Here is a 277,361-nt window from a genome sequence, read left to right on the forward strand (position 1 = left end):
ACAGGTAATACTGGAGTGTTCTACAGCCTTGTGATCATTATATGTAAGTTTGCTGAAGGATGAAGGCACATGGCCTTATTTCCTCTTCATTGTGCTGGTAATTTATAAGTGAAATTAATGTGGTTAAAATTTGGAACACAACATATTCTGCACTGTGTGTTCCTCCACACTGTGATCAGAAATGTTAAGTTCCCTCAAAGATGCTAATCAAAGGTTGAAAATATGATCCTTACTACTTTCTTACTACGAAATAGAAATCAGACTTTTGCTTCTATGCTTCAAATTTATGCTCATGTTAGAACAAAAGGTGGACCATAGAAAATGTATGCAGTCTCTCCTAAAAAACTGTTGGCAGCCAAATTCTAATATTTTTGATGCCACATAGCTCAAACTGTCTACCTGCTGGAGGGCTGCTGGGACCAGTCACCCAGGATGCTCCAAGGAGAGGAGGATAACTATAGTGTTTCTGGGTGTCAAGTGTACAACACGCCATGCTGCATACCCTCTAGCCCCTCTTTGTTTTCCTTGTGATGATATTAGTCAGAAAAGACAAGGCCAAGCTTCTTTTCTAGAAGGTGCATCAGAGCCTAATGGGATTCATGTACAACCTGCTCTTGAGCTGAATTAGGCTGAGAGTGAGATGTCTGCACCTGACAGGGCTCTATAGCACCCGTGGGTGTCTTCTCTGTCTGCCACTCATGTGCCACCTCCTCCACAAAATCAGAGTGCAAAGGATGGGAGTGGGAGGTAATGTTTTTGGATGCTGCAAAGGCTTTGGCTCTGCCAAGGCCACACTCTTTGCTCTTTGGCACATGTTTGAAGAGGAAAGGCTATGGTTTCTGTATGTGTAGGATTAGGTCTTACAGTCTTTTTCACATTATCTGTTCCTAGTTTATGTTTAAAATAAAAGTAAAGTGGCTTATGAATCCATATGAATTATACCTTTATACGGTTATATGCTGTTACAACAGTGTACATACCTATATATTCACATGCTGTTATACCTGAATGAAAGTATTTTTGAAGATAAATATTAAGAATACAAGTACAAATAGGTAAAATATCTTATTTATCTATATACCTGCAGGAATCTCTTGACTTTTTCAGATTTAATGTGAATATAATTTAGACAGCCTCATCTAAAGGGATGTTATTGCTTTCTGTTTGCACTTATAGATTAAGTAAATCTTGGCTGGAAGATTTTATGCTTTATATTTATCTTAATTCCAGTGGAGGATGGGTAATCATACTCCGTGTAGTAATTTGACCTTAGGTGCACACTCTATATTATTTAGTGGTCTCTCCCACCCTGTTTACCCAAAAGATTAGATAAAAGTATTTTTCTGTTAGTTGTAGCTTTATGAGAGCATATTTAGTTTTCATATCAGTTTTACGAGAAGGGTTTGAAAACTCAGAAAACAAATCCAGACACATACAAAACCAATCAGATACCTGTGTAAAGTTCTTCCCACTGAAAGTGATGATAAGGATATGTTATTCATCTAGCTTATGCTTAGGCAGGCTCATAGGTTGGGTTTGCAAACACCCAGTCTAACTGCCAGATGTCTTTTAAGACTGCAATTACTCAAAGCTGCCAAAAAATGTGAGCAAAGTTGATTCTGTTAATTCTCCTGCCCTGACTCTTCTGTCCTGCTGTCTTGGCCTCCAAACTACTTCTGCTGCTAGGGATGCTTTCCATGCTAAAGGCAATGGCTGCTAGTTGCAAGGCTTTGTGAGCACTTCATTTTGTACCCTGTGGTTTGTGGGCACTTTGCTTTGTACACTGTCAATAAACAGAACGGTGTGTGAAATCTATATATATGACCTCCCTAACACAGCAACTCCGGCTTCTCTCTGCATCTGTGATTCCCTTGCTGGTAAAGAAGAGACCTCAGTTCAACCTCCCTGAGCCCCCTTACAATACCCCTTGCTTCTTCCTACATGCAGCTGAACATGAAACTACATGATAAGAGTGTGAACACAACAGGGTCAGGCCAACTGAACTACTGAACCCCTGATGCCTTTTCTAGATAAGGATGTTAACTTGGGTTTCTGCCACTCCTAGTTGTTTGAAACCCCAAGTATTCCAGCTGCATATTGCGTATGCATGAGTTGCAATTCTCTTGTACAGTTTCAGGCCAGCATTCCTTTAATGAAGAAGTATGAAGTGCGTTTCAGAGCATTAGAATTGATGACCTCTCCACTAGAACAGTCTGATTTGAAGGTCTCCTTACCTTTGTGTCACGTAATAACCACCACAGACAACATCTATGTTCGTGTCTTTGAAGCAGCTCCAGTAAGACCAGTACCAGGATTTGGAACTGTGAGACAAGCTTAACTTATTCTTGGTGGTGTTATATTGGATTTACCGTGACATAAATCTTCAAGTAGGTTGGGGTGTATATATAGGATAGCCCAGAAAGTGAGAAACAAGGTGTAGGAAACATAGTTCATGAATTCTGAAGAAATGTGCAGTTGAGTGTTCATTCTGTACTTCAGTTTCCTCTTTTCTTTATGCTTCATAGTGCCAATACAATTTAAGCAGCCACTGTTTTGTAAATGAACTTTATATACTAAAACTGTTTATCATGCTTGCAATTTGCTGGAGCACAAAACATCATAGAGTAGTATGTGTAACAGTTTTTCTTGTTTGTTACTATATTTATAAGTCAAGGTTATTTCCTCCTTTTGTGTTGAAGCATTTTGAAAGCTGTTGATTTTCTAGATCTCACTTTGCATCTTTTTTACTTAGATATTGTATCCTGAAAATTCAGCTTTTGTTGTTTTGTTGGGCTTTTCTTTTCCCTCCAAGAAATGCCACTGATATTTGCAATGCATAAATAAACAGGGGTAGCACCAGGTAATGCTTAATTGGGCATTTCCCTCTTAGTCCTTTTCTGTGTCATTGGTTTGTTATATTTGGGTGAGAGTCTGTGGTAGCATCACTGTATCATCTTTACCACATCAGGCAGCCTTAAGCCTATTGTGTCATGAAACAGATGCCACAATTAAAAATCAGTGCTGGATGCCTGCTGGTAAGATTTTGTTGGACTGTACTTCTACTCAGGAACACAACCGTGAGCAACACATGTATGTGATATATGTACCAGTGCTCACACCAGTGCAGCTAAAACTGCAAGAGCCTTTGACAGTGGTTAATATTTGATAGTGTTCAGGACATTGACTTTTTATTTTATTTATTTAATTACAAAGGCATTAAAGTAGTGCACAGAGACTGGGCTGAGAGTCGGAGCAATTGCTTTGTATCGCCTGAGAGTCCTACTCTCACAGAGGAGTGATGATGACAGGAACATGCTCTGCTTTATTTGTGTTTGAAGTCAGGAGCCTCCTTCCTTTCATATACAGCTTTAATCTTTCAAAAGCCACATGGCCCTCTCCCTCAGTTGAACAACTATTATCAAGTCACAGTGTTTGAGGAGCTTGCTGCCAAGATAGCAGAATTCACCTGCAAGACTTAAGCAATGTATTGCCAAGGTACTCTACTGGCTTAGCACGGTTCTGCCTGGAAAAAGACAGCATTATTTGCTTTATGCTTGTGACAGGGCTGAGCCGTGGCAGTGCAATCAAAACCACCAGTAATATCCTGCACACCCAGCACACTGTCAGCATCAAAGGGCAGATTGCCTGGGAGGACCTATCTGGCTTTCTATTTAGGCTGGCATTTCTCCAGTTTAGCAACTCTGCCACCCATAAAATAATTAAAGCAGCTTTCTTTGCTGCTGCTTCCAGATGCAGCAAGAAAGACTGCTGCATAAAGACAGTAAACAAGAGCTGGTCTAGGACATAGTCTTGCTTGGGGCTGTTTTTGACAGTGACATATTCTGACATCTTGTCATCACTGAGAACCTCTTCGTTACCTCATGCCATCATGAAAGAACCAAAATATCCTCAGAAACTTATTTGCATACCCAAATTTATGCAGATGCCTCTGGGCTGCTCATGGCTGGCAGTTCTGGAGTCTTCAGATAGCTCTGCAAAGACCCAGCAGAGACTTTGGCTTGTTTTGAAGCAGGACAGGGCTGTAAGCCAGAGCATTTCTGCAAGAGCCTTTTCAACACCCTCACCCACAAATCCACCGATGTCATTGTGACACGTATTTTTTTCAGCAGTTAAAAAAGTCAATATACCTTGGTGTCCCTGCAGGAGTGTTTTTACCTTTTTCATTGTAAAAGGCACTGTGCATCTGTCTTCTTGAATGCCTTGAGATACCATCTCTTTATTAGGTGACAGTGGTGAACTCCAGTTTTCTAACTACTTGGTGACACTAATTATGTGCAGTGGTAGGGTGTGAGCCTTGCTCTGTGGCAACTGCTCAGTGGCTGTAGGAATCTCTACTCCCTGGTTTTGAATGGGAAGCAGAGAAGTGGTTTTTAACTCTAGCAGAGCTGAAGAATGCAAGGTTTAAGAAATTGTTGAGGTATTACAGCAAGGCATCTGCAATTTTCCTTTGATCAGCTAACAGGGTTAAAGTGGTTTTGAGCCACGGTATTTGTAGAGAATCTTGTCATTCCTGTAATCTACAGCTTTAGAAGCCTTTTCTCTCTTCTTTCAGTAGGCAAAAAATAGACTTTGCTTCTGATTTCTGCCTGGTTTTGTGGAAAGCAGCTTTCTTGCCTGCCAGTTTTAATTTTTACCTTAAGTTTGTTCAGCACCTGCATGTCAGCAGTAATCTGATGGACATAGCCTCTACATTAACCCAGTCTTAAGATCTGTATTCAGCAAAACCAATGAGTTCGGTTTAAGATCTCATTAAACTCTCTTTGAACCTTTTCACACTGTGTTGACATCTTCTGATTGTTTTTACAGTTAAACTATAGTGACATCTGCCTTGTCTTCATGCCCCTGTGTCCTCTTCTGAATTTTATTCAGTATTTGTAAAGGAGCTTTGTGTCAATGAACACTGCCTGACTCATCTCTAGCTGTCAATCAGATTTGTCCTCAATGCCCTCCAGAGCTTGGGTCCCTCGATGCCCCCCATGGTCTGAACAGTCTAGTTAATATAATCATGCCTCCATTGTAGGCTTCTGTACTTACTCAGATCAGCCCCCCAAAGTGCTCTAGAACAATATTCTGACCTTTAATCTTTAGTGTAAATCCCTTGTAAATACTTTGGCAATGCAGATATCAGTGGATTTACTTAAGATTAACATCACTACTAAAGAGAGTAAAATCTGGATAAAAAGAGAGTTTCAGCTTTTTAAAAGTTTGTTTGGTAAAACACACTGTGCTTCATTATTGACTAAAGAATGATGCATTTTGAAATAGTTTGTTGTAAAATCCAAATCTGTGTGTACATAGCTTTTATATCTTCTGTTTAAAAAGAACCTGATATGTGATAGAGGAGCACATGTAGAGGATATGCCTTTTACAAGTGAAAGATTTAAGACTTACAAAGTCTTTAGTACAAGAATTTCCATTTAATTTCAAATCCAACCCTTTATTTTCTCATCAAGTTGTCTCACTTCTATCTATTATGAGCTGGGAGAGAGAAGGAAGGAGCGAGGTTGGGCATCTAGAGAGTACTACTTGTTCTTCTTCATGCATGCTTTCCCAGATGGAATAAATCCACCCTTGGATATGTTTACAGAGAGCTTCTTTTCCTTCCTTGACTGTAGAGGAGTCTAAATGACTAAATTAGCATATGACTTCTCCTGTCTCCTTACTCTGCTCACTTCCTCCACTCCCAGGCTTGGTACATTATCCCCCTCCAGCTGATTATGTGCACACAACTCATTCCTGCTTTTAGTCTTTATGCTATGTGGCAAGAGGTCACTCCAAGTCTCTCCTGAGTGCCCCAAAGCAAAGACCTCAGGGGGATTTGGAACCGAAGAGCATTCATGGGTTTTCCAGCATTGCTGCAGCCACTTGTCCAGAGGGGCATGCTGCTGAGGGAAAGCCACAGCAGATGCTGACAGTGCCATTGGGCAGACCCCAGGCTGGCTGGGGATGTGCTGAGGAGGTAGGCTGCTGAGAAACCCAGGGTCTTTATTTAGTCAAGGGTGACTTGATAAGCAGAGACTTCAAGGGAGATTGACATTGTCTACCTTCAGAAATCTACAGAGCAGATTTCTGCATTTGAATTAGTCACTGTAGGCTCCTTTCCAATGACTGCAGAGAAACGACCACTTCTTAGGAGAGATTTTTGATCTATTTTAGGCACCTTTCATATGAATTGCAACCTCAAAGTAACTGTTTTCCTGCCGTGACCATACAGGGTGCCTAGGTGGTTTGACATCAGCAAAAAATATGGTAAAAGCACAACTCACTTCAAGGAAAGGCAGTAAAGTACTTGAATCATAGATTGATTGGGAGTTACTAAAAAGGTAAGCCTCATCATAACTGAGCTGAAAAGATTTAGGAGCTGGGAAAGAAACTTTGGGGATTAATCCAACTTGCCCCCCATTTCCTTACTTTTCCTAAACCCATGCCTACTGCCTTTGTTGGATCTTTAGCTTCATCTGACACAGTATGACCACTTTTGCAATCTTATACCATCTCTGATGTCTACATCTCCCCTTCAGACACTGATAGTTTATCAAATGAGTTGTGCTCACCTTGTGCAAAAATTGGAGTCCTGGGCAGTAAGCAGTATATGCTCTTGGGCATTAAACTGTGGTGTAAGTAAATAAATGAAAAATACTATTCTAGTAAAGTGGTGCTGTGAAACCTGAGGAATAGAACTAGTCTTGTGTAAACCAGTAGCATCTGGGTTTTTTGATCGTGGGTCAATCTACACAACATAACATCTGTTGGTGACAAACGGGGTACTTCTGTCTCAGAGGGGGAAAGGATCTCTGCACAGTAATTAGAAGGGCTCATTGGAAGAGCTTTAAACTAGATTTGAAGGGGGAAAGAGATAAAACTATTATTAATAATTAGAGATAAGCCTGGATGTAGTAAACCAATGTTTGATGAATGGTGTGCTAGCAAGTTCCTTCAGTCTGCTGCTACAGTGGCAAGGGGACAGAGATGGATGGAGATCCATCCAGCAGCAAAGATGCAGGTGTTATTGTATGTTAGAAATCACAGAAGCACGTGAAAATGGTCATGCAGAACTTAGGGCTTTTACCCCCAGAAAAGTGGCAGGATCAAAAGTGCAAAAGAAGTGCATCTACTCCGATGCATGCAGCATGGGCAACAAACAGGAGGGGCCAGAAGCCATTGCGCAGAAGGAAAATCTATGGTATAGTTGCTGTCATGGAAACAGGGTGGGAAGACACACACAACTGGAGTGCTGCAATGCATGACTATAAACAGTCCTGTCAGCCTGACCTCAGTGCGAGGGAAGGTCATGGAGCAGATCATCTGGAGTGCCATCATGCACCATGTGCTGGACAATCAGGGGACCAGGTCCAGCCAGCATAGGTTTGTGAAGGGCAGGTCCTGCTTTACCAACCTGGCCTCCATCTATTACAGGGTGACCCAGCTAGAGGATGAGGGAAAGGCTGTGGAGGTGTCTACCTGAGGCCATTGACATAATTTTCCACAGAATTCTCCTGGAGAAAGTGCTTATGGCTTGGATGGATACCTTGTTTGCTGGGTAAAAAACCGGCTCGATGGCCAGGCCCACAGAGTGGTGGTGTATGAAGTTAAATCCAGGTGGTGGCCAGTCACTAATGCTGTTGCCCAGGGCTCAATATTTGGGCCAGTACTATTTAATACTTTTGTCAATGATCTGGAAGAGAGAATTGAGTGCACTCTCAGTCAGTTTGCAGATGACATCAAGTTGGGCAGAAGTGTTGATCCACTGGAGGGTAAGAAGGCTCTGTGGAGGGATCTGGACAGGCTGGACTGATGGCCTGAAGCCAAGGGTATGAGGTTTAACATGGGCCAGGTGCTGGGTCCTGCGCTTCGGTCACAGCAACCCTTTGGATTCCTCGAAAACAAAAACTCATCTACCTATAATTCCAAAGTAATCAAGGACCCAAAAAAGGAAAAGGGGTATGTCAAAACAAAGGGGAAAAGATATTTCAGAGTGCCTCCTCTTCTCCAGCACACTTTAAGTGTTATTACATATGGAGCATATGCTTGGCCTCAAGGGCAAGGGCAAGAAGAGCAGAGAAGTGCTTTTTAGTGATTGCTCAGACTTTCAGCAAAATGCAAAAGAGTGTGAACCTTGCAGGTGAGAGCATTCACTGTGCAGGGAAGGGAAGATAACTGCTAAGGGAGGGCATTAACCTGCTAACGTGTGTTCCCCAAAAAAGCAAAAAGCCCAAGGAGGTGAATGCTGCAGATGATGCAAAAGCAGATTGCTGCCATGGAGGGACTCTGGAGCCCCAAAGTGGATTCTGTACACCTTGTCCTGCACAGAGGAGAAAGCTGTTGGAGAGAGTATGGCAGTGGAAGAAGCATGATTTTGGGGGGAAACTTTGGTGTTGGTGTTAGTGCGCACATATTAGCATGTGCATCTCAGTCTAGAAGTGTACACGGAGTACTTGTACATTCTGCATCACATAATCTTGGTCAGACACTTCTTTTTGTACAACACTTTTCTTTTTTCTTTTTTTTTTTTTTTTTTTTTTTAATAGCAGAACTTGGTCCACCTGTCTTTCCCATGGGAGCTGTGGCATGGAGCCTGCAGAGCGCCACTGTGGCTCCCGCGTCCCCGGTGCTCGCAGTCCGTGAGGCGGGCGGACGGTGCGGCGGGTGCGGGTCACGGCCGAGCGGGGTGGGGAGGGGAGGGAATGGGATGGGAGGGGGCGCTGCCGGCGGGAGATCGGAGTCGGGCCCCGGGGGCGGCCCCGGCAGGCGCGGCCGGGCGGGACGGGACGGGACGGGACGGGACGGGAGGCGGCGGAGCCGGGAGCGGGGAGCGGCCATGGGGAAGCTGCTGGTGGTGGCTCTTGTCGGGATAGCGGCAGCCCTGGCGGCGGAGCGGCTGCTGGCCCTTCGGTAGGAGCCTCCCTACGGGGTTTCGGAGCGGTGCGGGCGGTGCGGGCGGTGCGGGCCGGGGATGGCCCGCGGGTGGGGGCACCAGGCGGGTCCCGCCGCGGGGCTGAGGCGGGCGCGGCTGGGCGAGGGCTCCTCTCACCCTTCGAACTGGCGGACACCGCAGCTCCTGGGCTGGGGCTCGGCTTCGGCGGACACCCGCCCCTGCACAAGTGCAGTGGCAGCCAGAGGGGAAGGGTTCTTCTTCATCATCACCATCGCTATCGTCATCATTTTCAAGGGAATCGTTTTTCCCCGGAGCAAAACTAGGCACTGCAATGCCCTTTTCATCCTCTTTCTTAAAAAACTAACTTCGGGAGCATTTGTGCAATGGAAATGTCCTTTGTGGTACAAGATTGTGAAACTCCCTGGGAAGATGCTGGGAACCAGGAGGCCACAGGGAGAGGGTGCCCTAGGGCAGGGGACCAGTACCTCTGTTTTTAAAGAGGCTGCAGTTAACAGGGATATATCAGACCCCAATACCTGTGAATTTATTTCATCTCCCACCAACTGGCCAAACAGTAAGTGGAAATCAGTTTTTCAGAAACGTGTGTTAACTTTCTACCAAAACTGACCTCTGGATAACAATAGCCCCTGTGTACATGAGGTTTCCTCTGATGGAGCACAGGCTTCAGTGATCCTAAGGTGTGACCTCGCTGCAGCTGAAATACCCAACCATATCATGATCCATATCGTACACCTCATGCCGTGAGGTGTGAACACTGGTGTTACAGCAGCTTCTGTCCTGAAAGCTTCCAAACATGTAACTGGTCATTTCAGGTCAGAAAAGTGAAGGTGAATTACTGTGTTAGAAGGCAACTACATCATTATAATTTTGCTCATGTCCACAAGGACTCCAAATGCCCCATTTCAAATCAACAACACCTAGCTAACTCAATTTTGCCTAATTGTAGGTAATTACAGAAGCAAGGCTATAGTGCCTGGCCCAGGTATCTTGCATAGATGTGTTTTCATGTTGCACTAAATCCACCTCAGGCATTAGTGATAACCACAGTGATAGAAGAACCCTCCTGCCCTGGTGTTGCACAAACTGGGATGGCAGAGCTGGAAAACATTCCCTGGCTTTACTGGGGTGAGACATTTCAAAGTGCTGTAGAGAGCAACAGTCCCCACATCTCCTCCAAATCGAATGAACAAATGCAACATTGGGAATCTGGTAAAGGATAATCTCCTGGTAGAAACAGGATCCCCTCTGTTTCTGTAGCTCTCTGTGGGTTTTACCTGTGTACTGTGTTTTCAGCAAACTACAACAAAGCAGAGGTCTTAGGACAGTTGCTGAGTTTGGAAACACACAATTTCAGTTCACAAAATACTCTAAAAGTCATTAACACAATGAAGAGAAACAGCTGGTAGTTAGTTCTTGCTATGTGTTTCTGTTATCCATTTCCCAACCAGAAGGCAGGAATCAAGCAAAGAGTCTTTGCAGTTCCTTCTGCGTTTGGTATTTTGTGGCATGTACAGCAGAAAACAGGTGAAGTTCTTGTGCGTTACCAGCTGAAATTACAGTGATTCTCCTACCGACGTTTTGAACTGCTTATTCTCAGAAGAAAGTGCTGAGCTAATTTGTAAAATGTGAATGTGAATTATATAATTATATAATGTGTGTTACTGTTTTCCTCAGAACGATATGCATATGATATTGTTCATGTATATTTATATATACACACACAACGTTATCATTTTGTAACACTGTACCCATAGGGGACTCAGCTTGCATGTTATCTTCAAAACAGAAGCCTACTTCCAGAAAGATGCTGACAGTTTTAAAAGAATTAGGAGCAAAAACAAAAATAAGAAGTGATTTTCAATCCTGTCCAAAAAAACCTTCAAAACCAAAATCCAAAGATCCAAGGTTGGAGTATAGAGATGAGGAAAACTGAAAGAGAGGTCTTTAAATATGCAACAGGTTCCTGCTGAAGGAAAGACCTATGCTCTGCGTCCAGTGAAGTGGGAAAGCAGGTGGAGGACTGAAACTGGAAAGAGAAACAGAGTGGGACAAGGTGCCATGCACTGGGGTTGCCCCAAGTAGCAAAAGTTCCTCATTTGTTTTGAAGTTGCATCCCCCACATATTACAGCCTCCTGTGTTCTTGGTACGGTCAGTTAGTTATCTAGGCCATCTGGCTGAGTGGCTCAGGCTGTGTGAGCTAGATAAACCGACACATTTTGGAAAAGCCTCTATAAGTGCTGCAGGCTTGTGACTAGTGTCCTTTTGAATTACTCTCATTCCAGACCATGAAGTGTTTCCCTGGGAATGCTGTCAGGATATCATCATCCCTCTCTGGCTGCTGACTGAGTTCCTGCTGTGCTTTTGGCTGAGGGTGGCTTGCAGCCTGCCTGGGAAATGCTGATGAACACAGGGAAGGGAAAAGCTCTAAGCAGGCAGCAGTGCAAACTTCAGGCAGGATCGCCTGAGCCACCCTCGGGTGCTTGGTGGGTTTGGCTGTGCCAAGCTGTCGGTGGGCAGTGGGGGAGCTGATATTGCTCCTGTGCTGTTTGTCAGCTGGGAGCCAGTGCAATTCTCTGTCAGAACTCCTGGGCTGGAGAGAGAGGGCTTGGGAGGGTTTAACTTGGCCCCTTTCCCTTACTGTCCTCTGCACTTTTTACCCCTTTTCTTCTTTTCTTTTGGCGTTATGTTAACAACCTATGTCAATGATAAAGTGTTGAAACAACTTGCAATTCATATGTTAAGTGATTAAAAACATGCAGGACTGACATATCATACAGTGCTCACATATTTTTCATATCACTGACTGATACTGCTGTTTAGTTTATGTTTATGCCTAAAACTGTAACATAAACATGGCAAGTTTTTGCTATGGGATCTTTGCATTCAGAATTTCCTGTGGTTGGAGCAATAGCCTCAACACATGCATATGATAGGCACGCAAAGGAGTAACTATGTTGGGTTAAATGCTTTCTTCTGGGGACAAGAAAAAAAAAAGGGCGGGGGAGAAATATTCTAGTACTCTACCCCAACATTTTTATGTAGAAACACAACACATTTTCTTAGGGCACTGCGGACCAGCATGGTCAAACACAGCAGTCCTGGTTGTGAGGTGTCTTTCATAAAGATTTGCAAACAACTTGGAATGCAGTAAATGAAGAAACAAGAACTCATGTAGTTACCTGTCTGTATCTGCTTGTTCAATGAAGCATGAGCCAGAGGCTGAGTTTTGTGGGCATTCGTGGATGAAGTAAGCACTGCTGAAGAGTGATGCTTGGAGTATCAGGAGAGAAGAGGAAGGGACAGGGTAATTGCTGAAAATTGTACTACCAAGTCCTGTTTGTTGTAAGGAAATGAGTACTCCTGCCTTGCAACAGTGCTATAGCTACCTTTGAATGTGGGCTACGAAATGAAGAAGGTGCAACTGCTGATGGGTTGGTCACCAAAAGCAGCCATTAGGTTGGAGCAGAAGGTTGCCTTCTCCTCATCTGAAATGCTGGTCCTAACTGTGGGATGCTACTATATTTAAGTGACTGAAACCTAAAGAAAATTTGCTATCTTATTTTATTGCCTGAGCTGTGGTGGGCCATAAAAGCTTGTTCCTGATGCTCATGAACAAAACCAAGTTTCTGAAATTACTCACTGTGGAACAACCATTTAATCTCTGGACATGGGTAACTATCACAGTGATTTGCAGCAATTGCTATTGTCAATTCTGGTGTTTGCCTATTCAGTATCTCATGGCTAATTTGTCGCTGTGATGGGTTAGACAATAAAACTAAAAACTAGGAATGTTACCTGTTTTAAAACTGTCTGTGTGCTGTTAACCCTGCTCTTTTCTCTTGCAGGAACAGACTCAATGCTTCACGGGAAGTAGCCCCAGTAACGCTCCCGAACTGCCAGCTCATTAAAGGAATCGGTATGTGCTTAAAATAACTGAGTGCAATTGGTTTTGTTCAGCCTTATTTTGAAACAGCTTCTTAAAGCCAGCTTCCAAGCCTGATCCCAAAAACAAAGTGCTCATTTGACTTTCATTTGTTACATGGACTTGGAGGTAGGGAGAAACTGCAGGAAGAAAGTTGTGCTGAAAAACTAGTTTGGTATAATGCTTTTTGCCTTCAGTATTTAAAGTTTCTGTTCCTTTTCTTGAGTACCTTTCAAACACTTCTCCGTTGCTGAGCCACTTAGGAAATGATCTGGCTTTTAGGTGAGTGAGGGCATGTTGGCTCTTCAGGTACCTACAGGTGTCTGTCAGCTGGTGACATCTTGAAGACAGAACGTGCTGCAACGGTGCAAGATTTTGGAGAAGGCCACAGGCGTATGGGGAAGGAGCGGCTGCTAAATGCCAAGCAGGATTGCCCGCCTTAGTGCCACATTTTGTGGAGATTTAGGAGCTGGCCGGTACCGCACAGTGCCACTGGCAGGCAGGAGCTCAGCGTGGTTGTGCAATGCAGCTGTGTGGTTTCAAAGAGCAAGGGGTTATGTTTGTCATCTTAGTCTGGTTTGCACGGGGGTTTAACTGAGTGCCTGAAATGTTGACTTTGTACTTTGGGTCATGTGTTTAGCCCACACCAGTGTTTCTCTCTTGTTTGTTTTTGGTTTTTTTCTCTCTAGTTAGGATAACCAGTGTATAAAATGGATAGCTTTGAAATTGATTGCTTTTTTGTGCCTCACTTTCCCTGAATAATAATTTTTAAACTCAATGTAGGCTTAATGGTTGGGGATTTTCCCCTCCCTACTATTTTCAGAAATATCTTAAATTCTTTTGGAATTTGCCTGGATTTTGCATGTGTAGAAAGGTCGTTGGATGAGCTTTAACAGCCTTGCCTTTGAGCTTGCTGAGTCACTGAGTTCATTTCATAAATCTTGCTTCTTCCTTGTGTCAGGATTCAAACATCTTTGAAAAGTCAAATTACTGCCACAAATGAGTGTATGCTGAGTTCATTTGCCTGAGGTTATGTACAGAATTGCATCTGAAAAAAAATTCCAGGTCTTCTAGATTGAGCTGTAATTTACTCATACAAGATTCTGAATAATGCTTTTTGGATGGTGATTAATGTAATTCTTTTAAGTATTTCACTGTTGCAATCTTAAGACTTTTTTGCAACATGATTGTTGTGTTGAGGAAAGAGGGAAAGCTGGAAATGAAAAACAGAGTTGTGTTCCATTTTTAACAGTATTTCACTTTTGGTGCCTGACATTTACATGGAGATTAGGTAAATTCTGAGAACCCATCTCTGCTTGGAGGTTGCAGTGGATCAATTTACAGATCTTCATTTATGCTTCTTCTTGTCCTCCTGTAACACTGTCGCTTTGCTGTACTCAGATCTGTAAGATTGCTCCTGGGGGTGCCTTTGTGTAAGGATGCCTTTTTCCATGGACCTCTTGGCCTCCTGAGCCTTTTTCCTTTAAAGTGCTAGGATAAAGTTTAGTAAATATTATGTCTTTATTTTAATGTTTAAAACAGTCCTTCTGAACTCTTAAGCGACACATAGGTCCCAGAGCTGGATCAGCTCTGAGTAAAATAATCTTGAGCTATCCCCTTTTCTTTCTGCACAATTTCATCTTTTCTGTATTTCTATTTTTAAGACTTTGATCTGTTCTGCTTTTCAGATATTGTGCAACATAAGCACAAATGCAAACACTGAACAAGCCAATAAAAAATTGCAGCGTGTCCTAAACTTCATTCACAAATACATAGGAAAGGCTGTATTTGCAGAATAAACAGTAGCTTCTGATTTTTATTGGTGCCTAATCATGTTACTGGTTTATAATAAACTAACCATATCTCTTGTCCTATCCTAAAGTTCAAGAAACTGCAATAGAAGTTGCAAGAAATACTTTCATCTTGGAACAATTCCTGGGATGTAGGCAAAATAGTCTTGTGCTTTTGGACATGAAATCCAGATGGGGTTTTTATTGTTAGATACACCTGCAGAATACATCAAACTAAGATAAAGAACAACAAAAAGCCAACATTTCTAGAGTAGGCATTAATTTTTCTCAATATTTGTTAATTTTTTTAAAATGCTGCCTGCTCAGATAATCGAATGGACAAGGCAGGCTCAGTGATACAATTAAGCAATATCCTGCAGGTAACTGATACCTAATGGATCAGTTCCTAACTCTCTTGTCCCATATAGTGCCTGCAACAGCCTTCCCAAAAAGGGGCCTGCAGGAGAGCCCGTGAGCTTCTCTGGTCAGCTGTGTCTCCATCCCCTCACTGTCTCTATAGTGCTGGCTCAGCAGGGTTGCGCTGAGTCAGCATTTCACTGCTCTTCTGATGGCGCTCAGTCGCTTCCACACATACCAGGACCTGGCCATGAAGTGCCTGAAATGTGCTTTGCTGGGCACTTTCTTCCAAAGCAATTGGGTGGGGCTCTGAGCGTGCTCCTTCCACCGGAAACTTGTAGTTTTTAATTATCTGCTCCCAATTAGCCTGCTCATCTTTCTGCTTGGCAGCCTCACTGATTCAGTAGCGATAAATGATTATATCTCTGTTTATTCACTCACCAGTGTGTACTGCCAGTAAAAGCAGTCTGTCCAGCTCATGTCACCATGGCAATTGAGCCTCTCAGCATTTATTTGTGCTTTTTTCCTCGCAGCAATCCTGGCAAGTGGAGAATCGCCAATAACCCCATTTTATAAATTAACCCAAACGTGGAAAGGCTGAGGCAAGGGAGTTTTTGGTTTAGACCAGAGTATAAACCAAACCAAAAAAAAAAAAAAGCCCCAATTCAAAACTTTAATTGGAAAATACAGGCTCTAAATGTCTCTGGACACATCAGTGCAGATATCTGCTTCCTGCCTGAGCCCAGTGAAAACTCAGACAAAAACCCAGGGGTGGGGTAACAGGCTGGCTTCCCCTAAAATGCATCTTCAGACCTTTTGCTCTTCAGAAAGCAGGGATGCTCTGCTTGTTGGAGTCATGGGGTGGAGCAGGGGTTTCCTGAGGCTAAGAAGGTACTGACCCTGGCCCTCAGTGAGAAGTTGTGCCACTGCATCTTCCCAGAGCTGAGCTGGGGAGAAACTTTCCTGGATGGGTGAACTGGGGGTTCTCGTTCCTATCCACAAAGGCTCTCAGTGGTCCCGGGATAAATTACAGCCCAGCCAAATCAGTGCCAGGATAAATAGGAGTTACATAAAAGCTGGAATTTGAAGATGCTTTCTTGGGAGGAGGTGTTGAGGTGCCAGGGATGGTGTGACCCATGCAGGCTCACATGTGTAGTCTGTAGCAAAGTAGGAGGGGGTGTGGAGGCACGGGACAAGCTGGGTGGTAAATAAGCCTTGTGTTGGTAACTCTGTTAAAGAAAACGTACAGAAGAATTTTCTTTAAGCAGATGCTCCTAAGTGGTTTCTGTAATCATCTGGAAAGTGACTTGTGGGGAATTCTGTTTTTGCTGGTGATTTGGAGAGGAGAGGGGAGGTTTCTCAGGGGAGTGGTGGAAATGTGGGATGGCAAACAGGCTTCAGCTTTGAATGAAAAGCTCTATGGAGAGTGCTTGATGAAAGCCTAAAATTGCTCTAGTGTCCTTAGTAAAGGGCTTTTATTTTATCTTCTTTCCTACCAGAGAAAAAATATTACAGGATATACAGGAACTGGCAATATTGGAAATGATTACCTGCAGTTAAAAGTGTGGTCTAACTATTAAAGCCCTTAGCTGTTGTAGACACAGTAGGTTCTCTGTCACTCAAGAGCTTTAACTAAATATTTGGCAATCCATTTCTGTGGAGTGTCCCAGCTCAACCAGGAAAATCAGTGTGCACAATTCTCAGAGCTACCTCATGCAAGCCTGAGGCCCGAGTCATGGGTATGGTCCTGCCCTGGAAATCTCGTTGCCCACACTAATTGCTGCAGAACATTGTCCTCAGAACCTGGTGATTCATCCCACCCTGTCGGGTGGCACATGGTGAGAGTCTGCCTGGAGACTGCAGGGGCACCCCTAAGCCCCCAAAATGAAGTGAGCTGCAGTGCTATTTCCTAACCTGACATGCTCTCTTTTGCTACCGCTTTTAATGCAACGTGATCTTTTCCTCTGAACTTCGTTGCGTGTGCAGTCTTATCAGAAAGGTCATTCATGAGAGCTGGAATTGTACTAGAAAGGATATTTGCAATGGAAAATATGTCACCTGAAAACCCCTGTTTATCTTCTTGCAGAAGCTGGTTCTGAAGACATCGACATACTTCCCAATGGACTAGCCTTCATCAGCTCTGTAAGTGCCCATGGCACCTCCCCATGCAGGGACCTGCTTTCTTCCTTACCTGTAGAAGCCTAGGTGAAAATAGCAGGAGGGACAATTTTTTCTACAAGGCTGGCTGGCTCCCTAAGAACAGCCCAGTCTTGTGTTAGCTTAGCTGTCATTCCCTTGTGCTTGAGCAAGTGCACCAACACACAGAGGTGTTGGTGGCTCTGACACATATATATTACACTGACTTATCTGCCCACGTAACCTTGGCTTTCCCTCATGCTGCTTCACTGAAATGTTGAAATGTCAATTCTCTGCCATGCTAAGAAGATGTCTGAATTCCGAAATTAGAAAAAAAATCAGATTTTTTGGGTTGATTATGTTGTTCCTGATATTTTTTTTAGCCTTTAGGACATAGGTTTTCCACCTTTCCTCTGCAATCAGGATGGCAGGTGATCCTTTTCTGAAACAAAAGCTGGTGTTTTCATCTATATGTTCCAGGGACACCCAGGGAATGATAACTTTGCAAAATTCGTGCCAGAAATCATGCTCTGTTGCACTGCTGCTGTTCCCTATGGCTTTACCATGTTGTAGTGGTGCCTGGTTCGCCCACAGTGTCAGTTTGTAGAGGGGTTTGGCATACGGAGTATGGCTGCAGTGGGGGCCGTGGTGTCTTGGGCATGGCTCCTTGTGCCCTCCATACACTTTGCTCCCTCTGCACTGTGATTGAGGGCTTGCTAGGGAGAGCAGGGCCAGTCCCTCCACCTCCATCGTGGCTCAGCAGGCTGAAATGGGGACATCTGATGTGTTCTTGCAAGTCAGAGCAAGACTCCAGCATTTTCAGCCCTGTGATGCTCCCGTTTACCTTTTATTTCTTATGTTTTGATTCTATAGGGCTTGAAATATCCAGGATTAACGAGCTTTGCTCCAGACAAACCAGGCGAAATATTTTTGATGGATTTGAATGAAGACTATCCCAGGGCAGTGGAACTGAGAATCAGTCGAGGGTTTGATCTGTCGTCATTTAACCCTCATGGAATCAGCACCTATATAGACAAAGGTAAAGAGCCTGAGGTTGTGGCAAATATTGTCCCAAAGAGCACAAACAGAAATCCCTTTGCAGCACCCACAATAGTTTGCTCTTGCTAGGAGACAAAAAGGTTTTGGGGTTTTTTATCTTTGTTGGGCTATTTTCTAAATGTCATCTGTCAAAGGAAACACCCTTGCACATAATCTCAGTCTGTCTGAAACAGAACGATGTCCTGTACATTAAAAGGAAAGGAAACATGGGAAAAGTTTGAGTTGAAAACCACAGAAAATTTATTTTGCCAGTTTACACCTGTATCACACTGGGTTCAGGTATTTTGAGGAGATACATCCTTCACCACCTAGTAATTCCCAGAGTGGAAACTTTTGTGGCAGAACAGTAATTACCAAGTCTCTGTAAATTACCAAAACCTCTGTTATTCTTTGGCCAAGCCAGGTTCTCTTCTCCAAGACATACTCTCCTGTGTCAGGTTCTGACTACCAATAAGGTATCTTTTTGCCTGTCTTTTCACCGGGGATTTAAGCAGGGCAATTAGAAGCCTGCAGATATTAAGAGAACCATTGCCATAGCTTGGCCTGTGTCCCCATAGAGTCACCCTTCAAGGGAAGGTGTTGGAGAAATCAGTGGTGGCTCATTCAGGGTCTTACCAGAAGGGCTGGGCAGAAGGACTGCAGGCTTACACAGGGTACAGGAGCTCGTTCTGCTTTCTCAGGGGATGTAATAAACAAATCAAAGAGCCTGAACTAGCTGGGCCATAAAGCCTCCTTCCAGTTGACTGGGGCTGTTTCCTGCAGTACATGGGTACTTGTGCATCTGCCTCTGAAGAGCCCTGAGACAAATGCACCAAACTTGGCATGTGCTCTGTACTAGAGGCTGCATCAGCGCTGGGGGTGCTCAGCCACGAAAACTGCTGCAGAGAATTCAGTTGTTTCCATTCCTTTTTTTAAGATGACACCGTGTACCTCTTTGTTGTGAACCATCCCCATCAGAAGAGCACAGTAGAATTGTTTAAATTTGTAGAAGATGACAATTCTCTTTTACACCTGAAAACCATTCGACATGATCTTCTGACAAGGTATGGGACCCATGTACTGTCTTTCTCCAGAACAGGCTGCTTTGGTGAAATCCAGTGTATAGTGATTTTTTTGTTTTGTATTAATATGTGATATTTTCTCTTTAACCAGCATCCCTGTTTCTCTTATTGATTACTTCTTATCTATGTACTCAAAAGCAATGTTTCTCCAATCTCTTCTGTAAATTAGATTTTCAATAGTTGTCCCACTAAACTAGTCTTAAGCGCTGCTGTGATTGATGCCAGTGAATTAGCTCAGCATCCATTTCTCCTTCTTTCATGTAACGCACTCTTAGATCATTGCAGATATGAACGATCTCCAGATGTTTTATTATTCTGAATTTGCTATGCTGTGCTGTAAAAATGAACATAGATTTAGCTTTTTCTTTTTTTTTTTTTTCCAATACAAAATTTTCTTGGTCTGTCCTACTGCAAAATGCTTGTAAGATAAACAGAACCAGATTGATAAAGTTGTCACAACATCTGCCTGTTCTCAGTTTTCCACTTGAATATAATGAAAAGAGAGGAGAATTTCCATGGGCTTATGGACAGGCAGCCAGATCTCCCGCTGATGCCCTATGGTCCTGTTCAGGTCTCAGCACTGCACAGTCCTGGCTCACTCAAGAAAAAAAAAAAGTAAAAAGGATCTAAATAGCTCAGTGTCTATCTGGAATACCATCTCTAATTGCAGCACCCTTATGTCTATGGGATGACCATGTCCTGCCTGGATTCTGGGCAGTCCTAAAATGTTTCTTCATACCTCTCATTTCATTATTTTATTTAATTTTCTCAATTTCTTTTTTTTTTTTTTAGTGTGAATGATATAGTAGCCATGGGACCAGATAGTTTCTATGCTACCAATGACCACTACTTCACCGACTTCATCTTGATGTTCTTAGAGATGTTCTTGGGTTTAACATGGTCAAATGTTGTTTACTACAGTCCAAAAGAAGTTAAAGAAGTAGCAGCTGGCTTTTATTCAGCGAATGGAATCAATATTTCACCTGATAGAAAGTAAGTTTCTCCTTACTTTAGATTTTGTTCAATCACACAAAAGAATCCAGGGATCCTGATTTGTACATGTTGTACCTCTGTGTTCGGGTGTCTAAGCTGGTTCATACAAGGCAAGGTGGTGCCTGTGCAGTGTCAGTGATACAGAGCGATTGCAGCACAGAGCTGTGTGTGTTGGTGTTCAGCAGCAGTGTTTGCTGCTTTGTGTGGTAGTTTATGGGCATAAGATCAAAGGTTGCTGCGTTTTAAGCAGCTGATACAGAGTTTGCGTGCGTTGCTTGCAGGGATTAACAGGGCAGAGTTTCTGCAAGTGGGGAACGTTCTACCATCCCAAACTCTGTGTGACTGAATCAAACAGTCCTGTGGTGTGGACAGGTGATCCTAAATTAAAAAAAAAAAAAAAAAAGGCGCAATTGTGGGTTTCTAGCTCCAAGTCCTATTTTCGTGTTGCAATAGAAGAACTGGCACAGTGTGAAGCCACATTAGCATCTCAGCAGATTGGCTTCATTTCAGTGCCCTGTGGCCTGCTTGCAATATCTGTTGCTGTGTGAGAACTGTAGGCTGATATTCCTCATGGGAAGAGCTGGGCTTGCACAGGAGAAACTGGTTTTCATGTCTTCTTACTCATATACATTTCTGAGAGATGTTTTACTTTCTTTTGAAGGTACATCTATGTTGCAGATATATTTGATCATAGTGTCCATGTTATGGAAAAGCACACTAACTGGAATTTAACTCACGTGAAGGTAAGGTGCTGCTGTTCTGTAAAAAAGAGACAAATGTGAATTTTGGACAGAATAGTCCCCATGAATGCTTGAGATGTCAAAATGATCATGTGTAAAGTTCTGGTCTGGGTGGCTCCTGCTGTGGGGTTGCAGAGGTGGTGTGTGCCCTGTTACAGAACTTCAGGTCTTCCACCCTCCCACCAGGAACCAGATAGGAATCCTTGGGCGTGCTGTTCAGCAACAGTGGAAGTCTGCCTCAGGCAGTGTGGGTCAGAGCAGGAAGAAGGAATCAACAAACATGGAGGTGTGAATGGGCTGATAGGGGAAGCTGAGAGTAGCAAGCAGGTTTCTCATGGCACAGAGGTGGGGATGATGCATACAAGGGAAAAGAAAAACAAAACTGAGGGAGAAAATATTTCTTAAAAAAAAATAAATCTAAGTTATGTCAGATGAGAGTCTTGGACAAGTCTATTCATTATGTTGTAGTTTACTTCCAGGATTTCTGATAGCTTTAACTTCTTGTTTTTCCTTTGTGTTGTATAGACGCTGCAGCTGGACACTCTGCTTGATAACTTGTCTATTGAACCTCACACTGGAGACATCTGGACAGGATGTCATCCCAATGGGATGAAGCTGTTCTACTATGATCCTGAAAATCCTCCTGCCTCTGAGGTGCCTTTTGGGAGACATCACTGGTCTCTTGGCTGTGTCTGTGCCAAAAAGTTGTTTTGTTCAAATCACCCTGGTATAATGTAGAGAGAAGTGCCTGGCCAGCCTTTATGAAAGCAAAGACCAAGGTTGCTTCTCTCTCAAGTGGAAGCCCGAAGAGCATATACTCACTAACAAACACATGTTCAGATCCTCAGGTGACAGCTGAGTAATTTCTACCCAGTAGCTCAGTCACTTTGGACTCCTCAGGCTGCTTTCTGTGCAGCTGTGGCCACACACCCAGATTCTGATGAACTGCCTTAATTACTGAGCCAGCACATCTTTGCCAAACTAAACATGATTGACTGAGTGCACAGCATGACCAGAAACGTTTGCACAGTAATGATTAATCTGTGCAAGTGTGATTCATCAGGAGGTGACACTGTAATTCTTCTTTCCTTCTGAAATCAATGAGGTACTGGCCTCAGGGTGATAGTGGCCACAAGTGCAGCTGGATGGTTGGTGTCCATTTGATTTCAGCCTTGTCTGAAGTGCCCTGTAAGACACTTCTCAAAATTACCATGCTCAATAGCAGTAGATTTATGATACTAGGCAGTTGTTTACTCTGTCTGGAAAAAGCATGAAAATAAGAAGATATTAACTAATTCTTCAGCAGGAAAAAACTGTGCACATTCCTAGTAGTGGGGAAGACTGCCTTCCTTACAGATGTGGGGTCTCTGTTGTATAACCACTTAAAAAAAAACCCCCAAACCAGTCTTCATGGACTGTGCTTCCCTGAAGGCCCTATCACAGGAATCACATGGCTGTAATTATCAGCAGCTGATCATCCTAACGAATTTGTTTAAGTTAACATGCTGATGTTCCCTCCATACATGGAGCATTTCCACCTACAGCCATTTCAGTAGATGTATCCTCCCCTTCTGGCAGGTTCTGCGCATCCAGAACATCCTGTCAGAGGAGCCTGTGGTGACCCGTGTCTACGCTGACAACGGCTCTGTGCTGCAGGGGAGCTCAGTGGCATCCATCTACGAGGGAAAACTGCTCATTGGCACAGTCTTCCACAGAGCTCTCTACTGTGAGCTATAGCTTGCCATGGGTAAGATCTACCGCGGCGGAAAGGATTTAATTCCTTGGGAACTCAGTTTCTGCTAAATTTGCTAACAAGAAGACTGTTCCAATAAAGGTTAACTGCAGTAATGGAGATGTATTTTAGCCTTCCTCTCCAAAATGAGACTTTTACGCAATAGCAAAGGAAATGGAACCGAAGGTGAGAAATTAGTTTCTTTTGTAATGAGGAGGACCCAATATCAGTAACAAAGGGTAACCTTGAAGTTCAGTTTCAGATTGCAGATGACTGAACTGTCAGACACAGAACTCATCTCTGCTGTCTGGATCTTGTTGTTTTGGTTTTTGTTTTTGTTTTTTTTTTTCCCCATGAGAAAACTGATTTCGTAAATAAGAATTCCTGACTACCAGTGTGGTGTGGGTTATGGTCACTGACCCCTGGGCCTTCCCAGGGACTGTGCAAGGGGGTCTTCTTCTGAATCTGCCTATTGGCTTTCCCTAATGCTTCCAAAATAACTGGAAAGGGAATAAATATTATTTCAGTTTCATCCACTTCCCCTTTCAAGTCATTTCCTAACATTTCTTCAGGCTCCTCAATTTTTCCTAATCCTACTGAGAAAAGAGTAGGGCATCACTTCGGAGTGGTTGCTTACTGAGTCTTCCAAAGGGAGTTTAAAAACCTTTTTTTACTCTTAAAGAGTGGGAAACATGTCCTGAGCACCTTCATTGAGGAGTGCATTAGCAATTACTGTTGTCTGTCACAGAAAAGGGAGCATTTCTGGACACTTTGCCACAGTGACTACCCCCGAGCCTTGGTCACACATGTTCTGTGTTTAACTTCCAGTCAATCCGGAGCCGATTCCCCCTGTGCTACTGTGCAGCAGGCACACCTTCCTGTTTATCCAGCATCATTACTGATAATATCTCACACTGCTGAACGGCCTGTCCAGGTTTCCATCAGCTGGTGTTTTTGGAGTAGTATTAGCAGTCACTTTCAGTGAACTGAACGGAATGTCTTTTGAAGTTGGAAATCAGTTTTGTGATTTTCTCCAGTGTGCACAGCAAGATGCCAGAAACCCCTGTTTTGGCCAACACTTGGTTTCCTGCTTATGAAGGGAGCTCTTCTGGCATTAGTGTCAATATCCTTACCCACAGAGTAGCTCCTGCTGCTCCTTTTGTCCTTCCAAGTTCCCAGCTGTGATCAGCCCTCCAGTTTTGTGAGAGATGCTGACATTCAGCTAAAAGTTCTGTGTTACCTGTGGTGGCCCTCCTGCAGAGGTGGCTGCTGTGCTGCCTGCACCTGCCTGCACTGGCCCTTCTCAGCATCTTGGCAGCCCCTCCGAATGGTGCCACCAGACAGACCTCCCCAGGGCCACCAGCCCCTCTGCATCCTTCATCTGATGCCGTAGCTTTTCCTCAGTGCAGTCCTTCCACCATTATATGAAGGAAAAAAGACAGGCTGCTCCTGAAGGGTGAGCCTGAGAGGAGAGAGAACCAATCCCCAGGTGCCAATTGCTATGCTAGCTTTGCTGTTCCCTCCTGCAGTCTGCTCCACCATCAGCCACAGCCCCTCCAGTCAGGAGAGTACATGGAAAGTCCAGTGCTTTGAAAACACAGGAGTGCTTGTGCCTACAAGACAGAGAAAACAATCCACTCTGTAGTGGCTCAAACACTGAGTCAGAAGGCAGAGTATGTACAAACCCTCCTCTGTCTGGATTTTCCCATTCTGGCTGAGGAGGCAGTAGTGCAGGTTGAGGTTCGAGTGAGCAGTGGCCCTGAAGAGCAAATGTGTATACTGACACCTCTTGGCTCCTGTGCCTTTCCTTTCTAACAAGCCTAATGGTTTTCATCCACTGGTAGAATTACCATTCCTTCCCTGATGGAAAGGGACAGCTCTAACCAGAGCAAGGAGTCAGTGCCAGGGCTTATGGCTGGGGCAGTGTTGCTGTACAGGAGGGACTGTGTCATCCCTTTTCCTGTGCATGGCTGTGGGTCTTGCCACATTATCCATCTCCTGCCCCCAGAAAAGTGTCTGCTCCACCCTGTGCTGCCCCAAGCTCACTGGCACAGACCCTGCCTGGTGTAAGGCACGTCCTTGGGCACAAAGACGTCGTGTGAGGTTGAAGAACTGAGCCAGTGGCATGTTTGGCTCAGTCTCTGCACCCTTCCTGATGTCAGCAGCTTCCCCCTTCTGCCATGGCAGAAAACTCTTTCCCATCCATGTACCAGTACAAATGACACATGCTGTGGGGGTTACCAATGGTTAGAAGGGGAGACTTGAGTGTTAGTTAACCACACGGCTAATTGACTTGTCTCTTGGCGGCAGCCCTGCATTAGCAGATCTGTGCACAAACTCATTCACAGCTCCTCTCCAAAATGCTCACAGTTGATCTGCAGACTTGAGGGCTGCCCAGGCTTCACTGTCTTCTCACAAAGGCTTTGGTGACAAGGACTCAACCATTTGGATCACATTTTTGAGTCTTGCTGACATGGTGTGCAGCCCTTCCACAGAGCAGAGCTGGCCTTGAATGAGGGCGACTTTTGTCTCATCCCTTTGCTTGTACTTGCCTTTGGCATTACCTAACCCTGGCTTTGCTGCTCGCTCCTTAGCAACTTCTCTCCCTGCAGGACACTTTCAGCTTCCCTTGGAAGTGGTGTACTTTCCTACAGGAACGTGTAATCCATTTTCAGTCTTGTGGAACAGATGTCATTCCCAGTGCCCAAGCTGAAAGGACTCCTCTGAAGGAAGTTCTCACAACAAGGAGAGGTTGGGCTATTAACTTTTTATGGTTAGCCATCAATGGCCTGCACAAGCATTTTAAAGTGGTTATTTTAGGACTCTGCCACTATTAGTTCTGAAGTGCCATCTCCTAAAGAGTTATATCATTCACTAGTGGCAGTAACACACTGAAATGCTGATCAACCACTCTGCTGGTCTTGGATTTACTCTGTGTTTGTAGAAATGCAATAGCCATTTCTCTCAGCAGTGGCAGAAGTAACCCGTAAAAACATTAACTTCAAATTTTATAGTGGCTTAAAACGTCTTCAGATGAGCAAATCTACACATTTTTGGATGTTGTCAAACTTCTATTTTTTGTTGGTTTCAGCCTTTCAGAAAATAAAGATTGTCTTTACTCATCACTGGCTTTTTTTTCTATTCTAAATGACTTCTATGCTGAAGGCTTTCCCATCGCTCTGCCTGCAGACTGGAGCACAGGCACGCATTGTGCCTTATCTTTTCTTGCAACATTTGAGAGGAGAGAGATTGTAGGTATCTGATGTGACATCCTGAATTTTAACCTGAGGTGAGGAGGACTGGGAGCCCGTTGCCAACCTTCTCTACAGGTTATCCCAGCCTCGCAGTGCAGAGGTGGGAACTGAAGCTGGACCGCCGCTCATTCAAGTGGTGCTTGGGCAGGACAGAGACAGCAAGAGCCATTCTGGGGTACAGCTTCTACCTCCTGGCATGACATCACCACTTCATAAACCCATTGGAAGCCTCAGTGCAGAAACAGCAGGTTACGTTGGGATTGAGAGGCCAGGCTTGAGCTGCATCTTCCGCCACTGAGTGGCGGAAGATGCAGCTCAAGCCTGGCCTCTCAATCCCAACGTAACCTGCACAGGGCCTCTTAGTATATCTACTTCAATTAAGATAATAATTTTATGGACTGAGGATTCTTTTTATCTGCTTGCAGGTGGTGGCCATATTAGTGGAAAGTAAGGTTTATGACTCAGTTGTTGGGAAACACAAACTGGGTTAGACAGATTAAGTGCAGAGTATTTGGCCTAGATTCTGCCAGATGTAAATCCGCTGAAATGACTACACAAATTGGACAGTCTGCACCCTCTGTTTTTCCCTTGCTTAATGCTTTACTAAAATCAAATAAATAAAGACATATTAAACATGTTCAGTAGAAGAACTGCTGTACTTCGAGTGTGCAAAGTGCCTGTTGTAACTAAGCTACACTTAAATATAAAATGGGTGAATTTTTTTATATACCAAAAGTAATCCAGGTCTTTTAAACAAACACTGACCAGTATCAGCATGAAAGCAGCCTATTTTTACATCAACCTGCAGCAAAAGATTGCACTTTACTTTTCATTGGCATATGAAAAAAGAGTAATTATCTTTCCTTACTTTTTTTTTTCCCACTTCCTTTTACATAATTACAGATTGTAAATGAGACCCACTTGGAGGCCTGTGAATCATGCCAATTTGGCCATGAGTTAGGATTAAAATAATCTTTGGCCAAGCAGAAGGAAGGAAAGAACAAGCAGGGCAAGGTCCACATCCAACCCCACCCCCCAGTCTGACCCATGCAGCTGTCCAGTTGTGCTTACCATTTAGTATTTCTTCTGGAATGACCAACAAATGGTCAGAAAAGTGAGGACTCGATACAAATTCTAATAAAGATTCAGGATTTCTCATTTTATTGCATTCGTTGTCTAACAACAATAATACTCATTGGCAAGAAATTTATTTACACTAACAAATTAAACCACAAGGCTTTGTTGTTTGTATTTAAACTGTAAGAAAACAAAGGGCCACCATGATGTTTTGTTTTGATGTCTCCCAATAACTAAATATTAACCAAAGTCATCTTGGGGAAAACTCAACAATCTAGAGAAGTTCATATCAACCAAGCACAAGAGAACAAGCTCAGACATGGCACTACTGTGTCCTTCATGCAGGTGATCAGACATCAAGATGTACAAACAAAAAGTTCAGGATAACATGCACTTCATATACATTTGATCTCTTTAAAAAAAGACAAGAAAAATGAAAAAATCTGGAGTGCAACCATCTCTTTAACCATATAAAAAGAAACAATGTAAGAAGCCAATTTTTACAGTGAGCACAGTGCATCTTAGTCTTTTAGCTGCCTGGTCTTCTAGCAATATGTGTAACACTTGTCAGTGACCAGTGAGATACCATCACAACATGACTGGGAAATATGAAAGCAGTTGTTCAGACATTAAATGTGCATGGGAAAGTATAGTCAGAAGAGGTTCACTGGGCACTCTCCACTTTCAAGCGGGCTGGTTATTCCTTATGTCTGGTTCCCTGTGATTCAGACACTTCCACAATGGGGCTCAAATCCATTTCCACTGGGGTCAGTGGCAAACCTCCCACTGGAAACCTGGTAGGAGGCCCAGGCTCCTGGTTTATTGTGGGTTGGATCCGATCTCATGAACTGTGAGCCCTCTTCACTCTGGAAGAAGAGACCTGCCTAACGCTGCAAGTTTCACAAACCCTACAGCTTGTTCTTACCACAGTCCACACTTCCCAAAGAAACAGGAAGCCCAAGGCACTATAGCCAAACCTTCCTGTAAGATGTGCATTTTTAAAATAATTACTTAATGGCGAGAGCAGAAGTACCAGTTAGTATGGCCAGTTAGGAGCAGAAAGCTCATTTTATATTGAGGGATTGGAGGGCTCAGTGTCACAGCTGAGAACTAAGGTGTCACAGCTTTGAAAAATCAGTTTTAGAAGTGGAAAAGGTACAGTGAAATCCATAGAGGAGGCTAACAAAAGGGACTGTGCTATGTGCAGACGACCACACTCCACTGTCGTGAGTGGGCAAGTTGCCTCGAATGAGACCTGTCATCCTGCTCAAAAACGAGCTGCTGAAAGCACTACAATAGAAATCAAAGTTGGGATTAAAAATAGAAAAAAAGGGTTTCCTTCCTAGAATACTGGAACTCAAGTAAATGAGGATCCCCTTCCTTACTACTGTAGAACTGGATTTTGCACTATTAGCAAGAGTGGCATTTCTTCCTCTTAGAAGTGAAACACAATTAATTCTCAAAAATGATAAACATTGCCCACCTCTTACTTGCCAGTCTGTGAGCCAGGAGGTGAAGGTGGAGCAGCTCAGGAGGAGAGGAGGCCTTGATGGAAGCAATAAAGTATGAGGAACCCTAATGCTCAGTGTCAAAAATCTCTGAATGTTAATGAGAGCTGAGGGCTGGCAAGTTTCAGAGAAAGCTGCTCAGTAATTCTAGCGAAGCTTGATTCCTGCGGTATCCCTGCAGCAGACTACAGTCACGGCACAACAGGTGCCATTGCAAAAAAAATTTAAGAAGTTAAAAAAATACAAAAGTATTTGTATACACTGAAATATAAACATCACCCAACTCTGTTCAGCTTTTTATTCCTGGTTTCTGTTCCACTGTGCAATTCTAAGCCATGATCTAGGATAGGCTCCACTTACAGCAACCCCCACCAGACCTGCTCAGAGCAGGGGATGAAGTGCAAACAGCAGTGGGCAATCTCTGTGCACTCCAATGAATGAGCTCTGCTCCTTCCTGACACCCTGGTCTTGATCTCCCTGGGCAGACTGAAACCAAATTAGGAGTTTTAACATGGAAGCTGCATGGGTGCAGCAACCCACCACATGGGAAAATACAAGCTGGAAGTAATTAATGTCAGTATGTTTGGCTGATTTGAACAGAGCAAGGAGGTACAACTCCCTTCACAATGTCAGCATAATAGTAGGTTTTTCAGGACTAAAGTAACTTGCAGTGTTGTATCTTTTATCTTCTGTTTCTGAGAGTTCCATTTTTTGCTAACTCTCCTTTCTTCACCTTTTTAGAGGCTCAACATATTCACAGCCTGGCAATACTGCAGCAATGGGCAGAAACTAGAGTCTACAGAACTGGCCTACCACCCAAACCAGGGAGAAAATAATTCATCAGCCTCCTGTGGTCACCCGGGTGTAATGATGACCCAAGCGCATGGAAACGCCACACTGCCTGCACAGCAGTCTAACGGTGGCCAGGCAGACTGACCAAAACAGCTTTAGCTCCAGAAATAAATACACAAAGTAGGCAACAGGTACACCCGCAGGTGAGCCAAAAGAGAAAGTCTGCCAGTCATTTAGCATAGAAATTTGTTTCTTCGTATTACATCAAACCCCACATTAGTCTGACTTAGCATTGGTTTACAGGAACTTAAGAATGATGAGACATCCATCTTTTGTTTCATATGTCATTACACAATACAAGGGGAAAAAAGGCAACACAATTTTAAAGATCCCATAGAACAGCAAGAAAAGTTTCAAACTGTGCCTTATGTCTGTTATCCAGTGACATTTCTACACATCCAAAGATTGAGTTGTCATATTTATTAAAAGGAACCACATAAATCTCTTTTAACACAGAAAGAAGAGCAAAATTCTTGACATTGTTCTGTTTGCTTAGTTTTCACATATTGATCAAAATACATTTTAATAGTTTTATTTTAAATTTAAGCAACTATTTTTTTAAGTTAGGCTTTTGTTTGGTTTTTTTTTTTTTTGTAGTCTGAGAATAACAAAATGACATTATCACAAAGCAGTAAAAATCCCCTGAATACTTAAAGGACTTAAGTTGAATTAGTTATTCTGCAGAATAAGAACACAATTTACAAAGAGATTAACTAGGCACTGTTCTAAGCAGCAAGAATGAAAGCTCAGTCAAGCAGTCTGCTCAGGTTTCTAAGAAAACAAAGAACATAAAACGGGGACACCACCTTAGATTACTATATACAACCACTTAAACATTACTACAGTGTAAACATAATTTAAAAAGAAAATCATCATCAAATGCATTTATCAACATTGTATTTAAAAGATTAAATTTCCAGTTTCTTCCAGATAACTTCTCCTACTCAAAGAATGGTAGTTTTATGAGGCCATTACATATTTGTATAATTTTTCTCCTACAAAGAGCACGGCAAGATTTACTGCAATGTGTAATTTTTGTTAGCAGGTATATTTTTCTGCCAGTGGTCTATGTCAAGAAAAATATCACAAGCCTTTAGAAATATCAGAAAGTATCTTTTATGGCAATTTCAGTTTTAGAGCTGAATAAAATATACATCAAAAACCTGTAGAAATTGGATTTGGAAGGAAAAAAAAAAAGATAATGCTAAGTAGATCTGCTGTGCATTACTTTTGAATGAACTATACTCTCTCAGTTTATAGACCATTTTCTATGTCAAAGAAATTATTAGAACCAAAAGAAATGTAACTATAAGCAGTGCACCCCACGTGTTTCAAACCTGAGCTTCAGAGAACTTTGCAGAAACAAATCTGAATGCCGCAAAGTACAGAGCAGAAGAGAAGCCAAGCCAAACTAAAACAGACATTTTCTTCAAAAGAATTCAGTATCTGCAATTTCAGGGTGGCATGTTTTTTAAGTTCAAGATTCTAACTTTGCATCACCATCTAAATCAATATGGTTGGCACAACTAGATGAAGACTGCCACTTCTGGCATGCATGAATAGGAAGTGGTGCTTCTCAACTGCTCCCCAGTTAGCTTCAACCATAGAGCTAATACCCCCTAGCTTCTCATTGTGGACATTTGCCTGTTGTCTCCCCATTCTTTTGAAGAAATACTATATAGTTTAATACTGCTCTTAAGGGGCAGTAACACCCTACACTGCTTCTGTTTGTCATAATCAAAACTACAAAGCAGGCTTCACTGATGGCCTCACGCACCACAGGAATCTCTGAAAGATATGACTACTGCTAAGCCAACATTCTACAGCCAATGCCCAAAAATGCAGGTTTTGGTGGGGATATTCTTTAAACGCATCAATCAAAGCAGTTAAAATATGAGAGCTTTTGGACTTAGTAGCCATCACCTCCATGGCAGCACTGACCTTAAAAGCAATGTACTGAATTTAATTTTAACCAGAATCACTCGTCTTCCTCTTTTTAAAGTGCAGTTCTGTAAAAAATGGAAATCTTTAGCAGACTCAAGTTGTTTCCAACAACAGCTTCATGACAGCACAGCACAAAGCTTATTCTCCCAATGCTTATTGGAGAATGAATCTGAAGATGTGGTGTTTTTCCTAGAAAAAAAAACCACAACAAAAACCTCAAAACAAACTAAACCTAGTTTTCTGTTCAAAACACATGAAAAAGAAAGCAGAGTGTGCTATAAGAAAGTTGCCTACACACTGGGAGCACAATGAAATTTATACAGATATATACGCTGTGCTCTAGTTAGAAATTTATCCTTGCTCAGATATCTAAAGGATAAATGTTATCCTCAGATTTCTGTGTAAACCCACATAACCATTTAAGGCTTTGCCTCCTTCCTGGATTAACTATTGTACAGTTAACAGAAAGAGTTTCACCTCCTGCCTTTTACCCAGGGGGAATATTGACTCTCCTGTCTTTATCTCCAGTGTATAAGAAGAAGTCACTGAACAGTTGTGTTTCCAGAGCAGTGTCGCTTAAAGGTACTGACACAAGATATAACTTACTCCAGCAGCTGGAACTGAGTATCCAAACACCATAAAGAAGGTGAACTTCCAGTTAGAAAGTGAAGTCAAGTCTTATCAGACAGAGCACAACTCCTTTTACCCAGCTGAAGAAATGTTCACCAATCGTATTGACTGGCCATCCTATTCAGAAGAGGTGAAGCAGTGGACCATGCTCCTCGGCATCATGCTGGTTACTGAAGTGACCAAACACACACAGCTCAATAGAGAAGAGTAGTTTGGAAGGAAACACCACCACACAAATATGAAATCTGTTAGCTGTCAACAAGAACAGAACAAACCGAAGGGCTGGGGTTGTTTCACATGGCAACAGCAACAAGCGTGAACTGGATATGCGGGAAAAGAAAACTACACAATATAAATTTCCCTAGTCGTTCTATGCATAGCCCCATTTCTCTGTACACAGTCTTGGGTGATGAATACAATAAAGCTGAAGGGGCACCAGAGTGGATATGAGTTCCTCTTCCCTTGACGTGCCTCCACTTTCCGAACGCAGCAGCACTTCTGCTAATCACTGCTCATTAGTGCCCTCTGTTGCATCTGATGAACACTTGTCTGTCTTCTTCGATCTCCTCTGCAATTGCTCTTGTTCCTTCTTCCGAAGCTTTTCCCTTTGCTTTTCCATTTTCTCTTGAGCTTTGCGAGCCTTCTCCAAGGATGCTTTCATTTCCTTTAGCTTTTTTTTAATGATTGCTCTGTCCTGGGAAGATGTCATACCAAGAGCCTGAAGTGGGGAAAACAAAATTAAAGAATTTCAGGTAGTTTAATCTGTCACAATTTTTTTCCATATTCTAATAGTAACTCTTAGGTAGAAGACAGTAACAACTAAGTAGATCTGAGACAGACTCAGATCTGATCTGTAAGTACTACTTTGCATGCCTTCCCCTTCTAGAATATTAACGAATGAGACCTCATTGCCACTATCAATATTGATTTCATTGATCAAATAAGGCAAATAAACTATTTTCTTGAAGTCATCTAAGTCTACATAGAACATGACTTCCCAATTTTCACTGCTATGCCTTAGTCAAAAGTTCACTGGTACTCCTCTAAAACCCTTAGAGTGAGTGAAGTGCCATCCAAAAAATGCAGAAGGGAAACACCAAACTTGGACTTTCAGATCTGCTAAGCTTCCCACAACTCCTTCCTGTAATTATTTTTGACAGAAGTAGGCTTTTATTTTCACTACAAGAAACAATGCATACTTTATGCATCAAAACTATATTTAGTTCTAATATAGTACAACTGGTATCAGCTTATGCCTCCACTATCTCACTAATCCATTATTCTGTTGCTAGCTCTGACGTTTCTGTGTACTATCCTCTCTGAATCACCCTTTCACAGAACAAAGCTGGATAAGAAATATATACTTACACAAGCTGCTATATGATTTACACATGCAAATATGGGTACATTATATACACCAAGGAATTTCACAAAGCAATTGCCCTCTATTTCTGAAGCTTCTGAATCCAAGTGCATTTGGGAATTTCTTGAAGTGTTGCTGTGGCTTTATATTCTGTGTTATTATTCTAGTCTATCACCACTCCACATGCAGGGATTTACTGCTTTCTGAACAAATTCTTACTGCCTTTAAGATTATGTAAATGACAAAAAAAGTTACTCTTGAAGCCCAGTAATTACCTTGAGCTTACTCCCATCCAGCTGAAGGAGATGCTCCCCGTTAATGTTCTGGGCACTGAATTCGGAAACATACTGTTCAAGGTTCAGGCTCATTAACCAGTGGGAAACCTGCTGCACGCTCCACTCGTGAACAGCACGGCTCTGACAGTGACTGTGCTTAGGTGATTGTCCATCGTCAAGGATCTGTGACAAAAACATGCTACATTATTACTGAAAGGGTAACATAGATGAGTAACGACATTTTCCTGCACAAATGGCCAGCAGCAGAGCAGAGGTATCTGTACTATCTTTACACTACAGTAATAACAATTTCACACTGCTATATTACATCTCTATCTAACCAGACACACAAGAACAAGTACAAGGTACCCAAAAAATCTTTTATCTATATAATAATAGAAAAAAAAAGAACTGGCATTCCTTCTAACCCAAATAGGGACTGAAAGGGCCAGGCAGCACAATTCAAACCAGGTATGCTTGAATCCCCCTCAAGATTTTTGTCCTTCAAATGAGAAGGTTTCTAAAGGATGCAATGAATTGTGCATTCCACCTCCTTGGCTCATTCACAGATATTTAGGATTTGTTTAAGCTATAAAACAAGAAATTTGAGGGGAAAAAGAAACCATCAAAAAACCACTGCAAAGTTTAAAGTGATGACATCAAACAGCAAGTGAGACTGGTACTATCTATGGAAGACTCATGAGATGACACAGAGGAGCAGTAGGGAACACACAGCGATTCCCACAGCCCTGGCTCTGCTCTCTGCAGCCCCAGCACAAATTGCACCACAAAGGGCAGGTGGGACATCAGCTGCTGGAGTAGCCCCATGTCCCTTCTCTGCCATTTTATTCCACCCAGGGGGCTGAAACAAAAGCTACTCTGTCCTGGCTGTGGTCAGCAAAGCAGCTGCTACAGCTTGCAGCAGCTGTCTGCTGTTACAGCAGCTTTTACACTGGGTTAGATGATGCTGGGAGCTCTCTCAGCCTCTGGCTGTCCAGTTCTCAGAGCTGGGGAAAAGATGGTTTAAGCACTATCTTTTCCTTCCCTTGTTGCCAGCAGGAGCTCAGTGCAGCTGACGCTTGGCCTTGTAGATTTGCTTTGACACTGCCCCTCCTGCTTCTCCCAGCATAGTGCAAAAACTGCAGTTTGCTGTGGCCTTGAAAACTCTTAGCACAAAGGAGAGGGGAACTCAAGACAAGGAAAGAGGAGCCAGCGACACCTGCGCGTTCTGCTCCAACAGGGGATTTCACCACACAAAACCACAAAACAAGAAATGTGACTCTGCAAAAGAGACGATTCATTGCCACAAGATGGTCATACGATTCACCACAAGCACACTAGTATCTCACCTCATCATCAATCATATCCAGGCTCTGAGTAAGGGAGCAACAAAGAAATGGGAAAGAAAAGCATTATAGAAACACAATATCAAACATGTAACAGCATGTAAAAGTTCAGGTAAGGGCAGCACCAAGATTTGCAAACAGATACGGCTACTCAAAACAACAAAGATTTCTTTTAAAAAAATTATTTCCAGAAGCAAAGAGTTATGTTGAAAGCTCAGCACACACGTGATTTGGCAGCTAAACCTGACACTATGTCAATGAAATTCCTTATCTTGATATTCTAGAACTGGTGCTATCAAGCTCCATTTCCAAGAGCAAAAGCTCCTTAATTACAAGAGAACTGCCTACAAGAACTGGATTCCCTCCTCACCCTTTCATCCTCTTCAAATAATCATGTCTGAGCTGCTGGAGGAGCCAGAGCAAAGCAGTGCTTGCAGCAATGCACTATGAGAGGCTGAGGAGCAGCACTGGCTTAACTCCCGGCCAGGGTGGCTGGGGTGGTTTCCACTGCAGCTCTTGCTGAACACGCTGCCTGATTTGGAGGCAGCAATTTGGCACACAGCCAACACATTCATCAAACACGACATCCAGAAAACACATTCATTTTTATAGACTGTTCAGGCTTGATATTTTAGAAGTGATAGGGAGTTAAACATACAAAACAAAAGCATTTTCAAGCTTTTAATTCAATACCACTCAGAACAGGACATTGTCACACTCAAATACATAATATAGGGGGTATTAAACATGGTAGTATTATTAAGATAGTACTAACAGTAAATAAAGTGCAAATGATGACTTTGCTGTTTTCAGTAATTCACAGGATATACAGGCCTGTTCTGCAGTCTCCTCTTGTTATAAATGACTGCCCTTAATGACCTGCAGTAAAGAACGTCCAAAAATGGTTGGGTTTATAGATTTGTAGTTTGGCAAATGGGTTGTGCAGAACAGCCTTCATTCTTAAAACCAAGTAAACCATGGAAGCAGTAATAGAAAAACCTATCATACAAAAAAAAAAAAAAAGGTGCTTCAAGTTCCTTATGCCTGGGAAAAAAAATCTGGCTCAAATCTCACATGAAAAATGTGAAGTTCGTATGGAGTGTTTGTAAAGGAACAAATGCACAGGTTTCCTGAGTCCACAGGATTTGCTGTCAGCTACTGTCAAATTGTGCAACCTCACAGACAACCGAGTTACAGAACTAGTACTGTAAAAAGATATTTTCAGTACATTATATGCAGCTCAATTATATCACTGATTTATAGGGTTAGGAATGCCTTTTACTTTATCACTGTTTAAAACTCTGGTTTTAAGTAACTGAATTCAAATCCACTGTGCAAAGCAAACACAAAGAATGCAAAGTGGATTAACACACACATTATAATCAATACACATACATTCAGGTACATTAACACACAACTACTGCATGTACAGGTCATTTTATCAGGGTAAAAATTAGTGTGGGTTAATTCACCTTACATCTCAACCATATTTACCATACTATAGTGTAGCTTTAGTATATCAAAATTGTCTCAGTTATGCCTAATTTAGTGTATTTACATATACATAGTGTATTTACATGGGTTCACATGTATATATTTAGAGTGTAGGGAAAATTTATTGAAACGTGTGAGGATATAGAGTCTGAGGATACAGCGTCTCTTAGGAAACCAACTGCCTTCCACTTCCCTACGATTATACCACAGGGCATTTATTTAAAGTCATTACCACAGGGCATTTATTTAAAGTCACTATTATAAGAACAAGAAAAATCTTAATCTAGAAAACAAGATTAATTTTCTTCTCCAATTCTATTGCCTAAAACATTCCCTTTATTATTCGAGCAATCAAGCAAGATGCCATAGGAGAAAGAAAATAACTATTTCCCAAATTAAGCAATTTCATCAGCATACCTCATCTGATGACAATGCTAAGGAGTGTGAGAAGCCTGGGGTTTTAGGTTCTGCTCCTAAACCACTCAAATCAGCTGAACTTGTGCTGCTGGGACTGAAATCATCGTTGAACGTAAAATTCTGTGGAGAAAAAGAGGAGTAAGAATGAACAAATGATTGCATATGTGCATCTAGAAGGGAAATTTGCTTTTTGTCTTCCATGTTGGCATAGCTCAGGAGTGATTTCAATCATTTACCAAACCAATTAAAATGCACATGAGGAAGCCTAATTTTTTGTATTGTTAATATTTATAGAATACACAGTATTTTTACCGCTGTGTACTTCAAGAGACACTTTTACCAGCTTAATGCCTCAATGAATAACAAAGGTGTCTTAAAGCAATTTCCAGACTCTTAAGATGCTGGCTCTCATCCTGGAGCTAAATTACTGCTTCTGCAGGTTAATCACTAGCATTTACTGTCCTCCAAATATTTAGGAGCAGAGTAGCACAGGCAGTAGCACAAAGAATAGGACAGAGAATTAATGAAAAGAGAGAAGTGAAAATTCCTATTGAAAGAGCAAGAAGATTATCATGTGAATCCATTTCTGAGTCCCAAATACTCTCCCAGAAAAGTGAAAGGATCCTCCCTGTTTGTCTATGCCTTTAGAAAAAAAATGAAAGTAAAAGACATCTTTGGATATTGAATATTATTTACTGAACTAAAAACCATAAAACAAACCCTCTTTTTTCTTAACAAACCAGTGAGAGACATCACACCTTACAGCAAATGATAGCAAAAGAAGGCATATATTTTTCAAGAATACAACAGAATTACCATTAGAATAAGACAAAAATTAGGAAGTATTTCACGTTAGAGGGAGAACAATAAAGAAACCAAAATATATAAAAAATTAAGGACACCCTGATACTCCATTTAACTTGAAAATACACTTGACAATAGAGAGACCTCTTTTCTCTACTCTAATATTTAAATGAGCATTAAATTCATCTTTGATGTTCACTTTAAAAAGTGAAACAATAAAAACAACACTAAAAAAGGTATCCTTTTATCTGCCCCCCCAAGATATTTGACCTATCTTTCCTGAAAACACAAAGTCTTCCAAAAAATATCAAGTCTTGATCCTCTTAAGTTTTGTTGGAAATCCAACTTAATATTGGTATGCTGTGCTCTGAAAGCCTGAATAGCAGTACAGGCACTCTTAATTTAAGAGCTTGAAGACTTTAGAGAGAATATAAGAATGTTTTTGTGATCAGTTTTCTCTCACCTACATTTAGAATTCCTGTTCTGTTTTTCCCAGTTCTTTTTAGAGGAGAAGCAAACCTGAGCAGCTTCCTTAGCTGCTTCCTTAGCCCACACAGCATTCTTAGGCCAGGAGTTCAACAGCTCTACCGCCTGTTATGTGAAGAACATATTTTTCTTTTTGAAGTACTCTGTTTTTTCTTTCACCTCTACTTTGTGCAAGCTTCAGTTCTTCAATAAATTTAGGCCTTTAAAATTTAATTTTCTATAGGAAAACCACAAGATAGCTAAGGCCTGCTAATAATTATGATAGCAGGACAACTCCCTAAAGCCTCAACCTAGTATTATCTAAAAGGGTGCGCTTTTTTTCCCTGTTTGAAAATTATTTTCATACAATGTTTGTTTAAAGACACAAAAAGGATTTACAGCTCCAGTAATTATTTTGTTTTCCAGAAGAAAGACGTAACTGATTAATTTCTCTTTAATCTTCAGAGATTTCATTGGTTGTCTTCTCTATTAATCTGATTTTGACTGGGGTAAGCCTTGTGTAGCTCTCCCTGCCAGGTAACACAAGAACAGCTATGACCTTGAATAGTTTAGTGCACAGCAGAAGTAAGGCATCACCAGCTTTGGGCATCAAGAGTAAGAAATGCCTGTGGAAACTGCTATTATGAACATGCATTTGATGGTAGAAGACAGAGAAATTAGATTTTTGATTCATAGTCCTGTACATAAAGTTGAGAACCATATCTGTTTCTTTTTACCAGATCAATATAAAAAATTAACTGCTATAAGTCATAGGAAGATACAGGCAGAGAAGTATTTTCCAGAAGTGAAAATAAACATGAATATATTACAATAAGGGAAGGGTTATTTAAGGAATAATCATGCTGAAACATTCATGCACATAGAAAGGGTACATCACACAGATGTATTAATTACAATAGTTCATATTTACAGTTCAAGCATCTTCATACAGAGAATTAAATCCAACATCAAGCATGCATGACAAACAGATTTCATTACTGGGGGAGAAAAGGCAGATGACTGACAGCATACAGCATTTCTTCACTCGCAAACACCTCATTTGAACACGGGTACGTATTCCTACTACCAGTCCTGAAGAATGAAGAAAATATCTATAACTGAACACATAAATCTAGCATTTGTTCAGTGGATCCAAATGCTAATTTCCACTGGCACCACTTGCTTTTGTTACGGTAGAGCACACCACAGTTAGTTTACTGAAATAATGTACATTAAGACAGAGTAAAAAGGTAGAATGTGAAATGGTACAATGACAGAGATGTTCTGTTTGGATGGGCTGTTACCGTACAATGAACACCATGCACTGTTTATTGTAGTAGTCACATATTGGCCTGTTCTTTTTTCCAGAAACACAAAGCCAATTATGCTACTCAACACAGTGGGAATAAGGTAGTTTTTATTTTCTACCTTTGACCCTTTTTTAGCTGGACTTAAATTTTCAGAGGAGGGTTCAGTTGAGCTGGTAGGCGATGGCAGGTTGCTAGAAGAATTGGATCCCTTGCCACTCTCTCCATACCATGTGAATGGTACACAGTGTGGGAGAGAGGAGGATCGCTCTGCTAAAGATTTTGTGTTTGATGATTTCTGCAGCATCTCTCTGACAGTCCTGTTTAGGAGAAAGGAGTAGGAATATGTGTTAGACTACAAAAGTACAGAAAACAAAATGCTAGAGGCAGTTAATTGTGAAAAGAGTGACATTTCCTGTAACTGACTAAAGAACTGAGTGGCACGCAGCTGGTAGGGGCATGCCTGAAATCCCTCTCTCAGAAGAAGAAGAAATTGTGTTCTTTTGATTCTTTTTCTACATCAAGGTCTCTTAGACAACATACACCCAGCAAATAGAGACAGATGCCAGCTGAAAATGCCTGTAACTCCCACCGTTCGGATGAGAACCAGCTCTGTCAAGAAGCCACATGTTGTGTTTGTGCATTTCTGAGCCACAGTGGTCTCTCAGCATGATTAAATAATTAGGCTCAGCACTGACCCAAGCAGGTTCTGGTTCCCAGAGATTTGGCTTGGATTTCAAGCAGAGACAGAACGAATTAGATGCATCTGTATCCATCTATGGAGATGTGTCTTGGTTATAACAGCTAAATATCAATGAAGTACTATCATCTTGCTTTTAAATTTATTAAATATTAAAAATATTATAGAAAAATTAAAGAAACAGCTATGGGACTTTATCAGCTTCTCTCTTTGTAGTAACAAAGATTGCAGTGATCAAGGCAAAGGTAACAGTTACAAACTAAAATGCCTAAATTATTCACAAAGTATATCAACTCAGTATTATAGTATGTAAATTAAAAATAACTATGCAAAGTGTCTGCCTCAAAAAACTTATGCATATGTCACAGAATCATATTAATTACATCAACATCTACATTACTGCTTCAGAGTATTAAAATCCCACTGCTCTTAGCACCCATGTGTAAAAGCCACGCATGTAAATCTCCCTCAACTTCATGCTTCTGGACAGCTTCTAAATTACAATTATCATAATCACTAGATCTTTGTATATTGTGGAGCCTCTTTTCTGTATGGATAAAGTGAGGTTGTCAAAGGACTCCCACCTATGGAAGCAGAAGGAGAATCCTACTTCCATTTAACTACATAAAGAAAGATATATCTGACCTAGTCCTATACTTCTCCCTTGTCCTCTAATCTTGCTTGAAAGTAGAAAGAAAAAAAAAATTATGTTCCCCAAATCACCTCGCTTCAGGTAGGGAAATATGTGCTTCTTATTTAAATGGGAATTTTTTTGTATCTAATATTAATGGTAGTTTTAGGAAATAATTCAGGATTTTATTTACAGATCCTGAGTGCTACTTTCTGGCAATGGCAAAATAATGCATGCAACATCCATCTAAAAGTGTGATTAATTCTACATCAATCAGTTGCTGTAATTGATATAATTATAACAGGATGCTGTCTTTTCATCATGTTCCTTCTTTCAAAGAGCTTATACAGCTTTGGACTTGTAGAGAAAACATCCTTACATTTCTTCTGAGGCAAGTTCTTTGGAGTTAGTAACAAAAGAAGAGACAGTGGCTGTTTAAAAAGTTGTACTGAAATAATAACCTTCCAGTTTATAGAGGCACAGTGAGAATTACAAATGCTCATGAATTTAGACTTTGAAAGTAGTATGAAACTTTACTTTTAGCAACTGTAATGCTGAAATATTGAACTGTAATAAAGAAATATTAAGCATCAACACAAATAACTGATAGATCAAATGGTCTAATAAGCAACTGATCTCTCTATGTTGAGATCTGATGTCTCTAGGGAAGGTACCTATGGGATCTCACAAACATCTGTAACAGTGTATTGGTATAAGGGACATATCAAGTTCTTACAAACAAGTATACATTCATTTCCCCTGCCCTGTGCCTTGGTATGCAAATGCTGCATGATGTCTAATACCCTGCTAAGGGCACTAACTGCCTCACAGCCACACAGAAGTGCAGATTTGGCTTCAACAAATCTCCCCCTGTCACTAGGGAAACCCAGCAGTGAGCATCACTAACTCCAGGTCACACTGCAAGCAGACACAATGCAACATGTTTTCAGACACCAGCACAGAGGCAACAAGTGCTGCCTGAGATCACCAAAGATCCTGCCAGGTATTTGCAGGATACAAATGTACAAATGTATGCTGAGACAGAACACTGCACTTTGGTACAGTGTGCCTGAGGGTGCAAGTTAGCAGTCTAAGGTTTCTTTTGCTTTTCTGATTTCACAGAGCTACACAATATACTTGTCACAGGGTCCCCATATATTAGACTGTCAGGAGAACTTCACAAATGGCTACATACTACTTTTCCACCATAATGGTTTTCTGAGTAGCATTCAAGCTTTGCTTTCTTCCAACAGCACTTTTATCACGTAGGTTTTCTTTTGCATTGTTTTATGTGCAGTTTTTGAGTTGGTATGTCCTTTCCAGCGTTTTGGAACATATTAAGTTTGCTTAGCCCTCCTGACATTAATGTCTTTCACACCTGGAATCAGGTATCATGCCTGTAGCTTTGATTTTATCAGACTCATGACTACATAAGGAGAGGTTTCGAGTAAAATTCTACAGTAGCTTTTGCAGAAAAGATTGCCTACTGTCATTTTGCATATTCATTTATTTATTCGGAGTCCAGCTGCTGGCGATGTGGTCTCCTCAGATCTCACAAGGAATTCACAATTCCTTGCCTGAAAGTTGGTGACGTGACATGCAATCAGCATTTTTCCTATCAATTTTCAACTTCTGATGTTCATCTTCATTTAAAAAAAAACCTTCTGAAAGCCTTCCTAATGCGGGCACCGCAAAGCTGCAGTGAACAGCTGCTGCCCAACCTCGCTCTGGGGGCTTTTTAAAAAAAAAAATATATGGAATTGTGTCAAGGTTTCTGGTTCATGGGTTTTATCAACTGACTGTGTGCATCTTGTAAGCCTGCTCTGAAAATCTATTTCTGCAAATCCCATTAGTGGATGCAACAGCAGTAGTGATCGAGTTGGACATCATGATCCTTGTGAGTCACTTCCACCTTGAGATATTCTATGATTCTTTGACATCATAAACCTCCAAGTATTTTTAGATCATATGTTAGTTTTTTCTTAGCCAAGGAATCCAGGTCTGTAAGCTCAGAAGGTTATCTCAAAGCTTAACATTTATTTATGAAGTCAGTGGGACTGTTAATGCTCCATCTGCTGGGATGATCAGGTTTTTCCCATTTTTCTGGCATACCATTTTTTGCATCCTCAATTTTTCACCCATACCTACTGCCATAGGTCACCCTAATAGCTTCTTTCTCTTTCCGCTTCTTGCCCTTGTTTGAACTCCTTCTCAAGGGAGCCCTACAAAAATATTAGAAAACATCAGGAAATATCTTCGAAATTTTACTTTCAATCCTTTTTATGAAAAAAAGAAGTATTTTTTATAACAAAATGCTTACCCAAGATCTGCAAGTTTTCGCTTTAGTCTTTCTGTATGCCCTATAGTAGGGCTAGCTGTTCTTGCTGCCTGAGCACATGTGGCACCATCTAGGATACATTTGTACATGGAAGAATGTACATTATTAATTTTAAATGCTACTTTCCATCCAGAACACCTTGTGTATTTTTTCATAACTAGATATGCAAACGAACATTTGTGTGAGTACACAATTTAAATAGGGGAATTCTCACTTTTAGGAAGATGGTATGAACACGAATAGGAAAAATCAGAATTTGAAAATACACATGAAGAAACCTTATTTTAATTGCAGGAAATGGAAAGGTAATTTTGGTTGAGTTTTAATGAATATGTAATAAATCAAACAACACAAAAGATTTACAGGTAAATAACACAATGAATCCATTTTTAAACTCAGCAGCAGCTGTGAGTTTCTTTTTACAGAATTCATTTTGTATGTATGTTTACTTCCAAAATGACTCCTGAAATGCTTGCTTTCAATTTGGAGCCAAGGGTACTCTTTATGATGGACATGGTACAAAACAGTTTATCTGTTTAGCCTGAACATCTTTGTCAAACTAAACATTTAACTTGAAATCTAACCACTCTGATTTTTAAAAAAACCAACCAACCAAAAACCAAACCCAATGCAACTCAAACCAAAACAAAAAAAAAACCCCAACAAACAAACAACCCCCAAAAACAAACAAAGAAAGAAAGAACTAAAAGTAGCTTAGTTAATCAATCTGCCCTGAGATGTCTATCAATTTTTGATCTCTTCTACAAACACTGTCAAAGCCTAGAGAGGAAACAGTCTGCAGTACCTATAAAGCCAAAACAATGAATCTGAGTCTGGAAAACATCCTGTGAAATCTATATGGAAGCCAAAAGAAAACATACGGTAGTTAAAAAATTCAGACACAGTTACTCTTAAAACATAAGGACTGTTCCCAAATACTCTAGAGGAAGTAAATGAAGGTCATTCACTCATATCACTTGTGGTTTGGTGGCTTTTGCAATGTGACCTCAGACACAGAGTAACTTTTAACTGAGAGCACCGCTGGGTTTGTGGATTTCTCCTACTGTGGTTGATATAAATTAAGCCCTCAGAAATAACCTAAAATACCACAGCACTACCACAGGACAGTCAACTCTGTGTATAGAATTTTGTGAGCTGCTTTGAGGATAATATCTGCCCAACTTTTCATTCAAGTGAAAAATTCAGTGTGCAACTGATTCATAAATCCTTAGAAAAGCAGGAAACTAAGCCTCCTGCAATACCCACACTCTAAAAGCCATACTGTTTCTACCAACACAAGTCCTTTTGTTAAAAAAAAAAAAATTAAAGAGCAAATGACAAGTAATCTCATGCCAAAAGCAAACAAAAAAAAAGTAATATGAAAATGACAAAAGCAAGGTGAAGTCTCCTCAGAAGAAATCCATTCTCCAGGGAAGTTGAAGAGAACTTTAAGCAATACACACTCTGCATCAACCTTACACCATGTACACTCCTCTTCTGTCTCCTCTTATCATTCCTCTTTCACCTTTAATGAACATTTCTCATTTAATCACTGCCAAAATTGCCACTTTCAAGTAAAAACTTGCAAAGTTTGTTTTCACACTAGCTATTCACAGGCTTGGGGGCCAAGGGACAGTGTGGTGTTTTGAGAAACTTCTTAATCAAAGCCAGTGAAATGGAGGTTTTGCTGCTGTAGTAGAAAAAAAACATCTGGAGAGCTCACAAGGACATGTAGCAGCTACCTGGTATGACAAATTTCTATTCAGGCTCTTGTACCACAATACTCCTCCTCTCACACAGCTTGGGCCAGCCAGGGCCCTCTGAATAACGATGACTTCCTGGGGAAAATACTTGTGCTGGCTATGGGATACAGTGGCAAATGGATAGGCTAGGTCCCAAAACCAGCCTCATAGCAGAGTAGATCTGAATCTACAGGGAAGTACACAGTGCTTGGCACATGGCAGTGACCATGAGCCAGAGCTGCAGGTGCCCTGTCGGGGCAGGAGGGCACTTCAGCCACCTGGGATGGGTCCACCTTCCCCAACTCCTTGTTCTTCAGAGAGGTTAAGGGAAAGCCAATTCCTCAGGATAAACCACACAGAAGCTGTTTAATCCATCACTTCCAGCCTCAAGCTGGTGTGTAAGCCATCTGTGGCTGATGGATGTGAATGGAGATTAGACCTAACTTTCTTCCCCAGGGTCACACACCAGTTGCAGGCAGCCTCAGTACTGCCCACAGGGGTCACCTCACGGCCTTATCAAAGGATGCTGTTGTACAAAGCAGGCAGAACTGAAGAAAACAAATTCATCACATACACATGAAAAAGCTGTAATTAAAAGCCAAATAAGCAAAATTCCTCATCATTTTGCAATGAAACTCATCTCACACCACTGCAGCCCCCTCCACCACAACACTGCAGGATCTCATAAGAATAAAGAACAAAAGAAGAGTAAGCTTGCTAATGCTCACTTTTGCTAATGAGAGATTTACCAATGGACACACATTTGTCCACAGATGTGGTCTCTTTACATCTTTGATAAAAAAAACAACCTCACCTGAACACATAGAACAGATACAATGTCTCTTTTTATTTTCTGAGCTGTATGAATTTAACAGCCAAATTAACAGTCAAAATAGTATTGCTACAACACTTGTTGCCAAACAACTGCTTTAGTACAGTTTGGTTTTTTTTAGGACTTATTAATGCAATTTTTCCATTTGAAACTAAATCTCTCTGGTTAATTCTAATGTACTACTCATCAGAACCTGGATACACACAAAAGCACAGGTTGTTTACTTAATGGTCACAGCGGGGAAAGCGTGACATCAATATTTAGACAGAGATTATTTTTCAAACCTAAAATGGAAAGAGTGACAGAGTAGGTGGAATGTAACACCCTATTCCTTACACTACAAGGCTAGTTTCCACTAAAATTTGATCAAGGTATTTTTTGTACATCAGTTGGCAATGCAGGATTTAGGGCTTTCCTGACAAACCAATCGCACTCAAGCTGAAGTATGAGTTTGGAAAGTCACACTCTTACGTTCACACCCTTATTTTTACTGGCAAAACTCAAATACTGAATTTAACTTTGAAACATTAACAATTTAACCCACAAAAACATAACAATAAATTAATTGTTCTTTTAAGTTAATTCAAGTAAGCCAGTCTGTCATGAACCTATCTAGACCTATTCCTGTATCTCTCACTATAAATGGTTTTTATCTTATTTTTATCATATTTTAGCTTATGTGATAGTTTGAGATTGCAAGGTGCATAGCTAAGAATGCTAAAGTTGTGTCAAATGCTAATTTTCACTTCCAAAGGCATCTGAAAAGGAGAGCTCAGTGTTCTGTGACATATCATATTGTTAATTCATATAATAAACTGGTGTTTACCACTTTACCTGAGCTATGTATGATTGCATCCTGTTATCCAGCTAGAATTTAAAGAATATGAATTAAATTAAAACCAATGAGGACAATCTCCCCCAAAAATTACCTTCTGTTTTTTATTTCTGTAAATGAAGAGTGCACAGACACCAACCTCATGTTAAACCTAGACTGTGCTGCCTCTCAGCAATTGAAAGCTACAATCTGTTGTTCTTGCTTTACACTCCTTTCCGCACCCTCCAGAAAAATCATCTAGCAGTGCCAAAATCACATTTTTGTAATACAGATGTCCCAAGGTCAAATACTCTTGTTTTTAAAAAACACAATACAACATTCTCTTAAAGGCAACTTCCCTGGTTTTTTTTCAGTGAGTTCCAAGAAAGAAAAAAAAAAAAAAAAAGAAAGTAAGCAGTTCCCTATCCCATTTTAAACCTTGTCCTTTTCTTATACCATCAGACAAGGTCGTTTGTAATTTTCTGACTTCCAGGTAGACAAAAGAAGTTACAATATGATGACCTTCTAGTTACTAAGGTCCTACTACACAACAAAGGGTCATAAAGTAGGTGTAAGTGAGCAAAATGATGCATCAATTTATTGTAAAAAAAATAGTAATACCTTTATCTTGTAAAATATTCCTGCCAGCTGGGTGATGCAAAGGAGATGCTTCAGAGCTGTGCCCAGATTTTGAAGGAGACGAAAGTGGAGTGTCTCCCCGAGCATATGGGGAAAGGACACCTCCTTTGTGGTGCTGTTCTTCTTCTTGGTTTTCAGTTAGGTTGTCAAGTGAGATTGCTGCACTGCTAGCCACAGGGGAGAGGGAGGAAGCACCAGAATCTGATGCTGGTGAGGATGCTCTCATGCATAAGGGCAGTGGTGATTTTGAAATGTGCATGGGACTACTGTAACTGTGTGATGGCTGTTGGTATAAGAGATTATAAAGCAGGTTATACCACTTAGTAAGCAAACAGAGCAAGATTTACTTTGAACATGCACTTCTTTTATTCATTATTTAGCTTTCTATTTGTATGAAACGCTCTAGTAATTCATGGCATTACCCTTTGACAGCACACACAGTGTTGTTTATTGGTAGTTGCTTTCAGACAGAAATCAGAATAGGACAAAACAATTGTGTTAAAAAATTAACAAATAGAGAAATGCACAATTCCAGCTCCTGTCACCTCCTGCATAAATGAAAGGACCAATTCTGCATTATAAAGCACATGTAAATCCAAAAGACCATAATTCCAGTCAAAACACAATAAAACCAAAAAAAACAGATGTGCTGACTCAAAAGGAGACTGGACTCGCACATTACTCAAGGACACTCTCAGCAGACTGGCCACAGAAGAATAAATACTGCCTGTGCTACAGTGAAAGGATAGAGAATGAAATGACTTACAGGGGCCATCTAGCACTCCATAGGAAGCCTGAAAGAGAGGGTAGAGTCCTTCTCACCTTTCGTTCAAGGCTGTCCTCTCCATCAGTTGAACTGATGCTGTCGTACAGCCTGGTCCTGGAAGGCCTCTGCCGCTTGTTCTTCACTGACAGCTGAGCTCGAGTCTTCAGAGCTTTGGAGTCCAGTCTCTCTGTTTCTGGAACTGCTTCATTGAAATCTGTATAGAAACATGATTTGGAGCTATTTAGCAGAACAATCTTTCGCTACTTCTTCCTAACAGAGGAAGTACATGCAAGCACATGCACTTCGCATAGAATCATTTATGAAAAGACACATTTTACTTGTACCTATATCTTTGTAACTGCAAAAGTACCCTTGGAAAAAAGAAGTCATTTGCATAAACAAGTTTATCTACACAGATTCAGTAAGTGCATAGCAAAGAATCAATTCCAGATACTTAAGAATTCAACAAATTATTCCCACAGTTACATGAAGGACCACACAAACCCAGCTATACTAGCCCAGAAAGCAGGTCCACTTAGACTACTTCAGAAGGACTTGCATGTACTTGGCCTGCAGAGAGTTTTCCTCCATCACAGCATAAACACCACTATGTGATACATGAAAATTGGAGAAATATTTCGTATAAAAAATGGAACAATGAAACCATCTTACCTGCCTAGTTTCAAAGCCACCCTATTGCTGAATGTCTTGTGAGCAAAGAATACTGAACACTTCATATATGGCTTGCCTCTACAACAAGAGCTAACAGAGAGTTGCACTTTTCTTAGCTATCAGTAATCCACTCAAATGAAATCTGAGTATTGCAGTAAATTTATCACTTTATAAAGCTGTAGTAACTAAGACAAAAAACATTTTAAATGGTGTGTTTGCATTTTACACCTGAAAAGGAAAGAATTCTTTATGGTTTTAACATTGTTTTTTCAATCCTGACAGTATAAACCATAACCCACTAGATTCATTTACTTGTCTAAGTACTGCATTCATAACACACTAATTAATAAGAATCTGATCTTAGAGATATTTTTTACTTTTGTTTGAGTAAGAGTTAAATTTTCCAGTCACAGGATAATACAAAAGAATTAGCACTGTCTGACTTGTAATTAGGCTTCTGTCCTAAGTACTCCATAGGTTAGTTGCACATTGTCATGGCTTGAACTGCTTACATTTGTTCTTTCAGTAGTACACATTTCCATACATCCCTTCCTTTCACACTAAAAATAAGCAAACAGTATTCACACAACTGGTCATACTGGCTTTGTTAAAGCAAAATACCACCTGGGCCTGGAGCTTCCTGCTTCCTCCACCTCATCACTGGTCCTGTCCTGCTCACCACATGTCATTGCAGTGGAACTGGGCTGCTGTCAGACAGTCTCTGCTCCAGCCACATGTGCTGTTACCCCCAGTTCCAGCTCCCACTTCTGCAGAGAGCAGCTAGCCTTCACTCTAAGCACAAACACACATATCACACATTTCCCTAGGAATCTCCCAACCCACTAGGGAGCCTGGTACATCTCTCACATAAAAGTCATAACAGGTTTTATTTTGCTCTCAGAGAAAATGTAATTAGACTTTCTTTTATCAGATGTTTAACCACTTGACTCCAATGGTCTTCCATCTGAATTATTTCAGTACCACCGTGGAGCAGGGAAGAGCTTGCCTGTCTTCCCACTGGTTTTCCATTTTACAGGCTGATAGACTTCAAAATCTCCTTCTGTGAAACACTGTGTCCCTGGGTATCCAAAAGTACCCAAAAGTACAGCCACAAAGTGGCTTGAATGGGCACTTGCACAGAGATGAGTAAATATTGTCAAAGACAACCTTAGCACTGAACTGTTTAGATTTTAAACCACTGACTCCTTTCAGTAAGTATCTTGATTCATTACTGTAGCTACAGCTCATGACCACTAAATCAGAAAGCTACAATGCACTTTATGTATTTTTCTGGACTTTTAGAATAAATCATATATTTGTAAGAGAAACACAATCCTCAGGTTTCTAGTATTCCCTGGCAAAGCAACGGAAGAATTCTGTGGGCCACAATGGTTTTGATTTTCTCCTTTTAACTTCCACTGATGTTACTGGCAGCCCCTTAAGCTCAGTATGAGGTTGTGTTACAGCCTGAGGAGTCGTACAGTCTGTCATGATGCTAAACATGGCCAGAGCACCAACAGTGTTAGGAAGAGATATGCTTCAATACTTGTGACCATCAAGTTGCATCCATTACTTCTTCTCAAGTCTATTAATATGCAAGAATGCAATAAAATATCCCAGATCACATGGAAGCAAAACCACACGAGATATAATTTTAATTAAAATATGATATTTTTACATAACCTAATTTTTTGAAGGAAGACAGTTCTGCAAACTTCTGAACAAAAACTAAGGGATGTGGCTGTGTACATGCAGTCCTACTCCAGGAACCTAATGCAGAGGCTTGATCTGGGAGTACGTGTTATACTCACCAAGCAAGAGCCAGAAAAGAGACTGAAGCACCAATGTGAACGTCACAAAGGCAGCGTGCACAACACACAGAACCCAGAAGGATTCTGCTTGCACTCCAGAACATCATGGACATCTTCCCTGACATTTATAGCTCCTCTGCAAACATCATGGGTTAATGGTAAGTCCTTTTCTCAAAAGGGTTAAACAAGAATGATATGGATGCCTAGGCTCTTTGTCTGCAGAGCAAGTATCACTACACTGCAGTCTGATACAGACTTCAGAGACTGATACAGAATTTACTGGAAAAGGTATATGGAAGTCAAAGAGTGCTACAGCACATTTAGGAATCTCCTAAAAACACAAATCCAGCCTGGAATCTAAGGCCTAACTATGCTGTTTAAGCTTTCAAAAAATCACTGCCAATTGTCTGTTTTTCCCAGCGAATAATTTGTGTTTGTATTCAGGTGATTAAACTTGGGCATTTGAATTCATCTATTTTAATTCTATAAGTAATTAACACTGGTAGCATTGCTCCAAGAGAAAATTTTTGCAATGAAAATGGACAGCTATTTGAAAATTTTCATGGAAAGGCATCAATTGGAAAACATACTTTTGAAGCATTGACATGCAGAATTTTAATGCTATACAAAGAATTTTCAAATTTGTAGAAAGAATTTTATATTTTTTTTTAATATGTATAAATTCCTGGATTTCAGCTCCTGAGCCATAAATGGGTCTTGACATTGTTACAACAGTACATGTAAACATGATTTTTGTGAGTCAGGTGAAGAAAACATACTTTCCTTTCCTGATGCAAACTACTGAAAGGTTTTGTGTTAACAGTTCAGCTAAGTATTAAAAGTTTTATATTTTTACTGAGTCTCTACAATAGAAATACAGACTTCTCATCCTGAGTGCTTTTCTGAACTTCAGAGATTTCAGTACAATAAACATTTGATAGAAAGAAGCTCTGTGAAGATTTGTGGAAACCAATTCCACAAGGTCTGCATATCACCTAATATCATTTCAGCAGGACTAGCTCTTATTTACATTTGTTAATAATGTAATTCCCATTGATTTCTTTGTAAAGCAATATTGCTTAGGTCCACACATGAAATGATTGCTAAAATATCAATTTTAATAAAACACCTCTATACTTGCTAGAAATTAATTTATTTCACAATGTATTGCATTTTTTTCACCACAGAAATAAATAATATTATAGTTTATAGAAACAAAGTTTGGTTGCTCCCTTGTCAAAATTCCAACATCTTTGAGATGTGATTTCAAAGACGTTACTGAATACAGAATAAGTATTGCCTACTCCTGCATCAAACAGGTTTTTTTCCCAAGGCCGTGGGTCTAAATTGGCTTTAATTCTGCATATCCTTCAACACTGAGAAGCCACTTGTAATTACAGAACTTTAACTAAGCTGTGGAAGTTATCTGTATGTTTTCACTGGCACACTCTAAAAATAAGAATTATCTTTTCTACACGAAACAAGTAAAGGGCACGGCCACCCTGCTGACAGCATCTATCCAGATCTCGGTGTTGGCATGAACTGTTTTGCTTCTTTGGTAATGTAGAACAAAGTCTTACAAATCTGATGTTGTAAATCAGGCTGTGCTACAGCTGATTAAGTTTTTTAATTAATGTGCTTGTAAAGAATTTGCATGTTATTCATAAAAGGTTCCATCCTGAGAAATGGTGAGTGCCACCTACAAGGTTCCTTTTGATGTCTGTACCAAGGTGCAATTAGAACTTGCAGAGAACCATTAAAAATAGTGGATATAACATTGTTTTCTCATTCTGGTAACTTTGTTCTTGTTTGATCTTTGGTGGTCGGGTAATTAGGGACAGATTTAGGAACACAGGAGAAAACACAATTAATTTCCTCCTACTTTATTAAAATACCAGAAGCATCGAATTAAACCTAAATGTTGATGGCATCCTAGTGAAAGCTTTAAGCAATCAATAATGATCTTTGCTATATTAACACTTAGTCACTTCCATTTCTTTTAGAATATACATTGTACAGTTATTCTGGGACTCTATATTGGCATTATTAGGTAGAACACTGATACAGTTGTCATTAGATACTGAATTTTGGAAAAATATCAATCCCGGCATTATTAATTGTTTCTTTTAAATCCTAAACAATAACCATGTTGTTTAGGTACCTTATAGGGCCCTACACCTGGGGCAGGGTAACCCCAGGCACACCTGCATGTTGGGCAGAGAAGGGGCTGAGAGCTGCCCAGCGGGAAGGACTTGAGGGTGATGGTTGATGAAAAACTCAACATGAGCTGGCAGTGTGTGCTCATAGCCCAGAAAGCCAATGGAATCCTCAGCTGCATCAAAAGGAGTGAGGCCAGCAGGTTGAGGGAGGTGATTCTGCCCCTCTACTCTGCTTTTGTGAGGCCCCACCTGGAGTGCTGTGTACAGCTCTGGGGCCCCCAGCATAAGGAGGACATGGAACTGTTGGAACAAGTCCAGAGGAACGTCATGAGGTTGCTGAGACAACTGAAGCACAACCCCCCTACAAAGACAGGCTGAGAAAAGTTTGGGCTGTTGAAGAGCAGGTTGCGTGGGGACCTCATAGCAACCTTCCAGCACTGGGAAGCTGAAGTGGGACTCTGTCAGGAAATGTAGTGACAGGACAAGGAGTGATGGATATAAATTGGAAGAGGGAAAATTTAGGTTAGATATTAGGAAGAAATTCTTTACTGTGAGGAGGGTGAGATACTGCCTTGACAGTGTTCATGGTCAGACTGGACAAGGCCTTGAGCAACCTGGTCTAGTGGGAGTGTCCCTGCACATGGCAGGGAGGTTGGGACTAGATCAACTTTAAGGTTCTTCCAACCCCAATCAATCCACGATTCATAGGAGTTAGGGTTCATTTCAAACCAACCTTGACTTAAGCCATCCAGGCAGGTCACTTGCTTAGTATCTATATTTTCCACTGGATCTCCTCTAGAAACTTCTCCAAAAGATGTTTGCCTTTCAAAAATGTTGTTGTTATTGTTAACCTGGCTCCCATTTTGCTTCATTAGCCTGAAAACTTCTGCTTCCAAGTCTTGTATCTGAAAGAAATACAACATAGTATTACCCATAACACATATCTCAATAAACCCTCCCCATTAGATATGTTGTTTTTCCAGAATATCAGGCATTTCTTATATCAGCCTCATTCTTAAAACAGAAGAGTAAATGCTACTCACACGAGCTTGCAAGCCTTGAACCTCTGCCAGGTGTGCTTTCTCCAAATCTTCTATTTTCTTTCGTTCAGCTTCCTGGCGTTTGATGAAGTCAAGTTCTCTTAGAGAAAAATAAAAATGTATTTGCTGTCATCAAAGCAATCAGACTTAAACAGAAACAAAAATGTTCTGAAAAATCTTAAGCTATGCATCTGAAAAATCTGTCCTTAACAAATAATTTATCACTTACTTAATAAGGACTATGAAACTGCAATCAGGACAAACCCCTAAGCTATTATTCTAGGTGAATATGCTAGGTGATGATACAAAAATGGTAAAAGCAATTTATTTGGAAAAAAATCTCAGTTCTAACTGATCATCAAAAAAGTTAAACTAAATTTTTTGTTTATGTTCTCTGTTGTGGGAAATGGAGCAAAGTCTCTGTTTTACTAGAGTATGACTGCACTCCTTCACAGAGAGGATGTCTGTAACTTTTCAGGTACACATCAAATTTTCTGGCAAGCTGTAAGGAAATCTGTTTGGTCAGTTTAGGAGTCGGAGATACTTTAAAACAAACAACTAGACATTCTACTAATATAAAGCAGAATAACAAGAGAAAGGCTATCCAAACTCATTCCAGTGACTTTCCCTATCTCTTTTTCTTTTGAATATCAAAGACATTTGTGATAGAAAGCGGACAAGATGCAAACTAGTTCTGGAACAGTCCTGAAATTCCAAGACAGGTAATGACATTTTGACAATCTAACTCCTTTTTTAATGGGACAGGAAATTAATTTCTGCAGTCCCAGTTGTCACTTGATATTGCTGTATGTTTTTGAGTTTTCTTCTTTAAACAAGTATATTTCAGTAGAAAAAGTTGCTGGGGAAAAAAAAAAGGAATTTGGGCAATGGAAGATATATGTAAGATATATGTTATAATTTTTGCTAGCCATCAGGGAGAAAGGACCACATGAAACAGAGGGGCCAGGTAATCATCAGTTAGCTCAATTCAGCTGAAACATTCTTGGCATCTACAAGAAGAAAAATAAAATGTAAAATGTAACAAAACAATATTCTTCTTCATGTCACATTAGTACACAGTAGGAATGAATCCAGCTGACACAATACCAATATAAATTCCTGCAAACCTGGCTAATCAAATGCTTTACTATGATTACTCTTTGTTGTTTGTAATCACATTGAGTTATCCAGTAATTCTGAAACATTCCAACCTGGAATACTACACACTAAGTCTTTATTTAGCTACAGTATGACTACAGCTCGAATACTAGTAACATTTTCCCATAATAAAGAGCCCATGTTTTTAATGAAAAAAAAAAAGTGGAAAATATTGTTTACATTACAGGTGTTTAATGGGGAGGTTCATATTTCAAAATATATCACATACATGTTTCCTATCTGGCCACTAAGTCATTTGCTGCCCCTGGTGTAGCTGCTTACTTTTGCTGAAAATCCTTGATCAATTTCTTTGCCTTGTTATATTTCTTCTCCAGAGCCTGATACTGGCTTTGTGTCTCCTTGAGATGCTCGTTCACCGTGTGACACAGGGTTTGTGCCTCAATCCAGTAACTTTCTAATTTCATCATCCTTTCCTTATTCTCCTCAATGTTCTGCTGGAGCTGGGTCTTCTCCAATTCCCACCTCACCTTCTCATTCTCAGCAGCCTGCAGCTGAACAAAGGAGAGGAGATGCAGTCCATAAAAAGCTGCCTTATCGTTCAGGATTAATTCAAGTAACATGAATAGTGAAAATCAGTAAATTAGTAACACTGGTAATATGCTAGCAGTGCAAAGAGTGTTCCAGGACAAAGAAAACAGGCTGATACGTACATTATTCTTCCTCATAAAACCAAGTATAGCTTTTGCCCAGTGTTCCAGTGCAGCCTCTACGCTTCTCTGGGTTATAGCAGCCTATTTGACTGACTGACTGACATTTGAAAATGTCAATAGTGGAGTACTCGGGCAAAGTGCAGGGTTAATCGGTCAGCACTAGGGATGCATTCTGCTCTATGCATGTGGCTCAGGTGCTAGCTATAAAGCACTGATACACTTTCATAAAACGATAATGTTTCTTATTTTGGGGAGGGGGAATCTGATATCCACTTTTGTGTGTGTGTGTTTGGCGTTTTGCTTCCTAACTGAAGCTACCTGCAGGTTTCAGTGTTTGGTGCTGTTGTTCAGCAGCTTTGTGTATTTTAGCTCCCAGAATTTACAGCAGACAAAAAATGCCTTAACATCCCTTTTTACTTATCAAGACTGTTTAATTTGCTCTAGGCAGTTCTGCTAGCATTCACAGATGATACACACAAAAAATTGTTTGCAGTTTTATTAGTAATATTATTAAACTAGTCACATTTTCTTCAGCTCTACTGAAAACACAATAAAGGTAAAGAGGTCCAACACAAAAAGGCAAATTAACCCTAATCTTGCAAATGAATTTGCACAGATGAACGTTTACACCCACGCATTGTTGTTATCAAGTCAATGGGGCTCGGCACAATCCCAAGGGATCGACCGTGTGGCTCCAATTGTTAGATTGGAACTGGAAAGCACAGGAAGAAAAGATTTCTGACCTTCTGAACTGACACACTACAACAGAAATTGTCCTTACAGAACTGCAGAAAACAGTTGCACTTTAAATTTGTTTTTAACAATAATTTATGCAGATTTGATAAACACTGTGCAAAATACATGGTGAGTGCAAATGCTGCCAAAAAGAAATAATAATCTAAAATCTTTTTCTGAAGTTCAATTTATCTCCTTTTTATTTCCCTTATAATGTATTCAGACTCAAAGAGCAGGATGTCATTACAAAACCTAGTATTACTGAACAACTGAATTATCAGCTGAGTTCCCATAAAGGTTATCCTAGTACAAAAAAAACCAAAACCAATTCCTTTTTATTGCTATAGCAAATTCAGTCTAATAACTAGCAACTGATTATGTGATGTTTTCTTTTAAACTGGTAATATTTTTCCTTTCTAGAGTAACTTTTGAAGAGAACTGCAACAAGATATAACAACACTTTTTCTTCTGTATATAAAAAATAATGTCTATTAAATACATTTAAACAGGTCAGGTTTTTTTAAAATGTAAAAAAAAGCAAAGTAGCATAAACAGGATACTTTAACATCACTGGTAAATAAAAAACCTACTAACTTGGACTTGAATATTCAATCCAAATACAATTTTAAAACCTGAGAAAATGCATTTGAATTTTAAAACAAGAAATCTGCTATTTGGTCACAAAGATACCCCTTAAAATGTATGTTTAATTGAAGCTGCAAAAGTTGGAAGTTTCTCTTAATAGCAGCACTTAAGATTTTACTCGAAACTTTGAATATAGAATATAAACTAAGACAAGATTTAGCTGAGCCACTGTGTTTCTTAATCAGCCTTCTGTAAGGATGTTGACTTCTCCACCCACATACGTCTTCAGATTTGATTTTGTACGAAGAAAACTGTATTATATGTATTAACCATATATTGATTCTTACCTTTGTCTTCAGCTTCTGAATTTCAGCTTCTGTAACTGCATGTTTGATTTGCAACTAGAATTGAAAATATAAAATAAACAAGGGAAGTCACAGAGAGTACTCCGATATTTTTAAGCCTGTGCTGCAAGTTGAATACCTTATTACATAGCAGAAGGCCCTGAAGAGTGCTGCAGTGCAGTAGATTGTAAATTAAAATGTCTAGCTTGCAAAATGACTCAGTCTGTGCAACCTAATTAAAGATAGGATGCCGTTTAACCACTCATAATTTCAAATCAGAACATCCAATCTGTTTAGCAAAACGAAATGTCTTATGCTTAAAAAAAATAGATATTATCCTGCTGGGCTTTGCTCTCCTCTGATGTGAATGTGAAATACGTCCCAGTGCTGTCGGAAAGTCCCACTGCATTGATTAAAGCAGGCACGTTACAAAAAAGCAAATATGGAAATAAGTGATTTAACAACTCAAGAACTCAGGAAAGCCTTGAGGGAAGATTCCACACATTTATTTCATGCAAGAAAAAAAGGTAAACTTCTCCCCGATTAGCTGGTGTTATTCTGCTCAAGTCAGTTAATCTCAAATGAGAGCAGTAACACAGGGAAACTGTAAATAACAGCAACAGCATTCAAGCACACAAAATGATTGCAAGCAGATTAACAGCCCCAGCAGCGTGCTAAAGATTGTAGTTACACCACCAAGCAGTGTGCCACAACAGCAGTGGATCTCTACAGTGAAAGGATTGGTGGGGAGGACCTGGCATCCCCCTACACACTTAACAGGGGATTTCTTTTGTACTAACCTACAATACTCTGATCCTGTGAAAGGGTATAGTTATTATTTTGAGTGTAATATGCAATGTTCTGAAACACCTTTAATTTTACCACAAAGGTCTGCTATCCACAGCCTCCAAGAACACTCTGAAGTATGAACTGAACTGCAGCTTCAACTGCATAACCCTAATGCAAATAGAAATGACGGGCATTGTACTGAACCAGAAGCTATCATCTCTGGTGAAGCCAAGGCTACGTTCTTGAAGACCAGGCTGTTAGTAAAACTGTGCAAATAATTCAAAGGATAAATTCTTCTGGAAGAGAGGACAAATTTTTCAAAATAAGAGGAGCTATCGCAGAGCTGATCCATACAAGTATCTCTGAGAAAGGCTGAGCTTATTTAGAAATTCCCGTTTCATGAAGCCTCTTGAATGCCCCTCTTGTGGCATAGGAAATGCATGCTCTCAGAAGCAGTCTGGTTTGCAAACTAGCCTCCATTGATCTAATTGGACAGAATAAAGGAGATACCAACTTAACCAGTTCCATCTGAGGAACACTTTAGGAATCTTCTTTCCAACACTCATTTTGCAGTTGCTGTCTTCACAGGAGACTGTAAGCACTTCTAGTCCCCAAGATCATATGTTACTTACACTTCCTTTTTGACTTTGCACTGAAAAGTGTTACAAATTTTCATGTGCTCAGTGAGAGCAGATGTAAGATTTCATTTCAAATGAAACCAGGCACTGACTGTGACAGCTTGCAGAAATGCAGGATGTGGAGGCACACCAGGCACACTGGCAGGTGGAATGAGCAAGGGACCAGATTGAACCTGTCCAGAGCGTGCAGCTAACCCATGGATCACACAGTTCCCGAGGAAGTGCCACAGGAGAGCAAGGCTACTGGTCCAGCAAGGAGAGATACCAGTGCAGCTGGAAATGGCACAGTCAGCAGCCCTGGAGCTGATGTTAAGAGCAAGAATTGGCCAGTGAAGCTACTGCACTCAGTAGGCCAGGAAGCTGAGAAGGACATGTACCTTTTTCTAATTATACATATTAGAGGAAACTAAGGAGATATGTTAATTAGAATTTGAAAGAGGTTACTTGCAATTTTTGAGCTCACTCAATCCAATCTCTGATCTGCAATTTTCAGAGAATGAGAACTGCTTTTTCTCATTCCTTTCCTGTGAGTAGTGAAAAATTGCCAAAGAACCATCTAAAAATGTTATGGTGTTTACAAATGCCCAGGCTACTGCTTAGTTCTGCTACCTCATTGTTCTGGGATGAGATAAAATCAGGGGAAGAATGGATGAGCTAAATTTTTCCCTTTGTAGACTTATTAATGAAATCAAAAAACCAAGACTAAAACCCTTAGGCTACCTGCTGATAGTCCATTCCCATCTCTGCTAAACCCCCACAGATCCATAAGGAGCACTTAAAAGAGCTTATTGTTACATACAAATAAACTCCAAATTGTTGTATAAATGACGATTTGCTCAGGTACAGATAGTTCCAACAGTTATTTTTATGCTCTCTGTTATTAAGTTAAAAAAATAAATACTGAGCACCCAGTCAGATCATTGAATCAGTACACGGTACAGCAGATCCCACTGAGGCAGAAACAAAAAAAAAGATGCTTTTCTGCTGAACTGACGAATGTGTAGCTGGATATGTACTTTTTTTAAAAGAACTAATTATGTTTGCAGAATAGGTGACAAATACTAACACATTTATAGGTTAGACTAAACAACAGGGAAGGTCAACTATTTGCCAAACAAATCTGGACTCCATAGTTAAATTTTTTTACGAAAGTTTACTAAAAGGGGATCAGAATCTTTATTCCATGTTCTATATAATGCCAGACAAATTCTTGCCACATTCTATTTTGTATTTTTATGTTTTTTAAGTCAATATAAAATTGTGATGGTTTCATTTTAACAAGGACATTTTGAGTAATTTTTGGCACATTTCCTACTCAAATATGTCTTGAAAAGCTGATTTTCTTCAAAACAATAAAAATTCTCATAAAAAATAACTTTTAGAGCAAAAATGGATTGAATTAATCTAAGACTGCAAAGCGTAGAACAGGATGAAAGGCTAGCAAATGTTAAAATATCATGTGTACATTGGGGAGGAAGGTATGCAATAGAATCTAATAATCTCCATGACAACTTTTACATAATGATTATATATTTTTTGCATATAATGACAATCTATTTTTCATATACTTAAGACATGAAATATAATAACAAATTCCTACATAAGATGTCCCTTCCCCCTACAAAACATGTCTCTCTTCAATCATCACAGTTAAAATAAAGTTTCTAGCTCTCTCAAAGCAGTTAAGAAAAATCAGTCGCACTTTTCTGTTCTACAGCCAGGAAAACAAGATTTGCAGAAGTACAGTGATTCACCCAGGAATGCCCATCTCTCTTCTTTCATTCCAAAAGCAAGGCATTTCAAATAGGAGTGCTCTCAGAACACGTGAGCACATTTTTCATTGCAAGGACTGAATTCAACTAATTAGGTCAAACTATTATGCTTAAAGATTATGTCCTACCCACTTGTTTAATACTTTCATTAATCTCTGGAGTAAGAACAAGAAAGAACAGTTGTTCTTTAAATACAATTCCAGAAAACACTGTGTGGGCTTGTGCAGCGTGATCGTGAACAAGTCCTCTAGTGTTTAAAGAATTCAGGGCAAATACCAAGAAAAATACATGTACTCACTCTGCATCAGCCAACAAAACACAGCTGTGTACTGTTGAATACAAGCAGTGAAACAGAAGTGGCATGCTCGTAACAGCGGTAACTGCGTGGGCCAGTGAGAAAGAGTCTGCTCTTATGCAGGAGCATTTAATGTTTTCTTCTCAGGCTCTCAGCTGCACTTACACTTGAGGATCCCAAAGTACCTTCATCTGGTCTCCTCTACACCAGCGTTTTGAGGCCATTACATCACACAGGTCTGTAAATAGCTTCAAATCAGTTTGGACAAGCTCAAGTATGGCAGTAGCCCAAGTTTATGGAAACTATATTCAAGCATATTTTTACTTGTAATGTATTCAAAGGCTCTCTTGCCCATCACTGCATCTGTGGTTTGCGTGGCCTCGGCACTCCCACTGGCATGCGTAGAATGGTAGCATCTTCCCACCACTTTGAGAAAGTATTAACATGTGTAATACAAAGTATTAGAAAATTAAGTAAACTGTTCTACTAATATGTGTAAGAGCCTGGAACTTGAAATATGGAGTGAGAAAATTATAATTTAACTAAAGTAAAAAAACTTCTGGAAATACTGATGAATAACAGTAGGCACAAAGGCTGAAAAGACTATCAGCAGAAAAGAGAGAAACTGGTTGCTCATTAACTTTCCATACATTACTCTCACTAGAGAGTAGGAGCAACATATTTATAGATGCTAAAATATCTGGTTTAAGTGGAGGGAAGAGGAGAGGAGAAGTGAAGAAGGACAAAAAGGGGAGTCTCAGCATTCTAAAACTCCTTTGAGGGCCCAGGTTCTGCTACTGAAATATCCTACGAGGTTCTGGCTACTTTCAACCCTTCCATCTTCCTGTATTCCAAAAAAAAAGTTCCTTACTGCCATCACTCAACCCATTACTGTGAGCTTAGATAAATCCGTTGTTTCATACCATTATTTGCATCAGAATTCAGGAAAGCTCAAAAAGAAACCACGTCAGAAGCACAGACTAAAATACAGAAGAAATGTCTCTCAGAACTTTGTTACGTGAAGTTAAATCAATTCAATGACCACAATGAACACCACTGATTCAAGCCACACTTTAAGTACAGTTGGATGCTATACAAACTCTGTAACCACAGAGTCCAGTAAAACACAAGTTTAAAATATGCCTGCTTCCCCAATACGGCATCTTCCTAAACACATGGCTAAACATATGACACCGCTGTACAGTGATGAGGTGCTGTGTAATGGTATAGGATAAGCTCCACATGTCCCTTTTCACTGAAATTTAACATCTGCTGTCTGGTTTTCCTGATCATCTTTTCTTGGAATCTTACAAAACCCAAAATCAACGAACCAACCAACCAATAAACTAAATCCTACAAAAGAAACACTCACCCCAAACTCCAGCAATCTGCTAGTAATGAATTAACTTGCACTTTGACTTCCTTGTCAAACTAAGTGCTGAGGCAGAATAACTTCTGTACTAAAAAGTTTATTCATAAATTATCCACCACCAGTACAACAGTCACCTGAAAACTGATGCCAAAACAACTCCAAAGAACAGTTCCACTTCTTTTAAGTAGAAATTTTTGAATAGTTCAGAAGTACTAAGATACAAATAGCTAGAAATCAACTCTAGTTTTCATGAGAAAAAACAAGCTCTGAGCAATGGGATGACTAGAAATGTAATTCAGTGTGGTACTTCAGGAGTATTTTCTGACCTATAACTTACCTCTTTGAACTTATGAGCAAGTTTGCTGGTGTCCACATCACTAGGGGAGAACATTTCATCATTTTCAGGGAGATCGAACACTTCAATAGCCATGTCACCTCCTGGAAGGACAGGTCCCATGTCTTCATCTTCTTCATCTGTAGCATATTCCCCTGTCTTAATTTTATAGCATTTAAGAAATTCCAGTTATCCTCTAATTAGACAGAGACTGTTCAAAGAATAATTAAGCTACTGTGCAAAGCCAGCATTCTGCAGACAAAAAAGGTTATCTTTTTCTTTGACTATAACCCCAGTACTTATGAATCCTACCAGGCAAAATACAACTCCACAGTAGTACTGCAGTGCATTAAGAGAGAAAACGGTGTCTTAAGCACTAAGAATTTAGTTCTTAAGCATTACTGGTTCTGTATTTCAGTGGTTTCGTTTTCCAAGTGAGACCTCTTTTCCAAATGAAGAACCCTCCAAATTTATTTCAGATTTAACAAGAAATCTTTTCCAAACAGAAATAAAAGAATAGGACCAACAGGATCTTGATTAGTCTTTTGTAAAGTCACCTGGAGGAAGTAATTCTCCAGTAACACTCCACGGTGAATTTGAAAATTCATTAGTTTGTTATTTACAAACAAATTAATGACAGAAAAGTCACACCCACACAGAAAGACAACAATAGGAAAAAGAAACTGAGTGTCAGAGACAAGTTCAGAGACTGAAATCAGAGTTCATCCTGAATAAGGAGCTGCTTTGAGCTAGTTTTAAACAAAAAAGTGGTTTTTCTTGGGTTGGTAAACCATGAGCTGTGTACAATTTGCTGACAAAACAGAATTTTAAAAAATCATAAGCTGAACAGTAAACAAAATAAAACAATATTGAAAAGGCTTGCAATATTGAACCCCCAGTTGCCCAGACAATCTCTTGCACATATGCCTGTGCTCATCTCTCCCCATACCTAAGGTGGATGGTACCACCTCACTTCTGTGGGGCTCCCTCTGGAAGCTGGAGCACGTGGCTTATGGATCACAGCTGGTCTGCTGGCTGTGCAAATGACTGTGCAAATGACTATGCAAACACCTTATAAAGCAAACACTTCCCTCAGGGCCACATCTGGATTTATAAAGCTTGGGACTCAATAAATACATGGAAAAGGAGGGGTGGGGGAAGGAGTGCAGTCCTTCTTATATTTATACAGTAACACCACCAAAATTTTGAAAGAACTACTTAGGTTTTTGCTCATGAGCTTTCAGTTCCTGAGATGAAGAAATATATTCCCTCTAGTGCTAAAATTGTCTATTATTGTCATTATTTTTGACAAAAGGTCTTCTCAAAATAACAGGTAAGGACTCAAATGTTTGAACAATAGTTCAAATCCCAGCTTCCTACCTTAATTTAGTTTCCTAGACTTTGTTAAGGCTTATGTGAATCTCTCTCAGGTAAAAAGCAGTGCATGGAAGCATGTTAAATCTATGTGCACACACAAGTACACACAGGTAGAAAAGATACAAGTATGCATCCAGTAACAAGGTGATATATCTGCAATAAAACATTACCATTTCTTTGAGAAGTAGCAGGAAGAATCACAGAACAGTTTTGAGTTAGGATGGACCTCTAAAGATCATGAAAAATCTGTATTCTTTTTTTTTAAACCACTGAAGTTTTTAAAAAATAAAGTAAGCCAAAACACATAGAAGGCATGTGATCACAAGGCATAACATTATTCAGTAAAATTTTCTGACCGTAAAAGAACTACCAAAAAGAATGTAAGTCACCAACATGCACAACCCATCCATATTTAAAAATCACTGTAAAGTGGGGCACTTTTCAGGTGAACTCTCTCTGCTTCTGTAAATAGTAACATATTCTCCAGTGAAACAAACAGTATCCATTTACTTTATATACTTCATATGTACTAAGAATCTATGACTAAGAATCACAGTAGTCTTCAACAAAAAAGATTAGTAGCTGGTTTTACTTCTTAAAAGAGAAGCAAAAAACAACATAATCCATCTCACTAGAGTTTTCAGGCATGTAAGCATTAAAACTAAACAAAAAACCACCTGAAATTAAGTTTATCATTCTGTATGTCTAGATCTCACACAGACACAAAAAAATCTTCTGTTACACTACACCTGTAGTAACTTCTGTTTCTATTTTATTCCCTGTGGCTATTTGCAATTCCTGTCTAAACAGAAAATTTGGCTACTAACTCCCCTGGCTTTTTCCAGGAGCATAACACTACCTTTACATACCATTAGGGCAACCAGAAGCAGAACAACTAACTCTTAAAATTCCAGCAAGATTTCAGTGAAATGAATTATTGTGGGGACAAAATACTAACAGTCCATGGACTGCTAATTCTGCAGTCACTCTCCCCGAAAAATCCCTAACTTACTACACAGTTATAGTTTCTAAGTTAAAAAACCATCTTGGCAGGTCCATTAGCAGTGTCAAGGAAATCTCTGAAGCATGCAAAGAGGTGGCAGAAACAGGATCATTAACCAGTAAATTCATGCCTTATTTACATAAAAGTACCCAGGTTTAGCTCAGCTACAAGTGCATTTTAAAGGAAAATATTAATTTAATGCAAAATCCAAATCACATTTATCATTTTGGCAAAAAAATAAAACAGATGAATTTAGTTAAAACTGACTTCTCCAAAGACTTAAACTAAAAAGAATTACTGGATACAAAAAGAAAAATTAACACACATGAAGGACTAAATTATTGGGAAAAAATTCAAGAGCAGGCAATATTCAACTGGGCTCAGGAGCCCGAGTGTTTGGAGAGGAACATCAGGAAGCTAAAAATGAACACAAGGAAAATCTTGCTTCAAATTGTACATAATGAGTGTCAATGAGCACAGTCATTTTTGCTTCAATTAATGAAAAAAGTAGTTGTCAAAGCAAAGCACTGCTCAGGTAAACAAGACAGTAGGACAACACAAACACATTACAGAACACAGAAATAAATGGGATTTTTGTTTTCATCTTCAAAAGGCAGGGACTTAATCTTATAGTCACATGAAAAACAAATTACAGGTTCAAAAGAACCAATGTGTACATTACGAAAATATACATCATAATTTACACGGAACATACTTTCCCTGAAAAGAATTATCTCTGCTGACTTTTGTCTCACATGAATCTACCAGAAGGTTGTTCAGACGCTATGCCAGTAAGTTAGAATGGGAAATTCAGTATTTTACATGAAGCAGCAAGGCACAGAAAAAATTTATACTAGTTCAAAATATCAAAGCTCTGCAAGGGAACAGTTGTTATTGTAACTCCCTGAGGTTTCCTGCAATACCTTTTGTTTTCTTAGCTGACGACAACAATAGTATTTTTTATTCAATAATCAATGAAAACTTACATGTTCTTGAAGGAAAACCTCAGACTCTTCATTCTGTGTTGCTGAGCAAAATTCATCCATGCAAAAGGCATATTTCTCATTTCAGTAGCACCTAGAGCTTAAGCTTATCCCATCCAAAGCAACAGCTTCTGATATTAGCCATTTCATTTTGGTATATGCTATCACAGCTAATAGCATGAAATTATCAACATGAGTTGCAATTTTCCACTTGTACATGGAAAATGTGCTGCTTGCATTGTTTAACTGCCTTGTGAATTTCTGAAATAGGCCTAACACTCCCAAGCAGAAAGAAGGAGCAACAGCACCAGCCAGGATAATGCAGACAGGCCTTCCCCAAATCACCATAACAAAGGCTGCATCAAGCTACATCTTTTGTTCCTGCTGAAACTCTCCCACAATCAGGGAACACCATTTGAAGAACTATAAAAATAACTCAAGCCCATCTCTTCATTTGATTTTTTTTGATGGCTTATACTTAATGCTTTCAAAAGAGCGAAGAAAAATATAATGGTATAGTTTAATCATTGCTTTTACGGGAGTGTGTCATATTAATGATGTTGGAAAAAACCATACTCTCTGGTTTAGCAAATGTATTCTTTGGGTGTTAAACACTCAAGCACACTGCAACATTTTTCTTTTTGCATGTGTCAAGATTTTCTTCAATGGTTCCAATGCTGCTTTGCTCTCAGAATGTCCTGATGAATGAGAATTTAAAACGAAACAAATATTCATGACTATTAATGATATTAAAATATATTAAAACATCACTTGAATTAAACTACTGAACAGTGAACAGAATTCTGGAATACGTTATTAATTTCACATTCTGCATCACCATATGCAGCCTTCAGGGGAACAGGTCATCTGCTTTATGTGACTTTGTCACTCACTGCAGAACATGAAGAAGATAATGCCAAGTCCAAATTAAAATTCCAAGAAATGTCAGAGTTTGACTCATGTGCACAGAACACTGTGTTAACACATGGAATTCAAAAGGGTTTAGTCAAGGATACAGATTCAGGTCATACTTAGCACATTAAGTAGGAAATACAAAGACAGTGCCTACTTCAAAGCCCTTGAGCTTTATTCTCTGACAGAATACAACAAATCAAAAGGATATGAGACTTTAGGAAGCTAGATAGCAACAGGCTATCTAGAGGCAACATACTCTCCCAGTTTTATAGAAGTTAGCACATCAGGAAATGCCAACACTGCCTATCATACATCATAGTCGAGAAATAACTGGTACTACTGGCTCGTGGGAGCTTAACAACAAATTGTGAGCTACTGCACATTTATCCTGTTAGTCTTTGCACAGATTCCACTGTGAGCATCACTTTTCTTTTAGTGTTCATCAGTTCTGCACAAGGGTTTAGTGTTTCCATGCAAAAACTTTCATGAAGGAGCATCTGAAAGCATCCTGTAACCCTGTGACAACCTGCAGCCCATGGTAACAGCAGGTTCTCAAATGCAGGAATGCAGGGCATTTATACAGTAAGTTATGTTTTCTTCAGTCTTATTTATTTAGTAAATGATATGTATTGTAAAAACATCCTGTCTGTTAGTGTGAATCTTTCCCAAAAAATGGCTGTCATGTAAGATTTCTGCAAGGCAATGGAATGGGAAGTGTCTCTGAATTTAGTATCTAACTCAAGTCCAGTGTCGACTGGCTGGCAGAAATCAAAACTATCTCAAAATGCTGCTTTCTTAAGGAACTTGGATTCTTCTAAAACACCTAGATGCTCCTTGGGCTATGAAGACTGTAAGCAGTTTCAAAACAGAAGAAATCCAGCCAGCTGGTGGCACAGCAAGATAAAACACCAGAACTTGTACATGCCTGGCACATACTCTCTTCCTTTGATTTGACCAGCTCTAGCAAACAGTCATGTGCAGTGACTCCAGGACTCAAACACAGATCACTTATTTCCTGCTCTGGAAAACAGACAGGTTATTGCTGTCCTTGTAGTAAAATCTCTGAGCCTCAGCATTTGGCAGTCTCAAAGGAGGGTTCAGCTCTGTACCTGGAGATCCATGTTACCATAGTTTAAGGACTGTAAGAAAATGAATAGGATGGTTTGGTAACCCTGAGATTGAGTAAATCCTGTATAAATCTCTGCTACCTCAATGCAAAACTTACACTGGCAATCCAAACACTCCTGAACTCCATGCAGTCAGAATCACAATTTGATGAAACGGACTCAAAAGGGTAGAGTTTTTTGTACATTTGTAAACATTCATTCAGACATTGTAAACTGGAATTTTCTTGCCCAAAAGAAGCCCTGCTTACCAGAGACAAAGAATGCAGGGCTGGCAGTGGTGTCTGGCATAGAGCAACATAAACTCTGCCACATTTGTTCTCACACAGCAAGGTAAGCTCAAAGTAGTAATACTCGTATTTGACAGTAAATGGAGCAGAAGTGCTTGTGGTGACCAAAAATGTCTTTGAACTGTGGCTAATGTGCATTAGATCATAGCTAACATCATGTCAGTTGTCTGGGAATGGTACAAGTTTTGTGAGTTTACTTGGATGGCATAGTCAGGTGACCAAAAAAAAAAAAATATTCAGGGTTACTGTAGGTTCCCAATAAAATCTATTTATGGTAAGTCTCTTAATTAAGCAAGGAAACACACTGCATTGCATACTAGTAACTGCATTTAGTAACTAAACCCCAGCACTATTCTGATAATGCTTATCACCTGTGTCCCAAATATATATTCTCAATATATATATGGCATCAAGTAGGAAAAGGGTACAATCTTCAATGATCCCAAGTACTTGATTTGCTCTCAGACCTAATTCCTTCTTCCAAAAGTAATCACTGATGAGATCATTTGGATCTCCCCTGCTAGATATCTTTTCCTTTCTTCTTCCTCCTTTCCTCAAATACTGCACAAGAGTCCCCTTTGCACTGCAAACACTAACGCCCAAAAAGCACATGTCATGGTCACAGAGATGTTCATCATCCTCAATGTAGTGCTACAATAAGAGAAGATAACTTTAACTCTCTTAATTAGGGAAAAATCAGGGGAAAATTCTCTATGATTCAAAGATTCTACCAGCAGAAAACACTTTGTGTATCTAGTATTTTTGTGTTAAAAACGTATGCAGTGAACAGGACAACAAGACCCATCACAAAAGGTACCTGAGACCTACTCATACCTATTCATTCTTGTCCTCTTTCACTGTTCTACTGAGAAACACTTGCACGGTCATCAGTATGACACTGTCACCATAAGCATCCTCACAGCAACAATCCCTACCGAAGGCTGAAGTACTACAAGGTTTAGTATTGATATATATGGTTTTAGCAACATTTTTTTCTTGCCTGATCTTGAGTAACACCCCTGTATGGTGGATGAAGGTAAGAAACACAAACCTTTGAGATTTTTGCAGGTGGATTTGACCTATAGGTAAAAGGTGTGACACATCAATTACTCACACGGGTCTCCCTTCAGCCCCCCACACCTGCAAACTGAGAAAGATCTGACCATCAGGCACTTGGGACACACCTCTCTTGCCTATATGAAAGCTATCAGACAATGTCCACAATAAGATAGTATTGCAGGCCTTCGAACCCTGACATCTCCAGCACGCTGTGATGAGTTATGGTTAAGTCTTATCCCAAAGGCTAGTTGTCTCCATTTTGTTTTTGAGGAGATAACAGAGCTGCTTCAAGAAACTCATCTTGAATTTAATTCTAGACTAAACAAAAGACTTGTATGTTTCTGTAGTTTGAGGAGTGAACAGAGAGGATATGGATTTTCTAGCCATCATGGCCTCACACAGGCACACATACACATATGTATGTATATCGATGAGTACAATTTTATTTAGAAGAGTTAAATATGTCCCTGTGACAGAATTAATCTTAAACAGATTAAAATATTTTTAATATCAGTGGAAATTAAAGTAAGTGGAAGCATTACTGGGGCTAGACGGGATTTTTACTTAGTCTGTTGGGACACTACTGATTGTTCTGACCTATTGTTAGTTTAACAGTATCAAAATCCAAGTGTATCCTGATTTTATATCAAGAGTGCTTCTTTCCCAAAAAGAAAAACTAAACTGAAATAAATGCATAGCATGCACTTCCCCTTCTCTATGGTTTCCTTACACAAATATAATAAAAATCTGGCCCAGGACAAAAACACACTAATGCGTGGAATTTGACATTTCAAATAATGTTATTCAACAGATGACGTGAAATGATGGCAGCATGCTTAGGCTATATGGAAACAGTTTATTGCAACAACTGCCTTTTACCTTAACCCAACAGCTAATTTAAGAAGTAACACAGACAGTATTCTCTGAAAAAGCTCTCTCATTAATCTTTCCAAGTATCTTGGTATTTAGGCATATTAGGAATTTTAAGAGAATGCAAAGAAATTATGGAAAATCTCCTGCATGAAGTTGTTAGTTTCAAAACCATTGCATTGGGACATTAGGCACTGTATGTGAACATGAATACACTATATAAGCTAGAGTAACTCTCTATCCTGTGGAATATCTGTTCACACAGAAACAAAAAACAGTGTGTGGAAGGAGGGGTCTTAGCCAGAATTTTCAGAAAATGGTCTGAATTAAGAAGAATGTCACTTCTTCCAGAAAAAAAAAGAAAGGTCTAAAACTTCCTCAACCCTCTAAAAGTTAGAAGGCAACTTCTACCAGTTTTCACAAAAATCTAATGTTTCAGTGCACAATTAAACAACCTTTATTCCCTTATTTCAGAAAGGTATATGCTTTCAGAGGAAGAGCAATGATTACAGAAGCATCAACCAATTTGCTATTTGCTCTTCTGGCACAAAACATGAAATCCATGATGAAAAGCCTTCCTGTAACTTTGTTCTTCAAATAAGATTCATCATCAATCTGTAAAAATCAGCAGCAAAGGTAATGGAGAGGTCCAGAAGCTGACCTCTAAGTGATAATTAAAAAGAAGGAGTTAGGAATAGAAAATGGAACAATAAAAAACACCAAATAGTGAAACTCTAGGCATTCTGTTACCTCATCATCATCTGCATCATACTGTGCATAATGCTGCTCCAGCAGCTCTCTCTGGCGGCGTTCTTGTTCTAGAGTTTGGCTAATCAGCTGCGCAACCTCACTCACTTGTCCCGGTTTTTCTCGTCCAATTACAAACCTATACAAAACATTAGTGAAAAAATATTACTCCTATTGTTTACCAAAGTTCTACCATTTTAGTTGTGTCTAGTACAGAGGGTAGCCTTTTTCTCCAAAGATATGTAGCTGCAATTGTTTCAAATATGTTCTGTGGATGACGTTTGTCAGAAGGGCACTGTGTGCAGGACTAGGAGGGATCAGAACATGACAGGTCTGGTCATATGAAAGAAAGGGGAAAATAGAAGTGACCACTAAAGCCTTCACTCCAAACTTAGGTAGTTACAGACACAGACCTAGAGCAGAACAATGTTCTTAAAAAGCATCATCACTTCCATTCCCTTTAGAGTCATGTATTTCCCAGAAGGCTGCAATTATTTCAACGTTACAGATGCACAGTAACAGCACAAGGTGCACTTCTGGCAGCTTATAGTGAAAGGTACATGCACCAGAGTAACTTTTCCACCTTGACTTAGAAGGTATCTTCTAGTTTTTAGCTTTTATATTTGTCTTCCTCCTGTCTATAAAAGAGAAGCTATTTTCACATTTTTAAATCTGACAGATGCTATTTCCGTAATTTTAAGCCACGTTTAAATTTTTCTTTTATTTCATGAACTTCTGTTGCTAAGGAACATTTTTCTCCACTCTTAGCTACTGCTGAACATCAGGAGCACATTTCTTTGGCCTAACAAAAGACAAGGGAAGTGCCTCTTTCTTGGCTGAGACTTGCAAGACTGCTTCCCAATCAAGACTGCTTCCTAATCTTGCTTTCTGCAACTGGAACTGGTTTGTACTGTAATATTTTTTTTTCAGCACAGTGGTATAACCATTATTAGATACATCGTTATCTATTGAACTAATGATAAACACCCATTACACAGGACCAACACACTGTAAACAACTGAATAAAAGCACATTTTAAAGAGGTCAAGCTGAAGGAATATTTTCTTAGCAGGCTAGAAAGACAACTGGGTAATTACAGATGAAAGAAGTATTATGTAGCGCTGAAAAGCACAATAAGGTGACACTGAGATACTGCATATCGTAAATTATTTGTTTCCACAACATTTGGCTCAAATAATTAATTTATCATTTGAAGGAGAGGCAGAAATGTGCATTATATCCCATGTATGAAAATTATTTTCATTACTACTGCCTATCACTGTTAAAATCCCTTGGGATTTGTCATCCAACTTCTCATGAATGAATGACCCTGGGTTCATTTCCTAAGCCAAACAATTTTTCAGACTCTATGAAGTCAGGCATACAGAAAGGACTACAATTTGGAGATTATTTCAATGTCATCAAAACATCCAAGTCAGTAATTTCTTCCAAAAGGATAAGAAAGGTGAGAATGAGTGACTACATTTGAAATAATGACACAAGGTGCTATGAAAATAGTTGTCAAGAAAGCGTGTTATCTTAAAAACATTAATAGAAAACACAGCAGAAACTAGAACAAAATCAAGACAATAACATCAGCATTTTAATCCTTATCAAAACAGATCACAGTTTGGCACTCATATCCCATTATTACAAAATACGACATTAGTTCTCAGTAGTGATTAAGACGTTGGCCTGAAAGAAAAAGAATGTTTCTTCATGGCCCTTACACTTCATCTGTTCTGCATACTGACTCATAGATAGATTCTGTTTCCTCTGATTTTTATTTTTAGAGCCAAGTATTACAAAGATTAAACCAGTCATGTATTCAGACTCAACTGGGAGGAACAATGAACTTTAGATATTACTACATGAAGTAAAAATGATTTAACCCATATTTGCCATGTGTTTGTCTCCTCTAATGTAAAAAGGGAAAAAATTAACTTCTATTTTAAACAAACATTTTAAGCAACATTTTGCATGAGAATATTACTTACACATAGTAGAGAGAGCACCCTGTTTGTAAACACAAGGAGTTTACACCCATGTGGCAAATTAGGGAACCAAACAAAGTGATACAAATCTTGTATTCCCTCTGGCCCTCTGCCTGACAATACCCCTCCCTTGGAAAGGGACTCAAAATACTTCATTTTTGTACACTGAAAACTTAGAACAGACAATATGTAATGCATCTCAGGTCTGGTAACTCCCAATTATTCAGGAGTGGTTTTGACACATTAGACTGTAATGCAATTATATTTTCATACAGACAAATTTAGGTAGGATGTAAAAACCTTATTAATTGAATTTTTCTTCTCATGTCAAAGCCACTTACAGTTTACAGTGATGTGATTTTCAAGGCTGGAATTACATGTCAAAAGGAAGTTCCTCAATGATACCTGAAGCTGTGAGATGATACATTAATAAAAGCCTCCAAGCAATGACAAAGTTTAAAGCAAACGTTTTCCAAAAGAGAAATACATAAGGAATGTTTTATCGTCGTACAATTTACTGCTTTAGAGTGAGACATTTCTGAAGTGTCTGAAAATAAATTTTTAGAGGCATTCAATCTATGATTGATGTAAGTTCTAGATAAAGAATTGTAAATTTGTAAAATGGAATAAATACTACATTGCCAGCAATTATAGCTTTTACCAACTAAACCAAACCTATTGTCATGTTACATTCCATGACCTTTAGAATAAATACCATGATGCTTATAATTAAATTGTAACTGAGATAAGCCATAAGTTTAAACTTAAAGAGAAATGAATAAATATTATTCTCTTAGAAAACCATGAAGCAGAGGCAGTTATTAAAACTCTAAGCATGAATTAGATCTTTATGCATAGAATGGCTTTAAATACAAGAACTATCATAATGTGAAGTGTTTAAATATGAGAAAGAGACATAAGGTTGTGATTCACTGACCAGAAAATTAGTCACTGAACCATAATACACACACTTCAACAAAGTGGCTAATTATATATTTCGAATCACTCTTGCCATCAAAATTAAGCACATGCATTTCAGACTTGATTAATTAGTCTCAAGGATCAAAAGTATTAGAAGAAAGAACCAGAAATTCTATCAACAATAATATATTTAAGATGATGGTTATGTTTCTGGATTTGAGACAAATGAGGGTTTTAAAGCCTTTAAACCACACCACAATAATATTCCACTTAATTATTAAAGCCAGTAAATGTACAACAAAACCCAGTGAATTTGTGATACTCCTATCACTGTACTAAATCTCAGATCATTACTAATTATTTCTGATGTGAGCAAAAAAGAAAGAGAGAGGAGAGAGGCAGGGCATGAACTGACCTTGATATTCAGAGTTACATGCAATTTAGCTGAATTACCAGCTGTGAAATATTCTTTGTGTTTGTGGTTAAAATAAACAGAGACAGAGCTAAGAATATAATTAATATTTGACTCTATCTTGGATTTGAGAATATCTAAAAGAACGAAGTACCCTGAGAAATTGAAAATTAATTATAGTAGTGGTGGTTATGAAAAGCATTCTGCTGAAACTGTCAGCAACTCCTACATCTCCTGAAATCCATGATTTAAATATTTTACAGCACACCTGATACATAGCTTTCTGCATATTTCCAGCTTTTATTAAATGAGGATCTGCAGATCTGTGCTTCTTGAAATAACAGCAGATAACTTATTGGGTTTTTTACCAACTATGGGAATCAGAAACATTATTACAAGGATTATATTAAAAATATTTCCACATTGAAAATAACTTTGGTACTAAAAAAAATTGTGAGGGCACTAAATCTGTGAAGCAAAAAGTTCTGCAGCACAGATTTTTAGTGACCTGGGTTAATGATTTGTCCTGAAAATACTTCAGACACTACCTGCTCAGTTAAAAATGATTTAGAATGGTTCCCTTAAATTCAACAAAAATCATGTAAGAATACAGTGAACTCATTCTAAGAAACAAAGAATAGGGCTTTTGCCTTTCTAAAATACAGTGTGGTCAAAAAAAATATACAGTAAAATTCATTGTACTTGGGGGAGTTTAACAGTTGGATGCCTGGAAGTGTTCAAGGTCAGGTTGGATGGGGCTTTAAGCAACCTGCTCAAGTGGAAGGTGTCCCTGCCCATGGCAAGGGAGTTGGAACTAGATGACCTTTAGGGTCACTTCCAATACAAACCATGCTGTGATTCTATGATTTTAAAAACAGTTTTAAAAACTGTTCTCCTCTGATGCTGCTTCTGCAGCATCATTTATCTCATTTATTTCAAGATGTCTTCAATTACCTACTCTGGCTGCTTCCATTAGGGTAACAGCCATATAATTAATCCAAAGTGCTAAAAGGAGTGTGAACTGTGTTAAGAAGGTGGTTTTATTCAGCCACAGCAGCACAAGCTACAATTTTTCTGGGTTTCGTGAACAAGATCAACCTCTCTTAAACAGCAGTCTCAAATGCAGAAGTCACTGACTACACATAAGGAATTTGCAGCCTGTGAGCTTCCACTACACTTTTTCAGATAAAATGATCTGAAACTCATAAAGACTCTTCATATCATTGAATAATTTAGGTTGAAACAAAACTGTGGTCCACCCTAAGCCCCTGATTTCAAAACAAGGTCAACTTTGTCATGGCCTTGAGCAGAATTACCCTTGCTGCAACTTCTGTTCATTGCCTGTTATCCTGTGCCTGCACTGAGAGTACAAAGAACCTGGGTTTATCCCTTCTACCTCCTGGAAGGTAGTTGAGACAGTAGTAAGATGCCTGCCATCCCTTTCTTTTCTTTGGACTGAAGATGTTTTTTCCACCTCCTCCCAGGGTGTTGCCTGCACAGCTGCTCTCTAGCTCACAGTGTCGCACAGGGATATGCTGTCCCAGATACAGGACTCATAACTGCCCTTCCATCATATGGTTTCTGTCAGCTCATTCCTCCAGGCTGTTGGAGATCCTGTGAATAGCAGCCCTGTCTGTTAGCGTCTCTAGCCTCACCTGCAACCTTGCTAACAGTGCCTACTCCACCCAGCTCTGCCTTGCACCAGAGACAAGATGTGCACAGCAATCTTTAAAGCTACTAGCTGGAACCAAGAAAAATGAGGGTGACTGGTAGAAGAAAATAAAAAAGGTTTGCCTGGAGATGAGTGAAGGTAGTGACCCAAAACTAGCAAACACATGAACAACTCTGCCTGGAGATCAGCACCCAAAGTAACATAACAAAGTGACAACCACCAGTCAACGAAAGGAGCAATAACTGAATGAAGTTATCACACATAGGAAACATCTGAGAGGGCAACCTGTGTAATACCCAGTGCTGGATGCTGGCTATGTAAAGCCAGCACAGATAAGCAAACTTTGGGGAGCTTCAAGGTCCCTGGAGATAGATACCAGTAAGCTTAACTGTTGTGCAGAAGTTCTTCAGCCTCCATCCTTGTCCACAGACCCAGGATAAAGTAAGTGACCCTGAACTTAAAGGCAGACAGCATGACTCCAGCTTACCAGCTTGGGTTGGAAAGGACCACACTATGAGCAGGGACACCTTTCACAAGGCCCCATCCAGCCTGGCTTTGAATGCTTCCAGGGACAGGTCATCCCCAACTTATCTAAGAAACCTGTTCCAGTGCCTCACTACCCTTTGAGTGAAGAACTTGTTCCTAACATTTAATCTAAATCTCTCCCCTTTTGTTTCAAATCGTTCCCCCTAGTCCTTTACATCTGTCTGTGTAAAAAGTCACCCTCCCTATTTTTTGTTTTCAGTACTGGAAGGCTACTATAAGGTCTCACCAGAATCTTCTCTTTTCCAGGCTGAACAATCCCAGCACTCTCAAACTGTCTTCACAGGAGAGGTGCTCAATCCCTCTGATCATCTTTGTGGCCCTCCTCTGGACTTGCTCCAACAGCTCCATGTCTTTCTTGTGCTGGGGATCCCTGTGCTGGATGCAGTATTTCAGATGGGGTCTCACAAGGGCAGAGTAGAGGGGCAGCACAACCTCCCTCAAACTGATGACCATTCCTCCCTTGATGCTGACCAGGATGTGGTTGGCATTCTGGGCCAGCAATCGTATCAGTGGTGCTGGTGGGTGAGCAAAAAGTAATAGCTCACATGCCAGAAAAGCCTCAGCAGTGTCTCCAGAGCATATTGGATACAAGCCCCTGATAAGCTATTCTAGAATCAACCCTAAATGGATATTGAGTCAGACAATTAGAAAGTCATGTAAAAAACCCACATACTAATAATAATGCACTTAGATTAATTATTCCCACAGAAATCAATTCTAGTATAGGGCCTCACTGACACATTAGCTTTACTCAAGAGTACTTAAAAATTAGCCAAGGCATTCAATATTTTGGCACCTTTCCAGGTTCTGGTCCTTACATTGCTCTGTTCCTCTGACAGTGCAGGTTAAGAATCAATTCCATCTCTCCCAGCCAGCTTGACTGTATCCCAACACAATGTTTGCTTAAAAGGTTTCCTTTAATGCAGGATGATCATTTAATCAGCATTTGCTACAGCACCACACAATCCTTATGGGAATGGCCAGCTCAAAGAAACGCATTTGTGCATCTGTGCTTTAACATACCTGAATGCAGTCAGCTCTGTTCAGAAGGTACAGGTGCTACCTGGGAATGTTTCTAAAGCCTGATTGCTTTCTGAGGAAAGATCTGTCTGCCCTCACCCTTGCTGGCATCAATAGGGAAGAAATCCAGGAAGAAAATGGGTCAGATGGGTCAGACGTAAAATGCTGGGTTCAGGCCACGTCCTTAATCTGGACGATTACGCCATCCAGATTCTAGGCAAGCTGGACCATCCCCACAGCACAGTCCAAATAAATGCTCCTACAGCACCACTCCTGTAGTTTGGCGAGTTATCCTGCAACAATGAACAGTGGGTATTTCTGCCCAGCTGTCATATTGTTGTATCCCATTAATCAAGATGTACCAAAACTTTGTGGGAGCTTCCACAACATAGTCACTTGGATGAAAGAGTAAAAAAATTTAGTTAAATAAATATATATGATAATATTTCAGTTGCAGGGGTGGAGGTTCATGTTTAGATCCAATCAACTTGAGGACGAAGTGATTCAAAACCTGTCGAGTGGTTCCTTTTCCCAGGAAAAGAAATAAAAAAAGCTGCTCTTAATGAAATCCAGCCCCACTGAATCTTATTCATTCATGTTACACTTAATTTTAAAAACAATGCTGCAATACATAGCAAGATAGCTTATAATTCAGACAAAACCTTTTAAATAAAGATTTCTACATATATTTCAAATTCAAACATATAATTTCCCATCCAAATGTGCAAATATTTGAAGAAATAACTTACCTAAAATTAAAATTAGCAAGATCTCAGGACACAGGGGCTATGTTTACGCCAGTAAATTAAACAGTGCCAGGGAAAGATTCCAAGTACTAATACTTGATCATCATATTAAAATCATATTAAATCACTGAAACAGTCTCTGAAACGGTTTGGCCCATGTTAACTAATTCTACTGAAGAATACTCAGATACAGCCCAGGAGTTAGCAAAGACTATGAGTTAGCTTGGATTAGGTTTCCAGTGGACAACTTGTATACAGCCTTCCTGCTCAGAAAGGTACAAAACTTTCAGGGTAGGAGCACTGACCACTCCGGTGCCAGCTGGCCTTAGCGTGAAGAACAGTTGGAGGCACAGACTGCCTACTACAACAAGCACAGCCAAGGCATATAAACCAGCTAAGCAGTGATGAATGCAGCCTTACCTCACCCCTGCTAAGGGGTCAGAGTACTTATGGGTAGTTTTTCATGTTCAACATGATACTCCTGGTAGTCCTACAGCCATTACCAGTGCTTTTAGGAGTTCTTTGCAGAGACCAAAAAGAAAACAGTTTATATTATGGAATTTTTAGTATAACCGTAGTGAAATAAACAGGACAAATTTACACTAGTTCATCACACAGCACCACATATTTAGTTTTTGCAGGATCCACGATTTGGGTTTACCAAAGAAGCAGAAAGTGCACCAAGTACACATGGCTTCTTAAGCAGCTCAGCACGAAGTCCCAGCTCAGCAATCAGCATTGCAGAGGCAAAGGGCTTTTCTTTCCTTTTCTTTTTCTCTTCTCGGCTCTGGCACTTGGATTCAAGGGAAGAGAGACAGACAAGGAAGAAAAGAACAAAACTACAACCCCCAGCCAGAAAACAGATTACACAATCCAGCTCTCTGAATCAGATGTGGAGAGTGGTATCCTTTGCTTTTTGGGTCCTGTCTCGTTACCCAGGAATCAGAAGTCCTGCCTCTATCACAATGTGGATCTGCATTACAGAGAATGCCTGCAAATGTTTAAAGGACCCAGTTGTTTCATAGGTAAGAGCACAGGCAGGCAAAGTTAGAGGGAGCAGAAGAAAATCTGCACAGGCATACCCACTGGAAGAGAAGATTATTATCTAGGCAAAGGAGCCACAACAATAAAGCCATGCTGTTTAGTGCTACTGTCAATAAACAGCATTCCCATCAGGGTATACTGCTGCTGGTTAGATCCTGAGGTGGACTTCATTCATCCTCTGTATTATCTTAGTGCTTGCAAAGACATGATTGTATAAGTTACCTTTTCAGACGCTGTGATGGCAGACAAAACTAAAAGTAAGTATGCTGTATTTTTCAGAAAAAAATCAGTTCAGGACGGGGTGAGGAATTAGCTGAAGAAGGAATAAATGAATTTCAAGTTGATGTTAATGAACAAGTGATCATTTTCACTTTTCACCCTTTAACTGCTCATTGTGTAAGAGCTATACAAAAGAAAAGTAAAAACTTGTCTGAAAGACTGCATTTGCAGTTCAGTGGGAGATAAAGAAATTAGGCTGTGAACTCAGGTTGAATGCTGAGACAGAACCCTGCTTTGAATTAAAACTGTCCAGATAAGACAAAAACAAAAAAAAATGGTAATAGATGATTCTTTATTAGAACAGAGAATAGCTAACAGTGAAAAGCAACAGGGTTTGAGAGTTACACTGCTATTGTTAGAACATACTCTCCAGTGATCTAGAAGATTAATTAAACATGGCAAAATTGGCTAACCAATTATTTAAGATGGGAAGACTGATGCATTTCAGCAGAATTTAATTAAACAAAAGCAGGTAAACTCATTGGTAGGTTAGAATTAATATAATTAATAACTTTCAAAGTGGTAAAAAATCATGAGACACCAAGCAGGTTTTGCACAGGTTCTGCATGGTTCCCTAAAAAATCAAGAACTGACTCAGAAAACACCGTGAGAGCATCCGCTCAGTGCTTAGCAACAGTTTGGAAAGCTGAGAAAATGTTTAGTCACATTCATACGACAGGATACGGAAGGAGGACACGGAATTTAAAATTTGCCTCTCCAGTAAAACACTGAACTTGGTTAACTTTAAAGAAACCTTTCAGAGGAAAGTAATAATGATAAAAGCATACAAGCAGCATAGGAAGGACTGGGATTTTCCAATGACTCCCTTGTGCAAGACTCTTTCTACTTATCAGTGCAGTGAGGCTTCTCAGAACGATGCCCTCCTTTCCTGGGATCCTGCTCTTTCCCAGAGCTGCATGAGCACAAATCTTTGCATCCAATAAGGCAAAGAAGTGCAGTCCCCACTGAAAACTCCCATATTTGTTCTAGGCGAGACAGAGATTAGATAAGTGTGATAAAAGGATAAAGCCTACTGTATGCAAGAACTAGATTTTCTCTCTTGTGTGTTCAAGGAAAAAAATAAAATTCCCTGGAGGGATACAACTCTTAGAGTGAGCTTTCTCTGGCAAAGACGGAGGGTCTCCCAGCACCCTTTCATTATGATGAACAGGGGAAAAAATGGGATCACAACGGCTCAACATAACCCAAGCAGCTTCAAAGAACTTCAGGTTTGATACTCAATACCACAGTCCGTGGTATGCAAACAAAATAACACAGGAGAAGCTCCATGACAGGATAGGATTCCCACTATCAAGCTGTCTCTTTATCCTATCTTTTATGATTGCAGGCACCACTCACAAAGTTCAAGCTGATGGATTACATCCTAAATGGGGTCAAAAGAAGCACAGAACAATTAGTGGTATTAGTGTGGCACTGCCCTCTGACTGATCCATTAATCTTAGAACAGGGTCAACACTCAACAACATTGAAAACAACACACATTTCAAAGGAAAATCCCTCCTGTGTATAATCAAATTCTGAAGTCCACTGTATGAGATATTACTAAACTAAATAGTTAGCAAAATTATGAAGAAGACTTGATATTTACATCAATTGAAACAGCATTCATAGCTGTATTTGCCAGATTAGAGTCACGAGGACACTAATTCTCATCCCGAAAAACAGAAGCTGATTGCCAGCTGGGATTATGAAAGAATTCCCTCTCTTTCCTTTGCCTCATAGGCTACCAGAGTACATCTGGTGAGTACTGATTATCTTTCTATAAAACATTATAAGAAAGAATAATTTAATTTATTATCACTGGAGAAGCCAAATTGGCTGAGTCAATGATCTTCCATTATGGTATGACAACTCTGCTGGGTACTCCAATACTGTAAACAGTAGATAAAATAATCACAGATGCTTATGTTTTCTCTTCTTTCCTCTCAGTCTCACCTACAACAGTTCAAAAGGTAAAAGCCATGTCTTCATTTTCACAAATTCTTTACTGTGTTAGCTACAGACAGTCTGGATAGATTTTTTTTCTGGTAGAAAAACTTCAAAAATCTATTCTAGGTCAACGATTTCCACTGTCAGTATCATTCAAAATGTTCAGGAGGCTCAAAGGGGAAAAATAAATCACTAAGTATTGGTATTATGCAAGCTCTCTGAAGAGGTATTGACTGCATTTATTGCAAAGAATTAAGAAGTGGTTTTAATGTCATTCTATTCATGAATGTCCTCTCTTTACAACTGATCTCACATAACAAAACCCTGCTACAAAAACCAGCATGCACTTTGACTAGATTAAGGACAAAACGATTGCATATGCGTAATGCTGTGGGTTATAAACGTAAAGTAATGGCGGTGAAACGCACACAAATCTCTGTGTGCACAGGACACCAGGCAGAAGGTACAGATTTTGTATGCTGTGATCTCAAAGATAACTACGCTTACTAAAGCAGTTCTATAAAATCCATCAAACTGACACTATTAAAACAGCAGACATGCGAGTAAGTATGAATGTGATTTCCCCTGTGAAAGACGGATTCATGAAGCTGCCTTGCCTTGAATTAGGTGGGGTGTGAGATTATACACTGCCTACACACTTGTAGTTCAGCAGGGACACCCCTCATAGGAACGGCAGAAGGTATTTATAAAGCAGCAACCTTTTCCACTGCTCCTGCCTCCCGCAGCGACACGGATCATTAATGGCAGCTGCCATGGGAATGGTGCACTCAAAGGTCAGTAGCACCTCCCTCCCTGCACTGCCAATAGGCAGAAGCTGACAGCTGGGGGCAAGAGAGGGATTTTGCCCCAGAAGACCCTCTTAAGTTGCCCCCAGTGTTCTGGAGCAATTCAGGTGCAGAGGTGGGCATTGTCTGCCAAAGAAGGTGAAGATGAGTGACTTCTCAATCCTAGCTCTGACACAGCTGTAGAGCAGGAAAGAGGATCTGCCAGAAACCAATTGCTCTCTCCACAGAACAAGCAGCAGGCAGGGCTCTTTTGTCACACATCAAAACAAAAACAGTAAGGGAGGTAAAAATACTTCATTTCTTTTCATATCTAAATTCATCAATATTAGCTCTCTCTTTACAACCAAATGTTTAAACCTACATTGAAGCCAAAAATCCAAGCATCTTGAAATCTAAAAAAACCCCAGCTTTCTGGAACTATTTTTGCTTTTGAGTAGTTAAAACCAATGCAGAGCATCAGACAGCAAAATCTTCCAGGACCAGACCCTGTGCCACACAGTGCTGGGCCACCTTGTAAAGTCTTTCTCCCAGCCTACCACAAACCAGGGAAGAAATCATGCGTTTCTTGGCTGGCCTGTATAAATCAGAAAAGTCATGTTTCCGAGGGATTTTTCCCCCATGAATTTTTAAATGAAACAAAAAATAGAGGGAGTTGCACTAAATTCTCCCCATTTTTTTATCTCTAGTTAGACATATATATTAGTAAGATACTGCTAAGCACACAGTACTCTATTGTATGTATAGATTATTACATATCTGGCTTATTTATTCATAATTTAATATTATTTCATATTACAACTCAGATTGTATTTAAAATTTTATTACTCAATGAATAATATTTTATGAAGGTTTTTTGTCCAGTTGTGACACTAACACATGGGGTCATTTTTTCCCATGAAAGCCCAGTATTTTAAGCTTACTTACAAGGGAAAATGTAGAAACACACATCTCTCTTTGATAAATGAGATCTGTCAGAAGCAAATGATCCCAGTGCACAGGATATATAGTACACTTGACAATGTAAGCTCAACAACAATGAAGAAATACTTTTTACAGCCCCCTATTTTGTGGCAAGGGTCTAGATTGCAACCAGTCTCACTGTAATTTACTTCCCAGGAGAAGACTCTGGGAGTTCTGTGTGAAAATCATTTTATGTTTCTTCCTTTTTCTATTATTTTTCCATGGAAACAAGTATTCTATTCTGCAACTTATGCAACAATTATTACATGACCTAAGCTGATTATAAATGTATCTAATACATATGTTTTATGTAAGTGTTTTCTTTTTTTCTTTTGAGCTAAAACATCAAACACAAAATATACATAACATTTGCTTTGTGTACTGAAACACAGGAACACATTATTCCCTGTTATGGATTTTATATTTGAAGGTCCCAACTCTGCAGAAAACCTAATAAAGTATATACTCATTTTTATAGTTAGCTCAGTAGGAACATTCACAGCATGTGTGAGTCTTTGCAGAAGTAGTACTGATGTGACTTAAACTGTAGAAGTTACACAAAAATATATTCACCTGTAATTACACTACAATTTCAATAACTTTTTTTCCTAAATAACCTCTTTCAAATAAAACCTTGATCAACCACCCCCAAGATTCTTTGCAGAATCCACATACCAGCATTGTTTCTTAATGCTGTACAGGAACAGCCATGGAATTACAGTGGAAATGTGCACACCAACATACATCACCACCAGCTGAGGGGTTTGCATATATTACCACACATAGTTAAGTCGTGGTTCAAAAGAACTCAGCTCTGATCTCATTAATTAAAGAATTCAGTTCTATTCCCTAGAGAAGATTTTGAAAGAGAACCAAAGGGTGACTACAGAATGGCTGTTGCTTTACAGTATGCCAAAGATATTCTGGGGTTTATTTTGTAGAGTTAAATCTTTACTGAAATTAACAAGCTATTAAACAGAAAAGCTTTGTGTCTGCACAGGGTTTTAAGTGGCAAACCAGTTCATTTCTAGGCAAACAGTGTTCTTATTAATTTACAGACATTTACAGCTTTGCATTTACATTAGTTCAGACTTTCACTTGCAATGTATGTTACATTTTCTAGCCTATTCGTTATCTTATGGATTTTTACAGGGACAGTATAGGAGCAGAGAGAAATCCAGAGATGGTGCCAGGAGCTAGGTAGCTCAATGAATTGAGCTGGGATGTTGCTTTTCTCAATTTGGTAGCTGTTAACACTCCTGCATCCAGTGCTCTCCTCTCCTCTGTGCTGAGGTGGTATCTGCAAGCACCGGAGTGCTCACCACCTTACTCCTCCAATCCTGGGGCACTATCATGGCCAGTCTCCCCACAGGAAGAGCAGGGAGGTGATCAGTGGCAGCACAGTTTCCATCTGACCAACACCTATGACCTTTCTCATTCCAACTAATACAAACAGTTTGAAGTCCATGGAGATCTAGACCAGTGATTGAGACCATGGTCATCTATCTGCAATTTCAGCTTGTCTCTCTAAACCAAAACAAAACCGTCATACTGTATCTCATCCCTTTCTTGGGATCAAAGGAGAGAAGACCTCATGAAGACAAAAAACTCTGATTCCACCTGAGAATACTGAAAATCCTGTGAAGGAAGTCAAGTAATCTTAAGTATTAAATTACAATTTTTTTTTCCCTTCTAAAATACTCACCTGACTTTCTCTTTGGTGTTTCTAAGAACAGTTGCAGCAAAATTTTGAGTAACACCAACCAGACTGATGCCATCAACTTCCACAATTTGGTCATTCACTTGGATCCTTTGAGGGAAAAAACATAAATACATAAATAAATGTGTGAATTCTTGTAAATCTTCAGTTAAATTTAGCATAGAGACATCTTTCTAGCTAGACTTTAAACAAAAGCTCAGTCATAAAATGACTGAGTTAAATATGAAAAATGCATTAATCCTTGCATGCAGACATCTCACAAATCCAGCTTCTAAGTTACTACAATTAATAGCATCAATTATCCAGTCCCTTTCCTTGTATAGAAATACAGCAACGTAAACCCTTGAATTTGTCATATGAATTAAATTGAATGAGATACTTCAACAGCTCTCATATAATTTTTTCCTAAGCCAAACTTGAAAAACAGCATAAGACATATCTCTGGTGTTTCATGCTAATGGAAAAAAAATGTGATATTTAACTAAAACAACCTGCTCATCTGTGGAGAAAAGGGCTTATGTATCAGACTTAATTGTGACGTACTCTCTTAAGATATTTCATCTAACTTGCTCCAAAAAATGAATTCCCAGTGGAGATGTGATCTTGCTTCACACATTAATAAGACCTTGGACTGTTTTAATTAAGCCTTTCTTTCTGAAACCAAACACCTATTTACAGCTGATACACTGTTTGATGCACAAAAAGTTAGACAGAAGGAAAACCATGATGCTTTTATCTAAAGCAAGCATTGCTAAGAAATCCCTAGAACAGGCACTGGACTCATCTGGACTACAAATCCTTGGAAGATGACTGCTGTACTATCCTCCAGAAATGCACAATCTCCAACAGTGTCAAAACAAACAAACACATACAAAGGGAATAATTTTCAAGTACTTACAGGGATTATATTGATCCAAACCACACAGTTTACAAAGGAACAGAGAAACAGCTACAAAAAAATCCTATTTAAATTATATGAAACTATCTACATTAATATATTTAATATCTTAGGATATCCTAGTGACAAGACTTCTTTTCAAAGAACAACAGAGGCTTCAACAGAGGGCTGAAGCATTTAGAGTTGGAGCACTAATTTCTGTTTCAAGTCTGACACAATGCTTTGCAGTTTTACATGCATTCAAAGCAGTATTTTCTGTTCTTTGGATTCCACTGATGAGTAAGAAATACAATATTTATTCTTTGGCAGCCTCACAACCACAGAATATCGCTGTCTTCTGGGCAGGATCTCCCTTGAAAAAGGCAGCCTATAAACTATTTTGAAAATCATATTAGGTATTTTATTCTCAGAGTTTTATTTCAATTTTCACTGAAGCATTTAAGAAATACACCTATCACATTAATATTTATTGAATTTTCTTTTTTGTTTTTACTTAAGCAAACACGAGGTGCAGTCAGATTGAACTGCAGGAGTTCCTAGAAAAGAACTTTTAAGAAGCTGGTGCTGACTGAATGGGAAATTGTCACCCTCGTGGCTGAAAATGGTGGAAGAACAGATTCCTTTTAGATGACACTTTATCTACAACACTGTACATCACTATGCAGTGGATTAGCAGAGTTCATACAGAGCCACAGTTACAGTATTTAGGTGATGAAACATTATGTTAGAGAACTGCTGCCTTAAACTTTGTAAGTGGCTCTATCTTGATTCAGTCTAATTCCATTTGTCCTTCAGGCATATTTCGTTTTTCCTTCTTTCTAGTTTGTATAGCTCCTAAATTAATTTCCAACTCTTATTTTTAGGGCCACTGTTCTCCAAACCTCCTTTCTTTCTACATAGACATATACCTTAATCATACATAAACTTACACACATATCAAACATTCAAAGGGCAGCCTTCTTGTTAAAGCTCCTTCTGTCAGGAGCTCTAGGCCTCCTCTGTCTCTCAAATCTAACTTCAAACATGAGTGAAAAATTAGGCTCAAGTTGCCAAAGACTGAATTATAGACATTTAACTGCTTTTATCATTATTAACAAAATTTGTGATTCTTCTGACAATTATTTTCTTAAGCTCATGACTTTAAACTTTGCCTGTAGATTAGAATGAAGCAGCAGCTACAGAAGCGAACCAACCAAGGTTGAACAAATTACCAGCACAATTACTGCTCTGTGACAAAAAAATTCCACCTCTGCAGAGACAGCTTTTAGAGCTCAAATTAAGAACTATGTAATGTTTAAAAACTGTTGGTCCCAATGTTATCAAAATACTTTAAAATGTGAATGACTCATCACCACAATAATTTGAAAGAAGCAGTTATGGATTGATTCATCCAGGATAAGTTTTTGTTTTTCATATTCAGTCTAATGACTGATTCCCTATTTTACACACTAGTAATAACCTCTCCTATTACCTAATCAACATTTGGGTTCACCTTAAAGCATCCTTCTTTGTTAAATATTGGTACACAATGCCTTTTAATATGACAAATAAATTCTATCTGTCTGTCTGAAGCAACATGAATCAAGCCAGTGGTTCTCAATCCCTGAGAAACCCCTTTGTACAGATTTTCTGTTTCCATGGGAGGTAAGTACTTTATATCACAATTTGATGGGTCTTTCAGTGAAAGACAGGAGCTACCCTACAGATCCTGTAATGTTTTAAACTGTAGCTTCAGAAGACCCTGGTTGAATATTGCTATGTGATTATTCAGAATATCTGATGCAACTGTTGAAATACAGTTTTATTTTCATTATGAGACTTTGTTTTGCTATCAGTGTTAATGATTAACTAGGCTTCTCACAAAGATGAAGATAACAGGACCCTTTACAGTTCATGCACTTTATTACAGAACCGTCTGCTCCTGACTGAGAGGATTACATATCCCTTTCCCAAGTGAATGATCAGTCAGGTTCTCAAAGAGAAAATGGGAGTGCTATTTCTCAGCTGACTGAACATTCTGCCAGTTGAAAACCAACACAAATATTAGAATGGTCAAAGAATGATTTTATTTTTCCTCAGCTGACAAGCTCCTTTCAGATGCCATCCAGTGAAATGAAAGAAGAGACTTGTGATGGAACATTAACTTCTGTAGCCCACTCAAACATGTGAATAATGAGAGAGAAAGAAATTACAGATCATCACAGAGCATGATTTTCAACCAGAGAATTTCACAAAGAATGCCAGTCATAAGCTTAATGCCTTTTGGCTGAGGTCAAGCATACCCTTCAGAAAAACATTCCCTTAAATTTAAAGTAATGGATAAAGTCATGACACCTTGAGGTGTCAGCTTCTTCATTTCCCTTCATAATGTTTAAGCCTGTGATAAATCAGTACTTGGCCTTCAACTTGGTATCTTACTGCCAAGATCTGTAAAGACACCTCCAAGTCCAATCTAGAAGATGATATACGTCAGTAGTTTCAGAGCAATGTTATTAAACTTTGCAATTCCCTGCATTTTAGAGTCTTCTTATCTAATTTTTGTGGGGTTTCCACAGCAGAACAACTTTTTGCTTGGCTGAAAAGTTAGAGGGGTTCATCAATACGGAACATGTTACTGCAATACATTTTTCAGAAGACAGCATCAACTTTTTAAAAGAGTTCATTCTTACTTTTACTTATAAATAATACTTTCATATTATTTATAAATAATATAACAAATCATTAATTGTTGAAAACAGAAGAAGAGAATGCATATAAGTTATTTAATAGCTTACGTATCAGATAAGTAATATTTTATTGGCATGCAAATTTACAAAGGTTATGTAATGGGACAAAGTGACAAATTGTATGGAAGATACTTGAAAATACTTTTCATTATTAAATTATTAGACAGTACATTGTCCTTGTAGTGACAGGTGTTGTGTAAAACACAGAAAACTTGTCCCATATGATAGGAATATTTTATGCTCAAAAGGAATTCTTTAACCTGAACATACCAAATAAGCAATTCTAGAAGCAAGCAGGTTTTATATGAGCATCACATAAGACTACAAACACCGAATTCATTTCTATAGTGGGCAAGATTTATGGTACAGCTTCCTATTCCAATTGATTATTGTACTTTCAAAGCTGTAGGTGAAAACTGAACTCTGGAACAGAAGACTAGCCGTAAGAAATACAAAGAAACAGTCTGTGTTAGTAAACTTAAAAAAGAGTGTATTTAGCACAAGTTTAATTATTCAGATACACTAATTATTTTCCTAATCACAGAATCATCAAGGTTGGAAGATATGTTCAAGATTATCTAGCTCAACCATCAACCTTTCATCACAATCACTCCTAAACCGTATCTCCAAGTGCCAAATCCAGATGCCTCTCAAACATTTCCAGTGACTCTGCCACCTCCCTGGGCAACTTATTCCAATGCCTAACTCCTCTTTCAGTGGAAAAAAAAAAAATGTTCTAATACCTAATCTAAACCTACCATGACACAACTTAAGGCCATTTCCTCTTGTCCTTTCTCTTGCAACATGGCAGGAAAAGACTCAACCCCACCCTGTTACAATCTCCTTTCTGGTAGTTGTAGAGAACGATACAGTACCCCGTGAGTCTCCTCTTCTCCAGACCAAACAGCCCAGTTCCCTCAGCCACTCCTCTTAGGATGTGTTTTCTAGACCCTTTACCAGCTTTGTTGCCCTTCTCTGGACACGCTCCAGCACCTCAGTGTCTTTCTTGAAGTGAGGGGCCCAAAACTGAACACAGGATTTAAGGTGCAGCCTCACCAGTGCCAAGTACAGAGGGACAATTACTTCCTGCTGGTCACACTATTTCTGATAGACGCCAAGATGCCACTGGCCTTCTTGGCCTCCTGGGCACACTGCTGGCTCATACCAAGCCATCTGTTAAATACCACCTCCAAGTCCCTTTCTGCTGAGCAGCTCTCAAGCCACTCTTCCCCCCAGCCTGTAGTGCTCCATGGGGTTGCTATGACCCAAGTGCAGGATCTGGCACTTTGCCTTACTGAACCTCATGCAGTTGTCCTCAGCCCATCCATCCAGCCTGTCCAGATCTCTCTGGAAAGAGATCAAATAATCAAATGTTGAACAGAACTCTTCATCTTAGATACTGCCTGTCCAAAGCTGGCTTGAAGTGAAAAGAACAGGTGGGAGCTCAACACCTTCCAAATCTAAACTACCTTCAAAAGAGATACACAGTTTGGAATCACCAGCTTTACTCGTGCTAAAACATCTGGGGATTTCAGTAGTCACAAACACACATCTTTGGCAATTCTGTTCTCCTTAAACACTTTAAACTCACTGTACCAATTTGGTGTCTTCTCATAATGAAGTCTCTGAACTCTACAGCTTTGGGTAATCATGGCATACATTAAGCAAACAACTATTTCCTATGAAAAGCATAATTTATAGTAACTATTGCTGAGAAAATCTCCAAATACAGAGTCTAGTTTACCTGCCATCTCTTTCTGCTGTCCCACCTTCTGTTACTGTTTTGACAAATATTCCCAGTTTTTCAAGACCTGCATCTGCTCCAACTCCCATTCCAATAATGCTTATGCCAAGTCCATCTTCATCTGTAAAAAAGGAAAGAGAACACAGAAAATTTGATCTGTGCAGCTATTTGGTAGCTACATATTTATGCTTTGGTTCCTCTTGGCTCTCCATGTTAATAACATTAATATTATTTTTCTTTTCAAAAAATCTATGTGACTACTATGTTAATTACATACAACAAATATCACTTTTACCCTTATAAGGAGCTTAGAGAAACAGTCAAGATTCTTACTCCTCCAGTTGAGAATGAACTTATCACATCAAACACTGTTCAAAATCCACGTGTTACTGGACTGTCACAAAACAATTCTTTTAAGGAAGGTAAAAACTGCTTCTCTCTGAGCTGCTTCTTTAATTCCTTATTGAACAATTCCTGAAATACGAAAAGCCAAGGTGACTAGCCAGATGTGGCCAGATTCATGAAAATTTGAATGTGTGGACTTCCTCAGACTTGTAGGTCAGTGTCACAGGAACTGGAAATGGCACACAGACACTATACCTTTTTCTAGTTCCACTGGGAAGAGCTCCAGCTTTTCCACACGCTTCTCGAGTTCATATTCAGCGGATGCAGCAACCGGGTCAACTTCATCATTTCTCCTGTCATAGTCTTCATTAGAGTATGTACTGAAAACCTGTAAGAACAGACCAAAAATCATTCAGTTACCTACTCCAAAAAGAACTCCAACTTTTGTTCTGTGATGATGCAGATTTTGAAAAAGCTTTTAAAATATAAATTTCTCCTGTTCATTCAAACTTCAAGTTTCTAAATTTGTCCTTTTTCATTCAAGGAAGCACAAGTATGGTTGCAAAAGTCAACTGAGTATAAGTGCTTATTGGTTTTGATTATAAATGAAAAGGTGATCTTTAATGACTACACTGGTCTATGCATGTCAATATTCAAAATAAGAATGCACTAACATAAGAATGCATTAAGAATGCACTATTAATAAACATTCACAGACATAAAAGAGTCAAATACATTGAAATTATAATCTTTACAATGTCTATGTTTTAGTCTTTATTCCTAATGAAGTTCCAGTTTGCATTCATCTAACAAAGCTAGACTGGAAGATTATTCATCTACATTTACATAGCCTGTGGATATCATTAGAGATTATGATCCATATAATGTATTAACTTTTTAGGACAGCAATACACACAGCCACGGGTATTTTTTAACTAACCAGGTTTACAGGTTTATTTCAGCTCTAAAGCAGTAATTTAACAGTGACTGCATTAACCTGATTATATTATTTATGCTACTTTCTATCATATTTTCAGCATGGCCTTCAATCAGTGATTATTCAGACCTTCAGGAACTTTAGTCAGGAAAAGCATATTTTCATATTTTAGAATTCAGACTTTGCCAGTCTAATTCACTAAACTGTCCACATTTGGCGGTAAGGAAAGAATATCCATGATTAGGGGTAATAATTTTACTGAGCTTCAGTCCCAGGGATATGTCACATTCATTACTTCAAATAAAGGAACACAGTTTCCCACATCTCCCCTTCCTCTTTTACATACACATTACAGGAAATACAATTGGTAGCCATGTTTTCCTTTATCTCTGCTCCTCTCACAACATAAAACACTGCATGATGCTACATAGCTACACATATATTCAGAAGGTCTACAGAGCCTACTCTCTCACAGCCTTTCTTGGAGGCTCCAAAGCTACTGTCCCTGCAGCAAGCACGGCAGCTTGGTGGACAGTGCACTGCAAGGAGCTGGGGTCATTTCCATCTGAGGTTTCACCTGCCCAAAAAGCTGTTAGTGAGCATTAATTTCATTTAAATAGCAAGTGTATTAAAGTTGCAATAAACAATACCATTACATTCTATCTTAAATATATTAACTGTGTTATGGCTACCAGAAAGATACCGAAAAAACCCCCTCCATCTTTATATAAAGTAGTGGAAGAAACAGAAAAGATATTAGTCACTCAATGGGAATTTTAACACCTATATTTTATATCAATGTGGAACAACCAATTTCGTCTGCCAAGAAGAATGAGATGATGAACATTTTACAAGAATCTACAAATCTATCTCTGTGATGGTTCAGACCTGGCTCCCTGCCAAATGCCCAAACCCACAGTAACAAGACCTTACCCCTCCCTTTTTCCCTTAGGGCAAAGGAAAAAAATATAAATATATATATATATAAATTGAAGAACCCAAAATCAACCTAGTTATATAAAAATATATATTTTTACATATATTACAGTTATATACAATTAAAATGCTATGTACACAGCGAAGGGAATCCAAACAACCCCCGAAGGGAAAGGGAAAAAAGGGACAAAAAGGGACAAAATCAGGATATACAGATATACACAATCAAACCCAAGAACTAGCAAAACAACTAGCAAAACAGATCTCACCACGTCCTTCAGAAAAAACAAGATTGCCAGACGTGGCCAGCACTCTCCAATCTCCCCCGTGGCAGAGCAGCGGTCACTGCAGGCCTCGGCCTCTGGATAAGCGAGACCCACACAAGGACCCACTGCTCCTGAACCTCATCAGAAGAGAAGAGCGCAAGATCTCTAATCTCTACCTTGTTTATACCCTGGTTTACGTAAAAAATCATATGGAATACTGGGTACATGGCCACTTCCTTGGTTACAAGCTGGGTACCAGGAAGGCCTAGACCAAAACCATCACATTCTCACACTGATTTTTAGTGATTCTGATCCAAGAAAAAGGCTTTTTAAACTAAATTATGGTCCTAGGAAGTCTTCATAAATATAACCTCAAAGCTAAATAAGATTAGTCATATACTGAATGCTGTTCAATGCTGCTGAAGTTGTGATGCTGCTTTAGTACTTGTATGATTGGAGAAAAGACACTGATGCAGAAACAAGTATAAGGAGAGATACAATGTCCATGTTGAAACCCAACTCCATTAATGCCAACGTCAAGTAAAATGAGGATGAGTCAGTATTGCTAAACTCAACTAAAATGCTGAGCTAAGGTTTGACTACAAACCTTTAGGTCTGAAATGCAGCAATCATGCAAGCAAGTACAGGTTAAAAACAACAGCTGTTAGTTTAACTTGAATTATCTCATTTATCAACATGATGAGAGAGACCTGAGCCTCAAATGTGAACAGAGATGAATCACACCAAGGAAAATGGAGATAATGCTTGCTGGGGACAAAGAATATCTGAGAGTGAGGTATAGGGAAAAACTACGTCACAAAATGAGTATATTTACTTCGGGATTTCTTTTCATTATGTTAACTGGTCCCATTGTTTTCCTTGTGTTCAATGACTGGCATTAGTATATCATGGCAGCAGTTTCAGATTTGTTGCAAAATGGCTGGATATGCTTCCAGATAATTTTCTTTCAAAGTATAAAATCATATACTGAATTCTGGTTTGGGATGATCTTTCTTGAATCAGATTAGACAGAAGAGATTATTTCTTGGATTGTGCTCACTGTTTTGGAATATTTGGATAATCGCACTAAAAGGGAACTGAAGATACTGCTGGTTATCATTATGTCTCCAAATACATCATGCCATTCTTATCTAGTATCTTATCTAAGCATTCAATCTCAGATTGTAGGATCACTGCATTAAGGTCTATATTTCCTATCTTGCATTAACTCAGTCTTCTGTACATTGATCACATATTTTTGCCCGCTGCCTTGAACAATGCAGTTGACTTCCCTGAACTAGGGGAAGAAGGAGGATATTCTTGTATGTCCTTTATCTCATTTTGTTCAATCAAAATGGTTGACTGATTCTATTAAATGAATCTCTGGGTGTTAAACTAAAGAAAAGAATATTTGTGCTTGGAAACTTTCTTTCTTTGTGAAACAGTCTATCCACCATAGTAACAAACTGCTTGCTCAGTACAGTCATGAGAACTGTCACTCAAGTTTTACTTTTCTAAAAATAAGATAAACTTTTATAACTTTTTCCTCAAGGTATGGTTAACTTATGTAGAACTATTTCACTTTCCCCATGCCTACTGCCACTGTGTTTCCCAGAGTATGCGTGGGATTTCAGACTCATGGGAATACTCTCATTCCCTATGATTTAACAGATTTGGGTTTGCTGTCACTCTGGCCAAGTACCTGGTACAATAAATCTACTGAGCCATTACTTAAAGAAAGCTCTTTTTCAGGAAAATCCAATATAGTATCTTACTCTCTGTTTTTACCACTCCAAGTATTGAGAGAAAAAAAAAAAGTTTCCATAAAATTCACCTGTGATGTTTACTGGGATTTACAGTAGCACTTCTAATCCAGCAACAGCTGAAACAAAAAGCCAGCAGTGGTGAGATGTCAAAACAAACCCTGAAGAACTGCTGCCAACAGAACATACTTCTGTGTTCTCTAAAGTGAAAGAAAAAGGGGCCATCAGTGAATCACCCAGCACCAAAATAATAATAAACTGTATGATCAAAGAAGCAAATATTATTGTTATGCACCCTGGGTGGCACCCCCAGGGAAATCATACATACACATACGTGACCACTTGCTTCTCTTTCAGAGGGCAGTTGACAGGGCACAAACCAGAAAAGACATGTCACTAACTATAAAAATATATTGCAGACTAATTCAGAAAAAACCCTATGTTTTTGTTATAGTACTTCATTTTTAGGAGTAAGATCAGACAAATAGAAACTGATTATTCTTGAAAAAAGGCAGAGTTTCAAAAGTTTGGGGCATTTTCCCATACCTCTTAACTACCAAGAATCTTTACAGAATTTAGTTGACCATAACCAGTAAGTAGTGGCAAGCTTTTTTTTAATTTTTTTTTTTTTAAAAAGTCAGAATGGAGGTAACTATAAAGAATCATGTGGGCTATCCTCCCCATGGGCTAGCCGCTTGGTCCTACATATACCACATTATTAGTGTTTCACACTATAAACTCTGCAACATAAAAACTGTCTTATCTGATATAAGGCTAAGAGAATTGGGATTGTTCAGCCTAGAAAAGGCTTAAGGGTAACCTAATTGTGGCCTCCATATCTGAAGGGAGCCTACAAGAAAGATGGACAGAGACTATTTACAATACAGGACAAGGGAGAATGGCTTCCAGCTGAAAGACAGTAGGTTTAAATTAGATATTAGGAAAAAAATCTTTACTATGAGGGTGGTGAGGCACTGGAATAGGTTGCCCAGAGAAGTTGTAGATGCCCCATTTCTGAAAGTGTTCAAGGCCAGGATGGATGGTGCTCTGAGCAACCTGGTCAAGTGAAAGCTGTCCCTGCCCATGGAAGGGGGATTGGAACCAGATGATATTTAAGGTACCTTCCAGGCCATTCTAGGATTCTATTGAAGAAAGTCCCAAACACATTGAGTATGTGCTGGATATGACTATACTTTCTTTGCAAGTTGTGCTAAGGAACATGACCTGATCCCACCCACGTTCACCTGCTGCTGACTGTTTGTCCTTTTTAACCCTTCAATGACTAGTGGTCACCAAAGACAAAGAACTAAGTAAGAACTGCATATTGGTGGATGGCACCTTGTTGCAGCAGCTGTTCTACCACACCTAACCCTAACCCTAACCCTAACTCAAGTCTTACTCACACATAAATAGTCTCTCTGACATTCAGTTCTTTATTATACTAGGACATTCAACATCAGGGGCCACTGTTAATGTACACTGGTGATCACTGTGCAATACCAATTAAGAAACCAGGCCTTCGCCTGCAATTGCTATGCTATCATAATGCCTGCTCCTCATGTCTGTGTTCAGAAAGCAAAAACAAGCAAAAAAGATGTGATGTCACCCACCACAGGAAAACAGCTGCAAAAAATGGCACAAGTTTTGTTGTGATCTTTTGCAAGAATCCAAATGAGGAAACTTAGTGGTTGAGTAAGTAGTTTGGAAATCGGACATTCAGAAAAACATTCCAAGTTGTGGATGAGACCTTCAATACTTTCTCAGTCTAGAGAAGTCTCTAAGTTCAGAACAGCATGCAACAGCCCCTCTGTGAGAAGGAACAGGTACATTTGCAGGGTAGCTGCCAATTTCTTCAGAGGAATCTTACAATCATTTGTTTTGAATATACCAAACTGGACTACTGGGTTTCCTTCACTAAAGATGAAAAATTCTCTTGTGGGGACATAAACGAGGAAGAGCTGTAACAGTATCTCAGGAAGAATCAGTCAAGTTCAAGGACATGACACTGACCTACGGTGTTGTACTTGAAGCACAAGCAGTTGCGAGAATTCCTGTGCTGCATCCTGCAAGGGTAGGAGGAAGGCAAAGCACTGAGGATTCCCTCTCTGGCTGTGCTCAAGAAGCTAAATGAGAGGAAAAGAAATCACAGTTTGACCATTACGTTCTGCTTTAAAGTCTTTCTACAGCACAGCTTCAGTGAGGAGAGGGAGCTCTGGCAATGTCTGAAATTGGTGACTTCTTTTAAAGAATATTTTCTCTGCGATGTGGTTGTTTTGTCACAGTCAAAGGGAATGAGTCAGTGAGGAGGCTTTCTCTAGCTTTCCTGGCTTCGTGCTCCCCTAAAGCCTGCGTGGGCATCAGCTGTCAGTAATGCTTCAGCAAGGAAGCATCAAGGAGACAAATCTTCCCAAGAAGCAACTGCAGGGGTGAGACACAGATGGGAATTAGACAGTAGCAATATTGAAAGAAACTGATCATCTAACATCAAGCCTGGGGTTTCCCTCAGAAAGCTCTGTAGGAGAAAGATCTGTTTTAAGTGTCCTGAAACTCCAGCACAGCAGATACTAGTTTCTGAAATTCTGGAAGTATCTGGGCCCTAGACTTCTCTACTGCAGAGAGACCTCTTCAGACATATGATAGAGAGACAGGAGCAACTGCTGCCACATACAGACAAAGGGTTCTCCGAATCACAGGATACGCTGAGTTGGAAGGATCCAAACAAGGATCATTGAGTCCAACCCTTAGCCCTGCACAGGACCATCCCAAAGATTCACACCATGTGCCTGAGAGCACTGTCCAAGTGCTTCTTGAACTCTGTCAGGCTTGGTGCTCTGACCACTTCCCTGGGGTCACCCTGGGAGTTCCAGGGCCCGATCATCCTCTGGGTGAAGAACCTTTTCCTAACATCCAACCTAACCTCCCCGCTGACACAACCTCAGGCTCTACACAACCATGGGTCCTGTCACTGGTCGCCACAGAGAAGAGATCAGTACCTGCCCCTCTTCTTCCCCTCACAAGGAAGCTGTAGATTGCAATGAGGTCTCCTCTCAGTCTCCTCTTCTCCAGGCTGAACAGACCAAGTGTCCTCAGACACTTCTCATATAGCTTCCCCTTAATGCCCTTCACCATCTTCGTTGCCCTCATTTGGACACTCTCTAACAGCTTAATATCTTTCCCATATTGTGGTGACAAAAACTGCCACAATATTCAAGGTGAGGCTGCACCAGTGCAGAGCAGAGCGGGACAATCCCCTATGTTGACTGACTGACAATGCTTTGCCTGATGTCCCCAGGACACGGTTGGCCCTCCTGGCTGCCAGGGCACTGCTGACTCATATTCAACCTGCCATTGACCAGGATCCCCCAGGTCCCTTTCCACGGCACTTCTTTCCAGCATCTCAGTTCCCAGTCTGTATGAACATCCAGTGTTGCCCCATCCCAGGTGCAGAATCTGGCATTTCCCCTTGCTGAACTTTATATGGTTGGTGGTTGCCAAGTCCTGTTGAGGTCTCTCCCAGGGCCTCACTACCTTTGAGGGAGTCAACAGCTCCTCCCAGTTTTGTGTCCAAAATGGAAAATATTATCTCTAGATATTCTTATTTCAGACAACTGGCATGTTATCAAGTCTTCTGTCCACTGGAACAGTCATAACGACTATTTCTAGTCGAAAACCCCAGTGCCACTGTCCTGCAGCAGTGCCAACACATCTCCTTTGGCACCCATACACCTCCATCCACTACAGCATGTCCTGAATCTGATCTGTCTATGGGGAGAAGCACCAACTCCAAATCGTGCCACCTCTGCATTGACTGGTGGGACACAAGCACTAAAACTTGTGGACTAATCACACCCATTCATTAGCCCTGTGGCATGAGGGTACATTTGCTTCACATAATAAGTAGCTGAAGAAGTGGGTAAGCTTCTCTTTTAAACTTCTGTCACTGAAACTAGAATCTGGAATTTTATAAAGTGCAGTTTTGGTCCAAAACATGGAACTGAAATTGGCTAAGTGGTACTACATATGGATCAATCATATCCCCTATTCCTGCTACTTGGCTCACTTTCAGGTGTGACTTTTTAAAACACCTGTTTTCATTAAGTAATTTCCTAGAATCAGTGAAATTTATTATTTATATCCATTTATTATTTACTCAGTGTGTACTTATTTTATTGTTGATGTACTAGTTTTGTTACAATTTGCATTGCTACTTGTCTACATAGCAGAAAAATACAAAATCACTGTTGCTGTAAATGAGATGTGTGCCCCATGTGAAAACTTCATGCTGTTACTCTTAATGAAGACAGGTCAGAGTAATTAGCAAGTAAAAGTAAGCCCTGGTGCTGAAGAGTAAAACCACAGCTCAAAGGGAATTTGCCACTTGCACAGCTCTTAGGGTTGCAGTGTGTTTGTTTTAGTAAGCGATTAAAACAGTAAGGTGCACTGAAACCTGGAGGTGACAGATGTACAAATAGACTTATCTGAATATTCCTGGGGCTTTTTTGGTATATAGTAATGGGTTAGAATTCCATTATTTTTTTTTTTCCCTCACTTTTTTTCTTGTCATAACCATTACTACAAAAGGAAAATTGCAATACTGTGCTGTTTTTCTCTGGTACAGGCTAAATCATTTTCACTGAATTCTCTTCGATGAGTTTTGCAGACCTGGGTCTAAATCTTCTTGGATAGTGGATAGGTTTTTGTAATGCAGTAGCTCGGATGGAACAGTGTAATGAGAGGAATAAATGACTAGTGAGGTGACTCTTCCAGATCTTACTGATCACATATGAATACCTAGGAGAGTTTTGAGTATTGTGGACCTCACAGGCACACTTCATATGTAATTCATTCTTTTGCTCTGACCTTGCCTTTTTTTTAACTCTACTTTGCATCCCTGTAAGTTACTGACACAAATGTACTTTGCAACTGTTTATATCTTCTACTTTCTATTTTTGGTCAGTAATCTACTCTTTAGATATAGAGAATAAAAATCATGAAGAAAAAACAGTTATGTGTTTTTCTCAACAATAGCTTGACAATTGCAGGGAAAACAGACAAGCTCCACCATACTACATTCCCATAAAGCTCAGGGTTTGTCAGGAAGTCCCTCCCGCCAGACTTCTTTCACAGATCCTGGACAGATTAGAGATCTAAGTACAATAATTTCAACACCTTATTGCCTACAGCACTGCAGTACTGATCTTTAAGCCTGAATGCCTCTGGTTGACTATCACTGCACTCCTGCTTCAGGAAAAAGTGAAAACATTCGTCTACACCTTGAGAGTGCCTCCATCCAGCAGAATGAAGAATCAGTTGCAACAAGAGCACTCAGGTAGCCACACTACACAAAAAAAATTATAAAAATATGAACAAGAATATTTAAGAAGAAAATTCATTTCCTATATGACAGCAGATATTTTGGCAAGTCCCTCTATTGCCAAGGTAACAAACTAGCATGCTCAAGAACGCATTGTATCTCTGAACAGGGAAATAAGCATGCAAACGAGAATGTTTGTAGTGAGTCGAGTTTGACAAATTAATTATACTACAGTACAGGCTCCAGTCTGGACCTCTGGTGTCCAAACAAATTTAAACAGATAGGAGAGCACGAAGCAAAGTTGCCATTTCTGTCCCTAGACATTTATTCCCGAATCTGTTGCAGTATTTCTTCCAGATCCTTGCACTGCTGCCAATTTACATCGTAACCAATGGTGCTATTTTTCTTCTGCCTTTAAGAGTGTGACACATGAGCCAGCCAAGAGTAAATGCTGCTTCTGGTACCAATTAGTACAGGCTGCCATACAGTAGCAATGTCACCATGAATCAACACATCAGTGTTTTCTTCTCCCAGCAATTTCACTCTCCCTTAGCCTACAAGTCAGGATGTCCAAACATGGAGTAAAAATGCCTCAAATGTTCTCAGAGGCAGACATCTGAAACAAAATATTGACTATGCACAGAATATTGTATTTAAAACACTTCTCAGTAGGGATAAATTGTGTAACCTGCATATTTGCTAAAAATGAATCCACAAAAAAAAATTCACAAGCAATTCCTTTTATTCACTTACAGATGTCAGAACTGTTAAGAAAATTATTCAAAGGAAAAGGACACAAAAAAGTGATCGTAGGCACTAATTTAGAACATTTGCTGAGTAAATTATACAGAGATAATGCATCCAACTTGAGTTTTATTGTAAGTCCTTATTGTGAAATTATTACATACTCTGAACAAAAATGAATACAACTCTTCTATATGTATTTATATAAAAAAACCCTTAAAAGTGTACTATAAATAATACACATTGCTCTCTATCCCTTCACTTAAAGCAGAGAAGAAAGCAGGGGTGGAAGAAAAGAGTTAGGTGGAAACAGACTGATTTTGTATCTAATTTCCTCAATATTACAAATCTCAATATCATTAATACAAAACCCTATAGTGTTTTTTTTAGGGTGCAAAGTTGGAACTCCCCCAAAGGTTTTTTATTTCCCTCTCACATATCTTGTCTCCTTCCCAGGAGCTACTGCATTTAGTACTAATTGTCAGTCTTGTTAATACTCTGCAGACGCAGCAAAGGCTGCATGAGCCAGGGAGAAGGATCTCCAGTGCCAGAAACCAGAGGACTTTACAGTCTTGCCTCAGACCAAGAACCAAAAAGCAAATGTATCTCCACGCCAGACCATAGCCGGAGCCTTTCTGAATCTCTAAAGCTGTCTCACCACCACCTTTCACAATAAGTTCATATAAAAACCTTAAATTATTTTTTTTTTAAATGAGAAGTTCTTAATGAATACTTTAACTGAGATGAGATTACTAAATATAGCGCTTACAGTCTAAGATGAGTGTGGGAAATTCTATTATATTCTATTAAGAAAAGACTCAAGAGATGTAATAAACTCTTCGTTTGCACATGCCAGCACACAGACTATTCATTACTTAAGTACATGGCATCTGAGCTGAAGCATAGCTAAGTATGACATTAGATACCAGATATCAACTGGCCTCCTGTGCAGGGTAAGTATAATTCCCCAGTTTAAGGCGGTACATGTCACACAGGGTATCTATTTAGTTTCTAGTGCAAGTGGATATTTTTCTACAGCGATGGAAATCTTATGATTCTAAGGAATCTGAAGCCTTTGGTGGCCTGTTACTACATTCACATTAACTTCACCATGCAGCGATATAAAAGAGACCAATTAATGGGGTGTTGCATTAATTTGGTAAGAGTCTTGCAGCCATACAGCCTGGTAAGGCCATTGATTGTATATAAAAACGGACAAACAGGCAGAGCCTAAGAGGATTAATGAAAAAGCTTCTGTAATACAGAAAAAGGTTTGCTGTATTTTGTAAACATCTTTCAAATGGGCAGTGCAATGCCACATTCTCAGTGCCAGATCACTACTCAATTACTTCATATTGTAGACTTACCAATCCCTTAATTGCACCTGCAGGCAGAATTCATTTTGGCTGACTGCATTTTTTTCTAATGATAGTTTCACATTTGCACTGTTTAGCACAATGAATTGCATCCCAGTCAGATGTAAAACTGCCTAGAGTAAGCAAAAGAATGTTTATCCATTAAGCATTCATACCAAGTGTATTACATTACAGTTAATCATACCAATGCCTCAAAAATGAGACAGTCTGTATTTCCAGAGGAATTCAGTCTCCCTAATGCCTCCTAATATGGTACGTGGGCTACACAAGCCAAGAATAGGGGTTCCCAGGTCTGACTGCATAGCTGGTTCAAACACACCAGCTCTAAGTGAAATTTAAAAGATGGTATTAATGGTGCAAGAAACAGAAGGTTACAAATGTGTGCAGAAAGTAGATCCAAACAAACAGACAAAGAGAAAGACGGATCACAGGGGATAAGCCGGTATTAATGAATAATGCTAGCTTGGGATGAGACTACAGCAATAATGCCACAAAGTGGGGATTCAAGATAAATACATTTAAAGTGACTCAATTCAACACTATTCTTGGACATTTTTCAACTTCAACATTTGCTATGACATCAGGTACAAAGTCTAGTATCACCCCCCTGAAAACAATACCAAATTAACTTCATCAACCCCAAGAGGAAGAGGTGGGAGTCTGTATCACAATTGGTTTTCACTCTACCCCACATACTGTGGAAAAATTAGATAAGTATAGAAAGTAGAATGAGTTTTGCTCACATAAAGATTTTACACAATTCTACTCTTTGTGCCCAAATTTACTATATAATTTCAAATCCATTATAAACATTTCCTGCATACCAATCTGTGATGGATCTGAAATTCTGGAGAACCCAAATGGAAAGTGCAGCACCCAGTGCTGTCATCCTGAGGAGACACTGGGGAGCTCCACGGGGACCAGGCTGTGGGCACCCCAGCTTTTGGCATGATTCCCTGATTATTTCCCCCATATTCAGACAGGTTCTCATGTCTGTGGCACGGGATGTCAAAGACACTGAGGTAAGGTTAGGTAACACTGATTGCAGAGTTGTTATTGCTATGCCTCAAAAAAGCAAAGTAGAAGACCTTTGCTGGCTGCATTGATACCATTTCCACATGCGGAAGAATGAACATGAACCTTCTCCACTGACACCTGATGAGAGAGGAGAGTCTTGATTCCTACTGTGCTCCTGTCCTTCCATAGGCAGGAAGAAAACAAAGGGAAACTACAGAGGTGAGTGATATCAATGAAGAGTGGGAAAATACATCCCTTTTGTTCTTTCACCCTTCTAGAAAGAAAATGGTTTCAGCCTGGCCACTTTGAGAAACTGAGAGGATGCACTTGTGCATGCACATTTTGGGGTTGTTTTGTTTTGAAAGAGTGTTGATTCGTTTTTTTCCCCACAGGAACATCTTGCTTTACTGCTCTGGGGTCAACCAAGCATCTCCCTGTGTAGGCCCTTAATAGTCCCTGCATGCTACGCTCAGGCAGAGCAGCAGGTAGGGCACCATGTCTGTAGAGATCCATTACTGGGTACAGAGACAGATATGGGGTTAAACGTGAGCCCAGTGCTGCCCCTGCCACATGCCAGCAGTGGAGATGGCTGTGGAAGCTGAGGTACAGCCAAAACGTCCCAGACCTTTATAGTCTGACTTGAGTCTTCTGAGCTTTCTGTCTTCCAGGTGCAACTTGTAGACTTGATTAAGACAGAAGCGAAGCTCGAGACAAATATTCCACCTTTGTGAGGGAAACTAAAATAAGAGGCTTAGCTTCCTGTCCAGATTCACCCAAGCAGAGAAGGAGAAACTGTTGTTTACCCTGTGCAATAACAGAGAACTGTAAAAGCTATGGAAGAACCTCTGTATGTTGTGTCAATACAGCAGACAGAGTAGGGACATCTATGAGTGTGCTGCTCAGTTATTGAGGCAGCTGAAGTGTGCAGCACACAGCTGGTATCACTGTCACTCACAGTAACTGTAGTTTGGCTACAAACAGCTGCACATTTCTTTTAAAAGTAAAAGAGACACCATTTAGCAGAAGCTGGACATACTCCAGATAACAGATTAAAATGGGTGTAATCTGTGTATGACAGGCTGTAAAGCCAATACTGTAAGCCTTTCAGTAATCTTAGCATGATTTCAATGGCTACCCCAGTCTAATATAATGAATAAGAGAACATACCCAAATATCTCTAAAAAATCCTGACATTTAAATAATTTTAAGAGTCTGCTAGTGTTCATTGTCTAAAGAAACTGGCAGTGATGTGACTCTTGCCTAAACTAAGAGCTGTGAATGAACAACTAGAGGAAGACAGCAAAGTAATCTTAGAAAATTTTGCTAGAATACATTTACACATATAACCTTAGCTATTTTTATGAATCCCTAAGTAAAAAAACCAGTACACACCCAAGCTTTTTAGAAGCACGTCCTAAAATAGTATTTTATAGCTATAGTTTCAGGAATACCCATCAATGCTTAAAGGCTTCTTTTCCTGGGCATGACTATTGTTCTTAATCAACTCTCTGTAGATCAAACATAAGGAAAAACAGAAAGTAATTCAAAGCAGTCCTTCCAAGCCCTTCTTTAGTATTACTAACCAAAAGCTAGTACTAGGTCAAGAAAAACATAAGTGACAATGTTAACATTCACTGGGAAACTGCACAACAGACAATTGGGACAAAGTATATTTAACTCTTGGATGCTTCTTACCCCTAAAAAACCCCAAAACAATGGTGAATAAAACCACTGTTATGGACGAGGGAGTTAGTTAGATACAGGTGCTGTGAGAAAGTAAGTATGCGGTTGGACATCAAAACAGCCAAGCTGGTAAAACTTTAATCTTAAAAACTTTAATTTTAACTTTATTGTTACTGATTAAACACTCTGAGATTCTAAAAATAAAACTTAACAAAAGAGCACCTTTTGCTTGCAAATAAAATAATTTAAAAAGAGTATGACATTACAATTTTTAAAAGCCTTTTCTATTGTACTGGTAAACTAAAAATCCACAAACGCAATTTTGTCTATAATCAGCTCAAGTTTTGTCTTTCAATTCCTTGCAGTAAAGGATGCTATCAACCATTCTAGTCTTGAAGGCAAGAAATGTTTTCACAGACTATTCAAGAGTAAAACCAATAAAAGTGCATGCCAGAAGGTAAAAAATTATCCAAACATGTTTATGGCTCTCGACCAGCAGGGTTAGCCTCAGATACAAAGCAGCCGTGTGAATTCTCGCAGCTTGAGCACAGGAGTCCATCCACCCTCAGGTGTGAAAGCTGGGTGTAAGAGCCACACACAGGCCATGCAGGTCACTCTCCTGGGTCAGGACCAAATAACAAAGTGTTGGCAGAAGGATTCAGCAAATATTAAATGGATTCTCTCCACTTTTTTTTTTTTTCCCCAAAGGAAAAGGCAAATCTTCCCTCTTCCTTTAGATTCTAAAAAGCTACAGAAAAATGAACACCACCCCATTTCAAGAAGCACAGAATTATCATAAAAAAAGAAGAGCAGTGCACAAAATACTGGAGAAGAAAAAGGTATACAAGTTTTAAATTACAACTGCAACACTGGACAGTGTAGAGCATTTATTATTTTACCTAATTTTCCAAAAGAAATTTTAACCCAAATGGCTGAGTGGTTTTGGTACCACACAGAACATCAACAGTAAATGGCTGTCACAGAAAATGATGCAGAGAACTGGTAACCTTATGACAGTTAACTGAAAACTGTCTGATAGTACTTCCAACTAAAAGCAACTTGAATATATCATGCATGTTTTTGGCTATTTACCCTGAAAGGTACAAGACATTGCTTGAACTCAAGTTTTAAAAACTTATTTTATCTGATCAGACAAGCCTCATAAAAGCAGTATTAAATTAATCTTACTTTACCTACCTTTAGGTTAAAAGCCTGTTTTGCCTAAAAGGATAAATGTCAAAATGCGCCTTAAATTCAAGCATTCAAAGAGTGAAAATACTCCATCTTCCATGCCCTAAGCTTAATTTTATTTCTGATAAATGTCATAATGTAACTCAATAAAAAAGGCACAATAAAAATACATACCATAATTGTTTTGTCCTAATGTTACGACTTCTGGCTAACAAGAGGCAAATTTGTGGAAAAGCCTCATGTCTCTGTTTTTTTTTTTATTTACTCAGCAAACTTTTTTGAGCTCTTTTCCAGGATAGGTGCTTGAAAACCAGATGCACAAAATGGTTTCCATCACATGTACACGAAATGCATTTTAGATACAAGAGTTGTTCTTAATACTCAAGCTTTTTCTTCACTCTACCAAAACAGGTCTTATGGCTTCTATTGTTCTGCCAAAACAGATGAGGACAAAATCCTTCCACTGAGTAATAAGAACAATTTAAAGATTGTCACTTTGCCTTTCAAAAAGTGCTTAAGTTAACTGGGGACTTATGTAGGGAACCAGAAATTAGTCCACAAGAGACTACTGCTAATGATAATCACCTAGATGAAAATCCTTCTCTGCTCAATGCAATATAATTAAATCCAGGTTAACCCTCCCTCATGAAAGTTACCTCAAACTGCTGTCCTTCTACTACCATAAGAGCTTGCCACTGCCAGCTACAACAAAATAAATCTTCTATCTACCACTCCACAGCCTGTTGCTAATGTGCAGGCCACCAAACAGACCACCTGTAATTGAGCAATGAAAATATCACACCTCCTCCATGGCTGAAGCCACTTGTGGTTCTTTAAACCCCAACGATCCCACAATACAAAACCAAGAACTCACATTTAGTAACAAAGCCCTCTCAAATGAAACCAATGTGGTGCATATAACGCACCCAGGGCAGTCCCTCTGTACAGTTCTCAAGTGCTAGAAACAACATGGAGAAAAAGCTCTTCTCAAATAATGGCCATGAAAACACAATATGATACTAGGTAATAAAAGCAAGAAGTACTTTTACAGTAAACTTTTACAGAAACCTCAAACCTAGCATTTTGTATGTATTGATGAGTACGCTAAGAGATACACTGGCACTCCATGGACTCAGTCCCATTTGTCTGTCTTCAATGAGGTCTTAAATAATGTTTATAAAAAAAAAATTACAGTGAGGACAGATCCAGTATGTCTACCTAAGTATCTGGGTTACCAGCTAAGAGTAAGACTCAGGATAGTAAAGCCACCTTTCATGATGGTTCAGTACCAGAGAAAAGCAAAGATCGTCACTGCAGAAGTCAGTTTTGGCTGGAGGGCATGTAGCAGCTCAATTCGCTGCATGAAGCTTACAATCGAAAAGCCAAAATCACAACTTCAAAAGAAGAACAGCAGTGGATCTCTTTTTTTTGTGAGATTTAGAAGTACTTCTAAGAGAATTGAAATTGGAGAAAAATAGTATATAAGTCTAGAAGTGTCTGGCAGATGGAAATGCTGAGTACTATCTAAGAGAAAAATGACTGAAAGATGAAGACACATCTTGATGCAGTTGCAAAATCATGCTTTGGACTGTAGGTAAAAATTAGTAGATCAAATAAAAGGAGATAGTTTTAGAAAAGTGATAATGTTTTATAAATACGCTAATTAATTATAAATTTTAAAATATTTCCAAAGTGTTCTTTAATTATATTCCCCATTACTTAAAATCCAGTCAAGGTGCTACATGCTGTTTTACCCATGAGTGGATATTCACTGGCTACAGATGGTGCAAGGAACAGCACTGGTTCAACTAAGGCACAGGTCAGGGACATACAAAGCCCAAGGACACTCCTCTATTTCCCTGAGGACCCCCAGCACCCCTTGCTCAAGGGAAGGGCTGGCAGGTTGTGAGCAGGGAGAGGAAAGCAATGCTCCCCAGAAAGCTGCTCTCAGCTGCCAGCTGCCCACCCCTCCTGCAGACAGGAGACAGGTCCTTGGTGCTGACAGCAGGCAGAGCAGGAGGGATCATTTCACCTCCCTGATGTCCAACAAAAAAAATCAACCTTATGTTTCTAGGCAACTTTAAACAGAAGGCAAATCCACTATACTTATTCAAATAAATGTCAAAAGGTTAATGCTATTATCCAAGGAACTTTGCCAACCTGAAATATCACATTTCATGATTGCTACAGTTTTACATTGTAAAATAGAAGCACTTCAAAAGCAATGGTTGGCATGCAGTGCACTACAGGCAATCCATTACCTTTATCGTGGCTGAAACAAAACTTGTTTGTGCTTAGAACAGGTGAGTGAGTGAGACAACCTGGAGAGCTGGATCTCAAAAGGCAGACTGGCATAAGGGTTCATCCTACTTAACCATTGTTGTAGCTGCATGACCTATGAGGAACAGTTTCAGTGCTAAAGAAGCTTCACTTTATACTGTACTCAGATGCACCTGTTACGAAATGATTACCATCAATTTCTAACTTAAAAGTTACATATATTAGTTTATTTCCCTATGAGATGAAAGAAATCCAAGCGAAAAATTCCTCATATCCTGTCTGGTCCTCTGTTACAAACCAAACTGAACAGGTCAGAAGTTTATTGCATTTCATTACACGTTCATATCATGGATGAGATCAGAACTGATTTTGATTTTTTTTTTCCTCTAGAAAAGTCACATGAAACTGATTTAAATTATTGTTAGATATCCTCTAAAGTTGATGTACAAGAAAACCTGTCCAATAACATGCCAGTAGATTAGTATTTCAAAGGAAGCATTTATGACTGACCAAATATCAATTAGATATTATAAAAATTCTACATCAACATATTTATGACTTCCTTTAGCCATCCATTCAAAAGACCTTATCAAAAAGATTTGTTTTCCCAAAAGACAATTTCTTCTCTAAATTAAGATAGCACTTTCTGTATGGGAAAAGTCACACAACTTTCACCAATTTATTAAAATGGTCTCCTCAATGCATAAATTGACCACATATACAATATCCCATTTTTATTTCAAACTATTTTCAGGATTTAACTGACATGTATGTAAAAGCATCTTCATATGGGGGTACAATAGCTGTCGGAAAGGATGCAGCCCAATAAAAAAGTATTAAAGTTACTGTTAACATTGGAGTATTAGAAGTTATTTTATGTGCCCAAAATTCACATTTCAAGAGTGATATTTTAAGACAAGTTTGAGAAATTAGTAAGAACAAGAAGCTGAGAACAGAGCAAACCTTTTTTACCCTTGAATCCTGATATAGCCAGTAAATTCAAAAAGTAGATGCTCACCAGTTCTACAAAACTTCAGCAGTAAAATGACACAGGTAAAAATTTGTGCTGGATTATTATCACCTAATAACTATTAAAATAGTAATTACAATACATAATATATGTGACTCGTGTGTCCTTCAGCTGAGGCTCAACCTCTCCTCAGACTGTACCAAAGAAATGGGTCTGGAATCTAATCTTGTTGCTATATTTCACGTATATCAGAACTTAGTGCCCAGTTTCTTTTCCCTTTAGAAAGAAGCATACCATCATCCTACAAGGAACACAATGGGCTCAATAATTCCCATGCCTCACAGAAAGTTAACCAGGCAGGCAGGTTGGTGGACACTCATAACAAGACAACTTGATTTTTCTCTTATACCCAGTTGCTAGTTCTACTGCAAATTTAATTAAATCTATTGTGAATTTAAATGAAAGCAGGTGATGTGATGGTTGAGTTTCCCTAAGAAATATTCCTTCACAAGAACATGACTATCAAAGCCTATTATATGACTTGCTGGTCAAACACAGTCTAGTAGAAAAGGAATTACATCTCTGACTCTGTAACTCAACATGTATTATCTTTAGCATTTTAAGCATCCATATTTTAAAAGACTCCTTTCTGTGACCATGTAAACTATTTTCAGGCAAAAACATCCCTCCTCCTGTAAGTTCATGACTTTTAAGTTCTTAAATAGGTAAAATGGTATCAGAAAGACTTATTAAAAAAGGAACATAGTCAATATGCATATATATGGTATATAATTGATCTAAGTTCAGCTTTGATAAAAGCAAAATTAAAAGTGCCAGACACCCTTGCTGCAGAAGTTGTGGTGTGAACTAAGTCAAAAAAGTTCTTTAGACCGAAAGACAACAGAAGAAAAATAGGTTAAAGAGAAAAGAGATTTTGGAAACCACCAAGGCACACTGAGATACTTGGTTTGATGATACTCACCTACTATGTTCTGGCATAAACTACAGTACCACTTAAACTATATACAAGTACACATAAATTATGCAATATCCCATTTTTGTCTATGGGACCTCCCGAACACAAAAAAGACTGTGTAAAGTGAACACTTCTTTGCCTATTCCTCCAAATCCTTCTTAAGAAATGCAGGCAGCCTGAAAATGCAAGGTGTAGGTGAGGCGTCTAGGAAGGGGACACCAATAGAAGCACAAAGCAAAAGAATACATTAGGAAAAACAAAGTCCATATTTAAATTAAAAGCAAATTGTCTGGTAAATACTTAAGTTAAAAACTGTATAAGTATTTGAAATCAATAAGCCTTTGCTGAAAGAAAGCTGACAAAATGGCAGTTATCAAAGAGCTCCAGGCTCAGCTGGAAGGGGTCGGAGTGATGTCCAGAGAGAGTTCACCAACGCCCTGACTGGTATGGAGATGGACAAACAGGTTCGTAGGAATGGGCAAAACAGGCAAGAATTCACAGATCTAATACCTCTGTTTGTTGCCTTTTTGCTGCTTCTCAATTTATTTTGTGTATCAAGTAAAAAGCATAAAAACCACTGAAACAAAATGAATGAGACTATTCATTATCCAATCTAGACAGATCTTTCAAGGAAACAAATTGAATGAAAAGAAACAACAGATCAGGGAGATGTGATACTACCAAGCAACTGATTTAAAAAAATCACAGCTATACACTGAATTGGAAACTTTTGAGGCTTTTACAAAGGTTCTAACACACCAAAACTACCCTAAAGATTCCCAGATAAGGCATAGCTGTACCTCTTTTCAGAGAATGTCTCTCCTGAAGTATAACTGGGCTGTGCTGGCTCATGAACTTCCCAAGCGCTAACATATGAAATGCAAAGAAAAGGTAATAGGCAATGATGCTCAGGGAAGGCAGTAATGTTAGTACACAAAGAGAAGAGATACAAAGATCTTAGCAAACTCCTTTTTGCTTTGTCTTGCTACATAACCCAAACACACAAAGGGACCATGACAAATAAAATACTCCTGATAGTATTAGCAATTGCTAATTAAGAATTCTTTTCTGTATTTTTAATGAAAGACAAATTAAACAAGTCTATGTCACTGTTCATTCTCTTTGTCGATAAATAAAGGGGAAAAGTTAGTCTTTTATAAAGAACCATGTGATTTCCTCATCTACAGTCTGACACAAGAATATATTCTTCTTGCCTCTTCTATTTTCCTTTTTTTTTAAACTCTTGTCTCTTAACACAAGTTAATATTTATTTATGCAATTTAGAACAGATGCTATTTCTGTTCTTCAGTTATCCAGATAATCTCTTAATTAAATATCTGCATACAGTATCCTGAGAATTGAATTTATATTTTAATCACATATTGCTCTCCTTTGTTATTTTGCTTTTACTTGCTTTTACTGGCATGTGGGTATATTGCACATGGCTGTAAAAAAAATCCTGCACGCCTAAATTCTGTAATGCAGACTTTTGAAAGCAAACAAAGAATAACTTAAATATGAACAGTACTGATTCTCAACAACAACAAAATGCAAAGCTGTTTTACAAGATCACCATTTAAGTCTGTGCTTGCACATTTTGTATATGCTATATATGCATTTATATTCTACAGGTTAAAAAAAATTAATTTCTCAACTATTTAAGCAATAATATTATCACTGTCATAAGTGGAAACTAATTCCTAAATGTCACTCAGAGAGCAAAAACTTAAGTGCTGACCAGCAAACAACTCTTATATTCTGAGCCCTGCACTCCCATTCCTTATTCAAGGACTTTCAGAGAACAGGCAAAAACCTAGTGAGTGATGCAATCCTTCAGTTAAAAAACATCATGTATCTGCACAGCAAATTGACCACTGAAATGATATCCATTAAACAAGCATTCTTCAAAACATACTTCCAGTATCATATCACTCCATTATTTCTCTACTAACATTTAAAAACAAACCCATTTTTTTCAAGACATAATTACACATTTATACATTACAGAAAAATAGTTTTAGCATTGCCTGTTATGGATAGAAGAGCAATTTAGCCTTTGTGTGGGAAAACAATTCAGAGCTCCAGTATCCAATCCCTCAACACGTTTCTGTAAGGTAAAACATCAGATAAATCTTCTCTGACACATTTTTATTTTAGAAGGCTGCAGGATTAAGTTAAAGTTGCACTATCTATATCCTTTCCTAAGGCACCAGACATTAGCTAATCGTAGTGCTCTGATTGATTTATTTGGTATGTTAAAAATTCTGTATCACCTTTACTCACCAGGGAGGAGCCAATGACAATCTGTGTAACTGCTCTGTGGCACCAGCCAATTTTTGACTACGATTTTGTGTTCAGCAGTTCTTTCACATTATAATCCATGAAGTAGCATATTCATGAAGTGGAAAAAGGAAAATTTCATTCAACATGTTAAGTTTAAAAAATAATCTCCTCCCTCAACAAATGAAGCTTGGTAAAAAGGTGCATACTGAATATATGTAAATATAACATAGGTTTATTGTAGCAATCTTTAGAATAGTTCAATACTTTACAGGTGTTTATTTTTGTGCTTTAACTTAGATTTTGTATATGCAAGTATTATGTATAATCATTTAACATTTGTATATTGATATTTACTATTAATTTATTAGATGTCTTATTAACAAGTATTTAAATAAGCCATATATAAAATATAATTAACTTTAAAAGTGAAGAAAAATCTGGATTAAACACTAATAAATCAGTAATGTACTCTAAAATAAAAGATAATATACTCAATGGATTTGTTGTGGGCTTTTTTTAATATTTTGGTTGGGGTTTTTTGTTGTTGTTTTGTTTTACTTTATTTGGTTTGTTGGGGTTTTTTTACTGAGAATGTGATCATTTGACGAGTTTCCCAGAATGCCCATGCACATTCCAAGACAGAAGAGAATGATCACCCCAACCAGCACGGTGAACTCCCAGCAGGTCAGATCAACAGCTGTGCTGAAAGGCCCTTGGCTGGTGTCTCCCAGAAACCCATCCCTCCTACATGTGGGATTATGTCTGAACCACGCAATGGGTCACAGCAGGCAAGGGTGAACCTCACCACTGCCTTCAGCAGCCTTAGAGCAGGGATTAGAGAGGGATTGGAGCTCCCAAGGGAAAGGATGAGAAACCACAGACACAACCCTGAATGTGGGAAGTTTTTGTTAGAAGTAAGAAAGATTTCTCCCTGGGATGATGCTCCAGTATGGGAACAGGGCATCCAGAAAGATTTCAGAATCTTCCCCATTCTGGGAAAATGCAAAATTGAAACGGGCTGAGCCCTAAGCAAACTGGTGTGCCTCCATCTGCTCTGGGTAAGAGCCGGATAAGAAGATGTCCTCAGGTCCCTTCTTGAGCTCAACTGCCCTGTGACACCAGTCCATGCTCCTGTGTATGGGCACAGGAAAATTCTGCATCAATGCATCAGATAATCAGCATTTAGTCAAACAGTGGTGGTCAAGACTGAGATAAATCCCCAAATGACAACTTAAAAGCCTTTTTCTGAAACGTTTCCTAAGACTAAAGTGTTACATTTTGCAAGTTTTTATCACCCAGTCCCTACCCTCATATCACCTCTCTTTATCTCTTCCCATACAACTTCTTCCCTGCTACTGCAATGAGTCTGATGCAGAGCTCAATCTTCTGCCCTGTTCCTCAAAACTCACATTCATTTTGGCCCCTGTTATGCAGTGGGAGCTTCTCCTGAAATTTCTTATTTTTAACCTCCTGGTGCTGGCCTTCTCTGTTATAAGTTTGCCAGCAACCAGAAAAATATACAAGTACCTTAACTGTGAGGGAAATGAGGCAATCAAATTGTAAATATCATATTGGTGCAACTGGAAGAAGAATTTTATACTTTCAACACTGGAAATTGTTTTATAAGTAGAAAGTTTAAGCTTTGTGAAAGACTACAAGGAACGGAAAAGAGGCATTCTCTGCACAGAACAGTATAATTCTGACAGTCTCTCATTAAAGTAAATTGCTATTACTTCTCATTAAGAAACTTCATACCTTCTCATGTACTATATTTTCTCTTTCCACTACTGTGCACCAGCTACCATGAACAGTTCTTGCATTACATTCAGTGATGGAAACAGTATGTCCTAAAGCCACTAAAAATGCACATCTGTCAACAACATTTAATGCTGTGACGAATGGAACTCATCAACTAGTGCAGGATTTTCCTATTTGACCCACTTTTCCTCCTGTGACTTCTTGGACAATCCTTTGTTGTGATACTGCAAGTTTAATGTATTACAATGATGGATTCCTAATCACAGAACTGCTGTACATTACCTGTTTTTAAACAGCATTCTGTAAGACACAAATAGTTCCTGAAACACAAGAGTTAGGCACAACTCTTCAATATCACCATACATCAGGAAACCTAAACTCTGTCTGAGAAAGGATTTTATGATTTATTTCTGAAACATATATAGCCTGTGTAAAAAATTCAGCACCCTATTTCTAAGCTCAAGTTTAAAGAAATAGGACTACTGATAAAGAAACAACCTTTGATGAATTTTGCTTCTATATGGTTCTTTTTGCTGGAAATTCTATTAAAGAAAGCAGTATTTGGACTATGTTTTTAAGATTTGTATAGATATTGCTGGAATAGAAATACAGCAATTTTAGAGTGGTCTAATTATTTAAATTTACCTAAAAATGTTAATGAAAAACAAGGGAGACAATCTTGTATTTCAAAAAAAGATTAGGGCTTCACGCAAAGAACATTCAACATTACAGACAGCATACTGTCCAAATCAGAAAACTGATTAGCACTAGAAAAAATTGTATTTATGTCCCATAGGTTACTGTGATCTAATCAGACACATAATAAACAGAAGCCTATCTTTAGTTCAAAGTGAACCCTATTTGTTCATAGTGAAAGGCTATGATATATCAGGAAAGGCTTAACCTACTCTCCCCCCATCTGTTGAGTACCTAAGTGGCTTAACAACTTAGTTCTTCCCACAAGCACAGTATCAAATATCTTGTCTGTATGCAGTTCTCATTCCACTTCCTTATACACAAGAATCTGAAGATTGCTAATGATCTGTAATCCAGCTATAAACAGAAAGAAGTGGATAATCGCTTTAGGAGGTACTCTCTTAAACGTTAACAGATTACTAGATTGCAAGAATATTAAAGATCAAAAGCTCAGTGACAGTAATGAAATAAAGGTTTCCCTCCTTAAACACAGGGCAGTGATATATTGCTTATAATTAATTAGCACTATTTCTTACGACAGATTTGAGTAAGAAGTTACCCAAGCTATAGATCAAGTTTTGCCAAGAAATGGAAACAAGGAGTTTCCTACATTTTTTCTGAGTCTTTACATATGGAGAGGACAAAAGAGGAGAATTCAATTCACTGTTATTCTTTATTACCCACTGCAGGTGTTCCCTCACTCCTCCCTTCCCCTGGTTGTTTCGAATAGTAGGGATATGTGAGGTTGTGGCTGATGGCAGTATTCTTTCTTACCCTTCTGCAGTCTCCTAATCTGCTTTTTACATTATCACTGCTCAGAGAAACACTGTGCCGTTTCAAATGTCATCATGGCTGGCTACTACCATCCTAGCCTGACGTCAAGGACATCAGGGGGGAGTCAGGTGTTTCACATAAAATTTTAAGCATTTATTCTGCATCAGCATTGATGCACTTTCTCCAAGAAGTGCATAAGAAAAACATGAGCCTTAATCTGTTTCGCAGGTCTATTCAGAAAACGCTTCAGAAGCAAATAAAAATGTCAGCAATACCTATCCAGCCTGAGTAAGATAATCACAGTGGACCGTGGGATAAACAGTAAGGGTAAGTATAAAGGAAAGTGAAAACTATAAAGATTGGACATTGAATCAAGAGATAGGAAAAACATTATACAGTATTTTTAAAAAAGATTGAGAATAATTTCTTTAATCTCATATTGGTGATATAAAGACTGCCCCTGGACAATGCTTCATCTTGCAGACAGACCCTTCTGCTTAAAACATCAAGAAAAGCATAAAGGCAACTTTCCAAAATTTTCCAGAGTTTGCATATATTTCAGCATGAAAAGTCCTTTGAGTTGCCCATACTGGTTAAGTGCTCATATACTTTCCCCTTGGCAAGGCATTTCTGCTCCTTGTATCATTACAGCTTTTTATCTACTACTTCTTGGGGTAAAACCTCCCCTTGTACAAAAAAGACTCCTCCCAAGATGCAAGGGAAGAGCACAAAATATTACTCTTAAAAAAAAAAAAGTCCTCACACTATATCTGTCAATTCTCCCATTTACAGTGTTCCTAGTTATTTCTGCCAAGCTATAAAAAGTACCTATTTCAAAAAAATTTTTGTACAAAGAAGGAGCAAGTCAAAGTTTATTGTGTACCTGAAGTTAATTTCAGAAGTATAAACCAAACCTCTTTCATTTTGGAAAGAAGTATCTACTGTCCTAGACAGATACTAAACAATGTAAGTAACCTGGATTACAATTAATTAGAGCTGCTACTCTGAAACTTGTGACTGCCTGTCCCAGACACATTGCTAAACCAGAGGGCAAGGAAAGTCCTTGCTCTGTAATTAAAATTCACATCCACTAGTGGATGTTTTGCATTTTATTCAAAATTCTCTATACTTATGATGGTATTCTCTCCTTGCAAAGTGGTAACAGAAGACTAGAAGCAGACCTGCAAGCATGCCACAAGAATAAGAACAACCTATCCCCTAATATAAGGCTCTGACGGAAGTAAATCAGAGTACCTTTGCTTTTAAAAACTTCTGCCTACTTTACAACTGGGATGTATTTGTGGCCACCTGACTTGCAGCTAGTGCAGGTTTGTTGTTTAAACCAATGCTGAAGTTGCCGCCAGTGTGGCCAGTGCTGTGTTCCTACCCCATCACCAGCTCAAGGCAAGGATGGGAAACAGAAGGTGGAATGGGGAAGATACTTGTGAGGTCCCTCTCCTGTATAAACACAAGATAGCCAGGAAAGAATGTAGACACACTCAGTGATGAGACAAAGGACAATATCTGTTCATGTTCCCTTTATGATTGATACACTAACATCCCTTCTTTAGGACAACTCTCAAAGAAAATTTTTTGTATTCTTCTCTATCCATATCCCTTTTCTAGCCCAGACACACAAGCCCCTTCCCCTTTCCTCACTCTCAGCCCTCAAAAACCACTGCAAATATAGGTTGGTGACCTAAAATGCTGCAGTTGATTCCTGGAGCTGGTGCTCACAAAAGGGCTGAGATTTCAGGCTGTATCTATATTAGTATATAACTAATCCTAGCGATTTAACATGAATGTTAAATGACTGCATGCCAGTGGTCACACCATACTCAGTTTCACAGAGCAGATGCAGCTTTGCAGAGAAATGTTCCTACAGATATATAATAGGCCACAGACATTTAAAGGAAACAAAGAAATACAAAAGTCTGTTTAAGACTTGTTCTAATAAAAAGGGATGTGTGGGACAAAAAGTCAGATCAAATACAATTAACTTCCATAAAAGCTCTATAAGCTAAAACAAGAGATGAACATATGCAGAAGGAAGAGGTGCCATAAAACCTAACCTTGAACTGAATATTACTAAGAAACTAAAGCCAACTTCCATTACATTATTATATGCTTCGATGTCTCTAAAGGCCTTTTCACCCTCTACAATAGTCTACTGTAATTGTCACAGGGTAATCAGATCTGTTGAGTATGCAGGAACTCACTCGCTTTCAAAATGTTATGGTGCTTACAAAGGATTTTATTCATTAGACAGATTAATAGCTGTTCTTTGAACTCCCTCTCCTTCACACAAGTCTGTGCTGAGTGCCAGTCCAGTGCTGCCTGCAGACAATAGAGAAGGGCTTTGGGAACTCACCTCTGAGAAGAAAAGCAAGCTTACATGAAATATCTTACTGGGAATTGTAACAGAAAATGAATTCTCGAGCTAGCATGATTCCTTTAATTATTAAAATAGACTAACCATAAAAATAAATTCGCAGTGGTAATACAAGAGGAATCTGATTACAATCTTACTCCTTCTCCACTTCCCCCACTTCAGAATCTGGTTCTGGTTTTCTAGTCTACACCTAGTAAACTTCTTAGGTTCCATGATAAAAATTCTACAAAAGTCTCTGCCACAGACACATATGTAAATATCTTATGCATTACACAAATATAATCTAACCACAGATAATTTGCAAGAAAGCAAGCAAAGGCATACTTATATCATGTTGACACTAATTCACCATGTGCTTTTTGGAAAGGGTTGTTAATATAGGTTCCCTTTATTGATGTGATGTAGTTATTCTTAAAAATAACACAGAAATGTTTTGCTGCTTTTATGTTTAATGTTTAGATATGTTTTATTCATCAGACTTCTTTAATGACATTTTAAAATCACATTTAAAACTTACTGGAGGACAGAAATATAATAAATTTTCATTTATTCAAATACATAATTTTATATATATTCTTATGTTCAACTTGTGATGAAAAAGAGTCTGAAACAAAGTTTAGAGGATGTATATAACTATTCCTCATTGCACACAGGTTAAAGTGCCCATACACTTTGAAATCTGTACTGTTATTTGTATACCTAAATAATTCATGAAAATTATTGAGAACTTTCTTAAATGTTCTTAAGATGTTAAATTCATTTATTCTAAATTCAAACCCAAATAAATTACTAATATTAGAGCAAGGTTGAGAATCCTAAGACTGTATTTTTCCAGGGATGTTTAACATCTGAAAATGATAGTTCACCGAAGGATTAATTTTCTCCCCCATCCCTGTACCTCTAGTATTGTTACTCTGATTTTGCTTCAAGAAATAACATGTAGGGAAGCCTGGGACTCTCTTTTTAAATGAAACAGTCTTGAAAGATCAAAAGGTAACAACATCAGAAAAAACCCAGCCATTACTGTAAACTGGCAACTTCCAATTTAATGGAATGCCATCTTGGAATGCCATCTGTGGTTTTATTCAATTAATCTTTCCTATAGCTCTCATTAAAGACAATGAAACAGATACTATGTACACCCTGGCAGAGTATCACCGATTGACATCAGCCCAACCATGCTAAAGATTTGGCTCAATGCTTACAACAGGAGATACCATCTAAATAACAAATTCATCTAAAGTGAACATAATCATAACTATGTATGGACAGAAATAAAACATCTAGCTGATTTATGGCTGAACTGCCTATGACAAAATAAAAGCAGCTATCACAGTGCCAACAAATACGTAAATGAACGTGGAAGCAGAACTCCAAGATTTTACACTGTAAAACTTGTATTAGAGATTTGTATTCCATCATTTCCGTGATAACCTTTCTAAATCCATTTACATAGCTTATGCCACAACATGAAAAAAGTATTTGCTACTTGCCACAAAAAGTAAAAAACCCCATAATATGGACTTCTAAGATATTTTTTCCAAATGCAAGGATGCTTCCTAGCAGAGCAAAGGGAGCGCAGTCTGAGGTGTTATACTGTGGTCTCAGGCTCATCGTAAGTTCTTTTATAATTGTTTGAACATACGGAATGCAAAGGAGAGCCTGCATGGTCTCATTTCCTCTTCTAAAGGGACAATAATGAGCTCTGCACGTAAGAATTAATACTCTAAGTACTGAAGTAAACAGCAGTCAGGGTACTTTGAACAGATAAATCGCATCACAACTAAAACCAGGCAACAGCCTCCAATAACTTGGAGAACAATTAGAGTAATGAGGAACAAAAAAAAGGGCATTGCTTTTACTTAATAAAACATGTACATGAATGACAACAAAACTTTACTGAAAATTTCCCACATGCATTACTGGCCTTTTCATGTAGAAGAAGTGTACCCCGACAAACTCATGAGGAAGCACAGGACTTGCATTCCTGGGCAGGGGGGCTATAGAAGGAGAAGGGCTGCAGGCCACTGGAGGCAAAAAGCTCCTTATGAAAGAGAATTTGGGAGGACAGGAAGACAGAACACCTGTAGAGTACATTTTCTCCCCTGCTAAGAATTCAATTCAGCTTCCGTTCCAAGTCAGTGAGAGACTTCCCAGTAAGGAAGGTTGCTTAATTTCTTTTTGGTTTTAATCTGTTTATTTTAAATTAGACCCAACCTTGAGAATGTTTTTCTTCCTCAAGCATGGAGAAGTAAAGGAAGTCCATTGATTCCTCTTCAAGTGTAATGATAGATATTAAATCTCCGAGATGTAATGAAAGATAGTTTGTTATGTAAAAAAAATACAAATTTAAAAGGAACCCTCTCTCATGTATAGAACCACTAAACCTTGCAAACAGTGTTTTCTTGCCTTATGCGTTAACTGCACTTCACTGAGAATTTCACTTACTATCAAAACAACCAAAGAGTGGTATTCACCAAACTAGAAATCATATCACAGACTGGAAGGATCCTGCCAGTCCCACACTCCAGTGTAAGAAGGACCACAATTATGCAGAATAATAATTTCAGCAAGACAACTGCAGTTTTTCCCATTGTTTCACCTGCTGTCCTCTCCTCATCCCTTTTCCTCAGTCCAGTTTCTTGCTGCCTTTTCTCTTTTAATGCTTTTCTCTGCCCAGTAAGGGCAGCTCCCCCTCAGGGTTGCTGCTGGGGAACATGCTTGGATGCCTTGCGCTGGCTGCCATCCTAGGGATGGACCTGGACTACAGTTCCTTGAATGCTAGCCAGATTTACACATATTTCAATGGATAGCAACTGGTTTTAAATAAAAGGTTTGCATAAATGTGCTGTTCAATCTTAGCAGCAGCAACAAAGCATAAGATTGAACAAAAAAGATTTTGCAGGTGTCTGTCATACCAGAAACCTGTATCAAGGTGCTAACCCTGACTCCTCTTTAAACTCCAGCAAGCCAGTGATGCCACCATGAAGAGCTTTCCACAATCAGTAATACCTTTACTCAGAAAAGGAGTTAATTTGGGCTCTAATTTTCCATCTGCAGTTCAGTATCTCAGAAGAGTGCTCCAGCTTATCAAAGCCTGATGACTCTCACGAACACAGTAAACCTCAAACAGCTGACAAATGCCAAAGCTCTAGCCACTATTTCTCCTACCCACCCTTCTTCCAAAATCTTCGTTGTTTAAAGACAGTACAGTTACACAGTAAACAGCCCACTAACCAGGCTGACAGACATGCTAAAATGTCTAGGAGCAGCCCACGTTTGTATTACTGTAAGTGCTGCAAAACTGCTGAAGGGTCGGCTGGCTGAGGCGAGGCTACACGCCCCGCATTTTCTTTCCTTCTATTGTCAGCCATTAAAAAAAATCACAAAACCAGAAACACATGCCAGAAAAGGATAAGGGATATAACTGGACTTTTAAGGTAGACAAAAAAAGAACAAGGAAGCATAATGCACAACAGAAGGAAGCAAGGCAGCAAAGACACCTCAAAATCTTTAACAATGAACTATATGTGTATTTAAGGAGACAATACGACAACATCAGGTAAAGATGTGAAAGACTGATATATTATTGCCAAGATAAAATATGCCACTAAACCTCTGGCAGGAAGACAAGTGGAATCTATAAACAGGAATAATTATACTAACAAGCAACTTACACACTAGAAGTACTGAATAAGGACAAATAATAATTAATTCTTTGTGACAGCTGTCGCTAGATTATAGCAATCACATTAGCACTCAGAAGCAAAACTACAAAAACAGTCGCCAAAATGGCCTTTATTTCTCAAATGTTTTAATTAACATCCCAGTTTTGGGAGCTGTTTAAGTCCATTCCTAAATTAATTACAATTCTGAGCTATGTGTACTTCAGTGCAGGCAAATCTCACACTTCTCATTATGTCAATGAAATAACAGTGGCACATTTGAAAGCTAATTTAGAAAATCAATTTCCAGTACAAACAGATTCAACCATTTGGGGGAGTTTACTTCCCATACAGTGTACCTTTTATATATCTGGCTTTGGCTATGCAAATGAGTCCTATATTTTCCCCAGACTGGATTCTTGTTTCCTAATTTGAAAACACTGAATGAATTTCACATGTATTTGATTGTTCTTCCTTAAGACAGGAAAGGAACATGCCATGACCTCTGCTGCTGTTCTTGAAAGGTATTTTTTACAAGCTAATTATTGTACAAAGCACTGCAACTTCATGTTCTAAAGTTTAAGTGTTTTACTGATTAGTTAAACTTCACTGCAAAAGCAACTGGGAAAACTTATTGTGGCAATTTACTAAGGGCAATCTCTAGCAAAAAGAAACTATTTTTTTTGTGCTTCCTGTACATCCTGTGTTTGGCTTCAGCTCTGATGTTTGTGAAAAGTGGGAGTTACTGCAGCAAAACAAACCAAAACAGGACTCTACATATAGATAACACATCAATGAATACACTCAACACTCCTCTTCCATAATAGTTTTGTTGAGCCCACAGGTCTCATGGAAAGACTGTAATGAAAACAACTAAAGCCACCAAGCCCTTCTGAGGCAAAGGGGTCTTGGTTACATAGAAAGAAATTCTACAGAGAAAACACCTTAATATCTTCAGTTATATCTCTCCTACCTTTTGGGGACTTAACACAAAATGTAAAGCTGCAGAAGTATCTATTAGGATGAAAACATCTACAGAAAAAAATCCACAGACACGTCTTGAGGGAATGAGTTCTAGCACAGCTTTCAAAGCTGCCGTTTAATGCAATCAAGCTTGTAGTTTGGTCTTTACCAAACTCAGGACATTGTTGTTATACTTCTGTAGTATTTGGGGTTTTTTTCTTTCCCGTCTGTTTGTTCTTTAAATAGCATTTGGTGGCCTGGAAAGATACCGAGTCAGATTTCCTGAAAAGGGACTGTGATTTTAATATCAGCAGCATCTGATCCTGCGTGTTTCCGCCAGATAGAGCAGAAACACCACCTGATTTCTGCAGTTGTGCTCTGGATGTTAAGAATCATCCGAAAGCCTGAGAGCGCAGGAATTTGCTGCTTCGTGCCAGGCAAACCAACCTCAAAGCGTCTGTAATAACTAACTCTTCTTTTTGCAAGGTTACTTTTTTTTCAGGTGAACTCAGTGGCTCAGTCCATCCCAGTAGCTAACATCATGGAGCTGCAGCTCAACAAAGGTGGACTGAAACAACTGCCAGAGTGGAGGGAGAGAGAGAAGTTCCTTCCAACCACGCCAGCTGCACAGCATCCACAAGAGCAAGCCAAGCAGTGCCTCCAGAGCTCTGGGGTCCCACTGGGAAGACCTATCTGCATTAAAGAATTGCTATTTCTGGAATACTTACCCAAGTCTTACACAACACTCTTACCAGTTGTGTTATCTGCTCCAGAAACTGTAGCAGTGTGTGGTGTAGCACACTTGGAGAACTAGGGAAAATGCTTTTTATAGCACAGAATAAACCTTAAGAAGCCATGCTGCAGAAGGGGCTGTGTTCAAGAGTCAACACAGTACTTGACGCCTAAAAAATAGTGACAATGGCAACACAGAGATGATGACAGATTTATCTAAACACTTGTGTAAACAGGATTTGGAAGAACAATATTAAATTGACTTATGTGACTTGATACAATCAACACCATCCAAAAGACAAAACACTGTAGCATTGAGTGACATGCCTAAGTTCACGCACAGGTTATTTCCCTCACCTTTAGTTAAAATATCAATCATTTGGAAGGTATCCATTTCCCTGACTATTTAAACATGGTATTAAAAACAACTGAGTATCCAGCTCAGGGGTCTTTCAAAAGCCCAATTGTGAACCAGTGTCACAACTATTATTAGTTATAATTGCACATAAGATTGTTGAGATGTTTTGGGGTTAGTGTGGCGGGACCAGAGAGAGATTCTTGTGAAAACTGCTTTTCTTCCCTTCTGCTCCTGTCTTCCCCCATATGCTTTCATCTGCATTACTTGTACTGGTTCCGTAATCCTCTCCTAGTCATCCTCGTTGAAGTCCTCCTGCCTCTTCTCTTTTACCTTACATTTTTCTGTTCTCTTTATAGGACATTACAGGGGAAGAGTGTTCACACCACATCATTTCAGGTTAGGAAGCTTGCTTTCCTATTTGAACAATGGCTGTAGCTTCTCCACCTCACAACTGAGAAGAGAAACCTCATTAGGAGTAGCACAGGAAACCCACGCACAGCCCAGAGGAGGTTGTCAGGCAGCCCCAGCCCAGAAGGCAGACGAGCCTGCTTTCTGATACCTGAACGAAGGCAGGCAACCTCCCACACTTGGAGCCCACTCCTTGAGCACTATTTAAATCTTCTTGAACAAATAAAACCTAAAAAGGGAAATACTGGTGAAATATAAATTTATTAACTACTGTACAACCCTTCAAACGAAGCACTTACACAACAGTCTCACCACCTCTTCTACTGCCCAGAAGTGTGAACAAGCACTTGCTTTCCTTACAGCATGAGCACTGTATGTGATTTAACACAGGAAGGATATTCTAAGTGTGGCCAGTTCTTCACTGACCACACTAACCCCAACATATGAAAATCATCCTGATGCAAAAAGAAGGAGAGCTGTGGGGCTGATAGAAGGAAAGAGCTGTATGGAACTGCAAGTGTCTGCACTGCAGGCAGGAGTTGCAGCCAAAAGGAGGGATCTCTACATGGACATGGATGCTGTGTCTTGAACATGCTTGTATTTTGTCCACAGGGCAAGAGGAGCAAATCCAACTATTCAGTCACTAACACATATGCTTCTCCAAGACTCACACATATGTATGATAAAAGATCTGTCAGACATTTATTCAGAACAACTTCAAAGGCTGATTATAAAGCAATCATGAGAAAAAACAGTTCATACTCATCCGAGTACATAACAAGATACTGTGACTCTTCCAAAGCACATTGGAGGAGTTTACCTGGACTCTTGGACTATTAATGTAAAAGTAATTCCTCTTTCCTACTTGTTTCTCTCTCAGAACGTGCTGAGAAAGCAGTGAAGCACCTCACACTTTGATGTTAGAATAGATTTTTTGTAGTGCTGCATTTGCATCAAAGATATAGCAAAAAATATTTAAAAATCTACCTAATTTATTTTACCTAATTTACCTAATCTTTAGTTTAAAATAATTTTCATCTGTTCATTTATAGAAGGTCTGAAATTAAATCCTTTTAATGCCTGATTATACTGATTTTCAACCAGGCCTTTACAGATTACCTGATCTCAGCAGCTTTTGTAACATTCCTGGAACTCAAAACCTGATGAGCCAATTTCTGTTGGTTTTTCACCTTGACACACTGTATTAAAAAACTGCAGCTTGAAGCAATTTTTCATAGCTAAATTAATGGCTCCTGGAAAGAGCTTAAAATGAAAAAAACTGCCATAAGCTACAGCATAAATATCATGGTTAAGTTCTAACACCATCTAAGCCTTTCAGCAAGGTTTCTACTCAGAAACGGTTTCTCAATGTCCAGTGATTTCCAAACCCTGTTTGGTATGCATGGGCTAGTTTTAGACAGTTGTCACCACATGGAAGTGGTTCTTTAATATCACCATTCCTCTTACCACAGGTAGTATAACCTGATACTTTTAAAGGTAAATTTACTTGGAATTCAAAATCAGAGAGGAAAAAGCACATTGTTTGATACAGCTATTTTTGTCTTCCCCGACAACCAAAGACAAGGTTTTTGCAATACAATCCACAAGTTTTACATTTCAAAACATAAAGAAATAAAAATGTAAAATATTTTCCTTCATATGATCAGCTCTTCTCCTGTACTAACCAATGTGAAAATTAACAGAGAGAAATCCTTATCTATTCACCCTCCCCCAAAAAAGTGATAAAAGACCTACTTTGTGGTGAATATAATTATTTATGTGGAGTATATAGAATAGGTTTAATTTAAGGAAGATCAGTTTATTTAAGTATTAATAGCTATGGGCCTTGCCATAAGATATTTTCTCTCCATGCACTTCCATGCAAAATCATTAAGGACAGAACTGTTAGGTATTCATCATGGTTGAATTCCATAAATAGCAGTAAACATTTGGTTTGAGTTTAATACAGAGAATTCTGTAAGAGCTACACAGAGATTTTCCACCTGTTTTAAAGCATAAGCTGCATATAGCTCTCTACTAGCAGATACATTTGCCCAAAGGATGCCATCACAAATTGTTCTCTTATTTCAGTTTCACTTTATGCTTCAATAAATCCATGTAGATACACTTATTCTACAGTGCCTTCCAGGTATTTATGTATAATATACAACTGTTTGTGTGCATGAGCATGTACACATGCTTCCTATGCTTAATTTCTCAATGCAACTCTTAGCAATCCAATTAAAGTCTTCCAACATTAAATAGGAGAACTTCTATTGTTTCATCCAGTATTCTTTCAAATGGCCTCAAAGAGTTATTTAGCACTTTTTTTCCCCTAAACACATAAGAATTATTTCTTGAAAATTACTATTCTCCAAAATTTCTGGAAGTTTTCCAGCAACAACCTTCTCTTACGTCTCTTTACAAGGACTGCATCATTACTTTCCTTTGATACTAGTTTCTCTGCTACAGGCTTTTTATGTTCATTTCTTCAAAAATGTATCTTCTTGGAGGAAATATTTTACCTGTACATGTGTTTGATCCCAGAACCTCACCTCTTGAATGCAGTCACCTGAGTCACTGGACAGTACTGTCACCACTCTCAGATGCCAAACAGGCACCACTCCCTGGGTTGCCCAGGACCAGGCTGGTGATCAACCTCCCTTTAGCCTCCACGCTCCCAGGGATGCCAAGGAGCCCCAGTGCTGACTCATAAAACCAAAGATCTCCCTGAAGGTTTTCTTTGACAGCAGAAGGTTTAGAAGAGCGTTACATACTTTTCAATACACTATGTGGGAAAAACGGTACCATGTTATTCCTTATTAAACGTCCTATAAACATCAGTGAAAGAGTTTCTTCTGCTTCCCACTGTGCCATCCATGGCATTTTTCCATTTAAAACAATTAAGATATCAAGACCAAGATAACAGTACTTCATCACAGTGTCTACAGAAGCTATTAAGAATCAGTCAAACAGCAAAAGCCAGGGAAATACATCTGATTCATATCAAGAATCACTCCTGTATTCTAAAATAGGTTGAGTGTACTTCTAAAGAAATTCAAAAGTTCAGAATTTTTCCTTCTTCTGACATACATTTTGAAGAAGTCATATAAAATTTTCCCAGAGAAAGAGTAGAGGATGTCAACCTTTCCCTTGATTTAAAAGAGTAACTCTGGACAGAAATAAATAGCTAGATCTGTCTTTGCTTTTGCAAAGAAGAAATATTCTAAAAGAAAAAAGGATGTGTTTCCCAAATGGTTAAAGAATACCTAAGACCTCACTTAATTTATCTCAATTACTATGACTTAAAAAGCCAGCTCTATAAACCTTAAACATGATGAACAGGTGCACTCTTTGGGATTAGTTTTGCATTTTATTTAGCATCTACTTGTTTTCTTTATTTTTCATTTCCTGAAAACCATGGTGACACCAAGCTCAACAAATTTTTCATTGTTTGCAAATGCTTTCTTTCTTTAAATTGGATGTTTGGTTTAGAACTACCTTCTTTCTTTTAAAACAATACTTAATAATATCTCTACAGCTAGTAGTATGCAGTTTTGGAACAACAACAACAAAAAAGTAATATAATTTTTTTCAGTTTTCTTTTATTTTTTTCAAAAAACTTCATGCAGAACTTGTGATAGCAAATTCTTCTCCCCAAAATTATCTTCCCTGTCAGAGAAATACTCTTTCTTCAGTACTTAAGGCACATACAACAAACAAAGAAACAAAACACAACAAACTCCAAGAAGTCCTTCTGCAAGAGAATGAAGCTGAGGCTTGTGTGATGCTTCCAGACAAGCCTGATGAAGACCTGCTGAAACTTGCAGGTTGCTGTTGTCTTTGCAATAGGATGCTGTTCTCTTTCTTTCCTCCCAGGGCTGTGTAATTCTCACTGTTTCCTTTGCATTTAAACTTGAAACTATGCAACTGTGTGGCCAGCTATCATCAATTCAGAAAGAAGTATGACTTTACAAGGGGATAAATCACAGTACTTGACAAACAGACAATTCTCTTCACCATGTATTGCAGTTTAGGAAGCTGAGCTGGTTTTAGCAACTCCAGTTGCTTCCTCCTGTTAAGCTGTAGTTTTGGAGCTGCACGTACTGAATCTACTTCTCCTTTTCTTAGTTACTCTTTCCATATTTTCAAGAAAGTTCTCTCTTGGAGGCCTGCTTGCTTCAGCACTTCTAGGGAACAAAAGAGCAAGTGCCAATAGCTTGCTTACTATCATTTCTAGGAAATGACAGCTCCACTGTTTAACTTGAAGAGTTGTCACCAACCTGTCTTCAAACTTGTACAGTATCTCAACGCTAGGGAGGGTTCAAGACAGAAAACACAGCCTTACAGCTCTTGCATGCAACTTTTATCAAGATTCTGATACCAATGCAGTCCCAAATCAGAGAACTGACAAAGATGTTAGGCATAAGTGGCAGTTCAAATATAAAGCAAAAAGCATTCAGTCATCTACGATAATATTTAAAAAATACTCCAAGGAATTAGCAAGATGGCCAGAAAGAATAAAATACCCCCAATAAAGCACAACCCTTACTGTCAAATAGACTCACTGTATTAGAATGCTCTGAACTGGAAATAAACCTGAAGACATCCCAAGATATATGTTAACAGGAGTCTTCATGAAAAACTTTAAGTTCTCAAGATAAACTCAAGAATATTATAAAAGTCTACTTGTATTCTGCTCTTTCTGGCAATATGTGAGAGTTGAATTCATGAAACTTGGCCAGAATATACTACTGGCAGCAGAAGGGGAAGATGGACACACTTTCTACTAACACAAATCCATGGTCTCAGTCCAGCAGCTGGAAAAAATTGCTGCTGTCACTGCACTTTGGAGCTATGAGAGCAGCCATTTCAGATGGTATATGATACTTGCTAAATAGTAATTACAGGCACACACAACCTGAGGCTATATAGTTGCTTCTTACAGCATTTTCTCCAGCAAGACATGAGTTAAGCTTCAGGTTTTTTAGAGCAATCATGGATTTAATGAACTTTTGCTCCGTGTTACCCTTGAGACAGGGCCGAAACAGCAGCAAGCTGCAGCTACAGACCCCACTTCTCAAAGTCAGAGATATAACACAGCAGTTGAACTCCTTGAAACAACTAAATCATGATACAACATTTTAGACCCACTACTTTATTTATGTATACTCCTAATTCAAGAATTGTTTATTACTCTATGGAGACAGGTACCATCAAACCAGGTCTACAGAAGCATGCAGGTTTAGTAAACATCATCATAGCCTCATCATCTATTACACCTAATAAAATGTTTATAATGACCATGGTAAATCTATTTATCTTGCACATGCTTAAGAGTATTCCCCATGAACAGAATAGTCAGTCTGATGTTTAATAAATTACAGTTTTTTACATATGCAGTTAAGACTGGAGAATCTGAGCCAAACACATGCAAACTAAAACCAGCTGGGTACTCCAGAATAAGAAGTCTTAATAAGATACTTTTCAAAATAACGTTGTTTGTTTAAAAAAATAATACCCTCCCTCAAAATACTGTTCTACAACCTCACATTTAAATGCATGCAGATTTTTCTACATTGGATTCCACTTGCTCTGTTTTACATTTTAAAAATATCTTGAGCACTGCAGTAAGTACAGTTAAAGAGAGGGGATTGAAAACGCTTCACGATGTGCCAATGGTATTATGCCAATTTTGTACTGCTGCCTATTTCAGATTCCATTTATTACCAGTGGTCATAAAGAAGACTTCTGTCTATGTAGATCAGCAAAGCTTTTAATTCTATACTGCTTCAGCTATAGGTTTGGTACCTCCTGATTTTTACTGAAAAATACATCCCCATAGTACATTCTGTTTTATTTGAATTTGCAAATATTCAAGACATAATTAAAAGATTGCTAACATTTTTTCCTTTTATAAAGGCCTAATATTGAGAACGTATTCCCCTCTGCCATTTGAAACCTTATACTCAGTAAATTCTTGCTTTCCTAAATTACATTTTCTCCTGATACAAGTACATAACTTCACTGTGTAGGCTGCAAATCTGGTGGGGGAAAAACATTTTTTAGAAATGTCGAGTACTATCCGATTATTATTTTGTGGCAAGCTTTCCACCTACACGAAAACCCACAGATAGTAAAAGTCAAAAGGAGCTGTGTTACACACCAGATTGGTTCCAGAGGGAATGGAATTACTGCTTTTGTACTGAATTTAGTGGCTTTTTTTAAACCACTTTACATTTCCAAAATTGAACCCGGAAACAACTGTATGTTAAATTATTTGTGCCATATCAAAATAGATGTTTCACAGAAGCCATGTTTTTAATTTTCCCAGTTACTCTGGATCTGAGTATTCCCAAATGCTCTACACACGTAATATTATTTTTGGTTGAAGATTAGTGCTTGAAGATTTCTAAAAAAGAACTAATCTTTTTTTTTTCCTTTTTTTTTTTCAAAACATCAAATACCGTAGGTCCCGAAATAAAATGTAGATGTTTGAAAATGCAGTTCCCAGTCACGCAGCTAGTTCAAAGTATGCATGAACCTGCCCTACAGGACTTTATTTTTAGGGATCTGGGCTAAACCATCTCTGAGAGCAAGCTTCAGGGTAGATTCTTGCTTTGACTTCTATTATACAATGTGTTCTCCTGGAAATAATAGCAGCTTTTTCTTCAAGGCAATTATACATGTTTTAAAAAGAAACCCTTATATAAGCCTTTCACAATTGAGGAGAGAGTAATTAACTTGCATAATTGTTAGTTGTGACCTGTAGTTTCAGTAATGCAGCTCAGCAGGCCTTTAAAATGGTCACACACAGGCTGTTAAATAAGATGTGTGAGGAAAGGATGCAATCACGGAGTTTCATCCTCCTTTTCATGCAACACATCCCCATCATTGCAGCAAATAGAGGGCAGATGTAAGTGGAAACAACCTTCAAGAACAGATCTCAGATATCAATTTTATCTCCACAAATTTTATTCCTGCCCTCAAGACAGAATATTTCTCCATGGTATTATGGTTGGCTGAGCAGAGCAGGAGGAAACATGAATTAAAAACCCCAACAGAGTGGCATACATATGACTCCATACAAGTAATGTGATACAGGAATTTCCATAAGATGTATGGCTAAATAAGCATCAAGAGAGGTTATAAATACAAATTACAAGGTACACATTAATTCTAGAAACAAGATAGAAAGTTTGAATGAAAAAAAAAACCAATCTGAAACTTGAAGTAAAACTGAAAAATAGAGTAACCCTCAGAAATCTTTTTGGAAAAAAATTCTTGTGCCATTATTTCAAAATGGACAGATGGTTAGCTTTTCAGTTTGTGACTCAGAAATGCTCTGAGCGCGATGCTGTACGAGTCATATTACCTCCTCTCCACTGCACCCTCAAGCAGGAAAGAAGGCTTGTACGTTGGAACAACTGCCCTGGCATCAACTTCATCCTTAACCTCACATTTCTCAATTTTACATTCACTATCCTCCTTCAGTTCCTTCTCTTTTCAGCACTTAAAATTTGCTTCAGTTCAGATGACAACTAGATATATTATTTAAGTACCAAAGCAACAACATTTGCAGACACGTGCTCTTGCCCAGTAGCTCTTCTGTACAATTAATTATTGAAAATGCAGTAAGTAAAAGCAGAATATCCTGGATGTCACCTGCTTACCTATCTTTCTTAGAGAAAGCTGTAGTTCTGTCTCCATTACTGAAATCCTCTGTTGATATCTCTTTTAAAAGATCCTCTCACACTGGCACGCTACAGCAACACCAGGTAGGATTTTAAAGCAGTGCCATTCCCTTGCATGTTACCCAATTGTGGTGCTCAACAAACATTGTTTTGCATTGACAAAGTCAATTTGCCCATGGAGCTCATCCCTGTAATTGCTCTGGTGCACAGTTACCAGGATCAAAGACTCCTAATATATACAGGGTCTCTGATGGCTACAATTCACCAAGAAATCCAAGGCTGCCTTTAATTTGAACTTCTATCACCTCTAGACATCACCATATTAAAATACAGCATCTTAAATGGACGTTCTTTATATTCATCTCTGCTGTATGTAAGGCCCCTGTTAAAACCCCTCTGCACTGGACCAGCCTGAACAGATACAGATAGAGCTCTGCCAAGGCTCTCAGTCGTGGTGGGGGACATCAAAGCACAAAGTTATGGCCCCTTCCACTCTACCCCTTGGTGCATCCATGCCTGGAACCCATCTCCCATCCCAACCTCAAATCTCTCAGTGAAGCTGATTCAGAATCAAACTAAAAAGGAGCAAATTAATGCAGAAAACCCCCCACTTCAAATATAGGACTGCATTTCCAAAAGCAGCCTTCCATTTTTAGAGCAACAGCTTTTAAGTCCTCCGCTTGAGACATCTTGACTGCTATTTCCATGAAAGCTGAATGCTTCCAGCTCCCATAAAAATTAGCAAGTGAGGTGGGTGCTCAGCATCTCAGCAAGCCATGGCAGTGCTTTTGCAAAGGAAAAATGTTAAGCCTGAATCACTTACAATTAGGAGGTGCTATTCAGTTTTAGAAACCATGTAAAAAAATAAGCTATTGGAACTTGAAAAAAAGAAAGATAAATTAACTCAAAAGATGTAGGGAAAAAGCAGCATTTGGAAGTGCATTTAATTCCTGCATCCCTAGACTCTCGATTTTTCATAGCCTTGGGGATGTGCCAGCATGTTGAAAAGATGAAAGTCAACATTCTTCCAAAGGGATCACACAGACAACATGCTACTAACCATCAACAAAATAGTAATTACAATGATTTTACATTTATTTGAGAATATTTTTGATTAATAGAGCTCCTTAAAAGACTGTTAAGGTATTTTGTTACGGTGACATTTCTACATTGCGTGCAAATCATACTCTACAAAAGGTCTAAAATTTTAACACACCAAAAGACTCCAACAAAACTGGGTATTTAGGTCATTTCTATTACTGCAGTGAAGCGTCAGTTATTTCGTCTGATACTCCTAGCCATTTTGTAATTTGCCAAGAGTAATGTTTTCCATCAGGAAACTCTGGCAAGTCAATAAGCACAGGCTTGATTTGACTTGAACTGGCATCAAGGTTAGAAACAGAGAGGGCAAATGTGAATCTTCATTGTAGAAGTAAAAACCCCATTTTGTGGATGGTTAGCCATGCTTCCTGCTCCTTCTGCTCATCAGGACCATCTCTTAACAGATGCAAGGAAAACAACATGTGAAGAAATTTCTACTTGTCAATGAAAATGTCTATTGAATAAATGGTACACAGTGACTTACTAAGAACTTATGCAAAATATGGTGGACCGTTAGCAAAGGGTTTCAAGGAACAGGACTGATCACTCAGGCAAACTCCAAATACAAGCAGAAAGGCAACATTTGGTTTACATGCACAGAGCGTAAAACAGAATTTCTTCTACTACCTCCTTTCTCCCCAGAGGGACAGCTTGGTCCCTGTAAGCTCCAGGGTATCCTGGGTGTTCCCCAGTTCTGTTCTCTGTAACCATTGTATGGCTGCCCAAAACCTGTCAGTGATATTGTTTGTAAGTACACAAAAGGAATAAAAACCTCTATCTGTTGTTTCAGACCTTGACCTTCCCCTTTTGGGGGAAAAAAAAGGATGGAGAGATCACTGACAGCATCCTCTTCATGCTGATTTTAAGACCAGCAGAATTCAGTCATTGTTTAGTGGACTAGAAATAAATGATTTTATTTTTAACCCTATGGTATGAGCACTTGGAGATACTTGGGGAAAGACATGAAGGCTACTACATTCAGCACCTTTTACACTCTTATGCCAACAGTATAAAATAAAATCAAACACAGGAGTTTGGAAATCTAAACTCCTAGATGTTAATAGGTAGTTAGAACTACAATATTTATTCTAAAACCTAGTGAGTTGTATATTGTGCTATTTATGCATCAGCAACTAAATTTGCTCATCCGCTTTTCTGCGGTACAATTTAACGTGCCACAAACTGTATCCATGAGGACACAAGTTGACAATAATTAAAACAAATAAACAAAACAATTGAAATAAAAACAATTAAACACAACATTTTAAAAAACATAAAACAAGCAATGCTATATATATTTATAATAGTTGGTCTACAAGGTCTTCATTTTCATCACCCTCAAGACTTGATGATGTGCAGATGGCTGCTATTTTTCTTTTGCTTCTTGTTTCTTCTGTCAGTATCAAAAGAATGTCATCACAATCTGCCAGTTTATTCTGTCACTCTCAGCTAGTGATCAGACCGATCCATACTGGCATTTCAGATAGCAAAATTACTCCAAAGCCCTTTCATTAATGGACAACTAAATAACGATTTCTCTCATGTAGTAATACTTCCTGTCAGTCCCCAAGAACCCTGCATCCATGTACTGATAGGGGAAAACAATGATACATCCTAAACCACAAGAACATTGACAGTAGCACAGTAATACTCTTAATAGTCTTCAAACTGCTTTCTTTTGAACAAGACAAACAAAAGAAATCCATTTGCTTAGACCTTTCACGAACTGCAAATTTTGAAATTTCAAGTCAAAATAAGATGCTATGATCAAAGAGCAGCTGTTTGCTTAATCCTCAGGAAAAGGATGCAAACAAAAACTTAAATGAGCAAAATGACAAGAATTCAAATGTTGAGGCTAAAATTTTTATTCACTGAAAAGGAAAACGTGTCTTTCAAATAACTGCAGAGAGGTAAAATAATATGCAGACATTATGATGCTGATGAATTCCCAGCTTCAAAATATTTCATTGACAAAGCCATTAAAATCTACTATATAGCAAATATAGCACCTTCCTGGTGATTGGAGCTACTTTCATTTCACTGCTGCTACAGAAACTGTCAGGTTGTTTGGGCTATGGAACTTGGAGAGTGTAATTTTTTTATTAAATGGTTTGTGCATCTAATTAGTTATTTAATACAACCAATGGTGCAAGCAGCCAAGTGGAACAGGTCTTATTTACAAAATTTAATGAGGTAATTTGTTAGGAAAAGTTACTGTGAAATGCCTGAATGAAGAATGAATTAAAATTACAGGGTGAGAAACCCAGGTTACGCTCAGTTCAGACATAAAATGTTAACCAGATGAACTGAGGACTTTCCCCAGGCTAGCACCGGAATTGGAGAGCTGGGTCCATGGCTCAAATCTGGGAAAAAAATACTTGTAGCTATAAAAATTTCATATTTGAATTGCTGCAAATATAGTTACATCAGCAAGAACATGACACACTCAATTTATAAAGCCAGGTCATTTCTGCAAGCTCTGTTGACCCTTTAATGTTGTCAGTGCAATGTAAAGTACTTGTCAAAATACAGAAAGAATTCAACCTTTAAAGAATTCAGCCCTTAATAACTCTTGAATTTTACAAAACTGGCATTGTAACATGAAAGAAACCTATGTGGTGGGACACAGAAGTCTTTTCATCCACAGGCATAATAAGCATAGAAGAGCAGGAGTCAGGAATATGATTTAATTCCATTAAAAGGCACTGGAGACACTGAACACTGATACATGGCATGTTGATGTATGCTGCACAGCGAGAGCTTCCAAATTATATTCAAAACTACAGGCAAGGGTGATCCACCAAGAAGGTCTCCCAAAAGAGATCTCTGTCCTAGACATTTTACCTTCCCAGCGTCCATTCCTAAAATCAAAGTAGCATGTCCAGCACAAGCTCAGCTTAACCCTACTCATTAATAGAAGTCAACAAACAATATTTTTAACTATTAGTTAAATTAAATAGTGTTTGGACTTTAAGCACTAGCTAAAAAAGAATATCAACATTTCTTTAGTGAAGATCATGCAGAATGTAGCCACTATATATAATAATCCAAATGAAAAATTCAAAAACATTATGTGCAATTTAATATTCCTTGGTAGAAGATCTCTTGTGATACTTGGGTATTCCCACTTCCTGATTTGCTACAACCAAACTAGGAATCACTTGGCAGCAGTGAATATATAGAGTCCAGCTGTGTAGCTGAAGCCATAATGGAACAGAAAGACATGAAGAATCTAACTACAGCTCCCTTGGGACCCTAAACAGGTTGACTTAAAAATGTTTTTAATCAATTTGGGTGTAATCAGAACTAGTACAACATTCTGATATTTTAAATCAAGGCTTAATGTTTCAATATCTCCTGGACAGTTCTTTTCACCTATACACTGTTTTGACCAAAACTAATGGTACATTATTTTTTTGTGGGGAAGAGGCAATTTCCATTTTCCAAAGAAAGGAAATACCATTGGCCAAAAAATTTAAAATTTCATTGAAAAAATGTAATTAGCCCCAGTTCATATAGCAAAACTATGAAGTCTTTGACACACAGTAAATAGTTGGTTTTATGTCATCATCTAAATGTAGACTAGCATACTTTAGAAAGTGGACTTCCAAAGTGATTTGCCCTTCTAAGATTAATGCTCCATCAATTTAAAACTAACAATGATTAAGACTATCAATAAGCAAAAGTGAAATTTGTCAGAAGAAATCTGTCTCCCACCAGAAGACATAGCTGAAGAAGCACAATCTGGACACTTTACAAACCTACCAGCTCTGCTGCTAGATTGATCATGTTATTAACTGGCATGAACAGTCAGACATTAAGAAGTATTATGGTCCTTACTGTTTAATATGCAGAATTTGTAGGGTTTTGGAGCTCACAAAAAAAATGGATTTATGCTGAATCTGCTTTATATTTTCATGTATCTTTTACTTTTGTGTTTTCTTCCATTGCCAGTGCTACCTATATTGAGTAGACACCTGTGCTTAACCTCAGAGCCACCTGTAACTAAAAAGGTCATTATCCCACTCAACTCAGCACTCCTGGTACACTGAGTTCAGTTTTGGGCTCAGATATGCACAAGGATGTTGACAGGCTGGAGAGGGTCCAGAGAAGAGGCACAAAGATGACCAAAGGACCAGGAAGGTTGTTGCATGAGGAAAGGCTGAGAGAGCTGGGTTTGTCCAGCCTTGAGAAAAGAAGGGTTAGTGGAGACCTTATCACCATGTTACAGTATTTAAAGAGTGGCTACAAAGAATATTCAGACTCCTTTTTTAGAAGGAGTCACATGGAAAAGAGGAGGGACAATGGATACAAGTTACTCCTGAGGAGGTTCTGACTGGATACAAGAGAAAATTTTTCACAGTGAAAACCACCATTCACTGGAATAATATCCCCAGGTAAGTGGTGAATTGCCCAACTTGACACCTTGAAGATACAGCTGAACAGAGTGATGGGTTGTCTAGAATTTACCAAGAAAGACTGGACCAGATAATCCTTTGAGGTCCCCTCAAACCTGGTATTCTATGATTTTATGATAATTCAGAACTTAATTTATACAGCATTTTATAAAAGAAGTAAAATAAATTCAAATTTGTGGTAATGTAGGAGAGCATACTAGTAAGAGAAAAAACTGTCTCACTCTTGAAGCACACTAAAACCATTTTAACTCACCAAAGACTGAAGAGGTGAAAAGGCTTGTGAAATACTTGAGAGAAAACTCCTCCTAAATTATTAACACTAACTTAACACTAACTTTTTTTCTGATGTCTTCTCAAATGCTGTTTTTAAATTTTAGAATGTACATCTACATATACTACATCTACTTGTTCAGCTACTCTGGTGCTTTACTGAAACAAAAACAACAAATAGCTTCAATTACCCTGAAGTTCTGCAGAAATATGCCATTAAACACTCTGTGTAATAATCCCACTATTGTGATTTCTCTGAAAAGCCACCAGCTTTTATAAAAGTCCAGCAGAATATTACTTCCATTTCCTGGTGCACACCTGAGATAACTAATGAGATGGTCATATACTAAAGGACACTTTTCAAAAAAACCCCAAGGAATTTAATAGGTAGGGTACAAGAACGAGAAAAGATAAATTATCTTTTCAACACAGGTGTGACATAAGACCCATAAAGTCTTAAGACACAGGGCTCAGAATCATTAATGACATAATTGGAAAAGTCCTTGTTGAGTTCTTAGGTATCCAGATACTGAATCTGAAAACCCAGGATAAAGAAGCTGTTTCTACAGTCTGCAATTTTGTTTGAGTTACAAATGCTACTTAAAACACAGCCCTAATGCATTCGCAGTTTGGCTTACAGAATACTATGAACTGTTAAGTAATGGCAGAGTCTGTCTATCGTGACCTGTCACATTGGAGTTCAGTTTTAATTTTCAGTATTTTAATAGCTAAGGCAAACTTCACAGTCAACGTAGAGAAGAAAAAGACTCATTTGCAAACTAATTCTCCTATCTATTTCAGACATATCCCTCAGGATTATATTAATTACACTGACTATACTAACTAGATTGTCAGTGCCCATAAACTTTAAGGTGACTGCCTCACATCAGCTTTTACCAATTTTCCTCTTACATCTACTGTTGGTGAGTAATGCTTAAGACAGATTACTTAACAATCTGGCAGGTTTTTTCCTGTACTTCAATCCAGAACACAAAACTAAGTGGCTAAGAACCAAGCAGAAATCGAGGTATTAGGTCTGGATGAACTTTGGAGGTACTTTATTCGCTTCCACCCATAAATACATGAAAATTCTGAAATATCAATGAAGAAGAAAAATTTACTTCCTTCTTCACTAAAAGGGTTTCTTTTTCTCATTATTCAGGCTTTTCTGTGACCTGGAGAGCCTGTGCATCAGTTGTTCATGGTGGAAAGCTGGCTCACAATGTATTTCCCTAAAAACACTTATGGGGAAGCATGCAGCAAAAATAGGCAAGGTGCCTAGCTATCCACTGAAGTATTCAGCCCTGTACATTGAGACAGCATCCACTGGTGCAACCACATTAGAAATCTCAGTTCCTGTGTTTCTTGGTTCAATTTAATTAATTATTCTGACAGAAAGCAGCTCTACTGCAGCTTTTTCATCAAGAATGAGCTTCACCATGCAAACAGAACTGTACTTGATATAAATGGCATTTTAGAGTTTGTCATTTCTAACACATTAGAAAAATTAATAGCTCTTGTGTGATAAACCTGCCAAAATGAAGTGGAAAAGCATGCTTTTGCAAGCATTAATTCTTCTGCCACTGGTTTGATTCAGTACATAGAGAGAAGCTAAGACATTTCATTTAGGACATTGTAACATGAACAGAAACCAGGAGGTCCCTTCTAATTCTCCTGCTCCTGCAGGGTACTTTATAATCTCTTTCATGGATTTACTGAAGTCCTCCTTAATACTATATGCCTTCTATCCCAATACAAAGATTCACATCTGTCCTCTACTTTCTATCCTGAATTCACTCACAGCTTTCTTGAACCCCATCCATTATTGTCAGCTCTGTCCTCCCATATATCCCTGTGCAAAGTCAAGTTTCTTAAATGCAAGACATCAGATCTGCAAACAGCCCCTCGGGTTAGGTTTTCCCAGAACTTCACTACCTGCAGTAAAAATACTTCACTGTGTCTCTCGTAATACACACATTGCCACGTAACCTCAATACACTCATTGTACTAGTTCTCTGATCAACAGCAAATACAGACATTTCTTCCTTTCTCCTGAATTTCCAGGAGGTGTCAGTCATAAACCCAAAAGTGCATGATTTTATTGCTCTTCTGACTGACTGTAATCTCACAGCTGTTAAAGGTCAACCGTTTCATTTTTAATTTTGCTTACATCTCCAAATTTTACACAATCAACTACCTTCAGAGTTGGTTTTTGGTCAGCATCATTGATGAAAACATTCTTCAATTCTCAGGAATGTCCATCCAATGGTTTCTCACTGGTCTGACTGCTCTGCTTTCAACCTACTCACTGACGTGACCTGTTTGCCCAATTTACCTAATTTACAATTCTACAGCACTGGCAGGGGGAAAAAAAAAAAATCACTGTTATCTATTCAGCCTAAAATTACAGAAATGCTCCAAACAAGTTTCACAGATTTGCAGAATGGCTGATGTTGGTAGGAGCCTCCAGAGACTATGTGGTCCCACCTCCCTGCTCAAGCAGCGTCACCTACAGCAACTTGCCCAGGACCATGACCAGAAAGCTTTTGAATATCTCCAAGGACAGAGACTTCACAGTCTCTCTGAGCAACCCATATCAGTGTTCAGTGACCCTCACAATAAAACAGTTTTCTCCTTAGGTACACAGAAATGACACACCACTGGCTCATGTTCAAATCAGTGTTAACCAGGCCCCCCTGATTCTCTTCTGCAAAGCTTCTTTCCAGATAGGCAGCCCCCAACACCTGGGATACATGGGTTTGTTCATCCCCAGGTGCAGGACTCTGCATTTCTTGTCGAGCTTCATGAAGTTCCTGTCCACCAATTTCTCCTGTCAAAGTCCCCCTGGATGGCAGCACGACCCTCTGGCACATCATTCACTCCTCCCAGACCTGTGACATCAGCAACCTTGCTGAGGGTACACTCTTCTCCATCACCCATCATTAATGAAGGTGTTGCACAGGACCTTGCCCAGTATAAACTCCTGGGCTACACTGCTAGTTACTGTTCTCCAGTTTGGCTTTGTGCCTCTGAGCTCAGTCATTCAGTCAATTTTCCGCCCACTTCACTGTCTGCTCATCCAGCCCACACTTCATCAGCTTCTTTGTGAAGGTGTTAGAGGAGACAGTGTTGGAACCCTTAATAAAGTAAAGGTGGGCAAGACACACTGCCCTCCTCTCATCTACCAGGCCAGTCATTTCATCACAAAGTGGTATTTGGCTGGTCAAGCATGACTTCTGCCTGGTGAATCTATGCCAACTACTCCTGATGATCTTATTTATTTTAAATGCTTTTAAAGCACTGGAAAATATTCCATCTACATTCAGGACTTTAGTAGACAAAAATTAACATAGCTAAATCTGCAATTGTATAAATCCACATCAACTAAAAATCTATCACATTTTCCTCTGATTTCAGCCATCCTGGTTTTTTTCCAAGTAACAAAGAACAAGTCATGCAATCCACACACTTATTTTCTCCCAGAGGAATGCAGAAAAAAAGGAATTGATTCATTATAATAGATTTTAAGCACATTTTCCATCAACATCCTAAGTTTTTAAGAGATTTTCTATGAACCCTAATAAAATTCCTTATTAAATTCTATCTCCAAATCCTTGGTCTCTATTAAAATCTTAGCAGGTAACCATAAGCAGACTAATCAAACAAGGAAAACTGCAATTCTTTTCGGCTAAGTCTATAGCTCCTGCTCTCTAATGTTTTTCCTTCCAATTAAGCAGTTTTCAAACTTGATCAATCTTTAGGGGGAAAAATATTTTATTAAAAATTCTAGAACTCTTTTGACTCTACATAAATTTTCAGGATGAAAATTTTTCACCTGAACTCTGCAATAAACATATCTAACAATATATGAAAGCCCTCATCACCCTCAGGAAATGCTTCAATGACCTCAATGTGTCAAAAAGAGGGAGAAGCAGATGACCATACTGAAAAAAAAAAATACATGAATGAGAAAACTGTAGATCAACTACTTATTGTACCAGTGCGAATAAAATATTTTTATCACAATTCATTCTACACTTAAAATTATTAATTACTTTTTAAAAAATCACTCATGTCATACAATGTATGATTTTGCTATTATATAAACTGTCAAAAAGCATCATCTTAAATACACTGGAAGACAAAAGCATAGATAGTTCTGCTTAGAAAGCATGACACCACAATGAAATCTGGTGACAGATTGAGCTTTCTCTTAGTTTAATTTTCAGGAAAGGTCCCCAGAAATAACAGATAAGTGCTTACGTCGAAAATAAAATATTATTCTGTTTTTCAACTTCTATATCCCAGCCAAACCCTTCAAAAATAGTTTAATAAATCTTGATATAATTAGGATAAATTACCAGAAGATAATGAGAAAAATCAGTTTCTATGTTGTGACCACAAAACTGGAGAAAACTTCTAGAGTTTGTCTGTTATATGAGTTAAAAACTGAAATTGTAATAGTGTGGAGATCAACACAATATCAGCAAATACACAGTGAAAAACTAAAGAAGAAACTAACAAGAAAAAATTAGTCTCTTTTTCTTCCTTTTTTTCATCTCCTCTTTGCAACTGTGCAGCAGCTATGCACAACTACACAAGAAGACATTTCTGCTGCTGCTACACTGATTCAACAGCTTCATAAATTAGCCTCACCTATTAGTAAAACAGCTTTGTGCCTCTTCATTTTTTTTTTTTAATTTTTATTTGCAAGCAGTTGGTTTCAAGAGATACAATAAGGTTAACTCTCTTTGCCAGGTTTTAAACGACTAAAATGAAAAACGAGTAAAACACTTTACTTGAACCTGAAAAGAACCCTCTGAAATTCTGATAATTCTGCAACAAAGAGATTAACATTCTTCAATTAAGACAGGAGAAAGGTTTTTTCAAATTCATTTGCAAGCAGTACATATTATTTCATCAGTTCAGAGATTAGATGTGGGGGTGAACTGGTTTCCAAGGCAACTGGACTAAGCATGGGGAAGCCATCAGGGTGATAAGTAACTCAAAACATTTAGGAGGCACAGTACGGAAATAGAAGAGAAGGGGCTGAACTGTAGCCATATAGATAAGCCTGAGATCTACTTATTTTACACAAAGTGCAATAGGAGTGTTTAGAGCTGTGTCTCTAATGTTTAAGCTGCAAGTTCATGAACGGTGTCTGCAAACCTGCTGTGGGGCCGGAGGAGATGACACTTCTCCCTTAACAGTACAACCACGAGCCGAAGCCCTTCAGTGCTCCTGCAACCCAGACCGCCTCCCAGCTTTCTGCTGCATGGCTATCAGGTATGGTGAGCCAGGGACACAGATCTCAGCAAGCAACAGGAAATCTGGAAATTGTTCAAAACTATTGAGAGGGCAGAAGTGCGAGTTTTGGGCCTCCACAGGTCCCCAGTTTAGTTCCACTGCAAATGCCACTGAAAATAGGTGAGCTCAACAAAACTGAACTTCTGAAGCCTGATAAGGGTGGGGTTTTTTCAGGTTTAAAACTTAAGGCAACACAATTTCTAGAAACATAGTTAGATAACAACACAGAAAAATATTTCACTTATTTACATTTATTTCATATGTGCAAACCTAATTATCACGAAATACAGTATTTAAATACAGTACTTGATATTTGTAATTTTTAATTTGGATGTCATGATTCAGCAAATATTTAAATTGACTGTGAAAACCAGAAGGCACAAGTGTTTCAGTCACAGAGAAACCCATAATTTAGAGCAAATTAAAACATAACATAGAGAAGTAAAAATAGCTGGCCTTACATAGTACCTTCTAGATGTTGTTTGCTTTTTCCTCCTGCACAAATTGCACAACATGTATCCATTTGCAGTATCAATCCACACTAAAATTTGAATTCAAGGCAAAGCATGAATAACATACATTCACAGGCAAAGTTTTAAATGAAGGTATGAATCTACACACAGAGTCAGTCTGAAAAAAAAATATTACAATTTTGTGTGCAAAACAGGTAAGTTATTCTCAGTCTGCATAGGGAGGGGAGGACCATTTTCTTCTGCGAAGGTGGAAAACCGGCTTTCTGAAAAATATGCTGAGTTGCTGCTAAGCATCTGCTATTTCCTAGATGGGGCAGAAACTCTGACATGCAGCCAGAGCCCAAGGACACAACATGGAGGGCACATGAGGGTCAAATTTTTGTGTTTTTGTCAGGACCTAGACTGGGTAGTTCATTTTATTTATTTTAAATATATCACTGTGGCATATTATGTGCAATTGATTCATTTGGATTCACTTTTGTCATACTATACTATGGAAAACTATTTTAGTTTTCTACTTCAGTACTCCAAATAGCATTTCTGAAAGCTTTGGAAAAGATCTGGGAGAGAAAAGACCAGCTCATAATATCTGAAATACTTCTCAGAGCTCAATCCTTCCTGTAAGCTGCTTCTCAACTGGAAACAATATCATCTACTGCAAAAATTCATCAGGTTTCTGTAAGAATATAAACCGAAATAGAATATAAACCAAATAAATAGATTATAAAATGAAACACTCAGTGTAAATAGTCCTAGATCATATAAAATTGTAATATGCCATTACATGCCTCTCACTAATTTCCTAATTTTTTCAGTACTAGAAAAAAGTTTGATAATAAGCAAGATGGCCTCACATGATGGCAAAAATATCTTGTGCAGGTTCAAAGACAAAATCCTCCACATTGTATAATGACTCTTACAACAACTTACAGAACACAATAAAGAATATATTTTCTGAAGATATGCACACAGAGGAAAAAAAAAATCATCACCAAACCCAGAATTTCAGCTTGGCTAAGGGAGACTTCACTGCATTGGGGTGAGGTGCTAACTTAAGTGTCTCACCAACTGCAGGATTCTACTGTCCCACACCTGTCCAAAATTTAGCATACCAAAACAAAAATACCAAATCAAAGTCTATAGCATACAGGAGCACGAAAAAACCCTCTAGGTCTTATTATCCTGTAAGGTACTTAAGAAACTGGAAGTCCAGAGAGCTTCACAACAGGATGGAATAATTATGTTAGCTTAACATCTCTGCATCAAGCCTCCCAGTACCTCCAGCTGTAGGTTAGCACAGGAAGAGTCACCACACTTGCTGTGTAAACATGCTCTAAACCACCACAGGAAAAAGAAAAAAAGGCCATCATCTGTAACAGACATAAACCAACATACAGCTCTGTCAACAGAGTGACATATAGATGAACCTGCCATCACCTCCAAATGTAAGAGGAAAATCTCTTATTCTTCAAAAGTTGCATCGTGGAAAAAAAGCCTACTAGAAGTCTGTACTCGCCTCCTCTGGTATATGGAGAGCTGGCATTTATTTAGTTGCACACAGGATCCCAGATACTCAGTCTAATCCTGAAAGGAATTTTGCTTTCAAATTGGAAGCTTTCTAAACTACATCCTTGAATTACCAGAAATACAATTCTGTGAAAGTATCAAATAAGTTCACAATCTCTTGTTGTGAGTAGTATATAATTATTAGTAAATTCTGTAACCATCCATCAGCAATTAGCATTTGGAGAGGCTGTCTCAGTAAGGAAAACTTACTTGGCTTATTTTAAGCAGCACATAAAATAAGACAAAATATATGACTACATTGGGAAGTAAATTAGTCTTTTATTGGGCATCAAACAGTTACAACTAGACTACTTTTGGTACCAACCTGTCTTATTTAATTTTAATTCAGGTACATCTAATTTATACTGCTGCCTGCAGCAATATCTATACACATATTCCCCATGGCAGTCCCCCCACTCTTAAATCTCTTGTTTCCAGAACACAGCTTGATAGCACAATAGAAGTGAAAGGAGAACAGATTTCGGGAACTGTAATTTGTTTCCAACTTCTATTGGCCAAGCATATAATTAACATCCATGACAAATAATATTTTCAAGCAAGTATCAAGTCACATTTGACTGCTGCACAGAATAAAGTCAGCACTATCATAAAAACATTAGGAACTCAAAGCATGGGTTGCAGCTGCTTTCCTTTACTTCCTCTATATTAATTTCAGTTTCGGTTCTGCAGAAGATATATCACTGACAACAAACCCACTCTTGTCAGCCAGTTACATGGGAGTACAATTCTGTCCACAGAACACTACACCTTTTCATAATTTCTGAAACCTGGTTTCACAGTTAGTAAAGAGCTACGACAATGCGGGAGGTGCGTTTTGGAGATGCTGAGGACCCACACAAGTTCTCTCAAATCAAAATGGTGAAGGGAGAGAGCAGCCGTGCAGGCAGGAGGCAAACGCCCCAACACGGGTGGCTGCAGCCACAGGTTCTTTCCCCGGATTTCACTTGTACCTCAACCTCATTTACCCATAGGTCAGTGAGCACACGTAATCAGCAAATAATATTTTCTGTCTGGAGTATTATGACATCAATTCATCAGTACCATAAGATTCCTCAAAAGCTGATTTACAATTTTTTTTTCCATTAAAATGGGAAGTTTTTAGTTCTACTCCCCTCTCTTCCCCTAATCCCTGTTGCATAACCGAGCACTATTTCATCTTCCTCTGGCTGTTTCTCTCCCTACTACTATCTGTTGTGCTTATTTATATTCATTATGCAGACAAAGAGACACTCTACCCACAAAGCAAATACCTCGATAAGGCTCTGCCCATGTCTTCAAGACGTGAATAAGAAAGCCTATCCTGCTTAGCCTGGTTTTAAAATATTCTAGCTTCTTTATTCATTGATGTTTTATTTATCTCTCCCCCTATCCTCCCCCTTGGGGAATGCTCCACATTCAAATTGCTTTAGAGTAGTGAAGTTAAATGTTAGCCTTTTTCACCTCCCAGTCACCACTTCCAAGAAGCATAATGGGAGAGACAACCCCAAAAAAAAAAAAAAGGTCAGGTTTCAACTGATATTGTGACTGAAGAAAACAGGATGGAAAAGTACCCAGAAGAAGAGTCTGGTTTAAGAAACAAATACTATCTGTTTTCACTAACTGTGGACTGCAATTCAGTAAAACACTTATCAGCCTTATCAACTGGCCAAAGAAAAACACCACATTTATGTACTGACTAAAGTAAAAACTCGAAGTTGAGCGCTTAAAACCCCCACAAAATCCAAAGGGAAATGAAGTTGTGTTAAGGGTGGTGCTCCACAAAATAAGCATAAACATTGACCAAGGCCCTGCCTAGAGTCAAGAATCAATTTATTGAGTACTGCAGTCTCCCTGACTTCTTCCAGCTTCCAGCCCTAATAAGAGTGCATGCAGATGCCTCCTTTACTCAAGGCTCAAAGCCTACAACTGCCTCCTGAAGGCAGGCGACTGTCACATTTGATCAAAAAACCAAGGAAGATCTAACTCTCTTCATGAAAGCTTATCCAGGAGAGGAAGAGATGACAGTGGTGCATTTCATATAAAAGGCCAAGTGCTCATAACACTCATACAATATGTGGGAGTTAATATTCATTTTCCCCTTACACCCAAGAATCTCTTTTTAAATCTAATAGCTCCTTACCTGTTCCATTTTAACAAGTCTTTCAGCACAACTCAGATCCCAAAGCTTCCCTCAGTGCCAAAGGGAAATGGTCTAAATATTAAGCTGTATGATCATATTTACTCTTGTGTTCTTTCTTGTGCCAGGACCTGCAAGTTCATCCTGTACAGACATTTCTTTTGGTTCCGTGTTCAACCGAAAGGATGGAAGAACACAATGTAACCTACAGTACAGTGTTTAGGTAAATGCTCTTCTAGAAAATTATGGAGGTCTGAGTTCCCTTCCTGAGCACACGTTCCAAAGATGGTTATCCCTTCTCCAAGCTCTTCTATTAACTCTATGGAGAAGCCAAAGTTTTTTATAAAATTTTATTACAGATTTGCAACACACCTGGAAAACTGCCAGCCTTTGTTAGATGATACTCCAAGATCAGTAAGTAAGAAATTCCATTAAGCGCTAGCAAAGTTTTTCTGAGCGTAAAATTTATCAGCTTACAGAGGTGTGATGTGGTCACACAAAGGAGACTCACTGACTAGTAATTAAACTCGAGAACTGCTTTCAACTAAAGGCACAACACCCTCTTTGACATAGCTGATGCCACTTGTTATAAACTATCACCCAAAAATGCAGGATTTTTTTTTTAGTTATAGAGCTAAAGTACTGAAAGTTAGGAACTCTAAGTCATTTGCTTTCTTAGTAAAATAGCTTTGCAGCAATTTGAATTTTAACAGATATCAAAACTGGTTCCAGTGAAGTATCAGTTCAAGGTTTCATTAAAGATCTACCTGGAGCAGACATTTTCTGATACAATTCTTTTAAGGGGATGAAGAGACCATCCCACCAGCACTTAGTATAATTAGACAGCAGACTACATGTTCAGTGCACTGTTTTAGGCTCCTTGCGTAACAGACTGCAATTCCCAGGGCTGGCTGCTTTGGGAAAACAGAGTCAAAGCACAGAAAAAAGGTGCACAATTCTTATCATCTTTGCTAAAAAATACCCTACAATCTCACAGCTAGGCTTTTAACACAGGCGGCAACTGCAGTGGAAATTCATGCAATGGTTCCCCCTCACCTTCTAATAATCATAATTATTCTTCCATCTTTAGGAAAAATTCCCCTAAGCCATCTCAATTTGACAAGCTTTTTGACATTAAGTGCCACCTTCTTTTGCTGCATTACACCATTCTCTGAAGCTGTTTGTTCCAAACTTTCCCATTCTGTTGAGTTTACTTGCTGCCACAAAAGCAAGCTGTGAGAAAAGGAAGCACTGTCTGTCAGTTTTGCAGCTCTTCTGATGCCCATTCTGTTCAACACTGCCAAATGTTATCATAAGAGCAGAAAAATTAGTATCTGTGCACTTCTTCAGGTTATTCCCATAATCATATCTGCCCAGCTGCTCTAAGTGCATGCTGATACCTTATTTTTATTCCCAATGGGCTAACCAAATGGTGCAGAAAATGACATGTGACTTAGTGATGTTGTAATGATGGTTTCTGGCACCATTGTCTGCCATTCCTACGCAGTATAGTTTGCACACCATAGAACAGTGCAGTTCAGTTTGGTACCCACTTACGGGCCCTCAGGAATTCTTGCATGTAAGCTCAGTGAACTGAATCAGAGTTGGTGCTGTAACTCCTGGAAATCTGCTATCAGTACTGCTAAACTAATTTACGGATCAAGTTCATGATAGAAGCATGAAAAAGGGCTGCACAATGTCTGGGAGTCCCTAGAATATCTTATTTCTGATGGTGACACTGATGTATACACCAAATACACAAATATGGGTATAAACAGAAGCAATTCACTCAAAGTAAGGTATTTCAAATTTAATTTACCATACAATTGCATTTTTTTTCCACTTTAGGAGCTTAATAACATCTGAGGTTTGAAAGAGGTATAAGGGACAGTCCTCCTTTTCTTCTGTTACTGGTGTTTTTTTCAGATAGTGAGACATTTTTACCTTTATTTTCAAAGTAATCCAAGCCAGTCATTAAATGACAACTATTATGCAGCAAATCACCAAGTGATGTTGTATCTTGGAATTCCAGCACCAATAAAAGACAGAGAATTTGATCTAGTATTTCATGATTATAGTACCACTCTTGTTTAAAAGAGAACAAAAAATACCTAACACCACAGAGAAGTCATGCAATGCTCAGCCTTAACAGACATTTTTGCTACACCCTCCTGGCAGGTTTACCCTGCACTGCAAAAACTCTTGCAGTGAAAGCCAGTCCCGCACCCTTGGGAGTGTTATGCCTACCATGTAAGAATAAACTACAGAATTTTTAAGACAAAGAAGTATCTTTCAAAGCCTCTTGATGAATTACCACTGCAATATTTTATTAGTCAAGTACCTGCATACACAAATAAGTTAGTTCTTTTAATTCTTAGTTTTCTAGGTGTACAGGTGTATCTTTTAAAAAGCATCTGCCTATAAATTGGCCAAACGAAGCAGATACTCCACACAATACAGACCAGAGAAAACACTTTCTCTCCTCTCAGGTGTCAGCAACAGTTTTAAGGAAAACTGCAACAGAACATATGGCACATCTAGATTTTGTTATCTCTCACACAATAAAGAAGCAAGCTATCAAAAGCAAAGCACAAGATCAGAAAGATCTGTGGAGAGAAAAAACAGCATTTACAGAGTCTTTATGGATATGAAGCTACATATTTCACACATTATTTACTTATTATAAATAATAAAACACAATAAATAAAATCCACATACAATGCCACAATAAAATAAACTCAGTGGAAAAAAAAGTAGCACAGCAATATGTTCAATCTTTTGAGTGATGCATATGTTCTATGTATGCTCAATGAAAAATGTAAACTGATAATTAAGAAAGCTTCTTTGTTTTCTTTTCTATTTTTAATGTAATATAAAATGTCAAGTATGTAGCCCTAGAAAACAAGCAAACTGATGATAAAAGAGGAAATTATGTCCTAGGCCATCAGAAAACAGCAGCCCTGGAAGCGTCCAGAATCAATCAGAGGGAGGGGGGCCAAAATGGAGAAGAAAGGGTTCAACTGTTATTTTGGATAACACTGTAACTGAGGGACTACTGATGCAGACGGAAGTGGTTAGCTCTTGAAAAAAAGGCCACAAACCTGCCCTACAGCTTCTTGGAAACCAAAATGTTGCAATTGCAGTGCTATCGAGTACCACTGGCTTACAAAAGCTCGGGCAGGACTCAGCCAGAGCAACAGTGCTGGGTGCTGACCAGGCTCCAACCCAGCCTGCACTCCCAGCCCAGCTGGGGTAGGAGACCCCACTGCTCTGCCACCACCCCTGCCAAACTCCCATGGCTCTCAGTGCTGGATTTAGCTTCCAGCAGCACAGCATTCTCAAGCTAAATCCAGCTTTCTCGAGCTCAGAAACTTGCAGTCCTTAGTGGTATGGATTAACTACAGGGCTTAGAGACACAATTGACCCTTCCCTTTGCACCAGAAAAATAAAATAAATAACATAAATGATATATGGGCACAAGAGGCTTGCTTTAATAGAACCACTTTTAAGCCAAAGGAGTGAAGAACAATTCACTATCTTTTATTCCCTTTACTTAAAAGTTCTTCTCAAAAAACTTCTCACTAACCCCTCCCATGTTTTATAAATGGCTGTTGGTCATCTTCAGACATACACACTGGTCTATCTTCTGGGAGTTCTTGAGCTGTACAAAACCAGCAAAATGCCTCTCTCCATTATTATCAGAAAGATTTCATAGATAAACTATATAAAATTAGCAGCTTAGTACATTTTACAAAGTGCACTGAAGGTGTACAGCACAGTATGGGGTCATTTACCAGTTTAACCACAACTTTTGAGTACTTGGACTCATCTGGGCACTCAGATCACACTCCCATCCCAATCAAGGGATGGGACAGCAGCTGCAGGACAGTAACAGCCATACAGAATTCAGCTACTGCTAAATGCAAAAGTTAGTGGGCTTTGCCTCTGCTGCAAATGAACACTACTCCTCAACAGTTTTATTTCTGTATGACCCATTTGAAATTTTTCCCCTTAATCATAAATATTTAACTCATGATATTTGTTTAAATATTTCACCCAAAATTTTTGCACTGTTAAACGTTACTTATAAAGTTAGGTCAATCTGCTCATGTATACAATACATCCAAAAAGCCCCTTAAAATCCTTTATTAGATAGCTCTTTCGATCGACAGTGGTGGGCCTCTCATTAACAAGAAACATTAAAATTCTACTATCAATCCTTAACTACCTGTAAGTATAGGTAAAATTTCAAGCTATGTTCAATAAGTTCTTGCTAAAATACTCATCTATCTTTAAGCAACATTACCTATTACAATCAAACCTACTGGAATTGCTGCACAACCCCTGGATTTGGAAAACCATGCACTCTTAGACTGATAAACAATATTATTGATAAATGTAATACAAGAGGTCACTTAATATATTTCACAAATAATAAAATTAAAAGAATTCATCTTGGATGCAATTTAGCTTCTTCCTTTGCCAAACTTCACTATCAGGAAAATAATTTTTCTCTGATTTAAGCCACAGAACTGCAGGATGGAAAGGAGCTATGAAAGTCACCCTTGCTCAACCATAGCACTGCTTTCCCAGGACCATTCCCAGATAGCTTGTGAGTATCTCCAAAGATGGAGTATGCCCCCGGAGCCACTCCAGATAACCTGTACACACTTAGTCATCCTCTCAGGGAAAAACTTTTCCTGACGTTCAGAGGGAACCTCCCATGTTTCAGTTTATACCCATTGCCTCTGGTCCCGTCACTGGGCATAACTGGAAAGACCCTGCACCCTTCCTTAAAGTATTTATATACATTAATAAGACCACCCTTGAGTCTTCTCTTCTGCAGGCTGAACAGTCCCAATTCTCTCAGCCTTTCCTCACAGGAGAGATGCTCCAGAGCTGTAATCATCTTCATGGGCCTTCACTGGACTTTCTCCAGTCTCTTGTGCTCGGTAGCCAAGAGCAGGACCCAGAACTCCAGGTGTGGCCTCACCAGTTCTGAGTGTAGGGGAAAGATTGCCTCCCTCAACCTGATGGCAGCCCTCACCCTAACACAGCCCAGAACATCATTAGTCTTCCTTGCTACATGGGTGCTTTGCTGGCTCATCTTCCACTTAGGAGTTCTCCAGGGCCCCAGATCCTCTTCTGAAAAGCTGAAGAGGATCCACCAACTGGGTGGCCTCCAGAATATAATGGTGCATGGGACTTTTCCCCCATGAGGGGCAGGATTCTGCATTTCTCCCTGTTGAACTTCATGAAGTTTCTGTCTTCCCACCTCTCTCTTCAGCCGGTTTCCAACCTACCTCACTATCTGCTCATCCAGCCCACATTTAACAAGCTTCTCTATGAATATATTATGTCAAAACCCTTACTGAAGTGAATGTAGACAATATCCATGGCTCTCCCCTCACCTATCAAGTCAGTCATTTTCATTGTAGATGGTTGTGAGGTTGGTCAGGCATAACTGTCCCTTTTAATGGTCAAGATTTACTGGTAACGACTGAGTCACGCACTTGCAGTAAACCTCAGCAAGTCTCAGCAACCACTTTGGATCTACAGCTGTTAAGCCTGGAGACTGCTTTACTGGCCATATAGAGACAAAGGGGGGGAAAGAATAAAAAAAGAATCCCTCTCTTTAATAGTATTTCCCTCCCACCACACCTTAAATATCGACATGGAAGAAATGTGCAAAACATCAAAAGAAGCAGTTTTCAGTCAACCTACTGATAGAGAGGAGATAAAATTGATCAACTACTTCAGAGGAAAATGCTGGGCAAAGAGAAATAAAGAGCTACATGGTCTGGCAGTCTCTTCATATCAAAGATCATACTGAAACATTCTCATTTGTGTTAGTGCACTTTGCCACACTGTTAAATTATCTTTTTCAAGAGTGCTCTAAACCTGTGGATTAATGAGTTCTCTCTGGCTTGCCCTTGTGAAAATAAAGTATTAAAATAATTTCAGTATTCTGCTTAAACACAATGAAATCTACTGGGCAATCACTAAGTCAACATTAACAAGCAAATATCCTTGGGCTTCCGAGAAGGTAGAGCTAACAGGTAAATATTTAAGTATGTCAGATTCTATATACCTAAGGAATCTAAGTATGTTAGTACCTAAATACATCACGGTCCACCTTAGAGAGGACTGCAACTTACAAAGATGTAAAAATGATTACAAGGCTAGATAAAGCATTGGGATATTTTTTATCAAAAAGACCATGATCTCGATCTATTAGAGAGCAGTTTGATAGCATGACTTAAAAGTCTCCATAGTTTCTTGCTTTTAAAAAAATAATGTGAATAGTAAATTTCAAATACAGGTATTTTATCAAATAGAAGTCCCTAGGTCTACATGCAGCATAGACTGAATATTAAAAGATATCCTTTCAATGTGAACCAGCATCTTATGCCCTTGAGATTATGCACTGAATACTAAGGCAGATGGAAACTGCAGGGAGGAACATCAGAAGTTACAGATGTGCACAGACTAAGAAGTGCAGCTGTATGTGTAATAACATGACACAAGTGGGTCTTGGAGATAAATGCTGAATTCACAACTTCCAGTGACTTTATCACATGGAACTATCTCTGTGATCCAGCAGGTCTCTTGAATCAACTCTAGTAAGTAACTGAAGGAAAATTTGCTTCCCTCACCGGAACACTTTCTATATTAAAAAGTATAGCACAAAATAACAGCTATTGCTTTGTATTGTTTAACTACAGAAATGTTTGGTACTTTTTTAAACAGATTATTTGTGGCCTTCAAGTTCAACAGTGCTGAAGGAAACAGCAACATTTCACAGGACTAATAGACATTATCAGACAACACAGTAGTCTATTAGGAACACAGGAAAAGAGTGCCTGCTATTACAATTCTTTACTCTTAGTTGGAAAATGTTCAATTTCACCTTAAAAGTGGAATGCTGCCCCTTGGTCTTCAGGTACCTTTTCTTTATGAATATACCAGAGATTTAATTATGCTCATTTTCAGGCTTTGTCATCACTCAGCGGCCAAGATAAATTTCTTAAGGCCCCTGTTTTATGATAGAATTAACCAAGAAAAAAACAGATAAGAGCACCAAGTTGCTGCAGCCCTTCCTGCAAACACACTTGCCTGAAGCAGAATCCACCAGACACGTTCCAGATGAAGTCTCCTTAGCGAGTTATAATTTAGACACCTACAATTCCCTACCAATTCCAAAATATTTTGCCTCATGTATCTAGAATGCCATTTCCCTTCTTCACAGCTGCATCACACCGCAATGTTATTCAGTGCAAGCGAGTCACAAAGTGGTTTTCTCCTTAGCAGTTGTCCCCTACAAATGAGTCACTAGTTCACCGTGAAAGTTCTTAGCTCATAAATCCATTCAGACTACTCAAGTCCTCCCAGTCACCCGTATTTTACTGTAATCATATGCAATGATAAGCCTTCCCCATTTTCCGTCAAAAGCAAGTGTCATTAGTGTGCTCCAACTTTCTGAGACAGAACTGCTGAAATTTTTAACATGGTCTTTTATCTTATCAAAGGCAGATCCTAATTTAGTCTGACATATACCGCCTCTGATAAATCCATTTACATGTATTCCATTTGCCTTCCTGCCTTTGATTCTTTTAAGTGTTTGCTATTGCTGTGCTACAGGAAAAAAAAAAAATTAATAATTTTCAGGCTGCCATAACCACCTCTTCTCCACTTTCTGAAAAACAGCTGCTACTGCATTTGCTCTTCTGCAGTTAAATGCCATCTCTATTTTGCTTGTGTTGGTTGTTTTGAAATGTTTTGTTACACAATTTTTCTAAAACACAACTTCTTTGACCCAGCCCCATACAAACCCGAGCACTAGGAGCTTCTAAGTTTCTTCTTCGTTTCACTGCATGAATTTCCATTCTAACAGTTTTCACTTGTATACATTTATTTCACTCTTGATCCTGATTCCATGTTCAACATGACCTACTGCACCAAAAATTAAGGCTAAACTATAATATAAACTGGAGATGGTAACTCAAATCATAACTTCATGCTCACTGCGTAACGCCCAACTTCCTTTCTTGTTTCATTTTTAATGGATAAATAGCTTTTTACTGCTTGGATTATTTTCCTTTACAAGGTCAAACTCAGCTTGACTTCTGGCAACTTCTTATTCACATTTAAGGCTTCCGAACCCTATGACATTCTTCATTTTTTGAACAATCACTTTTGCCACTCCTTCCAAGTCCTTGGCTAGCTTATGATGTTCTCTTTGGTTGGCTTTTTTTCTGATTAGGTCTGCAGTCATTCTACTTGTGTATTCTGCTTTTCCTTGGGATACAAATCTAATCACTTTTTCTAATTCTGAATCAAAGAGCTCCCTTTGCTCTTTGGTTCAACTAATTTCAAACCATTTCCCTACAGTTTCTCAGACTGCATTTTTGAAATTCAAAACTTTAATTGGAAACCCCTTTCAATCTAAACCACATAAACCTCTGATGCCAATTATTCAATCCAAACTTGGTTTCTACAAACAGTTCTCCTAGAATGCCCTCCATGCTTATGAAACCCAGTTTAAAGCAACATTATTTCTTTTTAGTTCAAGAACTGTGTGTGAACCTCCAGGAATTACTGATCTTTAGAATTAGTAGGGAAATTATGACCTATATAAGAGTTAAAGTCTCCACAGCACATCATGGCAGGCAAATAACTTTATTCCATCTACTGTATTCCAATAATTCCATGTGTACTTAATAAAAGAAAACTCTTTTGCACCTGAAATCACTGTGTATGAAAGACTCATCCACTGAAGGTATAAAATTTGAAATCAATAATATGAGATATCCATGTACAATGCACCGACCTTCCAATAACCATAACCATGTAAAAGGTACTGACCTTCTAATAACTGTTCTGGAATGCTTTATCCATTCACTGTTCCTTAACTCAGACCATCCAGTCTTCGAATCCTTAATATTTACTTCTCATTCCTTTCCCTGACAAATACATATAAAAGGTTTTGCTTTTCATAAAAAGATCCTTCATAACAGATGTAACTGAAATAAAAGAACAGGTCCCAGAAATGCTCTATACATCCCTATCACCAGAACAAAAAAACCTGCTTTTTTACACTGTTAACTTTTACAAATAATCAGAGTTAGCAAGACAATCCTTGCAGTACAACACACTTTATTACTGCTTAAATCAGTAGAATTCCCCATAGCTGACAATACCTCAAAAAAGTGTAAGTTCATTATATGTAGCAGAATAGACATGTTCCAAGCTACCCAAGCAATAGCTCTGTACATCAAACTACGTCACAAGTAAAGATGGACTAAACAAATCACAAACTTGCTGCCCATTTTATTCAAATATCAGCATAAGATTCAGTAATACATTCAACACCACAGGAGACAGAGGTTTAGCCTACTTAATACCTAGTTTTGTGCTTTAACCAAAACTACCGTCCATTCCTAATGCTGTAAATGAAGCATGGACTGTGGTGTCCCACCCTTACGGGGAAGGAGCACCCAAGATTCACAGATGCTAGTGGTCAAAAGGGACAAAAAAAAGACAGAGGGTCCACAGAGCTTACGTAAATTATGCACTTGGCATGGAAACTGGTATAAGTTAGTCCCTATTTCCTAGTACAAGCATAGGGCAGTGAGTTTTGAACAAAGGTATAGGGTGAACAGAGTGGGGACTAATGAGGGGGGTGGAAGTGAGGAAGAGGAAGGGGGGGAGAGAGGGAAAGGGAGAAAGAGCAAGAGACAGAAAGAAAAGACTGCCAGTTTTGGCTCCAGCATTTATACAGCTGATGAGATGTCCAGGGTTCTGGGGTGTGCACACGCCTGGGTTTCATGGAGATACCGTTCTATAGATAACTGTTCCCCACCCTGGAGATAAGTTTCTTGCTTTCTACACAAATTAGTTATCATGTGCAGTCTGATTTCTACACCTTTCTGGAAATGGGTCAGAGGGCTTTGAGGGTTCTTAGGGGCCTTAATCCCCCTACTGGGTGAGCCTTTCAACAACATGACATGCCCCTTTCTCAATCTCATTCCTGTAGTTGTGGTGTACTATGTAGTGCTTATCTCCAGGAGACAGAACAAGGACATTTGTCCCTATGTCCATATGGCCCACTTCTCCAACCACATCCTGTTCTTCAGTGTATTATTTAGTGTATTATTTAGCCTACAGAAAAGAAGGCTCAGGGGAGACCTCATCACTCTCTACAACTACCTGAAAGGTTGCCACCAGGTGGGGGTTGATCTGTTCTCCCATGCAACTATCAGTAAGACAAGAGGGCATGGTCTCAAGCTCTGCCAGGAGAGGTTTAGGTTGGATATTAGGAAGAAAGTCTTTACAGAGAGGGTAATCAGGCATTGGAATGGGCTGCCCAAGGAAGTAGTGGATTCTCCATCCCTGGAGGTTTTTAAGATGAGACTGGATGTGGCACTTAGTGCCATAGTCTAACAACCACGGTGATAGTGGATCAAAGATTGGACTTGATGATCTCAGAGGTCCCTTCCAATCCCGCTGATTCTATGATGCTATGATTACCAACAATCCTAGGCTCCACAGCTATCTGGCTACTGGAGTTTACACATTAGCCCTCTTATCTTCTAGGCTTCCTCCTGGACAGAGGAAATGAAGTAGAGAACTAGATTTAAGGAAAGCAAAATACTCTTTCAGTGATTTCAGAAAGAGCTACGCATCTTTATCTGTAAGCTTTCATAACTAAACTATTCAAAAAGTGGACAGCTTTCTCAGATTGTGTAATTGTTTCAAATCTAACACAGCCTCACGACTTTTCTGCAAGTTCTATCTTCCACACTGGCCTTAAACAACAAGTATCCTAACATGCACTGGTACTACTTTATTTATAGAATCACAGCCTCACTGAGGGTGGGAGGAAGATCTGGAGATCACCTAAACCCAATTTGGTATTCACTTAAGTAAAGCACAAATAGAAGCAGTGGTAAGTTTGAAGCCATGGCCTGTACAATGCTTGCAGATGGGTAACCTTCTCTTGTGACTCCTATGATCCAAAATAGTTCATCAACATCATAGCAACAGGTAAATACAGTACTAAACACTTAACCAGGCAAATACTTTTTTTTTAACCCTAAAATTTGAAAATGTTTTCAGCATACTTTATTTTGATGCTTACCAGACAAACAACAATGATATTTTAGAGCAAATATTTCTAAAGTAATTAGTGTCAGATTGTTTCAGATTCTTTCTCCGCCACTATTTACATTCCTGAACATGTTTTGCCGGGGCAACCCCTGGTATCAATACAGGCTGAGGGACGGACATACCGAGAGCAGCCCTGCTAAGAAGGACATGGGGGTGCTGGTGGATGAGAGGCTGGACATGAGCCAGCAATGTGCATCTGCAGCCCAGAAAGCCAATTGTGTCTTGGGCTTCATCAAAAGCAGCATGGGCAGCAGGTCGAGGGAGGTGATTCTGCAGCTCTGCTCTGGTGAGACCCCAGCCAGAGTGCTGCATCCAGCTCTGGAGCCCTTAGCACAGGAACTGTTGGAGAAGATGCAGAAGAGGGCCACCAAGATAGAGGGATGGAGCATCTCTCCAACAAGGAAAGACTGAGAGAATTGGGATTGTTCAACCTGTAAAAGAGGGGTGACCTAATTGCAGCCTTCCAGTACCTGAAGGCATGCTTACAAGGAAGGGGAAATGGATTCAAACTGAAAATAGGTTTAGATCAGATATTTAGAAAAGAATCTTTACCGTGAGAGTGGTGAACAGGTTGCCCAGAAAAATTGTGGATGCCCCATCTCTGGAAGTGTTCAAAGTCTTGTTGTGAAAGGTGTCCCTGTCCACGGCAGGGGTATTGGAACTACATGATCTTTAAGATCCTTTCTAACTCAAACCATTGTATGATTCTATGATTTTAGTGACAGAAATGAGGAATAACTAAAAGAATTATTCATTCCTTGAACTGATTTTTAATAAGAGAAATCACCATATAGTTCATAAAAAAAATTCAAAACAACTTTAAATACAAACATATTTGTATTCTACAATGAACTACAATCAGAGCACTGGTAAAATGTCTTCAAAGGCAAGAGAGAGACAGAGAGAAGAAGTTCCAACTCCTGAAGACCATCTGAACAAAATATGATCTGGAAAACTGAAGTGCTGTGGGGTATAAAATTCAGTCATGCTGCATGACAAAAGAGAGGAAGCACAATTTGAGGCACAAGCACTATGATTATAATCTCTTCATATTGAATTAGCTGAAGCATGGAAGAGCCATTTGCTATACACCTTCCTTCCTGTTACCCTTTCTCCCATCTACCCCAAAACTTATAGAGGTCTTGCAGAGATGTCTCTTGCAGAGGTCTCTTGCAGAGATGTCCCTTCACCACTGCACCCTGAGGAAGCGTTATGGAACACTGCAAACTGCAGCAGCGGCTTGAGCTAAAATCCTGTGCAGAACCACAAGTTACCTGCTGTCTGCCATACGGTCTGATCACATACTGCCCAGCCCCTTGGCTGGTAGGAGCAAGTCAGAGGAGCAGAAGGTTGCAAAACAAGACTCAGCAGGTGACACCAATTGCTGCTAACAGCTTTAAATGGTTTAACTGGTACCTGGTGCCAAAAATCAGGCAGTAACTGAAGATGCAGCCATCAGCTATCAAGACAGCAGAAATTCTGGACTTGGAAAGAGAAGAGGTGAACATTACCCTTCCAGTCTAATTGTACTCAGGATGGAGGAAATGTAGCTCAAAAAGGACTATGATTTGGACAATCAATACATTTCCATTTGCTAGAGCATGGAAAGCCAGGAGCTAATGAATTCTGCACTACTGGCAGACCTTGTCCAATTAGCCCCCAGTTCTTGGGAAGCGGTAGAATAACCCAACCCTCAGGAAACCCTGCAAAACTCAATGAAAAAAACAACAAATCACCTAAGTGCTGGTTTGGTGGGGGGGGTTGGTGGGCATTTTTGTTGGGGTTTTTGTTGTTGTTGTGTTTTTTTTTTTTTTTTTTTTTTGTAGAAAAGTATCCCTGGCGAAACCAGGATAATTTTTTCCTCAATGCACTTACTTATCTTCTTCACCTCTTACACTCACCTTGGAGAGCTTCGGTTCTATCCCTGAGCACAAACACAATACCTCATCATGAGAGCAGGCCAGCACTGATAAAGTTCCCACAGACACACACACACACGTGTCACAGACTCACGTCAGTGATGCCACACTCCAAATACTTAGAAACTCTCTAAGCCTGCAGTGGTCCCTAGGCTGTCACCTACTCCTAAAGGAACTTCCAACAGAGATGAGATCAGCAAATATATCCCATAATCCCAGACCAGAGCAAATGGCCCATGGAGGATGGGATCTCTGATAGCAAAATTACAGACTGTAACAGAGTAGGATTTCCTGCATGCATTGAGTTGAATGTTTATAGTGAGTTTCTCAATAACTGGGTGATCTTCCTGCTCAGGAGACAAGCAGAATTCAGTCTTTATCAGTTTGATGAGTAATATTTTATTTATTCATCATTCTGCCTATACTTCATTACTTCCTATAGTCCCCAGTATTTCCCCTAGAGGGACAAAAAGTCCCTTAATATGTCTACCTGAAAAATCATACAGAAAAATAGTCCAAAGACGTTTATCTAAATCTGCTGAGACCTTCAAGTAACAACATTATGACAATAACTACCCATTGATTTCACAGGTTACACATACAAATACCAATTTTGTTAATTATTTCAGAGCTCACCTGCAGGAGGAGAGTGAAGGTCCAATACTGTAAAACCAGCACTAAACACATAGAGTTTTGGCTGGACTTTGCACACCCCTATCTAGCAGAGTAGTTAAATACAAATTGCTTCATTTTCATAAAGAGAAATAGGCTTTCACCAGTTCAGAAAATACTCCTACATTGCTTTATATTTTCCTCTTTCTTTTAGTCACATCATGCATGAGGTGACATTCAGCAAACTATTAACGAAACCAGTTATAACCACTAACATACAAAATAGCACATTAAGAAAAATTCTCAAGTAGTTACTGTCTAGTTAGTTAGCAAGCATCATCCCCACATAACAGATGGGTACAGGGAGTGACTGGGTAAGTTCATCCGCTAGCGCTGTGCAAGGCACCTGCACTGCTCATTGACACCTACCTGCTGAGCAGAAACCTCTTGCCAGAGCCAGTTCCCAACCTCCCAGCAGTATGCTGAATTGGCAATGCTGTTGGAGAAGGAGTGCAGCATCCCAGAGACTCAGAAGCCACGAGGACCCACGAGGGGTTTTTCCAGCTGCCCTTCCCGGGTCCCTGCCTGTGGCGGCGTGGCCCAGCAGTGACCTGATGGCACTGGCAGCCTGCCAGGGCTTACACCACTTGACACTGCCGAGGGTACTACAGAGCATTGCAGAGAAAAGGGAGGAAAGCTCGAGAAGAAACTTTTAATTTCCCACAACTTTTGCTGCACTTCTTCCTCCTAGTGCAAGCTTTCCACATGGTATCACTTCTGCTTCCCCACATGACTAAAAGATTGCATGCACTGGAGGCACCACAGACAAAAAAGCAGGGGCTCTCCCAAACCTCCCAATGCCTCCTACACTGTTCACTCCCAGATCAGCTTTTATTCTGTTTTCTTCCTATCTACAAAAAAGATGTTAGAATAATTAAAGCAATGATTCTTTTACTTTGTATAAGCTTGTTAAGAGTGCTTTATGCTTAAACCCATGACAAATGTACTCTTTCATTATTTACACAAATGACTTTTAGAGTATTTTCTTGATGGACTGTTATTATTACTGTACCATACATAATCTGAAACGAACATAGCATGAAAAACTTGAAAAGAAAAAGATTTATAACTAAATAATTGAGAAAATGCTCTTATAGCACTTGGCATGACAGCATGATTCAGACAGACGACCACAATATATTGAAGTAAGACTGTCACTGTTAGCTCTTTAAGAAACAGTAGAAAAATCTGACCAACACAAGAATAAAATCAGTGGAGTCACCTTCTGGATTATCATTTTTGGAACCATCATAAACAACTGGTAGACCTTTTAGAAGCGAAAAGATCATCTTATCTGTTAGTACAGCCTGAGGGGGAAGGAAGTGGGGGGACAACTTCCATAATTCTTTGTAATGCAAATCTTCTCTACTTCCCCTCCCAAAAATTTTCAAAAAAACTACCTAGTTCAATTATGGGAATAATCTAGAGGGAGCATAAACGCACAGAATTTTTGGTTCATGATGCAAGCCTGAATAAAATACTAACAAAACAAAATAAAATGCATTATCTTGTCTTGGAATGTTTTGTTTCAGTGTAAAAAACAGTCTTGTGAAGCATGAAGAACACAGGGCCGTTCTTCTCCCTCCACTCCACAACAAACAGATGTGAAAACCTGGATGCTTCCTTCAGATGAAAATTTCGTAATACAATATACATCTTACTCTTCCTTAAACCACAGGCAGTGTAAATCCAGATTGTGTAAATCACATTACTTCAATAGGGGAACTTCTGTTCACTGACTTAGTGATTTTCATTGCTAAGCTCACACAATGAAAACAGTCAACTCAAATTACATGTTTTTAATTTTAAAATGTTTGCATTTCAAGTACTCAATGTTATAACGCTGTTTTAAGAGCCATTTCTGCAAAAATTACTATGTTTTTGAATTGTCCGTTTGAGTCATCTAGCACCTTCAGCCAGGGTCAAACCACCAGATACATGCACTAAAATCAATTAGGAAGTAAAATACTCAACCCTGAGACTCAGCAGTGAAAAGCTGGTACAACAAAACATGACTCTTTATTGACTAGTTATTCCTTCTTGCACTGAAAACTACTGGAAACAACATTCTTAGCTGTAATTTCAAGGTACTTAAAAACATACAATAACAGCGCTGCAAAAAACACACTTCTCATTAGGTATTTCAGTCAACTGACTTCACCCTTCTGTAGCACTAAGATATCCTAGATAAACACATATTTTAAAAAAGCGACAATACTACTAGAAACGATGACGCAGAATACAGACGCAGAGTATTAACTGTCCTCCACTACAGAATCCCACTCGATTTTGAGAGAGTCTTTAAATACCGGTACTTTCAAGAATATCTGCTGAGAGCTGAGGAAAAGCCATTGAATCTAAAGAAGCTGTGACTTCAAATGAAATGAAACAAGCAGCACAAAGGCCATCAAATATCCACATCGACATTTCAGCATGTGGTTACAGTTCAGTCTTGGAAGTCAAAACATGCATGCTAAAATTCTCAAACTTCACAAACCCAGCTGTCATTCGCAATTTCCAAGAAGTCTAGGAAATTACATGAGTTCATCAGAGCTCAGCTGCCTTATTTCATTTAAGATTATGTTCACTGGTTGACTGCAATAAAAACATGTATCAAAAGACCCTCTGCAATCTTTTCAGAGAGGAGATCAGATGTCAAAATCTCCTTCAAATACAGCTGCATTTGAAAATTAACCTACTGCAAAAAAAAAGAACATAAGAAATTTTACCTTAATTGGAGCCCGGCTAAACTGTATTTTTCTGTTGGCTGGGATTTCGTCTTCATCTGGCAATCCATTAATTTCAGAATATTCCATATCAGGTTCATAACAGTTATTTTCATCACTGTCATCTAGATCATCCTGTTCTGTACCTGTCTCTCCCCAGTCAGAATTATATCTGGATCGTACCCGATACACATTATAGTCAGAGTGCATGTACACGTGGGAACTCTGAAAATTATTGGCATCTTCATGCACATCTTTTTCATTTGCCTCATCATAATGGGACTCGGTAGCATCTGAAACTGCATCTGTGGCAAAATCACCACCTGAAGTTACATTTCTTGTTAATTCTGCAGCTTCAGATCGATCAAAGATACCTTCTGTATTTTCTGACTGTTCCTTTTGTTGCACCAAAACTCCTGCCTCTGTTTTTGACTTACTCCTAGAACAGCGGTCCACAGATCTTTCACTGTCACGCATGCTGACCAAATCCTGTTGACTTGTTGCAGAGCTCTCAACAGAATCAGCACTTGCCTCTGTGCTCTTCTTTATTTCTTCAGTTGTTTTTGAACCTGCTGAAATGCCTGTAGACACTTTCTGTCTTGCTGTTGAAGGCGTGTTAGTTTGCTGAGAGTTCTCAACAGCCATCACGCCTGTACTCTGTTTGGCTGGAGGAGACCATGTACTAGCCTCTTTCAGAGGACTGAAACCCTCAAGGTTTGCAACTGGGGAGGGTATATTTGTGACACTAGATGAGAGGTTTAGTGGATAGTGACCAGTTACAGAGTACTCTTCGTTGTTTTCTGACTTTTCTACAACGATTGCATTGTGTGAGTCAGTGTTTTCAAAAACTGCACTGAGCTGACTCACAGTTGGAGAGACAGTCTCTGTCCTTGGGCTAAGACTGTCCAGCGAATCAGTGCTGCCTCTGTGAGACTTGGAGCTACACCACTCATCCGGAAGCTCATTGGAAATGATTTTCTCTTTCTTTGGGGAATAGCGATTTGAATGTCCCATTTCATGAGCATTTCGCTCAAACATCTTCCGAGTTTCAGTAAACTTGGAGTAGGAAGGACCATCATGGATAGTATCAAATCTACTAATCCTTTCTGAGACAGATGACTCCAATTTTACAATTGAACCATCTGCTTTTTCTACAAATTCTTTGGGCCTAATTCGTCTTTGAGGTGATGGAGGGCCACCCTTCCCCCTGGTTTTAGGGGCAACTCCAGCACTTTCAGTGGGCTCCATGCCCATCTGCATAAATAAGTTCTTGATCCTATTGACATTTGAGCCATATTTCCTTCCCCTGCTCTGTGAGGCCTCTCCTTCCTCTTTCGCTTTTTGGTCTCCATCTGATTTCGGTTTGTCAAAGGTGCTTTTCAGGGCCTGGAACTCAGTCCTGTAAGCATTTCTGTGAGGAGAGGCACTTCGGAGGGTTGATCTTTCTCCTGAAGACTCTGTTTTCATCATGTTTACTCCAGGACCGCAAAACCTGCTTGCATAGTTTCTGTGGCACCACTTTCAGTAGTTTGTCACAGCTGAGATTCTGCTTGAGGAGTGGTTTTCCTCAGGGGCCACTGCCCTTCAGCAGGAACATACTCCACAGAAGATCTGGAGGCAAATATCTAAACACATGCAGTCAATTTCGACAAAGCAGCACGACCGAGGACTCAAGAACAAGGGCTGATTCAACCTGCAATAAAAAGGAGGGTTTTCTGAACCATGTCAGGTACTTTTACTTTAAATGTCACAATTTCCACTCACTGTTGACACATTTACAAAAAAATACTTAAAAAAATAAATTACAACCCAACGCTGCACAGACACATGAAAACTTACCATTACAAACTTTTTCAAATTGACTGTTCAAAAATTTAGAATCTATAACATCATTCCATAGTGAAAGAACAGATTATCACATCTTATCATTCACAAGTACCATGGCACAAATATGCACGCAAAAGAAAGGCAGTGTGACATGAAATGTGAGCCACTGTAACACAATCTGTCCTCTCTCATAGAAACATAATGGTAGAAATACAATCAAAGATAATATGCTTAGAAAGGCAAATTAACCATCAGCTCGAGGGAAATCAAAAAAATGCACCCACAGTTAACACCCTCAGCTGACATGATAAAGAAAGTGAAATCCCGTTAGAGAAAGTTGCCCCTTGTCACAGGCAGCGGTTTTAACATCTGGAGGAACCTGGAGATGCCCAACGCGGAGATGCAGAAGCGGAGCCAGGGGCTGGACCCGCTCCCATCCCCGGCCCGAGGGACTCGGCCCCGGCCCCCGCAGCCCAGCGCAGGGAAGCACGGCGGTCACCCAGAGCCAAACCCCTCTCCCTTCCCCTCCGTCCCTCCTCCCCAGCCCTCGCCCTGCCGCGCCACCGCCGCTCCCGCCGAGGCGGGGACGCCTCGCTGTGCCCGCCGCACACGCGGTGCCGGCACCACCGCCCGGAGCCCCCGCGCCCCTCCGCGCCCCGCTCCCGGCGGTCACCACGGTCGACTGGAAAGGCCACGCGGCAGCGGCTCTCGGCGACACCCGCCGCTCTCGCAGAAGGCAATAAACTTAACCCGAGCGGACAGCGCTGGAGCCCCCGCGGCGGCTTCTCCTCGGGCAGCCGTGCCGCGCCGCCGGGCAGGAGCGGCGGGGCCGCGGGCGGCAGCACCTTGCGGCGGGGCAGTGCCCGGGCAGCCGCCCGCCGCCCCGTGGAACAAAAGCCCGGTGCCAGGGCTGCTCTTCACGGAGCCCGGCGCCTCTCCCTCCCAGCGCGCACCACTCCTTACCCAGCCCACAGCCGTGACGGGCTCCGCCGGCCGCCCGGCTCAGCGCTGCCCCCGCGCCTCCTCTGCGCAGAGCGGGCGCTGCCGCCGCCCGCCTGACAGGAGGCAGCAGCCGCCGCCGCGTCGCCTCAACGCCATTGCAGGCAGCGGCAGCGGCGGGGCACGGACACGGCTCCGCGCACACCCGCGGCGGCGGCGCGGGGGAGGCTGAGGGCCGCGCCCGCCGCAGCCGCGCTCCCGCCGCCGCCCGCCCTGCCGCCTCCCCGCGCCCGCCGCGCCCCGCCGCCGGACGCGCCCGAGCCGCCGCCGCCGCCCGCCGCGGGGCCGCCTCCCGCCGCCGCCGCCCGCGGGTGACAGGTGCCTCACCTCCTCGGAGAGCCGCAGTGGTTCGCTCCGCTGGCGGGGCGGGGGAGGCGGCGAGCCCGCTGCAGTCCGGCCCCGGGCGGTGACCGCCGAACGGCGGAGGACGGGCCCGGCCGCGGCCACGCCGCCGGCGCCGATCCCCGCTGGCTGCCCCCGCCCCGGCTTATCCCCTCCTTCCCGCCCTGGGAGCGCTGGTTTCCAGCCTGACCTCGGCGGACCGGGCCGGCTCGGCACCCGCCCGTGTCGGAGGAGGCAGCGCGCCCGCCCCCGGCGGCAGGGGCAGTGCCCCGGGTCCCGGGAAATCTCCCGCTCCTTCCCGCTGCTGGAAACCCGCGGTCGCGCAGGGCACCGAGCGCACGGAGAGCTCCCTGCAGATCGAGACCCTGCGTTTTCCCTCCCTCGCTGTTGATCCATTCACCCAGCCCGCCCCAGCGAGGAACGTGCTGGTGACGAACCCCAGGAAACCGCGCACAGCTCCGTTGGCATCGCTTGTTCTGGCAGCTCTTGACAGGGACGGGGGATCACAGTGGATCACCCTTGGAGCACAACCACAACCAGCATGCCTTTGTTGTTCGTTAGCTGGGCGAGTTCACCGCAAAAATGTTTTGGCTTTATGCTACAAATAAGAAAATTGCGGAACATGAAATCTCTAGGTAATTTGTAAAACTGGCAATCCAAGAAGGTAATGACTGTTAATCACATAGCAACTCCTTAGCAAAGTTCATTAAACTAATTGCATAAATATCCAGAAAACGGCCTGGGGATGTACACTGCAAATTCTGGAAACTAATTATTATGCACACAGAATAAAGACAGCGGTGACTGAAAATAAAGACATGAGGTATATAGATCCATTAGTTTTAATGACACTGAAGCACGGGTACTATATACCATCCAAGTGGTCACAGGTGTCAATCTCTAGTTAATCTAATTTGCACCAAGAGGATGCAGCTCAAACGGTTTTTCTCAATAAAGTTTAAGTAACCAGCATGTCAGTATTGACAGGCAAACAACAAATCTTGTTAAATTGAAACCCAGCATTTTGATAAATAAATACACGAGAGGCCAGGAACAGAAATGAAGACATTTCAGTAGCGTTTTTCCCACTGCTGGCAGTAGCCTGTCCTGGTGCACTCCATGGCTCCAGCACAGGCTCTGGCTGCCTGCGGACAGAGGCACGGGAGGAGGTCTGGGGGATTCAGGATGCCCTGCGGGCTTCTGAGAGTGGCCATGCCAAACCACGCTAGCACAGCAGGGAGAAAAGGAGATCTGATGAGATATGTCATGACCCAGCATACAGGCAGCTCCCGAGCTTCAAAAGCAGTCATGGAAAGCTCCCCTTCCAAGATCGTTTCCCAAACCAGAAGAATGAAGGAATGACTGTTTCAGAGCTGCTTGTGGTGACAAGTCCTACAGGTGATTCCCTGCACAGAGACTGAAAATATTGCAACTAAACAGGACATTCCCTATTAAATTGTAAACATACCGTATCTGAGGCCCAGCCTTTCTGGCAGTGCCTTTCTATCTGTATGATTTTGTAGACAGGAAGCTGTAGGAACACGTAGAGAGCTGCTTGACTTTTGAAGATAAAAATACATTAACAGAACTTCAAGTGTCATTGAAGAAGAATAGAGACATAAAACAGAAATTTAAACATTCTACTCTCTTTCTGAATTTTGTCTAAGCATGCAGAGTGGTTGAAGAGTTTAGCATGTACCAGATAGGTATCTGTAAGAGTTCTGTAATTCACAGATACAGGCAAAAAAAGAGACACAAGCAAACATTAAACAGTCAATGAAACAACTGAAGCAATTTTAAAGAGAGTAATTCACTTCTAATTATATAAAGATAATTGGGAAAGTATCTGCTACCATATCTGCATAACTGGAGCCATAGATATTTTTAAATGTATTTTCTAACACAAGTTGTGCAAACAAAATGGCCACCTCACACCTATAATATATATGTTAAACAATGTACCCAAGAGAACATTTGTACTGTTTCATGGCAGAGTAATGCAAACAACCTCTGTATTATACTTCAGTAGAAAGTAAGAAAACAAGATGACTCACTGATGCTGATAGAAGCAACACACATTAAATCTCAAGTTTTCCATGATGAGAGAGACAATATATTACATTTATGTTTTCCTTACATGTGCTGTAAGTAGACAGCATAGATGTTCAAACAGACAATACTCAGCTTTGACACACAATCTAATGCAAAACTATTTTAAGTAATTTCACATCCATTTGATATCACCTCAGGTTCATGACAGCCAGGATGTATAGAAACTACTGGCAATTTTGGCTGCTCCATCAGAGACAGTTTGGACCCTATTTAGAAGTTCAGCTTTGGTCACTGGCATCTAAGACATTCAAATTTACATTATAATCACTTACCAAAATTTTTCAACCTACATCCTTACTTACACAGCGCATATTTGAAACATTATTACTATAAATTCTACAATTTTAAATTGTATTTTTTTTCAATTGCTATGTCACTTTTCAATAAAGATTCTTCATATATGAGCATGGCCATGCAGCTAACTATTAAAATCAGAATTGTGTGTCCTTTTGTATTTTCAGTAATTTTGTGATAATCCATATGACTAGAAAGTATTTTGAGGCTTTGCTAAAGTATGATTGATATTTCTGTTCATTCCTGAGCAACATTAAAATTCTGCACAGCATACATTACAGAAGATAAGAGACCAAGAGCTATGCTATGTTACTATAAAATCAAAGTAACTTCACTGAAGTTATGGAATTACTCCACTTCCCAGCCAATGGGAATTTAAAATCTGTTCAGTTTAATATTTACATATGATAGAGTATGACTATCATTTTACTTGCACTGCAGTAGCAACACTATTCAAAGGATTCTGAATTTGCACATATGACAGGGAGAGATCCAAATTGTTTAACCTTATGGAATAACTTTAAATTATACTCAGTATCTTTTAAAACCAGTTTTGGTGCAGTTCCGCAACACTGAAGACAGCTGATTTTCTGTTTATTCTAGATGTGTTAATTATATTTACAAATAGGACTATTTGGATGTCACTGATGGGTTGTTTCCAGCCACTTCTGTGCTTTTAAGCTACTCAGGACTTGAGATAAGATTTATTTGCACAGCAGAGCAGCAGTGCAAGTTTTTTTGCTGAGGCAAAAGAAGAAAGTCATTCCATCATCTGTCTCCTGTCAGTGTCTTTCAAATATTGCAAGATAATATCTGTATGTACACATAGAAATGGAAGCTATTTACTTCATTTGATCTTTGGCTAAGAAAGCCTGTATCTGCTATCCTGCCAAACCACAACATAAACAGAATTGAGTTCTATTTCTTAACACTCAGTCATGAATTCTTATTACATAATCCAGTTTAAATAAAAATATCTGGTCTGAACAAGACACATATATTTTGGCAGATAAGGAATGTTCAAGGCAGAGTGGCCCTGTACCAGAGTAGCAGGAGACTGAAATAAATGGCAAACAGCTACAATAATAAGTTGATAACCTGTAGTTTCAAACATGAGCAATCTGTGATTGTGGTAAGTATAATTCTTTTATATAGGAAGCCATTAGTAGTTAAAAATGGGAGCTCATTAATATCACTAATTTGGCAACTTCAGAAGATTGTGCTGTCATGTCAACCTACTTGAAAGCTCAAGAATAACGTCAAAAAAAGAACTTTGTCCTGAAAGATCTGAAGAAAATCTCGGCTAATGATAACAAAACTGCGTATTCTAGCAGTTTATGAGAAAGGCAAATATTAGCATATGAAGGCCTAAACTCAGACTAGTAGTAGCCTTTTTTCAGTTAGTGTGAGGAGACTCTCACATCCATTCTTAAACATTCTGCTTTTAAATTACTCAAGAAATGCACAGCTATGAGTAGAAAAAACCAAAATTTTCAAGGGGGAAAAACATGAATTACTGCATACAACTACTTACTTTGAAATAGTGGTTCTGCCTGTACTAAAAGCTGAAAATCCTAGGAATAGTCAAAAGAGCTGTATTTTCCCCAGCTTTCCCTCATGAACTCTCAACATTGAACTCTGCATTTATAGCACAATACATAAAACTATTAGTTACCAGTCTAGATAGAATGACAGTAGCTAGTTGCAGAAAATTTTTGGCCTCACAAAAAAGGAGAAGGCTAAATGTTCGGTCTGTTAGTATTTGCTACAAATCAATCCTGGCAAAATTTATATATCATGTTAAACTATTCAGGTGGGGCAATTGTTAGGAAACATTCCATAAAACAGATTAGTTGACAAAAAGAGTAAGATCCTCCAAGGTCAATGGTACCTGTCACATACCTTGATTCATCAGATAAATATCATATATAGATACACGGTAGAGAAATCTCTCCAACAACAAGAAAGATTCAGATACGGAAATGTTACTAAGTCATCTATTTCAAACCAGAAAAAGCAGACATAAGTGACAGTTGTGAACCTGACAATAATTTAATAATTATATTAATTAATATAATTAATATATTAATATGAAAATATTTTCCTATTGTAACAAAATTAATTTTCTATTGAAAATGAAGTTTTTTGTAACAGTTTGAATTTAGAATACAGAAAATAATGGGTTTTGGCAGTCTGTGCAAAAGTATTATCTCAGATTATTTCTTGTGCAGTAAATACCCATTGTTATTCTTAAAAAACACTTAATGAGCCAAACTGGGAGAAGAGGGAGAAGTACACTAGGAGGGAGAAATATACTTGTTGATCAGAGCTTATGAGCTTACATGACACTCTTAGTAAATAATACACAAGGAAATCTGATTACTGAAGGAATCTCTACCTTGGCAAATCAGATAACATTTTAGGCCATGAAGAACAGAAGACAGCAAGTTCAGTTTTCACCTGTTCCAACTGAGTGTTCAAATTCAGTGGCACTTTGGAGCCTATACTGCCATTCTGGAAACAGCAACAGATGACTTCTTGGAGAAAGAAAGAAAGAAAGAGAGGCCGGAGTTCTCAAAATACAGCACACCACTGCTGCCTTGCAGTGTGAATCTGTTGGCAAGTGGGAAAAAATTTGGATTAATCTAAAGTTGATGATTATGCCTCTATTTGAGCTCACATCTTAGTAGTGTGTGTGTCCCAAGCCCTCCAGGTAACATGAATGTAGGCTGGTTATGGTTGCATTAGTGGAATTAGCTTCTCCTTTACAAAAATTTAGTAACTTGAATAAATAAAAATGAGAAAACTGTTTTGAGCTGCTTAGCTCAAAATAGCAATGTGTCACCTATAGAATGTAGAACCAAATATAGTTCCATAGTGCCATATCTTTGTTACCTGCCATGTCCTTTGATTACATTTCCCCCTACCTTACAGGTATCGTCTTGGTAACACACCCTCTTAAAGCTAGATTTGCTAGTTTGTTTAACTTAGTGCATAAAAGCATTAAATACTTAATTACTGTGTTCTATGTGGCATCAGATAATGAACGTAGGCCAGCTAAAAATATTCTATTATTTTGGAGAAGCTGTGCTCTTTGCCAAAGCATAGAAACAATATCACTGTGCTGCAGTCACTGTAGAAATACAGGTTACTAGTTAGAAATGTCTATAAATAAGGGTTCTGTGTGAACAATAAAGCACTTGTGTAAAGAGAAAGGGAAATCAAGAAGGGTGACCACTTTATCACACCACTGAAAAGAAAAATCAGAACACTGCCGTCGTGTTGAAACACAGACATAAGAACTAATGAATCAAAGTCTACAAATTTAACTATGTCGTGTTTAGGAAGGGAAGGAACACTCGCATTAATCAATATAGCATTACAGGTGAATAGGATTACATAAATATGTGCATGAAACAGAACGAGCAGTTGCATGAGGCAGAAGAGATAAGCTTTTGAAAGTTCTGGGCCATTGCCCAAGACAAAATTACCCAGCAATAGCTGCTATAAGGTAGCCAGCTTTGCACAGGCAAGACCATCATGCCACCAGGGTAACAGAAAAGGAAGATCACAATCCCGCATGCCGAATAACGGGTCTAATACTGAACTTTCAGGTGTGCAACATAAAAAGCCCAAATTCAGGTGCGAGGCCGTCGGGGCGGGTGAAGAGCAGTTCTTTGGCGCACCCTGTCGGGGAAAAGGGGCACTGCCTCCCTCCTCGCACATGGCTGTCCAAGCCTCCCGGAGACACCATTTGTGGAAAAAAATGTGGGAGAAAAAGTGGAAAACATACTGAGTTTCTCTATTTGTCTGCAGAGTTATGTTCTGTTAGCTCTGTAAGTACATCGTGCATCGTTATACAAGGGAAACCTCTTGTCATTTCACTGTTAAGTCAGGGGCTAACTCCACCCAAGACAGCTGGAAAATTAAAGCTTCCATTATTTGGAAGCTCCTTTTCCTGTCCTTCAAGAAAAGGGTTGCATTCTGGAAAGCTGCTTTCTGTTATGAATACTCTGATGCAGCACTTATTTCTGGTAAGAACAAAGTAGATGCACACGCTCTCAGAAGGGAAGAGACACATCTCTAGAAGAACTTGAGAAGCTGTAACTTGTATCAGCATTTGAATAGACTGCACAGTGGGTTTAGGTAATGGATCCTTAGTTCTCCAGGAGGAGATGGTTCTGTGTAAATCAGAGGCAAACAGCACTCCTGCTACCAAGGCAAGGTATATTTACACACAACTCACCCATTTCACAAGTTATGTCCAATTTGGTCATTAGTATCTATACTGTGAAATGATGAAGAGGATGAAGAGCTCCAGGATGCATCTGCTGAATGGCACTTGGAACTGAGAAGGCCACAGATTATTCAAGTGTCCCCTGTTAAGGGTGACCATTTTCATCCATTCAGGCATGGAGTCATGCACACTTTAGCACAATAATAAGATCATTTAGTAAATAAGCTGATAGTAGGGTTTGGACCTAAATATTTTTATGTGCTAGTTTCTGGACAGCAAAAGCAGGTACTGCAAGCCAGCTGCCTGATAGCCCAATTGAAGTGAACAAGTCACAGTATACAACAAGTGAACAGGAAGGGATGCAGAACCAAGAACAAATAGGATGAAGAATTTTAACTGTTTTACCAAGGGCTTTATATGAATTCATGTTATGGTAAAATTCTTTATAATGAAGTCATATTACTAGTTTTTCCTCATATTACTATTCTTTCCTTCTATTGTGTGGCAATGCCCTGTGTAATAAACCTCTTACAAATGCATAGCCTCTCTTCCAAGCACTGTCTTGTCATCTAAGAAAAATTGGTGTAAAGAAGGGCAAGGACAGAGGGCTGGACTGAAGGATGAGTGAAGGAAAGTGAGATTACAGAGGTCTAAGCTAATTTAGACCTACCACCCAGCAGTCTGCATGAGTTTCACACTGTGCAATGCAAAAGAAAGAACACATTTAGGAAGAGACGGTGAGGAGGTGGAGGCAGAAGAAAAATACAGATGGGTACAAAACTGTCAACAATCTGTCAGATCTGAGAGGGAAGTTGTAAGGAGTGCATGAGGAGCAAAAGAACTTGACCTTTGTTATTTATCTATTTAGATGTAGTGGAATTTTCAGGTAGGGATTAAAATTACAGAAACAAAGAATAGTTGGCTGCATGTGTCCATGCTTCTATATAGCCAGCTTCAAGAGTTCCATTAATGCCTTGTCTATGATGCCTATCAGGCATGAAATCACTGGCTTTGGTTCATGTAGGTTGTATGGTAGAGACACCACCTAATTAGTCCCCAAAAAAATCCCAGCTGTAGGTAAACAGTTTTGGCTTTGTATCTCAGTAACTCCAGCTTGTCTTCTAATTGAAACAGGAAAAGAAGTTTTTAAAAAGAAAAAGGAAGGAAGCAGTTCAGGCAAAGCAACAAGGGAATGATTATCTTGCATAGCAGTGCTCCTCCCAGACTGCACAGAGGACTGACAAAGGGCAAAAGCCCAGAAACAACATGCAAGTAACTGGGGAGGGGGGAGGGCCGGGGGGGGTTGGAGAGGGAGAGGACCAGAGAACATTTTCCTGGTTTCCTGTACTTGAGAGCTTACTCAATCAGCTTTGCACAACTGCTCTACAAGAGCATATACAGGCAGTGAAGAGACTAATATCATCAAAAAGATTCTTCTGTTATGTCACTGTGAGGAAAAAAGTAAATGGATATTTAATATAGCATGAGGTAGTAGTAACTCATGGTGCTACTACTGGTAATGCTCAGTGCCATTCAGAGAAGGGAAAAGAACACAGTGCACCAAATCTTCAGAAACAGCTGAGAGAGTGGGAGTTTAATCAAACCCAAATTCGCCAACACTACAGTTCGCCCATGCATGATGTTCTCAGCAGTTTAAGTGCTTTGGGAGGGGGGGGGGCATCTGAAGCTATACATAGATGCATGCCTGGAAACGGGTACCACATTACTATTTTACTATCTTTGTAAAAAATAAAAGAATGCTAGGCATAAGTTTAACTATGATCATTTTTCACTTCCCACAACTGCAAAGCTGCCAAGTCCCTGCCAGATGCCTAAATAAGATTTGTGGATTGCTGGAGGGAGTCTGCACCAAGTGAATTTGAGATTTTGCTATTTCTCGTTTTCATTGCTCTCCATTCTCCTTGGACAGCAGATGGTGGCATTATCATGGATGCATCATTTTTTAACAAAGATCTTTTCATGACTTCTCAATATAAAAATCACCAGAGTATCATAACACAGGATACACCTGGTGTATTACCTGTTTTAAGTTTAAAAGGACAACTGAGGCAACTTATGAGATGAAAAAAAATCTTTTCCATTACAAAGAGAAAACACTGAATGAAATTCTGCTATTTGAACTGCAGCAAATTTACATTGTACCAAGACACCAAATCCTGAGGTTTTTTATAAGGATGAAGATTCTTAAATCATCAAATTATGCTACAGTTTTCTTGAATTCATTATGCTTAAAAATTATGGGCCACACAGGAACACTGTGAACTAGTAAAGTGAATGGGGAATATCTTTCTGAGTATATTGAACCATCCTGACACCAGAAAAAGAAATATCTGCAAACCTCCCAAATGGCAGAAAGCACTGGGTTGTTTGAAAATTAAGTTTAGGACTCTGAACCTGAACTATAAAGGTATAAATAGAGACAACACATGCATAAGGTTAAACTACCTATTTTTAGGCAGGCTTTCTGAATTTTGCCCAGAGCATTTCCTATTACTCTTAAATGGCCCAAACGCTTCCTATTTACCTTTCAAATAGATTTGCTGAAGCTTGCATCCAGTGCTGCTATAATAGTGAACTCACTAAATACTCAGCAGAACTATCTGTTGGTGATAGAACAAAAATTGGGAAAGAATGTTGAATAGTGGGGGGCAAAGCAGAAGAAGGAGAAGATATTTTAGGGAAATATAAATGTATATGTTACCAATTGGACATTTCTTTCATAATAAAACATAAATAAAACTGGGATGCACTAGTAATACAAAAGGGTAAGTAAAGGATCCTTCAAAGGACACTGTATATCTCATGTTACTAAAGAAATGAGAAAAAAACCTATTTTGACCAAAAGACAAGCTGGACAAGTCACTTTAGGATCTCTGAGTGCAAGTAATCCACTCCCCAACTGCCCTTAATTTTTATGGGTCAGTTGATACAGATAAGTTTTAGAAAAATTGCTTATACTATTTTCCCTGTTTATACATAGCAGGTACCCTTTCTGTCCCTGTGGTCTTCAGTCTGGCAACAAATGCTAAGAGGAATTTTTGGGATTCAGGATCTCAAAATTGAGGCCTTAGTTTTTTTCTGCCTTCTTTCACTAAAACCTTTGCTCTGTCAAACCATCTAATTGCAAGGAACAACCTCTGCTACACTGTTCTTTGAGAAATCAACCTTCTACCCACTTCTACTACTTGTTCTTCCTCCTCAGAGGAAGGTAGATGTAAACAAAATTTACATCTTAGTAGATGTAAACCATATGATTCAGCATTGAATGGAAATCACTGACCATGTAGCCTTGTTTAATGTTTTGCCTTTTCTATTTCATTTGTAGTAAGCGTGAAAAGCATAAACTTGAAACCAAATATCCAGCCATCTGCAATTAATACCCTAAGATACACACTATTTTACAGCCTAAAACTACCTGTAATACTTTGTCCCACAGAATATATGATTACCCATGATACATACCAGCTGTGCTTGAAGTCAGACTGTAATGCTAGAAATCTTGAGTTTGATCATGCCTTCCATTTCAGTGATAACTCAACAGCCATGTCCTCATGGATGCAATACCAAAAAGAAAATCAAGAACTTCTTGCTGAAGAAATGAGAAAGCTGGCTAGAAGATAAGTCAGTAGGGGTATGATCCTCAGGCCACATAGGTGGGGAAGTTCAAGAAATTTTTTTTGTAGGAATGAGTCATGAATTCTTCACTAACTGATTCATCTGTAACACGAGAAATTTTAAAGAGGACACGTACAGAACAGTCTGTGTTCTTCATGGAAGGCTCAAAATTGGTGGAAAAAAAATAGACACTCCAGAGAAGAACTATATTTTTTTAATTAGCGTGCTAATCTTGGGCATTATTATGACAATGTTTGTTTTACTTTTTCCCTTCTGAGAACTGAACATAACTCATCACAAAACAGACTGTTTTTAAAGTAAGAGTAATTGTTGCAGGCTATACTGCCTTAAAATGTTCTAAAACTAGACATTCACGTTAATTGGAAAGTTGTTCATGTCTCATGAAGTACCACTTGTTCTGTGTTGCTTTTGGAAAAGGGAATTGATTTTGTGTTTATTTATTTATTTTACATACCTTAGGTAGGTATAATTGATTCTGTTATTTCAAATATGTGCAAAATTACATGTATAAAATAACAAGGCAATGGGAAGTAGTATTTTCAAAAAAAAAAAAAAGCAGAAGCCTTAAATATTGGGCTATGTCGTAGTTATTTGTATGAACATTTTAAAAGCTGATTGTGTATATTCAACCAATATCCGGCAGTAGGAAATTATAGTGATGGTGCTAATTTTTATGTGCTTTTTGCATTGTTTAACCAAGCCTGTACAAACCAAATTCCATGAGTCCAGATCAGAATCCTACATAATTTTTTACCTCTTTGCAAGCTTTTTGAATGAAAAGGATATACACCAAAAGGAGTTCTGCTGGAGGCTTGTGGCTGTGTAAATAGCTACAGTCTAGTAAAAAACCCCCCATCAATACCAAAACAGAAGACATAACCTTCTTCACAGTAGAATGTAGAAACTCGCCTTTTTCCCCGCTTCTTCTGAGTTGAGCTAATCACAGTTCATAATAGAGGAAAGGTAACTACTAAGCCCCTCCTGTGGCATAATCTTATCCTGCCACACATGCTGTGGTGATGCTCTGTATGGTTACAGAGCAGGGAGCAGCATGTGAAAAGCTTCTGCACCTCCCACATTGGGATGCCATGTTTAGACAGAGAAAACAAGGAGAAGGTCATCTCCATGCCCCTTGACTACAGAGTCTATAGATTTGCTTGCCCAAACAAGGTGGAGCAGAGCTCCCAGTATTGTTCTCTTCTGTTTACCCATGCACATAGGCCAGGGTTAGGTACATAGGACCACTGAGGAATAAACAGATGAGGAGAGGAAGCAAGCAAAGTATTTTTCCCCAAGGCCATTGTTTTGAGAGGTCAAGAAGGCCTGGCACACAGTGGTACAAGTCTCCCAAAACACAGTCACGAACTCAGTCTTTCTAGAGCTTGTGTGGGAGTGCTTGTGATTGACCCTGGCTGGACAGCAGCTGCCCACTAAAGCTGCTCTATCACTCCCCTCCTCGGCTGGACAGAGCAGAGAAAATATAACAAAAGGCTGGTGGGTTGGTATAAGGACAGGGAGAGATCACTCAGCAGTTATCATCATGGGCAAAACAGACTCGACTTGGGGAAATTAGTTTAATTTATTACCAATCTAATCAGGATAATGAGAAAATAAAAAGCAAATCTTAAAACACCTTACTCCACCCCTCCCTTTTTCCTGGGCTCTACTTTACTCCCAAATTCTCTACCTCCTCCTCTTCCAGCTCAGGGGGACAGGGAGTGGGGGTTGCAGTCAGTTCATCACAAATTATCTCTGCCACTCACTTGTTCCTCCTCAGGGGAAGGACTCCTCACACTCTTTCCCTGCTCCAATGTGTGCCCCTGCCACAGAGTGCATTCCCTCAGGAACAGATTGCTCTGGGGTGGGTTCCCCATGAGGTCACAACTCCTGACAGCACACCTGCTCCAGCATGGACTCCTCTCTCCTTGGGGTCACAGGTCCTGCCAGGAGCCTGCTCCAGAATGGCTTCCCATGGGGTCACAGCCTCCTTTGGGGCTGCTCCAGCATGGGGTCCTCCATGGGCTGCAGGTGGATCTCTGCTCCACCATGGGCCTACATGGGCTGCAGGTGGACAGCTTGTCTCACCGTGGCCTGCACCATAGGCTGCAAGGAAATCTCTGCTCCAGCACCTGCAGCACCTCCTCCCCTTCCTTATTCTCTGGCCTTGATGTTTGCAGAATTGTTTCTCTCACATATTCTCAATCCTCTCTTATCTGGCTGTAATTGCTTCCACCTATAACTTTGTTCCCCTTCTTAACTATGTTATCCCAAAGGCTCTGCCGCTGCCACTGATGGGCTCGGACTTGGTCAGTCGAGGATCCATCTTGGAGCTGGCATTGGCTCTGTGAGACACAAGAGAAGCTTATATCAACTTCACACAGAAGCTACCACTGCAGCCTACTGCTACCAAAACCTTGCCACAAACCCAGTTACATTGTGGGAACATTTTGCCTCTTGAAAAGAGAACAGTATAAATCCCTGTCAGATTGCCGTGTAAGTCACCACCACGTTACCAAGGGCAAAAACATAACCCTGCTTATTAGAGTAGATCCTCTTTAGTCTAAGTCAGCATTGCTTGAGTCACTCAAGCTTAACTAGCATATCACCAAGGCATCTGCTGAGTTCCTGGGAGCCCAAATCCTCTGCTACAAAAACTGAACAGAAGACAGTCCTTAATATCAGTGAAGTTAGGAACAGATCAGTTCTGGGGAAGGTTATGCTTCCAATATACCAAATTGTAGTTATTTTTTGAGTACTGCTTTTTCTTGGTCCTGAACAAATTCCTTGCCAGTTGCTCTAGGATCTTCTGGTCTAGCAGTCCTTTCTTTCCTTAAAAACAGGGACTTCAGTAAGTTTAACTCAAAAAGTGGTATGGTAAAGGGAGGATCTGATATTTTTTTTTTCGGATCCAAACAGTATGATGCTTATATAGTAAAAATAATCCTAGGATATGTCATACACATTGTAATATCTGCCTAAGCTAAAAAGGAATGTAGCAGTAGCTGGAAATAATGATAAACGGGTTGTAATTCTTGAGCTGCTTCCCACTATTGTAGAAGTTGAACTATTTTGATGCTTAGCCTACTCTTTTTCTCTCTTACCTAACCTCACTTACACTTTTAGATTTACTTTTCACAGATGAAACAACTTGCACAAATAGAGACTTCTTGTTTGAAGGACTACTTAGTGGTCATTAAGTTACTTCTTGCCAAATTCTCAAATAGTTGCCTCAAAGGTTTCTGTAAGGTAAAATATATTTGGCATGCATAATTGGAAGAGACAATATAAACCATACTTTGCATCTTTTAAATAAACAATTAAAATATTTTTGGTTTACACAAGACTATATAAACAAGTAATAAAGACTTTGCTGGCAGAACTTTCTTGCTGGGTCATTAAAATAATTCTGCTTTCATGCTTCTGCCCTTCCCTGGGAATCACACTTTTTTTTTTTTTTTAATGACTACTGTTATTCTTGTTACTATTATACTTGCCCCAGCATATTGATGTTAGACATGAATGTCACAGTAAGAAGCTTCTTTTAAACTACTCTTGTGACATCCTGAACAGTGCTTTTTCTAACCTAGCTTACACTTTAAAAGTGCCTTCAAGTTTTTCATTTCATAATGAAGTTCAAATAGAAAACCACAATAAAACACAGATGACTGACAGTCAAGCATAATATCAGAGAATAAGCACACAGTAAAGATTTTTAGTGACTCTAAATTATTTGATGCTTGTATTTCTTCAAAGAAACGCTTACTTACCAAGCAAACATTCATTCTTTCCTTTGATATGTAAGAAAAAGATGTATATCTGATGGTTCTGCCTTCTGCTGGAATATTACACTTTTCAAAGGAGTGAATTTTCCACTAGCATTGTTCTACCAAGATTTTCAACAATAAAAAGATCTGTATCATTAACTTTCACTTGCATCAAACTTAGATTAATTCCAGCAGTGAGGCCTACCACATGCAGTTTGAGAAGAGTATGGCTGTACATTCTGAAAACTCAACAAACTCTACAAAACTCCTTCTCTAACCTTTAGAAATACAGGCTATCTTTGTGGGGGAAGAAGATGCCTGCTGCTTCACTGAAAACCTTCTTAAAGCACCTACGTTTGTATAATAAACAGACGGAACAAAGAGTTCTGTGTAAAGAAGACCATAGCACATAACCATAGCTACTCAAGAAAGTCACTGCAAATTTGATGTGATTTCAGACCAATTTAGCAGCACGCTAATCTGCACAAAACATTTATTTCAGAGAGCGTGACAGCAATATTTACAAAAAAATGGTTGTCTCAGGAAGGTCTGTAAATTAGCCTAATTAAAATGAATTAACCCAACAAAGTTTGATTTTAAGTACAATTTTCTCATGAAGACAAGCCCACTTTCTTGGAGCATTGCCCACATTTATCACACTTGGACATTTTGTTCAGAGCAGACATAACATTTTTGATAATGTACACTATGTAGGACAAAGCTGCAGCAGTTTGTCACGGGTGGGCTGATCCTCGCCCACTTGAGTTAGGCAGGTTTTGGAGGACTTGTGAGAACAGCAGAGCTTCTCTCATGATTAATAGGCATGCAGCATTGTTCGATCTCCCAGGAAACGATGCTGTTTGATTTGGGCATGCTGTGATGAAATGGCAGTTGTATCAGCCCTGTCCTTTGTTCCACTGTCTCCTATCAGATGTTTAGGAACCACCACCATTTCTGCTGTTCCCACATGATTATCATCACGTTCTTCCTCACTGCACCACCCAGACTTTCTAGATAAGCAGTAGCCCTGATGTCTTTTTCTCTAAAAGACTAAGTGTTTAAGATTTATGATTCATCAGTAGTAAAAGTCTTCAGTTTCTCCTCTAATAATCATCTTGTCAAGTGTCTGTGGTCAGCAATTAGAGATCTAGCTCAGAGAACAGTAGGGAACATGGTATTAAGCAACCTACCACTATTAGCATTTGGTGGCTTGTTACACAACACATCCACAACAAGCCTGTTTTACAGACTGTAAAAAAGGGAAGGAGCAGGTTCTTTCCCAGCATAACTTCAGTTAGGTCAGCTGGTCACAGGAATGAAGAACTTTTGTGCTGTCCTTCGCTTCTGGAAGTCGAGGCAGGCATACTGTATAAAGCTAATAGCCAATTAAAGAACTGGGTAAATACTTGCCTCAGACAAGCAGTAAGAAGTGAATAAAGTCTTCTAGGCATTACCATGAAATAATCTTTATTTGTGTTTATCTTTGATCACTAGACCTGTAAAGGGCAGTGATTTACACAAAGGCATTTAAAACATACAGTAGGAAATCTCATATTAGAATTTAGGAACAAAATGGGCACTACTTTACACATTTAAACTGCACAGCTCTTGCTTGCAGCATCACTTAGTGCATGGCTAAGGGTGCCAAAATAAGGTGACCCAAAGACAGAGCAGAACTGTGCTTCATCTGCCACCCCATCCTCCTCAGTAATACAACTGGGTTCATATCTCATAAGCCCACCAAAATACTTACTTAATGGAGAAAAATCCATTTCACACTTCTTTTTTTTTTTTTTAATTCTAGCATCTCACTTTATTTACCTCCATCCACGAGCTAAGAAAAATATTTTAAAATTTGAGTCCTCATTTTTAAATACAGTAATTGCCTTCAGTGTTTATAACATAATAGTTACTGGTAAGAGACAGAAATGGGATTTCTTAATTTAATCACTGGATTAGTTAATTAATCACATCTATATTTGATATATTATACAACACAGAAATAAAAATATTCTCCTTCAGGTTCTATTATTTCAACTAATAGCAAAAAAACCCCACATTTTTCCAAACAGTGTAATAATACTAAAAGTGTACTTTTCTTTTTCCTCTTTTTCAGTTTGTGAAATAGAGATCAAAATAATTACACAAAGGTGTATATTAAATACTCAAACCCAAAACTACTGGAAAAGCATATGATGGTAAAGAAAATAAAAATGAGTTTAAGAAAAAATAAATATTTTAAAAACATACCTTGCCATTTACCCTTCTAGAATTCAAGTTTAAATTGTGCTATATTACAACTCCACATATCCTCCTCTGTTAGGAACAGATTTCTGGTCTTTTCTATGTATCAGCATTTATAGAGAACTGCAAGTTTGCTGCAAGATCTGCTGAACTTGCTTTCTTCTTCTTTTGGATGTCATCTTTCATAACAATGTCAAAGATCTAAAAGAGGGAAGACATTCCTCTATGTTTTCCATATTCCATATTCCATGAAATATGGTGTTCTCAGTGTTTCAGGATAATAATCCAAATGACTATGACTATGGCAACCAAATAATGGCCAGCTTAGCAGAGCACCTCATTGGACTTCAGAGTGACATTACTCATTACTTCACATCACTCTTGAGGGAGTCTTCTCCCTCACAAGAAATCACAATAAACAACCTCCATTTTTGCTAATACTCAGCCATGGTAAGAGGGCACTCAACATTGTACAAAAACAAGACAGTTCAGTTCTGGAGCCAGGTCAATCCTAGCACCTGGAAAGCCTTCCCCAGGTCTGCTTTCTGCAGGATCATTCAATAGCCTCTAAAATTTTGCATTTATGATGTGGTTCTGCACTTCTGCCACACATGTAATCAACTCACCTTCTCATGACCGCTACTCCTGCCTCAACTTCTCTGGACTGCAAGTGTTTAGATTTAACAGAAAGTTTCCCTTCCTATCATTCAGGAAGTCTAGAAGCATAGGAGAATACAGTGGTTTTTCTTTTTAATGCAGCAAGTATGAACCCTACAGGTATACAAAGCAGACCTGGCCTCCTTCCAGATGTCTTTTTTTTTTCCTCTCCTTCAAAACATAATAAGCTCTAGTGCCTTCCATTAAACACTGGAAAAGTAAATCTTTGCCCACTGGTAAAAAAGAAGATTATTATTTGACTGTTTCAAGACTCATCAGTTCTCATTCTCTGGTTCCCATGGAAACTATCCCCAGTGAAGTTTGAGAGGGGCTTTGTGTGCAGCAGAAATGACAATAATTATGGAGAGAATTAGGTTTCTGGAGGGGAAAATCTTAACTACTTTCAAATTTTGTCCAGACCTTGGATGGCAAATCATCCACTAGTTTCACTTTTGCCAAATAATAAAGTAGAAATGAGTAATTTGCCGCATTGATTTTTAGTTCATGAGATTTTTAGGGAAAAAAGGTACTGGAATAAAGATGTATATTTTATCTGAACAGAGAGCAATGTAATCAGCATAAAATAAAGAGTACAGTATTAAGCTAAAATTAATTCACAGCATTTTCTGGGAGTTGTATCTAAATTTATGGATAAATTTATGAGAGGTGCATATATCATCTCACTTAGAAACAGTGAGATTTTTTCACTGAACCTCTACTATAAATTAATTTGATGGAGCAAGTAGTAAACTAGCCCAGCATCTTCAACAAAAAAATACAGAAGTAAGAGGTTACAGTAAAAAAATGAGGGACAAGAAAAGGTTGACTTATATACAAAATTTTATAAAATGTATGAGTGCTCTATTAAGTTCTGATTCTTGATGAATGAAAAGCAGTAGGTTCAATAATGACATTATTTCCTAAAAAAGCCCCTATGCTTATAATTGAATCTAATTATCTTCTGTAGAAAGAAGTTGTTATACAAGTTGTTAAAACAAGATGGATGATTGAAAGAAGTGGTTGTAATGATAAGCAATATTACAGGGACATAATTAATACAGAAACTATGATTAGTAACTATTTTTATTTTTTAAAACAGATTTGGAAATAGAATAGGGAAAGAGACAGGAAAAGGAGCAAGGGCACTAATATGAGGCCCTACTCAGTTAATACTACATTCAACAGAGAACACTTATATAATTTTATAGCAATACCAAAACCATAAACCAGGCATCTACAAGTTCCTACTCCAAAGGGCACCTCCCACTTAAACCTGGAAGTTTTCTAAAAATTCTATTTCTATACAAGCAGAAAACGAAACAGCTTAGCAATTGTGTCACTTGCCTATTCGAACTGAAGATCCAAAACCCCCAGGTGCCACTCTGGCCATAAAGAGCCAATACCTGTGCTCAGAACACACTCAGCCTACAGCAGAAGCCCAGAGTACTTCACAAAACAAAGAGTTGAACATTTTCTTTTAAAACACAGCTAGAGAAGAAGATATTGTTGTAAGTATTTATTTTCATACAGTACTATCCTGATGGTTAGAGCACTCACTGGAAAAAAACAGGAGACACCTGAGTTAAAGGTCTCTTCAGCAAGAGGTTCTTCTCCTGCCTCCTCTCTGTCTCCTGCCTCAAAAACATGTTTAAATACAGCCTGGATGGTATATGTAGCAGGGGGAGGGGAACAGAAGACATGAATGTAAACATACAGCCCTAACTGAGTAGTTAAGGCTGTAAGCAGAATAACAAAAATACAGATTGCACCCCTTGGACTTGATTTGGAGTTGTGTTTAAAATACACAAACAAGTCTGGAAGCTGGGAACAGAGGCCAGAAGTTACCCCTCCCTGCCGGGACAGCCAGGCCAGGAGTCATCCTCCTCCAGGCCCCAGGATTCCCACATTCCTCACAGCCTACTCACACAGCCTTGGCAGCACCGCTCCCTCCCCAGCTCCAGCCTCCCAGGCAGCCTGCTCACTTGGGCATTCCCCCAGGACCTGGGAGATGCAACTTCAACATGCCCAACTGAGCAGCAAGTCCTTATAAACTTCTCACTTAAAGCTTATGCTACTGATTCAAGTATAAGGGGTGTGAGGAAAAGAGAAACCACCATGGGTTTGGTGAGGTTTTGTGTGTTGCGGGTTTTTATAATAAATAACATAGAAGGATAAAAACATAGACCAGAGCTCAGAGCTTGCATGCACTGGCAGTAGGCAGTGTGCCAAGGGAAGGAGGTGCCCACAGAGAGCTAAATGCCAAAGCTGCAGAAGGAGGCAGGATTCCTGAAACATCCCCGTTCTTGCTAATTGGCTCAGGGCAGCCTCCTGCTGAGAATGGTGACTCTTTCACATCACCCTTCCCCATATGCAACATTCATCACCCCCAGCTGTTTAACAGAGGCAGTTAGGGTGCCAAACACCTGGAAGTTACGTACAGGACCCTGTTTTCTACTTCTTCACTCTGAAGGCTACGTGAAATCTAGTCTCTATGGACCACTGTTTCCATTTGTTAAAAACAGATAAAAATTAGGCTTTGTATTCCACAGGAGTGGCAAGGATAAATGTACTGAACATTCAGATGCTCAGGCATTCAGTAATGGGAGTTGTAGCATAGGCTAAACCTCTTAGAGATAAGATCCCTGTCTGATATCTTTCCTATGCAAGCAATAAACCTGAAAAGAGTAATATGAATGTGATACAAAACTATTAGAATATTGAGTTGGTTAAAATAGACTGACCAACCAACACTGTGGAAGGAAAATATCCCTACAGGCTATACTAAAATCACAAGCTTAATGCGGAAAAGCCAAAAGCAGTAAAAGTGCTCTCAAAATTCTCTCCCAGTTTTGCAGCCTACATGAAGGAAAGACAGTAATAGCCTAGGCCAATACTTATCCCTGCAGTGCAGCTTAAGTAAGGAAGGGGAAATCATAAGGAACTGATACAACCAAAATAAGAATTACATTTTTATCCCTGGACTAGGAAGGGGAAGAAGCTGATGAATAATTGCAAAAGTGAAAAGCTTTGGCATAAAACAGAGTGGGACTCAGACTTTGGCCCTGCCACTAGGGCTGCCTGGAGAAAGACATTTCTGCTTCATGAAAGCTGAGATTTCAAAATCTGGCTTTAAGCCAAGCCAAGATAGAATTTCCAAGCTGATGGGTTCCAAACATGACTTCTGGAAAATAAGCAAGATGCTTGGTTTTCCATCCAGTAATGATCCCGTAATACAAAAGCAGCATTTATTATAAAACCACAGAATTTAGATTTAGGCATCAGAATTTTCTATCTTTGTGAATGCAAATTCAGTTGAACCTACATGATTTGATAAAACTTTCTAAAATAACTACATTGTTGATTAATTTGTCTGTGAAGTTTCTGTCCTTAACTACTCACAAGTTAAGATTCATGATGAAAACAAAACCACACAAAAAGCAGGAACTGGACACAAAGATCAAATCAGAAAATAAATACTAACCAAAGGGAAAAGATGGATCTTAAGGCATGAGAAAGAATGTAGTATAAAGACTACATACCTTATTTTGTCTCAAGAGTATTATCCAGAGTTATGCAAAATGGTAGCAATTGTCATTTAAAGTACACTGATATGGACAAGACTAGTGGACTGTGTGTATAAAGCCTTAATAATTCAGTAAGACAAGAGAAAATATACTACAGTTCATCAAATTAAATAGTTCCTTACCCATGTTTTTGCCAAACTGTCTCCACTTTATCACTGTACCACAGCAGCAGCAGATTTATAACAGAGCCTCAGTCCTGTAGACAACCGAAGTCACAGATCTAAGATTTCCTAACCTCCCCTTCCTTTAGGTATAGAAATTTATTTGAGAAGTTGCCCATTTTTTAACTGAATCACATACATGCTGTCTTAAACTTAGAAATACATGAAAAATAGAACAGGTTCAGTCTGGGAGAACCCAGAATTTCTGAACATTCACCACTGTGAACAAGCTGTTAGGAGCTGTGGAGCTGTTCCGCAGAGGCCCCAGTTTGGAAGCCTAAGGTTGCCATCTTTTGGAATTGCGTGTGAAGTGTGTAGCTCCCACGCAGTGCCATTTCATGAGGTCAGGAAACAGCAGTAGCTTAGCGAAAGAAATCTGGGATCAGACAAATTGTCTATACTGCTAAAAAGTCTTTACTTCAAAGTGTTTTAATCAGTAGTAGCATCCAATTCCAGAAGAAATTTCCCCACTTTCTTGTCATCAGTACTTACATGACCTAGGTAAGTTCAGTAATGGTTCTACAGGTCAGTGTGAAGGACCCCAAATCAACCTCTGCCTTATATGGAAATTCCACAGCATCTAGTTTTTGAAAGGACAAGCTGGCCCAGTGCTTTCTCAGGAGCTTTCCCATCTCCCTTCTGTTATGGAGTTAATTACTCCTTCCCTTCCATGTCCCACCCTGCACTCCAGCCTCTCCTAATCATGCAGTTTGTTTTGCTCTCACAGAAGGTGCCACCTTTGCTCTCCTTCATCCAGTGTGCAGCAGATGGGACAACAGGCAGCCCGTGTTCCTCTCCCAGCCAAGATGCCTCCTTTCCAGCTCAGGATCCAGAAACTGTCAGCAGATTAACTAACTGTTTTCCAAAATCATGAGATTCAGTTCTTCTCCTTGATTTCAACAGGAGTTGTTCCTGAGACTAAAAAAATTTTCACTTAAAGATACTATACAGAAGTCACATGCACCACTCCAGCAATGGAAATAATATCTGTAGAAAGCAACTTCTCTTACTAACACCTCATGGTGGATATGCCTGGTACAGCTGGTGACTGAAAAAACTGGATCACAAATTACATGGGGACCACACCATCCAAAATTCACTTTAATTCAATTCATAGCTTCTGTCACCTGAAGATCACTGCATTCATATTTTAATTTGGTTCTCTGACTTCTGTCAAGCCAAACTTTGGAAGATGTTGGCAAAGATGGCCCCCATCCTTCTGGGCTATATAAAGAAAAATGTTGCCAGTAGGTTGAGAGAGGTGATCCTTCCCCTCCCTCTACTCAGCACTGGTAAGACACACCTGGAGTACTAAGTCAAGTTCTGGTGTCCCCAGTGCAACATAAAAATTAAACTGGAACAATTACAGTGAAGGGCCATGAAGGTGACTGAGTGACTGAAGCAACTGTCATATAAGGAGAGGCTGGGAGAGCTGAGGCTGTTCTTGGAGAACAGATTGGAGAATAGAAAGCTCAGTGAGATCTTGTCAGTGTGTATGAATACTGGGTGGGTGTGTGTAAAAAACATGGATCCAGGCTCTTTTCAGTAGTTCCCAGTAACAGGATAAAAGCAATGGGCACAAACTGAAATACAACAAATTCCACTTGTAAAAATGAACTGTGCTCTAAACTAGGGTCTAATTTCCCATCAGTTCATAGCGACCATGTATTTGCTTTCCAAACATACGTCTCTGTGGCTCTTTCCCCTCATAGGCACTCCTCTGAAATATCCCCACAGTTACAACATATCAACCTCCAAGTCACTCTGTAAAGCTCTTTTGCCATGAAGTCGGCAACATTTGAACTCGATTATTGGATTGTTGATGGTTTCTGACTTCAGCTGACTCAAGCACTCTCACTGCCCCATTTATTCCTTCTTCTCTTGTTTTATACTTAGCATATAAACTCTGGGAGTTAGGACTGGCTTTTTATTCTGTGATTATACAGCCTCAACCCTCTTGTTCATATCTAGAGTTCCCAGATACCACTGTAAAAGCAAACAGTAGTAAAACTGATCTCCTCATGTAAGTTAAGAGAGTACATTATCTATCACTTTCATTTTTAGATACTTGTTCAAGCAGGTTTTCATCATTGAAGACATTAATTTCACTTAAGTTTAGCCATTTAACTGCCAGAGCCATCCTGGAAAGACAGATAAGCATCATCAGCAACGCATTCATCTCACATCAAGAGTCTTATCTCAGCCGGTATGTTCTACCTCTCTGCCTTCATTTATCAGAAAGTGAGCATAGAGACATAAAATGTAGCCAGCTGAGATTGTGACATAAATCTACATACTTATCAGCAAACATCTAGCTTTGAAAATTTTTATTTAGATGGGCTTGCACAAAATCCCATATTTTCTTTTTCCCCAAAGAATGTCAGAGAGTAATACATGATCTTTTTAAGTCATCATTCATATGATTTGGTTACAAGATTATGCTTTACTAGTTGCAGTCTTTCTTCACAGAAGCTGAGATTCCACTGTGCATCGATTTCTTGTTGTGCACTTACCCTGCTTTCTGAGAAAACAACCATTTTTCTCATCACAGACTGTAAAGCTGCCATGAAACACAAAAAGCCACTCAACTGGGCTGTTACAGTCTCAGTTAAACTTGCTTAAGATCTGGTTTAGGCATTCCTAAAAGATCCTTCAATGTTTTGTAACTTAGACAATACTGAAGTGGCACCAGTAACCTAAAATTATGTTGAGGACCCTGAAAGTACAGCTAGAGCAACTCTAACAGTTCTGGTAATTAAGCACTCCTGTAAATGGCATTCACTATTCTGACATTTACATTTGGGTGAGGAAAAGGCCTGTTAGAAGTAATAATGGATAACTGTTGTGATACAGAAAATGCTGAACTCCAACGGTCTGTGATTAACAACTTATACAGCCATGCAATTAACATCCTGTCTTTTCAATAGAATTTAAGTGACACAATGGCAGTGAGAAAAATGAGTTTTATTCCCCAACAAGCTGACCAAAGCTCTACAGTGTCCTACACAATTTGCAGCTAATCTTGAGTAAAAGAGATTGAGAGACAGAACTTTTTGTTTCTTTGTTGTGAAATTCAGTCATGCAAAGAGAGAACAAGTATTTACTATTCTTTCAGAAAAAAGAAGCATCTGTGATGATTACCAAGAAATCGCTTGATCACTTAATGATGCACAAGGGCTGGAAATATTTTAACTTGGGTTTAAATTTCAGTAGGAACAGTGCAGAAACCCCTTTGTAGATATATAACTGTCCATCTCCAGGGCTACTCAAAAGAGAATTAATTTTAGACCTTTCTGTGCTTTGTAAGTTTATGATAATGTAAGTATAGCACTGATAAGTATTAAATCTCTTCATCTTTGGAAGGATGGAGGAGGGAGAAAGGGGCAGGCAGGATTTAGGTTTGGTTTCAGCAGCTTTAACTCATATCTAAGCATGATCTTATTAAATAGTCTTAGTGATCTTTACATTTAAGTAGATACAAAAGAGTATAATTCCTCATAAAAATGTAGAAGGGGAAAAAAGAACATCAAACAGCTTTTTGAACATAAATATCAGTTCAAGATTTAATGGCATCTTAAAATCAAAGGACAACTTTGCTGGCAGCACACTTCTCAAGATTATTCTAAAGAACCTAATTTTGAAATATAATTTATGTTGTTCTTCTTGATATGAGCTCATAAAACCAAAGCTTTGCTAAACAGTTTAAGACAGAGTTCAAGTTACAGACATTAAAAAGGAGGTGGTGATACAAGGTCTTTCATCTCTGGCAAAAATCACAGAATCATAGAATTGTTTAGGTTGTAAAGTTCAAGTTCATCAAGTCTAACCTTTAACCCAGCACTGACAAGTCCACCAGTATAAAATGTCTTCAAGCACCTCATCTACACATCTTTTGAATACTCCCAGGGATGGTGAATCAACCACTTCCCCAGGCAGCCTGTTTCAACGGCAACTCTTTTGGGTGAAGAAATTTTTCCTAATATCCAATCTACACCTCATCTGGTACAACCTGAGGCCATTTCCTCTTGTCCTCTCCCTTGTTACTTGGGAGAAGAGACCAAGCCCCACCTGGCTAAAACCTCCTTTCAGGTAGTTGTAGAGAGTGATGAGGTCTCCCCTGAGCCTCCTCTTCTCCAGGCTAAACAACCCCAGCTCCCTCAGCCACTCCTTACAGGACTTCTTCTCTGTACCATACTAAATATTCTCAGGAATAATGGCTAGTTGAAATCAAAGTAGGCAGTTGAAGTAAAACTAAACATAACTTCACTGGTTTTATTTCTTTAGTAATTACAGGCATCTGTGAAATGATGAGATCTCAGAGAACCTACTGTGTTCTGTGAACGATCCCATCCCAATACTTAAAGCTTTAAGACAAGGCTCAGCCATACTGCGGCAGTCACACTACCAACACTTGAAGCCAGTCAAATACTGGCTTTGTCATTTGATCATGTGAGTTCTTATTGCAAGCTATGGCCTGTCTTGTCACACTTAGGCATATTTGTTATACTTCCTGCATGCCCAAAAAACTATGCATTTGGCCTATACAAGATACCTTTTGTTATATGACTATCAAAGGTTCTTTGCACCTAGTTCCAAAGCATAAACAGGAGAGAAAGGCACAGAAATGCCAATTAGAAGCCATAATTTGCTGTCACACCTAGTTAAGTATCAGAATCTTCAGTCTGGCAATTTCAATGGGAATATTCAGCTCTGTTCAATTATACTTAATACCTGACTGTGTTTATAATCTCACAGCAGTTGCTCCCATTCAAAAGCACTTTTCTGTGCTTTTGCAGCTCCAACATCCTCATGTTTGTCAGAACAACACATAATTTTGCAGTCATTCTTCTCTCCCACCTCTCTGAGCATTTTGCCAAGTCCTGTTGATTCCCCCTTTACAATATGTCCTGGAAAAACAAGCAAGTCCTTTCTCTCACTCCCTGTGGCTGAAATCTTTGTCTGAGTTCTGACTGTCTTTCTTCTGAAGTTCCTAAACTACTGCTACCTCCTCTGTTGCCTTTTCTAATTCCTACTTGGTACTCCCACAGTTGCTACAAACACTTTCACAAAAGCATTCCCTCTTACAAACCATGAATCACCTCACTGTTTTCCTCCATCTTAGCAAGAAAATATTTCCAATTTTGCTTATTCTGTTTTTTCTGATCTTTCAAATTTTTCTTTCAATCTTATACTCAATTGTATTGGCACTTTCAATCTGACTCCATTCTGATATTTGTAATACAAAGTCACTTCCTAACCCCTGCAGTAAACTTTTACTGTCTCCTTCCAAAACACATCACTACTATACATATATAATTACTCTACATACATATTTCTGGGAATTTTTTTTTTTTTTTGTCCATGGAAAGTTGAGTTTGAGTATTCCTGAACCAAACAAGAACTTCTGCACACAGCTTTCTAGATGGCCTGTGCGACAGGTTCCTATTAGAACTTCACAGTGAATTAAATACTGTAATTTCTAGCTTAATGCAGCTGATCTGCTACATAAAGGTCCTCCTACACAGTAAGCTCTCTCATGCAGAGATTTTGTCTTTGTTCTGACACTTTGATGAGAACACACATGTCTTTAGTTCGTACATATAGGACATTTATTCCTTGTAAAAGCAAAATAACTCCCTGTCTTTCCCTTCCTTCTAAAAATACAAACTACTCTTCCTCCTCAAATAAAAGCCAATCAACAAACCTCTAATCAAACTGAAGGACTTGTATAGTTTGCTTGCCTGGTGGCAACAATTTTGCAACTCAGGGGATGGCACCTGCTTAAAATGGAATGTTACTTTCACAGGGAAAATACTCACATTTGCTCTCCAGCTAGGCAATTTTGAGTGGTTTAACCTTTATAAAATCGCATATTCACAATAAAATACAGATTTATTTTGTTGTATTTTAAGTTAGCTTGTAGTTCCAAATTAAGCTACTTGTGCCTTACCCAAAAAAAAAACCAAAAACCAAAACACCAAAAATCTTCTGTATACGACACTGCCCAAATCTCCCATGTTTGGAAAGGCTGGCAAAGATCCAGCAACGTTAGAAAACAAGGAGAGCAGGATATATTTTAATAATGTAATAATTAGATATAATTAATATAAAAAAGATATATTTTAGATATATTTTAACTATTATATAAAAAGATATATATAAAAACATATATTTTGCTCTATGGCAAAAATATATCTTCAGTGTAAAAAGTCACTTTTTTGTATCTGGTCTGCAGTTCAAAATAGTTCAGTTCTACTCTCTCTGGAAACTTACAGTGTAGTGCAACTTTATATTATAAATACCTCTCTTACCTATTTTCACATACTCTGTGGGGAACCTTCTCCCTAGTTTTTAACACACATGTTTGCTACAACAATAGGTAGCAAAATCCAGGGCTTTGCAGAAATGACCGATCTGCTTCAGAGTATCTACTCTCTTTACATCTATTTTTAGGATTCCATTTACTAACTTGTAAAACACAAACGAAAGAAACTGGTTTCCAATCACCCCTCTCCTTGGGTTCCAGGATATTCCACTGGTTGCATACAGCTCATCATTTTATTGGCAAAGTTATTATCTGTCTGCTGGTTAAAACTTTTTAGCCTAAATATAAACAGAACTGTCACCTTCAGTACTGTAAACAAACACTTTTGGCAAACACAGGGGGCCTGAGACTTTTACTCACTTAGTTCACTCACTTAGACCTAAATAACCAGGCTGCCAACATGTATTCACAAGAATATACAGAAAGGATACAAGGTATAGAAAGGATGAAAAATGCAAATGAGTCAGGCTAAGTCTCAAAACTTGGGTGCTAATCCCTAACGCCATCATTCTGGGCATCCAACTCACTCCTCCCAGCAACCAAACTACATCACGTGGCAAGAAAGAGCATGAGAGACTGCACACAGACAGGCAGAGAGGTCTAAATACTGTTCTGCAATTTTTGCAGATCTGTACACAAAAGTGCAAAACCATTTCTGCACGAAGATGTTGGAGAGAGCAGGGTACACTCAATACACGTAAAGAAATACAGGACATACACTATCTTGCCAAGTTAAAGGATGAAGAGATTAACAAGGAACCCACAATTAAAAATTGGAAAATTATTTTTAACCTTTCTCTACTAAAATTTTATGCATAAATCAAGGTTGCATTTTAAATATTTGAATAAAAGCAACTGAAAGAATTAAAGGTAAAAGCTCTAATCAGATAGGACAGGAAGATACACACATAGACAAAGATTTAAAACAAGTCTTCAAAATAATTCAGAGTTTCTAGGGGAAGTGGAGGTCTTATTCTGCAGTTAAAACATGCAAAATTTTCAGAATGCCAGCAGATAAAATCTATAACATTAAATCAAGAAGCTTTATATCCGTGGCCTGTACTTGGGATAGAATTTGTTTTGCAGGAGAAAATGGCACAGATGAAGGTTTTCATTGTGCAGAACACTTCAGAGCAATGAAACCCAACTTCATTTAAAATCCAGATTTGCCAACAGTGCAAAAACTATGGAAATGACAGATCACAACCACAATATGTCTTAAAAATCTGTAATAATGCTGCACTTAAGTTCAATCGCTTGCAAATTACTTCAAATCAAAGGACAGCTAGGGTCTATTGGGAAATAATACGTAAATGTTTTTAAAAATTCTTATAAAAACCTGAGGAATCCACTATAGAGCTTATTTTTTTACAACACTTGTGAAACCAGGACCGTCAGGTACTAATGATGTTTTGTGGTCAGATTTATTAACCTGATACTCAGCTTTTTGCATTAAAAACTCCAGAAAGATGGTGTATAATAATATATAATATACAGGTTCACATAATTCAAACCCTTAACATGAAGGCAAAAAGAGTGGGCTGCCAGGAAGCTGTAGCTTATTTCTACATGACAAACAGAGAAGCAAACCTAGAAGAGTCAGAAATCACCTTCCTTCTCCTATTGCAGAAGAAGCTGAAAAGATGAATTTTGAATCCTATTAATCTGAAGCAGAACAGGCCAGCAGCATGGAAAGAACTAGACCCAGAAATCTGACTATTAAGGAAAGCTTTGCCAAATTTTCATCCTATACAAACCCCTTCAAAATGTGAGGATCACAGGACTTCTGACTTCCATACCACCCCTTCCTTCTCCTCCTCTCTAAGATTACAGGCCCAGATTAAACAGCATTCCCAGTTAATGGTGGTAATGCCCACCTTCATTCACTAGATAAAAGCACTATTTGCAGTCTACTGCAATAACTATATGCTTCATTTACCTTGGATACTTTAGCATTCACATAATTTACTATCACCAGATATAGAAACCTTATCCAGAGACAGCAAAAAATCTGTTAAAGACTAGGAAGTGAAAATCTTGAAACATGAATGTTCATGAAAAAAGATTAATGCATATTAATGCCTTATGGGGCTCCCACATCCGAAATAATTCAATTTTCCAGGGCACAAAATTCTCAATTCCCATTGAAGTCAACGAGAGTAGTAAAGGACAAGACTCTGTCTAGGCTGTTCCTTACCAGATTAATTTCTAGTTTCTCTGATCACCCGCCTTTAGCTGGCTGCTCCTCCACCTCTTCAGATGAAACCCTGCAATTCTGAAATTTTCTCTGTTACATTTTCCCACAATATTCCATAACCTGAAAACAACTTAGACAGAAACCTAGCCTAAAATCCTGGACATGAACTCCCCACTACTCAAAACTAGTTCAGATGTGTTTAGATAAAGCACACCTTTGGATCTCAGTGTAGACAGAACCACATTCAACAATCCTGAAACTGCAGCTGCATTCCGCCCTACCAGCCTCCACATTCTCCTTGTTGTAAATCTGATTATTGTACTCTGTGGCAGGCTCTTTACTTTTTAGTCTTTCTTAACTGCTACCCTTAAAGAGCCACTTTCAGCCTGGATCTCTCCATATTAGGTAATACCTCACACAAACCTCTAAGAGAGCACATGATGCTTATTTAAAAGAAAACATACAAGTATTTCACTCTTCCTCCAAGCAAGGCTTGTTCTGGAACAGAAAGAAAACTCATTCTTTGTTCTGTGAGAACCTTGGCCCTTCCTCCTAACATCACTTTCAAACTTCATGCCTTCAGGCTGGAAACATTCCATTTTTCATCAAACCATTTTCTTCAGACTGCACTTAACACACCTGTCACAAGCTTTTGCTCTGCTCCTTTGAGGTGTTTCTGTAACTCCCACGCTCTTGGCAAGAGCTGACTTCAGGTATAAATCCAAAACCCTGCTTTACTCATCATCTAGGATGTATGATTAACTTGGTTTTTTCAAAGTTATTGCCTTAAGCTCTAGGTGTTGACTACTCCCATATGAGGAACTACATGTTTTTCAGTGTCAGCCCATGTTTCCGCTTCTTTGGGCTGAGAATTCCTAATGCAGCTGGATCTGTGTGTTGCGTAGCCTGACCAACACAATGCTGGCATACGAGGCTTGGAACCTGCAAGAGTTCCTGCTAGGCGTGTTCCATTCCCAAATCTTTTACAGACTCCACCTTGACATGGGAACTATTTCTTCAAAGCACCAGTGATTTATTGTATCAAACATTATAAAGGATTTAAGTTCACAGACATATGCAGTCTCACCTATGGCAATGCACATGAAACCCCCAAAGAGAACGTGCAACTTTCAGTCTAGATCACATTTCACAGATGCTAAGCTACATTTGCTACAAATCCTGGTTCTAGGAAAAACCTTTTCCAGTAAATTTGGTAATAAATTATTTGGTCAAGTGAGAAGAGATGGACATTATTACCAGAGATAAGGATTTATTCACTCGGCATTTGCCAATGTCTTCATCTAGCCCATTCTTTTCTCTAATAATTCCTTTTGAGTTAGTTCTGTGCATCTGTGCATACAGGGAGTGTACTATTGTGCAGCTGCACTACAGGGCCTATGCTTTGCTAAAAAGGAAAAGAAAAAAAAAGTTAATTAAAATTATAAATATTCTCCTTTTTACATAAGGAGGACCTCTGAAGTACAGAGGATCTTACATTATCCACAAAAGGTTCATAGCTTTGGGCAGCCACATTTTAGCAGAATTTAGAAGCTCTCATTTTTCATCCATTAGCTCTGACAATTGTATTTCACATATGCTTTTGAACAGACACCCACTCTTACCTTCCCAGGTGGGAGAGGTTTCTCTTGCTGTGGATTACAAAACAGGATGAAACAAGGAATTTTTGTAGATAACTTAAGAACTGACGAACAGTGAAGAGATAAGAATTAGTTCAGAATTTTTAACTAATTTGTTCATCAGACTAATGTCTCCATGCAGAATTTACAAGAAATTAAGCCAATTTAAAACCTAAAGATTTAGGAATAGCAGAGGTCACAGAAAAGATGAGGAAAATAATACTTTATTGATATTTATACTAGACTAAGAAGATTACTGATATGAATACTAAAGACAGACATTTTACAAGATTCAGATAATGGTTCTGGTAGTATTTTCCCTCATCCATGATAAGTCAGTATATGTAAAGTATTTATTCTCTGTGCTAGTCTACAGGATGCAGCCTTTCCCAATACAAAGTAAGGAAAGAAAAATCAAACTTACCACTGTCTAGCTATTTTTGTATCTTTCTAGAATAGCAGTTTGAAACCCAGACAGAAATACTAATTCTCTGAACAAACACATTCCCTAAAAGCTTTGACCACAGGAAAAATTTTGATGGCAACCACAATCAATATTTTTTCTTCTAAGCTAAGGTACGAGCCATCAATGAGCACCCAGCAGCAAGCATGTTTGAAATTAAATTTTCTCTTAAAAGAAAAAACATACATAAAAGAGTGAAAGCTCTCAATAATATTGACAAGAATCAGTATTTCAGGTGCAGTAGTGCATGTCTTAAAAGCTACAAGCATTATATAGACATGTGAAATTGTAACCTCTAAAATAAGGCCTAAGCCACTGTCACACACGGCTGCTGGCTATACAAGTCCTGGTTCAGCAAACTGAAGTCACCTGTGGGCTTCTTTAACTTAAAGTGTGCTTCTTATTTCTTCCAAGTATTTCCTTTTTATTTGTTCCTGTTTATCAGTTCCACATTTGGATATATATAACCTTCTTTCTCTGAAAACATTGAACTTTCCAAAAATATATGCCAAATTCTAGAGAAAACTACTACATTATATAATTTGATCTTTTGAGCTCCTGTTAATACTTTTAAATTACAGTCAAAGATAAAATACATGGGCTAAATCAGCTAAAATTCCAGCTCATAAAATTCTGTTTCTGTTCTACTCTGGAAGTTACTTTAGAATAATATGCATCGTTTCAATAAGCATCTGTTATGTGCATTTCATATAATATCAAAATTCTTAGATCACTAATTTTTTAAAATTTTTTTGTTGTATATAGTATCCTGTAACACTGCCACATATAAAACATTTAGCTAAACACTGCATAAAAACAAGTAGTGTACTGCTGTCACAAATAACCACACTAACACGTCAAAGGCTTCCAGTAAACATCAGAAAGACAGAAATACAAAAGAAATAAGAACCACTGGAATGTAATGAAAGGTGTTATTATAAACTCCTCATGACTTGTAAACTGAAACAGGAATTGTAGTTGTTCTTTTTATGTCTTACATCATAATTTGGTATACTCGTTCCTAACCTCGAAAGCTACGCAACAATACACAAATATTTTTCTCATGAGAGTTCAAAAAGAAAAGGGGGGGGAGAAAAAAAAGACTATTTTTCCTTCTTTTGTTTATGTGGGCTGATCATCAGAAACACTGAAAACTTGCAAGCGTTCAGTACCTATGAAGATCAAGCTAGAAGCACCTGCGCTCTAAAAAACAGGGGCAAACGGATTAGGTTGTATTCCTTCTACATGAAGTCGACTGCCTAACATGTCTGAAGAACAAAATGAACCTTCTGCAGAATGCATGAGGAAACAGTAATTGTCTCTATTGCATCCTTAAAACAATAAGGGGGTTATACTCTGGAATTGAAAAGTTTTAGCTAAAAACTACTGCAGTAAGTGTTAGAAGCCAGCTCTTCTCCTTGGCAAAGCAAATGTACTAAATATGAATATGGAATACAGAACCATTTCTATAAAAAGGTCTTATCACTGCTCCCTTTCAATTTATTTCAATACGACTGTTAAATTACAGTACAAAGAGAAAGGAATACTTACAGAGTATTTATAACCAATATCAAGTCATTGGTGGCTGATTTAAAGAAGCTGTTTTGTCCATATCACTTCATTGTGTGAATGTAAGGGTAGAATTCTTAAGTGTCACTGCATTACCCAAAGCTTCTCAGGTGAGTTGAAGTCTGTCTTACTGGGCTGGGTTAGTGCTGGATCCTTTGGAATCCCAGCCTCAAGATACAACTAACAATAAAGACATAGATACCCACCCACGCACGAGGGCTGCTATGAAGGAAGCAGTGGGACAAGGCAGGCTTTTGTGGTACTTGTTGACATACCCATGACACAAAACCTTTCCTTCTCAGGCAGTACATCTCATAAACATGTTTTAGACAAACAGAGCCTTCTTACTGTGCAAAGGTGGCAGAACACTGAACACTACTACACTGATGAATGATGTTGACAGTTTTATAGCATCTGTAGGAATAACATTTTCACGTGTAATACTTGGAAAGAAAATGGTAATGAATAAGCTGATGATAGTACAGATGTTTACAAAAATCAGACACTTCGCTAGCACAAAAATTATTTTTGGAAAGGTACCAGTATTCTCACTCATTAGTCTAAACATTACCATCACAGGATGAGCTAGGTACCCAAGATTGTTACGGCACAGCTGCACCTGTATGCCTTTATATGCTTCCATAAAGGAATGAATAAAAAAAAAAAATGACATTAACTTCACAGTGGAAGTAGGCCTACTCAAAATTATAAAATGCCATGAAATAGAAGAGTACTTCTAGGCACAGATAAGTGAAGGATTGTGATTTCTGCTTTTAAATACCTATGTAGTCAAATTAAAAATTAAATATATTCTAAAAGTCTCAGTGGAAAGAGATTTTAAAAAATCCTTTATTTGGGATAATGAGCTGGCTGACTAAAACACCAAAGTATTTTGCACCTTAATGTCAGGCAGAATATTTATACTGAAGAGCCTCTTGATATGTAAAGTTCCCCTTCATGAGATGGATTATTGGAAATTTAGAGCTGTAACAAGACTAAAGCCAAATAGGGTAAAGTCTTCTACAATTGTCTTTTTTTTTCCCGCTTATAAAGGGGTCAATAAGGTCAATATAGTTTGAGTAAGCCAGATTATACTTCTTCCTTCCAAACCTCAAAAGCATACAATTATTACTTTTTTTCAAATACATTTGGCTCACTAGAGTGGAAATGCTTATGAAATTTCATGAGAAATCAAAATTCTGTATGCAGGACAAAGGAAGGAAGGTTATTACCATGGATAATGGAAGACTTACTGCAATTCACAAATATCCAACAGGACAACCCACCAGAATGTGAAAATAAATGTAAAGAAAACCCCTTGTTGAGCTGAGGCTATAGTTCCGGAATATTTAGTTCTAGTGCAGGGACTATTCATATACGTCTATATTCAGCCATACAGAAAACTGAGAGTAGGTCCCTGAACAAAAATGCTGTATTTACATAGTGCTTTTTCTTAAGTGGTTATATATGACATATACATGCACCTACCTGCAAAATACATCACCATTGCCAAGAACTGCATTTTGACAATATTTTTCCTTCCTCCACAGGGGGATTTGCTTCCACACCACAGCAAATGCTGCCATAGATTTTGGGCTAGGCCACAGACATTAAATAGTAGTCAGAAATCACCAATTCGTCTAGAAAGCATAATGCAGACAGTGTGAAGTGAGGCAGCATGGAATGGTTGGACCTGACATAGGAAATTGGGTACAAGTCTCCATGCATGGGGGAGCCTGGAGCTGAAATCCTGACTATTCCATCCAGACACCTAACTCACAACTCCACCAGCTGCAGGGGCAGCTGCTGAATGCTGAAAAGCCAAACCACCTTGGATTCACATGTAAAATAGGGAGTTAGGCTTAACATGTGATAAGATATTGAGAAGAATGCTGTTGCAAGGACTTTTGCCACAATGTCCTCCAAGAGCACACCCACCTCTGTGTGCATCAGGCAAGCCTGCAAGGTGTCTTGTCCTGCCCTGCCGCTGGTCTCACAGAATCACAGAATTGTTAGGGTTGGAAGGGACCTCTGTAGTTCATCTTATCCAATTGCCCTGCCAGGACAAGGTCACCTAGAGCAGGTTTCATTAGAATGCACCCAGATGGGTTTGTAATGTCTCCAGAGGGGGTGACTTTCTGATCTCCCTGGGCAGCCTGTTCCAGTACTCTACCATTCCCAATGTAATATTCTTCCTCATCTTGAGGTGAAACTGATGGTTTAGTTTGTGGCCACTGCTTCTAGCCCAGTTGGTGGGCACCACTGAAAAGAGGTGGACACCATCCTCTTGACACTTGCCTTTGAGATATTTATATGCATTTGTGAGATCCCCTCTCAGTCTTCTCTAGACTGAACAGGCCCAGCTCCCACAGTCTCTCCTCAGAAGAGAGATCCTCCAGACCTGTAATCATGTTTGTGACCCTCTGCTGGACCCTCTCCAGTAAGCTGGGCTAAGATGTTCAGAAATCTGATATTTCAAGGGCTTTCGCCACGACCTCCTCCAAGACCACACCACACGTGCGCACCAGCCAAGCCTGCGAGGCGTCCCGTCCTGCCCTGCCCTGCCCTACTGCCGGTGTCCCGGTCCAAGGGAGAGCGTGGGGCTGGGCGAGGGCAGCGGCGAGGTGCCTCACCCGACCCGGCGCACCACGGCTTCGTCCCGCCACATCTGCCCCGCGGGACAGGAGAGACCAGCACCCAACTTCACAAGGAGCCCAGGGTAGCACCGTGTCCCGCTGTCCCCCTGCCCAGGGAGGCTGCACCAGACACCCACGCCCACCCCTCCATGGCGGCGGGCGGCTCCTCCCGGCATGCCCGGCTCGTCCCGGCCGCGCTGCCTGGAGACGGCCGGCGGGGCGGGGCGGAGCGGGGCGGTAGGGGGAGGATGCTGCGGCCGCTGCGGGGCGAGGCAGCGGCGGCAGAAGTGGCAGTAGTGTCGGTGGTGGCACTTCGCGGCACGGAGGATGCGGCGGCGGTGGTGTCGGCAGCAGCAGGCGGAGGAGCGGGGAGCGATGCGGTGCTGCGCGGCGGGGCCGTGGCCGCACAGCGCCCTCACCACCCTCCTGCTAACAGGTCGGTCCCGGCGCGTCTCCCCGGGGCGAGCGGGGTCGGGCCTCGCCGGCAGCCGCCGGCCGGCGCCGCGGTGCCCCCTCACCCCGGGCTTCGCGTCCCCTCCCGCCGGTGCCGCTGCCCCACGGCTGCGGCTCGCTGCGTGGCCCATTCCCCCCGCCCCGTGCCTCCCGGCGGTGCGGAGTCCGAGCTGCCTCGGCACCCCCATCCCGCGGCTCCCGGCTCCCGAAGGCGCTCCGCGGGCGGCGCAGGGATGGCGGCCTGCGCGCCCCCGCCCCTCACCCGCCGCAGCCCCTCCCGGCGCGGCGGCAGCGCCGAGCCTGGCGGGGCCCGGGCTGAGGGAGCCCGGGACGGCGGGCGAGGGCGGAGCGGGATTGCCGGGAGGGCTTGGGAGCCAGGCCTGGCGCAGAGCCCCTGCATGGCGCGGACGGCTCCGCTCCCGGGCGCGGGGCCTGGCCCGCTGCGCTCCTCCGCTCTCTCGACCCGGTGCCTGACGCGAGGGATGGGCTGTTGTGGGTGCGGGGTGGCTTTCGCATTGCCCCTCTTCCCCCTTATTTCCCATCTTGACCATTTAATCCAGCTGTGTCAGAATTAAGACTGCAGGAAAAAGCCTGGATCCTGGTCCGTAATGCATGTAAATAATGGCTTTCATGCAGTAGGCAGGTTTCACACCCACAAGGTTCTTCACGGTGAAATACAGATAACACTTAACAGCAGCTCAGCCTCAGGAGTGCCTTTGTGAGACTTGTTACATCAAGAGCAAGTCAACAGCAAGAAATCTATTTCTTTTGCTTATTTTGAGATTTGAGAGATTGGTGGTGTATCATCTCCAAACAGTCTGCTCCATGTCCTCTCAAATAGTATCTGGGCACACTTCTAGTGCTTCTTTAAGTATATGGCTATGCTTGCCATAGGATATTGACAGCAGAATTGACATGAGGCATTGGTTACCTTTAAGAACCTGATAAGAACCTAAGTGTGAAGTTGTTCAATGTGAGGATAAAACTTTGCATTTGTTAAATGCAAGATACTGCTTTCTCCTTAAGTGGAAATTCTTCGTGCCTCTTCTGCCTCCACCTCCACGACTGGTTGTGGGATAGCAACCAAGAAAGAACTAGGACAAGTTAAGATAAGCTTTCTGTATCAACTGAAATAATAGGTTTTAAAAAGTTCAACTGAAATGAACTTCTAGAAGCTGAGTTGTGAGCTTATCCACATGTCCTTTCCAGGCTACATTGAAAGGGAAGAGGTCTTAAGGTTTTTTAGTGAAAACTTTTCCACTTCAAATTCAGACCTTTCTAAGCTCGGTTCAGTTGGATTTCATTAGTTAAAACATGGTTTGAAACCGATGTAAAGAAGGAGGCATGAACTTTAGTTCTGCTACATTCTTTTAAGAGATATTTATATGAAATTTATTCTTCATTAAGGTGGAGATGTGTAGTATGTTCCATATCTAAATGATGCAAAATGTCCCAGGAGCTCACCTGAGCTCCCCTCCATTCTCCTTAAGCAAAGAACTTCCAGCCTTGTCTGCTGGCTCTGGGATGAGCCATAGCCCAGCATGAAAATCCATTCTTTTCAATCCTGGTCTTCAGTAGACTTTACAGTACAACAGCATTACTTAATGAGGCAAAAGACATCTTGCAGACAAAATGGAACATGAGAAGTAGCACAAGATTTGTAAATAGATTTTTTTTTTAGTGCTCCTCAACTAATGCAGATTAGTTTTTCCCATTTCAGTTGTAGCACTTGATCTACAGAAGAAACTTGACTTACGCTTTTTGCATTTCTTAAAAATACATGAAACATAAAGGCTTTTCAGAGGAGGGTAGCCACTGTCAGAAGTCTAGGTTGTCCCCCTTTTATTGCTGCCCTATCCTCCTCATAGCAAAACATTATTTCAAAATGCAGAGATTTCAAGATATTTAACAGTTTAAAGGGTGTAAGAGTGATTTCAGAAGTTCAACACTCCGAGGGGGCTAGTGTAGTACTCAAATTGAAGGTATTGACTCTCAAATGCTAGCTGATGATTATTTTCCTCCACTGCTAGGAAAAAATGGGACTTTGTTGTGAGAAGTGGCATTTAGGATTAAGCATTTCTAATACAAACTAGTTAGTTGTTCTTTGGGTTCATAATAACGGACTTCAGAGAAGTTTACTGGATTACACTAGTAGAGATGTCTGTCATACTCGTTTGCCAGAGTAATGAATTTCCCTCATATTCTCCTTCCGCAGAGAGAGTGGTCATCAAAATGTTTGAAATGACTGTGGCCAGTGGTTTTGCCCTGTATTTCTGCACTTAAAGAGTTACTTGTCAGTGCCCATGTTGTGTCTGGAACCCCTGTTTCATCCCAGGAATAGGGCGTTTTAGAGTGATGAAGTCATATTCCTTCTTCCCTATAAAGGGGTCAAAATGGGGAAGGAGCTCATTAGTTCCCACCTTGGAAGCTGTGGTTATGTGGTCACGGTAATCTGTCAAAGCTGCATTGCTGCCAGAAAACATTCTTCTGCCCTTCCACAGCTAGGGATTTTCTCTGCTTTCCTTGGCACTGAGTAATTTGTGCACTGATTCTATGAATTGGGTCATTAGCTGAAAACTAATGGACTCAACAAATGTTTTCGCTGAAATCTATGTATCCCTACACTTGTCCTGCTGTTAACAGGGCAAGGGCTGTTGGCAACACTCTGCTGCTCAGCCACACCCTGCACAAGCAGGCAGAACATTTCACAGACTAAAGCCATGGCAAACCTGTCCTTTTTCCTTTTTTGGGTGCAAACATAAGGGCAAAAAAAGAGGTTTCATTCAGAGAGCCTCTGGATGTCTGCCTGACAAGATGTTGCCTGTCAAGTCTTTGTACTAATCTGACCCAGATCAATAAATAAAATCTATTGTCAATGAGTACTTGCTTGAATAAGTAATTACACAAGGGGAAGGGTAGCCATTCCATTAGTGTGCTTTTCATTACAGAAGCACATTATTTATAGGCTGTATAGCTTACATAGACACCTCTTAGGGGTCCCAAAGCCAGACAATAAGAAGTGAGCTTTTTAGCAGAAATTCACATCTATGTAACTGTTCAGTGTGTTTAGGCTTAGTTTTGCTCCATAATGTTTTTATATTTGTGTAGAAGTTCATTAAAGTACCTCAGGAGTTGCAGTCACCAAAGTAAACCCCTTTCTTTAGAAGAAAGATTGTTTCCAATCAAACTAAGAAAAAATAATTTAAACCCTAGACAAGAATATCTATATAGGTATAGCTGTTGGGCTCTTCTTGAATAGAGACTGATAAATTTACAGCAGAAACTATCAGTATAGAGTGCCTTTGGCAGACCTCTAGAGGAAAGGAGGGAGTTGCTAGTTTTGATTACTTCCATAGGAATTTGAAGGAAACAGAGGAGAAAAGACAAGAAACCAGAGAATGCAAATATTAATCTCCCTCCTAATCAGCTGAGCTCCTTTTCAAGCAAGTAGTAGCAAGAAGTAGTAGAACTAGGAAGTGCTCTAACCTGAGAAGAGTTTTTGCGTGGATATCTTGCTGAGGTGTTTTCAGTGTGAAACAAAGTGCAACAGATTGAGAGCTGAAGGCATGGATTTCAGTATTCACTGATAAGTATCTTTGGGTTGGAATTAACATGAACATGTTACACAGGTTGAAATGATACATTGTTTTGCTAATAACAGTTATGGCGCTCATCATGTAATGCCAAAAAAATAAGGTTTATGATCTGTGTCGAAATGTTGTTACAATTGCAACACAAACAGCCAAAATGGCTTTTAAGTGTAGGTTATTTTTTAGTGACAGTCCAAGCCATGAAGATGAGAAATTAGAAAGAACAACCTACTGAGCAGACAGAAATTTCAGCATCTCGAGATCAGTGACTTTCCTGAATTCCTTAGTCTTTCAGATCAATTGCCACCTTAGAAATTTGAAATATAATTGCACGGATACTCTGATAATTCATATCAAAAGATGATAGAAATGTAGGAGGCATCCTGGAATATCAGGCTTATGGAGTTGCTTGGTCATACCTCATGATTACACCATGGGCCTCGGGCAGGAGCCACAGGAACTGACAGTGTTTTCTTCACTTTCACGGAAATGCTAACTCAATTTGGTTCTCTTGTCAGGCCTGCAGTAGGAGGGAGAATGGTGGTGGGTAAATGCTTCTATTAGTAAATAATGAGGTTTTTGTTCTCCCAGTACTTAATTTGCAGCATTCCCAAGAATGCAAGTGCTGAAGTTTCACAGTGAGACTGACAAAATGTTTTATTCAGTTACTTTTCTTGAATGATTTTGGAGAAATGTTCAGATGTTACGGTAATCAATGAGTAGCACAGGAACAGGTAGAAAACCATTGCCTACTGAACAAAGATAGTATAGAGCTGAGAAACATTTCTGGGGTTGATTTGGATTTTTACACAGTTTAAATAAATGGAGTGCAGAGGAACCTGAACAATCCAAAGAGGAGAACTAGCACAAATTAATTCTTATTTCTTATATAGTAGCTGTCATTGAAGAGGATTTTATCTGTTAGAAAATATCCAATCTCAATGTGAATTTCCACGGAAAAAATGCACTTTGATTCATAGTAAGTTTCTCCCATGTACTGTGTATTAGGTAAGAGGAAGGTGCATGGAGGTTGGAAGAGGAAGGAGAGTAGATGGTGTTGCAACTTCTGCCTCCTGTGATGGACAGTGTGACCAACTGGACAAGTATCTCAATGTGGACACCTCATTAACTGCCTGGGTACAGGCTCTGATTTGGACTGTGGGCCAAGCACCTCGATGCAGAGTTCTCTCTTTACAGATGTTTTGTTTCAACTTGGAGGTGTCAGTTTCTGATTGTTCTGCTCCATGGTTCTCAGCAGCCCATCAGAAATCTGTGCTGTGTATGGACCTGTGCTTCCAGCTCAGAATGCCGGAAGGAAGATCAAGTCAGATGGGATATGCAGTAGAGGAGTACAAGAATAGTTTTCTGGAGCAGGGTTGTTCTGTAAAAGAGTAAAGGGCAGTGTAAGCATGGCCTGAGGTCTTGGTCTGTGGCATGAAAGTAACAAGCACATGTTTATGTGAGGTCCCAGGTGGAGGTGTAGGAGAGAGGGAAAGGGCCAGCTTTTGATAGCTGGAGCTGCATGCTGCTTTAATCATGGGAGAGATGGGCTTGAGATCCTACTTCAAAGAAGCAATAAGAGGATAGGTAAGGGTGTAGGATGCTGTGTGGATGTCAGAGTGCAGTAAAGGAATTGGGAAGGTGAAGTTGGTCCGTGATACTTAGGTTCTTTTCTGCTTATTAGCTGGGCAGAAATTGTTGTGGGTATCTTCTCTGTTAAATACTCTGTTGGTAAATATTAATACTTAAAACCTTTACATAAACCATGCGCAGATAAAATTAAAGAAAGGGGGAAATACTATAAAATAATATACTTTATATAATACTATAACATAGTTATAAATCAATGCAATTATAATTAAAGAAAAATAGCAAACAAAACAAAAAATATTACTTTAAGGAAAATAAAATTAAAATATTAATTACAAAAAAATATAATTGAAGTAAAGAAAAATGAAAACACTGTGATGTACTTCACCTGGGCTTGTTTGAGTACCAGGAACAGAGTTGTTCCTGCTGTCAGAGGCCGTGGTGGGTTCTCCAGCAACTGTGGCAACATGTGTAACAAACTGAAAAGCCTGGCACTATTAACATTTTTCTTTTCGGAGTGAATACAAGGCTGATTAAATTAATTCTAAACTATCTCTTTGATAAAATGCATGGTTTGAATCCCTGCATTCTGTAGTATAAGGCCTCTTTTGTCATCCTTTAATCACATTCAGATCTTCCCAGAGCCTTCATGATGTTGTCAGCATGCTTCTTGAAGGCTCTTGTAGACAGAGTATTTGAACAGTGATCATATCTGTGTCAAGTACAAAAATAAAATCTCCCTGTTCCTCCTTGATGTTGCTGTTTACATGTCAGCCATTCTAACCAGTCTTGTGCTGAAAGCATCTGTTCAACCAGTTATTTCCTGACTTACATCCCTAGGTTGTTATCAAAGTTGAGCATCCCTGAATTGCGTGCTCTGTGGTGTGCATGGCGTGCTGCTGCCTTTGTTCTTGGAGTGCAGTTACGTTTTATTCCATTGAAGTGCACATCACTGATCACCTTTTTAGCAGAGAATGCAGACTGTTCTCTGTTAGGAGCATGTAATCTCTATTACATGTCAGCCTCCTAGCCTTTGTTTTTACCTGCAAATTCTACTGGTGTATTTTATACAGTTAAGTCATTCTCTTTCTTCCCTCCTCCTCCCCCCACCTCCAAATGCATAAGGCTGATGCCAGAACCTTGTGAGGCCCACTAGAAATCTCATATAACAAATTAACTTTTTAGTAGCCGTGTTCTCTTGCTTCTCACACCTGTAATTTGAAATCAAATAGGTGGTGATATATGTGCAAACACCACACTGTAAACTGGCACATTGATCTGAAAACAGGCACGCTGGCTGCTTTTCCAGTTCCCCTGTGAAATGGAGCATGGCATGGAGAGGTAAACAGGTAACTTCTTCAATCCCCACAGCTAAACTAGCACAACTTATGAACCCAAATCAAAGACAATTACTGATCATTTATATTTAAAAATAAACGTGAAACTTATCTTTCTTTTTTTAAAAATTCCATTTAAATATGCTAAAATTATTTTGTATCTACTTTCTCAATCAAAATTTTAGGTGATTAGCTGCATAGCTAAGTGTAACATGTCAATATTACTATCTTCATCAGGAAAAACTTGTGGGCTCATCAAAAGTGTCTAAAAAGATGCATAAAATCCTTAATAAGGATTAAATAATGACCTTGATAGGTATAATACTTTTGACAAGGACTGTGATAACTGTAATATTATTTTCCATGTAATAATTCAGTCATCTAATCTTGTATTAATTGTTTTGTCTGGTATTGGTGCTGATTTGTAGCTGACAAGCCTCTGACTGCCCAGCTCATCCTCTTGAAATACTGGAACAACTTTATTTTAACCTTTTTTTGAATTTCTTGAGTGTTTCAAGAGTTACTAACATTTACAATAAAGTTCTTGTGCAGTACTGAATTTCATAATCCCTAGGATGGTATTATGTTAAGATTTGCATTATATGCAGATCAATTCAGCAGGGAAAAAGTTGTCTATCTTTCCAGACATATATAAACCAGTGGATGTAAAGAATAGCTTTTTGTTAAATCATATCCTTTGTGTATGTAGAAAATCTAAAGAAACTTAACAGGAATGTATAATTTAGAAATTTTATTGTGTTGGTATGTTAATTATTGCATTACCTAAATTATTAAATTTAGTAAATAAATAAAATTTAAAATTCATTAAAAATGCATTTTTTAAATTACACTTCATCCTCTATTCAGTTTTTGGTGGTTTGTATAACTTATAATTAATAAGTATCTCTCTTACATGCATAGATTAAGTATTGTGTATCTTGATTACTGATTAAGCTGGATCTGTTGGGCCTCCTAAATTCTGTTTGGAGAATACAATATCACTGATGTCATAGCTGACTGGTGTAGCAGGTCAGAAGTTTCTGCAGATGTTTAAACTTTTTGTGTAAATGATATTCACATACTTGGAGTATTTGCCAACCACTGTGTCTGTACACAAGTACTGCTACTTGATGTTTCTGGTATTGCTGTTTTTACAGAGAAATTAGGATGCTAATCCAATAACATCTTTGAACTGGGATTTGACATGAGTTCTCACTCCCCAAATATTTCAAAATAAAGACTACTTATTATGGCTACTTTCCTAGCATAGCATCTGACTGCAGTTCCTTCTCTCTGCATTTTCAGTTGGCATGTAACTGTACAGCTGATATATCTATTATTCATCACAGAAGAACAGAAACAAAAAAGTGGGAAGTGAGGAGGGAGCTTTCTCAGACAGTTCTGCTGCTGGTGAAATGGAGTCCTTTTGTCAGCTCCACAGCTGCTTGTTTTCTCCTGTAATCATTTACTCCTCACCACATTCAAAACTTCTTCCTCCTTCAGCAGCACAGATCCAGCTGATTTCAGGCTGTGTTCTTGCTGTATGGGATATAGACAACCATTTCTAACGGGTACTTTTTTCAAAATTGATTATTGGTTATGCCTGCAAGGCAGTCAGCCCCACGTGTCTTTTGTATAAGCATTGTTATACAAGCAAAGCTGTGCTCTTGGTTATATTACTTTCCCTTCTTTGGCCAAAATATACTGTGTCAGCGAAAGTTACTTTATATATATGTTTGCCTCTGTGTGAGATTTTGCCAGTGCAAATATATTTATCAGAGAATGTTCTTTGTCATCTTTATTATTAGTACAATTATGTCAGCAGAAGCGTCTGCAGAGGTTTAAGCATTTAGTGTAAACTTAGCTTATTTGGGAAAATGGATGTCAAAAAGGTGACTGTCAGAAAGATTATTATGTGTTTATATATTCAAATCAAACACCACTATTTTTTTAACCTGTGGTTCCTAAACGCTGACTAAAACCAAAACGTGATTTAGAAAGCATCTGATCCCATCTGATCAGATTGTTTATGGAATTCTGTTGATCTAATTTTTTTTTTTTTTGCATTTGTTTTATTCTGAAAAGCTTTTTTGCTAAGCTCTGCTGATGGCAATAATGGAACTGTTAACTGGACGACTAAGCGAGCCCACAGTTATGTTATCAGCAGAATAAAGGCTGTTCAGAAGAATGGTGAGTTTAGGTTGAAAATTTAAAGCCCATGTTGGTTCAGTCAAACTTGCTTTTAATATTATTCTTGTTTATTCAGTCATGTCCGTGTCTTAGGAATAGGGTGCTGTTTTAAGGTAAGTAGTCTGGAAAACTTAACATTTCCTCAGTTGTCAAACATTCACAGACCTGCGTGTCCTTGTGAGTCTTCTCTGACTTTTCCTGTTCCTGTAGCTTTGCTTGAAATAATGGCAATGTGTAAAGCTAATACTGCACATTTTCTTATCATGGCTGGTTGCTTGGAGATACCTCTGCAGTTCGCTTAATACAATAACTTGTCTGTAACAATTTAAAAAATCTTCTCACATATAAATGTAAAAGATTATTTTACTGTCATTTATGCAAGTACACATGGGATATTGTAGCTGGTGCATGCTGGCTGAGAAAAAGCTTTGCACTGACTGCCCATCCAGGCAGGCAGTCTGAATTGCCTTCCAGATCAAGTTGTTTCTGGGATTATGCTTCATGTGCTCATTACCAATGGGGAGAGAACCCATTGAAATTCCCAGGAAAAAAAAATTCCGGGTGAATTCTTTTCTGAAGATCATCAATATACAGGCTTCAACCAACATGGTGAACCTTCTGAAATTTCTGGAGATGGGGGTCTTCTGTATCCGATAACAGGCTCTGGGATGCAGACTGATAGAATCCTGGCTGAATTCCTGGCTGTGCCCATGTTCAAGACCTACAAAAAGATCATTGAGATCTACAGAAAGGCCTCCAAAGGATCTGGAAACAAGAAAGAAGAAAACAGTGCTGACAAGGTAGCTGATACTGTCTTTTTTTCTAGCAGGGATCTGACGTGATCCTATGTAGTGGAGATTTTCAATTTCCCATGATTAGTTTTTCAGAAGCCTTTCACAATCTCATTGAGATTTTTGTCTACCACAGGGAATTTGCCCAGACAATTCACAGCTGGCAGTCTGCTGTATTAGATTAGCATCTAGAAGTTGTTAAGCATATTCAGTTTCATCCTGAGATCACCTATGATTATACATTCATCTCCATATCTCCATTCTCTCTCTCTCTTTTTCTCTTCTTGTGAAGAAAATAGCATTTCACTTGTTTCATTATTGAAAAGCTGGAGTGATAGATGTAGTGGGCTGAAGACTCATCATTTTCCTTCTGATTTTGAAGAAACTTCATAGGGGAAAAAGAAGAGGGCTTCTCTTACAAGGGGGGCGAGAACTTTTGAATTCTAATCTCTATAATTGTGGCATTACAATGTGTTTGTCATTTCAAGATAAAATACCTCTGTGGGTTTTTCCCTTCTGAGAGACGTTTCTAGAATTCCACCTATATCTGCATCAAATATATGTGTTTTATATCTGCATTAGATCCTTACTGGCATACTTACTTCAGCTGCTCATTGCTAGGGATGGGCAGGCATTTAGTGGTGGCAATAGGTTTCCTATGACAGACAAAATAAATGTTACATGGCTTTTTCCAGTAACTGCTATTATCCTTCTTTATTTCTGAAACTGTTGCTCATGGAGAAACTTATACTTCTGGTACATTAGTTTTTCACGGTTCCTCCTGTTTGAAATGGATTTTCATTGTAGAGGCAAAGCATCAGAAATGGAAAAATAGATTTTTCGAGGTATTTGATGCATTTTCAGCCAACCACCATGTTTTTGTCAGCTCTTCTGCTCTATTAATGTTATTGTACTTTTTCAGTTTTTCTTGAAAAACATTGTAAAGGAAATTAATTAGTTTCCTTCTGCTTTTTACACATCATTCACAGAATTGAGTGCAAAGTTTTTTTGGATCATAATTTACTAATTTTAAGTAAATAAATTAAAGAACAATGTTACTGTACTTAAGTTTTATAATGAAACTTACAGTATCTGGTTTATTAACCACACAGAATTGTAATAAATTTAAATTTCAGGATTGTTTTAATTTCGTCACTAAGATAAAATTATTAGAAAGATGCTCTGTTCAGGTCTGTGTTAAAAGCAGTTTTCAAAAATGGGAAAAAGGAAATGCTGTGGAATTTGATGGTTAGTATATCCAGAACTTGAGACTATTAATTCTGCAATATTAAGCTTGAAGAGTGGGAAGTACATAACTAAATGTGGAGGTCTACATTACAGATGTCTGCATCTCCTCTCAGCTGCCTCTGCAGTCCGTGGAGATCTAGTCACCATAGCCTGGAATATAGGACATGATTCATCTCATTTTACAAGAGAAATCAAATTAATCAACGCCTAGAAGCGTCTGTGTCTTCTCCACTGACTATAAAAGGAGCCTCAGTAACTCAGTGGTGGATGTTTTTTCTGTAGGCATCTAAAATTAGGTGAGATAGATTCCAAACAGAGTACGTGGTGTGAGGGCTAGAATGCCTGTGATTAATGCCTAATTAGCAGTGTCTTTTTAAGCAGATCTGCAGTAAGAAGGTTGGTATAAGGCTGGGGAAATTATACCAGCATTAAAAAATTACATGAGCTTGATTCACATTTCAGATGTCTCCTGCTTATTGATCGAAGTGTTGCAGTTAGCCCCTTTATCTTCCAGGACCTAGGAGTTTGTTACAAGTCTCTTTTGGAGTCTAAAGTCTCTTTTGGAGTCACTCTTCCCAATGACAGCATCTCTGTGCTGTATGGCCTATAATCTTTGTTCAGACATGTCATTTCTCAAAAAGTTTCTTTCATTTCAGCAAGCAAGGCAGGTAGCTGTGTGGGTCTATCTGTGACTTACCATCTTTATTTACCACTTGTGCGATCCTAATATCCCTGACAAAATTTATCAGCAATATACAAAAAAAATTTATTAGCAATGATCAGTTCTTTCAGGGCATTGACATAAAATTCAGTAGTAATAAAAATACTAATATTATATCTTATTAAGACACCATGAAAAACACCTATTAGATTAGTATTCTCCATTTATGCTTAAATTTTGAAACTTGTCGTTAAAGTGGTTTCTTATTTAATTTATCATAATGATTTCTTTTTTCTTCTAATTCATTAAAATGTGTATGTAGTACAGTGTTGAATATGTTATACCTAAAAAAAGATATGCCTTTATCAACTAATTTTGTACGAAATAAAAAAATAACATACTGCTTTTACATATTCTGGTTATTCTTAATTAATTTCCCTTCAGGTTTTTAATTCTTACTCTTTTTTTTTGTTTGGAATTAGTTTCATCTGACTGGCCTATAATTACATTTGTCCTTCTGTTTTATCCTTCAATACAAGCACAGTATCTTCACTATTGAACTCTCTAACCGAAGTTTTAGATGTATGTTATCTGAGCCTGCTGGTCTGAGAAATTCTAGATTTAAGAACTTAGAGAAGCAGCTGAAGTGAATTACTTTGTCCTTTTCTACATAAGAACTGAAAAATCTGCTGTTTCCAGTCAATGGAGAACCAGTACCATCAATTGGTAAGGTTTCTCTGTATTTCTCATGTTACTTTTTAATGTAAAAACCAAGGAAACACGATTGTGTCATCATGTTTTTTATTCATGTAATAATACTACAAATAAACTGACTATAAAATTACAGTAGCCTTCCTCATTTTTTATAGCAATAAAACTAAAGAGCTTGTATAACTTCTGAAATATTAAAATAGGCAGTTGTGTTTATTGCTGTCTTGGAAGGGATCCTGTTCGGCAAAGAAAAGGTTTGCCCTGCGTTCTGTTCTTAAATCTGTAACCTTTTAAAAAACTAATAAACAGGTATCTAATATTTGTTGCTTTCCTTTCCCCTGATGCCCACATTGCTGTTGAAATGCATGGAGTTAACTAGAGCATGTCTCATTTTTGCCTTTTTTCTGTCTCTTATCTCTCCTTCTGCTTTTCAGTGTACACGATTCTGTCTAGGGTGCACTCTGATCGGAATGTATACCCTTCTGCTGGAGTTCTGTTTGTTCATGTTTTGGAGAGAGAGTACTTTAAGGGGGAGTTTCCTCCTTACCCAAAGCCTGGTATGGGATGCTAAGATCTTCCATATTATATACAAATGTAGAAAAATTACTGTTTTAAGAAACTGAAGTCTACTTAGCGTACCTTAGAGTTCAATATATAAGATAAAAAGGACAGGTTTTAGTTTCTATTGAAATATATTCAAAATAAATAAAATATGTGGTCCTACACTTTTAAAATATTCTGGTTTGTGATAATTTGTGAGAAGATGCATATAATTGTGTGTTGTGAAAAAATGTAGTTAATTTGGAAGGTGTAATAATGCATTATATATATATGATATTAGGAAGTGTTCCTTTTATTCACTTTTGCATTAAATATGAAATTGTGGAAGTTTAATAATTATGTCTATTAAAAATGCCATTTATCTGATCACTGTCTCAGTATCTGTTAGTCTATATGAAGGAGTAGTTTGAAAGCATATAGTAAACATGAGACAAATAGAAGATTAAATCAAATGTGAGACTACATAATTTTTTTTTTTAATTTGAAACAAATATTCCTTTGGATTCAGCATTTTCTCTACATTTAGGAACATTTTAATGTTAGTAAGCAGTTTGTTTTTAGAGAAGGACCTGTGATTTCTTAAGTGTGGTATTTTGATGTACACCGAAGCTGGAAGATTGATCATTGGCAGGTTAGAATATGTGTAAGCAATCTGGAGGGTGGGAAGAGAAAGAGAAACTATTCAGCCCTACATGTTTATCAACAATAAAAAGAAACAATAAATATATAAATATATCCAATTTATGTAAATGTGGCTACCATATTTTCCTATAAAAATATGAAAAACCTGTAATACGTGTATGGTGCACACATAATCAAAACCTGTTTCATTAATAAGCTCTTGAATTGATTTGAGAGTGCTATTATCAAAACTCACTTCAAAGAAAAAATGAGCTTCTGTTAGCATTGGTTAAATTTTGTCTTGAGTAAACACAAATGTTTTAATCAAACACAAATTTCTTCTCTTTGAAAAATTGATGTTTCTCCTGACATGAATACCTGGGTCTTCATTTATGTCGTAGTCACTGGCAGAGTGAAGTTTGCCTCTGTCCCAGTTTCCTCCCAGATCTGGCACACAGATCGAAGGAACCTGGAAATTTTACTAATGATGGATTGTCCTTACAGGCACAGCCTCTCTCAACATTCCTGTGATTCAAAGGCAATAGGAATCTGATTTCAGACCTTGTTGAAATTGCTGTCCCTGTAGATGATTGTGATCGTATCAGAAATTCACTGTAAGGCTAGAGGTTGCCATGGTCCTTTTATTTTTGTCTGTTTAGGTGGATCATTAGCATAATTCCTTGATGAAGGAAGGGCTAACCAGAATGTCTCTCAGGTGGCTTTCAGAATTTTCCCTGAATTATTTGTGATGCTGGGAATTTTGTTATGAATGCAATAGATTAAGTTACTGAGATGTCCTGAGAGAATTGTGAGGGAAGTTGTGTTACACACCCAGGTGCTGGTTTGGTCTGATTCTGGTTAATTTTACCCATAACCAGATGTGTAAATGTGTACCTGAAGACTAGTTTGGCAACAGGTCTCAGTCTCTTTGTTCTCCTCTCTGGAGCAGATGACATCTGTTTTCATTCCTCAGTGGGCCCAGTTTCTGCCTTCTGTGCCAGCGTGCCTGTTATCTACTTTCAACACTTTACAGTGCCTGCTGTTGCCATCTGAAAGCTGGGTTGCAGCATGGGGCAGAGGTGTCTGTGCAGGCTCAGAATGGATTTGACTGATTTCTGTGCCTCAGCTGGATGCTGCCTCAGCAGTGAGGATCTGCTGGTGTTCAGCCATGCTTTATTTCATTTACAAAAGCTGAAATAAACAAGTCAAACTCAGGCTTTTTTAAGAGTATCAATGAGAACCATGAGAATTGAGGTAGTGGTTTGACTTGAGGGACTTTTACAAATTGCAGCCGGACCATTGTATTTAGTGGCCATCAGTGGGTCCATTTCACAGGAATGTGTTGCCCTTTTTTGAGTCAATTTGTTTGCTGAATAAAAACGCCTGCCAGGCTGAAGACCCGTGTGCATGTCCTGATGCTAACAGAAACCAGTCTTTACAGGAAGCCCTCCCAGGGACACTGAGTACCTGAAGCCATCATTAAAAGCATAAAAGAAAGTTGTGGGGAGAGAATTAAGGGAGTGAAACCTTTGTGCTTTTGTCTGTGAGGAGGTGAGATGCTTCAATTCTATGTGGAACTGAACTCTAAAAATCAAACCCACTAGTTACTGAACCTGAGCACTTAGTTGGCCAGGACTGTAGGAAGTGCCAGTGTATTATCTCTACAGTTGGTTATACTTTTCATGTGTGAATTTCTTAATACTTAAAAGTGCTAAGTTGGAGTTCGCATACTTCTGATTAGTAAAGGTTAGCAATTTTTTTTCTTTTCTTTTTGGAAAGGTCCATAACTGGAAACCAGAATTAAGACTTTCTAGTGGAAACATCAAAATCAAAGCATATAGCATTTTCTTGTAAATATTCTAATATAATTTTTCTTATCTAGGTGAAATAAGTAATGATCCTATAACATTTAATACCAATTTAATGGGTTACCCTGACAGACCTGGATGGCTACGCTATATACAAAGGACACCGTACAGTGATGGAGTGCTGTATGGCTCACCAACTGTAGAAAATGTGGGCAAACCGACCATCATTGAGGTATTTTCTTTCAAATGTTCAAAAAGTTTTAGACTGTAAGATTCAGAACTGTCAACAAATACTGCCCTTTATTTTTGAAAAGTTAATTACAGTAGTTATGTAAAAGATTGTAAGGCAAGGATGGACTTGTGACATTAACATTTTCTCCTAGGTACTATTTTTTCCTCTTTTGAGAGAAAGACAGATTGTGTGACATTTTATCGTTTACTTTTAAGGTGTAACAAATAAGTAGCAATAACTAGTTAAGCTTTATACTTCTACATGCAATACTTTTTGATTTTTGTCTTTTTAACTTTCTAAGAGGCGTTCAGTAAATGACTAACAATTTTATTTAAAATACAGGACAAAAAAAATCTTTGTAAACAACTGTACTTGAAGAATAACTGAATTCTGAATTTTGTAACATTCAACCTAAATGTGGTACAGACTTCTCTGCAATGGAAAATAGATTTGAGACAATAAACACTGTGGGGCGTTATGTTAGTTTTGGCTTGTTGCGGTTTTTTAAATTACTTTTCATCAAGTATTCCCTTGATCATTATTCATGTTTATTGGTGTATTTTAGTTAGCATTTAACATGTATTTAATTATGTACTTAAAAGTGTTAACAATGACAAAACTTTATTTTTGACAAATAGCTATCCAAATGTTTAAAAGCACTAAATATTCATTGAGCAGCAATTGAAAGGGAAAAGGGACTGTATTTTCTGCCATGTATTTCATAGACAGCAGACTGAATCACTGTGTGGTTCACAGTGTTAAGAAATCTGCACATTATCTTGCTCGAGCCATTTTGCTGCAGCAGCAGTACATTTGTCTTAGATCCTTAATGATGTTTTTTTTTCTAAATTGCATTTGATATAGTTTTTCTTCCTCAAGAATGACACCTCTGAATGTTAAGTTATAATGTAGATAATTTCACCCATGCTTAATTTTATATACGTAATTTAGTTTTGATTTCAGCAGGACTAATGACATCTGAGAATTAATCATGTGCAGAAGCTCTTACAGACTCTGTTTAGCTTTCTGTAGAGGAAACCATTATTTAAAATTGCCAGTTTTTAAATGGCACGTGCTTTTAGATTCTAGGATCTATATCAAGACCTCCATTCTAAGCATGACCCCAAGCTTATATCTCAACTAAATCTTGCCTAGCATACAATTTAATTCTTTGCAGTCCCAGTCTCAGATGTGGCTTTTGAATTAATTCTATGGTATGTGAGGAGGGCAGATGGCATTTGATCCACTTCCTAGTGCCATCTGAGTGGTTGCATATTCCTGGCCTGAGTATAACTTCCATCGTGTCCTGAGGGGATGTCATGGGTAGGTCAATTAATTGGAGGAGAGCTCGTGATTAGAAGAGCCTAACATTATGCACTGCACTGCAGTACAGCAAGTAACATTCTTGAACTCAAACTCCTATGAAAGCTGTGCAAAGACAGTTTGTGTTTGAATGAATATTCAGGACAAGGCAATTTCTGCTGCTGTTGCTATTCCTTGGTGCTGGGGCATGGCCACACTGGCAGCTCCCACTGCTGAAGTGCAGGCTCAAAGTGGGTACTGCTGTACTCCTGTATAGAGCTTGTACAACCAGGGCGTTTTCTAAGTAACTGCTGTTGAAACAACCCTTTGAAAAATTAACAGAATTGAGGATTGAATAAATCTCAGAAATACATTTTTTGTTAATTTTGTAATGAAATTGTTATGTTACACAAGATCTAATTGTGTCAGGTAGGCTTTTCCCTCTCCACTTAAATGAACCTGCAGAAGATATTGCACAGCATTTTTCCTTTTCATTGGAATCCCTTAAAAGAAATGCAACATCTGTTACTTTTGTTTAATAGTCAATGTCACAAGTTTGTAGCTGTTTGCTGAGAAGCAATATAGTTCTCTCACTATTGTCACTCCTCTGCCTCTCCTTTGTCTCTGAAATGAGTGAAATAAAGACTAAAATTAGAAAGAAAATTAGGGTTTTTTAAGTTTGTTTCATGAAAGATTTATCATCTTTCAGTGAGAAAAAAGTAGAAAAATAGTACATATTTATACTGACATCCAGCCTCATTCAGTGTTTCTTATGAATGAGCACTTAAAATAGTACATCTTTGGAGTACAGTCACCACTGAGAAGTAACCACTTGCACACATTTCAGGCATCCTAGATATTTAAACTTTAAGATTGGTATACTTGCATATATTAATCATGAAGGTATATGTTTCCAAAAATAAGACAAAAGAATGTTTTGTCTACCCCCTAGTTTTCACTTCCCCCATAGTTATAGATTTCAGGATTTTTTTTAAAACTACTGGTGTTGGAGCAACATTTGTGAATCCATTCATGGAGTGTGACTTCACTGGGTCTAGAGCTAAAACTAAACCCCAGTCCCAGAGATGAGAATTGCTGGGATCCCAACACTTTTTCCTTGAAAAGAAAAAAGTCTCCATCTAGTTTAGTTCCCTAGGAGCTATTAATGAATGTAGATATTACAGTATTTATGGAGGGTCGTGTGAGGCTGGATGGGAAAATGGTTGTTTATGTTTGTTCTTAAAGAAAACAGAAGAGAAACAGTACACATGTATGGTAGAACACTTCTATCAGGGCCAAAATGTATTCTTTTCACATACATTCCTTGGATAATTGTATTTGGCTACAGACTGGTCAAGAAAATTCCAGTATTCTGACTTGAAGGTAGTACTGCATTAAATAAATTGACTTCACCTTTCAAATTTTATTTTAGCAAATGAATGGTCATACTTTTCAAAATAAGGAGGCAAAGCATTTAAAAGGTGATAAGTATTTCAAAATTACCAGTTTAATTTTCACGGATGTTTCATTTACCTAATTGTTATTTCTGCATTGTTTTGCAATAATATCTTTTTCACTCCAGATCACTGCTTACAACAGGCGTACCTTTGAGACAGCAAGACATAATTTGATCATTAATATAATGTCAGCAGAAGGTATGTACAGAAAATAGCTTCTGTTTTGAACTGAATAAGCAAAACCATCTCATAGGCTTTGGTTTTTCAAGATAAAAAATTCTGTAAAATAGTTGTCTGGCGTTCAAGCCAAATGCAGGGGCACAAGGGAGAAGTAAGAGAATTTTTCCTGCTTTAATTTGTTTTGTTATTTTAATCCGGATTATTTCTGTCATATAGGTCTATTTTTCCTCACTCATAAAAAGTTTGCTTTTTTGTTTTTAATTAAACTGGTTTTAATTTTACATTTCTCCCTGTCTTTTCAAATGGACTTCAGATGAAGGATTTCCCTCTCTTTCTGCATGTTGTTTAGTTTTCTTAGTTCTGTATGTGCCTTATGCAAAGAACACTTACGTAGGCAGATTCAGAAAACAACAGGTTATAGCATATAAAGACATTTAGTCCTTAAAATTAGTTCTTTTCATAATATTTACCTGTTTACATTGTGGAGTGCTGTGGGTTGGAATCCATTGTTGCTGCAGATCAGTTTTGACTCCCAAATTATCATGAATGTAATTTTATCTGTTTAATGAAGTTTTACCAGCTGAGACTCTTTTCCTCCAGTCCTCTTCTCCAGTCCCAGTTGCTTTATAAATAACTGAAGATTTTCAGCTCAAGTAACAGCTAATGGTACTCACTATTGAATTAAACATAATCACATTAGGTTCAAAATGAGCTAATTCAAATGCAAGACTTTTGGAAAGCCGTATAATCTTGAAGTAACATTACATTAGTCATTACTTCAGATATTGGAGCCTTTGTTTAATGCAACACTCTTTCATCACAACTAGATTTTCCTTTACCATATCAAGCGGAATTCTTTATAAGGAATATGAATGTAGAAGAAATGTTAGCAAGTGAAGTTCTTGGTGACTTCCTCGGAGCAGTGAAAAATGTATGGCAGCCAGAGCGCTTGAATGCTATAAACATCACTTCAGCCCTTGACAGGGGAGGGAGAGTCCCACTTCCTATTAATGACATGAAAGAGGGGTAAGCACGTGTGTCAGTCCGATGTTTTTGCTTTACACTTTGCTTTCTTACTGAAAAGCTTAATATTTGTTCAGGTTTTCTAGAAACTTTGCAATTGCTGTTTTATATTTTGGAGTTAGATATAGTAAGTTTACTGATGTTCTGAGCCCTAGTTATAATACAGGTTTATTGTGGTAGATACCATTGCAACAGGCAACAGCTCCTGTTTGATGTTACAATCCAAGGAATACTAACAAATTCCATTAATTATGAACCAGTTGGTAGTAAATATACTTATTTTGTAATTCCAGTTTTACTTCTGAGGAGTCATTTGGCATGCTTTTCAAAATTTTTAGATAATTTAATATATTTTGGTGTCAAATAATATCTAAGAAAGGGTTGAAGGTTCAAAACTTGAGATGGGTGCAGAAAATGTTGTTGTTTCAGAGCCCTTTTGTGTATCTGGAGTTTTTGAGCACATTTAAAAAAGGCAAGTTGTTTCTGTACTAGCCAAAGTAATAGCAGAACCGCTTAATACAAGTGGCTGCACTTCAAATATTTAGTTAGATAATGCCTGATATACCAAGTGGCAATCAGGACCTAATTTCTGTTTCAGAGTCCGTTGGTGCATTATTACCCAGTGCAGCAGACTGTATTTTCCACTAGCATTCTATCTATCTAAATATAACAATGAATAATACAATTAGTGTAGTAGCTCTTATTTTATGTATGGTAATGCTAAATGAATTATTAAGTTTACATTCAGCTTTCAGTATTCTGAAGCAAATTTTGTTGGCAGAGCACAGCTACAGTATGGAATCTTTTAGGAAAAGCTGGGGGGTTGGCAGATTCATATTAGTATTAGGTTTAGAAATAACTAGTCATCGTGAATTTAGTTTGAAAACATGGAAAGAAACTCTTTAGAAATACTATGATGAGCAAGACTAAAGATTTCTTTAAGATAAAATGATACTATTTTAATGCAATTTTCAAAAGTAGTACTGATTTACTTATATGAGGAAACTACACTTGGTGCTCTGTGACTTCATGGAAGTTGACGCTTCTTGCTGATGGTAAGCAAATATTTACATTATGTGGGAAAACAGAGTATGTTGTAATGTGCAGCTAGAAAAATCCTTTTGATTTCAGTCAGTTATTTGTATGCTAAATAAAGTATACTATGAAGAAAAATAATTTTTAAAAGTAATTTCAGTCTTTAAAGAACAGCTGAATGTTACTGTAAACAGCAGTAATGTTTGGAAGAGTATATCATTGTGCTTCAGGGATCTGTGAGACATCCTGCTGGTCTGTCACTCCTCTTTTTCTGCAGTGTGTATGTGATGGTTGGGGCAGATGTTCCATTCTCTTCCTGTTTACGAGAAGTGGAAAACCCACAAAATCAGCTGAGGTGCAGTCAAGAAATGGAGCCTGTAATAACCTGCGATAAAAAATTTCGTACTCAATTCCATATTGACTGGTGTAAAATCTCTCTGGTGAGTTATTTTATTATTGCATAAAAACGATGTTTGTAGAAGTACAGGTGCGAGTTTTGCCAACCTGGCCAGAGAACTTTGCCAGTTGCACTTATTGTGATTTTTTTTCCCATCTACCAGACACACTTAAGGTTGTGCAAGGATTTTGCTATGTAGGCTAAATTCTATTAGAGGTGAGCCCCAGTGACACCACCATGTTTGTTTTCACTAGCAGTGAATGCTATAAATGGCCAGAAAACTCCAGGGCTTATAGAACTAAAAGTAATGAGAGAATTTAGGTAGGTGTAGTTCATTAATATGCTAATACTGCTGGTTACACTTGCTTTCCTAAAAAAACTGTGTGTCTATGTATATATATTTGTTTTCTCAGATATTGATTCTACAGCACTGACCACTTAAATAGTATTTTTATGCTGTTAAAAAAATGTTTCTGAAAATTGTCTGCAACATACTTCATGTTAAAAATGACATAGAAAAAGAAAATAATGTTGACTAATTAAATAGAACTAAATGGGAACATTTTTCTCAAATACAAGAAAAACAGTAGACTATTTGCCATGGAAGGAGTATAATTCCTAAAGAGGCTTTTTAAGATTATTTTTTTTTAAGTTCCAGTAAGGAAAATCAAGAAATAATAAAGTATTGGAAGAGAACATGGCAAAATTTGAACAATGATGGTGAAGGTACATAACGTAAACTTAGATGATTGTTGAGCTCCTTTACACATTACCCAGAAAGAAGCTGAAAGGGAGATATTAAATGCTTTTTATAATGGATAAAACATATGGAGTATGAGAAAAGGTATTCATACACAAAATTGGTGGAATAACTTCCAGTTGTTTCTTCCTAGATACTACAAATTAGGAAAGCTGCTAGAAAACTCAGAAATACTTGTTTTCAAAAGAATATCCAGGTTATTTACTTTTTATTGGCTTTCTGTTGAGAAATTGTACAAGGCAGAAGTGTACACAGCAATACTTATCAGCACCTGCAAAACAGCAGAAGGGAGCTAGTCTTGGTGAAGAACAAACTATGTCAAGTATTCAATTCCCTCCTACAAGAAAGAAGTAGAACAGAGGTGCAGCAGCAGATATCATTCCTTTTTGGTAAGGTGTTTTGATACTGTCTCACAAACAAGCTCAGGAACATGGCCTAGGTGAAGCGAGGACCTAGTAAAGAGCTGGCTGGTAGCCATAATCCTAGAATAATTATTAATAATTCCTTGCCATTCTTCATTAATAGCTGGATGATGGAATGTGCTTATTAAATTCAATTTGCAGTCCCCATGAAACTGAGAGGATCTGCACCTGCACTGAAGGACCGGGTAGAATTCAGAAAGATCTTGAAAAGTTGGAGAAACAGCCTTAGAAAACCAGGTGAATTTTAAAGGGAGCAGCAGAGGTATAGTGCACACAGCAGTGCTCATGCAGAATGAAGAGTGGCTGGTTAGGAGTACTTCAGAAAAAACGGTCTGATAGTAGCAGTGGCTCATAAAGGAATCATGAAGCAGCATTGACATGCTAATTTGATAAAAGCAGGGATCACCCTGGGATGTGTAACAGGAACAGGCTCTCAGAGAAGTGTAATTTTCTGCAGCAGCCTATAAGTCAACCTTCTTGAATTCGACATTTGTTTTGGCAGCTTGCCCCAGTAACTGAATTTAAACAGTCTTAGGGGTGTTTACTGTTGCCAGCAGCATTGCTGCTGTAGCCTGGTGCATCAAAGGGAAAAGGGAGGCGAGCTTCTCTCTATCTTATCACAGTCTGCTTTTCGCAAGGCAAGCCAAGGGGCAGGAATTCTCTCCTGATCCGTGGCTGGGAGGGAGTTGAGCTCTATTTCCCATAATCACAGTGTAGACAAATGATTAAACATACAGCCATCCGAACCTCTTCCATTTTTATGAGGTGACATAGGCAGTTAGCACCAAATCGAAGAGCGAATTCAAGTTTGGGAGTTCCAAATTCTGCCAAGAGGGACAATGTAATAAATGCTTCCTCTAAATGTTGCTTTTGATAGCTTATTCTCACTTTGTGCATGGGCTTGGTCTTATGTCGGTCACATAAAAAAGTACATAAATATTTTTTTGTGCATTTGTTAGGGTTTCAGATTCAGCTAAGCAGGCAGGTGGAAGTCAGTGTATCTAAAAGATACTCTGGAATTAATGAGTGGAAAAGATGTAAGTTAATTTTTATTTTGCAAACTGTCTTGCACTTAGGCTGAACAAAATTTCTGGCATTCCATGAAAATCTGTTCATCCATTGCATAAGCTGTAATACATCAGTTTGTGACTTAAAATGTAAATGATAAAGAAATGACCATAAGTTGCAAGATTTCTCAATGAACAGTCAGACAAAAGTTCAAGCATGTATGCAAATATATTTGATTTTTATTAATGATCTGGAGAGAGTCTCAAGCTAACACTGATAAAATTTAACAGTAATATCTAACTAAAGATAATAAGAAAACAGAGGCAGGAAGTTAAAAAGTCATCTGGGAAAGGCAGTAAAATGCAATAGGAAATTCAGTAGCAAAGCAAGGTTGTATTTCTAGGAACATCAGGTATAGACATTAAAAAATATAAATACAAAATTACTTGTGACCAGGAATGCAGCCCTCTTAAGGTTAGTTGAAATAAAAGAAACCTCTTTAAACTCTTGACTGACCAACTAAATGCATGGCTCATGTTGTGGTGCCTCCTACATTGGGTGTGTGGGGGAGGCAAAGAGCTGCTCAGCCCTTGGCACCTCAGTTGATGCCTCTTGCTTTTTTGAGCACTGGATGGGAAGCACTGAAGGAGAAGGAGGAGGAAGAAAGTCATAGGTATGTGACTCTTCATCTCTGCCACACTCATACAAGAGAGGGCAGTATTGTTATTTAGGATTAGTAGTAAGAAATGGATTAATTCATCAGAAAGAAATCAGTACTAAATAATTAGTTTGCACTAGGGATGTTTACTGAATTTTTCCTCAAATACTGTTTGTGTGACATATATCTAAAATTAGTCTGTAAAAAACATGGGATCTCTGGTAGGCACGAAATAGAGTCATGTAATATTTCTATCACATTGATCAGAAGCTTTCATAAAATGTAAGGTTCTGTTGTGTAAAAAAAGTGATTGGATAAAATTGTATAGAATTTGTCTAACACGTAATATGGATCCTTTTATATGTTATGGTTGGTTAGATACTGCCTGTTTTTACATTGTTACTTTGTTATTTGATCATCTTTTTTTTTTCTTCTTCTTTTTTCCCCGTGGGTATCAGGTTGACAATACAAAACAAGTTTCCACCTTTCAGGAAGTGATTCGTGGAGAGGGAATATTACCTGATGGTGGAGAATACAAGCCACCTTCTGACACACTGAAAAGCAGAGACTATTACTCGGATTTCCTAATTACACTGGCAGTGCCCTCGGCAATAGCACTGGTGCTTTTTCTAATCCTTGCCTATATCATGTGCTGCCGACGGGAAGGAGTGTGAGTACTTTAACACGCTAATGAGTAATAAGTAACTGTAGACTTTTCTAAGATTATAGTGCATAAAGAACTGTTTGTTAGAATAATTCCATTCGGTTCATTATAAACCTTTAAAACAGGCCAAAAGATATCTGCTTGAAATACTGAACTGTTTCTCACTTAAGCACATGCACTAATTTCCAGGCAAGTGGACATAGGGCCTTTAGTTGTTCTAGCTGAAAGGTTTAAAATACTCAACATATGCACAAAACTCCCCCAAATCTCCACGTGTGCACAACTCTCTAAAACGCAAATAAAATACTAATAAAGGATCATTGGTTCAGGAGGATATTAAGTAATTTCTAAAATGCTAACCTTCATAACATAAACCTGGTTAAGATTAACTGAGTTTAGACATACTATAAAAGAAAAACACATTAAAGGAAAGCAGCAAGTAACGTGATTTCTGCCATTTCTTACACAAACTACAATTTCATTTTGTCACAGAATTTATTTTAGCCAGAAGCTTGTTCTTTAACCTGCATTTTCATTTCCCTCTGTGTGTGTGTCTGTGTGTGTATGTCTATCACCATTATCATCTCTCTCTACGTGCGTTCATCAAGGCCTCACCATGAACCCCGTTGCAAATGCTGCCAAGTTGCGTTTAGCAATAACCTTGTCAGCATTTCTACATCACGTACTATTTTCATCATCAGATAGATTTAATGTTCCAACTATCAATGCTATTATTTAATTCATAAATTTTGTTTTGTTTTTAGGGAAAAGAGAAACATGCAAACACCAGAGTAAGTGTCTTCTTTCCTGTTATTTTTCTTTTACCATTTAATTTCCATTCTCAGTAGCTTGTCATGCTTCATACATGTGTGTCATAATCTTCTTTCATTCTCTCTAAACCATGGTTTAATTCATAAATGGGAAAGCTGCTTTTAAATCAGAGTCCTGGCAAGGATAGAAGACCAGAATAAAAAGGGTTTGAAATTAACGACTGTTAATTCAAAATAAAATAGTGCTGTTAGAATAAATATGTTAATATGTAATTTATACTCCTGGTTGTTGGACTTCTCAGCTGTCTCTTAAAGGCAGTGACCAGGAGAAGAAATACCCTGGAAGGTATCCAGGGTCTATGCTATGGAGTGTTTTAAAATTAATTTATGAGCTTTTATGAATCTACCACAAGAATCAGGAGTTAACCAAAGCTTTCATTTTAACTGCAACAAATAAATGGAATATTAGCCATAAATTGCACAGTCTTGGATCCTATGAGAAATATCTATTCATACACAAGAAATCTAATGGAATAATTACTGCCTTAAAAATTAAATAAAGCCAATATTTATTAATTTAACTATGTAAAGGTACTGTGATTGCTGCACTATAGAGTCTGTAGCATGCATCAAAGTCCTTGTATTTTTAAGAACAATAATAATTGTAAAAATTATCCATTTTGGTAGAGCCCTTAAAATGTGTACTCACTATTTTGTTTCCTTTTGACATAGCATCCAGTTGGTCCACCACAGTGCTATACAGAAATCAACCAAAGAGCTTCGTGACATGTCTAAAAACAGAGAGATCGCGTGGCCTCTTTCCACGCTTCCCGTGTTTCACCCCGTGACTGGGGAGATTGTCCCGCCCCTTCACACGGACAGCTACGACAATACCAGCATGCCACTGATGCAAACACAGCAGTAAGTGTTTGGATTTTATTTTATTTCTTAATGCTCACTGTGTTGCACGATTTAACTGTAGATTCCAGGGCTTGTCTTCTGAACTGTGTTTCTTATGGAGGTTTCAGTAATGACTCAGTTCAAGATTGCTCTGATGTTTGCATTTCCAGCAGAAAGAAAGGCCTTCTGTTATAAAATTTGATGGCTGGCTTTCAGTCTGCAAGCTTGGCAAGAGGCTTTGCATGGAACAGTTAGATTTGTGAATATTTTGGAGAAAAACTACTTTTGACAGAGGAATCAATTAAAACTGTTCTATTTTAGACACCCTGTCTCTCAGCCAATGTCTTTGGAGTTCTGGTATAAAACTACTGCCAGATTGATGGTAGTTTCATACCAGAAAATCCAGACTTTGTAAATGGTTAGTCATGTACCTGTCACACATGGTTTGTGTTTGAAATGCTGACGTTGAACAGAAGAACATATTCCATTACACGGATAATAAATACAGACCTGTCAAGGACAACACTCAGAGCTCTCACTCATTTCCATTGTTGCCATCCTTTCTCCAAGACAGAAACCAGAAAAATACTCATTCCTGTTCTTTAGAGTTCATTTATCAGTAATTTAATGAAGCTGCTGGGACAGACCCACCCAATGCTTTGCACGTGTTTTTATTTAGTGCTGTAGCAAAAAGGCATTTCTGGTAAGATTTGCTTGAGGTGCCTGGGGCTGCCCAGATCTGAGGCAGTGGTCTCTGAAGGGACTGGCATTTTTCAGTGCCGTCTCTACAACACCATCTCTAGCAGGTAGCTCCTCTGCTGGCAGGCTTGTTTGGCCCCAGTGGTGCTGGTCCAGTGGCAGCACTAACTGGGCCCTAATTCACACATGCTTGCCCTGAATTCCCTTCATAATGTAGTTCCATGTTTTCTTCTCCCTGTCCCAAAGCTAAATTCTCCAGGAAGTACAGCTGTATAAATTATTCCTTGTACAACTGCATCGAAGTGCTCTGCCCTGTCTTTTATGCCTTCTTTTTCCAGAACAGCAGTTTTTTATGACTGGGGTGCCAGTCCTGTACCAAAGGTTTTCTTGAGTTGTACATGAAGTATTTATCTGCTTCACCTATATTCCAGCCCTTAATTCCTTTCTGTAAAAACACCTTGATATCTGTTAGCTGTGAAAATAGACACTGAAGCAGGGCACAAAAATGTAACTTTGCCATGATAAGTGAACTGGTCCGACCTGTAAAACCAGCTGACCATTCATTCCACTGTCAATAACTAAGTGACAAATGCTGTCACCTTTGCTGTATTCATCACTTATGGAAACTAAACTTTAACATCAGAAACCCATGGTGACTCTTGTTACCTCTGGCATTTCACCAAGTCTGAGCCTTTGAACCTAGGCTGACAAGTGAAATAACAGAAACTACTTTAGCACTATTTTTCTTTGTTTCATGGATTTGGCTAACCTTTGGACAACTGTATTTGCATACTGAAAATAGATTATTGCTTCATAAGCAAAAAAAAAGAAGTGTAAATACTGAGCTTTCATTATAATACACTTCAGACTTTGTATGGAAGCATTAAAGATAATTAAATGGTTTTTTATAGGAACCTGCCACATCAGACTCAGATTCCACAGCAGCAGAGTGCAGGTCAGTACTCAGAGAATACTGTAACTATTAAGTAACTATTGTGGAGGAATCACTAGTGAAAATGTATACAGTCTAAGGACAGTGGAAATATTTCCCAAATAAAGTAAAGTATTACAGCATTGTCATTCCAGATTTTTTTTTTTGATATGTCACTGAAAATTTTGGGATGGGATTGATTGAACGGGTGGGAGAAATGCTACATTAGGAATCTGCATGAGACCCTGGAATTGGGTACAGCTGAGTTATAAATCTCATAGAAATAATCTTCTGTTACAACATGAAGCTACAACCAGATTCCCAAATGTGGTTACACTTGATAGGAAATCCAAATTTCTAACTCCCACCAGTTCTAGTTAAGCTCTGAAGAAGGAGCTCTTTATTGCTGTTACTGGACATAAAGGGTTGATACTGGGGAATCTGTAGTGAGGCACATATCCATGCTTCAGGTTTCCCCTTGTCTCAGTCATCACTTTTGTATCTTTTCACGAATGCTCATGCACTGATTGAGGTCAGGAATGACCCGTCAGACTAAGGCTTGACTGTTCTCTCTAGTTGGCATCTCAGGTTTGAGGAAAAGCTACAGCCATAGCCATGAGAAAGGGGGTAAGAATCACACGGGGAACAGGTAGGGGCCAAAGCATGATTTTTAAATATTCAAAGAGGTATTTAAGCAAAACGCTAGAGAGATACATACGTATTGAACATAACATGGGAACTACAGCTCCAAGTGGAAGATTTAACTTAGGAGTTAACATAAGCAGCTCTTTCTTTTCATTGAAAATCCTTCTTCTTCATTACTGCTTTCGGGGATTAAAGGAGAATTTCGTATGACAACATTTCAAAGATTTGAGGCAAGTATATAATAGATTTTTTTGCCCATGTGGGTTGTTTTGTTATCTGGAAATTAAGAACAGTTATAAAAAGCCTGACTGTAGTTCTGCTAGCTTTGCTATTTGTGTGCTTTATTGTACATATGCTGGAAATGGCAGATGACCCTGGCAGTCGAAGCCTTGGTCCAAAGCCTCCAGCACTGGTTTGGGTTGACATTTAGCACACCTCTTCACACTGACTACTGCAGACATTTAGAAGGCGGAGTAAAAATGTCACACAGTGCTACCCTTCTGCTATGACTGTTTTGTTACAAGAATTCCAGTCTGTCTTGCAGTAAAAAAGATGCAAAATCACCTGACAGTACTGTATGGTGACAGCGTAGAAGAATTTTTGAAAAGGTATGAAATGTAAGCTAGCATAGATTTAGCACTTGTGAGTCGCACTGAAAAACTGCCCTAAAAATAGATCTTAAAAATCCTCCTGTGTCTATATTTTCTGTAGCACATAGTTTTTGTAGAATACAACTGTTCTTTCATATTCATCACAGACACTGCCTGTGATAAGCTCTCAGAAATCCAGGGAGGGGGGTGGGTGTTGTAATGTATTTGGGACAGACAGTGTTTCCTCCTCTTCCCTTAGTTTATAATGACACCTTGTTTTGTAACTCGGATGTGCAGGTGAGCCTGCAAGCACTTCCATGACATGATGGCATGTGCCCCTTGTAGTTTATCTTCTATGGGGTCTTCAGTGTATCTATGACTCCTGTTGTCAGAAGGTTAGATTTTTAGAAAGTTATCCTTTAAAACAAAATTCAGCTACTACTAAGTTTTTTAGTAGCATGAGTACAAACTTAGCAATTGATTTTATTCATCTGTTCAAGTAAGAAATTTACTTAAAACACTAAAGGCCAAAATAATAACCTATAGAACTAGACATTCATTGTTAAATTTTCTTCCTTTTGTACAGAAAATTCAAATTCCCAGTAATATATTCAGGATTGTTAACATACTATCAGTCACTACTATGAATAAGAAATTTCTATTTTAAATCTGCAGTAGACCATACTTAGTAATTTGAAGAGCAGACCATGGCTCTTTTGAGGAACTATTCAGAAATAAAAAGAACTATTCAGAACTATTCAGAAAAGACCATGTCCTTTTCAGGAACTATTTGAATCCCCAGTAAGAAATGGTTTTATTTTAACTTTAACTAAAAAGGCAGACTTATTAGCTGACATAATGCTTGGCTATTTCACAAGGTTAAAAGCTAACTGGGAAAGAATTGTGTGAAAGATGACCACTCACATCTAAGGTTTATATTACACTGATGAAAATTGCTACAGGTCTCCACTGTGAAGAGATACATAAAATTTTGCAATTGTCTCTCTGTCAATAGGCAGAATTCATGAGGACTGTTTAAGGTGCTTAGATGAGAAGCTTTATACGGTATAATGCAAAAGACTAAATATTGCATGTACACCGTGTACTGCCTTTTCTGTTTTGTGCTTCAGGCTGTCTATGAAGCCTGTTAGATCCCAAATAGAAAGATAAATTCCCAGTTAAACAACCTTTTCCCAGTGTTCTCCCTTCCCAGAAGAAAGCAGGTGAAGCTCTGTCATGTGTATGTTGTCTCTTGGTCCAGGTTGCACTTGCAGTGTTTCTCCAATGTGGTTGTTGATAAAGGACTCATAAATACTATTTATGTGCTGTGCTCCTAACTGACAGTTCAGTATTGTTGAAGCATCATGTGCCACTGATGGATTATAAAAATTCTCATCTATTTGCAGGTAAATGGTATTCCTGAGGAAAGAAAACTAACAGAAGCAATGAATTTGTAATCAGAGAAGGCAGCAAATTGTCTTACTTCCTTATTTGTTCTGGTCGATGCATGAGTTTTTCTGGTGTATATTGTGCATGCCCACAGTATTATGATGCTTTCAGTGCCAGAGAGTACAATCACTTCCATATAACTAATGTACTGTATCCTTTTGTACTATGGACATTTTTGACAATTTGTAAACACTGATAACTTTTTATATTTGTTACATTCAGAAAATAATCTTTCATATCTATATATATCTATATCTATATGTATTAATAAATATCAAGCTTTATTCTGTCTTGTGATCTCTCCTGAAAGTTTTAACAGGGAAACCAAAACTTCAAAGGATTTCAGAGTGTTTAATGGGATGATACAATTGCCTTATATTTGCACAGGAAAAGCAGCAGTGTATGAGCATGAAAACTTGTGCTTATGATGAGGCTCAGAAATAGTACTGCAGATTTACTAGGCATTAATTTTTTATAGAATATCAAAGATAATGAGCAAAGTTATTTTTGGAAAAAAAAAAGAAACAAAACAGAAATAAACCCCCAAACAAAATAAGTAAAACTACTCCTGATGAAAATTGGATTTCTGTTCTTTTACCAGATATTTACCCTATTTGAAAACTTGTAAGCAATAAAACATTTAAAATCTGTCCATTCATTCATCTGGTTATCCTTCAAGAAACTGCTGCAAACTACTGTAGGCAAAAAATAATGTCTGCAAATTAAAAATGGTTAATTTTGTTACAATACACTTGGACTAACTCTTCAAAAAAAACTCTTCAAAATTTTTTTGTGATATTCACAATGTAGTTAATTTTTTTGTATCCTCCATGTTCTTTGTTCTTTTTGGAGCACAAAGAGTTGTGGGAGAACAAGCTATCTAATAAACCATAAAAAGGAGTTGATTAAAGACATACTTTTCTGGGAGGTGAGAAGGCATTTGTCCCTGCAGCTGAAAGCTTAATAATATGGACTTTGTTTAAAGGATCTGAACTGAGGTTTCCATATTTTTCAATAGACAATTTTTTCAAAATAGTGATAATTTATTTCCTGACACTTTTCACCAGATTTTAAATGAGTTTCTGATGCTTCTTTAAATCTTCAAATGCACCATAACACAGGAGTTCAGGGTCTGCAGCTGTATCAGCTGACACCAACAGTTCTTGGGGTTTTACCTCAAAGCATTGTATTGTTTTAAGCTGACACTTACGCTTTGTCTTTTTTTCTGTAATATTTTCTCTTTCAGAAGCTGTATGTTCATCAGGACATTGCATTGTAAGCAGAAAACTGCGTCTGCTTTAAAAATTACTAAATGCTGGCTGCATTTCCTTAGCTGAGGTTTGTGAGGTCTCTGCTAAGAGAAATTTGAGTAATTCTGGAATTTAAGGCTGAGGATAAAAGGAATTTGTAAAATGAGGTTATTAGAATTTGTAAAAAGACTGAAGTAGTCACTTTTGGTTTTGCCTTTTTTTTTCCTCCTTTTTGCAGTTATGACCCTGTTCTGTCAAAACAAAACAAAAACTTACTTTATTTTAATTTTTAAGCAAACAATGACGTGTTTATAGGCTCAGACCTGAATGCAGCATCTCAGCAGATAGTTAAAACAAGTCCTGAGCTGCTTTTTAGACAAATTTGGTGCAACAAGTATGATAACTATTGCAGCAAAGTACATAATCAGTGCTCAGTACATAGTACATACTTGTGCACTGTCAAACCTCCAACGTCAGTTTGCAAAGCTGCCCTGGATGCTCAGCACAGCCCCCAGAACTCGGTAGCAAATGCATCTCGCCATAGGAATCCCACTGGTGGTTGTTAGACCAGGAGAAGTAGCTCAAGCTACAGGCTTGAAAAATTAAGGCAGTTTCTAAAACAGTTGAAATAAAGAGCCATTCCTACTCACTTTCAAAGTGACATCCATCACACCTTCCCAACTCATCCAGAAAGCACCAGGGAAGACTTCACCAGTCAGTCAGCTTCCTCGGAGACATATCCCCCACCCACTTCCTTTCCAGCAGCTTGGATGGTTAGCAGGGAAAAGTGAATCACAAAACTGCACACTGAGGCTTACAGTAAATTAAACATTTACGTCTTTTACCGAAGCCGTGAAAAAAAATTTGAGTACAATCAGCATTTGGTTTCTGTTAGTTTATACTACTGTTTTCAAATGTACGAACTGCCAGTGTTTTGAAACTGAAATGAATGGAATGGATTTTAAATAATGGTTTTTAATGCAACATAAGACTGAACTTTGTAAATAGTATTGGGTTTGGATCATAACAATTTCTGGTAACTCGAGGATGACATGACAATCAATGAACTACCAGTTGAGCTGCTCCCACCTTATTTGTATTAATGTAACAGTGCCAATATGTTTAAGGAAATGTCTTACACTGTTATGTACATGCATAAAAAGTTAGTTTGTAACAGTGAAGGCTCCATCTATTTTGAAAAGAATCTCATGATGTAGGTGACTTGGGTATTAAGCATATCTGACCTATTTTATGACTGAAAGCTTCATTTATCTGAGGTAAGTTTAATAACAAATTATTTATTTTTACTTATTAAAACAATTACTCTGAAAGCATAGATTTATAAAGCTGGTTAAAGACACTTAATGGCTAAAGAATTAATTAAGACAGTAAATTCACAGCCTCTTTTAATGTATGATGGCAGTATGAACTGATACTGTACTGATTAGGTTGCAACCAAATTAAATAGAAAGCCCTACCGCTCTCTTTGTACATATCTGAAATGTAAAAACTAATAAATAGGAAAACATGAAGGAGTGAAGTTGTTGTCTGGTTAATTTATAAAATGGGGCATAAACAACGGTGTTTTACAGCTGTTAACATTACTGAAACAATGCTGGATGGTTGGTGTCCTGAGAACTGGGGTGGAGCTGATGGTGCAGGGTTTGTTTAGCTGGGGGTGATGCCTAAACAGGTGGTGTAACTAGAAAGGATGGAGTGTATTCAGGTGCCTGTGTTAGATACTATCTCCCTGATTATACACGGAGCTCTGGGGATAGGAACTACCCCTCTGAATCCTTTGCTCAAGGAGCCCCTTCTATTTAGTAGGGATTGAAGTAGCTCAGTTAGAAGCTAAATTCTGTAACCCAAACAAATCTTAAAGATTGGTTTGGTTTCTTGATGTTACCAGACCAAAGAAAACCAAAGTCAGTTCCTGTCCTTTCCTGCAGAGCTGTGCCGCAGAGTTCCTGCCTTATAAGCCAGGGGAAAAGGATTCTATGCCTCCAACCACAGAATTCAGCTGAAGACCCCTGAGCTCCAGGGTGGTTTTGGCTACTGGAGCTGTAATTTCATCAGAGCAGGGACAGTGCCATTTACTGCAGAAGAATCTTTCTTCCTGCAGTGCATTGGACATAATTTGTGATACAGTGAATACCTTGAAGTAACAGTATCCAGAAGTACAGAGCTCTGGAGAAACTCCTGTACTAAACTGTGATTCCAGGCAGGCTGAACAGTGAACCGAAGCGCAGCTCAAGTCAAGCAATAAAAAGTTTTTACTCAATTGATGCTGCTCCCATTACAAAAATAAGCATCCACAGCACATTTATTTAATGTTTAAATTACTTCATATTTTTACATAACCTGAAAAGAAAATATATTTATCCCACATACAGTAATAGTAAACAAGTGCATTATTTCAAACATTAAAAATAAATCTTTTAACCAAGTCTGTACAACAGATAAATAGAATTATATCTACAATACTTAAGTTGTGACGAACATAACAAAAGTTATCCCTCAAACTCACAGTTCCTGTTGCTCAAAATACTGGCATAGATGAAGGTTATGCATGCTATCCATGTCTATGGTGTTCACCTACACCCTTTCCTTCAGTCACTCACAGGTATTTTTTGAGGAGGTTTAAGTTCCCAAACATCAGGAGTAATGCACACACAGAACAAACAGCTGAGTATCTTTCCAATAGCTCTAAAATAGCTGGCAGGCTTAGTAAAACTGCTGAATTTGGGGCAAGTGAATGATTGCTTTTTAGTTTTTTCATGATGAAAACTGTTAAAACAGTTTTAAAAGAAAACTCTTCTCCACCAAAAAAAACCCCCAAAAAAGTTGAAGCCATTCTCACAAAAATTTTTTTGCACTTATTCATGGCTGCAGGTTTGAATTCAATGTTTTACTTGGGATAAGATCAAGAACATGCACGGGATGGTACATATAGTACAAATTAGGACTCATGTTGTTTATAATCATACATAATTGCATACATGCTTGGAAAATAATACTGTGCTCATGATTTTTGACTGCCAACAAATAATCAGGAGAAGAATAAAATGAAAAAGCAACTAAAGGTCAAACTATTACTTGAATCAAACCTACAAACAGAAAGAAATGTCCATAACTTCACTGATAAATAGAATGTAAACAACAGCATGTCACTGCCACACTGAAGGACTATTTCTTTCAATTTTAGTTTTTTTCGTAAAGGAAGGAGATAATAAGAAAGATGGGCACTGCTAAAAAGGATGGGAAAAAAGGTTCCTCCAAACAGCTGCAATCTCATTTCACTTGTAATTCTGAGATTCAACCATCTGCATGCAACAAAGATGACCACTCGGTCCCTTCTCTTCATGATACCAACAGACTGGCTTGCATCCTTGACTTGCATCCTTTTAAATGAAAACATTATTACTCGATAGAATATGGCACCAGTTCCCTAATGAGACCTACTTCAAGGTCACCTACAAACTCAGGGAAAGGTTCAGTGATCACCATCCCCCTGTTCTCCCATTTCCTTAAGATCTGATGGAGTGGATATGATGTGATTTCAGCTGAAAAGGTGTTCCAAAAATTCTCCATCTTGAATTCAGTCTCTGAAAATTATTCGTTTGTTCATGAGGATTGTACAGGGAACTACACACAATTAGATGAATCAGTGGAAAATGTATGGATTATCAATCTCAGGGGAAAAAAATCAAATTTTCATTATAAAAAAATTTAATCTCAGAATTCACCGTATTTGTGAAAACATATTTCTAAAAAAACTCCCATAAAACATTATGTAAACTTGTATATAATCTTCAATCACTCAACTGATGATTACTTTTTATTTCCACGTATAAAGGGCTGCCTATAATATGTATTATTTCCACCCAAAATACTGATTTTTACCCTTTTGTTCAGAAAAATGCCCTGGTTTCACATCAGCCAGAGGGGGCCATTCCGAAGGATCACAAGTTTGCTGGGTTTTGTTCCTGCTGGGAACGATGGCAGCACGTGTTGCATGTGGGCCGCATGCCCGTGACGGCCGCTCCTCCCGCGGCTCCCCCAGTGCCACGTTAATGCCGTGATACACCCGTGATGCTGCTAAACCACCTCCCTTCTTCGTGTCACGTTTAAACAGATATGTAAACAGAAACATACATCCAGTAGAAAAGACTCATTTTCACATGCAATTCTGTACAGTGCACTCTTGTTTCTCAGGTTATTTGAGAAGACTATTTCCACACAAAATATGTACATTTGCGCTATATACATTTTCCACACGCTTAATTTAAATGTCTTCTTGTACCTCCAGTTGAGAATTTTTGTTCAGGCACACGCACAGTAAACCTGAAGAAAGTTTCCAAGTTAATGCCTTGACTGATCTTGAATTGCTGAGAAGAGGTGTAGTCCAGAAAAAAATCCACCTATGCATAGCAACCTTTTCAGCAGAGTTGAGTTATCTTTAGGAACCACAATCTGTGCTAGATCATTTGTGATCTGAGAAATTTCATGTGCCACACACACAAATATAAAAGTGCTGACAAGAACATTAAACATTGGATATCCAGGAATGAGCACCAAGATCCCCTTTGTGTCTGCTGCCAGCCAAATATGGTATTGGCAAATGAAAAGCTAAAAGAAAAAAGAAGGTGTTTAATAATATTTATAAATATTTTTTACTTACCTAAAGCCATATAATTATTACTATTGCATCAACTGACACAGTTCTGTTTAAATCAGAAGTTGCTTTCCACATGTCTTCACTATAAGACAAAACTATGAGCTTGTTAGAACACACAGTGAAATGGGTTTGCTTGGTCCTTAACCAAATACAGCTCTGGGGAGCATGGGATACACTCCATCAGAGCAGAGGAAGAATCCACCTCTGCTCAGTTACTCTCTCTGGTGAGGGTCTGAACTAACAAGCCTACAAATAAGAGGTAATGCTGCAACTGATGAATGCACAGATCCCTGCAGCTGACCAGCACCTAAAGTTCATCAGGAATTGGAAGAATGGAATGTGATCCTTTAAAAAACCCCTCAAAATCATGTACTACATATACACTATTAAAATGAGTTTCTCCTATAAATGTATTTTAGTAATACAATAAAATTTAACATTTAATATCACCAAAAAGCAAGTTAAATGGGAAGCAGGTTAATTCCTAGTTTCAAAATATACACTCAATGGAATATGGTAACATTTGCACTAAGAAGGGTTTTGTTTGTAAAGTTACATTTGTTAATTATTCACAAAAAGCTTTCAAGTGCAAACACATTTATAAGTGTACTTACACAAGTAAGTATAATTCATGATGATTCTTCAACTGCCTTAAATTTTTATCTTCCAACTCCATACACCTCACAGGATACTCCAGCATTAAATCCCCACCCTCACAACCTTAAATCACTCTGTCCCCCAAAACAGCCCAAGGATTAACTTGCTGTTGTGAGACTGCTATTTCAGTTGTGAAAAAAAGAGGTCAAACACCACAGCATGGTATTGAGTAAACCAATAAATGCTTTTCACTTTTCACATTTATGTGTTATATGACAATTTAGATAATAAAACATCCTTACATTTCTAAGTTTCAGTTCACTGTAGTTCTGATCATTCTACTTACCTCTAAAGAAATTTTGCCAAACCAGGCAAAGAACGAGCTATACACAGATCGGACATATCCAGGAATGTTCCTGATGAGGACGAAGGCTAAAATCTTTTTTTTTTTTTTATTTTTTAAAAAAAGTAAAACAGAAAAAAGCAACTGTGGATGACAAGCCAATTACAAACACATGAAAGGTTTATTCATATTCACTGTCTTAAATGAACTACTCCATGCATTAAAATTTTTAAAATATCTAATACCTATATAAACCAAACAAAAACCCATGCAGTTTATACTTAACAAAGTAGGCATTGAAACTGAAAATCTCTTACACACATTCTTATAGCCTAGCAGGTCACTTTTACATCTCCAGCAGAATCATGGCCTGGATGCTGACAGCTGTTACTATATGGTTACTAGGCATAGTCACAAAATGTGTTACATCATGCCAGCCTAAAATGAAAGTGGCCACAAATCTGAGTTAACCCTCAGTTTCTAAAGACAGGGTGTCAGGATGGACAAATTAATATTAAAAAATTAGGTCACATGTGCTGCCCTTCAGGACAGCAGGACAAACTACTATGAGAAGTAGAAGAAACAGAGGGCACAGAATCAGACAGCAGGTGCATAGTGAGGCAGGAGACACAGCAAAAGGAAAATCTAAATTTAAGAAAACCACATGCATGCCCCTGTGGCTCACCTCTTCTCTGCCTGAAAGTGACTACAGAGTCCCATAGGTTGCTTCCTACACTAATACCTCCCAAACAGTCGTGCTTTCTTACAGCTTTCTTCTTTTCCACTGCTACTCAAATAGTCACAAGTTGGGTCTGGACTGAAATGATGCACATGAAACCTACACTGGGACATCCATGTTAACCAAAAGCACAATTGCAGTGTCCAATTTCAGTGCTTAAAGGCAATGGAAAACTGAGCAATGTCGTTAGACCCTTTTTCACTTTCAGACGTGAGAATGAAGTGCAATATCTGACATTCCATGCAAAGGCACAAATATATTTAAAAACCATTTAAAAACAAGACCAAATAAGAACAGACTAGATTCTATCACTGTACTGAAAAGGACTATAATTAAAATTACCTGCACCACAGAAACAGAAGGATGTAGCTCATTGCACTCTGTCTTGTTTTTACAGCTACTAGCCCAAATAGAGTAGGTCTAAAAGATATAAAAAAATCAGTCTGTGTAGCAATTGTATGTAACATGCAATTGTAAGTAAAATGTATTTAAAAATGAAACAAGAGTATCCTGTTTTGAATTGCTTTAGTGGTAATTTGTTCACTAAGATGTGGGACACTAGTAGAAAAAAACCCTACATTTGGCTTAGTTTTGTTTCAATTCTTTGCAAAAGGTGAATACTATTCTTATTCATACAATTTTTTTCATCACAAATAGAGAGGCAATCAAGAGTGGAGATCAGAGCTGCATTATCTACCATTTAATTTTTATGATCCAATTTTCTTGTAACCTTTGCATGAACTGAAAGTGATGATGTTTTCATCTACAGTTGACTGAATAGAAAAATATTTTAGTGAGTAGATAGGTAGGGCTGTACAGAAAAACACAGCTGAAACATCTCCAGATTAAGATTTCATTTCTTAAAGTATTTTCTAAACAAGAGCTTCAGAAAACTTATTAAATGTTTACAAACCTGATTATGCTAGGTTATAGTAGATACGTACCAGAAAGGAGACAACTGAAATAAATAATAAAACATTTGAAACTCTGTTGGAGAAAAGAGGATCTCCTTTTCCTTCTGATATCATCTGACGTTTTTGTAATGCCAGATAAATAAAAGCAAACAGCATCCCATGAAAAACCACCTGTAAAAGACAAACAGAATGCAATGAGTATTTCATAACCTTTAGAAGTACTTCAGGTACAAACTCTTAATAGAAATTCTATAAGATAAACTATTTTTAAAGCTACATTTCAAAAGGACCTTTCCCAGATTTACTGAAGCAAACAGACTTTCTACACCATGTAGTCATAACCTGCATTTTTAACTACAAAAGCTACAAACTACAAAAAACAACTTTTACTAATGCTTCAGAGAGCATTAAAGACAAGACAATGCAATTTCAAGAAGCTTTCAAGTACCTACTATCCCCTCTGCAATCTATGCCAGCATTGAAAAAGTCTTTCTCTGGGGAAAAACCACGAGTCTTTGGCTTTCTCCCAAGCTGGCAGGTGAAAACATTCAAGAAGCAGGACAAGTGCTTCCCTTTCTCACAGACACAATTCTTCAACAGAGCATTCTGCAATCTTATGCCAAGTTCTCATTAGCTGTCAGCACGAGGCTGTTTCAGGCCCATGTGGTGCTTCTCTTCTGTGTTTATTTTGAGCCTTCCTCTTCAGTACCACCCCAGAACACACACTGTTCACAGCAACAAAGCTCTGAACCCGAAACAGCACGTCCTGCTGCTGGGGGCAGCCCAGGGTGTGACAACAGCGTGCTCCCCAAATTCCAGCTACTGAAGAGCCCCAGAGGGAAAAGTACACGAGTGATCCCGTTAAGGGTAAGTCTAGCAGATAAATGCTCCATCTTAGATACTGCACTTACCTTTATCAAGAAAGCAAAAATAAAAAACCCAAATGTCTCCCTGTTCTATTCCCCCACACTGTAGGGTCAGTAACTGGGAAAAAAAGCACTTTCCCCCTGGAAAATGATTAAAAAGTATGTGAAAGAATAGTCTGGTTTGGGCATCCAGACCCTGACTTTAATGTAATCTTAAAAGAAATATATCCTTAATTGATACAACTTGCAAAAAGTATTACTAAGAAAACTACCACAATACCCTGAAGTGCTACAGGTGTTAAATTTTCACAATAAAATTTCTGAGATAAGACAAATCTAGGACACTTTAATACTTTATTTTTTAAATCCAGAAGCAAATAAATCAAACTCCATCTTTTAAGCAAGGCTTTGACAGACATTTGCAGAACTAAGATGAATGCAGCTTAGTCTTTTATTAAACACTGGGGAAAACTCCTGTTTTCTCTGGAGTAAAGGAAAAAAACCCTCCCTCCCCCACCCCAATTAAAAAATACACTTAAAAGACCAGTATAAATTTATGCAAATGTTACATACATAGCGATCCAGCTTCCACCTAAACCACCATTCATAGACATTCCCATTCAGTTCAAAGCACTTGGACAATGGCCAAAATGAAAATATCTTCTCAAATGTACCCTGTAAAAGATAAACATGGCAAAAGCTTTAACATGGATGTCAATTGTATTTACTAAATTTAAATCAATACACTATCTTCAATATTAATCCATCCCTATTTCAATGGCTACATGTCATCAGCAAAATAAAAGCATTCCATAGAAGTCTTTCTCCACAAAAAATAAAAAGGAACAAAGAAAGGAAAACAAAAAAACTTCTTCACGTGAGAGAGGGTTTCAGTTTTGCCTCCCGTAAAGGTATTGGCACATCTTCCAATTTGTACTGTTGACCCAAAGAGAGAGATCCACTGATAGGCTGCAATAAGAAAAACACACTCTACAGACAACTACAGTTCAACAGGCTTAGAACCAGTGAGGGATTAAAACCACACAAACTCCCCTGTAAGGTCCTAGAGTGACCAACTCTGCCCTGATTTCTGTCAGCTGTACTTACTGCATGCAGTAAGTCCCTCATTTAGCCTGCAAACCAGGCTTTTGATGAGGTATCAAAGCCAACACTAGAACTCTCAGAGACACAGATCTTCACCGTCACCATTTCACCATATGAGTCACCATATATTGCCAAATACCAGGAACTTTAGGCACATCAAAAAACCCCACCCCAAAACCAATGCATAGACCTTTGTATTTATTACATTTGTAGTAGTAGTACACAGAAAATGTGTCAAAATAACAAACCAATGAGCAAGATACAGAACTGAGTTTTTTTCCAGCATCCACACCAATTCAAATATGAAAAGAAACCAAAAGGTTATTTTTTCTTTTTTTTTTGATTCTGTATTTATGATACTTGAGCAAATATACAACTTATGAGCACATTAAAAAGTAGAGACAGGCAATAATATACTCTAAGGTCATTAAGGATAAAAATAGTCAAGATTTACAAACCTGAGAATATGACAGAAAATATATACATGTCAGTAAGCAAATCAGTTTCAGCAGTAAACCAAAGTGCCATAGGCAGTTCCCTGAGGAAGAAATAAATTAATCATTATACTGTCATTAATTTTTCAATAGTAAAACCCAGGACACATTAAATAATAATTGCCAATTATTTAGTGTAGCTGTGCTTCGTAATAGATCCATTCATAAATAAATGTTTAAATATTACCAGCAATATTTTATGGCTATTTACATTTAAATTTTACTTTAACCAATTAAAATAAACATTTGCAGCAATTAACAACCTATTAATCCTAAATTAAGCCTCGTGTCTAAGACAGGGACAACATACATACAGAAAGATGAGAATTTAGGTGTTCAAACAGAAACTGTATTTTAAAACCTCTGCTTTCCCAAACACTCTGCACAGGCAGTCCTTACTCCAGGTGAATGTAAATAAATAAACACATAAAAACACCCAACAGCTTTTGTCATATGAAACAAATAGAGAAAATATTATTAAACTTTGGGGTACTGGTTGTACTCCAAAGCTCAACTGCAGGTTATTAAGGACAAGTATCTTGTTAAAAAAAGCCTGAGAAAGTATTCCTCAAAGCTGTCGACTAATATTAAGCTCTACCTAAGCCTCAAGATTGCAACAGAGATCATCTCCCTCTCCAGCCATATAAACAGGGACATAAACAACTGAAAGCTGGCATTGAAAGATTTTCTAGTTTCACAGTACACTGTTGCTCCGAAGTACACACAAGTAATTTCTCTGTTTCTGGAATAGAAGTGCCTTTGTATTAAACAAAGAAAAAATTAAATAAATAAATATAAAATTGAACCTATTTGCCTTTGAGATACCTTGTAAATGTACTTTTAAGGGTATGTTTGCAGCATCTATTCCTAGTACGTATTTGGTATATTTGGTATATTTCATCGTCATATCTGCAGAATATCAAATGGAGATACTCCTCCATCCATAGGGAAAAAGGATTTAAGACTTTTAAGGTTTTTAGTTCTAATATAGGTGAATTAAATAATAAGCATTTATGACATGATGACAGCTTTCTCAGTGAATAGCAATGCATAAAGTCAACTGAGATTTCACCTAAATTTTTATTTAAAATATTTGTATCACAAGACATACTTCTGATAGCTGACTTAATCTAAGATACTAAGATAACAAACCCTTTGTTCTTATTTGGCCAGATATGGCAGAACTGGTGCTCAAGATGGATGAGACACATTAGCAATGCAGAACAGGAAAGTCTCAACACTCCCTGTTCACACTGTACCCATTAGCACACGACAGACACAGTCTCAGCAAGCAGAGACAGTGCAAACTATGGTTTTAATTTGCATTCAGTAATATTTCAATTCTTGATAAAACACATATTTGATGATCAAAACCTATTAAAAAGTATTCTAATGTGACTGTAGCCAGAGGTAGAGTTTAGTTATCACCTGTTAACTTTTTCAACTGACATAATTCATCTATGACGAACTGTATTTCTGTGAACAGCTGTGCTGTGCTGCCAAGAGATCTACTAACAATGCCATTTTCTGTATGATTGTCATTGTAGTGACATGCAAATGTTGACAGCAGAAAGAAAAGAAAAAATCTTACCATTTGCTTTCTTCTGGACGATCTGAGGCCATATAGCTAAGGTGGCATAAATGATCATAAACCAAACAGTAACTAATGGCACAAAGTAGTAGAACTGGTAAGGTCGGTCCATCACTATGCACAGTACCACAACCAAGAAATTCAGACGAAATAAAACCTGAAGGGTATCAGAGAAGAGAAGAGAGAGGATATATAAACTGGGAGACAAAGCTGAGAGATGTAGGGGACAGGTTTCTTTAGCATTACACAAAAACAGCTACGTATTTACATCTCACATGCTGATTATATTTCAGATGAAACACGGATAAGTATTTCAGGGAACATCAACAATGCAATGTAAGACTGCAGGCTGATTATGTGGTTCTGGACCTGTCCTACACTGGCCTGCTTGGGTAGAGATTGCAATGAAAATAAGGTTAACCAGACCTGACTATTTCCCAGGCTGAGGACTAAGTATTCCAGTTGCTGGATGCTGTTACTGTCTCTGTTTTCACTCCCACAGCTACCTGGGCTAGCTCAGTTAAAGCGAGGTAATGCCACTACCAGCACTGCAATTAGGCTGTAGACATACATTTAATAAGCACAGTGACCTAAGTCACATGACAGTGTAACACTTAATAACACAGCAATAAAAGACACATACTGGGAAAAAAAAAAAAAGGTAAACTGCTACAGTACATGCTGCAAAACCTGGGAGGGAAGCCACAAACCCAGTTTCCCAGTACCGTTATGGCATGAAAATTAGTTTTCTTTAGTAATAAACATAGGCTCCAACGTACCATCTTTGGAAGCCTGCCTGGATCATTATTTTATTAATATTAATATATATTGCAAATTGTTACTGCAGTGGAACCTCCATTGCTATTTATTAGCAAATATTTGTCTTGAGATTTTAGAGTGTACATACTTACATTTTTTTACATTGTAAGTACCATTTATATGATTTAGGTTTGTATTAGATAAACACTACCAATTAAACAGATCAGATTACAGAGCCACAACAGCCGTTTTTAATGTGAAAACCTTGTTTAAGTGATCTGATATCACATTATTTAGAGAGGATGGATATAATATGGATATTTTGCTATCAGAACAAACTTCTTTGTAAAAACAGTAAGTAGGTATTCTTACCTGACACACTCTGTATACACCAAAGTCCCCTTTTAACCAAAAATATGAGAAGTGCCCATAACCTGTTTGGAACAGATATGCAGCAACCAGAACTCGAATGTGCATGTACACAGGCAAAAACTGTTGAGAAAAATAAAGTACCTTTTATAAATGGCCACGTAAATGCTTTTGGACTTCCTTTCCCTGCCTTTATTTTATGCTTTTTCTGCATTGTAGCAAATCAGATTTAACTAAGAAAAGAAACCTTATGGTACATTTTCCTGTTTCTTACTATGCTCTTCTGATGCCCTAACCTCTCTGATGTTAAAATCAAGTTCTTCTATTTATTGCTCTATACTTTCCATATTCTAACTACCAGTTAAGAAAGACTTAAGAAGGGTTCTTTGAAAGTTCACCTTCAGCAGTTTCAAGTTCAGAAGATAAAAAAGAATGTTGCTAGCAATTAAAAATAAATTAATGTAATATTCTACATAGAGGAAACAAGTACATTTTTTCACTGGTCAGGTAATATATATAATGCTTTTATCAATCAAGTCTACAATTTAAATAGAGAGAAAAACGAATTCTGCTTATACCATGTTTAAAACTACAGGAATTCAATTCTAACACACATTAACATTATCTTTCTTTTCAAGAAACAAAACTGCATTCCCACTAAAAAAAAAAAAAAAAAATTCAAATCACTTACAGTGCTTGCTCCAGAGATATGATAAATCAAAATAACAAGTTGCATCCAGCCCTTCCATTCATCAGTCTGTTCTCTATTTAACACTTTAGTCTAATGCAAAACAAAACAAGAGTGTTGCTATTCCAAAAAGAACAAGGAACATATACAAAATGAGGAGAAAAAGTTCAAAGCAATAAACCACCTTATATGGGCCTCAACTGTAAAAGTCTTCTGCCTAGTGGACATGGGTCTACCAGACCTTAACATGATCTACCTTCTCTTATAGCTGAGCTCTGCTTACTTCCAATCTGACTGGGTGAGAGAAGCTAAAGTGCTCACAGCCATATGGTTTTAAAAAGCTTTTGCATCCAATCCATGCAAACGTTATACTGCTTGCAAAGGCATTTTTGCAGATGAGTTATACTGGCTTCGAAAAATTAACTTCCAATACTTAGCAATTGGTTATTTACACACAAATTAGGAAACAACATTATAAGCTGGATGTCAACATGAACATTACCTCTTTGGTATTTTCAGTATAAAATACCCCCAAAACCAAGATATAGACGATTGGTATGAAGAAAGACGAATGTGTGTAAAATTTATTTTCCTTCATGAAAAGATTTGCTCTGTCACATAGATAAAAATAGGTCATGATCAGACCAAGTTTGCAAAAGGAGTGTAAAAGCATCTCTAAAGTAGAAATGTTAGGTGTGCTGATGGAAGGTTTCTTCTCCTCTCCGCTTTCCAAATCAGTGCATGATTTGTTCTTCCGATAATTATTCCGATGAATTAAACTGATAATTAAATATCCAATAATGGACAAAGTAAAAAAACAGAAAGCCATCTTCTGTATCAGAGTGAGAGGAGGCTGAGGCTGGCAGCAGGAGCCATCAATGGGCTTCATTATCTTATTGCAGTAGACATTCATAAGAATCATTGCATTCTGTCAAAAAAATAAGCAGTTTTGTTAATTAGACTCTTTTTAATAAAAAGTGAATATTTACATAATAAGAAATTCTTTTCTAGATCATGCACTGACATAAAATATATGCAATTCTCCCTTATCATTACAAAGATGAAATCTCACAGTTCTGCCATATACCCACTTGAATTCAACAGTCCAGTCAAAACACCTCTTCCAAACAAAAAATGCTTAAGCTTAGAGGTAAGCAAAAACTCCTAATCTTAGAAGACAAGCGTTTTCTCTACTGGCTGTAAGAAGAGATATAAAGAGCTAAATGGACTGTAAATTAAAAACTGCTCACAAACTTGGGTCTTAAAGGGGCACAGTAATGCAAGTCTCTAAAACACAACAATGAGATTGAAACCTGTGGGGAGATGATATTCAGTTCATCAAGTACTTTAAAGCAACTGAAACCTGAAAAGGAGCAGAACCAGAAGTGACACAACAGGAGAGCTCTTTTACAAGAAGAGCAGACTGACAACGCTCGGAGGGGTTCACTTCATGCATATACATATTGGTAAGTTAAGGAGAAGAAATAAAGTCAGAGGCACTCCATGCAACCAGAAAGGCATATATTGTGTGTTTTCTTATCTTCTTCATCCTCCTTACCAACCAAAATTTTCTGAACAGACGGGAAAATTTAAGACTTACTTCTTAGTACTGCTTTACAACTCATTATCACCTTAACTCATTTTTGCACATGAAGGCATGAAGTTTGTACTCAGGATCTAAAAGATCTAGTGGATTAACAGCTATTTTAAAACAGCTACACACTAATGTGTTTTTTAAAATTCCTGTAAAACTGCACCTCCACCTACTGGGATTTTCTGAACAAAATTTCCTGATGAATTTCCTTGTTACATTCATACTGTTTGCCATTGAAGAACATTCACTTCAAAACTTGTTTTACTATTATTACTTTTTAATGTTAACCAGTGATAAAAACACTTACTGTATCTCTGCTTGATTCAGGGAGATGCAGGCCATCTGCAGACTTCATGATAGTTTCTTGGGCTATCAATTTTGATACACTGAACACTTTAACTTTAGCTTTGGAATTTCGGGAGCTGCTGTTTAGAATACGAACAGCTGCTTCATTATAAGCATCTATTTTCTCATTAGTGATCATTTTCCGACTTTCACTCAGCATATCTTCATAAACAGGATCTGAATTTCAAAGGATAAGGAATGAGTACGTTAATCTTCTGCTTGTCAAAGACATTTGCTTAGGTCAAGTTGTACAGGCTACTTTCATTTAGGTGGTTACAATTGTTTAATGGTACAAAAAATGTACAGCAAGGAATAAATGATTGCTACAGTTACTAGAGTTGTTCATGATTAAATGTTCTTATCACCATTCCCTAGTCATGCATACATATTTATAGATTAGAAAGGTCTGGCCAGACATGAATGCCTGTTTAATTTCCCCAAATCTATGAAAAGCACTATAATGCTGGAGTGCAGAGCTGCTTATTCCTTCTCTCAGCACTGAAATCCCTCAAGAAAAGTCTCCACAGGAAAGAGGACAGAAGACAAGCAGCAGAAGAGACATACAAAAAAAAAAAAAAAAACAAAAAAAAAAATAAAAACCAACTCTCCGAAACCCTCTAGTTTCTGTGGAAAAAACCAGCTTCTTATTTCTCTAAATCATACTCCATAAGCATATTCCACTTGCTTCTGTTGATTCCAGTTTGATAGCAGAATCTCAGTTTTACAAAAAAATGGACAACTTAGTTGCCTACATGCTTTAGAAATAATGTAAAGCTTAACACCAAAGCTATACAGGATTCTAGATCAAAAGGTCAGATGGAGATCAATAAATTGCTATGAAAAGCTGCTGATGGGACACACCCTATGAGAGGTAAGTTGATTTACTTTAGCTAACTCATGCATACTTTTGGACAATCAATGTCTAGACAACTCTGTGTACAGACTGCTTCTCCTCTCACTTGTTTCATTAAAGAGCTTAGAGATTACTCGAATGGACTAGATCCTTAGCAATGGAATGGTGGGACACGTCTGACAGTTAATTGCTTCTGTTATAAACATGGTTTGGAAAGGAATGTGAGAAGAATAATTTATCTCTAGAACCATCTTTGATAGGAACTTGGATGTGACTGCTGGGTATATTGCTATCAGGGCTCAAAATGTGCCTACTTTTCTAACTGAGGCGATGATAATCTAAAATGCTGTGCTCTGTGGCAGAGAAACCAGTTCTTGCTATGAGATCATTGTTCAGTGTCAGGGACATAATTTAGTTTTATTGAAGAAAAGCAAAAGAATGTAAGCTTGGCACCATGATAAAAATCTCACTGACTTATTGTGAACCATGATTTCTGATCTCAGTGCACAGAAGCAAGTTTCATTCTACACACCTAAATTCTGTGTATTCTCAAGTCTATTCATTCTGGACACACACAGAGGATGCACTTGTTGAACCTTTCCTATTATTAATATAATTTGAAAATTTAATAGAACAAAATCACAGGAATACTGCTATTTCATTTGCTTGTGTTCTTGACTCCCAGGAGGCATGTATGGAGCACAGCACAGAGAGAACAGACCTGGTACATTGAGTCTCAGAGTAAGTTAACAAAGAATTAAGAGTTCATAAGGCAAAAGCTCTTCCTGAGAGAGCTTTGGAATCTCCATCACTAGTAGCAGCTAGTTAGGTATCAGCTAGTTAAGACTTCAAGAAAAGCCAGACTGAAATTCAACCAACACCCATTTAAATCTGCAAGTAAGCACTATGGACTAACTTTTCCATATCCTACAAGATAATGATTCAACAGTGATGGTACAAATTGTTACCTACTGTTCATTACTTTACCTTGTAAGACCCAGTAAACATCACTACTTTTTGCTAATTTTTCCAAAAGAGGTGCAATTGAAGTGATATTGATTTTATACTGTGCAAGGGCTTCGTTGCTGCCATTGTGAATCTTGATAGACCACTGAAGAAATAAAGAAATAGATTCAAAACCTGTATGCCTGAAGACCCTTAATTAACCAATTCCCTTGCTCTGTTAGTAGCTATCTTTCATTATTTCTATATAGCTAGATTTCCTTAGTTTTCTATTCAAAGTGTTAAAAAATCTGCTTCGGACCAAGCAGGTAATTACATTCAAACAGATCATTTAAATGCAGAGTATATAACATTCAATTTAGGTACATTTGACTTTTCATAAATTAAATTACTCAAGATGTTTTAATTCAAAGTCTCCTGACTTTAATCAACAATGAAGTAGCAAAGCCAGTCTCATTCTCTAAAAAGCATGTCCACTTTGGTCAGTTCTACTCTAGGAAAACTGACCACAGCAAGAGATGCTTGCAAACAAAACTTGATGGTGGTATCGAGTTCCAACATTTCCATCTGTTTTGCAGATACCCACAGAGGAAAAAAAAAAAAAGAAAAAGCCATTTTAATTTGTGGTTTAATCTTCTAAATGAAATGACTGGGAGAATGATATAGCCACACTAGAATTTCTCCTAACTTCTGTAAACAATTTTCCACATTGCAGAAAAAATGGATTTATCATTTTTTTTAAGTATTACTGTATCTATACTGATTTAGCAAAAAAATGGAAAAAAACCCTCAAACCAATTAGCATGAATGTAGTAAACTCTCAGTTATTTCTAAATATCCACATAAAAATTTTGATGTAAGCTACTGATTAACGCTCTTCGTCAGAATATTACTGAATATAAATTAATACTTCATGAAACCAAATAACATGCAGCTGCTCTGAGAGCCCACACACTGGAAAAAAAAAAAAAAGGTAGTTTCTTTCTCCCAGTAGCTAAATCTTTACATGTGAAACACCTACAGTATTTATCAGACAGTTAAAACAGCATATTCCATTCAGTAGGAAGTCAAGAATTAAGAAGCAGGGCACTCTAGTGACATTCTCAGAGTAGCTCCTTTTCCCAAAATAAGCAAGCAACTGAGTTTTGTATGAGCTGGAGTTTCCCCAGCTTGTAAGACTTTACTTCTATTTATAAACTGTTACACAGTTGACATCTTAAGACAGACATGTCCAGGCCAAAGCAGCATGACCAAACTGAGAGCTAAGTTAAAAGATAAAAGGAAGTTTCAAAATGCTGACAAGTCCAAGAGAACACACCAGTTTAATCTAGCAGCAGGTTACCACACCAGTGTCAGCTGTGGGGAGGTTGCTGATGTGTCTGCTTTTTGAACCTTTTATTTTTTTTGCAAGATCCTCAAAATAGGGGATGTTTATCTTTGTCCCACTCTAGATTACTAATATTTTGTGTAAATATATGGTGTTAAGAAGAGCTGAGCCTCACATGCATATTGTTAGTTTGTATCTCCTGCTGTCCACACAGGACAAGCAGCAATGGCTAATGTATTACATATTCTAGGCTTACTATGATTCCTAGAGCTCAAATACTTCTGTGAATCCTACAAAAGATGGGAATTTAGGGGTTCACCTAAAGGCAAAAGAGAATTCCTGATCCCCTAGGAAATGTCTGGAGGTCTCCATACACACGTGACCTTCCCTTAAAATTGAGGGCATTCACCCTTAAGATCGGCATGCCCAGAAGCTTCCAGACTGGCAGAATGCCTAAAGTGTCTCTAAACAAAACTGCTTTCAAAGGATTTTATTTAAAATGGAACACATTCTCCCCTCTTTATGTTTCAGCTAGTATGAAAATGTAATAGCTAATCCCTTTCAAATTCCAATTCCCAAATATTTGCAAGTAAGGGATATTAATCATAGAAATAATGAGATGGGTGTTTGTTCAACTCCTGATTCCCAGTACCAGTGAACTACTAAAGTAGAATATTTTGGAGGGGCTGTTAAATTCCATCCCTGGAAGTTTTAAAGAATTGGTTGACTCTTGCAAAGTGCAACACACGTATAACTGATCCTGCCTTGTGGCAAACTGATGGGCTAGGAGACCTCTTCTGGTCCTTGTCAGCCTTGTTTTCTGTGCCACTGCAGCATAGAGCAGTGACGGAAACTTCCAGTGGAAGAAGATTCAGGAACCGCAATCTCTTTGGTTATTGAATTATTCATTTTTACCCATATAAATCTAAAGGAAATATGTGTGATCAAAAAGACCATTCCAGATTGGACCATGCTCAAAAGCAGTATTTTGTGACTAAAAACAGTTAATTAAAAATGTATCTTAGTTAGTATGCAAGTACTTTCATTTAAAATTTTAAATTAAAAAATTGATTTTAATTAAAGCCTTTTTATTAGCTAGGTTAAAGCTAATCAATACTTATTAACCAGTATTGCTGACAAAAAGCAAGCACTGTACCTCACACAGCTACAATAAAATACATCTTATATTTTAAAACTACTTGTAACAGTAAATTCACTGAGAGACTTTTTATTATAAATTGGGTTTAACAACTTTATCTTGTAACCAACTTGAGAGTATTAATGTTATCCTACAAGAACTTCCCTCTTTACTAAAATGCCCCATATATGTCTAACTTACCGTGGCAGCTCCTACTACAATTATATGAGGTTTTGCCACAGAACCCTAAGACACAAAAGTAAAAAGGAATTAGTTTAAAAATATTCACAAATTATACCTATTATTACGATTCATATCTTAATTAACTGTGACTCACTTGTCCATCAGCTAATGGTTACAAAAGAGTAGACTGCAGACATATGACAGAGAACATCAACTTGTGATATACCTGAATTTTCACAAAATAGCATCTGCAAAAGCATGAAGTATCAATAAGCACTTACAATCATTACTCATTTAGTATTTTTCTTTAAAAGCTATTTAAACTTCTTCTCCCAAGGTCAAGTAATCTGTATATCACACTACTGAAGTACTTTTTATCTCAGTCTCTCTCAGCGTTGTCACACATCTGTTGTATGACTAAGGTGACCAGCTGTTGCCCCAGAGGTCTGACAATTCTATCTAGGACAAGGACCAGCACATGGATTCAAAACAGAAGAGCAGAAGGAAACAGTCCTGACCACCCCAGTATGAGTTTTGCTCTGGTACAGCAAGGGCTTAGCACCTCTCATTTTTTTGTAGTAATCATAGAAAAAGAAAACCAAATGGTAACTTCAGCTATCCTGATAGAAGGTGTACAAGAATGACCTACAGGATAGCAAAAGAATCAGTCAGGGCTACTACTAAATAACTCCAGGCTATTTAAAGGTCAACAAAGGAAAAAAGAAAAAAAATTTAGTTGCCAATCTGTTAACATATTACTTGTTATCAGAATTACATACAGAAAAACACGACAACCTGCATCATAATTGAAACATCTAAAATAATTAGTAAGCTAATTGAGGGAAATATTCAAAACAAATAAAATCAAGACAACCTTGACTTTGCAGATCACCTTTGTCCTTCAGTCTGAAACATGGAACGGACTAAAGGATCAAAATATTTGGTTACAGTAAAGTGGAGCCATTGCAGACACAGAGGAACTGAAACACCAGATCAGAGTGAAATCCTTTCAGCTTTTAATAGGGTGAATTAACCTGCTCCTAGGAAGTAGGGTTTTTCTGGTTGCTTTGGGGTTTTTTTGGTCCAAGTGAAGTCATCCTTGGGAGACCAGAAGATACCCAGAAACATATACGCTAGTAAACTGCCTCTTTTCACTACTTAGACTTCAAGTTTCAAGACAAACCTCAGTCCAAGATTTGATACGTTGCCTCATAGAGCCATTAACTTCTGGATACCATAGAAAATCCTGTAAGATAAAAGCAGAGTAACTCTGTAAGTTAAAAAGCAATTGGTAGACTAAAAACAAAAAATTCAAAAAAGCAGACTAATTGCCATCAATTCAACTGTAAAGGAAAACCATTCGGCCCAAAGTGAGATTTCCCTTATAGTTAGGATGAAAAGCCTGACACCTTGGTTTAGCATGGAAAACAGAAAGCAAAAGCAAAAAAAAAGGCAAAAAAAGCCAGCAAACCCATAAAACTCTTCCCTCATAAAAAACAAATTTTCATTTATGGTTCAAGAGTTGGGATTTCACCAAGAAGATGATTCTTTAACATTTGCCAAATGGGATGTCCTTTGGTTTCCTATGTGATAAGGAATAAATCCAAGGTCACATCTATAACTTATTCATTAAAACTTGCTTTTTGTTCAATTTTCCACATTTTTATCAGCAGATTTTCTTTGCTCCTGAGCATAAAATAATTGATAGCATGAAATCATAATTTAAAAAAAAAAATAAAACCTAACAATTTACCTTACAACTTCATAAATTATCAGCTGTTTAAATCTAACAGTGCCATGGCTATTAAACACATTACCTACCGGCATTCTTTCAGATGCCAGGAGTAGTGCTCAACCTTCTAGAAGTCAGTCTATACTTTGGCTAGTACTATTATGTCTCCCAGGCAAAGCCATGACTTCCTAGCATCTAGTTACTCCTCAGGTGCAGTACTATCGAATGTTCTAAAAATACATATTAAAGTGAAATGGCAGGGATTATATATGCAGAAACTACTGTGAGGAAAGTTTAGAATGCAGAATGCAGAAACATTACCAGCAGAGAGGAAATGTTTATCTTCCACTTGCACAGACCTAAAGATTTTGGTACTTCACTTGAGTACTGTCAATTCATTATTTGGCAATAATGTGAACAACCATGTAGTTCTCTGCTGAAGGACAGAAGGTCGCTATGATGACTAGAAAGGGCAAAATTAAACTCTTCACTTGTTCCCAGTAATTTTCTCTTTTGTTGGTCAAGTATTTTCCACATTTAGATTATTGGGTCACAACCATTCTGAGTGTGAAAATTCAGCTACCATGACAATAACGTCAAGACCAATACTGCATCAAAACAAGGAAGTAGCAGACTCCAAATATATTCTTAACCACCCAGACATCTCAGAAAAGCCCAGACCTGCCATTTAAAATCTTGATTGTTAGGCACCTACCAAGGCTTAAGGAGTTTTGAAGATGTAATCCTGTCAGGTTAGGCCAACGCTAATCACACTGCACTGGCCCGTTTGTCCTGCCTTGAGTTCTGTCCTGCCTTTTCCAGCATTCAGATAACCATATGATGAGCCACATCAGACCTGACTAAAAAGGAATCCTACAAGGTAACTTTCAGGCTGAACTGACTCCTAAAACAACCCACCCCACAGCTGTATCAGGGACAGTTACAGCACAAACACAGGAACATACTGTGAAAGGCAACAGACTGAACAGCACAGGCTTGAACTGCCATGGGGTTACACCCTAAAATGTTATTCTGTACCCTAAATCTTAACCATGCACATAAACAGGTACTGAAAACTCCCTTGTAGACAACTCAGCAAATACACTGCTTCTTTGGTTTTCGTGAATAGAGAATGAGTTGTCTCCAAGGCATAAACAAATACATGACTAGCACAATCCCTGCACTGCTGACAGCTGTCATGGGGAGCAAAGAAAGCTATTGAGGACAGCCTTTCCATTGCCAGGGCAGAGGAGAACAGAGTCCTTTAGAAAACCTACCCTCAAGTATTTTGTTTGTTTTCTTTTTTTAAATATCCACATTATAATCAACATTGTGCTTATTTCTTCATGCAAAAGCAGTGGAAGGAATACTTGTTGGGATAGCAGAGAAAGCTCAACAGCAATTACAATTACCAATCCATGGAAGTTAGCCCCACACACATATATTCTTACAGCAATGAAAGAGTAAATGTCCTGGCAAAAGCTATTCTTGGGAAGGTCAAATTATAAGATCTGACAAAAAGAAAAATTATACACGCTTCCAGAGCTTATGCCCAAAACTAACACAGAATACAAGTATTCAATGCCAAAGTCTCTCAAACTACAGCATGTTAAGATACACTCTGAAATATCTGTGAAATACTTATAAAGAATGTTGATGGTCTAAACCTTCTTTTAATTTTTCAGCTCTGACTGCAATTTCATTTACATTGTATGAAATAATAACATGATTATGGCTTGCAATTTAATGCTAGATAAAAACTTACCACTTTAATTGAAGAAGATTTATCTTCAAATGGGATATTTCCATGCTGTCAAAAAAACCCCAAAACAATAAAGTAAGAAAAACTTTCAGAGAGAAAACAAAATATTTACATTCCTACGCTAACTTGCTCTCACCCAAGAGTTTATCTCCAGTGGAAAGGATTTTTCTTGTATAAACTTGTCAGTGTACTCATACAAATGTTGATGTTACTTTATTGATAAAACAAGCTACTTAAATAAACGATTATTCTTCCTGGAAGAAATCTAGCCAACAAAGTCTGAAATGCTTTCTGTTCACTCTGTTACAAATGTATCAAATATTTTTCTAAATTTAGGCTGCCAACTCAAGAAAGACTTAAGACCTTTTCCCTTTTTCTTTTCTTAGACTGCCTTTCTCCAGCCTTCCTTTTCATCTGGCCAACTCCTTTGCACAAAACAACCAACACAGTTTTAATTAAAGAATAAAAGAAAATAATCTCAGGCAGAAATAAATTCTGGAATACATTATTAAATTTGCTGAGTAAAACAGTAAAGAAATCAGAAAGGAAAAACTCAGACAGGCATACACAATCCTCCTTTAAAATATACTAAATACGGAATTAGTTTCAATCCTCATCCAAAAGAATAAGTTTACTTCTCTTCCACAAACTGAGATCCCGATTTCAATAAGACTTGACAAATGATACTCGACTCAAAACCAATTATAGCACTCTATCATCTCCCCATCACTTTTGGGAAGCAACTGTGACCTAACCAACTGACTAGGAAAACCAGGGTTCTCGGATCAATCAAGCATCTTGTTTTGATGAGTGAAAGCGACTTCATGCTGTGTGCTGGACGAGCTGCCAGCCTTCAGTTCTAAATGACAGAATTACTAAATAATTGACAATTCTGATGCACTGTTGAAAGTGAAATGTGTTTTTCCCCTCACATATGTACATATGTCTATGAAACCTTGTGCCTAAGAAGTACAATATAGCAAAAGAAATCAATATTCTGTTCAACAAATGATAGAGCTAAATCCTTTCTTACTGTTTCCTCTCAGCAAGCTGCTGTTTACTTTCTTCACTTTAAAAAACTCAGACAGCTCTTCATCAGTGATCAAAAGAAAGGTAAGACCAGAAGCTATTTTTAGTTTCAGCTTCAAGTTAAACCTAGAAATCTGTCATTGCCCCATGGATTCGTATGAACAGATTAGATCAGCAATTTAACTGACATTTTAAATGACAAATTATAAGACGTGAACTGCTACTATTTAAAAACACACAAAGGAACAATCATTTTCTCATCAAGAAACCAAATATGAAGCCTAAGTTGCTGTGGGACAAGTCAGCTTCATTTATTTATTCCCAGACTGCTGCAAGCTTTCTCTTGAGCTTCACAGTTCCCTTCTCAGAATCACGATCATCTCATCTGTATCCAAACAAGTATTTTGGTCTAATCTTGTTATTCTTCAAAAGATCTTTCTGCGCTTCTCCTTCCTGAGGGCTAGGTCAGCAAACAGTACCATTTCTTGATTTTCTCAAGTTTAGAAAAGAGATATAAGGTAAATGGGGAAGAAACAAAAAAAAATCATCAAAATAAACTATCTCACCTTATTTCCCTCTTCTTTGACTTGGGGATTTATGAGTTTTATAAATGAATAGAACAACTGTCGAATTCTAGAATCTCCTATGAACACAATATGTTTGTCTATGAGGCAATTTTTTGCTTCACTGTAAAACAAAACAGCAACATTCACATTACAAGAAATTTATATCTTAGAAAAAATGTATTTTGAAAATCTACAGAGCAATATACATAACTCTAAGGTATGATAGAATCTTTTTCTAAACATGCTGAATCAATAAAACATTTAGTGCAACTTGCACAGAAATAAAAATTAACTCTCCTGCTGATATGATTAGGCAAAAAACCAAGCAGGCTTTCCTATTCTGTGGTGCTACAAATACAGTAGTTTCAAAATATAATTCTAAAAAAAAAAAAAAAAAAAAAAAAGTTCCCTTACCAGTAGGTGAAAGATAGCAATAAAGTAATTAGTAATTTTATTTGAGGTATTGGGATATTTTTACTTGCAATTTGACACATAAGGTCAACATTCAGCATTTTCCCTTTCAGCAATCTGAGAGTGACATATGAAGCTATGCAGTCTAATGTGGCTCTCCATAACTGATGCCAGTACCTCTATCACCCATATTTATTTATATTTTTTATAGAAATACACCTATGGTAAACATTGTAGATACACACATAATGTACAAGGAAAAGACTTCTTTCTGATATATACTGTATATTTTTGAAAGCCTAGAGAATCAGCTATGAAGTGAACAATAAAAGACACTACAATTACTACAGCTGCAGTCAAATAACAATGACTCTTCTTTTCATGCAGATGAACAGAAGACATGAGTTTCCTTACCTATTTTTATACTTATGCATCATACAACTGTGAGGTTGCCATACTTTTTCTCCAAGAAATCTCCCACTGGACAGAAGATACTCACATGTATCACCACCTTGAAAATGTTATATTAAGATTAGAATTCAGCTGCATGAAATGTAAAATATAACCCCATTGCTATTATAAAAAATAATCTGACAATATTGGAAACACAAGAATTGGAACAATCAAGAGCAGTAAACAAATATAACTTATCGTAAAAATACCTTGCACAAGTTTCTGCAAGTTGCCTTCTTGCTTATTATACCACACTGCTCTGTAAATCACAACTCTCTCCACAAAATGTTAGTGATCCCACTTTTGTTATCAGAAAGACGTGACTTGGAATGGCATTTCCTTTAAAAGATACCAATCCACTGTGCTATCTACTATCCAGAGTACACTGGAATATGAAATTAAAGAATACATCGTTCAATATAATAATCTTCTACACAGAATCACCATGCACAGCATCTTGTATAGAACAGGAATCTAATATGAGATTGGCAAGAAAGTCTATTACATCTCCCTGCTTAAGAGTTAGCAGTCACCTTAGAACAGGTGGGTTAACCTGGTGGGTTAATATGCAAAAAAACCCCAAAATATTTACAAAAGAATTTGCTGATCATTCTGGACTTCAGGTACCTTTTCCACTCATTAAGTTTTACAGTAATTAAGATGAATCACTTTACAGGTGATGATGTTTCAGCCATATTAAGTCCTTATGTAATCAGTGACTTTATCTTCCCAGCTCCACATCAGAATCTGCTGTGTTATAACTGAGCTCAACTGAACACCATTCACTGCAAGAGAAGTTGCCCTCCAACATTTTTGTCATACTTGGCATTTCCGAGCACTGACAAACAGGGAAATGGTGGTGAATGAAATGGTAGGGACTTGTGCTACTTGTGCAGAAACAATGTACCACTGCCCCTACTTGACACTTTCTGTGAAACCCTGACTGCATTAAACTCAACTTATATTTTGGCTTTCAAGCAACACAATTTCCCTAATTCTCAAACATGCACACTTACGTAAACTACCATTTCTAGTAAGTTGCATTAAGCAACATGAGACATTCTCACCGATAATGAGAATAAGTGACTCAGAGTTATTACTGCTACAAAGTCCTCCACTTTGCAGATGATGAGAACTAGGAGATGTATCAAAGTGATATAAGAGTGAACCATATAAAAGAATATCTATAACTTAATCAGATTCCCTCTGAAATCCAATAACTTGCTGAAGAAGATGCACAGTCAGACCAGTGGTCAGTCTAGCCTGGTATTCTGCCTTCAACAGGGGCCATGAATAGATGCTCAGAGATGAACAAGAACAGGGCAAGTAAACATTATGATCTTGTCTGATATTCTTCCAAGTATGTTCAGTCCAGGGACTTCCTGAACTGGACATACAGTCCTCAGCTTTTAGCATCCAGAGAACCCTTTTAAAGAGTTTTCCATACCCACAGCTGATGCTTGAAGAATCACCTCCCTTTATTTTAAATACAGTTTCTACTAGAAAACTTGTCAGTCCATGGTTCTTCCAAAGGAAAAGGCAGTTTAGACTCATGTCTATCATGATCTGTAGACCACTATCAATCCTTCCTCAATCAGGTTTTCGAGATTGGAGAAAATCTGTTTCTTGAGATCATGACTCAAGCTTGGTTCCTCTGTTCTCCATAATTACCCACAAATGAAATAATCCTCCATCTACAGTGTGTTCACTGATGTAACGTTCCAAACATCACACATTGTATACATCACACACTGTATACATTTTAAACATAGAGACAATATTTCAGGTCAAGAAGTTACACCTTCTTTCCCAGCTCCAGGTACTGAATATCTTATTGTTGCCTTCAGCAATATTAGAAAGCTCCTGAAACTTATTAGGAGAGTTACTGGTGTCTGATATCTTCCTTTAAACATAATAGCAGAAGCCATGGGCAGAAGATGAGAGAGGGGAATAAAACCAGACTAGAACAGCAGCCAAGAAAGTAAACTGGAGGTTACAGACCAGATGGTGCCTCCAGAAATGCCCAAGTCTGGCTTAGGAAATGAAATAGCAGCTGAAGAACCATGCTCTTCTTAACCATTAATGAGATGTTAAAAGAAAAAAAACCCACAAAAACACAACAACAAAAAAACCCAACCTAAAATCTGAGAAAAATAATTTCAAGAGCCATTTTATACATAAAACACAGAACATTCTTTTTAAACTCTTCCTTCGTGTAAGTTATCCTTCCAACACATTACTTTTTATGTTGGTATAGATACACTATGGTGCAGTTATACAAAGTGTATAATTTCTCTGAATTTTATTATGCTCATTATTCTAATTTGCCATTCCTCAAAACCGCGGTTATTCCATTGTAACTGTGAAATCTCAAAGTCTTCATTCAGTGCCAGAACAGACTAAATTTCACAATGCTTTCTCTAAAAGGCATACTCTCTGTTTAGAAGAACTGGAAATTCAATTGTTCTCTATCATTCAAAATGAAAAAATGTAGTTTTAAAGAGAATCTACCAGTGCTGCAGGTGTCCCCTAAATATAAGTCTCCCTGACCTTCTACAACCCCAGTCCAGCATTTTTTCACAAAACTAAATTTTATACAGGCAAATTTGACTGGGAATTGCACTGGGCTTCTCCTATCTACAATATGTACTTGCATGACTGAGGCCAAAATTAGCTGAAACCTTTACATGTAATGACAATCAGACAAAAGAAAAAGTATAAAAGCACGAAAAACACAGCAACTCCTTCCCTGGCACGGCCCAGCTTTCACAGCCTGGCAACTCTGAGCCTGTCTGCAGGCCCACCTCATCCACCCTCTGCAAATCAGGATAACCTTTTTGGGAGTATTTCTGGTATAAAAACTTGATATAGAATGTCTTGTGTAGAAATAAAGTGCTTTCTTCTGATAATTTTAAATATATTGCCTGCTAATTTCATTTTTCATTTGACACTTTTTGTGTTATGACACAATCACAATGAATTTACCTTTCCCCAATAATTCGTAATATTCGAGACCATTAACAAGTTACTAAGTTTCTGTCCAGGTCACAGAATTTTATTTTATTTCATTACTTCTTGCAGATAAGCTGTTTTATTCTTCTGCTGTTTGTGTTACTCTTTTGTTCATGTTTTCCAGTTCTATTATACCACTACTAAGAGGGGGTGACCAACACCACTGACAATAAGCGAGGTGCCAGTTAGCTTTAGTTGTGCAGTATCACAGCAAAATCTGCTTTCTTCATTAGCTGCCAAGAATATTGTGACATTTGCTGGACTTCAGATGTTTGATATCATCGCAGCGTTGCAAAATGATCTCTCAAGCACCTCTGCTTTTATCTATCCTAAAAACTCTTGTCTGCCATAAATCTTCCACCCTCCTTTCCTAAACTACTCATTCTTCTGAATGTTACTTGTTCAAAGAAGCCCAAACTGGTAACTCTCTATTTGCTCCGATGATGTCCTCCTACCTTTTAAACAATTACAGGAAAACTTCTCACCCTCTAATTGCTTCAAAAAAATAAAAGCCTTAAGCAAAAAAAACTTATTGAAAGGTTTGTAACAATCCACATAGACCATATCAACTTACATAAAGGCCAGCAGATTCTCACCATTTTGCAACCTGTGATTCACCCCCCTCGTTAACTCTCCCCAAATATATTGAAATTATGCATACTTTAGTTTCCCTGTAACCTGCTTGATACGGTAGTCCCTATTTTCTTAGGCCAGTCTTGCAATCCCTCTTTAAAAAGGTACCACATTTGCCACTCTCCTCCTGTCTAGTTTTGTGACTCTCTTGTGCCTTAAGAACACTGCACAATAGGCAAGTTCAATTACCTCATGCCCGAGTTCCTCTAGAATTTAGTAAATGCGTCGATGTCTTCCAACTTAACACTAGTCAGTTTATCAGACTTACTGACATGTCAGCCAGAGGGTGAACCTGGGTAACTGTATCCATAAATATCCCTACCCCCTTTCCCATTTCCACAATGAACTGCCTCAGCCTGGCCTTCCATGGATGCTGGCAGCAGGTGTTAGAACCCGACACCAGTTGTCCTACAACTAGCAGAGCCGCAGTGATCTCTCTGTGGATCAACTTTCTGATTTGCCCACAGAAACATACCACGTTTTTTAGCGTGACAGGGAAACAAGAAAATATTTCCTTCAGCATTTCCATTTGCATTCACGGATCACGCCAAGATTCGCTGCTCCGGGGCCAAAACAACCGCGGAGAAGCGGAGCCGGCGGAGCTCCCGGCGCGCCGCGCACAGCCGGGCACGGCCAAGGCTGCGGTCGGTCCCCCAGGCTCGGTCACCGCCTGTTCCACGGCCACTGACAACGCGTGAAACCGAACAGCTCCTCGGTTCGCTTCATCCTCCAGCGCGGCCCGACTCTGTTATGTTCGAGGCGATGGTTCAAGGAGTGAAATTACATACACTAAGTCTCGTACCAATTAAGACTTTAACCACTAATTACCAAGGTAATTAATCATCCCGTAAGGGAACAAGTGACAGGGAAGAAGCCACCCTCTAGCCCTGCAGCTTCACCTGCCGCAGGCCGGGCCCCGGGAGCTGCGCTGCGCTCTCGGTGCAAACACCGCATCGCCACGGCCCCGCCAGCCCCGCTCAGCGCCCTCGCCCCGCGGGGCCTCGCCCCGATGGCGGGAGCTGCGGCGACCCCCCGGTCGGACCCCGCAGGGCCCCGCAGGCCGGGTCCCCTCTGTCCCCTCTCGCCTCCCGCCGACCTGTCCCGCCGCGCTGCCCCCGCCGCCCCGGCCCGCCGGGGCAGGGCCGCGCCTGCCGCCCCCGCCAGCCCCCGGCCCGCCGCGGCTGCCCCGGGCGCAAGGACCCGCCGCCCTCCCCGCACGGCCGCGGTCCCGGGGCTCCGCCTCCCCTGCCCGGCTGCCGCGGCCCCCCGCGGAGCGCCCGCGGCCGCCCCCTCACCTCGGTAGCGGCGGGAGGCGGCGTGGCAGGCGGTGAGGAGCAGGACGGCGCCCAGCGCCAGCGCCTTGGCGCTCCTCACGCTGAAGTAGTAGTTGATCTCCCGCTTGCCCCCGGTGTAGGCCAGCGCCGCCATCTTGGCTCCTCCATGACAACAGCGTGCGATGGGGCGGGCGGGCGCGGCGGGGCAGCACTGGGTCCCCGCCGGCGGCCAACGCGGACCCCGCCGGCTGCTGCCGTCCCCGCCGCCGCGGCCGAGAGCAGCCCCACGCCCCCCTGCAACCGGGGCGGAGCCACCGCCGCTCTCCTGGCGCCGCCGCTTCCCCTCGGCCGCCAGCGGGCGTCCACAGCGTTCGGCTCTCCTCCCCGCGGCCGCCGTGGGGCTGCCGTGGTCCCGCCGTGGTCCCGGTGGGTCCCGCCGTGCTCGGTCCGAGCCCCGCGGCTGAGGGGCCGGTGGCAGGGACCTCGTTGGGACCGTGCCCCGTGAAGGAGTAGCCGGGCGAGCGGCTGTGCCGCGCTCTATGCGTGACAGCTGGCACTGGACAGTGAGGGCTTCTTGCTAAATAATGCGATTTTAAGCACTTGTCACACTGTTCTATTGACAAGGAAGTGGTCATTCCAGGCTGGGAGACGCTCGCTCCCTCTGAACGCGGGTAAGGGTACAAGGAAGCTGACACAATCACAGAATCAATAAGGCTGGAAAAGACCTCTAAGATCGAGTCCAACCTATGTCCCAACACCACTGTGTCAACTAAACCATGGCACTAAGTGCCACATCCAGTCTTTCCTTAAACACCTCCAGGGATGATGATTCCTCCACCTCCCTGGGCAGCTCGTTTCACTATCTAACCATTCTTGCTGTGAAGAAATTCTTCCTAATGTCCAACGTAAGCCTCCAATGTTGCAGGTTAAGATTAAGTCATCTTGTCCTATCACTAGTTGCCTGGGAGAAGAAGCCAACCCCCATGGGTTAGCTGGGTTTGAGGGGATGCATGAAATGATTGCTGAAATTTTACAAAAGGGAAATCCTGTTCCTCCACAAGCAGCTACCTGAGTCGTATCTGGGATACAGGACAGCAAATCTGGGCTCCGAGTCCAGTCCCTCACCGGCAAGGGGGCTGGGAAGCAACCACTGAACCCACCAGGCCCAGAGCAGGGCAAGCTGTCACAGGAAAAACATTTCCACAAAATAAAGTAACCCTATATAAACCATATAAACAAATATAGAACTTAGGAAAAGTGTGCAGTATGCAGTCAGATAAATAGGGAAAACAAATATGGGAAATAAACAGTGAGCAGTTGCCAAGCCTTGAGCGCATGAGGAAGTACATACTGTGCTAAACAGATCCCCTAAGATCCAGCAAAATCCTTTTCATAAGGATTGGCCGAAAACAAATAACAGAAAAGGTGTTGTTTGTTTTGGGTTTTTTTAACCAAACAGGTAAAGAGTAGTAATGAACAATCTGTGTTTTGAACACACAAAAAAGTTCAGTTTTCATTTCACCAACCTGCCATTTCCCTGTCATTCAGAAAACACTGCTCTGGATGTTCTGAAAATCATTGAATTTGATTATTCATTTAATAATATATGAAAAAATTACTGTGGGGGTGAAAAAAAGTGAGATATTCGAAACAAAAACAGGCAAGCCTACCCAATCAAGCAAAGTTTTATTTTGAAACATTACCTGAAAAACAGAAGAACTTAAAGTGTTATACAAACACAATGTAATGTGCATGCAAAATTTGAGTTCAAGTGTTCCTCTGTTACTATATATTCAATGTATATCCCATTTCCATCCAAGCAATGTATTTACTACTTGCCAACATATAATCTATATTTTTTTCTATTCAAGTCTGCCTGTTAATCACTTTCTCAGCATTGGTTTTAAATAATAAAAAAGCTGTATTAAAGTCCTCGGGTTTGTTATCTCAGGGATAGAAGGAGAAAAGGTACCACTTAAACTCCCATGTATGCAGATGGATGGTTACTGGGTTATGTTTTTCTGAAAAAAAAAAAGCAACAAAACCAAACTAAAATAGCAACAAAAATCCAAACAAACCAACCACCCCAATTCTGGTTGTAGTATGGGTTATTTTACTCCATAAATGAAAAATTCCCATTGATGCATAATTTTTGGCTCATTACATCGTTCAAAAAACCAAGAATTTTCAAAGCCTTTATACTGTGAACAAACTTTATTGTTTGTTAAAATATTTCTGTTAGTGCTTAGCTTTCTTTGTCCTGGTTTCACATGCATTTTACACTTTAAGAAGCAACTAAAATATTTTTTAACACCTTCTCTAACTGAAAGCATTCACTAGAATATTTTTGTAGCTTTTTTCATCATTGCTCATTAATGATTCTTACTGGTCTTATGAAATGTGTTTTTCCTGCAGTCATTCAGGACCATAGATACTCCTTTTCATCTTGTTCATGAAGAAGTGAGACATTTGATCCAACCAAACCATATTTACTTCATCCTGTCTCATTCTGCATTATAACTGGGATCAGTTTGAGGGCTATGTGGCAAGTCTGCAAGGTGCATTTATAACCATGATGCAGCTCCTCAAAACTTACCCTAACTAATGCTGGTACTATAAGCAGTGCAGATATCATATATAGTGGTTTTATCTATGCAGAAAACATGGAATTCAGCTGGAGCTCCCAGCATGTTGACTCAGCTTATTAGTTAGTGTGGCTGCAGTGCTTAAGGAGAGAAATTAAACTTTTACTCTCAGAATCAAAAAAGGAATTCAACTCTCTACTGCAAGTTAGTATCTCTGGAGAATTTCAGGGATCTTCAACTAATTCAGCAGTAGGAACTAAAATGCTATCAGAACAACCATACTTCTGTATTTCAGAAAATTACAGCCCCCAGAAATAGTAATTCTGTCCTGCAACCTTTGGAGGGCTCTTTCAGATCTGCTGCCTGGTGCTGGAAGTCCCTGGGCAGCCTTCATTTTCTGCAAAACCCTAACACTTGCCTTCAGTGATGCCTGAAAACTCCATGTGTAGATTTCATCTCCGATATTTTAGGACTGTACAAATGCAAGCTGATACTGTTGCACATTGAATATCTTAATTAAGATAATCCCCCTTTGTATATTAAATATCTGTGCAGATGTGAGCAAGGCATCTGCTTTTGTTTCCTTTCTTCTTTGGAGACATTGCTTAGGTGTTCAGTAAGAGAGATCTCCCTTGTGCAGTCAGAAGCTATTGGCTGAAGTGCCATGAGTTAGGAAGTGGTTTGCATGAGTGTGATCTCACTTCTTACAGGTACCTCCTTGGTTTTCACAAACTAATTGAACTTGGTATACCTGAGTAATTGACAGCAAAACCACTATATATAATAGGACTGATATAAAAGGCTAATTAGGAATTGCTAAGTACCCTATAAGACCAACTCCAGACATGAACTACTATTAGCTAGAAGCATCTTAGGAAAATAAAGTAGGTATAAAATTTACAGTCTTCTAACCAAAAGTCTCTTCTGATGAGTCAGACCTCAGCTTTCAGTTTGCAAATGCTACAGCTTCATGTTGGCTTTCTGCTTCCTCTGCTGGAAGCACCAAGGGCTGTCAGGGCAAGGGGAAAACTTAGAAGAGCCACAGAGAGAAGATTCAGAGAAGCATTTCCTTTGAGAGGCAGAGGAGATGTGACACTGCTGTGCATGTGGGATAATGTCTATGAATATCAAGAGTAAAATGCCTCTGGAGGTTTTCACATTTCTATTTTCTACGGGTATAACCTTGGCTTAACTTAATTAACTATTTTCATAAGAGACTGCGTTGTTCTGAATGGTCACCAATGACTGATGCAGTCATTACTGTGGTTTTTGGCTGCACTATTTCCCCTATGAGTCAATATAATAAACCGGTCAGGAGTGATGGGGTTTATCTCACCTAATTCCACTCACTCATAGTGAACCAATCTACTTTAAACAAATCATTGCCCTCCCTCTGTAGAACTGTTGTAAGTAAGGTGGTTACTCAAATTAATTTACTCGAAAGTTAGAATAAGGTGAATGAGGAAGAATGGTGACTCTCCGTTCAATTTAGAAAATAAGTTTAAGTTTTACAGATGTCATATACACAGGTATAATTTAGATGAGATAATTCTTCCTTTAATGCTTCCTGACTTTGTTTGGCAGGCTCAGTGTACACAGAAGGAGAACTTTGTGCTGTGGGTCAGACCTGGCATGCACATACAAGTTTGCTGATAAGCTTCATTCATGGTAAATCTCCTTTCTTCTGTTTTCAGCATTACAGCATTGCTCCATGTTCTGGAGTTGGAGCTGCTGTCCTCAGTCAAAGGCACAAGGCAATCACAAGGACTGGAAATATGTAAGCAGATGAAATGGCTACTGTACTATAAAATCAGCTATTACAGAGAGCTGGTATTTAAACATCCTCAGTCAGAAGAATAGTAGGGCATTCTTGTGTGATAGTTTCCCTTTAGAGTTTTTATATGTTTATAAGAGTGTAATTAATTTTTCACAAGTGTATATAGCAAGGAATATAAGCACCAACACTGGAAGAAAAGTTAAATTACCTTTAATCTATAAGTTTCATAATGAAAATATTCGTATGTTCATAAGGAACATACTATTTGTCATATACTATAACTGGAATATTCCCTACACTAACTTACAGGTTAAGTGTTGAACAATTAATTAGTACCATCTGTCATGCCCCAAACCATATCACTTCTCAGTTGAAATGGTGAAGCTTTGCTGGATTGTTCTGGTCATATTGCAGTTCCAGAAATAAAGCTGCATTTCCAACATGTTGCTGGACAGTGCAGTATTTTCAGTAGTGTAGCTTTTGCTTTGGCAGCTTTTGTGTACTCGCCAAATGATGGCATCAGACATTTTAACTGCTGAGTTTTCAGCCTCATAATGGCAGTCAATTTTTCCCTAGGCGTCAAGTTTCCATGCAGCTTGTTCGTGCATGGCAGTCATCTATTGCAAATATTTGATTGCATTAATGAAGAGGGAGTACAGAGAGTAAGAAGGTTTTTTCTCAGTGGACTTGTTCGATCAAGCAGTTTGGCCTGTGTACTGTTGCAGCCAAATGCTAAAACAAATATGCCCCCAAACCTGTAAGATATTGGAAATTCTATAACAAATTACTGCTTTTACAGGTTTCTAATTTCATAAAAGTTATAAAAGTAGTTCTTCAATAATCTTTACTAAAATCAAGCTGATATTAAGTGAAGTAGTTATGAAATCACACATAGAAAGGCCATACCTAATTTTATCACTAAGAGATAAATACATCTGCAGTTCTATAACATGGGCTTAATAGTGTTTTTGTTTAGGGTTTCTGTGGGTCTGAAACAGATGTGGATTGGAGGGAGGAAGACAGGAAAAGGAAATAGGCAGACTGCAAATACTGATGTCATCTGTCCCCTTTCATTAAGGACAGTCAAGGGGCTGCACCTTTCTGCATCATGGGTTGTGTCATCTCTGTGCAGCTCCACAGTCCGGAGTCCAGGCTGGGACTCTGCTCAGCTCACTAACGCGAATCTGTTTTCTTTCAGCTGCTTAGATTCTTATCCTCAAAGCTTTGTATCCATCAAGGTAATGGGTTAAGAATTTTCAATTTAGATGGCTTATTTAGTATTCAGGTGCAATTTTTCCCCCCTCTCTTTTCTTGACTCTTGGTTGAGGGAAAATGGCAGTCACTGTTAGTTCCTTGTCAAATTGATTTATTCTTTTTTTATCAACACTTTATTTTCATGTTGTTCCTATTCCTGGTTTCCCCTTATGCTCCCAGATGTGCACATCCTTAATATTCAGAATTCTTTATATTTATGGGGCAGCCTTTGGAAGCCAACACAGCCACCATCCAGGCTGTGTTGCATTTGTGGAGCATTAGAAGCCCTCTGTTCTGCCTGCCAGCAATACAGATGCCATAGGATTACCATGTTCTCTTTTAGCACCTCTGCACTAAATGCTACTTGAAATCAACATTTTCAGGGAGGTAAATTTATTTTGGGAGTGGAAATTATATTTTATCATGAAGATTATAAGCACAAGGGAGTCTCTGTGGCGCAATTGGTAAGCGCGTTCGGCTGTTAACCGAAAGGTTGGTGGTTCGAGCCCACCCAGGGACGTGGTCTCCCCTTTCCTCTGCCATGGCAGGGGGTTTGGAAACAGATGACCTTAAGATCCTTTCCAAGCCTAACTATTCTATGAAATTTTGGAAATCTGGAATTCTCTATTAGCCTCAGGTTTACTGAAACCCTGGTTTGCTGAAGTATCAGCAATGGATTAACAGACTAAAATATTTCCATGTGTCATCATTCTAAAATGAAATTGCATAGAAGTGGTTTCATTTAAGAAGAATATCACAGAGTTCCTTGTTCTATCCTATTTGTTTTTCTGTATGGTGCTCTGTTGTGTTGCTTTAAGCCCTGAAGTATATGTGTCATTTTATTATGTTGAAATGTAAATATATTTATACAAAATATCATCATGGGCTACTGTGCCCCCTCAGGCTTAGCCAAGATTTGTCATTTAGGAATTAACAGATAACTGAGTAGTTGTGTCACTTGCAGCAATTTTGTGTAAAAGCCTGGTGAGTTGGAATCTACAGGACAGCTGTTATTGTTTGCTTCTAGCTTTAAATCTCCTGTGCATGGCACACTTTAATAATTACTCACATGACAGTCGTAGGGATCTAATTCTTTCATGTGATGTTGTTGCTTACACTTTAACAAACACTTGTACCAAGAGGCTTAACTAACAGTATATGACTTCCTCTAAAGCCTAAACCCAGAACAAATCCATATGCAGTGAAAACACTGAAGGACATTATCCTTCAGCAGCTCTCTTGTGGACTCTTTGCAGGAACTTCAGTGATAGGACAAGGAGTAGTGGGTACAAATTAAAAGAGAAGAAATGTAGGTTAGGCATTAGGAATAAATTTTTTACTGTGAGGGTGGTTAGACCCTGGACAGGTTGCCCAGGGAGGTTGTGGATGCCCCAACATGTTGAACACTGCCCCCCACAGAGTGTTCAAAGCCTGACTGGACAAGGCCTTGAGCAACTTGGTCTAGTATGCATGGCAGGGGGTTTGGAATTGATGATCTTTCAGGTCCATTGCAACCCCTAAACATTCTATGATACTGTGATTCTATTCTGTGAGGCAGCCCTTCTCTCACAGAACTCTCTCTCCATAGTCCTGTTTTCATGGTATGTGGAAGAATTCAATCTTTTTGAGATGTCTTCCTTTCTTAGTGCTGGAGCATAAGGATCTATATACTAGGCAAAGAGGCAATCAAAATGCTACTTTCAAAGCTGAAGGCAAAAACTCCATCATTCTATCAGCTTGGAAGCAGGAAGCTGACAATTACCTAGTGAAGAGACGAGCCAATAACCAAGAAAAAATTCTGGCCTTGATCTAGGTGCAATAGAGCTGCTAATAAAGCCAGATGAGATCTTTGATCTTGTCTGTTGGCTTTGACAGAGTGCTTCTACTCTACAAATAAGGAGCAAGAAAAACAGCTTCTAGTTTTCAGAAGGTGCCTCTGTGCCCTCCAGGTGGCAGAAGAGTGCAAAGCAACTTGGAAACAGACTTCAAATTCCAGTTCGTTTTCAACACACTAGATTCAAATCGTACCAGATAATGAGTTTAAAATTAATATTTTTTTTTTTAGAACATCGTGCTATCCTAAATTTCAGAGCTTCAGATAGTAAAAGGCAATGAGTTTAACTGAAAAATCTATTACACTTCATAACCATGCTACGAAACAGATGAAGGGGTCACTAGGAACCAATGCAAATAGATTTCATGTTGTGTTTGGGCAGTGCATTGTCATGTGTTTGCCAAAGAGGTAAAGGAGTCGTTCAGACAAAACCCACAGAAAATAGCTACTGGAGTTGTTGCACGTGAAATTTCCACAGTATTTATGTAGAGTTAACATATAGAACAGATTTTTAGACCAAGCTTCTGAAGCTTTCTGAAGGAAAATATAAGAACATTGCTATGCACCTAGAAGGAAGGTGAGAGAGAAACTCAGTCCAAAGGTCAGCCCCTGGCCCAGAGTTTTATTTACAGAGTGGTGACACCTGGAGTGGTGTAGTGGGTTTCTGTGGCTGGGTTTTGGTAGTGGGGGGGGGTGACAGGGGTGGCTTCTGTTAGAAGCTTCCCGTGTCTGGTGGAGCCAATGCCAGTCGGCTCCAGGACGGGCTTCCTTCCGCTGGCCAAAGCTGAGCCAATTAGGAGTGATAGAAATGCCTCTGTGGTAACATAATTAAGAGCCAAAGGTTGTTGCGCAGATGAGAATTCCAGCCAGGCAAGAACAGAGAGAGAACATGGGAACAACAATGCAGACACCAAGGTCAGCGCAGAAGGAGGGGGAGGAGGATTTCCAGGCACCAGAGCTGAGGCCCTGCAACCCGTGGTGCAGACCATGGTGGGGCAGCTGTGCCTCTGCAGCCCATGGAGGACCATTGAGGTGCAGAGACCCACCTGCAGCCCATGGAGGAGCCCACACTGGAGCAGGTGGATGAATGAAGGAGACTGTGAGCCCGTGGGAGATCCAAGATGGAGCAGGGTCCTGCCAGACATCTGCAGCCCGTGGAGAGGGAAGCCCATGCTGGAGCAGGGTTTTTCCCAGGTAGGACTTGTAGCCCCTGTGGGGGCCCCATGATGGAGCAGCTCATTTGTGAAGGATTGCACCCCAAGGAGAAGTGACCCACGGGACAACAGTTTGGGAAGATCTGCTGCTTGCGGGATGGACTCATGTTGGAGAGGTCCGTCAAGGACTGTCTCCCATGGGAGGAACCCCACAGGAGCGGGGGAAGGACTCCTCTCTCTGAGCAGCAGCAGAAACAACAACTTACCATAACCCCCATTCATGTCCCCCTGCACTGCTGAAGGTGAGGAGGGAGAACATGGAAGGAAGGGGGGGGTGGGGAAGGAAGGTGTTTTTAAGATTATTTTACTTCTCACTCTTTTGCTGTGATCCTGTTAGTAATAAATTTAAGTACTATCCCCACTTTGAGTCTGTTTTGCCTGTGAAAGTAATCAGTAACTGACCTCTCCCAGATCTAAATTCATACATCCTTCTCTGTTTGTTTGTTTGTTTGTTTATCTCCTCTGTCCAGTTGTGGAGGGGAGTGAGAGAGCAGCTGTATTGAGTACCTGGCATCCAGCCAGGGTCAACCCACTACAAATGGATACTCAAGTCTTGTTACAACAAATAGATCTATGAAATCCTGATATACAGACAACAGGAAAGGCTGTGGACATGGTAATACCATTGTACACAGGGCCAGAGAAACACTACCTTAAACATGAGCAAGGTCTTAGAAACAGTGCTGTTTACTATTGGACGTGCTTGTGAAAATGCCTATTTAATGGTTAATCTGTGGGAGGTAGGTCGATGAGGGGTAGGAATGTAGCTCCTGAGTCTCCAGGAGGGACAAAAAACTGGTGTTCCCAAAGCATCTGAGGGCATCCCAGCTCAGGAGGAGGGACATGAAATGCTGGTTCTTCTCACCTGGTGACAGGCAGGGACACTGTCGTCTGCAGGCACAAACCACCAGCTTGTCTTGCAAGAAATTCTTAACATTAACTCTTAAGCTATTCAGCAGACTGGATGCTACTAGCAAAAACACTAGTTTCAAAAGCTACAGGAACTTTTGAAACAAAGTATTTGAAGTCTGTACCCTAGAACCATATATGGAACCGGTAAAAGTTCAAAGGACCTATTGTATCTATTTGTATCTATTGTGTCTTTTTGTATCTATTATATCTATCTTGTTTCTCTTGTATCTGTAGCATATTAAAGTAGCTGAGAGAAACTATGTAGAACTCCAGTTCTACTCTTTGTGTGCTGTGAGGCAGGCGGTCTGCATGGATGTGGTTTTCCCCCTTTGCTCCTCCTCAGAAGAAATAAGCAGAGGTCCTTAGAATATCATTGCAGAATCTGGGGAACCAATAAATTCAGCTCTGTGCAGTTTCTGTAGGAATTGAAATTTCAGATGACTGTGGTAAACCACACATGGTATGGAGGCAGGTAAAGCCATAACAGCAATGGATGTTCTTTCGAACTGAGGAATTAGTCTTATTCCCTGTTAAATGCTGAAAGATAAAAATAAACAAGAAGGTAAAAAAGACTATTAACCCAAAAAATTGTGAAAAGCGTTCTTCCCAAATTAAGGCAGGCTCTATTTGGGTGACTCTTCTTGACGCACATTCTAGGCACTGTTGTAGAGAATTTCCTGGGAATGAGGAGCAGACTCTAACACCTCAAGATGTTAAATACCTTAATCAAAAGGTAGTGGTTAACATCTTTGGATAAAATTGCCCAGAAAAACTTACTATGGAGGAAGGATCTCAGTCCTGAGATTAGCTCACCTGGTTAGAGCATAACACAACTAATACTAAGGTTGTGGGTTTGATCCTTGTATGAGCCATTTGCTTAGGAACTGGACTTGATGATCCTTGTCAGTCCCATCCAACTCAGAGGATTCTGTGATTTCATGAAGAAAAAACTCTTTCCTTTAGACCAGTTCATAGAGAAGATAAATTCAGATTCATAGAACCTGACAACTGAAAGACTGAATTATTATTGCCTTTTTTCTACCCTGAGTGAGCATGCAGTTTTCTACTAGAAGGTTTCTTGGTTTGGATGGGTGTTCTTCTGATATGTTGATATATTTTTAGGGTGAGTTCTGAGGCTGATGTTTTGGAGAAATAGCCACAGGCAGCTCAGAATATTTGGACAGTAAAAATGTCTGTGAATGTGAATTCAGGAAAAAAACCCTAGAAAAATACTCTTCAGGGCCAGTAATTTGCATGTGAGTCAGTAGGTGGTGCACAACGCTGGTGGAAATGCTGAACAACTGCTCTCTCTTTCATTAAGGGTCATCAGAATTGGCATTTGGGAAAAGTTGTTTCATTTCACCCGAAGAGCCAATATCAGTAGCTTGAAAGCAATAAGATATTGATAATGATTATTGGAATGAATTATATTTCAAAAGCTGGTGTTCAAAATAACATTGAAATGTATTTGTTTTGATAGTTGTATTTGTTTGTTTTGATAGTTATATTTGCCTTAGTGAGAATCATAATTTCTTTAATAATTGAAGAGTATACATAGGCATGGAATCATATTTAAGAAATTTTGCTAATGTAATTTTGCTCATGTAATACCTGTATTCAATCAGGTGTTTTCCAGGAAAAGACAAATTTATTCCATCCTTAGAATATAGGCATGCAGTCTTTTCTTTGTTTATATACCACAGGTTGCATTCATAACACATCTGAGATTCATGGTGGAGCTCTGTAGAAATTCAGTGGATTTTTAATGAGCTCAGAGTGAGGTGTGATTAAAACTAGATGAATTAGGGATTACTTCTGTTTGCATGTCTAGGAATTGTTTTATTTCAGTTGTGCTGTTATTTCATTTTTTTGGATTTGTATACATGATTCTAGTATTGTAAAACCCTGCATCAAGTGGGCGAAGGGAAAGCAGTTTCCAGGAGATCCTGTCTGAAACCACCACAGGAAAACTAATGGAAAGTCACATCAAAAGCTGCTACTTAGACCTGTGTGGTGGAAGTGTAGATCCATTAATCTGTGGATGCTGTTTTGTCACTCACTTGTATTAAAGGAAATTTGTCTGTTCATAGTCTTTAGCACATAGTATTCATGTTTTAAACTGACAAACTGAACCTTAAGATGACTGTCAGTGTCTCATGATTCTCTTCCCAGTGAAGTAGGCTGCACAGTTACAACTGCCCCTTCTACAACCACTTTCTGGGTTTTGAGTTTCTTTCCACTCTGTGGTGATCAGATTTATGGTGTTTCTTGTGGCCTCTGGTTTTTGTCCATTTAGGCCATATTCACACAAAAGCACTTGTTATAGAGAACCCAATGTGCTGCCAGCTGAGCCTGCTGCAATGGGAAACAGGGCCCAGGCAAGCAAGTTATGCTCCGGAGGAGCAAGGAAAAGGGAGACTGAATTCATCACCCCATGAAAACTGCTGGGTTTTTTTTGATTCATTTTTACTTGAGTGATTCCTTTTTATCCAAATGATTGCCCATGTGATCCCAATTGAATACTGGGAACACAGGCTGACTGACTGAGATAGAGTTGTTTTTATGGAAATATAAAAGCGTAAACCAGCCTCGAGATCTGTTGCCCATCACAGCTAGTAAAATTTAGGTGTCAAGAGGATTATGTAGCAAGCCAAGTTCATACATGCAGAGGCACTAAATGCTTCTGAAGACTTTTTAGTAAGATTTATGGATACAGTAAAGAATATCTGCACTAGAGTCATCTGGATTCAGCTTAGATACAATTCAAAGCACCTTCTGGCAGGACCTCTTTAACCTCTGTTCATGTCCTGGGGAGATGGAGTAAGAGTAGCTCACAAACAGATCACATTTATTGATCACATGAGTGGAGGTGATTGGTCCCACAGATTCCTGGCAGAAGAACGGTCTGAATGCTGCACTACTTTCATTTGCATAATTGTACCACAACCAAGCACTGTGCATGTCAGCTGTCTCTCTACCCAGCTCTACACAGCTTCTCCAGCAATTCTCTTCTGATGCACTACAGCCAGGCCTTCCTGCAAACTTTGACTTTCACTTACTTACTCCAGCTGTTTTCCTTCCCTTCCAGGTTTCTTTTCTTTTTTTGTTACAAATGTAAACTTTAACCTATTTTATCATTATTGTCTTAGCAAATTTATGCAAATGATCTAGATATATTGCTGCTGATAATTAAATTCTCCAGAGATAATTCATATAGGTAGGCAGACCACTCCCAAAGATATTTAAGATCACTTTACCAGTTTATTCAACACTTTTTATTCCCAAAATTAGACAATATGAAAGCTCCCTGCCTTGTCTGCCATTCACCTCACTTATTTTCAGCTATGATCCTTGAAAGACAGTT

The 277,361-nt window shown here is 39.0% G+C and overlaps 4 protein-coding genes and 1 non-coding gene across 19 annotated transcripts; 3 read left to right on the top strand and 2 right to left on the bottom strand.

The window, feature by feature from the left end:
* The first annotated feature begins 8,786 nt into the window (after nucleotides 1-8,786).
* Nucleotides 8,787-25,830, top strand: LOC126646273 (serum paraoxonase/arylesterase 2). 2 transcript variants are annotated; one of them, XM_050327502.1, is made up of 10 exons: nucleotides 8,787-8,913; nucleotides 12,764-12,834; nucleotides 17,074-17,129; nucleotides 17,997-18,162; nucleotides 19,099-19,225; nucleotides 20,036-20,236; nucleotides 20,898-20,979; nucleotides 21,502-21,630; nucleotides 22,555-22,723; nucleotides 25,321-25,830. In XM_050327502.1, exons 1-9 carry the CDS (start codon nucleotides 8,840-8,842, stop codon nucleotides 22,711-22,713), a joined length of 1,065 nt encoding a protein of 354 aa, XP_050183459.1. In that variant the 5' UTR covers nucleotides 8,787-8,839; the 3' UTR covers nucleotides 22,714-22,723; nucleotides 25,321-25,830. The 2 variants fall into 2 exon arrangements, with proteins under 2 accessions (XP_050183459.1, XP_050183450.1); XM_050327493.1 differs by lacking the exon at nucleotides 25,321-25,830 and having other exon boundaries at nucleotides 22,555-23,244.
* A 1,270-nt stretch (nucleotides 25,831-27,100) lies between these two features.
* Nucleotides 27,101-166,703, bottom strand: PPP1R9A (protein phosphatase 1 regulatory subunit 9A). Of its 7 annotated transcripts, none has more exons than XR_007630219.1 (20): nucleotides 163,370-165,591; nucleotides 90,688-90,820; nucleotides 90,088-90,208; nucleotides 84,705-84,809; nucleotides 70,653-70,788; nucleotides 62,285-62,440; nucleotides 57,085-57,138; nucleotides 55,029-55,258; nucleotides 53,592-53,688; nucleotides 53,282-53,453; nucleotides 47,963-48,120; nucleotides 47,123-47,423; nucleotides 43,096-43,183; nucleotides 42,920-42,997; nucleotides 39,566-39,764; nucleotides 36,869-36,988; nucleotides 34,961-34,984; nucleotides 33,612-33,794; nucleotides 30,662-32,691; nucleotides 27,101-30,626 (listed from the first exon to the last, which is right to left on the bottom strand). XR_007630219.1 is itself a non-coding variant. In XM_050327092.1 (20 exons), the coding sequence occupies exons 2-20, from the start codon at nucleotides 164,834-164,836 to the stop codon at nucleotides 32,479-32,481; spliced, it is 4,035 nt and encodes a 1,344-aa protein (XP_050183049.1). In that variant the 5' UTR covers nucleotides 164,837-165,059; nucleotides 166,520-166,703; the 3' UTR covers nucleotides 27,101-32,478. The 7 variants fall into 7 exon arrangements, 6 of the variants coding, with proteins under 6 accessions (XP_050183049.1, XP_050183040.1, XP_050183057.1 ...); XM_050327092.1 differs by adding an exon at nucleotides 166,520-166,703 and having other exon boundaries at nucleotides 27,101-32,691; nucleotides 163,370-165,059; XM_050327083.1 differs by adding an exon at nucleotides 166,157-166,286 and having other exon boundaries at nucleotides 27,101-32,691; nucleotides 163,370-165,059.
* A 35,628-nt stretch (nucleotides 166,704-202,331) lies between these two features.
* SGCE (sarcoglycan epsilon) lies at nucleotides 202,332-235,544 on the top strand. Of its 8 annotated transcripts, none has more exons than XM_050327393.1 (13): nucleotides 202,332-202,507; nucleotides 211,127-211,231; nucleotides 215,077-215,199; nucleotides 217,707-217,864; nucleotides 220,749-220,821; nucleotides 221,631-221,829; nucleotides 223,139-223,301; nucleotides 226,565-226,776; nucleotides 227,535-227,561; nucleotides 228,273-228,461; nucleotides 230,051-230,094; nucleotides 230,911-230,945; nucleotides 234,001-235,544. In XM_050327393.1, the coding sequence occupies exons 1-13, from the start codon at nucleotides 202,399-202,401 to the stop codon at nucleotides 234,031-234,033; spliced, it is 1,470 nt and encodes a 489-aa protein (XP_050183350.1). In that variant the 5' UTR covers nucleotides 202,332-202,398; the 3' UTR covers nucleotides 234,034-235,544. The 8 variants fall into 8 exon arrangements, with proteins under 8 accessions (XP_050183350.1, XP_050183361.1, XP_050183371.1 ...); XM_050327383.1 differs by having other exon boundaries at nucleotides 202,334-202,507; nucleotides 232,712-235,544; XM_050327404.1 differs by lacking the exon at nucleotides 230,911-230,945.
* A 1,347-nt stretch (nucleotides 235,545-236,891) lies between these two features.
* Nucleotides 236,892-264,697, bottom strand: CASD1 (CAS1 domain containing 1). The gene is made up of 18 exons (XM_050327184.1): nucleotides 264,443-264,697; nucleotides 259,464-259,560; nucleotides 258,639-258,759; nucleotides 257,047-257,091; nucleotides 254,733-254,795; nucleotides 253,568-253,612; nucleotides 250,926-251,049; nucleotides 249,048-249,262; nucleotides 247,649-248,074; nucleotides 247,150-247,239; nucleotides 246,462-246,581; nucleotides 245,331-245,487; nucleotides 243,704-243,783; nucleotides 242,715-242,816; nucleotides 241,306-241,446; nucleotides 240,704-240,781; nucleotides 239,626-239,718; nucleotides 236,892-238,633 (listed from the first exon to the last, which is right to left on the bottom strand). Exons 1-18 carry the CDS (start codon nucleotides 264,573-264,575, stop codon nucleotides 238,367-238,369), a joined length of 2,397 nt encoding a protein of 798 aa, XP_050183141.1. The 5' UTR covers nucleotides 264,576-264,697; the 3' UTR covers nucleotides 236,892-238,366.
* A 5,786-nt stretch (nucleotides 264,698-270,483) lies between these two features.
* On the top strand, nucleotides 270,484-270,557 carry TRNAN-GUU (transfer RNA asparagine (anticodon GUU)). The gene has a single exon. It is a non-coding gene; the product is annotated as a tRNA-Asn (tRNA).
* The last annotated feature ends 6,804 nt before the right edge of the window (nucleotides 270,558-277,361 follow it).

Source organism: Myiozetetes cayanensis, unplaced genomic scaffold (assembly GCF_022539395.1).
Source record: "Myiozetetes cayanensis isolate MyiCay16 unplaced genomic scaffold, myiCay2020 scf1, whole genome shotgun sequence".
In the NCBI taxonomy this organism is placed as follows: Eukaryota; Metazoa; Chordata; class Aves; order Passeriformes; family Tyrannidae; genus Myiozetetes; species Myiozetetes cayanensis.

What these genes read in the sequence shown, in the direction of transcription:
- LOC126646273 (XM_050327502.1), top strand. Translation starts at nt 8,840, where the DNA reads ATGGGGAAGCTGCTGGTGGTGGCTCTTGTCGGGATAGCGGCAGCCCTG. An exon ending in CCAGCTCATTAAAGGAATCG is followed by an intron (nt 12,835 to 17,073) that starts GTATGTGCTTAA and finishes ATCTTCTTGCAG; the next exon opens with AAGCTGGTTCTGAAGACATC. An exon ending in GGAATTTAACTCACGTGAAG is followed by an intron (nt 20,980 to 21,501) that starts GTAAGGTGCTGC and finishes TGTGTTGTATAG; the next exon opens with ACGCTGCAGCTGGACACTCT.
- PPP1R9A (XM_050327092.1), bottom strand. Translation starts at nt 164,836, where the DNA reads ATGATGAAAACAGAGTCTTCAGGAGAAAGATCAACCCTCCGAAGTGCC. An exon ending in CCCAGTGGAACTAGAAAAAG is followed by an intron (nt 90,209 to 90,687) that starts GTATAGTGTCTG and finishes CCTTTTTTACAG; the next exon opens with ATGAAGATGGACTTGGCATA. An exon ending in AACACCAAAGAGAAAGTCAG is followed by an intron (nt 70,789 to 84,704) that starts GTGAGTATTTTA and finishes TGTTTTGTATAG; the next exon opens with GTTTGTAATTGGACGAGAAA.
- SGCE (XM_050327383.1), top strand. Translation starts at nt 202,399, where the DNA reads ATGCGGCGGCGGTGGTGTCGGCAGCAGCAGGCGGAGGAGCGGGGAGCG. An exon ending in TAATATAATGTCAGCAGAAG is followed by an intron (nt 220,822 to 221,630) that starts GTATGTACAGAA and finishes CATCACAACTAG; the next exon opens with ATTTTCCTTTACCATATCAA. An exon ending in CCACTGATGCAAACACAGCA is followed by an intron (nt 228,462 to 230,050) that starts GTAAGTGTTTGG and finishes GGTTTTTTATAG; the next exon opens with GAACCTGCCACATCAGACTC.
- CASD1 (XM_050327184.1), bottom strand. Translation starts at nt 264,575, where the DNA reads ATGGCGGCGCTGGCCTACACCGGGGGCAAGCGGGAGATCAACTACTAC. An exon ending in TTGTAGTAGGAGCTGCCACG is followed by an intron (nt 251,050 to 253,567) that starts GTAAGTTAGACA and finishes TTATTTCTTCAG; the next exon opens with TGGTCTATCAAGATTCACAA. An exon ending in ATTTTCTGTCATATTCTCAG is followed by an intron (nt 242,817 to 243,703) that starts GTTTGTAAATCT and finishes TATCTTTTACAG; the next exon opens with GGTACATTTGAGAAGATATT.